This window comes from Macaca nemestrina, chromosome 4 (assembly GCF_043159975.1).
Source record: "Macaca nemestrina isolate mMacNem1 chromosome 4, mMacNem.hap1, whole genome shotgun sequence".
In the NCBI taxonomy this organism is placed as follows: Eukaryota; Metazoa; Chordata; class Mammalia; order Primates; family Cercopithecidae; genus Macaca; species Macaca nemestrina.
This window is the reverse complement of record NC_092128.1, coordinates 184,386,154-184,670,822: the sequence shown is the minus strand read 5'-3', so window position 1 is coordinate 184,670,822 and position 284,669 is coordinate 184,386,154. Positions and strand designations below refer to the sequence as shown.

The window sequence follows — 284,669 nt, the reverse complement described above, 5'->3', positions numbered from 1 at the left end:
TCCCTCTTCTTTTGGTCCCTGGATATTTTGTCTCTTTTCTTCTTGTATGTTTAGCTAGTTATTTAAAAGGAGTCTCACATTTTATCCAACACTTGTAGCTGTGCAGTAGGAATGTTTTCATGTTTAGTCCACGCAATTGGCAGCAAAGAATGCCTCCTCCAAGCTAGAACTCAACATCCAGCCAAATGAGCAGGCCTGGGTTGGGTGGAATCACATTGAATCACAATGATGTACAAACAGTGGATTTTGATTTCATTGTAAATGATGACATAACTCTATAGGGTGGCTGTGGGTGTGGGTGGGGCTGTCAGGAAAGCACTAAATCTTCATCTTCCCTAGTTGGGAATAAATACATAAAATCTTAAACAAAAAAGCAAACAAACATCAGTGTAAGCATGTGATAGGGGGATACTAGAAGAAAGTGCTGCAAGATTGGAGCGTGACTGCCTATGGTGTGAGACCTGGATTTCGGGTATGAGCAGGTGGGAGAGCAGGGCTGCATGCATTGTGTTTTCTTGCCCTGAGTTTTTCAGTTTTTGCACTGTGTGCATTTACTGATTTGGTAAGACACAGACAATAAAAAGGGAAGCTTGAAGGCAAGAGAACAATGCTGTCAACATTCTAAGGAAAGTGATTTTCAATCTAGAACTCCAATTTGTCTTTCAAATCTCAACTTCCTGTTCATAACATCTTCTATCTCTTTGTGGTATATTCTGCATAAGTTACCTTTAAATGGGAACTGTCCCTTCCAGTTGCTGAGTTGAGCTAACTTTGTTATAATGAGGTTGTGTCTATTCTGTAGTTAAGATATCCACTGAGATATTAACATGAGAGAGGTGAAAATGCTGCCTAGACTTGTTTTTGTCGGTAGGAGGGTCCAAGAGGGCTCAGAACAGGAGTGAGCCGGGGGCAGGCAGAGGCGTGGGGAAGTGGTGGGTGTGCCTTCTCTCCGAGGGATCCCAGAATGACAGGCATCAAGGGCGTCTGCTTTTACTTTCTATGAGGGCTACCTTGGGTTTCAGCATTAGTTCCTACAACAAGCATTTTTTTCCACACCCCCTACATGCCAGCTACTGGACTAGGTGTTGAGAATTTCACAGCTTTCGTGGAGGAGAACAGGTGACGTCCCAGGTGCATGAGTGACCTCCTAGTTGATGACATAAGGGATACCATAAAACCTGCTCCATTGATTTAGAGCTGATTCATTGACGTACAATCATCCACACCAGATTTCTCTTTCCATGCAAACAAACCCTCAAAGGCTCACAGTAGCTCCTTGGGGAGGTGGCATTCCCAGGGAATTTTCCTTCCCTTTCCTTTAGCCCGGAGTGGGAATAATCGATGTTTACCAGGTGCTGAGTAACTGGGTGGGGCTTCTCTAATGAGCCTGTTCCTCCTGCTCGCCTCCATGCACCCAGACTCTGAATTTGCCGCTGAAGGAAGCAGAGGGCCCTTTGCCTCCTGCCTCTGACCCCTCGGGTGGCTCCAACCTTGACCCCTCTCTGAAGCCCTAACCAGGTTTCCTCTAGCTGCCCCCACGTGTGGGCAAGCCTGGCTGCCTCCTGTGACCTTAGTGGGTGGTGGGAGGCGATGGGGCCCCGACTTTAACAGCACTGCCCGCGGCCTGGCCTGGTGGGTGCTGCCCAACCTGCTAAGGTGAGTGGGTCACACCCTCCGTTTCCTTCCATGGGGACCTTCATCCTCATGGCAGTGGAGGGTATGATCAGGAGACCAGGTCCCAGGTCTGGCCCTGCCGTTCCTGACCCTCTGTGCCCTTGGTCAAGTCATGCCTGGAAACGGAGGGAGGTTGAGGTAGACATTCTACAGATCTAATGTTTTATAAACTATGAAAAACTGTTGGTGGCACAAAGAATTGGGACTCCAATGACTACATGTACACGTGTGTATTTGCATAGCAGCACTATTCACAGGACTGAAAGAGGAAATAGCCCTCATGCCCATCCACAGATCAATGGACTCACAAAATGTGGTCTACCCATACAATGGGATATTATTCAGCCATAAAAAAGAATGAAGTTCTGATACGGGCTACCATGTGGATACACCCTTCAAACACGATGCTGAGTGAAAGATGGCAGGTGGAAAGGCCACATGTGGTACCACCCATTTTATATCAGAACAGGTGAATCCACAGAGACAGACTGGTGGCTGCAGGGGCTGGGGAGACACTGTTTCACAGGGCCAGGGTTTTACTTGGGTGAGAAGGGATGTTTTGGAGCTAGAGGGTGAGGCTGGTTGTACAACATTGTGAATGCACTAAGTGCCCGGGATTGCTCACTTTAGAATGCTCGGTTTTATGCTATATGAATTCTCCCTGAATAAATTCAACACCAATGTGGCTGCGAAACAGAGGCAAGTCCTATATGGCCAGGACATGAGCTAAAGCCAGCAAATGGGCGTGTGTTCACGTGACTCTTCCGGTCCCATTGGAGGGTTGCTGTGAGGCCAGGCATGCTCATGACAGTTTTTTTTTTCCAACCTTCCTTTTTTTGTTTCGTAATTTGCCCGATTGCTTTTTAGCTGTGCTAACATCCTGAAACCTACCTATGTGGTATGAAGTCAGACTAAAGCATTCATTCATTCATTTCTGCGGTCGTTTGATAGATGTGTACTGCACGGGACCACACGCCAAGGGAGTTGGCCGCCAACAGGACAGTCAAGGCACCAGGGAGCCCAAAATCTCCCAGAGACACCCAGCTCAGCGCACTGGTGGTCACTTCCTGTCCTTGGGTTTACAAGGGTCAGGACCACCAAGTCCACTGCCTTCTTCCCTCTACCCACCTACTGTGTGATGGTGGCTCACCAAGGGAGCCACATGAGGAGGTGCCCAGGCTGGAGGGCCCGCCCTCACACACCTGACTGTCCTGCAGGAAGAAGCAGCAGGAAGGACCCTCTGCCAAGGAGAAGGAGGGCACGCTGGGGAGTGCCCAGGGGCAGATGCTGCTCGTTGGAAATGGGGAGGACGTGGGGATGCTGGGAGCAGCCCCAGGGTCACCCTCAAAGTGATTTCTGGACCCTTTTTGGAGCCAGCTGGGCAGTGGCTTAGAGCTTTCTCCCTGGGGCCCCAGCACAGGAAGGAGGTGCTGATGAGGAGAGCGTCTGGCGGGTCTGGCTGGGAGACAGGTGCCAGGTGGGAACACTCAGCCAAGTCTCCCTGGTCAGAATTCCCTGCGTGGCCCAAACCTTAGCTCCCATGAAACACGTTTGTGGGAAGGGGTGGCTCAGGGGGACGCCCTGAAGACCACACCTTCCTGGGAGCGCTTCTAAAACGGCAGATCAGAAAGACTCCCAAAGGGCCCGGGGAGGTGCCGGGCACAGAAGCACTCTGTGGGGCGAGGCCCTGTGGGTTTTCCTGGAGGGCACTGTGGAGGCGGCTGTAATGAGCAGCTCCAGACGCCCGGGTGGAGCAGCGGGGTCGGCCCAGGAAGGAGGAGCCACAGTGGGCGCTGTGGGGTCTTCCGGGTGATGTTTTGGCCACAATCTGACCCTCCTGAAGGTCCCCTCCACCCTCACCGTGCCTGGGGAGCTGTGAGCCCCCAAGGAGCCTGCCTGTGCCCTTCCTGTCTGCACTGGCCTCAGGGCTGTGCACGCCATCCCAGCTCCTATTGGCTTCCACTACTGGGGGACAGGCAACATCATTTCCATTCTGCATGGGGCGAACTCAGGGGAGGGGGACCCAGTGTGCCTGGCTTCCCAGGGGTGCAGGGTGACCTGGAAGTCCCACATGTGTGCTGGGCCACGCTTCAGGAGGGAAGGGGTTAACCAGACAGCCGGGCAGCCTCTGAGGCTGCCAAGACACCAGGAACCGCTTCTACCTATCCGGGCACATTTTTCCTTCATTTCTCAGAGCCAGCGCAGCCTGTTGCGACCTGCCACCGGAAATCATCACCGTGATCTACCTGAGCAGGCCTCCCTGGGGCGGTGGTGGCCTCCCCAATGGGCGACCTACCTGCAGGCCTCCCCTCTCCTTACAGCTCAGGGCCAGGGGGCGTGCTGTCCCGCCACCCACTGGGAGGGTTAGGACGTGACAGCCAGGGGACAACTGATCTAGTCTGTGTTTGTTAAAACGGAGGCCATGGTCATCTTTTCCTAGGACATGGACTAGCTCAGGCCCCAAGACAGGCCGAGAGTCCAGCCTTGTGTGCATCCCTGCGAGGGGAGACATTAGCAGTGGGAGCCAGGCCTGAGCAGCCCGTGGGTACCAGGTGAGGGGCCTGGGGTTCCACTTCTCCCAGTGCAGGGACAGGAGGCTGGTGCCCAGAGGTGCAAGGCCTCGGTGTCAGTGAGACCTGGGCCTGAGTCCCGGTCTGCCACTCGGGGGTCAGGGGTGAGTCATGCCTCTGCAGTGTTCAGCACACAGGACCCTCCATCAATCCACGCCAGCCCCCATTTCCCCAGACCTGCCGGTCCTTTCCTGCATTTCCTGGAGGTGCCAGGCCCCCGCCTGCCCCGCCCCCTTGGTGGGAACCCTGGAGTCTCCCATGGCTCCTCTCTTGGCCCACTTAGCCCAGCCTTGCCACCTCCTAACCTCTTCTACTCTTGCACTCTGTCCTTGCTGCCGGCCTCATCCTGCCACCGGCCTCTTCTCCAGAGAATTTCTTGGGACCCACAACACTGTCCTGAAGTGTCCCATCCTCCAGCTGACCTTCAGGTTCCATGACACCCTGGCAGGGGAGGGTGCAGGTTCCATGACACCCCCGCAGGGGAGGGGGCACCCTGGCTGCCATGGCTCTTTCCCACCTCTGCGCGTACAAGTCCCTCTTGCCGTTCGCCAGCCCTGCAGGCCACCTGCTCTCTCCTCTAAAAATTGCTCCAGCCCTGCCATCCAGGCAGAAGCAGTCCCCATTTCTTCAGGTCTGGCAGCATTTTGCTGGGACTTCTCTATGGCATGAATTTCATTCTGCTTTGTGTTGTGGTGTCGAGGAAGAAGAAAGAAGAAGAAGAAGGAGGAGGGGGGAGGAGGAGGGGGAGGAAGAAGAGGAAGAAGAGAGGAGGAGGAGGAAGGAGGAAGAGGAGGAAGGAGGAGAAGGAGGAAGAAGAGGAAGAAGAACAAGAGGAGGAAGAGGAGAAGGAGAGAGGGAAGAGGAAGGAAGGGAAAGGAAGGAGGAAAGCCAGAGGGAGGGAGGGAGGACATGTAGAGAACCCAGACTCCCTGTGGGCCCCGCACCGAGACCTGATTTTGTTTGGTCCCTGCAGCCTCTGCAGCGGCCTGCCTGGCTCTGAAAGCAGGGCTCTAAGGCACTTGCCCATCAGCTCCTGGGAAAGGGAGTCTGTTAGGGTTGCCTCTGCTGAGGAGAAGAGGGCCTTGACCTGGCTGGAGGCAGAGCTTTCTATGGGGAGGCCAGGCTGGCCTTGCTGCTCTGCAGCCTGCCTGCTTTGTGCCGTGGAGGCAGGAGGTATGGGGGAGGCCAGGAGAAGCCCTGGACATGGCCAGTTTTATGTGGGTTCTTAGGGAACTGACAAAGGCAACTTTAAGCTTTGGGTCTCTTCTAAAGGACACCAGTGTTCATCATGAGGAAGGTGCTTGGTTAGAAAACAGATTCAGACTGGCTGTGAATCAATTCCAGGGTGCTGGACGTGTGCAGAAGGGAAGTGCTCCAAAGAGACGGACCCGCTGCTCTGGGCACAGCCCCGCATGCCTCCTGACCACAGGCTCCGGCCGTCCTGAGTCGGACTGGGTCAGGCCAGCACAGGCTGAGCTCAACCCTCACCCCAGAGCTTGGGGTCTTTCGTCCCTTTTGGGGCTTCCACCCTGTCCCCTGAAGAGTGAGCAGTGGGCACTACTGCAGGGAGGGATCTCAGGGAGTCAGCTGTGGTTCCCAGGCTGCAGGAGTGCTAAGGCTGAACTGAGGGGGGTGGGGCTGACACCGGAGGTAAGAACAGGCTCCCAGCAGAGTTAAAAGGGGCAGGAGTAATGCTCAGGCAGGGGCTCTCACCGTTACACTCAGAGGGCGTCTGGCAGCTGGTTTGCCTCATGCACCCTGTGTGTACCTGCGAGCAGCAGGGGAAGACACAGACAGCCTTGTGGCAGAGGGCTGCAGCAACTGTTAAGCTTCATCAGGCCGGGAAAGCTGCCTGCCAGATTCACCAAATAAAAGTACAGGACGAAAATGACTTCAGGACACCCAGTTACCTGTGAATTTCACGTAAACGACAAATCATTGTTACTGTATGTCCCACTTATTGCATGAGATGTACTTATACTAAAAAGTCGTTCATTATGTATTTAATTCAATGTTTAACAGTTCAAGTTTACTAAAATTTTATTTAAAATTTTTACTAAACATATTCATTATATTTTAGCATAGGTATATTTCAAATATTGCATGGGATGTACTGATACCATTAATAAAAGTTTATGAATAATCTATGAATACTTGTAACTTATACATTATTATTTATGAATGTTTATACTAAAAGTTATTTGTTTTAGCTGGAATTTTATATATATACATATATAGACATATATATACACACATATATAGACATATATATATACACACACATACACATACATATATATTATTATTATTTTTTCTTCTAGAGACAAGGTCTCACTATGTTGCCCAGGATGGTCTCAACCTCCTGGACTCAAGTGATCCTCCCACCTTGGCCTCCCGAAGTGCTGGGATTATAGACATGAGCCATCATACTCAGCCTTTAAATTTTTTTTTTATAATTAGCTGAGGTTCAGATTTAGCTGGGAGCCTTATATTTTATCTGGCATCTGTACTTATGTCACATCTTCCTAGTAATGCTTGATTATTAGAAAATAATTAAATTTATTTTTAAATTCTCTGGAATTTGGATTTTCCCTCAATAAGTGTATTCCCCAGGTTGAACTATACCCCACTAGCAGAGAGGTTCCTTCCCTGCCTGACAGAGACAGCATGCTCTGTCGCCTGCAAAGCTGCACACGGTGGGAGGGGTCCAGGGAGGGATGCTCCTCACAGTGGCAAGTCTCCTGTTGCACACCAATGGCCAGGACTTAGGGGAGCGCTATGAGGGTCACAGAACCGCAGGAGACCCAGACCTGCATGCAGGGGCTGTAGGCTCCACCCTGAGTGCTGGGCCAGGGGCCAGGGGCCAGGGGCCAGCGACAGGGGCACGGAGCTGGACCTGGGCAAAACTACCCCACAGTAGCCGGGCTCAGGAACCTGGCAGTGCCGAGCCTCTTCCAGCCTCAGTCTTTTCCACAGGACGGAGTGAGGACAGTGCTGGATGCAGAAGAGTGCTGGGAGGATTGGGTGAACTTTCGCGTGGACAGTGTGGCACACATCTGGCTGGCAGGACCAGCTCAAGTCCTGTTAACCGTTGGTCAAAGGTGTCTTCAGCTTTTCCTATTAATTTCCTATTAAGGTGATTAGTCAGCCAGGACGGCCCCACAAGGTGAGGGAAGGATGGGGATTCTCACTGAAGGTGGAGGAAACACTGGGGGAGAAGGGCAGGCATCAACCAGCTCTTTCCTCCTAAGGCCCCTGATAGGGTCTGGCTGTGTCCCCACCCAAATCTCGTCTTGAATTGTAGTTCCCATAATTCCCTTGTGTTGTGGGAGGGACCTGGTGGGAGATAATTGAATCATGGGGGCGGTTTCCCCCATACTGTTCTCGTGGTAGTGAATAAGGCTCATGAGGGCTGATGGTTTGATGAAGTCTCATGGTCTGATGGTTTTGCTTGGCTCTCATTCTCTCTTGTCACCATGTAAGAAGTGCCTTTCACCTTCTGCCATGATTGTGAGGCCTCCGCAGCCACGTAGAACCGTGAGTCCATTAAACCTCTTTTGCTTTTTCTTTTTTTTCTTTTTGGAGATGGAGTCTTGATCTGTTGCCGAGGCTGGAGTGCCATGGCACAATCTCAACTCACTGCAACCTCCACCTCCTGGGCTCAAGCAATTCTCCTGCTTCAGCCTCTAGAGTAGCTGGGATTACAAGGGTGTCCACCACCATGCCTAGCTAATTTATTATTATTATTATTTTTAGTAGAGACAGGGTTTCCCCATGTTGGCCAGGCTAGTCTCGAACTCCTGACCTCAAATGATCTTCCCGCCTTCGCCTCCCAAAGTGCTGGGATTACAGGCATGAGCCACCGCGTCCAGCAAAACCTCGTTTTCTTTATAAATTACCCAGGCTCGGGTATGTCTTTATCAGCAGTGTGAAAATGGACTAATACAGACCCCAGCCTGCCTGCAGCACTGAGAAGGCCACATGGAGGAGCGAGTATGCGCAGGGTCTGGAGCCGTGAGCCGTCTCCCACTCATCCTACCGAGCCTTTTTGAGCAAGGCTTTCAGCTGAGCCTGGTCCTCAGGCTTCGACCTGCGTCTTCACCCTTTCCTACAAAGCAAGGCCCGGATGTCGGAATTCTCACCCCTGCACTCCAATGAGGAGGCTAAGGGTCGGGGAGGCTGCACACCTTCCTCAGAGCAGAGGTTTCATAGCGGAGGCTAGGTTCCCACCTGGGTGGTCAGACCCAGAGCCCAGGCTCCGAACCTCCATGCTTGCAGTTAAGCTGAGGGCAGATCCTATCTTACAGACTTTGGGGTCTTAATGTGAATTCACCCTATTAGAGCAGCTGGGGGCGGGCGGAGTTGTTTTTCTCTTTCCTAAAATCTCAGCGAGCTGCTGATTGCGTGCCTGCTACTTCAGGCCCCCCACACCGTGCCGAAATCCAGAGCTGTGCGTCCATCCATCCTTCCTCCAGGCCAGGCCTGCCTCTCGGATGCCTGGAGTGGGAGTGTGTGTGTGTGGGGGGGGGGTGTGGGTGCAGGGTGGGTGTCAAAGCAACAGGCAGCATGAGGAGGACGCATCATCTGTCCTTCAACCGTGCCATGGGCTCTGCTGTCCCTGCCCCTTTGGGAGTCCCTGGTGTCCCCCTGAGTCTGGGGTAGCCTTCCTTCTCTTCATGCTCCTCCCCATATCCAACCAAGCATTGGGTTCTGCCCTGAATCTCCCTTGAATCTGAGCCTTGACGCCTGCTTTCCTTCTCTCTGGGGAGGGCTCTAAGAGGCTCGAGGTCTCTAGGCCTCCCTCCGTCCGGCCTCTCTCAGCCCCTTTCCCTGCAGCAACCCTGTCTCCAGCCCCATCTCTGATCCCCCTCCAGACCCTCGTCCCAGGCCCCACGTCTCCCGTGGTCCGACTTGCACACTCAACCCCTCCTCCTGGGGCATCCTGCCTGGCCTGAAGCCCTGCCCTCCTCTGCCCGGCCACAAGCCCTGCCCTCCTCTGCCCGGCCGCTGCCTTTCTCCAGGAAGCCTCCTGGCCCCACGTCCAGGTGTGATGTCCTTGCCTTAAACCCCATAGGAGAAGGCACTTTATCTCAAGGTGGTACTTCCCTGTGTATCTGTGTCAAGGCAACCAGGGAGGGTGTGTCCCCAGACACCTCTTCTCTAGCACCCAAGAGATTTCCAACAGAGGGCACCTCCCAACAAGAGAAAGGTCTTTTTCTTCACAGCAGGTTCCGGGCAGATCGATGTAACGAATGGTGGTAGAGAATTGGGAATGTTGAGGACGAAAAGGAGGAGGGAAGAAGGGTGGGGGACAAGGGCCAGCACTGGGGCAGGGTGAGGGCCAGTAGCTCTGGCAAGGGACTTCAGTAAGACAGGAGAGGGGCTGGGTGTGGTGGCTCACACCTGTAATCCCAGCACTTTGGGAGGCTGAGGCGGGCAGATCATGAGGTCAGGAGTTTGAGACCAGCCTGGCCAACATGGAGAAACCCCATCTGTACTAAAAATACAAAAATTAGCTGGGCATGGTGGCATCCCCCTGTAGTCCCAGCTACTAGGGAGGCTGAGGCAGGAGAATCGCTTGAAACCGGGAGACAGAGTGAGACTCTGTCTCAAAAAAAAAAAAAAGAGCCTTAATTGACTCCCAGTTCCACATGTCTGGGGAGGCCTCAGGAAACTTATAATCATGGAAGGGGAAGCAAAAGGCAGCAGGAGAGAGAGGAGTGTGTAAAGGAGAAACTGTCAAACATTTATACAACCCTCAGACCTTGTGAGAGCTCACTGTCACAAGAATAGCATGGGGGAACCGCCCCCATGATCCAGTCACCTCCCACGAGCTCCCTCCCTCCCTCCACACATGGAGATTATGGGGATTACAATTCAAGATGAGATTTGGGTGGGGACACAGGCCCAAACTGTATCTTGGACTCTCTGTAGAGCCTCTCAACAGGAATGCACCTGGGCCGACATCCAAATTCTATCCTCAAAGAACCTGAGTGAAGAGTCCAGCCCTGCTGGGCTGCAGAACTGTGAGTCAATCAATGGGCGTTGCAAGCGGCAGCGTTTGGGAGTAACTTGTTATGCAGCAACAGAAGGTATATACAGGTGTCTGTGATTTGGGATCTTTCTGAAGCAACCTGAGCAGTTGCTGAAAACTGGGACATAAGCCTCGTCACTGCCAGCGCTGCTAAACCTCATTTGCTTCACAATAAACAGCAATAGCTATTTAGATTCCAACTTTTTGGCGCCAGGTACTAGACCCACATTATGAGTAAGTGGAAAAGTTCACCTCGCCACTCTGGGGGGTTTGGTGTTATTTTTCTGGCTTTCCTCACCAGGAAGCTCAGAAAGTCATTATTGGCTCAGATCACCCACCGGCGAAGTGTTGGAACAAACACGGAAAGCCAGGCCTCCTGCCTCCAGGGTTTCAGCTGTTACTCCACACCCTGTTGCCTCCAGGTTTACCTGTTTTCAAAATCATTGCAGCTTTCTCCAAATAAGATATAAAAATGGCCAAACAAGCTCATTAAAAGATGCTCACAGTTGTTAGTTGTTAGGGAAATGCAAATCAAAACCACAATGAGATGCCATCTCACACCCACTGGGATGTCTATAATCAAAAAGTCAGACAATATTAAGAACTGGAGAAGATGTGGAGAAATTGGAGCCCTTGGATGCTATACATGAAAATGTAAAATGGTTGCAGTGCCTGTTCCTCAAATAAGTTAAGCACAGAATTGCCACACGACCCAGCTATGCCACTCCTGGGTTTATACCCAAGAGAAATGGAAACATATGTCCACACAAAAACTTGCATGTGAATGTTCATAGCAGTCCTATTCCTAATAGCCAAAAGGTGGAAATAACCTAAGTGTCCATCAACTGAGGGAGGGATACATAAATGCAGCCCATCCATACAGTGGAATATTACTCAGCCAGGTACAAAGCACTGACACACACTAAAATGTAGATGAACCTTGAAAACACTGTGCTCATTGACAGAAGCCAGACACAAAGATCACCAATGATATGATTCCTTGTATAGAAAATGACCAGGATAGGCAAATCCGCAGAGACTGAAAGAAGACTGATGGTTGCCAGAGGCTGGCAGGACATGGAGGAACTGTGGGGTGCTAGCCGAAGTCTACGGGCTTTCTTTTGAGGTGATAAAAATGTAGTAAAATTGACCGTGTTGATAGTTGCACTACTGAATATTGTAAAAGCCATTGAATTGGAGACTTTACCTGGTGACTATGGTGGATGAATTATATCTCAATAAAGCTGTTACCAAAAAATAAAAAAAAAATCATTGCTGCTGAACCGTAGCCCCCACACTGTCCTGTTTCCGGCTGTTTGGTTGTGGATGTAGCAGCTCCCTGGACAGATGCCACGCGTTGAGGTAGGGAGGCTTTGAGGAGCCCCCTCACCCGCATCCTGCAGCAAGACTCCCTCCAGCATCCCCTCCGAGTGTCCCTGGGAGCCTGTGCTCCTCCTCAGCGTCCAGGTCTGCAAGTGGGCAGCCTGCAGCCTCCAGGATCTGACGTTCTTGACCTTGTCTTCACAGGGAAGGTCGCCCTGAGGACTTACAGGCCTGGATGAAATGTGTTTTTTGTTTGTTTGTTTGTTTGTTTGAGGCGGAGTTTGGCTCTGTTGCCCAGACTGGAGTGCAGTGAGATGATCTCAGCTCATTGCAACCTCTGCCTCCTAGGTTCGAGCAATTCTCTTGCCTCAGCTTCCTGAGTAGCTGAGATTACAGGCACACGCCACTGTGCCTGGCTAATTTTTTTTTTTTTTTTTTGTATTTTTAGTAGAGATGGGGTTTTGCCATATTGGCCAGGCTGGTCTCAAACTCCTGACCTCAAGTGATCCGCCCACCTCAGCCTCCCAAAGTGCCAGGATTACAGGTGTGAGCCACCGCACTGGCCTTCTGGATGAAATGTTAACTGCTATTTTCTGAGGGTTAATCTCATGCAGGGCAAATGACATTATCTCTGAACTGTGGTTGTGGCCATGCACAGGAGATGTTCTGTGCACATTATGCAGGCAGAGCCTTTGGAGACCCTGCGGCAAAGAGGTTGAATGACACCCAAGGGGGCAGAGCCAGGGTAGAGACCCTGGTCTCTGACGCTGAGGTTCTTGCCCCTCTGCCCCCTGGCTTCCTGATGGATTGGAAGCGACCAACAGAAGCTGAAGGGGGGCGCAGAAGAGACGTGACTTCGGAGCCTCCAGGAGGAACTCACCCTACCCACACCTTGATTCCTGACTTCTGGGTTTGTGATACTTTGTTATGGCACCCACAGGACACGAATCCTCCTGCAGAGTTAAAGGAAAGATGCTCCTGCACACTGTAAATGCTGATTAAAGCTACGTTTGCTTATAGTTCTTCTAGAGTTATAAAAGCAAAGCAAATAGTCAGCCTCAGATAGTGCTTTGGAACAGGCCGGGCGAGGGGTGAGAGCAGGTGCCTCATGGTCCAAGCTTGGGGGAGCTGCTGTGGCTGAGCACTGGCCTGCATGTGGTGGCAGCACCGTGAGGCTGGGGCCAGATGGCTCCCTTCTCAGGTCTTTTTCTCTTCTGTAAAATGAGGGGTTGGTCTTGATCATAATTTCTCGAATTTAGTGTATTAGAGTGAGTAGTGGCCCCTCAAAAGATGTGTCCCTACCCCCTGGTACCTGCGAAGGTGACTTATTTGGAAATAGGGTCTTTGCAGACGTAATTAAGAATCTCGGCCAGGGGTGGTGGCTCTTGCCTGTAATCCCGATGAGGGAAGGGGCTGCTGGGCCCGTGTCAGCAGGGCCAGATTTTTCTGGAGGCTCTAGGGAGAAGTTGCCTTCCTGCCTTTTCAGCTTCCAGAGGCCACCTGCATGCCTCACAGTCCCTACAGCAGACCACATCACTCCGACCTCTGCTTCGTCCTTGCATCTCCTCCTCTGCCTCCCCTCCTCCCTCTCATAAGGACGCTGGGAGGACACCGGACCCCCCCAGCTGACCCAGCAGAATCTCCCCTCTCAAGATCCTCACTTGCATCACATCTGCAAGATCTCTGCCGAAGCTCTGGGGATTCGATTTGGCATCTTTGCAGCGGCCGTTATTCTGCCCACCGCAGGGGCCCCCACCTGATGATAGAGAAAACGCACATAGAAGATGCTCAGAAACACGTATTGAGTGAAATTGTGAGTGGCTGTGTGGAGCCAAAACTAGGCTGGTCTGTGCAGGAGGTGTAACAAGAGCTGCGTCCTGTACTTCTGCCTGCCTTCTTTCCTCTGCCATTGACTGGAGGTCAGCAGGTCTGACAGTTCCAGAAATAGAACTTCTGCTCTGATCTGATCCACACGAAGGTGAAGGTCAGGTGCAGGATCCCCCACCCCCACCTTGTGAGTTCTGGGGGTGCTGAGCCAGGGCCCCACCTCTGCCCTGGGGGACACCCCCTGCCAAGTTTGCTTGGAGGCTCCTTTGAGCTCAGGCACACCCAGGAGTCAGAAGGAGAGGACTTGTAAAGACAGGGCCTGTGACCTGGGGCAGGCCTGTGTCCCAGCCCTTAGGGAAGGAATAATGAGCAGACTATTGTGTAAGAAAGATGAGAATCAGGCAGATAAAGGGCCCAGTGAAGCTGCCTGCCCCACTCCCTACCCCCAGGACTGAACCTTGGACCCCACCTAACATTCCAGCTCCACTGCGGTGCCCTGGTCTCCGTGACAACTGGGAATCATTTTACAAATAGAAGATTGTGGATACATGGGAATGCAGAGGTGAGGAAGTCTCAGGAGTAAAGGTTTCATTTACCGCACCTTGGTGCAAAGGTGTCAGGCCAAGCCTTGGAGCCAAATTCTGTGCAGAACGACCAGGTACAGAGAGCAGAAAACATGAGCTCTGTTCCTGGCCCTTTGCCTGTTAGCTGTGTGGCTCTGGTTATGGAGTGAAGGGAGCAGCAGGGTGCTCTGGGCCTTAAGTGACAGAATTCCTAACTCTCTGAGGCCAGAGCAAGGCTTTGGAAAGGCTGGAGGGAAGCCATTAAGTCGGTGAGATTTTCCTGGCTTGCCCCATGGAGGCAAGATGGCTGCAGGGCTCCAAGCATCATGTCCATTGAGGACAACATCCAATGCAGAAAGGAGGGCAGGTGGCAAAGGGGCTTCTCCTCTCACAACTGTTTTATCACAAACTCCTTCCTCATCCAGAAGCCCTCAAAGACTTTGCTTTGTTTCCCGTCAGCAGGAATGTGTGGCAGGAAGGGATCTCACAGGGATTCACAGTTTAAACCAATCCCTGGGGCCCGAGGGGCAAAGTGTCTGAGTGACCCAGCCCTCAGTCACGTGTCCATTCCTGAGACGGAGGTCAGTCTTGCACCTCTGGAACTGCATGTACCAAATGTGAGTGCGTTTGTACCTAAGTGTGCCTGTTCACCTCGGCGAGTGGACATGTGTGAAAGCGGATGTTTGCGTGGGCGCAGGTGTGTGCTGTGTGCATACAAAGTGGGGGCAGGGCTTGTGGGGAGGTGGAGTGATTGTGCAAAACAGAGTGAGGTGGTGTTGCTGGAAGACATGGACGGAGGCATGACACAAACTGTCCACTGCAAAAACCATGGACACAGGCTGCCTGCCGCAGGGACCACAGATGGAGGTGTGACACAGACTGTCCACTGCAGGGACCACAGATGGAGGCGTGACACAGACTGTCCACTGCAGGGACCACAGATGGAGGCGTGACACAGACTGTCCACTGCAGGGACCACAGATGGAGGCGTGACACAGACTGTCCACTGCAGGGACCACAGATGGAGGTGTGACACAGACTGTCCACTGCAAAAACCATGGATAGAGGCGTGACACAGGCTGCCCACTGCAGGGACCACAGACGGAGGCGTGACACAGGCTGCCCACTGCAGGGACCACAGATGGAGGCGTGACACAGACTGTCTACTGCAAAAACCATGGATAGAGGCGTGACACAGGCTGCCCACTGCAGGGACCACAGATGGAGGCGTGACACAGTCTGCCCACTGCAGGGACCACAGATGGAGGCGTGACACAGACTGTCCACTGCAGGGACCACAGATGGAGGTGTGACACAGACTGTCCACTGCAGGGACCACAGATGGAGGTGTGACACAGACTGTCCACTGCAAAAACCATGGATAGAGGCGTGACACAGGCTGCCCACTGCAGGGACCACAGATGGAGGTGTGACACAGGCTGCCCACTGCAGGGACCACAGATGGAGGCGTGACACAGACTGTCCACTGCAGGGACCACAGATGGAGGTGTGACACAGACTGTCCACTGCAGGGACCACAGATGGAGGTGTGACACAGACTGTCCACTGCAAAAACCATGGATAGAGGCGTGACACAGGCTGCCCACTGCAGGGACCACAGACGGAGGCGTGACACAGGCTGCCCACTGCAGGGACCACAGATGGAGGCGTGACACAGACTGTCCACTGCAGGGACCACAGATGGAGGTGTGACACAGACTGTCTACTGCAAAAACCATGGATAGAGGCGTGACACAGGCTGCCCACTGCAGGGACCACAGATGGAGGTGTGACACAGACTGTCCACTGCAGAGACCACGGACGGAGGCATGACACAGACTGCCAGCTGCAGAGACCAACCCTTCCAGAACCTGGCTGCCCTTCTTCTTGGTGATGGTCCCGTTTTAAAGGGCCTGGTCCAGGAGTGGATGTGCCACTCACTCCTGCTCTCCCTGAGGTCTGGACTTGCTGCTAAACAGTGGTTAGGAAACTTGCAACAGGCCCTGATTAGATGTGAGATTTCTTCCAAGGCGTTCAACACAGGCCACCTGAATTCACTTTCAGACGTGTTCTCAGTCCTTTCTACACGGGTGATCTCCGCTCTTCCATTAAAAAAGTGTCATTTTAATGATATAAAAAAAGCAGTGTTTGCTCATTGTAGAAAAATTGGAAAATACATGGAAAAAACTCCTCTCTTTCTACAAATTAACATTTTGCAGATTCTTGTCTATGCAGCTGAATTCCTATTCTTTTCCTTTTAGATAAATGGGCGTCATAATCCATGTCCCACCTCGCAATCTCCGTGTTTGCTTCCGTAATAGGTACTTAAAGCTTTCTTATATCAGTGCAGGTTCTTCTGCAGCATGACTTTCGGTAGTATTCCATCGTATAGACACAACAGAGCTTATTTAGCAGCTGTTTTGGCTCCTGTGAATTTTGGGTTTCCCTGAGTTCCTTGTCGTCTGCCTGAGTTTTGTGGGCACCGGACAGGCAGCCCCACCTGCCAACCACAGAATCCACTCACGTAAGATGTCCCAACTGGCACCCAAAACTTTCCAATCACTGATCCCATCACAGCCACTCTTTGGAAGCTGTGGGGCCCGGTGAAAGGGCACTCCTGAATGGACTCGTGAGCTCTTGGCGCTGGAAGGCACCTCCCCCATGCCCTGCACCCCCTCTCTTCCTCTCCTGCCCCCTCCTCCTCTCAGCACAGGAGACACGTGGAACCTGCCTGCTCCAGGACACGGGAGGGGTGGAAAGAGGAGAGAAGGGTAGAGGGGAGGAGGAGCGAGGAGCCGCTCCGGGTGGGAGGGAAACAGGAGCTGGGAGATCCCACAAAAGCTTGTTTTTACAGTGCCACTCTGTGACCCTGGGAAGTCACCCAGCTTTTCTGTGCCTCAGTTTCCTTACCTATAAACAGAGATCCTGGGAGGAGAGGCCTCCAAGGTGGCCTTGGGGCTGACATCCTTAGAAGAAGGTAACAGTAAGGGCCTTCCTCTCCCAAGGTTTCTTTTAAGTGGGGGTGCAACTTGCCAAAGATGTGGAGGCCGCTCTGCAGGGCACCGCGCCTCACTCCTGAGGAGAGCTCACCCCGCACCTGTGGGGTCTGGTGGGAGCCTTGGAGCCGGCCCAGCAGCTCTCCTGTGAGCGGTCCCCAGCGTTTGTACCACCGGTGCTATAGAAGGGCGGGGAGACAGCACATGGGGACTTGCCATTCCCGTTCTGTTCCGCAGCACTGGAAGGGCGGACAGGACAGGACCGGCTGCTCATTCCGCGCTGAAGGTGAGGCCGGGCTCCAGGAGTCTTGGCTGGATGCAATCACCTGACCTGGGGGTTCAAAGTGCCTAACACAGGTGCTTACCCCTCTTCCCCCTCACCCCTGGCTGCACCTGGGCCGTGGAGCTTTCCTCTAAGCCTGATCTCCCCGCTCCCCCAAGAAGGTCCTGGGGGGATGGCCTGGGATCAGCCAGGACTCAGTTCCCACCTCAGGAGGCCTCTGGTCATGGAAGTGCTAAGGTGCCTGGTGTCCGTCTGTCTGGGTGACTCTGACTTGGGGGTTGGGCGGCCCTGCCTGTGTCCAGTGACATGGGGTGGTGTGTGCGGAAAACCAGATGCTCACATGGCAGTGGGCAGGGGAGTGGCTGGGGGTTGGGGGTGAGGGCTACTGGTTCCTCCCCCATCTGGGGACCATTTCTGGGGACCCTGGCACCCACAAGCCTGGATCCTCCCATGGTCTGCTGCTTTCCTTCAAGCCCTGGCCTCATCAGACCCCCAAGGCTCCCTACACAAGGTTAATTATTCACGTGGCCCGGGACCCAGGTACAAAGTCTTCTCCTTCCCACATCTGCAGAAGCTGCTCTTGTGGACCCGGCTCCAAGGAGGAGAGGGCAATTGTTTTATTTTAATCATTAAAACATTTTCTGGGATATATGTGTTGGTTGAAAAAAATTAAAAGATATAGAAAAGTATAAACAAAAAATTAAAGACAGGCCCTGTGACTCATGCCTATAATCCTAGCACTTTGGGTGCCCAAAGCAGGCAGCTATCCTGAGGTCAGGAGTTCAAGACCAGCCCGGCCAACATGGCAAAACCCTGTCTCTACCAAAAACACAAAAATTAGCCGGGCATGATGGCGCACGTCTGTAATCCCAGTCCTTGGGAGGCTGAGGTGGGGGAATCACTTGAACCTGGGAGGTGGAGGTTGCAGTGAGCTGAGATCACGCCACTGCATTCCAGCCTGGGCAACAGAGTGAGACTCACTCTCAAATAAATAAATAAATAAATAAATAAATAAAAAAAAGAAAACCACCCATAAGCCCACCAACCAGACAGGCACTGCTAACAACTCACGGCGTTTCCTTCTGGGGTTCATTTGTTTGTTTTTCCCTGACACAGTAGGGTCCACGAGGAAGTCAGGATCCACTGGCAATGTTTGCAGTGTTGTGTTTAATGTGGCAACTGGTTGCGTGATGATAGAGAAGTAAACAGCATGTCTGGTGGCAGTCGGGTTACCACATAGAATTTAGGACGCCCAGTGAAATGTGAATGCTAGGTCAGTGACATAACTTTTTGATATAAGTATATCCCAGGCAACATTTATTTATTGGAAATTGAGACAAAGGGAGGTGGGGGTGCTGCCAGGGAGGGAGAGCCAAGGTCCACTTCCACGCCCCTCCCAGAACTGGAGCCAGAGGCCTGCTTGTTGGGGGCCTGGGGCTCAGAGGGGAGCGAGCGGCTGCTGTCATGCTGTCTGCAAATGCTGTCCAGCTTCCCCCACTTTCTCTCGCTTGGCAGGTCACCTGGTCCACACTCTCCTCCCCTGATCCCCTGGGTGCTCCCCTCCCCTTACAGGTCCCCCTCCCTTCTGGGTGAGCCTGGATGCCAGCACCCTGTTTCGCCCGCCCAGCATGCAGAACCAAAGCGCAATGCTCAGAAACACCGCCAGTGTGCACAGGGCAGCAGGCTGGCTTCTCCCTCCCTCCTGCCGAGGTCTCCGCCCCCTGCCCCCTGCCCTCCTTCCTTCCCCTCTCCTCTTCTATTAGAAACTGTGAGTGTTAGGGTTCAATTGTGTCCCCCCAAAACAGGTATATTGGGGTCCTCATCCCCAGTCCCCTAGAATGTGACTGTGCTTAGAGATTAGACCTTTACAGAGTTATCTGATTAAAATGAGGTCATCAGCAGGGACCCTAGTGCAGTATGACTGGTGCCCTTTCAAAAAGGAGAAACTTGGATACAGACACAGACACACACGGAGGGAAGGTGGAGTAAAGGGGCAGGGAGAAGATGGCTTGCGATGGGAGTGACGCCGTTACAGGCCGAAGGACGCCTGGCAGTGCCAGCAGACACCAGGAGTGGGGAGAGGCCAGGAACAATTCTCCCTGGAGACATCCGGGAGACACCTTGGTTTCAGGATTCCATGATAGCTTCCATAACTGCCAAAGAACACATTTCTGTGTTTTCAGCCACCCAGTCTGTGGTGTCTTAAGACTGCCACCCTAGGAAAGTAAAACAAGGAGTTAATTCATGAACGGTGGGGGAAATACGTATCCTTTGAAATACCACCTAGAGGAAGGGGTAATAGTATACCCGATCACGGCTCCAGTTTATGAAATAGTCACTCGGAACTTTGAAAAACAATATATTTTCAGGAATCAAAAGATTTGCTTGCTATGGACTTGTCTTGCAAAATAAAGAATCTCTTTGTAGACCACATTCATAGATGTATTTCATGTATGTTGACATTAATTTGGCTTGCTCAGAAATAGGAAACATGAGAACTTGAATATCATGGTGTTTACAAAGCCAGTGAGGTCAGTTCCTCTCCTGGGCCTCAGGGGCAACCATTGGCCGCCTGGCCCACCTCTGGAAAGCGTTTGGAGAGGGTGTGAGTTCTTGCACCCACCCTCTGGTTTTGCAAGCTCCCTCTGCCATGGTGGGTAGAAGGCTGTGTTGGGGAGGCAGTGGAGCCACAGTGGCCTCCACTCTCAACTGCACTGATGCCTGGTGTGGAAGGTATGATGTGCTGGATTCTGAATGCAGGTTGGGGCTATTTTTAGCATCTGGACTGGGCAGCAGGAGGCTGGGGGTGAGGCAGAGGGAGGGCCAAGGCCAACACCATTTGCTGCTAGTGGAGCTGGAGGAGAAGGCACCCACACGCTGGCTGGCCGCCCTCCTTTCCTGCTGGAGTTCCTGGTGAATGCTTCCCTGGGGGCTGAGTTGTAGCTGTCTCCCTAAACACCTGGAAGGATGTGGAAATGGGAAATGGGAAGTGACTTGAGGGTTTGGGCCCTGCCCTGCTCTGACTCTAAGGACAGACGGCCCAGACCTTGGGAAGGACGGTTCTGCCCCGTCTGGTACTGGGCTCCTGACCCCTGGGAGGCCTGTTGGTCGGTGGTGAGCGGCTTTGCCACATCTCATGACACATGGACATGATGCCACGTTGCCTCAAGGGGCACTTGTGAAAGTCAAAGTAGAAATGGATGAGCAGCGCTTAGCCCATGAGGAAGTGACGCACCAGTGACGGCCTTGATGGTGGGGCCATGGGCTGAGAGGGTCTGGTCTCTTGGCTGCCCCCAGCCTCCCAGGGTTGGGCAGCCACCATCCACAGGGCTGGGGCTCAGCCTGTCTCCCTTCGTGGGAGCTGCTGTTTTCCAAGGGTGTGGACATACACGTGGTCTGCTCCCTCCTTCCATGTTTCCTGGCTGGAGAAGACCTGAGTCAGCACATGAATGAGGAGAAGAGGTGGCTCTCTGCAAAGAAACCTAAACACAAGGTCTGATTCCCACTTCCCATAGCCCCCTTGAGGGAGGCCATTGACCACTTGACAATCACAGACTATTTGTGCGGAGGGAGACATTCCAGATCATCTTGCTTGATGCTTGCCAACACATGTCACTTGGAAAGAGACTTAAAGGATAATACTCTTGGTTAAATGAACTACAGGACTTTTCAGGGCCTTGACTAAGCTCACATGATCAGAGTGTCAATAAATAGAGGTGTGGTGTGCAGCATTCCACAAGTGTGTTGATTGAAACCTTTTACAAATTTTATTTTCACTTTACTTTTTAGAGACAGGGTCTTGCTCTGTCATCCAGGCTAGAGTGTAGTTGTATGATCATGGCTCACTGTGGCCTCAAAACCCTGGGCTCAAGTGATCCTCCTGCCTTAGCCTCTCCAGTAGTTGGGTCTACAGGTGCATACTACCATGCCCGGCTAATATTTTTAAAACATTTTGTAAATATGGGGTCTCCCCATGTTTCCCAGGCTGGTCTTGTGAGTCACTGCATCCAGCCTGAAATCTTTTAAAAGTCAGGTTTATTGAGATATAGGCTGGCAAGGTGGCTCACGCCTGTAATTCCAGCACTTTAGGAGGCTGAGGTGAGAGGATCATTTGAGGCCAGGAGTTCGAGACCAGTCTGGACAACATAGCAAGACCACATCTCTACAAATAATTAAAACTAGCTGTGCATAGTGGCACACACCTGTAGGTCCTAGCTACCAGGAAGTCGGGGGTGGGAGGATTGCTTGAGCTGAGTGACAAGCAGTAGAGTGAGACCCTATTTTTAAAAAAAGAGAGAGTGATATAATCAACATACAGTCAAACTCATTGTTTTAGTGTACAGTTCTATGAGTTTTGACAAATGCTCACAGTTGTGTAACCACCACCAGAGCCAAACATAGACCATATCTATATCACCCCCACGCCCCTTGGCAGCCAGTTCCCTGCTCCTTCTCTCAGCCCCTGCAATCACCGATTTGTTCCCCGTCTCTACAGTTTTGCCTTTTCCAGAATGTCGTCTCCATGGGATCTCGGCGTGTAGCTTTTGGTGTCTGGCATCTTTCACTGAGCATAACACGTCTGAGATTCATTTATGTTGCTGCAAGTGTCAGTAGATGGTTCCTTTTGTTGCTGAACAATAATATCTGCTGTTGGGATTCCCCACAGTTTGCTCATCCATGTCCCAGTTGATGGATATTTGGGTTGTCTCCAGTTTGGAACAATTATGAATAAGCTGCCAGAAACATTTGTGTCCAAGTTTTTTTGTGATCTCTAGGTTTTGCTTGTTTGTTTGTTTGTTTCTGTTTTCATTTTGCTTTGTTTTTGTTTTTGAGACAGAGTCTTGCTCTGTTGCCCAGGCTGGAGTGCAATGGCATGATCTTGGCTCACTGCAATCTCTGCCTCCTGAGTTGAAGCAATTGTCCTGTCTCAGCCTCCCGAGTAGCTGTGACTACAGGTATACACCACCACACCCAGCTAATTTTTGTATTTTCAGTAAAGACGGAGTTTTGCCATGTTGGCCAGGCTGGTCTCGAACTCCTGACCTCTAGTGATCCGCCCACCTCAGCTTCCCAAAGTGCTGGGATTACAGGCATGAGCCACCATGCCTGGCCTGATCACTAGTTTTTACTTTTTGGGTAAATACCTAGGATTAGGACTGCTGGGTCCTTCATTAAGTATCTGTATAACTTTATAAGAAACTGCCCACTTATTTTCCAAAGTGGCTATTGCATCTTGCATTCTTGTTGGTGACTTGTGTGAGCTTCACTGGCTCCATGTTCTCACCAGCTTGGATTGCTTGAGCCGAGGAGTTCAAGATCAGCCTGGGCAACATAGTGAAACCTGTCTTTATAAAAAAAAATAAACAAATTTAGCCAGGTATGGTGGTGTGTGCCTGCAGTCCCAGCTACTTAGGAGGCTGAGATGCGAGGATTGCTTGACCTCTGGGAGGATTGCTTGAGCCTGGGAGGTCGAGGCTGCAGTGAGCCAGGATTGCACCATTGCACTCCAGTCAGCCTGGGTGACAGAGTGAGACCCTGCCTCAAAAACAAAACAAAACAAAAAACAAGCAAACAAACAAACAAAACCCAAAAAAACAATCTGCTGGAGATCCTGGGAAATACTGTTGCTGACATTGCAGCAGTACTGGTTCCTCATCATTTCTTTCCTTCCATCTCCTTGGATTGTGAACAAGACGCTGGAGGTGGAGTGGCTGTCTTATGACCAGGAAGCCTCTATGAGGAAGAAAGTGACACAGGATGGCAGAGCAGTGAGATAGAAGGAGCTCGGGGTCCTGGTGGCATCCTGGGGAGGCTGTACAAGCCAGGACTGCTTGCTTGGGTAAGAAAATTAAAATGTTGTTTGGTTGAGCTCTGGAACGGGGTTCTGGTTCATGCAGCCAAAAGTGATCCCTGGTGATGGGCTGGCACGGCAGAACAGTGAAAGCTGAAGCAGCACTGATTGCCAAAATGACCGCCGACTACACAAGCCATGGGCACAGCAGCTCCAGAATGGCCGAGGAATCTGAGGCACCAGGGGTCTCTGAAGGTGGGGATGAGGGGCTGGCTTCACACTGTAGTAGTGGTTGAATGTATTGTCAGAGACACTTAGTCCCTGAGACTTCCTCTGTCATCCACCTGGCTAGATGACTCATCCACCTCACTGAAGAGAACTCAGGAAGTGCACACTATAGAGAAATTGAGCCAGACCAGCTCTGGAGTTGGCACTCAGAGCAGAGCAGAAAGAGGAGAAAGATGTCAAAAGACAAAACAAAACAATACAGACCTGCAGGACATGAATTTCCTTACTGAAAAGGCTAGCCACATTTTCAAATAATAAATGAAAAATCAAATGTAAGGGTAAAACAAAGATGTTTGAAGGTATGCAGGATTAAATCATTGAACCTCACATGCATTCTTTCTCAGGAAGTTCCTGTGATATGGGTGTCACTTGCACAAGGAAGTAAACCCCAAAAGAGAAAGATGTGAGGCACAGGACACATTAGATCTAGCACCAGAAAAGTATGAAGGAATTCTCATTGAAGTTGAAGGGAACTTTCATGGGGGAGCTGTGCCACAAGCCAAGAGGTCAGCCAGCCCAGATGCAAATAAGAGGACAGAGAGCTCTGGAGAGAATGTCTCCAAGGGGAAGGACAAGCAACAACAAAAGAATGATTACTTAGTATGTTTGACTTTGTTGAGAGGACTTTTATAGCTCTATCAGCAAATTGGGGGGGGGGTGCAGATAATTGGTAAGTAGTAGACAAAAAAATTAAGTTTAAGAAAAAATGAGGCAATAGTTAACCTCAGGAAAAACAAAAAGTTGTACTAAAAAGGAAAGACCATCCTAGCTCCCTAAGTGGTTTAGTTGTGACAACATTTATGGGGGTCATAGTAATATCAGAACTAAATACTGACTTGGCCAAAGGTTGTGAATTGTGTAATTCTCTAAGTTGTGAAGATGCTGGGTAGGTAGAATAGGTAGGAGTGTGTGGGAGGTGGTGGTGTAAGTGAGATAAAACCGAAAGGAATAGTATTGTAATCATGTTAGAAGTGTGAAGGTCAAGGTCAACAGAAACAGCTGAGAGACTTGAAGGCAGATGACTCACAGGGAGGGAGCTGGAGGTGGGAAGAGGTGCAGTGATAACAACTGTTTATTATCACAAGCCCTGCAGCACTACTTAACTTTTAAAACAATGTTATAACAATCACGTTTAAAAAGGAAGAAATAATAACTTGGTGAAAGCGACATTCTCTCTCCTCCAGAGAAAAGCAGCACAAGTGTACCTGGGCATTTCTGTGTTGGTCTTAGAAACCCAAGCCCATTCGCCTGCCTGGGAGCCTTTTGCTACGTCCAGCAGTTCCTCTGGGAGCTTCCAGCCTGCTGGAGTCTGAGCACTGGCCTCCGTGGCTGAAGCAGGGTCATCTCTTGCCCTTCGTCGATTCATGGATTGGCACAGGTGGATTTATGGCTATGTTGCCAGCCAGCTATGAACAAGCAAGGGGTGCCAACAGGCCACGCTCTGGCAAACAGCCAATGGGGAAGACGGAGGCTGTCCCTTGCACACTCTCCTTCTTTTGTCTTTTTCTCTCTCCTTCTCTCTGTCTTTTTCAGTTTTCTTGTTTTCCTTCCCAGTGGAATCCAATGCTGGTGTTGAGATGGTAGGCAGGCCTGGGAGCTCCCCAACACTATGCAGGTTCCTGCTCGGTGTTTCCTGTCCTGTTCACACACTCCCACGTGCCTCGTTTGGGCCTTGAAGGGGAGAGTCTCCTGCAGCCAGGCCCCTAGAGGAATTCCTCGGATCCCTGCCGTCCCAGGGAAGAGTGCAGAAGGGAAGGGGTGGGCTGCATCCCTGTGCTCAGAACAGACGCGACCACAAGGTCATGGCTGATTTCGTGAATTAGAGCCATGCCGGTCACCCTCTGCATGAATGTCCCATGGCTGGTGCCACAAATTTTACAAACTAGGTGAATCCAACAACAGATTTTTTCTTTCTCATGCTTCTGGAGGTCAGACGTCTGAAATCAAGGTGTGTGCGGGGCTGTGTTCAGTCTGAAGGCTCTGGGGAAGGACAGTTCCTTGCATCTCTCCCACGTCTGTCAGTGGCCTGTGGTCCTGGGATTCTGTGGCTGGTGGCTGCATCACTGCATCCCCGCCTTAGCCTTGGCCCACCTGCTCCTGTGTGCCTCCTCACTTCATCCTCCCTCCACTCAGGTCTGTGTCCAAACTTCCCTTCTACAGGGACACCAGTGTTATGGGACTTAGGGCCAACCCTAACTCATCATTACCGCATCTTAACTTGATTCGTTTCTAAGACCCTTCTTCCAAATAAGGTCCCATTTACAGGCACTGGGGTTAGGACTGGGACATATTTGTGGACACAATTCATGCACAGCCTTTTCATCACTGGCCTCCTCCTCCACTCTCATGGCTGCTCAGAACTTTCCACCCTTAAAAACTCCTCTCATCAACATGCTGCCCTAGCACAGTCCCACTGTGTCCTCTTCTCTTGTCACCAAACTTGTTGAAGGTCGTTTATACCTCAGCTTCCCCTGATACATTCCTCCGCCATCACCATCTGCCTGACCCGTGCCTTCAGGAAGGTGCCTGGGGGGAGGGGGTTTCCTTGTGTCTGGTCCTTTGCATGCTCTGTGGCTTTTGAGGTAGGTGTTGAAGGCTACAGAAGCCCACCCTCCCCTGACCACCCTCGGCTTGGCTTTGATCTCACACCCTGTGTGTGTACCCGGCATGCTGCACATGGTGTGTGTGTGTGTGTGTGTGTGTGTGTGTGTGAGGGGGACAGCCCTCCTAGGACTGCATTGTCCTGAGGGCAGCCCTGAGTCCTCTGCACCGCTCAGTCTAACAGCAGAGACAGATAGACCCCAGAGAACCCAACTGGAATGCCTGGAGACTCTCCACTGGAGCTTTGCCTCCAGGGTAAGCTTAGGACCCACATGGCCAGGCTTTGGCTTATTGCTGGAGAGCTTGCACCTGCTGCGGAACTCATAGCATAGCCTCTGGCTGGATCACTCCCTTCCCTTGGCTCAGTCCGCACTTGTCGATCTCCAAAATCCAATCCACCCTTGAAAGGCAGAGGTCAAGCAACGGGCTAGGGACACAGAGGGGACCACGGAATGGACTTCTCAATTTACACCAGGCAAGTGACTTGACCTTTTGGAACAGCTACCTGACCTGGAAGATGGGGGTGAAAGTGCTTTCCTCATGGGTGCCTGTGAGAATGAATGAATTATTACTAGCAAAATACTTAGGCACATTGGATGGCACCTAATAAGAGCTCAATAAATAGTAACGATCATTATGAATATAATGTAGTTTTCCAATAAGTGGGTGGCCCCCTGAGGTCCCCTGAACCCCGTGGTGTCTGTTTGAGGTCAGGTATGTGAGTTGCCTGGCACACCTACACTCTCTCTGTTTGCCCAGGTAATTACTCACCTCCTGCAGGGGCTATTCTGGGGCCAAGAAACTCCTCCCCAGGCCTGGACAGGCAGTCCTGGGCCTGTGACAGCACTGGGATCACAAAGACAAACAGGTTGGCCCCGTCAGCTGAACTCACCTGGGTCTTTGGGAAAGTGCCCACTGTAGCCATGTCCTGCGAGAAGCTGGGAGGTTTGCAGGTTGCGGCCCTGCCTGCCACAACTTCCCAGAACATGGGGCTTCCTCAAGGCCAAGGCACTGAAGGGGCCATGAGCAGAGTGGCCTAGCTTAGTTAGGACTGCAGATGCAGAGCCAGGCTGGGCGGGGGCACGGTGGGGTGGGGGGAGTTTGACAGGCGGGTCTCTCGCTGGCCGGGTGTTTCCCCTCCCCACCTCCCACACCTGGGTGTGGAGGAGTCAGCGTGGTGTGTGATGCAAGGGGTCTGTCATCTGGGGCGGGAGTGAGCCTCCGTCTCCTGGACCTTGGCTCCCCCGACTCCCTCCCTCATAGGCCTGGCTGCCACCTGGTCCTTGCCACCCTGGACAAGTTGATGATATATGGATGGACATTCACTCAGGTGTTTAGGGGTTGGGGAATTATTCCTCCCCTAAATGTTGCTTTTAAAAAATTATTGTGATAAAATATCTAACATGAAATTTACCATCTTAACCATTATTAAGTGTATAGTTCATCGTACTAAGGACATTCACATTATTGTGCAGCCATCACCATCATCCACCTCCAGAACTTTTTCATATTCCCAAACCGAAACTCTCACTTCATGAAGCAGTCATGCCCCATTCCCCCTCCCCAAGCCCTGGCACCCACCCTTCTACTTCCTGTCTCTATGGATTTGACTACTCCAGGGCCTTTACATAAGTGGAATCAGACATTATTGTTCTTTTCTGTCTGGCTTTTTTCACTCAGTATAATGTCCTCAAGGTTCATCCATGTCGGAGCATGGGTCAAGATTTTCTTCCTTAAGGCTGACGAATATTCTGTTGTATGGACAGACCATGTTTTGTGTATCTGCTTATTTGTCAATGGACACCTGGCTGCTTCCACTTTTGGACTGCCGTGACTAGCGCTGCTATGAAATGGATGTGTGATTTTCAGTTTGAGTCTTTGCTTTCAATTCTTTCGAGTATAAATCCAGAAATGGAATTGCTACATAGTACAGTAATTCTGTGTTTAATTCTTTGAGGAATCATGAATGCTGCATTTTTCTTTTTTGAGACAGGATCTTGCTCTGTTGCCCATTCTGGAGTGCCATGGCACAATCAATCCTGACTCACTGCAGCCTCAACCTCCTGGGCTCAAGTGATCCTCCCACCTCAGCCTCCTGAGTAGCTGGGACTACAGACACAAGCCACCACACTCGGCTAATCGTTTAATTTTTTGTAGAGATTTGTGAGGTCTCGCTGTGTTGTCTGGGCTGGTCTCAAACTCCTGGGCTCAAGCCATCCTCCTGCCTTGGCCTCCAGCAGTGTTGGGATTACAGGCATGAACCACTGTGCCTGGCCATAAATGCTGCATTTAAAGCACGTGTCAAAAGTAGGACGAAGACATGTTGCACAGAATGAAAAGGGTGCCCGGATCATGCTGTCTGCCTCTCCACGACCACAGACCAGTGACCTCACCTTTCTGAGTTTCTATTTCCTCGTCTGTAAAACAGAAGTGCCATCTTCCTTGTGCTGTGTGGGCTTTTGAGAAGAATTAACTTAGTTTGGAAAGTGCTGAGCCTGGTGGTTCAGCACCAGGGTTGGAAACTGTGCCACCGCTCTTGTTTTTGCGCTGCTGGAGAGCCAGGAATGGTTTTCCCACGTTTTAAGTGTTGTAAAAACTGAAAGACTAAGTGACAGAGACCACCTGTGACCTGCAAAGCCAGAAAGGTCCACTTTTTCCTCCCTGGCCCTTTGTAGGAAAAAGTTTGTGTTTTAGTTTAGAGATGGGCTCTGAAATCAGATGCCCGTGCTCCTGGGTGGCCTCTGCCTCGTATAGGCCTCCTGGCCTTGACCAAGTACTCTGTGATATGGTTTGGCTGTGTTCCCACTCAAATCTCGTCTCGAATTGTAATTCCCATAATCCCCACGTGTCATGGGAGGGACGCAGTGGGAGGTGATTTGACCATGGGGGCGGTCATGGGGTATAGTGAGTGCTCACGAGATCTGATGGTTTCGTAAGGGACTTTTCCCCTTTTGCTCGGCACTTCTTCTTGGTGCTGCCATGTGAAGAAGAATGCGTTTGTTTCCCCTTCCGCCATGATAAGTTTCCTGAGGTCTCCTTAGCCATGCTGAACTGTGAGTCAATTAAACCTCTTTCCTTTATAAATTACCCAGTCTTGGGTATGTTGTTATTAGCAGCATGAGAACGGACTAATACAGTAAATTGTATTGGTCTGTGCCTCTGTTTCCTCATCTGCAAAATGGGAATAACAAACCCACGGGGTTCGTCGTCGAACTTGCATCAAGTCACTGCTTAGCAAGGCAACCCCAACTACCTCATTTCAGTTGTGACACACTCAGCTCCTTCCAGCACATTCTGCAATGCATGTCTTGTGTTTGCTGAGTCATGCAGTTAGGATGTGAGGTTCTCAGTGGCAGGGGTCTTCACTGGCTTTGTTTGCTGATGTGTCTCTGGGGCTTACAACAGCACTCTGCAGAGAGCAGGCACTCAGTATTTGCAGAATGAATGCAGACCCCACAGGGTTATATGAGAACAAGATGGGTTAATACTTGGGAGACTTTGAGAGCAGTGCCCAAGACCCCCAGGCATGGTGGGGGAAGCCTTACCCAGGGGAGGTTCTTGGGGTGCCTGCTCTGGGTTCTGCCTCTGCCAACACAATTTGGCAGATCCAATGCTGGGTGGCACAGTGGAGAAGGCCAGTAGGCCTCCTGGGGCATGCACAGGGGCATGGTGCCAAAAGAGATGCTGCTGGCCAGATGACCCAAAGCCACTGGGCAACTTTCCTGGGACCTGAGCGATGGGTCCCTGACACTTTTTTGAGCATCACCCAGGAGCCTGCCAAAGACCAAAGCGTTAGTCCTGTTACCTCCATGGGTCACAGAATCTGAAGATGCCCTCTGCAGAAGCCCAGCTCTGCCAAATTTGCAACAGTTGACAAATGCCTCTGCTCTACTCCTTCATTTCGGTGGAGGTAATAACCTCTCAATGATGACCCTACAGGGAAGAAATCATCCCCATGTTATAGATGGAGGCACGGAGGCTCTCAGAGGCAAAATGACTCACCCAAGTTCTCGCTGTTACTAAATACCCATTATGTGGACTTGATCCCAGAGTGGTAACCACGGGGTCTGCTGTTCAGAGAATGGGTGAATGGAAGATGCACGTAAGAAGGAGGCGTTGGAATCACTGGTGTTCTGGGGAAGGGGTAGGAAAGACACCGCCTCTCCTGGAAGGACCAAGGATGGGGTGGCAGGTCCTTCTTGGGGCAAGACCTGTGACTCAAGGGGAGGATGAGGGGAGTAGGGGTTGACTTCATGTTACAAAGAGACACAGACTCTGAGTGATGACTAATTTTAGGTGTCAACTTGACTAGGCCATGGGGTACCCAGATTAGGCATTATTTCTGGGGGTGTCTGTGAGGATGCTTCCAGAAGACATTAGCATTTGAAATGGAAGACTCAGTGAAGCAGATGGCCCTCCCCAGTGTAGGTGGGCATCATCCAATCCCCTGAGCGCTTGGATAGAACGAAAAGTGGAGGAAGGAGGAATTGGCCCCATATTAGTCCGTTTTCACACTGCTGAAAAAGACATACCCGAGACTGGAAAGAAAAAGAGGTTGGATTGGACTTACAGTTCCACATGGCTGGGGAGGCCTCAGAATCATGGCAGGAGGTGAAAGGCACTTCTTACAAGGCAGCAGCAAGAGCCAAATGAGGAAGAAACAAAAGTGGAAACCCCTGAAAAACCCATCAGATTTTGTGAGACTTTTTCACTACCACGAGAATAGCACAGGAAAGACCGGCCCCCATGACCCAATTACCTCCCCCCGGGTCCCTCCCACAACATGTGGGAATTCTGGGAGATAAAATTCAAGTCGAGATTAGGGTAGGGACACAGCCAAAGCATATCAGTCCTCTTGTGTCTCCTGCCTGCTGAACTGGGACATCTCCTCTCACCTTCTCTGGCCCTGGGACCAAGAGTTTCACCATCGCTCTCCCGGTTTTCAGGCCTTTGGATTCAGACTCAATCTCAGCACCATCACCAGCACTCTTGGTCCTCCAGCTTGCAGATGGCGGAACGTGCGGCTTCTGAGCCCCCATAGCCATGGGAGCCAGATCTTCCCAATAACCCTCCCTCCTTTCCTCCCTCTCTCTCTGACTCCTACTGATTCTGTTTTAGAAATCTAAATACCCTTCGCTTTGATTACCTACAGTTGCACACTTGGAGGAACTGTCTTCTGACTGGCCGGAGGCTCCTGCACTTGCCTCTAAAGACAGTGCCATGGGGGAGAGAATGCTGTGGACATCAAACCCAAAAGGCTCTCATTGACTCTTCGTGGCCTGTCATCGTGGCCTCTGGGAGTGGACTTAACCTCACTGGTGTGCTGACCTGACTCTTCAGGCAGCCCAGGTCATTGTTTGTGGTTGTCTCCAAGTCAGGCCATGCTCCCAGCACAAAGGCATGTTGGGTAATTCATCCATTCACCAGCGAGGGCAGGGGTGGAGGTGGCTGGAAGGAGGTGGGTGGAGAAGCAGGTAAATGAGTTGCTTTTGTTGACAGGTAAGTAGACCTGTGTCATGGAACAAGTGTTCCACGACAGGAAATGCAAGATCAGCAATGTCCAGGAAGTTCCAGGACAGCCAGCGACCTGCCAGGGCAGGCAGCAGCCCCTGGGCCTGGGTCAGAAAGGCACAGCTAGCTGGTTGGAGGAGCCCCCCTTGTCCCTTCCATCAGAGGCTGGAAAAGGAAAATGAGATTGTCTACAGAGACAAATGGAAAACCCTTTAGACAGCAGCCTGGGACCACGCACCTTCTCCAGCTGGTTCAGGAAGAGGAATGGTCACTGGAATGGGAGGAGCTGGCAGAGGAGGAAGGAGCACTGACTAAGACTGACTTGAGTGCCCAGAGCATGGCTGCACCCTTGGAGCCTTTCCACACTCAGAGCACAGGAGCACATCATCATCCCAGACTCTTCCCTCAGTCACTTGAGGGGAAAATGGCAGGTTAAATGAGAAATTATAAAAACACGAGAACCTGTGACCAGTGAGAGTTTTGGAGGAGAGAGGAGGGCTAGGGCTCTTCCCCCAGACCACACCACCACGCCCACAAATGCGTTTCTAATTACACCATCTATGGAGGATACGGCAAGCCCTTGCAAACTGGGTTACTTGGAAAGAAAGGAGAGAAACTGTGTGATGTGGTGTGGACCTGTGTCCCCACCAAATCTCATGTTCAGTTGTAATCCCCAGTGCTGGGGGTGGGGCCTGGTGGGAGGTGGTTGAATCTTTGGGGTGGATCTTCATGAATGGTTTAGCACCATCCCCTGGTGCTGTCTTGTGATAGAGTTCTCACGAGATCTGGTTGATTAAAAGTGTGTGGTGCCTCCCCCACCTCTCTCCCTCATGGTCTGGCCATGTGAGACGTGCCTGCTTCTCCTTTGTCTTCACTATCATTACAAGTTTCCTGAGGCCTCCCCAGAAGCAGATGCCCCCATGCTTCCTGTACAGCCTGCTGAACCGCGAGCCAACTAAATGTCTTTTCTTTATAAATGACCCAGTTTCAAGTATTTCTTTACAGCTATGTGAGAACAGACTAATACACTGTTTTTTTGTTTTGTTTTGTTTTTTGTTTTTAAGTCAGTATTTTTTGACTCAATCTTGTGAGAATTAATGAATTATTACATTATTATACATATAATAGTACCTTATTTCCATTAATCTCTATTAAGTTTTGAAAACTGAGCTGGATACTTTGATGGCTCCAGCTTAAAGAAGAGGAAGCAGAGGGTGAGGAGAGAAGCCATTTCTCTGTCTCCTGTCTCTGAGGAGGAGGAGGAAGTAAAAGTTGAAAAACAGGAATGAAGTCAGTGGCAAGACCAGCCGGTGCTACTGATGACCAGGCCTGAGGTTAAAAGATTACCCCCCGCCACTCTAACCACATGTGCTCTCAATCTATCACGACCCTTTCACGTGGAACCCCTTAGCGTTGTAAGCCCTTAAAAGGGCCAGGAACTCTGTCTTCAGGGAGCTCGAATTTTAAGACGTGAGTATGCCGACGCTCCAAGCCAAGTAGAAACCTCTTCCGTCTTTAATCTGGTGTCTGAGGAGTTTTGTCTGTGGCTCGTCCTGCTACAAGGGCAGAGAAGAAACTTGTTGTGATCATATAGGCAACAGAGGTAAAGCCAGGAGCTCAAATCCACCCAGAGGTCACAGATGAGGCATATCAGGAAGATCTACGCTCAGCCCAGCAGCTGGTGCGGCCCTCACAGATGCTGCCTCGGCCTCAGAACAGCAGGCCCGTTGTTCTGATCAGAAGGTCCAGAGTGAGGATGTCACACTGACTGATTTGTCACACCCTGAATAACTGGCCTGGTCATGGCTGGTTCTGTAGGAGCTGGTCGACTAGAGGATCATGAGGCCCCCTAACACCACCTGAGGCCTCTGTAGCTCAGAGAGTATCAGCTAATGGAGAAGTGACTGGAAGGCTCAGGTGTGACTCAGGTAGGCCACTTGGACCACTGCGTGGACCTTCCCTTTCCAGGCGCCTCAGGCCAGAGCCAGGCTTCTTGGAAGGGAATGACTGGGGAAAGAAGAGGAAGAGAAATAGGCGGGTGGGATTTCAGGGGGAGGGAAAGAAGAGCCCACCCGGCCACATCAGTGCCCACCGCGTCTGAGCCGTTTGGAAAGGATGAGGAGTGGCCTGCTGTTGGGAGCACGTCATAATCCCAATAGACACAATCTCGAGTGTCGAAATCCTGAAAAACGAAAATCCTAAAAACACAATTCTGTAAAAAATAATTTTAAAATTTTAGAAAATATTTACATTTTTAAAAGGGAATTTATTTGAGAAACATAAAAATAAAACATAAACATATGTTTTAAAATTAAACAAAACATAAAAATTAAACAAAAAACACAACAACACTTCATAGGCCACTTTATGCAATAAAATAGGCAGTAAGAACACACATGTTTTTGTAAGCATAGGCAGGTGTGCTAATGACAGTCACACAGGTATATCAGCTATGAGCAGATGAACCGTATTCATAAGGAAATGGGTCAGAAAGGGAGATGTGGTAACACAGATCGCTATGGTTGGTGATTGTGGTGATTTGATACATATGTAACAAACACACACTGTGGTGCTGGAGCACAAATTGTTCAACCTGTTTGGAAAGCAATTTTGAATTATGTATGAAGAGCCTTAAAAGTGTTCTTACTCTTTGCCCTGGAGATTCCATTTCTAGAAATCTATTCTAAGGAAGCAGAGATATGATCAAAGATCGTGAAGGAGAAGGTTAATTAAGGCATTATTTATAATAGCAAATGTCAGAAACAGCCTAAATGATCCCAAACCATGGGTTGATTAAATAAATTATGGTGCATAGATAGGGGATATTATGCATCTATTAAATAGCACATTTTGAAGAACACCGAAAGGGGGGGGAAAAATCATAGAGGCCGGCAGGCCACGTGACACAGGAAGGCAGACCTTTAAACTAGATTTTGAGGGAAAAGGAATTTTCCAGGCAAAGGTGGTGGTAAGAAAGCTGCAGGCAGAATTCAAGGTGAGCAAGAACTGAAGGTTTGGGAAGCTCTGGTGTTCTGGGGTGGGCTGGGGGAGTCTTGCGGGAGGGCAGCTGCTGAGGGGCAAGGATGGAGAGTTGATTAGGTCAGGTGTCAAATGGTAGTAAGAACCAATGGACTTTTAGACAATATAGAAACATTGAAGAATTAAAAAAAATTTTTTTTTGTTATACTTTAACTTCTAGGGTACATGTGCACAACATACAGGTTTGTTATATATGTATACACGTGCCATGTTGGTGTGCTGCACCCATTAACTCGTCATTTACATTAGGTATATCTCCTAATGCTCTCCCTCCCCGCTCCCTCCACCCCACAACAAGCCCCAGTGTGTGATGTTCCCCTTCATGTGTCCAAGTGATCTCATTGTTCAATTCCCACCTGTGAGTGAGAATATGCGGTGTTTGTTTTTTTGTCCTTGTGATAGTTTGCTGAGAATGTTCGTTTCCAGCTTCATCCATGTCCCTACAAAGGACATGAACTCATCATTTTTTATGGCTGCATAGTATTCCATGGTGTATATGTGCCACATTTTCTTAATCTAGTGTATTATTGTTGGACATTTGGGTTGGTTCCACGTCTTTGCTATTGTGAATAGTGCCGCAATAAACATACATGTGCATGTGTCTTTACAGCAGCATGATTTCTAATCCTTTGGGTATATACCCAGTAATGGGATGGTTGGGTCAAATGGTATTTCTAGTTCTAGATCCCTGAGGAATTGCCACACTGTTTTCCACAATGGTTGAACTGGTTTACAGTCCCACCAATAGTGTAAAAGTGTTCCTATTTCTCCACATCCTCTCCAGCACCTGTTGCTTCCTGACTTTTTAATGATTGCCATTCTAACTGGTGTGAGATGGTATCTCATTGTGGTTTTGATTTGCATTTCTCTGATGGCCAGTGATGATGAGCATTTTTTCATGTGTCTATTGGCTGCATAAATGTCTTCTTTTGAGAAATGTCTGTTCATATCCTTCACCCACTTGTTGATGGAGCTGTTTGTTTTTTTCTTGGAAATTTGTTTGGGTTCTTTGTAGATTCTGGATATTAGCCTTTTGTCAGATGAGTAGATTGCAAAAATTTTCTCCTATTCTGTAGGTTGCCTGTTCACTCTGATGGTAGTTTCTTTTGCTGTGCAGAAGCTCTTTAGTTTAATTAGATCCCATGTGTCAATTTTGGCTTTTGTTGCCATTGCTTTTGGTGTTTTAGACATGAAATCCTTGTCCATGTCTATGTCCTGATTTTCTTTAGAGTTTTTGTGGTTTTAGGTCTAACATTTAAGTCTTGAATTAATTTTTGTATAAGGTGTAAGGAAGGGATCCAGTTTCAGCTTTCTACATATGGCTAGCCAGTTTTCCCAGCACCATTTGTTAAATAGGGAATCCTTTCCCCATTTCTTGTTTTTGTCAAGTTTGTCAAAGATCAGATAGTTGTAGATGTGTGGTATTATTTCTGAGGGCTCTCTGTTCTGTTCCATTGGTCTATATCTCTGTTTTGGTACTAGTACCATGCTGTTTTGGTTACTGTAGCCTTGTAGTATAGTTTGAAGTCAGGTAGCGTGATGCCAGAAATATTGAAGAATTTTAAAGAATCCCCACTCCCATTATAAAAATAATACATTTGGAAAGCAGGCAATTTGGAAAACATTGAACATGATAAATGGGAAGACACAGGTCTCTGCCATCTTGCCACCTTGGTGAACATGCTTGTCACCATGTGCTGACAACATTCTGTTCTAGGATATAAGTGAATGGCCAGGTATTTCATGAAAGTAGTCACTGTAGATTTTAATATATTATAACAACAATAACTCTTTATGAGTCTGTCTCCCCTAAACTAGAGTATGGACACCTCGAAACTAGAGTAGGGACTGTGGCATATTGGAATTCATACTCTAAGCACCCAGCATGATTCAGGGCTAAATTATTATTGCATGGGTGAGTGGATGGATGGATGGATGGATGGATGGATGGATGGATGGATGCATGGATGCGTGGATGAATGGATGGATAGGTGGATGGACAAATGGATGGGTGGGTGGATGGATAAATGTATGGGTAGGTGGATGGACGAGTGGATGGATAAATGGATGGATGGATGGATGGATGGATAGATGGATGGATGAATGGATAGATGGTTGGATGGTTGGATGGACAGACGGATAGGTGGATGGATGGATGAATGGATGGGTGGGTGGATGGATGGATGGATGGATAGGTGGATGGATGGATGAATGGATGGGTGGGTGGATGGATGGATGGATGGATAGGTGGATGGATGGATAGGTGGATGGACGGAGGGTAGATGGATGGATGGATGGATAACTGGATGGATGGGTGGATGGATAAATGGATGAATGGATGAGTGGGTGAGCAGGATCTTCTTCTGTTATATTATCTTTATGCAATCTGGTAACCCTCCTTGTGAGTGCAGTGACTTGGTAGAAAGGATCTTGGAGTAGGACTGCTCTGTGACCCACCGATGGGCATCTTGGGTAAGGTGTTTCACCTCTGTGAGCCTCAGTTTCCTCATCCTTAAAATGGTGAGAGACTGAGTATACAAACAGATGTGGGGACCCACTCAGAATCCAGAGATGACATAAAGATTGCTTTAAGTTGAAGACATTTGAGATTTAATAGATGCAGAAAAAAGCCTCCTCAGACCTTCCATTATCTGACTAAAAAGAGCAACTTCTGGGCAAGGAGGCAACCATAATTCTCCTCTCTGGGGGAGTTTTATGGCCCTGAAGAAGACGGAAAGACCACTCATACCTGTGCAGACATTATCACAAACTTTGTTGCCCTTCTCTTCTCCTAAAATCTCATTTGTTTTTCCTAAAGGAAACAATTTGTTTTTCTCATAAAAGTCACTTTTCCCCCATTTCCTTTTCTCTACTAAGTAGGTATACAAATCTTTAGCTATTTATCAGCCAGCTACTCTTTTTTTCTTTTCTTTTCTTTTCTTTTTTTTTTTTTGAGATGGAGTCTTGCTCTGTCACCCAGACTGGAGTGCAATGGCACAATCTTGGCTCACTGCAGCCTCCGCCTCCCAGGTTCAAGCAATTCTCCTGCTTCAGCCTCCTGAGTAGCTGGGATTACAGGTACACGCCACCAAGCCTGGCTAAGTTTTGTATTTTTAGTTGAGACTGGGTTTCGCCATGCTGGCCAGGCTGGCCTTGAACTCCTGACCTCAGGTGATTCGCCCACCTCTGTCTCTCCAAGCACTGGGATTACAGGTGTGAGCCACCGCACCCGGCCCCAGCTACTTCTTTTGTTGGCTCCCATAGGCACATGAAATAAACCCGTTTCTCCTGTTTATCCGTCTTGTGTCTGTGTAATTCGCAGACCTCAGTTACTGAAGCTAAGAGGGCAAAGTAGTTGTTTCCTTCCCTACAAAGATAGCGAGACTCACAATCTTTGCAGCAGTCAGCCCAGAATGGTCAGGAGTTGGTTGATGACTGTCAGCTTTTCTAGTTTTTGTTCCTGCTTCTAATTTACAGCCAACCAGAGAAAGTCAAATATGTGCCCCTAGCCAATCCCCTAGGATGTCCACTCCCACGAGCCTTCCCAGCTTCCTTTTGAAGATGGCCTCATCAGGGCACCCCTGGAGCCTGTCGTCCACCACCAAGCTCCCCACTGCCTGCCCTGAATCTCTGCCAAATGCAGGTGGTGGAGGCGGCCCCCTCGCTACAGCCTGCTCAGAATACACAGCGTGTGCTTGGCCTCAGGTGAGTGGTCTTCATTTGTTTCCACAATGGGGCTAAAAGCTGTTTCATACATGTCAGGTGCTTGACAGGAACTGCTGTCCTGCTTTGGAGCAAAGGGACTTAGCGAGGGGCCCCCCTACCCCATGCCAGAGTCTCACATGTCTGCCAAACTGGAGAAGGTTCGACTTTGGTGGTTTTCCATCTGCAGCTGCTCAGCAGAGAAACAATTTGGAGAAGGAACAAGAAAATGCTGCATTTAGGAGTTGAAAGAAGCGGCAATTTGGCAACAAGGTACAGAGCAGCTTTCATAAGCGTGATGCTGGTTTGGAGCTGGGTTTATATCCCAGCAGTACCCATCTCTAACCTTTGCTAGGTACTTACTTCCCTGTCCCTAAAGTGGTCCTGGCATTAGTGCCTATGTCATAGGACCCGTGTGGAACTCAGAGGAGAATGCAGGCCAACTTGGTGAGGAGGTCTAAGTAAACACAGGCGTCATTTCTCACCGTTCCTGCATTCTGGGCACAGTCCCTCATCCATCCTCTTCTTCGGGTAAGGTCATGGCTGCAGGCAAGGGCTGAGCCTGGGAAAGGCATTTCCAAAGCGGCCTCCAAAAGCACAGTGGGCGCTGATGAGTGAGAATCAATAGCGCGCCTCCTCCTACATCTGCAGGAAGGAAGGAAGCTGCCACCTCTTTGCCTGGGGGCAGAGATAAGGGAGGACTTGGAAGACAGTCCTCAGAAAGCTGGAGACACAGAAATGGAGCCTGGGCTCTGTCTGGGAGAGCTGGGAGGACCTGGGGTTGGAGGTCCTGTGCATGAGAGGAGCTCCTGCTGCTTTTGCAGCCTGAAAGGCTGAAGTCTAGATGCGCTTGTGCTTGTGGTTTTGAGGGTGCAGAACTCTGTGTCTCACTCTCTGGGCAAGGAGGGGATGATCGCTGCTCTGCCTCCTTCTAAAGAGCTGGTGAGTGTGGAGTGATGGAAAACCTGGTGTGAACATATCTGTTGAAGAGCTGGCAGGGTCCTTTGCTTTCTGGAGATGTGGGCAAGGCCATCTGGAGACTGAGGCCAATAGAAGGCTCCCTGATGCCAGGTTCTGAGGGCTCACATAGGCTCTGCCTCCTTCTCCTATTCCCTTGATTGGAGCAAAACTCCTTTTTGGAGATGCATCTGTTTAGCCCCAGCCAGGCACCCTCCACCTATTATCTGAATTTTGGTCCTGCCGGGAAGCCACCAAGGCAAGTCCTGCTAGCACCACATCCCAGGTGAAGGGTGCAGGTGCCCTGTTCAGCAAGAGGGCTTCAACCCTGGGTTGAGAGGATCCCAGGGCTTCCCTGTCAACCCACTCTTGCCCATGGATAAAAATTTATCTCAGCGAGTCCCATTAAAACTCAAATGTTCAAAATATGACCACAGAATTCGTTTCCTGGGGCTGCTGTAATAAATTACCACCAACTCCATAGCTTTGAACAAAACAAATTTCAATGATGTTGGGAAAACGGGATATTTACATGTGGAAGAATGAAATTAGACCCCTATCTCATACATATACAAAAATCAACTCAAAACAAATGAAAGACTTATATGTAGGACCTGAAACTGTCAAACTGCTAGAAGAAAACATAGGGGGCAAAGCCCTATGACACTGGTCTGAGGAATGATGATTTTGGATATGACACCAAAAGCACAGGCAACCAAAGTAAAATCGTAGATGCATGTGATCACGTCAAACTCAAAAGCTTCTGCACAGCAAAGGAAACAGGCAACAGAGTGGAGGGATACCCTCTGGAATGGGAGGAGATATTTGCAAGTCACACACTTGATAAGAGGTTAATAGCCAGAATATGTAAGGAATTCAAACAACTCAATAGCAAGAAAACAAATAACCCAATTAAGAAATGGGCAATGGACCTGAATAGATATTTCTCAAAAGAAGACATGCAAATGGCCAATGAGTATATGAAAAAATGCTTAATATCCTCAACCATCTAGGAAATGCAAGTCAAAACCACAATGAGATATCACTTCACACCTAATTGTCAGAAAGATGAAAGAAAACAAGTGCTGGTGAGGATGTGGAGAAAAGGGCACTGTTGCACACTGTTGGTGGGAATGTGGATTAGTATAGACATGATTGTTGGTGGGAATGTGGATCAGTACAGCCATGACAGTTGGTGGGAATGTGGATCAGGGCAGCCCTGACTGTGGGTGGGAATGTGGATCATCAGTACAGCCATGACTATTGGTGGGAATGTGGATCATCAGTACAGCCATGACTGTTGGTGGGAATGTGGATCAGTACAGCCATGACTGTTGGTGGGAATGTGGATCAGCGCAGCCCTGACTGTGGGTGGGAATGTGGATCATCAGTACAGCCATGACTGTTGGTGGGAATGTGGATCAGTACAGCCAACACTGTTGGTGGGAATGTGGATCAGTACAGCCATGACTGCTGGTGGGAATGTGGATCAGTACAGCCAACACTGTTGGTGGGAATGTGGATCAGTATAGCCATGACTGCTGGTGGGAATGTGGATCAGTACAGTCATGACTGTTGGTGGGAATGAGGATCAGTACAGCCATGATGGAAAGTAGTATGAAGTTTCCTCAACAATTAGAGTAGAGCTACCATATGATTGCTGGCAATTTCACTTCTGGGTATACACCCAAGGAAGTCAGTATGTTGAAGGGATGTCTGTTCTCTCACATCCATTGCAGCATCACTCACAATAGCCAAGAGATGGAATTAACCTAATTGTTCATCAGTGAATGAATGGATAAGAAAATGTGCATACTTACAGAATGGAATATTAGTCTGCCTTGAAAAAGAAGGAAATCCTGCCATTTGCAACAACATGAATGAACCTAGAGGGTATTATGTTAAGTCAAATAAGCCAGGCACAGAAAGACAAATGACACAATCTCACTCATCTGTGGAATCTACAAAAGCCAAACTTATAAAAGCAGTGAGTAAATGATGGTCACCAGAGGCTGGGGGTGAGAGACTTGGGGAGATGTTGGTCCAAAGACACAGAATTTCAGTGAGACAGGAGGAATAGGTTCAAGAGATAGCTTGTCTATCATGGTGACTACAGTTAATCATAATATATCATATTCTTGAAAATTTCTAAGTGAGTGGTTTTTAAGTATTCTCACCACATAAAAATAAGTATATGAAGCAACACATATGTTAATTAGCTCAATTTAGCCATTCCACACTATGTGTATATATATATGTGTATATATATATATATTTCAAAACACTATTGTACATCAGAAATATCAACAATTTTTATTTGTAAATTTTAAAAACAGAAAAATAGTAATTAGAAAACCTGATGAAACAACACAAATTTATCCCCCTAGAGTTCCAGTTTGGGTTGGTGTATGTCTCAGGTTAGGAAATGAAGTAGAGCTGGAATCTCCCACCCAGTGTCTTCGTGAGAATGTTAGACTCACATCAGGTGCAGCCAGAGCGGCATCCAAGAATGTAGAGGGAGGAAAAGAAAACCGGTGTTGAGGGCTTGTGCGGGATGACCTGGCGATGAGGGCCTGTGCGGGCCGACCCGATGATGGGGGCTTGTGCGGGCTGATCCAGTGATCAGGGTCTGTACAGGATGACCTGGTGATCAGGGCTTGTGTGGGCTGACCAGGTAATTCCGGCCTGTGCAAGATGGCCTGCCCTTGGAGTGATCTGATCGCTCTCCTGCATTTGAAATATCTAGATGTTGCAACAGAAGCCACCCTGACAGTTAGGAGGCTGCCCTGTTATTATAATGCCAGAGAGAGTTCATTTTAAACAGTAAAAAGAAAAGAAAGAGAGAGAGAAAAGACAAATTTAGAGTTCGGACAAAAGCTACCTGAAGCAGCACTCCTCGTGAATCAATGTTATACCTGTTCATCCAAAGGATGTCACATTTAGGCATGGCAACGTTTAGCAGCAATGACAGTGCAGCGGGTGGGGGGGAGTTACACCCTAATTTAATTTAATGGAAGGGTATTTGAGTTTTTATTTATTTATTTGTTTGTTTGTTTGTTTGTTTTTGAGACGGAGTCTCGCTCTGTCCCGCAGGATGGAGTGCAGTGGCACAATCTCGGCTCACTGCAAGCTCTGCCTCCTGGGTTCACGGCATTCTCCTCCCTCAGCCTCCTGAGTAGCTGGGACTACAGACGCCTGCCACCACATCAGATGGGTCATGCCATGCGCCAGGACCAAATCTTCGGCTTTGCAGCAGAACTCCGCTGTGTTCACCATCCTCCCTTCTCCCAGGCTCTTCTGGGACCGGTGTGGCCACACACTTCATATCCTTCACCAGAACCTTTGAGAAGGGAGAGTGAGCGAGGCAGAGCAAGGGAAAGGTAGGACAATTCAGGGAGGGCCTGGTGGCCACCCGGGCACCATGCTCACTTTGTCCGCCTGGAGTTTCCAATGGGCTGGACAATGTTACAAGTCAGCTTTTCTTGGCATGCCAACCCTCGCTTTAAATTTCGTCATCTTACAACATTTACGAACCAGGAGACTTCACCTAAACCTTGACGTCCTGTGGCACCGGACGTGCTTGCCCAGGAGTCTCCTTCTGCTGCAGTCGAACCCGCTGTGCCCTCTGTGGGCTCCAACTCTCACAGCCCCAGGGCTCCTCACTCATGGACCCCATGTCCCGGGCTTTGACTGCTTTGGCATTTGTAAGACCAGATAAAAATCTCTTGTCCTCAATTCTGAAGTCTAAAATACACAGAAAAGCCTGTTCTATCATTCATTTGATGGCAAAATCTGATCTGATACGTGACTCATGCGGTAGCAGTTTCTGACCTGAACTGCCTATAACATGTCATTGAATGATCCTACTCAGGGCGTGGAGACTGTGCTCTGTCACAGAAATATGAAGAGTGCTGCCCTTAAATATTAATAGACCCCACCATCGGGTTTGGGGATTGTTCAGTACATGCACCATTTTACTTTCCTGAAAACCAAAAATTCTGAACCTCTCTGACCCTAAGTGCCGAGAGGGGCTTGTGCAGTGCGGTGGGTGGGGCTCACAGCGAGTCAAACCAACCAAGGCGCCTGCTCACCTGATTGTCACACACCAGCCCCATCGATTCTCACAGCAGCCCCTGGTGAGGAGCTTCTGTGATCCCCAGTTTGCAGATGAGGAAACTGACACATGAAGTGCTAGGAAAATTGCCCAAGGACACGTGGCACAGGCAGGATTTGAACCCAGGCATTTTGGTTCGAGGGGCCAGGTTTCTTAACCAATATGGCATGATGGCTTTTGACTCCTGATCTCAAACAGAAAAGGCACTTCCTGAATTCATGCTAAGAATGTGGCTCGCTAACTCCATGTATTGAGTAAGGCTTCCCCGGAGCTTCTGTCGGGATAGGAAGGGCGCTGGGCTTTCGTGGTCCAGCCATCTGATTCCCGAAGAAGCAACGAGGCCCTGGCTAAATCACAGTGAGATGCAACCCTGGGGACTTGAGCCTTGTGTAAACATCAGAAGAGGGTCCCCCGACTTTGGCAGAGGGAGAAGGCCCTGTGACAGGCAGAATGAAATAATGGAAGCTCGCAGACATTGGATTCAGCCAGAGGTGGATAGAAAGCCTAAATGAGTAACTCAAGCCTTGTGACAATTGTCAATTCATTGTCCACTTTTAAAATGTGTCATGTCCTTTATAGGTGTCTTAGTCCATTTGGGCTGCTAGAACAAAATCCCGTAGACTGGAGGGGCTTATAAACAACAGACGTTTATTTTTCACATTTCTGGAGGCTGAAAGTCCAAGGTCAAGGCCCCGGCAGATTCGGTGTCTGGTGAGGGCTTTCTGGTTCATAGAGGGCACTTTCTCGCTATGTCCTCACACAGGGAGAAGTCTGGCCTTTTCATCCCATTATAGGGGCGCTCATCGCAGTCATGAGGGCTCCACCCTCAAAAACTGATCACTTCCCAAAGGCCCTGCCTCCTTATATCAGCAGATTGGAGGTGAGGCTTCAATATATCACTTTGAGGGGGGCATAACCATTTCAACCCTAGCAAGAGGTTTTAGGTTCCTTGAAACATAGAGTGCTGTTTTCCTTCCTTCCTCCCTTTTCCCATTAACCACGTATCAGACACTGTGTGTTAGACACTAGGCAATTAGAGCAAAAAGCCCTGCTCCCTGCCCTTGAGGAGTTCCCGGCCCCTCCTGCACTACCTGAGGGCTTGCCTGTAGCGAGCATTCAGTGAGCTACAAAATGCAAAGTACAACAAATGGATCTTCCCCTTTGGAGTAGAAAAACCCCAGTGTTATCCCAAGAATGGCCATGTGCCTTGGCCCTTGAGGTGACATGATGTGCAAACGCCAGGACCCAGGGACTTGTGATCCATTTGGCTACTGATAGCAGCAAAGGCATTTTTCCTTCCCCTTTGGGAAACAGTCATGGTTGCTGTTCAAGCTAAGAGTGAGGGTCATGAAAGCAGCTCTGCGCCGGGAAAGCAGTTTCAAGTCCATACCCCACTGCCCACCTGCCCCACACTGCTGATTCCAGACCAGGGAGTGGAGCCAGTTACCCCAGGCCCGGTGCTCTCCACCCTGAGGGTGACTTTCCGAGGGTCTCAGCTGGTGATACATAGGCACGGACACCTCACTGTGGAGGTCCTCTGTCTTGAGTGGGGAGAGGCTGGTACCCTGTTGACAAGAGGATAGTGGGGTGGGAGGGTCAGGGGCACCAGTTCAGGTCCCCCACCTCTGAGTCCCTGAATCTTCCTGGCCTGTGAGCTGCCCTTGAGTTTCCCTTTGTCTCCATCACTGCTCCCCTCCCTCTCCCAGCAGCAGCACAGCCAGGACTGTTCCACCGAAGCCAGCTGTGGGTGGGGTGTTCCCAGATGCAGGAGACAGGAAGAGCCAGGAGCAGCCTGTGGTTGGCAAGGTGGGGTCTAGGAGTGGTGTCGGGGGATGTCCTGGCTGCTCAGCACAGCAGGAGACAGGCCTGGCTAGGAGGCAGGAGGAGGCAGGGGAAGGTCCCTGCAAGGGAGGCAGGGAGTCATCATTTGGGAGGTGGGCTAGATGTGGGGGAACGCCACGGGCCTGAGGCTCAGGAGCTGCTTACAATCCCTAGAGAGGCCTGGAGTGTCCAACGAGTATTAGAGAAACAGAAGTTCCAATTCTGGAAAAACAGAGTTTCCCAGCGGGGCGACAGGAACTGGGGAGAAGGTGGCGTCAGTCACTGGATCGTGTATAAGACAAGAGCCCCCTAGGAAGAAAGCAGGTCAGAACTGAAGGCAGAGCTGGGTGTGGGCCCCCTTAACCAGCCCCTCCAGTCACAGACTCAGGCTCAAGTCCCTGTGGTTGGTGAATAATGGCCTCCAAAGAGAGCCTCATCCTAACCCCAGAACCGGTGAATGTGACCTTACCTGGCGAAAAGGACTTTGCAGATGTAAGAAAGGATGTTGCAATGGGGAGATGACCCTCTAGTCTGGCGGTGCCTACATGCCATCACAAGTGTCCTTACAAGAGGGAGATGGAGCGAGGTTTGAGTACAGAGGAGGAGGAGGCCGTGTGACCATGAGGCAGAGATGGGAGCGATGCAGCTACAGGCCCAGGGACCCCCGCAGCCACTGCAAGCTGGGAGAGGCAGGTAGGATCCTCCCAGAGCCTCTGAGGGAGCCGGTGCTGCCCACACCTCAGTTTTCACGTTTCACACCTAAGACTCATTTCGGAATTCTGGGCTCTAGGACTATAAGATAATACATTTCTGTGGTTTTAAGCCACTAAACCCATAGCCATGAATTCAGCAGCAGCAGCCGCTCCTGCAGTCCCAGGGGCAGGAAATCGGGTCCGTTCTCCCTGCCCCGGGGCCATCTCAGGAACAGAAGTTATTTGGGAAAACATTTTGTGGAGGCGGGGCTGGGAGCGGCTCTGTTTTCATTTTGTACCTTCCTGTACGGTTTGGATTTTCTTCCAGTATAGGTCTTTGTTTTTCGCAGTGTCTCCAGGAGTTATCCATGGGGAGAGATTTTGTGCTTCCTTGTTTGTACTCGTCTGTGTTCAAAGAAAACTCTCACACCCACCGCCTGGTCGAGGTCGTGTTTGCGGGTCCTCTGGTTACTCACAGCGGAGGAATTTCGTATCTCCAGCTCCCGCCCCACCCACCTCTCCTGGCTCCTCTCCCTTCCCCCTCTCTCCCTCCTCCCATTTCTCTCCCTCCTCCCTCCCCTCATATCGACCCCCTCTCCTGCAGGAGAAAAAATAACCCAGTGTCTCCCTGCCCGTAGCACCCCAGCCCATCTTGTTACTGACACCCCTGTCCTCAGGGGGCCTTTTCAAGGTGCATTTTCCTACTGGAAGGTGGTACCTTTTCCACGCAGCACATCCTGTCTCCCTCAGATGATGGATTTCCCCTTGTTACAAACTAATGATAGCTACCATTCATTGCACACTTATTTGACACCTTTTGTAAAGTCAGGACTCGACCAACATGGTTTCTATCTGCACGGCCATTTCATCAACCGGCTGCTGTCACCCCAGCTCCAAAACAGCAGCTAGCTGATGAAATGGTTGATGAAATAGCTTTGTCAAGGTGAGAAAACTACAGCTGTGGGAAATTTGGAGACTGGTCCAAGTCAATATGGCCATTGATGACTGACCAGAGTGTCACTTGCCTGTCCGACTTCCAGGTCGGCAGGCTCAAGTGGGTGCTGCTTTTGCAGACAGCTGCAGCCAGCTGCTCCTGGAGGCTGCGGGCCCCTTCTTCAGCCTCCGGGAGGAAGCTTCTCCCCCATGGGAGCAGCACCCGCTGGGGGGGCACTCATGCTGATTCTCACGTGACCGAGAGTGTGCACAGGAGTCCTACGTGGGCTCATGTCTTAGAAATCGGATGCTGGGAACGACGTCTCATGTGTAGCCTCCAGCTCCACTCAGCTGCAGGTGAAGATCATTTTTCCATCCTGCCCTCAGAGCTAGAAGTAGAGAGTCATTGATTTCTTCTATCATTATTTTCCTTATTTTCAGTGGGTTTCTGAGTAGAGGTGCTCACACATGCACTTGTGTTTATGAACACCCATCCACGTAAAGACCAGTAGGTTGCCGGGCGCGGTGGCTCAAGCCTGTAATCCCAGCACTTTGGGAGGCCGAGGCGGGCGGATCACAAGGTCAGGAGATCGAGACCACGGTGAAACCCCGTCTCTACTAAAAATATAAAAAATTAGCCGGGCGCGGTGGCGGGCACCTGTAGTCCCAGCTACTCAGGAGGCTGAGGCAGGAGAATGGCGGGAACCCGGGAGGCGGAGCTTGCAGTGAGCCGAGATCGCGCCACTGCACTCCAGCCTGGGCAACAGCGTGAGACTCCGTCTCAAAAAAAAAAAAAAAAAAAAAAAGACCAGTAGGTTACCTTCAATCTTATTTTTTTTCAGCTTAGCATAGTCTTTATTGTGTGAAAACCTGAAGCAAAAATGACTTAAGAGACCAAGCAGAGCTGTGTCCTTATTGTTTGGGTATGTGACGTGTGTGCATGTGTGTGTGCACGTGTGTACCTATGTGTGTCTCTGTGTGTGTATGAATGAATGTGTGTGTGGTGTGTGTGTATGTTAGATACATGCCTTTGGACTGATCTCAGCTCCCAAATCCATTTCTGGAGCCTTAAAGAAATGGATGAAATTAACACAGTCAGCACCCGTGGGGGCCACAGGGCATTGTCTGATACCTCCGTGAGCAGCTGGGTGAGGATGGCCTCTGTCGAAACTGCCTGTCTGCAGTGGGTGGCCCTGGTTTTTTATTTAAAACACTGTCAAGTGTTGGATGCCTTCTAAAGACAGCACAGAGGATGAGATGGTGACAATGAGGGGACTCCCCACCCCACCCCTGGCCACCGAGAAGAAAAGTGGAGAATACCATTGCCTTCAAAAGATTAAGTTACAAAACCTACACATGTCTGGGCAGAGGTCGGGCCCCGCACATGGGCTGGCTGGCTCTGCCTCTGGGGAAGCCTGGATGTGCCAGGCCTGGGGGTGTGTGTTGGGGGGAAGCCCGTCCAGGGAAGAGCAATCCAGCTGAGGAGAGCAGGTCTGGAGGCCTCCAGTGAGATGGCGGGAGGCGGAACATCTCAGAGCAGAAGCAGAACGTGCTGGCGTGAGAACTGGGTGGTGAGCCTGGACAGCTGCCTCTGTTCTGGAGCCGCTCAGCCCAGCGCCCCTGCCTCTCCGCCCCGGCGCCCCTGCCTCTCCATTCCAGTGTGGCCTCCCTGCTTCCTTCTGATAATCCGCCTGTCTGCAGGCCAAGATGCTGTGCGGGTCACTCTCTGGGCTGCCTGACATTCATTCTTCTTACCCAGGAGAAGCAGATTTTCTGGTTTGTGCCTCAGCCTCATGGGCGTGCCCGTGCCAGGCAGGGTGCAAGACCTGCAAAACCTCTCAGCCTTCTGAGTCAGAGGTTGTACCCATTTTGCAGATAAGGAATCAGAGGCACCATGAGGTGAAAGGACTTGCCTCAGCTGCTCAGTGAAGCTGGAGCTTGGGCCAAAATAGTTGGGGCCCAGAGCCCATGCCCTGGGGCGCCACGCGGGTCAGGTGCTCAAATAGCATGAGGCTGGAGTTTCTGGGCCTGCCAGAGTGGGGAACAGAAAGCTCACCATGGAGGTACCGACCCTGCTCCAAAGGGCTCAGAGTCTAGCGAGGGCCATACACGAAGCAGGTCATTTCTACGTTGTGATCAGGGATACTGAGAAAACTGAGGTAGCAGGAGATTGTGCCTACTGTAGACAGCCATGGACACAGCACATGGCGGGAGACCAGAGAGAAGCCACCGATCCACAGAGGCTATCCCAGAGGCTGGCGCTGGGGGCTTCACAGGGGTCCAGTTGTCCCAGAGGCTGGTGCTGGGGGCTTCACACAAGTCCAGGTGCCCCAGAGGCTGACCCTGGGGAGCTTGCAAGGGTCCAGGTGCCCCAGAAGCTGGTGCTGGGGGCCCCGCAGGGGTCCAGGTGCCCCAGAGGCTGGTGCTGGGGGTTCCCCAGGGGTCAAGGTACAATTTCCCAGATAAGGGAACAGCAGGTGTCAAGGCTTGCAGCAGTGACTGTGCTGATGTCTGGGGGCCCCAACTGTGGGAGGTGGTGGGAACAGGAGTGTGGGATGAGGTAAGGGGCTTCAACTAATTCACGAGCAGCCTTTGAGCTGTCTTGTGGGTGCTGAACCATGTGAAGGTGGCTCTGAGGTCTGATTCATGTTCCGAGAGTTCTTCAGCTGCCCTGGTGGGGATTGTGTGAGAGAGAGCCAGTGAAGGAGGTACGGGAAAGTTCTTGTCCTCGGCCTCATGCTAGTGCAAACGGAGGTAAACGGAGGAGCACGGGAAAGGCTATGATTCTGCAGGGGAGTCACGCGTGAGTGGAGTGCGTGCAGGCGGCTCACCCAGGCCTGGCTTGGGTCCTCAGCCCTGCCTCCCAGGAACCCTGGAGGGCCGCCCTGCTCAGGCTATTCCTGGCATAAGCGCATGACAGCGGGGAAGGTACAGATGTGGGATTCTGGACCCTTCTGCCAACAGAAGAACCGGGCGCCATGGAGCCTCCTCCCAGCTGCCCTGGGCACGCTGGAAATACCTCCGCAGGCTGTTTGCTTTCCCTTCCTTTCAGCGCCCAACATGTGTTGTTCTGTGCCCAGAGGAACCGGCTCTTCGGGTTCTGTGAGTCCAGGGGATTGGAGCCAGTGGAGCCCCGGGGCCTGGGAGTCTAAATTTGACCTTGAGATTTGCTTTTTTGGGGAGTCAGGGCCAGTTGCCCACAGCAGGGTCTTAGCATGGAGCCAGGGTTCCACGTCCCCCTCGTTCCAGCTCAGGGCGAGGTGGCAGAAGGGAAAGGAGGGAAACAGAGCGGTGGGGAGTTTCACTTCTGTTCTCTCTTTTCTGTGTGCTTCCTTGTGTTTTAAATAATATTTATGTGGCATTTACCAGGCGGCATGTGCATTATAATTCCCTCAATTTTACTGATGAGGAAACCGAGGTGGAGGAGAGTGAGTAGCTGCAGAGCTGCCCTGCGGAGCCGGGCCATCTGGCACTGGAGACAGGCTTCTACCCTTGGATATATTAAAAACAAGCAAGTGGCTGAGGCAGGCGGATCATGAGGTCAGGAAATCGAGACCATCCGGGCTAACACAGTGAAACCCCATCTCTACTAAAAATACAAAAAATTAGCTGGGCCTGGTGGCACACACCTATAGTCCCAGCTACTTGGGAGGCTAAGGCAGGAGAATCACTTGAACCCAGGAAGCAGAGGTTGCAGTGAACCAAGATCATGCCACTAAACTCCAGCCTGGGCAACAGAGTGAGACTCCGTCTCAAATAACAGAAAACAAGCAGGTGCAGGTGCTTATGCCTGTAGTCCCAGCTATTTGGGAGGCTGAGATGGAAGGATCGCTTGAACCCAGGAGTTAGAGCAGCCTGGGCAACATAGCAAGACCCTGTCTTAAAAAGAAAAAAAAAATGAAAAAAACAAAACAAGCAAATAGACCTGAAACACTCCAGCTACCCCTTCTGTAAGGAAAGCCAATGAGAGTTAGTCCCAACCTCATCTCTCTCCCCAGGCCCCTTCCCAGACCCCACTGCCCACTTCCATGGGAGGGAAAGGGAGATCATTAGGGCATTTCTTACATTCTGGCTGTCTGGCAAACTTAAATGGGTTACACCTGGAGCTACTAGCCCCCTTAGTAACCCAAGGATACTGGTGGATGCAGGCTGCTTTCCTGACCCAGAATTCGGTGCCCACGAAACATCCTCTCAATCTGAGGATAGGATTTTGACATTATCCCTGTACATCTTAGAAGAGCTCACTTCCCCTTCAGGAGACATTCCTATGTGGAAAGAGTGTATGGACGGCCTCTGGCCTTAGACAGTTCAGCAGGCCAAGCCCTCTGGCCTCTGCCGCTCATTAGCTGGGCCCGTTACATAACTTCCCTGGGCTCTACCATTTAGCCTTCCTAAAAGCAGAAGCTGCAAGGCTCAGAAGGGCATGACGTCACTTGCAGGGCATTCCATTGGCCATTGTGAGTCAGGGTGTGGAAGAGACTCTGCCTCTCTATGAGAGTTGCTGTAAAGTCACATTGCAAGGGGGTGTGAACTCAGGGAGTGGAACAATTGTGTCCACTTTTTTGTTGTTGTTGCAAACAATCGACTGCACAGGGATGGCTGCATTTAATCCTCACAGCAACCCCACTGGCCAGACAGGGAAACCGAGGCACAAAGAGGTGAAGATCCTCGGCCCCATCAGGAATTGCTAGAGCATAAACCTTGGTCTGCTTGCCTCCGGAGTCTGGTCTCTCATTCCTACCCTCAGGGGCTGGCCTGTGTGCTGGGGACCCCGGGGCACGTGGCCCAGATCTTGTCCCATTGCCTGTTAGTGCTCGGCTCCCAGTTACTGCAGCCACCCTAAGGCACCTGGGAAATGGAGGGAAGCAGGAGCAGGTTTGCTTCTGGTGCCTCGGGCTGCCTTGGAGAAATCCAGGCCTCCCTCTTCCCTGCAGAGGAATCTTACAGTTTTATCTGAGTCCTTTTCACTGTGTGCTAAGCTTCAGGGTTACAGACAGGCTGCTCCCTTTGGTGGCCTTTGTTGGAACGCCATCAGTGTGTACCTTAGGTTCATAAATAATTCAGACTGGCAGTTACCCAGGAAGGAAGCAAACGCCCTGAGCTCACAGCCAAGACAGGTTACAACAAGAATGCGGTGAGCAATGCTACAGATGGAGAAGCAGGGGGGCAGCAATTCAGGGCACACTTGCCAGCTCCCAGCTTTCCAGGTGGGCTCGGGACCATGGGTGTCTTGCAGAAGCCGCATGCCTCGCCCCCAGCGTGCTCAGTGTGGCCATGGGTGGCTAACCCAGCACCCTCCCCAACCTTCTTCTCCCCTGCCTGCTTCCACCCAGAGGATGGAGAGCTAAACACTCACCATTCCAGTGTCCCCTGCGGACAGAGGTGACTCAGAGATGACCTTGACAAAAGATCCAAGAACTGCTGAGATCCTGGCTCTGACCATGTGAACCTCAGAGGCCCCCAGCAGGGACATCGCTCTAGTCTGGTGATGGGAGAAGGACAATCCGTATGTGTTTAAGGCACGGTGGATGGGTTTATTCTGTGACTTGCAGTCCAGCGCCTCCTGATAGTGACAGACATTGCCAGGGCTCTGACTTGTTTTTTCTGACTTGCTTTTATTCTGCTCACTCTAACAGAGCCAAGCATTTGGCCAGTGCTCCAGTCCCTCCTGTGACCCTGAACACCACCTCAATGGTTTCCTGCTTACTTTACTTCTTAGGCTGCTAGAATTAACCACTCGCCATTACGCCCCTGCGTCTCCCTACAGCTCCTCCCTCATGGTCTTGCCACCACACCGAGCTGATTTCTTTTGTATTTTTTGTAGAGATGGGGTTTTGCCCTTTTGCCCAGGTTGGTACTCTTAAGCTCAAGCCATCCTCCTGCCTTGACCTCCCAAAGTGTTGGGATTACAGATGTGAGCCATGGCACCTGGCCGGCAAAAATTTCTTAGACACAACATCAAAAGTATTCGATGTTTAAAAACAAACACTAAAACCATCAATTGGACTTCATCGAAGTGAAGAGGTTCTTCTGCTTTTGAAAGACATTGATAAATTAATGAAAAGACAAACCACAGGCTGGGAGAAAATACTTGCAAATCACCCATCTGATAAATGACATGTAGCCATATAGATAAAGATGGCTAGAAACTCAAAAAACAAAGAACCTAAGTTTTTTAAAGAAGAAGAAAATAGGCCGGGCGCAGTGGCTCACACCTGTAATCCCAACACTTTGGGAGGCTGAGGTGGGTGGATCACCTGAGGACAGGGGTTCAAGACCAGTGTGACTAACATGATGAAACCCTATCTCTACTAAAAATACAAAAATTAGCCGGGCATGGTGGCAGGCACCTGTAATCCTAGCTACTCAGGAGGCTGAGGCAAGAGAATCATTTGAACCCAGGAAGCAGAGGTTGCAGTGAGACAAGATCGCCCCATTGCACTCCAGCCTGGGTGACAGAGTGAGACTCTGTCTCAATAAATAAAAATTAAAAAAAGAGAAAAGAACAGACACTTCACCCACCACATAGAAATGGTAAATAGCACATGAAAAGAGATTCAGCAGCATCAGTCATTAGGGAAACACAAATTAAGACTACGGCGGCTATTACTACAAACAGCTTAGAATGACTGCAATAAGAGCTCCCACACCAAGTGCTGGCGAGGATGTATAGAGACCGGAACTCTCACACCCTGTGGTTAGAAATGTAAAATGGTACAAGCACTTTAGAAAACTGACATTTTCTTGACAATTAAACACACAGCTACCACATGACCTCATTGTTCTGCTCCGAGGTGTTTATCCAAGAGAAAAGTCTGTACCCAAGTGAAGACTTCTGCATAAATAAGCAAAAGTCATAGCAGCTTTATTTGTAATAGCTAAAAATAGAAAAAACCCAAATGTTCATCAACGGGTGAGATGGATGAAGAAACTGCAGTGGCTGGGCGTGGTGACTCACGCCTGTAATCCCAGCACTTTGGGAGGCTGAGGCGGGCGGATGACGAGGTCAGGAGATTAAGACCATCCTGGCTAACACGGTGAAACCCCGTCTCTACTAAAAATACAAAAAATTAGCCGGGCAAGGTGGTGGGTGCCTGTAGTCCCAGCTACTCGGGAGGCTGAGGCAGGAGAATGGCGTGAACGCGGGAGGCGGAGCTTGCAGTGAGCTGAGATTGGGCCACTGCACTCCAGCCTGGGCGACAGAGCGAGACTCCGTCTCAGAAAAAAAAAAAAACCCTGCAGTATCCACACAATGGAAGGAGGCATATGCTGACTATCTTGTTGTTGGGTGGTTTCAGGACCTGCACATGTGTCAACGCATGTGAATTGCACACTTTAAATATGTATAGTTTATTATATGGCAATTACACCTCAATTACGTTGTTTAAAACCTTAAAAGATGCTTTCGAGATTATTAGTAATTGGGGTCAGGGCTCAGGGGAGGGTCAAAAGAAAACTTTTTAGAGTGATGCAAATGTTCTATTTCTTGATTGTGGTGATGGTTACACAGCAGCTACCAATTGCTACATTAAAATAGGTGGATTTTATTGGATACAAATTACAACTCAATGAAGCTGGGGAAAAATAAATTTGCACTAAAATATCTTGGTATGTAAGGACAAGGGGAAAATACTGTGGTGGTATGTAATTTTTGTTTCTAATAAAATGAAAATTGTAATTGCAGAGAAAGAATTAAATGCTCTTTCAAAAAGTAAAAAGTAACATGTTTACATTAAAGCAAAAAACAAATGCCTTCTTTGTTGTATTGATTATCTGGATATTAAAAAGCAATTACAAGCTGAATAATAATAATGATGATTATTATTATTTTTGAGACATAGTCCAGCTCTGTCACTCAGGCTAGGGTGCAGTGGCATGATCTCGGCTCACTGCAGCCTTGACCTCTCAGGCTCAAGCAATTCTCTCATCTCAGCCTCTCGAGTAGCTGGGACCACAGGCATGCACCACCATGCCCGGCTAATTTTTTCATTTTTATTTTTATAGAGATAGTGTTTCTCTATGTGGCCAAGGCTGGTCTCGAACTCCTGGGTTCAAGAGATCCTCCCACCTTGGCCTCCCGAAGTCCTGGAATTACAGGCGTGAGCCATCGTGCCCGGCCTGATTAATTTTTCTTGATACCTACTCACATGCTTCAATCAGTTTTTAAGCCTTATTTGATTCTATTGCTGTTAGTGGCATTTTTCAGAAGAATTTGCTATTTTCAGAATTGCCTTATTTTAATCTTTCATAAAATTGCCTGGAATCTTCTCCAAGAAGACATTTTTGTGGCTAATGAATTTGAATTTGATGACCAGCTAAGTGGAATCTTGTCTGTAGACCCTGAGGTTGTCAGATGAATGAGCAGCTGCGGAGGTAAGATCTGAGTTGACTCTGCTCAGGGGAAGACAGTCTCAGTATTTTCTAATGAAAAGGTTGATATTTCACCCAGATATCGTCACAGCTCCTGTGTTCTGAGTTCAATCCAGAGAGTCTTTCATAAATGTCTTTTTGGGGTGAGATGAGTCAAACAGGCTTTTTTCCTTTGACTGTTTTATCAAATTTATGTGCTAAAAATCACAGGCCTTTTCAGTTTCATTCCATTCTCATACATAAAAAACATACATACAATTAAAATATGAGCTCTAGCAAAAATCTGTTTCATAAATTGAGATGCTCCAAGAAGCAATTTTAGGACTCCAAAGTTATTCTCAAACACTATTTGGGTAGACATGATGCATTCTATTCAGTTTCTCTCTTTCTTTCATGATAAATTTAAATAGTCTTTCTGTTTGCAAACTTGTTTTTAATAATTGCTAATAATTAAAACAACAATAATTGTTTTAATAATTGCTTTTAATAAAAGCTTTACATTTATTTAATGATTTGAATAAAAATTAAGTCATTATTCAAATTAACTGAATGGGCTTTTCTGTTGGAAACATCTGATAACATGAATATTACACTGGCCTCGCTTAACAGTCTGTGAAATTCTGCTCATGGAGGTAACACAATAACAGTTATCACGTCATCGAGTAAATTCATAAGAAAACTCGAATTTGAGAAAGAAGGAAATTAATGAGCACTGACATTTGATCTACATGAAAAGTCCCAGAGTGACATGACTGCAGGCGTCAGTCACTGTCTTTGGCTGTCTGACAAGAGTTACCAGCTTTTGAGGCCGATGCTGCTGTTTCTTCTGCTTTTCATGTGACTGATGATGTCATGGCATTTACCATGAATGATAAACGTTCACAAACATTTTGTGTAAGTTAGACATCATAATCAACTTTCTGGAGAAACAGAAATCCAATAACTTAATTTCTTATTTCACATGCACTTTCATTTTATTTTTTAGCTCATCACGGCCCAAAGGGTTTATTACAAATATAATGTAATTATATATATAATGTAAGTAAAACTGCATTGCTAAATGATGAGAGAATTACAGTCACACCATGAAATACAAAAGGACCCCATTGTGGTGGCATGGTCAGACACCTCTCTACGCATACTCCGTTGGCACAGCTTAGTCTCCACGTTCTGAACAAATCTCCCAGCGCCCAACCTGTCATTTCCAGCTGCTTCCCACTGACCTTGCCAACTGGTGCCCTCATAGCTTTCTACATCTTTCTGGCCTGGACTCAGGCCACAGCACAGCCACTGGTGCACCCACTGGGCAGGACTGGCAGCATCAAATGCTCCTCCCGCCAAACCCACCAAGACTAAAGGGGCTCCCCCACTCCCAGCCACTGTGTCTGGGTGCATTTGTTTTTTTCAGGGAGCTCCTCGTGTTGTCCATGGAAGAGAAGCTTTAGTGATAGGAAAAGGAGGAGCGGCTGATTGCTGGTCTTTCAGAGGCAGCCAGAGTTCCAGTGGGGCTTGTGCCTCCTGTTCACTTTATCAGGAGAGACCATGGCAGAGGCAGACCTGCAGTGGAGGTGCCAGGGCGGCAGGGAGAGCTGCGCTTCTCACCAACTGTCACCCAACGATGTCACCTACTGAGGCTCGTTGCTTCTCAATTGTTTTGCAAAATGGGGTTTTCTAATTCTATAATTTCTTCCATATTGATCATCTTGAATTCCCTGTAGGAAGAACTGACCTACAGCAACTAGCACTATGTTTTAACCCTGCAAGAAAGTTTCTATGGAAAAACAGAACGACGGTTTCATGACTTCCTTCCATTGCCGAATTTTAGCGTGAGAAGTGGCATCCTCATCATGTCTGTGGTGCCCAGTGAGCTGGGCATTTGGCAGGTGTAGGCTCTGGACTCGAAGACTCCTGTGTCCAGTATCTCTTTCAGCCACACCCATTTTGTTTGAGGCCGTTTTGTCCTGTCTGTGGCCATGAACTGCTGGCCCTGCTATCCTGCTCTTGCTTCTGTTTCCACAGGCTGGCCGGGCACATCTCCCCATCTCTCTGTGGACCTGCAGTGGGCCTGCCCCAGAGGCTGTGCCCCTCAGTGTGGGGGTGGTATCACCAGCCGCAGTCAGGCCTGACCCCCCACTTCGGTGCCTAGGAGACTGAGGCACAGCTGATGTGAACTGTCTTCCCTGGGGTCACACGCTGGCTGGAGGCGAGCTCAGCCTCCTGATCCCATCTGTTGGCTGCCCGGTGCCCCATGGCTCCTGGTCTCCGTGGCTTCCCCATGGGCTGGTTCCCTGTGGTGGTCCAGGGAGGACAGCGGGGGGTGGGGTGCGGTGGAGGGAAAGGGTGGGGTGCCCGCAAGCTGCTGGGAGCACACACACAAGTTAGCCACGTCCCCTCTCTAGAAGGGAAAATAAAATACAGTCCCACACTGCAGATTTCCACTTCTGTTCTGTACAAGTGAGTGTGTGTGTCTAAGTGTGATCTTGTGTCTGTGTGTGGTGTGTGTGTGGTCTGTGTGTGTGTGTGATAGGTGTCTGTATGTGTGTGGAGTCTATGTGTGGTGGGTGTCTGTGTGTGGAGTATGTGTTTTGTGTGTGTGGTATGTGTGGTGCATGTGTGTTGTGTGTGGTATACGTGGTGTGTGTGGTGTGCGTGCATGTGTGGTGTGTTTCTGTGTGTGTCCATGTGTGGTGTATGTGTGTGGTGTGTGTAGTGTGTAGCATATATCTGTGTGTGGTATGTGTGGTGTGGTGTGTGGTGTGTGTGAGGTGTGTGTGTGTGTTGTGTGTTTGTGTGGTGCATGGTGTTTGTGGTGTGAGTAGTATCTATGTGGTATGTGGTGTGTTTGTGTTTCTCTGTGTGTGGTGTTTGTGGTATGTGTGTTGTATCTATGTGGTATGTGTGGTGCGTGTTTGTGGTTTGTGTGGGAGGGGGTTGTGTGTGGTGTCTATGTGGTGTGTGTGTGGCATCTGTGCAGTATATGGTGTGTGTGTTATGTCATGTGTGTATGATGTGTGTGTGTGTGGTTTGTGTGTGTATGGTGTTTATGTGGTATGTGTGGTGTGTGTGTGGTTTGTGTGCTGGGGTTGTGTGTGTTGTCTATGTGGGGTGTGTGTGTGTGTATGTGATGTGTATATGATGTGTGTATGTGTGATTTGTCTGTGTGGTCTTTGTGGTGTGTGTGTGGTGTCTGTGTGTTATGTGTGATGTGTGTGGTGTGCATATTGTATATGTGTGGTTTGTGTCTGTGTGTGGTATATGTGTGGGGTGTATGTGTGTGGTGTATGTGTGTGGTGTGTGTAGTGTGTGGTACGTGTGGTGTGGTGTGTGGTGTGTGTGAGGCATGTGTGGGTGTGGTGTGTGTGTGTGGTATATGTGTGCGTGGTGTGTGTGTATGGTGTCTATGTGGGATATGTGTGTGTGGTTTGTGTGTGTGGTGTTTGTGGTGTGTGTGTGGTATCTACATGGTATGTGTATGTTTGTGTGTGTGGTATGTGTGGTGTTTATGGTGTGTGTGTGGTGCGTGTGTGTTCTGTGTGGTGTGTTTGTGTGTGGTTTGTGTTTGGGGTCATTGCGTGTGGTATCTATGTGATGTGTGTGTGGTGTCTATGTGGTGTGTGTGTGTGGTGTCTATGTGGTGTGTGTGTGTAATTTGTGTGGTGTGTGTGTGATGTGTGTGGTTTGTGTGTGCGTGTGGTGTGTGTGGTATATGTGTGCGTGGTGTGTGTGGTATGTGGTATGTGTGGTGTGTATGTTATGTGGTATGTGTGGTCTGTGTGGGGCATATGTGTGCATGGTGTATGTGTGGTGTTTGTGGTGTGCGTGTGGTTTGTGTGTGTGAGGGAGTGTTGTGTGTGGTGTGTGTGTGAGAGACACAGAGAGAAAGAAGTAGGGGGTGGTTGGAGTCAGCTCCATCCTGCCTCAGTTTCTCCATTTCCCCTCGGGTCAGGTGGGCCTCATTGGCTTTGGGGTGAATCCGCAGGCCCCTGGGAGCTGGTTCTGTAAGGTTTTTGGTGCACAGGGCTCCGCACCCCCATTCCCTCCCATAACACTTGCACTAGCACCCAGTTGCTTGGGTCATCTGGACCAGGTCTGTCTGCTGGAAGCTGGTCTCTGTCCACCTTGGTGAGGCCCGTGACCCGGGGCTCTGCCCGCCCAGCAGGGCCATGGGGCCCAGGCCAGACATGTCCTCTCCCGCACGGCCTCTGGCAGTGGCCGGCTCCGGTGATCCGGGCTGGGACGCAGGTGGCCCAGGTGTCCCTCTTGCTGGAGAGGGTTTTCTTCAAGGGCGCGTGGACACTTTTCTCACCATCATCTTTGTCTTTGTGGAGCCGGATTCAGGCTGTGCACTTGCTCACTCACACCTGCTCTCAAGGACGGCCTCTCGGAAGGACCCACAGGCCAGGCCCTGGATCAGAGAGAAAAGATAAGAACCATGATGCCTCTGGCATGACCTCACTCCTGGGTGGGTGGGTCGGCCCCCAGCAGCTCCCTGGGCAGGACTCAGGAAATGGGGTTCCCTTCCCTGCCCCAGCAGTGGTTTCTCGGGTGCTCTGTGGCTTCCACCAGCGTCCTCCTTGTGCCAAACTGTGCCTGCCCTTTGGAAGCCTCTGTAAGTGTTTCAGTCATGCCACAGACCAGTGCACAGGACAGGACGCACTGCCCGGAAATCTGAGCTCCATTCTCCAGCTGTAATCCCTTCATGCCCCGGGGAAGTCTTTTAACCTGGCTGTGCCTCAGTTTCCTCAATGCTAATAGCCAACTAACCTTTCCCTTCCTCCTCTCCAAAGCCCCACAAGATTTGGCATGAGAACTGAGAGTTCTCTATAAATTCAAGCCTTCATTATTCCAGAATGCTCACCTCCACAGCAGGCAACTAGGCCCTCAGGTGTTGAGGGCCCTCCCAGCAGAAGGAAGGGGTCTGTGCCCAAGACACGTCTGGCACCACCTGCGGGTGCAGGCTCCCTCCTACCTGAGCTGGAGTTCTGTCTCAGCCTTGCTGCTGCTTCTCTGGGAACACAGGAATCTCTTTGCTCATGGTGCCAGGCTTGGGCGCCCCAGGCAGTTTTGCCTGTTGTCTCGTTACCCACCCTGGCTAGGGGAGGATTCCTTTGATAACTTTCCACCCCCAAAGAAAAGACGGTCTTGAAAAGGAGACAGAGAGAATGCCCACCCTCTGTCAGGACAGAGCTTTACTCCAAGCCTCCGTCTTCCCAGTCTCTGGGTAGCTGCCACTGACTTAGGGCCCAGCTGTGGGTACCCCACGTCCTATGACAGTATGTGATAAGTGCTGGTTTCTTTTCACCAAAACAAAATTACTCAAAAGAAACTGGACCTTCTGGGAACTGCCTGCTCTCATTTCAAGGTCGATTTCAATCTTTGGCTTCATTAAAAAAAAAAAAAAAGAAAGAAAGAGAAAGAAAGAAAAGAAAGAAAGAGAGAAAAGGAAAGAAAGGCAAAGACAGAAAAAAAACAACCCAAATCTGACTTCCACCTCCCACGGCAGAATGTAGCCCAGCCTGGGGGTTTTCTGGACCCACTGCAGGGCAGCTGCCATTTCTCCCTCCCTCCCTTCCTCTGTCCACACCTTTCTCCGTGATCCTGATCCCGGGGCATCCTGCATCCCTCTGGTCTGAGGAGTAAGCTGGCCCACCCCATATCCCTGTGCACCCCACGCCTCTGCCTGGGAGACTCTGGGGCTCTTTCTCAGGCTTGCGGGACACGTGCTCGCTCAGAAGGGCAGCGGCTCAGGCAGCACCATGCTGTGATCCTACCAGGGCCTGGTGTGTGGATCGCACAGATGGAGGACCGGCCGCCTCCCTCGCCTCCTTCCCTGTCCCCCTCCACTTCCTGTTGCTGCAGTAACCTGGCAGATGACCCGCTGGACTCGCCTCTTTTTGGTGCTGGGAAGCCACCTGCCCTGCCTGCTGACCCTTGGTCAACAGAAGCCAGCTGGGCACGCCTCGCACGCAGGCCGTGGTTGGGAGATTCTGAGAACTGTAGGAGGCGACCCAGTGCTCCCGGACTCGCAGGCCAATCCAGGAGAGCTAGCTGTGGAGGCTGCGGGTCCTTCACTGCTGTGGTCCGGCACCTGGAGCGTGTGCTAACAGACATCCTGGGATGAATGGAGGCCTCGAGGGCAGGTGTGCTGCCTGATTCCTCCCTAGACGCCCAGTGGCCAGCCCCACCGTTTTCATGCCCAGCAGGTCCAAACAGATGTTGCTGAGGCTGCAGGGGCACCTCTCCCCATGGAGGAAGCGGGCTTCCTGCTCTCCTTGAAGGATGCATTGGGCTCTGCTGGGGATTGCTGTGGGCTGAATCGACCCCCAAGTCCATGTGTGGCAGCTCCAACCCCCAGGGCCTTGAAATGGGGCTGTATTTGGAGATGGAGTCTTTACAGAGGTGACTAAGGTAAAGCCACATTCATGAGGGTGGCCCTGATCCAATCAGACTGATGTCCTTATAAAAAGAGGAGGTGAGAACACAGACATACACAGAAGGAGGAGATGCCATTGATAAGGCAAGGAGAGAGGCCTCAGGAACCAGTCCTGCAGCCAGCCCCTGGGGTCGACCTCCAGCCTGCAGAGTTGTGAGCAAATACATTTCTGTAGTTTAAGCTCCCAATGTGTTGACGCTTATTCAGGGATGAGCTGCGTTCTGGTGGGGGACCCTGGCCACCCTGCAGGTCACACTGGGAAGGGCAGGGTGAGGGGAGAGATGCTCTGGGGGTGGGTAGGGCGTGTCTAGGAGACCTGATTTTCTTTCACGGGAGCTTTGTTCTCCTTTGACCTGAGAAACACCTGGGAGTGGCTGATGAATGCTGGTGCTGGGCCTGCTGCGGTCACCAGGGTCCTGGAGGTCCCCAAGCCGGCTTCTCGAGTGTAATTTTCTGGCACCCAGGTCAGGGGAACAACTCTTCCATAAAAGACAAGCCGGAGCCCCCATGGGGGGCTGTGTCATCCTGAAGGGGCTTCCTCCTGCCTCCTGCCCTCTAGATGTGTGGCTGAGGTGCAGCAGGATGTCCCATGGGAGGGGGTTTCAAGCTCGGACCCCAGAACCTCGCCACATTGGGGATCTGAGACTGTCACCTGCTCTGAGCTCTGAGCGTCTCAGGCCCTGCGTGGAAGCACCGTGGCCTCCTCCTCCCTCTGCTCATGGCTCCCAGACTGAGCCAGCCCATCTTAGCATTCTGCTGCTCCAATGCCAGGGATGTTCTAGATGGGGCGAGATGAAACATTCCCCAGAAAATCCCCAAAGTCAGAGTTGGCACCGAGCAAACTCTCAGGACTGGAAAACTCAGTGGCCATGGATTGGTTGGGCCGGGAGTGAGGTCTGGGGAGTGCTCTCCAGGACCCCGGCTCCTACAGGGCCCTGGAAGTCCCTAGTGCTGGGCTCCCGTCCCAGGGCAGCCGGCCCTCCTTGGCTGGCTCAGCAGACCCACAGGGGTGCTTGGCAGCATTAAGTCATTAATCCCCACACCTTCCTTGTGAGGTAAGCATTATTATCCCCAGTTTCCCGGCAAGATGAGACAGGTAGGTCGCTCTAATGCTCAGACCACAGGGCCGCCCGGCTCAGGCAAGCTAGTGGGGGTGGGGGCTGGGGTGGAGGATCCTGCAGCCTGTAGTCTGGGGGCCACAGAAGGGTAAAAGGTTGGGGGAGGTGGGGGATAGGGACAATTTGCATGGGAGTTCAGATCCCCCACCTCTGCACCTCCCCTCCCTTCCTCCAACACCCTGAAGACCCCACATTCTACCTGTGTGGGTGTAGGGCAAGGGGTGCTCTGTTGGGGGCATGGGGTGCCATAGGCAGCATGGGCAGAGTTGGGTGGATGGATGTGAGGATTCTGTGAAACAGGACAGAGGCTCCAGGGGTGAGGGCACAGGTCTTAGAGCCAGGCTGGGGGTGGGGCCGCCCAGTTGGCCACAGGGTGAGGGGCAGAGGCCAGCCCCACCTCGCCCGGGGCATTTTTCTTTGAAAAGGAGTCCAGATGATGAGTACCAGAGCCCAGAAGTCTTGAGGACACTCCGGCACCCCCTGGAGAATGTGGTTTTCTGAAGCCAGATGACAGCGCCCCCAAGAGGGAGTGGCTCTGGGCATCCTTAGTGCCTTGGGGTGGTGTTGGCTGGGGATGCCTTGACTTGGAATGTTAATTTCTTTTGGAAGCACCTGCTGGCTGATCCATGTCTGGCTGTCCTGGGAACGTTCGCCCAGGGGTCTGCCCCTGGGGTCTCTCTTGGGGTAAGTATGGCGCTGTGAGCCAGGGCCAGTCCAAGTCCTAATTCTGACCCCCACTGGTCATTTGGTCACCTGAGTCCTGGATTCCTCACTGGGACAGTCCGGGGAGCACTAACTGGTCTCAGGAGCCTCCTCGCTTCCATGCCAATGCTGTGGGTCCCGCCCTTGTGGCTCCCCGCTGTGCCCCAACACTCAGGCATCAGGTTCTGGCTGATCTCAGGACTTCTCATGCCCCTGACCTTCTCCAAGTTCTCTACAGAGCATCTTCCCTTGAGAAAAAAATCAGGAGAAAAAAATTGCATCTTATTTTTACCAACCTCTAAGTGAAGTTTAGAATTTCCTTCTATTTTGAAAGTAAATAACTTGCAATGGTGTTCCTGGTTAGCAAGTGACCTTGGTCCCAGCTGAAGTCACAGAAACATTCATATCGCATCTCAGGTGTTGCTGCTGTCTAGAAACGATGTTTTCACTCATGATGGTGGTAAAAGTGCGATGGTCATTAGATCCCATGCCCAGTCTTGCAATGAAATGTACTCATAGAAAGCTCAGATACTATTATATCTAACTTTGTTATTTGAAGTCTGGCAAGTGTGTTTTGACATCATTGGTTCCCTTTGGAATCCTACATGCTGTTTTAAAACACTCTGAGCAGCATCCGTGGTACAAAAACATTCAGGAAGCCCTACTTTATAACAGCGCGTCTTCTCCCGCACGCCAGGCTGCTTCTGGTGGGGGTTGCCCCCTCCCCTCCAGCTGGCTGTCCTGCACCCCCAGGGCTAAAACTCATGCCTTTGCCCAGGCCCAGCTCTGGCCACACATGTTCACGGAGTGCCCCTCTTTACAGAAAAGCATCCAAGTGCTCTGGAAATCAAGGCTCTCCGTGAGGTGGTCCCACTCCAAATCCACCCCCAATCCCATCTGATGAATCTGATGTCTGTACCCAAGCAAAGCATGTTGAATGAATGCTTGTCAATCCGTCGTCAAAACCAGGATGGGGTCAGCTGTGCCTGGGGAGGTCTCGAAGGCCTGGGTCCTGCCGTTAACCCATGTGCTTCCCCTCTCTGCCTCTTCCCTCTTCTAGAATGAGAGGCTGTGCCCGTGTTTCCTTGGCTCACAGGTAGTGGCAGAGGTGAGGTTATCCTTAGAGCTCCCCAGGAGAGGCTGGAGAAGGTGCTATTATGACCTTATCGGATGCTTTCCCTTGGGAGAACCAGCCCAGGCAGGAGCCCCGCCTCCCTGTGGCCCACAGGGGATGGTGGAGGGGGCAGCTAAGAGTGCACCTCCCCTTCAGATGCAGCCCCGGAAAGGAGGGGTGCTTCTCCCAGAGAGGCTCCGCGGGATCCTTTGGGGAAGGCTTCCTGTTGCCAGTCTTTTCTCTTATCTCCATTGCTGCTTCCCCACGTCAGGTTGGCTCGGGAGCAAGGTGGTCCATGGGTGCCCCAAGTGGAGGCCATGGAGGGTGAGGAGGAAAGCAAAGCCTTGGGGTGTGCAGATCTCCAGCCCTCAGCTGCAGGGCAGCCTGGCCCTGCCTCACTGAGTGTCAGTTTCCCCGAGGGTAAGATGGAGTCTCGACGCCTTTCTGGTGGGGTCGGGACTGCCATGTGAGTGAGGGGTGCCGTGTGTATGAGGAGTGCCGTGTGTGAGGGGTGCCGTGTGTGTGAGGAGTGCCGTGTGTGTGAGGAGTGTCGTGTGTGTCAGGAGTGCCGTGTGTGAGGGATGCCATGTGTGTGAGGAGTGCCGTGTGTGAGGAGTGTCGTGTGTGTGAGGAGTGCCGTGTGTGAGGGGTGTCGTGTGCGTGAGGGGTGTCGTGTGCGTGAGGAGTGTCGTGTGTGTGAGGAGTGTCGTGTGTGTGAGGAGTGCCGTGTGTGAGGAGTGCCGTGTGTGAGGAGTGCCGTGTGTGAGGAGTGCCGTGTGTGTGAGGGATGCCATGTGTGTGAGGAGTGCCGTGTGTGAGGCTGGCCCTCGTGCCAGCCTCAGGTGGTGCTCAGTCTCCAGGCAGCTTAGTGCCCTGGATGGAAGGGCAGTGATGACCGGCTGCCACTCAAGGCCTCCTGGGCAGCCCTGCCCAGTGGACACAGAGGACCCCAGTGCCACCCTTCCCCCACCTTCTGCAGAGGTTGAGCTACTCCAGCTGGAGCTGTGACCAGCAGCCAGCAAGGCCCAGGCCAACCACCGGGACCACTGAGCCTCACAATCAGCCCTCCTGCCCCGGGGAGTGAGCCAGGCTCGCAACTGCTCCACAAGATGCCAGTGCTGTTTGTAAACACACGACCCGGCTCACGAGTCCCCTTCCTTGACTGTCAGAGGCACTGTGCTGTGAGGACACAGGCTCCCAGACCCCAGAGGGAGCTGGGGTCCACTCATGGGTGTGGCAGGCCTGCTGCCGGGACACCCAGGACCCCTTGGAAACCTGTAAACCTCTCCCCGCCACCCACCCACTGCGTGCCAAGTTCCAACAGGGACCTGAAGCAGGTGCTGCCAGACTGCCCACATACCAGCCTGGAAGGGGCCCTGCGACCTGGCGGCTCCCTGTGCTCCGGAACTAAGGAAGAGCAGGGAGGGAGCCTCCCCAGAAGGCTGACAAGGACCCTAGGGGCTGTCACTCAGAAGACAGGGGCAACTTGGGGGAGGGGCTCCCACCAGCGACATTGGTCAGCCCAGCGACAGCGCCCCATCCAAGCAGCCACTGCTTATGTGCAAAATCACAAAGGCGGTCTGAGGACCCCGTCCTAGCGGTCACTGCTTCGGTGCAGTCACAGAGGCCATCTGGGAACCGAAAGAGCCTCGAGGCCGGCAGCTTTTGCACTGTTTGCCTGCGTTTAGCAGAACAGCTCTGCCTTCTTTAGAGGAATCTGCGAAGACGCTGACAGACCGAAGGGGGCCCCACATGATCTGCTGGGCTCTCCCAGCCCTGTCGGAGCCTGCGGGGGCTCCTGGAAGCCACAGTGTGAAGCCCCCTCTCTGGTCCCAGCGTGTCCACTCATGGGGAGATGGGGGCCCGTGGGTGAGGCAAGTTCCCTCTCACATTCCATGCGGGCCCCAGATGAGTCAGTTTAATCCTGTAAGCCTCGGTCCGGGCGCTGCCCCTTTCTGAACATAACATTGGGTGGAAAGCCAGCCCCACGGTTCATTGACACATTGTTCAGGACTGCTTTCCCACGACAACAGCAGAGGCGTGTGACAGCACAGCGTGGCCCACAGAGCTGAAAACGTTCAGGATCTGCCCCTTCGCAGAGCCATTTGGCTGTCCCGTGCCAAAAACAATCAGTGGGGCTCAGGGGTGGGTCCAGGAAGGAGAAGGAGCCGATTGGGCTGGGAGGGGCTGACAGCGCCCGGTCGGGTTAGACACGGGTCATCTGAGCCCAAGCTGAACCTGGCGTTGGAAATCTCCCGTCTGAGTGGCTCATTAGGCAGCTTCTGCACACTGGGCCTCCACGACCAGACCCAGGGCCTTCCTTCTGAGGAGGTATCTTCATATCTTGAACTTAGTGGAGGGATCACAAGACCCTTTTGCTGGAAGGGAGTTAAAGAGCCAGAAACCCTTTCGGCCTCTTGTCACCTCCTCTGATTTAGAACGTGCGGGTTCTGAGATATTTTATAGACTTACTTGACCTCCAGAAAATTCGAGTTTGCCAGTGGGGGACTGTCAAGCTGCTGGAGAGGTGGCCGTCACGATTTAAGTACCTAGTCACACGCTTGCTGGATAAACAAGAACCGCCTCCCTCTGTGGGGGTAACACGCCGCAGAGTGCAACAGTTTTTAGAGTCAGAACTGCTGAGGGGCACTCTCAGGTTCCCCCGTAAGCAATTATACCCACCTTGGCCCTGCAGATTTCAGAGAAGATATGTTGGTCCCTTTGATTTAAAAAAGTCAATCTCTGCGTGAAGACGTTGAAACAAACAAGAGGACTTGGGTGTCAGCTGCAGACAAGCAGTTAGTCAGAGCAGCACACGCTCCCGACCCCTGCCCGTGTCTGGCAGAAGGGAAGTGAACCTCTTTTGACACAGCCTCTGTGAGGTCCCCTTAGCTTTGTCATGTTCTTTCCTCTGAGCAGAGCTCAAGGCACATGGCTTTGCCACCCCTGCAGGGGACCTTAAGGTGGAAGAACGCGCCCTCACATGATGGCCGGGAATGTGCTGTGCCCAAACACCCGGCCAGTATGCCTGCCAGTGTCTCGGCTGGTTTTACAGTGTGAACACTGGGGCTTCTCCTTAGGTGTCCCAGCTTCAAGTCAACCCTGTAGGTTTTCCTCCTCAGTGTGCAGCCTCTCCTGGAGGACCCTCTCATGCCTAGCCCCAGTGTGGATGAACACTGGGTCCCCCACAGGGCTTACGCCTTCTCCAGGTGACCCTCCTGCTAGGGCAGCCCCTGTGCCCCATCTCATGGTGACACACACACCTGGCAAACATGAGTGTTTGGGGGCTCATATAATACACCGAACTCATTACAATTGCATCTTTTTTTTTTTTTTTTTGAGACAGAGTCTCACCCCGTCACCTAGGCTGGAGTGTAGTGGCACGATCTCGGCTCACTGCAACCTCTGCCTCCCAGGTTCAAGTGATTCTCTTGCCTCATCCTTCTGAGTACCTGGGATTACAGGTGCCAGTCACCACTCCGGGCTGATTTTTGTATTTTTAGTAGAGACAGGGTTTCACCATGTTGGCCAGGCTGGTCTTGAATTCCTGGCCTCAAGTGATCCGCCCATCTTTGCCTCCCAAAGGGCTGGGATTACAGATATGAGCCACTGTTCCTGGCCTACAGTTGCATCTTTGATCCTCTAAATATCAATGGCTCCGTTACTGGTGCAGAGGAATACACCTCTAAGGTTAAACACTGGCAAGGTGTATTAGTCTGTTCTCACGCTGCTGATAAAGACACATCTGAGACTGGGTAATTTTATAGAGAAAAAGAGGCTTAATGGACTCACAGTTCCATGTGGCTGGGGAGGCCTCACAGTCATGGCGGAAGGTGAAGGCAGGTCTTACATGGCAGCAGGGAACAGAGAGAGAAGGAGAGCCAAATGAAAGGGCCTTCCTTTTATAAAACCATCATATCTCATGAGACTTATTCCCTACCACAAGAACAGTATGGGGTAAAACCCCATGATTCAATTATCTCCAACCAGTTCTCTCCCACAGCGTGTGGGAATTATGGGAGTTACAATTCAAGATGAGATTTGGGTGGGGCCACAGCCAAACCATATCACAAGGGCATTTGTCAGCCGAGCTAGATGAACAGGGGCTGAAATACTAGATGATATGATCACTGTCTCTGCTCTTTCCCTAGATGGGCGGCCCCTCCAAAGATCACTGTCACCCTCTGGATTTCAGATCCAACATCACCTCTTCTGAGAGGACTTCCTGACCACCAGACCCAAAGATGGGCTGCCATGCCCCCTCCTCAGCAGCTGCACCTGACGTCCTCACCATGTCGACTCCCGTGACAGCACAGCACCTGCCATCATTTTGGTGCATTATCCGTCTCCACCTGGAGGATGCCAGCTTCAGGGAAACAGACATCACAGATTTATTGACCTCTGTGTCTGCTGTGCGTAACACAGTGCCAGGCATAGGGAGGAGCCCCAGAAATATTTGTGGAATGAGAGAAAGAAGACTGAATGAACGACTACAGGCTATTATCTATGTTAATGCAATCACCAGTAGCATTTTGCTGCATTGGGGTCCATTCGTTCTCAGCTTCTAGTTTTTCCTCCTCTTTCTATCCTGCTGCGGATTGCTCCCCCGACTGTTGTAGGTGAACCCCTGTCCTACGGCAGGGCCATTGAACTTGGAAGCTAAATTGAAGCTGCCGCAGTTAGGAAGCAGATCTCGATGCCGTGTGGGACCAGAGACTTTGTAAGTCCACAGGTGAGGTCAGGGACCATGCAAGCCCGACCCCATTGCTACAAACACTGAACGCCAGCTGCATCACTCAGCAGAGTGTGTACCAGCCACACCTGCACGGGACCACTGGACCACCGTGAGCCTGGGAGCCCCGGCTCTTGACAGAGGTCCTGGGGTGATGCCAGGGACCCTCCACAAGGGCGGGAGGCCAAGAGAGCCCTCTGGGGACAGGAGGCTTTTGTAGGAACCCAGAAACTCTGCATCCTAAGGACGATGGCATTCCTCCTTGTGGGGATGGTACAAAAGCCCAGGCTTGTCGGCTTATCTGAGCTGCCGTCTCCTCCCTTGTTTTATGGATTAGGCTGATGTGGCTGGAATGGAGTATGGCACTGAGATCAGGAGGATCCGATGTCATCCTCATCAGATGATCCATCCTTATGATGTGGCTGGAATGGAATATGGTACTGAGATGGGATCAGGACGCCCCAGCCCACTTCTCCAAGAAACTTTAAGAAAAAATTGTGGAGGCCTGGGTGGGCGGATCACTTGAGGTCAGGAGTTTGAGGCTAGCCTGGCCAACATGGTGAAACCCCGTCTCTACTAAAAATACAAAAATTAGCCTGGCGTGGTGGTGTGCGTCTGTAGTCCCAGCTACTTGGGAGGGTGAGGCAGGAGAATCACTTGAACCCAGGAGGTGGAGGTTGCAGTGAGCCAAGATCGCGCCACTGCACTCCAGCCTGGGTAACAGAGCGAGACTCTATCTCAAAAAAAAAAAAAAAGTTGTGGTAAATATACACAAATAAAATGTACTATGTTAGGTGAGCATAGGTGTACAATTCAGTAGTGCTAAGTATATTCACATTGTTGTGCAAACAACCTCCAGAGCTTTTTCATCTTGCAAAACTGAAACTTTTCAGTTTTGTCCATGGAAAACAACCCCCCTTTCCTCCCTCCCCCGAGTCCCTGGCAACAACCCCCAAGGGATGTTTCAGTGACTTCAGTGTCTCCACATGATAAGGATGTTGAGAATTTGAGGTGAGCACCAACACGTCAGGTGCTACACAGTTGCCCATGAGAGATTTATGTATAAATTATTTCCTGGAGGCAGAGCACCGTGGCTCATGCCTACAGTCTCAACACTTTGGGAGGTCGAGTCAGGAGGATCACTTGAGCCCAGGAGTTCGAGACCAGCCTGGGCAACCTAGTGAGACCCCTGTCTCTACCAGGTAATAATACCTATCACGATCATCTCCCGGATCTCCAGTGCAACAGAGAAGGACGCAGGTTTAGAGAAGGGCCTGCAGAGGCTCAGTTCCCAGCAGTGTGACATTGGGCACCTCAGGGCTCACACCTGACAGTGACATTGGGGATCCCTGCCCAGCTGCACCGTGCTGTTCCCTCTGCCCTTCCCAGCACCATGGGTGAGTATGGCTCCTTCCGCTGGTCTCAGCCCGCACCCACCTCTTAAAGAGTCCTGGGACTCCACTCAATGGAGTGGCCACGAGAATCCCTCTCTCAGGCTCTGGGTCTAGGGAAGGGGTCCCAGGAGGCAGACTCTGCAGATGAGACCCTGTCCAGGTGGGATCCCTGCCAGCTGGGCGGCCCTGAGGGTCCCAGAACCTGGGATGAGAAGATTCTCAGCCCCAGTGTTCAGGGAGCTCCCCCTCAGCACAGTGAGTGGGCGGGTGGCAGTGGAGGGAGGCACAGTGGCTGGAAGGTCACAGGAATGGTGGTTGTAAAGGCTAGAAGTGGGTGGCTACAGCTTCAAAGAGGAAAATGGGCCATCTCGGGGCTGAAGTCAAGGGTCTGAGACATGGGAAGGGGACCCTGAGCCTTGGGAGGGAAATATTTGGGCAGGTGCATCTGATGTCTTTAAACCCAGATTCCACCTAGTTCTCTGGGCTTGCAAAAGTGGTCCTCTGCCCCTTGTTCAGAGACACATTCCCCCGTTCACCCTCACCTTCTCTTCTGCTTAAGGGTAGAAAGGGGCCTGGTATGGTCGTGTCTTATGGGACAAATCTTGGCCTCCTCAGCACCTGCCTCCCCTCCCCTTCCTGGCCCGACCTCTGGGTGTCTGGTCAAATCGCAGCACTGCCTGGCTGACACCTGGGGCAGGACCCAGAAGACCATGCCTGAAGGGGGTTTTCAGGGCTTTGGATCCAGGGATACAGGGTGGGGACCCCCTAGGAACCCCAGAGTCGGCATAAATATTCTTTTAAGCTGAAGTCATATAAGAAAGATTTAATAGATGCAGAAAGAAACCTTCTTATAACTTCTCTTACTAAAAGAAACTCCTGAGAGGTGAGAAGTGCCATAATTCCCTCTTGGAGGTGGCTTCTCCTCCTAGGAGAGAGATCAAGAGTAAACCTGCTATAAATTCCTTCTCCAGGGGAGTTTCATGACCATGATGAACACTCACATCTGCATAAACAAACTCCAAACTCTATCCTTCACTTTCTCATCTCCTGTTTGCCCTGCCAAAAGCCCACATGTCTTTCCCAAAGCAACCTTGTTCTTCCATAGAAACCTGTCTCCTACTCCCTTTCCTCTAGAATTTAGGCACATGCTATGGTCTGAATGTTTGTCTCTCCAAAATCCCTGTGTTGCAATCTAATCTCTAATGTGGTGGATTAAGAGGTGGGGCTTCGGGGGACATTAAATCCTGAGGGCCCCACCCTCATCCATGGGATTGGTGCCCTTAAAAAAAAGGTGGAAGCGGCTGCCTTATCCCTTCCACTGCATGAGGATGCAGGGAGAAAGTGCCATCTTGAAAGCAGAGAGCCTGCCCTCACCACACACGGGACCTGCCAGCACCAGGGAGGTAGGAGGCGGGGCTTGACTCTGGAGGCGGGGCTTGGACATCAGACCAAATTGAGGACTAGCTAAAACAGGGCTGGGGTGGAAGCAGCTTTCCATCAGGCAGCCCACCAGCGTGCCATGTCAGTTGACCATCGCCATGGCAATGCCTGGGAGTTACCGCCCCTTTCCATGGCAATGACCCAACGACCCAAAATTCCCTAGAAATTTCTGCATAACCCACCCTAAATCTGCATGCAATGAAAAGTGGGTGTCAATATGACTACAGAACTGCCCTGAGGTGCTACTCGCTGCCTGTGGGGTAGCTCCACTCTGCAAGAGCAGTCCTGGAGCTGTAACACCACCACTTCAATGAAGCTGTTTCCTTCTACCTCTGGCTTGCCCTTAAATTCTTTCCTGGGCAAAACCAAGTGCCTTCACAGGCTAAGCTCCACTTTGGGGCTTCTCTGCCCTACATCACCTTGATCTTGGATTCTTCAACCTCCAGAACTGTGAGAAATACATTTCTGTTGCTTGGGAATTACCCAGCCTAAGGTATTTTGTTCACACTGCAAGCACGGGCCCTTTGAGTTCCCCACCACTGAGCACTCTGCCTGTGTGTGTGCTGGACATGTAAATCAACTCTGCCTTTTCTCTCCATTTTTTTTTTTTTTTTTTTTTTTGAGATGGAATCTTGCTCTGTCGCCAGGCTGGAGTGCAGTGGCATGATCTTGGCTCACTGCAACCTCCGCCTTCCAGGTTCAAGCGATTCCCCTGTCTCAGCCTCCCAAGTAGCTGGGGCAACAGGTGAGCGCCACCACACCCAGCTATTTTTTTGTATTTTGTATTTAGTGGAGATGGGTTTTCACCATGTTGGCCAGGATGGTCTCGATTTCCTGACCTCGTGATCCGCCCACCTCAGCCTCCCAAAGTGCTGGGATTACAGGTATGAACCACCGTGCCTGGCTGTACTCTGCCTTTTTTCTTGCTAATCTGTCTTCTGTCAGTTTAATTCACAGGTGCTCATTTGCTAAACCTATAAGGGTAGAAGGAAAGGTTTTTCTTCCCCAACAACAGAAAAGAAAGCTGGATAAGAAATTTACTGCCATGAAGTTGCACAGTCCCTCTGAACCTGTGATCCTTGCACTAAGGTGCTAGTAGGTGCTAATGCCTCACATCAAATATACCTTTTGTCCTCAACCTGGTCCCTTGGCACTGCTTAGCTCTGTTGGGAGGCCCTGACTCCCTCACTGGCTGGGAGACAGGCCTGGGTATCACCCCCAGTGAGTCTCTCTGGCCACTAGTTGGATGCTTGTGATGTCTGGTGTGACCCTTGGTTCTCTGACCTCAATGACTCTAGCTTGAGTCAGGCTCCATCTCCTTTTCTCCTGGCCCAAGATCTAGAAGAACTGGATTCTTACCCTGGCTGTGTAATCTTTGGTAAGTTACTCCACCTCTCTGATCTGTCCTCTCTTGTTTCATCTGCAAATTGTGGGCAGTGCCCTAGGTCAAAGATCACCAGGTTTGATTTGAAGGCTTTGCCATTCATAAATTTGTGTTTTGCATTTGGGCTTGTTAGGAAATAAGGAGAAAGTGTTGGAAAAATTCCGTTTCTCTTTGGTTTTATACTTTTTTAGAAATTAATAAGATATATACCAGTTTCTGTTTCTAAATTTGAACTACCAAGGGTGATTTTTAATTATTGTGTTGAAGAAATAAGCCATTTCCAGCAGCAGCAGCAGCCAGGAGGAAGTTCTCCCTGGCGGAGGAAGGGATGGTGCCCTTGGGGAGGGCATGTCCATACTCTTTCCCAGAACCCCAAGCTGGCTGGGCCTCCCGGACACGGCGATGCTTCGCTGGATCCCTGGGCTGCTCGCGCACCCTCTGCCTCCTTTCCCTGGCTGCAAACCAGAGAGAACTCAGGGAGGGGAAAAAATTAATGCGACGTTGTTGTAAAGTATTTGAGGACAAACATGGAACAATCTCTTTTCACCCCTGGTTGCGTTTCAGAAATGTAGCTGGCCATCCACCTGGGGCAGGGGGCGGGGGAGGCGTGGGGTTCAGAACACCATGGAGCAGTTTCTCCTCGGCCTTTTGCAAGGCAGTATATGCAGCAAGTGTGTGCAACCTGTCCCTTCCTGCAATTTGGAAGGAAGGACCTGGGGATGAAGAGGGGACACCCTCACCGTGTCCCAGACCTAATCCTCCACCTGCTTGGCTGTTCCTCTACTATCTCCTTCTGCTGCTCCGAAGTTCTCTTCTGATGATGAGCCTCAGCCCTGCAGAGCCCCAGACAAGGTCTGTGATGTGCAGGAACCTTGGCCAAAGGAGCAGGCAGACAGGACAGACTCTGCAGAGCCCACTGCAAAATGAAAACACGGAGCTCCTCGTTCAGAAAGCATTAAGGGTTTCAAGACGTCCACAGCAGAGCTTCAACGGACGCACAGGCCCTTCTGAGTTCGAGAGCCTGGAGGTGCGTGCCTCAGTGGCTGCTTGTGGGAGGCTGTAGGCCTTGGGAATGGACGAGAATAGAGGAAGAGCGTGTTTGTGTTTTGTCTGCACCATGGTGATGTGTGTTGTTTAACTAAACAACCAAACCAAAGAAAGGTGCTGCCCTACAAACAACCTCTCTCCCAGGCTCCCTGTGTGCCCTTCTGGCCCTTGGAGGAGGCACAGATGCGTGGAACAGAGCCAGCAGACACCGCCTCTCTGGAAGTGAAGATGGAGCCAGGCTGGGTGCACGATTAAGTCAGTCAATGCAGCTTATATGTAGTCTCGAGCTATTCCTGCTTGGCCTCCATGTGGTAACCAGGTTTTAGAGAAGCAGGTGAAGACAGAGGAGATAACAGAGGTCCAAAATGTCCCTCAGTGTGAAAACCTGGTCCCAAAGAACTTTCACATGCCCTTTGCCCCCTGTGTGCTACTTCACTCACCTTGAGCCTTTTACCCTCCCAGTAGCCCTGTGAGTGCGGAGGAACAGTGCCTTAGCCCATTGCATCAACCTGGAGTCCAGTTTTACCCTCCCAGTAGCCCTGTGAGTGTGGAGGAACAGTGCCTTAGCCCATTCCATCAACCTGGAGTCCAGTTTTACCCTCCCAGTAGCACTGTGAGTGCGGAGGAACAGTGCCTTAGCTCATTCCATCAACTTGGAGTCCAGGGCAGGCTGTCTCTTGCTCAGGGTCAGTGGACAGTGAATGGGGGCTGGGACCCAGATTTTCGGACTCCACATCAAATATCTTTTATCCTCTAAGTGCTGGATGATGGAATTAGTAAGCATCTTTTAAGTTCTATCACCAGGAGCCTTAAAATGGTTACGCCGGCCGAGTGTGGTGGTTCACGCTTGTAATCCCAGCACTTTGGGAGACATAGGTGAGCAGATCATTTGAGGACAGGAGTTCGAGACCAGCCTGGCCAATATGGTGAAACCCCGTCTCTACTAAAAACACAAAAAAATTAGCCGGGCATGGTGGTGGGCACCTGTAATCCCAGCTACTCAGGTGGCTGAGGCAGGAGAGTCGCTCGAACCCAGGAGGCGGAGGTTGCAGTGAACTGAGATCACACCATTGTAATCCAGCCTGGGCAAAAAGAGCAAAACTTCATCTCAAAAAAAAAAAAAAAAAAAAAAAAAAAAAGGCTTGTGCCAAGTGAGCTCGCTACCCAGTACACTGAAGCAAAGCTCTCCTTCCGCCCTGCCGGAGTCTTACCTAGGCTGGCAGACTTGGCCTGGGGCTGCCACCGTGGAAACCATGAGAAATCAGTCAGGTGAAGTTGGACTCAAACTGTTTTTAATTTTTTTTTAATTTTATGATTCATCTTTTAATGCTGAATCTGTTTTTGTTGTTGCTTAAAAGTTAGCTTTTAAAGACTAAATAAATGTACAGAATTGGGATTATGCTATAATAAAGTTGTCTTTTTTATGTATTATGGACGTTTTCTCTCATTATACATTTTTCTGCAACAGTTTGAATGTCTACAAAATGTTCTATTTTATAGGTTTACCCTTATTGATTCAATCAGTGTCCAATTGTTGGTGGTTTTCAATTGTTTACAATGTTTTATTTTATTGTGAAATCATCTTACTTCAACAAATTCCTAAATGCAGTCCTTTAATTTGGGACTTTTTTCTTTTTTTCTTTTTCTTTTTTTCGATAAAGCGTTGCTCTGTTGCCCAGGTTGGAGTGCAGTGGTGTGATCATGGTTCACTGCAGCCTTAGCCTCCTGGGCTCAATGCAATCCTTCCACCCCAGCCTTCCAAGAAGCTGGGACTGCAGACAGGTGCCACCATGCCTGGCTATTTTTTTTTTTTTTTGGTAGAGACAGGGTCTCACTTTGTTCCCCAGGCTGGTCTTGAACTTCTAGGCTCAAGGAATCCTCCTGCCTTGGCCTCCTAAAGTGTTGGGATTACAGGCATAAGCCACCACACCTGGCCTAACTTGGGACTTTTGAAAAAACCAAGACATTTTTGGAAAGAAGTCAGTATTTTGGCTGAATTAGATAAAAGATGACATAATAATGGCAAATCCCATACATGACTCATTCTGGTGCCTCAACGCAGGTTTCATCTTGTGAAGTTATGTTGAGCTCCCACTCATAGCTGGGAAACCCAGGAGGGACAGGGACGCCTGGGTGCGGCCGCTGCCTCCGGACACGAGACATAGGTCTGCACTCCGCTTCCCTCTGCCTCCGTCGGGGCCCAGCTGGTCACTGGCCGTCTTGAGCCGTGAACACTTCTCTGCTCTTCCTGCCACCCTGCTGCTACGCCTTATCTTCAGCTTCGCACATCCATGGAGACATCACCCTCCCTTGGAATGCATTTGCTTTGGGTTTCCAGCCCATTGGTCTTGCAACTTGAGTGTTGTAAATGTGCAGCCAGACAAAGCTGTCAGGATGTACGAGGTCCAGAGGGAGGCCACTCAAACTCCACCCGCGCTGTGGCCCTCTCTGGTGGGCTTGTGGCCTCCGTCCTGTGGTCCCAGCCATGGGTCCAGCTCCAGCTGGAAGAAGTCAGGAAGGGAAAAGAGGACAGGCGCTTGCTCCTGAAGTCACTGTGTGGACACTGCCTGTTCCCTGTACCTTCACATGTGGTGCCACACCTTAGTCTCAGGAGTAGGAGGGCAGGCTCCATCCAGGTGGAACTGGGGCGTGAGGAAAATACAGAAGGTCTGGGGTCTTGGTCACCGGTTGCCGTTTTGACACTAAAAAGGGCTCAACACGGCTGTGGGTGTATCAGGGAGAGAGAGACCTGTGTCCAAGTTAAAAGTACCCAGTTACTAAGCAGCTTCAGGAGTGGAGGGGAACCCCCATCTGCCTGGAAAGGTAGCATTTTTTTCTTAGCTGGCAAGAGTCTTTTTACATGACGAAGGCTTAGGACTAAACATCAGAATGATGGAGTAAGTCTAACCACAAATATCAGTATAGGCATGTTTGATATTTAAAGTGTTTGAAATATTGCGAGAATTTGGCACATTAGAGGAACAACACATTGAATTAGCCTTGTGATTTGGGTTTAAATTGTGTCATTGAGCAATTGTTTTTAGCCTGTGATTCTGGGTGGAAAAGTATAAGAGCATTTTACTGAGTTTTTGCACAATGTTGGGACAGTCCAGGGCGTGGATATCCACCTGTTCAAACTCTGCTTGTTGGATTTAGTGGAGTGACTTTAGTACTGGAGATGTTATTGCTTCCTGGAACCATCTGTAATAATTTTAAAAGACAATAATGAATTTGCAATGCAGTTTAACGTGTTTAAGGGAAAATCATTTATTAGGTTTGTAAATATGATTGATACCATTAGGGCGTTTAGTAGTTCAAATCCATTGGTTCAAACATTAGTCTTATTTTTTTGAGACAGAGTCTCACTCCGTTGTCCAGGCTGGAATGTAGTAGTGTGATCACGGCTCACTGCTGCGTTAACCTCCGGGCTCAAGCAATCCTCCCACCTCAGCCTTCCAAGAAGCTGGGATCCTAGGATGTACCACCACTCCTGGCTAATTTTGTTTTTTTTTTTTTTTTAGAGATGGAATTTCACTATGTTGCCCAGGCTTTTCTTGAACACCTGGACTCATGTCATCTTCCTGCCTCGGGCTCTTAAAGTGCTGGAATTACAGGCGTGAACCACCACACCTGGCCAAACATTAACTGAATTGAGTCTCCTTGAAAATGGTATTAAAATGGTCTGACTTGACAAATAAAATCAGTTGATTTGTAAGGTGAACTTCAAAACCCAAGGAAAATTAGATATTGAAATATGAAACTTATTACATTCAATATTGTTTCTGTCTATGTTTTACAGCGTAACTATTTATTTCATCATTTGGTGACACATTTTTATATTTCTCATAAACCCTTTAGGCCATGGTGAGCTAAAAAATAAAAGTGCACACAAAATAAAAAATTAAGTTATTGGATTTCTGTTTCTCCAGAAAGTTGATTATGATGTCTACTTATGCAAAATGTTTGTGAACGTTTATCGTTCGCAGTAAACGCAGTGACACCACCAATCACATGAAAAGCAGAAGAACCAGCAGCATCAGCCTCAAAAGCTGGTAACTCTTTTCAGACAGCCAGAGACAGTGACTGACTCCTGCAGCCGTGTCACTCTGGGACTTTTCATGTAGATCAAATATCAGTGCTCATTAATTTCCTTCTTTCTCAAATTCAAGTTTTCTTATGAATTTACTCGATGACATGATAGCTGTTATTGTGTTACCTCCATGAGCAGAATTTCACAGATGGTTAAGTGATGTGGATATAATGTGTGTATTATCAGATGCTTCCAACAGAAAAGCCCATTCAATTAATATGAATAACTTCATTTTTATTAAATCATTAAATAAAAGTAAAGCTTGGCCGGGCGCGGTGGCTCAAGCCTGTAATCCCAGCACTTTGGGAGGCTGAGACGAGCGGATCACTAGGTCAGGAGATCGAGACCATCCTGGCTAACACGGTGAAACCCCGTCTCTACTAAAAAATACAAAAAACTAGCCGGGCGAGGCGGCGGGCGCCTGTAGTCCCAGCTACTCGGGAGGCTGAGGCAGGAGAATGGCGTAAACCCGGGGGGCAGAGCTTGCAGTGAGCTGAGATCCGGCCACCGCACTCCAGCCCGGGCGACAGAGCCAGACTCCGTCTCAAAAAAAAAAAAAAAAAAAAAAAGGAAAGCTTTTGAACATTCATTCTGTTGAAGATGTATCATTTGCTGCCTTTAAAAATGCAAGATGTGGCCGGGCGCGGTGGCTCAAGCCTGTAATCCCAGCACTTTGGGAGGCCGAGATGGGCGGATCACGAGGTCAGGAGATCGAGACCATCCTGGCCAATACGGTGAAACCCCGTCTCTACTGAAAAAAAATACAAAAAACTAGCCAGGCGAGGTGGCGGGCGCCTGTAGTCCCAGCTACTCGGGAGGCTGAGGCAGGAGAATGGCGTAAACCCGGGAGGCGGAGCTTGCAGTGAGCTGAGATCCTGCCACTGCACTCCAGCCTGGGTGGCAGAGCGAGACTCCGTCTCAAAAAAAAAAAAAAAAAAAAATGCAAGATGTAACTTGCAGTTAACTATTCAATATTGCTGGTATCGTTTTTCTTGTGGTGATACAAATGTTAGTGTTACACAGCATCATGTAAAAATGTGCTATTATCAAATTTTAAAAGTATAGAACAGGCCAGGCGCAGTGACTCATGCCTGTAATCCCAGCACTTTGGGAGGCCGAGACGGGCAGATCACCTGAGGTCAGGAGTTTGAGAGCAGCCATGGCCAAACCCCGTCTCAACTAAAAATTCAAAAATAGCCAGGCGTGGGGGCACGTGACTGTAGACCCAGCTACTCAGCAGGCTGAGGCACGAGAATTACTTGAATTTGGGAGGCTGAGATTGCAGTGAGCTGAGATCACACTACTGCACTCCAGCCTGGGCGACAGAGCGAGACTCAGTCTCTAAAAAAAAAAAAAGGATAGAGCAGAAATCAAGTTGGAACTGTTTTTAGTGAACAAATCATTTATACCTGAGTCTTAAGCTGCAATATGCCTCTAATTGAAGAGAAAGTTACAGATATTAAAACTTACAAATTTTTTACATTACTAAAATGCAACATTTCCACAGCAATGCTAATAGAGGTGTCAAGAAGTCCTTAATCAGGGCAATAAATGCTTTCTTCCTTTTTGCTCCATCATTAGTCAGATTTTAGAATTGCATAGCCTCAGAGAAAGTAGTTTATAAATCCATCTAAATGACTTACAATAGATTTGTGTGTGTTTGTGTGTGCGTAATTGGGTCTTCTAGACTTACCTTGCATTTAGTTCCAAATCAGTGGGAAATCTTTAATCAAACTACTCAACAAATAAATAACTAAAAACTTCTTTTGAAACTTTTAGCAATTTATTACAATTATTAAAAACAAGATTGCAAACAGAAAGACTATTTAAATTTGTCACCACAAAAGTAAGAGAGGAACTGAATAAAATGCATGATGCCTACCCCGTGTAGGAGAGTGACTTTGGAATTCTAAAATTTATTCCTGGAGTGTCTCAACGCATGGAACAAATTTTGTAGAGTTCATATTTTAATTGGATATATGTATATTATGTATCAGAATGGAGTAAAATTGAAAAAGCCTATGACTTTTAACACATAAGTTTGACAAAATATTTAAAAGAATCATGAATGAAAAAAGCCTATTTGACTCATTTTGCCCTATAAAGACATTTTTGAAAGAAAGATTCTTTGGATTGAAGTCAGAACACAGGATCTGTGACAATATCTGGGTGAAATATTGACCTTTTCATTAGAAAAAGTGGAAACTGTCTTGCACTGAACAGTCAGCTCATCCACAGATGCTCACTCATCTGACAACCTCAGGGTCTATGGATAAGATTCCACTTAGCTGGTCAGCAAATTCAAATTCATTAGCCACAAAAATGTCTCCTTAAAGAAGCTTCCAGGCAATTTTATGAAAGATTAAAGTAAGACAGCTCTGAAAATAATGCATTCTTCTGGAAAAATGCCACTAATGGTGACAGAAACAAATAAGGCTAAAAACCTGATTAAAGAATGTGAATAGGTATGAAGAATAATTATTCAGGCTGGCTACAGTGGCACCTGCCTGTAATCCCAGCACTTCAGGAGGCCAAGGTGAGAGAATCACCTGAGCCCAAGAGTTCAAGATCAGCTTGGGCAACATGGCAGAACTCCTGTCTCTACAAAAAACGTTCCCAAAATTACCCGGGCATGCTGGTACGTGCCTGCAGTCTCAGCTACTGGAGAGGCTGAGATGCGGGAATTGTTTGAGCCCAAAAGACAGAGGTTGCAGTGAGCCAAGGCCGTGCCACTGTGCTCCAGCCTGGGGACTCTGTCTAAAAAAAAAAAAAAGAAAAGAAAGAATATTCAGCTTGTAATTGCTTTTTAATATTCAGATAGTCAATACAACAAAGAAGGTATTTGTTTTTTGCTTCAATGTAAACATGTTATTTTTCCTTTTTGAGAAAGCATTTCTTGAGGGTTTCTTGAAAATTAAACATACAACTACTGCATGACCTCATTGTTCTACTCCTAGATATTTGTCCAAGAGAAATGAAAATTTAAAATTAAATTTAATTTTTGTCTCTGCAATTACAATGTTTGCTTTATTAGAAATAAAAATTACATGCAACCACAGTATTCTGCCCTTGTCCTGATACGCAAAGATATTTCAGTACAAATTTATTTTTCCCCAGCTTTATTGAGTTACAATTTATATCCAGTAAAATCCACTCATTTCAATTTAGCTATTGGTAGCTGTAGTTTAACCATCACCATAATCAAGAAATAGAACATTTTCATCACTCTAAAAAGTTTTCTTTCGACCTTCCCCTGAGCCCTGCCCCCAGTTACTACTAATCTGGAAAGCATTTTTAAGGCTTTAAATAAGGTAATTGAGGTATAATTGCCACATAATAAACTATACATACTCAAAGTGTACAATTTGACATGTGTTGACACACGGGCACGTCCTGAAAACACCCCAACAAAAAGACAGAAAGTGTATGCCTCCTGCCATGCGTGGATATACCACAATTTGTCTATCCGTCTCGCCTGTTGATGGACGTTTGGGTTGTTTCTAGTTTTGGCTATTACAAATAAAGCTGCTATGAACATTTACACAAAAGTCTTCACTTGGGCACAGGCTTTCATTTCTCTTGGATAAATACCTCTGAGTAGAACGATGGGGTCATGTGGTATTGTGTATTTAATTGCCAAGAAACTGTCAGTTTTCCAAAGTGGCTATACCATTTTACATTCCTAACCACAGGGTGTGAGAGCTCCAGTCTCTGTGGCAGCTCTCATTGTAGTTATTCTAAGCTGTTTTTAGTAATAGCCACTGTAGTATATATATATATATTTTTTGATAGTGTCTCGCTCTGTTGCCCAGCCGGAGTACAGTGGCACAATCACAGCTCACTGCCGCCTTGACCTCCTAGGCTCAAGCGATCCTCCCACCTTAGCATCCTGAGTAGCCAGGACCACAGCCTAGCACCATCACACCTGGTTAATTTGTTGTTTTTTTTTTTTGTAGAAATGGGGTTTCATTCTGTTGTCCAGGCTGGTCTTGAACTCCTGGACTCAAGTGATCCTCCTGCCTCAGCCTCCTGAGTAGCTAGGACCACAGGCTAGTTCTGTCATGCCTAGCTAATTGTGTTTGTTTATTTATTTATTTTTCTGGAAATATGAGTTCACTATGTTCCCCAGGCTGGTCTTGAACTTCCAAACTCAAGTGATTCTCCCACCTTGACCTCCCAAAGTGCTGGAATTACAGGCGTGAGCCACTTCCCCTGGCCAAACATTAATTGAATTAAGTCTCCTTGAAAGTGCTATTAAAAACCCAAGGAAAACTAGACATTAGAAATGTGAAACAATACCTTTGATGTTAATCAAAAGTGAAGAAACTAAGAATGCTTTTTTTTGTTACACAGCCTGCTCTCGAGGACACCAAGAATCTCTCACTGTTTTCTGCTTTCCCACCTTAGCCCACAGGAAAGGTCGCCCATCCTAAACACACCCCCTTCGTTGCCTCCCAGCCAGTGCTGCCGCCCCCTGACAGTCTCATCTCTCCTCTGATGAAATGGCGTGGAGATTGGATAACTGCCCTGTGCTTTTAAGTGGAAAATATGGCTTCGTGGTTGAACTTAAGACTGTTCTATGAGATAATAGGTCCTTTTTCTCTGAATCTGGGTAATTCAGTCCTGTCTATCCCTAGTTGAAAGTCTGTCCAGTTGGAGAAATATTTAGTAGCCCCAATGCTCTGCAGGCTGGTGAATCCCAGAGGCTGTGAGCTTTTGAGGGATCTAAGCCCCCAGAGCTCAGAGCACAGGCCATGCCTGTAACAATTCCTTAACACACTTCTGCCGCTCTCAGATAAATCCATTGTTGGAAACTCCATTTAGTGGTAAAGATGATGAGATTATTAAAACTCGGAAAAGTTTACTGCTGAATGACTAACGGATGTTTGTTACTGAGCTATTTTCCTCATATCATGTTCAATTTTGACAACTGGGAAACTGTCTGCATTTGTATCAGAAGAAAGGAGAAAGACAAACAGGATTTCTTTCCATGAACATGCACGCTGCCTTCCTTTCCATTCTGTGACTCACAGGTGTGCCGGCCAGCCTTCCGATGGAGGCCCCAAAATGGGGATATTGTGTTCCTGATGATAGGATCTGAGCACTCCGAGGGCCACGATGTGATTTGGATCAATGAGGTCATTGTTCTTTGGGGGTTTCCAGTAAGGCATGGGCTTTCTTAAAACCCTGTGACTAAGCTGTGATAAGCTGCTGGCTCCCTGGGGAACCTGATAGGGTCTGGCCCTTTTTCCCTTTGTGGATTTCTCTGGCTTTTCCTGGCCCTCTCCCACAGTACCCATAGGATGATTTCTTTCCTTTCTGCTTTTTATTACCTTTGCTGAAAAGACAGATTCAGTGAAAGCCTGTGTCTTGTTCTATTACCCAATTATTAGCATCCACCATACTGAGGGCACTCCCCGTGAGAAGCAGCCGCCTAACATGGGCCTGTCCCTGTCCCAGGGAACGTGCAGCCCCAGCTCTAACCATCACAATCTGCGGCATGAAGGGGGCTGGAATCTCTCCTCTGTAGCCAGTCTTTAGACGTTCTTTGGAAACAATAAATATTGTGCAAAGAAAAGTGGATAAAAATTGCATTTTAGGCAGGGTGTTGGAAGTGCCTCCCCCAGCCCAGACACTTCCCTGCCAGTTCATTCCTTTTGGGCTAGTCATTGCTTTCCCTTTGAGGCAAATCCTCCTTGGATGGGCACGTCCTGAGAGGGACTGAGGTCACTAGAAAGGCACTGGCTGGACTCAGCACCTATGGGCCTTGGTGTCAGAGAGACCAGAGTTTGAGTCTGACCCGGCACATTCCGGCCATGCACTCTCCGCCAGGTTTAGATGATCCCACACAGATTTCTCTTCTATAGTTAGTGACAGCAACAACCAACATGCAGGAGTCAGTTCTCAACTGTGTTTGGAACGTTGGTCACCTTCTCCTTATCTCAGGTCACACACTGTCTTGTTAGCAAGCCCTCAGGAGCCGGTGGTGGTGTGCCAGAGACTGCTAGTTATCTCAGGGGCGCAGCCTTTTGCTTTGACTATTTTCCATTGATGGGACATTTGACATCTCTGCCAGCGTTCATATTAACTTGAAGAAAATGGACAGTGATGCAACTGACTCTATCTGGTGTCAATACAGTTGAATTTGTCTTGTCGAGATGCTAATAGCTTACTGAACAATAGACATCACCCAACAGGGACTGTTTTATTGCACCGTAGGCCCCTGTGATCTGGCAACATCCTTCCAGCATGCCTTCTGTCAGGGACTGTAGTCTTTCATTCTTTTTCTACTTTTTGAACCAGCTCTGCCACCATGCTGGCTTCCGTACTGAGTTCCATAAACCATTGACAGACGCTCTTGTTATACAAGAGTCATACTTTTAACTTGTAAAAAATTCCACTTCAGCAAGGGCATCATTCTACCCCCACACCTTTTCAATCTCTGCTGCCTCCCTCACCTTTTCTTTTCTCCACCCTCACATCCTAGAAAATCCATCCAGTTGACCGGGAGGAGTAGCTCACACCTGTCATACCAGCACTTTGGGAGGCCGAGGCGGGTGGATCGCCTGAGGTCAGGAGTTTGAGACCAGCCTGGCCAACATGGTAAAAACCTGTCTCTACTAAAAATACACAAAATCAGCCAGCTGTGGTGGTGGGCATCTGTAATCCCTACTACTCGGGAGGCTGAGGCAGGAGAATCACTTGAACCCAGGAGGTGGAGGTTGCAGTGAGCCAAGATCGCACCATTGTAGTCCAGCTTGGGGGACGGGAGCAAAACTCCCTCTCAAAAAAAAAAAAAGAAAAGAAAAGAAAGGAAAAGAAAATCCATCTAGTCTCAAGACTTTAGGTACCTAGACACTGACTACAAAATTGACCCATCTCTAGGATGGAGAGCTCTCCACCTCCATGGCTGTATGGCTCCCCCAGGCCTCTTGACCTGCATGGTGTTCGTGTCTGTAGAGCATCCACATTGAACTCATCCCAGTTGAGCTCCTGGCTGCCTCCCGCACCCAGAGCAATCTTTGTCCTTAGCTCTGCAGTGGAAATGCCACTCTTCTGGTTGGTCCAGCTGAGGCCTGAGAGGAACCAGGGGGTAACAAACACCCCAGAACTTCACAGCTGGAAGCAGCACTCATTTCACTCGCTCCGTCTCTCCACTGCACTGCCTCTAGCCTATCAGTGTTCTCGGTTTCCCGAACGTCGCAGGCATGATCCCGCCTCAGAACGTTTAGCCCCCCTCACAGTCTATATCAAGTGTGTTGGGAATTCCTAGTGGCTCCACTTCAACTGTCCCCACCTAGGTACCTCTCACTCTCCCCTCCACACCACCCTGGGCCACGTCACCATCAGGCTCTCACTTGTGTCCTGGCCACAGCCGCCACCTGGTCTTGAGTGCCCTGCCCCGTTCACAGGGATTCTCTGAGCACGCCTCTGCTCTAACCCATTTCTCCAGCGCTTCCAGCTTCACACAAAGCAAGAGCCAAAGTCCTTTCAACAACCTACACAGCCCCATATTCACTGTTCTCAAACAACAGAGAGCTGGAGAGCCGGCAGCGTGAGGAACCCCAGAATCCCTGCCAGCGTGGTTCGGAGGCAGCAGGCCTGGGGTGGGCCTGATAACTGGCATTTCTACCGAGTCTCCAGGCAAGCCCTCTGTGATGTTCCCGGCCCCCGGGAACCACATGTGGAGGCAAAAGCAACTCCAGCTTGGATGCCAACCTGCCGTGTTGACTTCGAATTGACCCCAGTTCTGGAAGGCCTCTACGATTTCTAAGTTATCTGCTGTTTCTTGTGTAAGAACACCCACTTAAATCCCACCCCTATCCTATCCCTTGACCATAACTCCTGTCCTTAGGCAAATTCACGTAGCATTCTTGCATATGTGAAATTTCCCTACAATTGTCCTACACCTTCCTTCTGGTACTATGTAAGCCTGAGGAGTAATGGGGATCCACCATCTTGTCTTGCTACTGGCAGAGATATAGACATGGCTTCTGTTCACAAGTCCCTGTTAAATGTTTCTTTCTGGATTACTGTGGTGGCTCACACCTGTAGTCCCAGCTCCTAGGGAGGCAGAGGCTACAGGATCGCTTGAGCCCAGGAGTTTAACTCAGCAGGATTGAGAACGAGAAGAGGAACCTCCACAGGGCCACCCAACAGTAGCAAGAGCCCTTCTGCTGTGCATGGATCTCAGCCACATAGGCAAGGCTATGGCACTATCAGCTTCAGGGTGTTTGGGAACATCCTACCCTCAACCACACGCTGAGTTTCTGGAGCCACAGTTCTCAAACACTGTGTACAAAGAGCACTGGGAATTTGTTAACATGCAGATTCCTGGGCCTGGCCTAGATCTTAATTCAAAAGGCCTGGGCCCAGACATATGCATGCTTTTAACAAGCTCCTCTGCGATTCCAGATTCTGATGCAGATAGTGCCTGGGCCACTCTGGGCAGTCCTGCTCCCTGGGAACTTTTTGCCTTCCCCAGGACTCTGATGTGTGTCAAAGATGACAGAGAGTCCTCAGAACCCACTGTGGGCAGAGGAGGGACCAGCAGAGCTGGCGGTCCTCTCTGCTCACTCTCTCTTTGCTGGACCTCCCTCTCATGAAACTGCCTCTACCTTTGATTCTTTCTCCAGGACCCATATTTACCTGTCTGCACATGATCTCCCCAGCAGAGAACATCCAGGAGTCATGAGGTCAGAAGAACAGGGAGGGGAGCATTGGAGTCATCCCCCTGTCCCTTCACCCTAACCCCTGTGAAGAGCAGCATGGAGTATGAGTCAGGGCAATGAGAATGAAGAAAGGCCCCACAGGGCTGTGTAGGGCAGGATAAGGGGCTCCCTGTAAGAAGCCAGGGCACTGCCCCTCGTTTGTCCTACCAGGGGGGTTCTGTCTTCCGCATCTTGACTAGACATTAGAGGCAGGCCTAAATTCTTTATGTGGGTATGTTCAGAGAAACATAGGCCTGGCAATGTCAGCACTGGATGGGTGGGCGGAAGGATGGATGGATGAGTGGGTAGATAGATATATGAATGAATGTATTAATGAATAGATAGATGGATGAGTGGATGGATGGATGGAGTGGGTGGATGAATGGATGGATAATGGATGGGTGGATGAAAAGATGAATGGATGATGGATGGAATGGGTAGAGGAATGAATGGATAGACGGATGACAAATGGAGTGGCTGGCTGGGTGGATGAATGATGGACAGGTGGATGGATAGAGGGATGATGGATGAATAGATAGATAAAAAGATGGATGGTAGAGTGGGTGGAAGGATAGATGGATGAGTGGGTAGGTGAATGAATGGATAAATGAACAGATGGATGGTGGATTGATCGGTGGATGATCAATGGAGAGGGTGGATGTATGAATGCATATATAGAGGGATGATGGGTAAATAGACAAACAGATGGATGATGGAGTGAGTAGATGGATAGATGGATGGATGATAAAAGGATGAATGAGTGGGTGGGTGGGTGGATGGATGGATGGATGGATGGACAACCTTCACCTCTCTGGTTTGAGGTTTGGATTCCATGCTCTCCAGGGTTCCTGCCAGTCCTGGTTGTGTGAGGGTCCATTGCTGTAAAATCAGACTGCTGGCTGTGGGGGCTGGGGGTGGTTCTTGTGCTGGCAGGGAAAGTGTGAGAGCAATTTGCGGGTGAGACAAGATGAGAAAGAATTGTTGGGGGAGAGAGAGGGAAAGGAGGGCAATAGCAAGGTAGTGGGGGGAGGAGAAAGGTGAAAGAGAGAAAGTGGGTAAAGTAAACTGAGTCTGGTAGCTTTGAAGGTTTCCTCAATTGCAGACCCAATTACTTCTAATAACACCTTGGAGTTCCTTGGCGCCTTCTCCCAGAAGCTCAAAGCCTTTTATTGATGCTGTGAAACTGCTTGACATTCCAGCAGGGAAGACAGAGATGTGCTATTAATAACACCATTTATTGCTGAGGTGATGGGACCCAGAGAGGTAGAGGGACTTGCCCAAGGTCATACGGCACTAGAGGCAGGCCCTAGAAGGGCATAGGGCTGGGCACACAGGGAAAACGTTCCTTCCCCTGACTTCCCCCCTCACCGCTCCGCGGGCCTGGTGTCTTGTATGGTCTGCCCTGCCCTAGCTCTCAGAGAGCCCAACCATGAATTCATAAGCATTAGTAAGTTACCGGTTCTCACGACACACCGTGAGGTCACAGCTGTAACCGACTCATTTTCAAACCAAGGACGCCCAGACTGGAGCAAGCCAAGTGACTCCTCCTAAGTCACTTGATGTGTCAACTTGGAACTGGGAATGGGTGAATTTCAAGATTTGAAGGCCAAGGTTTATCCTTAGGCCACCTGGCTGGTGTGTCCACAAGCCAACATTGCAAAGGAAAGTGATGAAATCAAGAGTTGCTGCAGCCCCCAGAGCACTCTCTCTCTGCCATCACCGTGTGGGGCTTCAAGCCACTTGGCTTCACAGGACCTCAGTTCCTTATCTCGCTGCCCCCCTTGCTGGCTGGGCCTCCCTTTTCCCAACCTGTGCTTCCACATCCCTGCCTGCCTTGATTAGCTAAGATCCTTCTTGTTACCACAGTCACAAGCTGAGGGTTTTGCAGGTTAGGATGGAGGGGGCGGACTGGCATTCCTCAGACCTGAGTCAGAGAGGTAAACGATCCAATAAAGCAGCATTACCAACCCCCTAAAAAGAATCCTCAACACAGCAGCCAAGAATGCACCTGAAAGGGTGTGGTTTCTTGGCTTCCTGGCTCCAGAAGTACCCTTTGTACCTTTATTGAGATGAGAAAAATGCAGTGCATTCTTGGGCTGGGCCTCAGGGGAAGTCTTGTGGAGACTGGCAGGGGTAAGGCGGGTAATCACCTTGCCTGGGGCCATGAGTCCTCTACCTGCAGGTTCCCAGGAACCGTTCCCAGGCTGTGGAGCAGGGGAGGGGCAGTGGGGTTGGGGGTGCACCCAACCGTGAGTGCAGGGCTGCTAAGAGACAGACTGGGAGAAGGAAGGAGGAGGGGCAGCTCAGCGGCTGCTGTGGGATCATGGCACCACTTGTGCCCCATGACTGTGGCTGGGCCCATTCAATCTGCTCTGTCTGCTTCCCCAGTAGACCAGTGGTGCCACAGTGGGCAAGACCCTGGTCTCAAAAGCCTCTGTAGCTCCAGAGACAAGTACAGCTCCTGGCATGCATGTTAGCAGGTGCCTAAAACTTTTCTATGAGATGGATGGACGATGAATGAATGGGTGGTGGATGGATGGAGGATGAATAGATGTAGAGATGAATACACAGATGGACAGATAATGGAGAGTGATGGTTGGTGGGTGGATGATGAATGGATGGATGGACAGTTGGGCTAATGATGGATGAATAATGGACCGATGGGTGACAGATGAATGATGGATGGTGAATGGATGACAAAAGAATGGATGGATGATAAATAGAAGGTAGATGAACAGATGAGTGGATGGATGGACAGATGACGAATGAGTGATGGACAGTGGATGAATGTGGGTGGATGGATGGATGGACAAATGGATAATGGATGGTGCATGGGTGGATAGATGCACAGATAGAAAAATGAACAGGATTCTGGGACACAAGGAAGATATTTGGGATCCTGCCCAAATCCCCACTGTGGCAGGCAATTCAATGAAATACCGAAAAGAGCCAAGCTTATGTATGGGGTGTTTAGAAGGAGGAGGAGCCCCTCTGTTCTCTACCCCAGCAGCACATGCAGGACCCAGGCTTGAATGTACGGGCGCAGAGCAGGAGAGGAGAGTGACAGAGGGAGAAAGGGACGCTCAGGAGCTGTGGGGGGCTGAGGATGGGGGCCCACAGCCTCCCGGCTTCCCTGGCCTCCACCTCTGCCTTTCCCCCAAGTCAGCTGGCAGGCCCCGGCCAGGCTAGCAGTTCTGGGGAGAGTCTAACCCGGGGCGTGACTCTGCTCTGTGGACAGGGGCTGCAGGGGCCCCCAATTACACCTACCCTTTCCCTGCGCACCTTTCATGTGGTGCAGAGGGCTGTGATTACCCGCCCCCCACCCTTCTTACAAGTGACATAAAACTGCGGCATTCAGTGCGGCGACTTTCAAGCTACCCCTGACTTAATGAGCTGCCAGTGGAGTTCTTGAGCTGGGTCAGAAGGAGGGGCCGTAATTGCGTGTTGCTGCTGGAAGGATACCTCCCCTCTGGCATTAGTTCTGAGGGCCATCTGGGGAAGCAAGTGAAGGCTGACGGGTGCCAGAGGAAGTTGGTCACTGCCTTCCAGTTGGGCCTGGCGCCCAGGCTGTGGGGCCTCCAAACCTCTTGGCACAGAGGATCTGCCTGAGCCCACAGTGGAGCCCAGCCCTTGATACCCACACCTGGCCTGAAGTAACCCTCCCCTTTGCAGATGACAGGGGCTGTACCTGGAAGCGAATGAGCTGAAGCTTCAGGGGCCCACATCTACTCCAACCCAGGGAGCACCCAGAGCTTCTGGGAGCTATAGAGGGTTGTAGGTGAGGAGAGGACACCAGAATTCAATCTATTTAAAAGAGATTGCAGAAAGGCAGAGGAAGAGACCTGAATCTCCATGGCGTTAACACTTTCTGGTGATTTATTCGCCTTCTAAATCGGAACTCGTATTTGTATCTTACTTTGATTTAATGACTTTATATTATTTTTCTTAAAGAGAGCAAATTGTCTAAGCTTCAATCCAAAGCACCTGAAAGGGCTCCTGACTCCTGGTACATTCACAAGTCAGTGGCAAACAATTATGAGCTGGAGGTGAGCCCCCCGGCCTCCACCCAGCCCCATCAACCACACAGACGGAGCCTGGGTGCCGTGCACTCATCACAGGATCGAGACATTTGCCCAAGGACTGCAAGCATCAGGGCTGCCGCCCTCTCTGCTGGGTGTCCCCAGACACGTTGCCTCTGTGCGGGCTGGCACTCATCCTGCCTCTGCCTCCTTCTGCCAGAGAGCCCCTCTGGCACTCCTGACACAGGACAAACCAAAGCCCCCCTGCAGCTCAGAAACGCTATTTTGATGACTCCTCGACCCCGTACCTCTTCCAGGTCATCAGTCGAGCCTCTGCTTGAGGAGCTCCTCCCTCAGGCCGGGCACCGCGCCAGCTGCCGTCAGCTGCATAGCTGGGCCTATTTCTCTTGTTCGCTGCGGTCACAGGTGGAATCGTGCCCCACCCCCAAACCCCAGGGCAGGACACCCAGTGCCCCTTGTTCCTTCCAGAGGGACACCTGTGCCCTCATGCAGCAGCTCTGGTAGACACGTTCTTCCGGTCACTCCATCTCCTCTTCTGCAGGGCCAGCTCAGGAACATCCCGTGTCCACCACTCCTCTTCTGGCATCCCCATAGGCACAGCGGCAAAGCAACCCTTTCCCACCCATCTTCCCATCTGCCCCAGCTCGCTGCCGCCAGGAAGGTGCCACCTCCACGCCTACCCATTCTCGGGAAAGGACATAACCCACTCTCCCTCCAAGAGCTCATGGACTGCCAGGATCTTCAACCTCATCCCGCACTCCTGCTCATGAATGAGACGTCTGCTGTGTGGGGGGAGGGCCTCTTCAAGCGCTCCCGCTGGCTGCTGCCCTCTTCCAGCCCTGCCTGGGCCCCATACCAGACCTGCCTCAGCTCTCCTCTGTGAGAGGATGTAGTGGTTGAATTGTGTCCCCTAAAAAGATATGTTCAAAAAGTTATGTTCACAATCCCCGGTCCCTGTGAATGTGCACTTATTTAGAAATCGGCTCTTTGAGGCTGTAGTGATATTAAGACGAGGTCATACTGGGCTGCAGTGGGCCCTAAATCCAATGAGAGTGTCCTTATTAGAGACAGAAAATGTCACACTGAGACACAGAGGAGGAGGCCACATGAAGATACAGGCAGAGAGTGATGTGGCCATGAGCCAAGCAGAGCCAGAGATTGCTGGAGCCACTGAAGCTGGAGAAAGGCAGGGACTGATTCTTCCAGAGCCTCCTGATGAAATCAGCCCTGCAGTCACCTTGCTGGCAAACTTTCGGCCTCCAGAACTGTGGGAGGATCAATTTCTGTGACTTTAAGTCCCCGGTTTGTGGTGCTTTATCACAGCAGCCTCAGTGAATGCATGTGGAGGCTGGCAACCGCGCCAGCAGCTGCAGCCCAGCCCAGGCCGGGCCTGCCACCCTCTCCTGCTGGATCCTTCCCTGTGACGGCCGGGGCCTCCCTTCACAGGACAGGGAAGCACAAAGAACACAGTGAGGGGCAGGGTGAGGTGGGCTCCACGACCGTGTAGAGCCGGCCCAGGGAGGGAGAATCCCCAGACGCATTTGGCACCCCGAGGGGAGACAGACCTCGGCTTGAACCACAGCTTGACATGTGTACTTGGGATTTGTCTTTTTGGGAAAGGGAGAGGTCAAAAAATAAAACAGAATTCCAGCTTTAGGGCAAATGACTGAGACCGTCAATTCATGTGTAGGGATTGACTGAGGTTGATCATTTTGACTCTCAAACTGTGGTTGTAAATGATAATCGCCATGAATTCTGCAAGTGATTGATGGTGTAACAGTTAAATCCCTAGGAAAGAGTTGGCTAAGATTCTGTCAACACAACCTCAAGCCCTCGGTGCTTTTGGCTTCTTTAGGAGAACTGCATGATGGAAAACAATTTTTTTTTCTTTTTAATCACAGCTGCCTGAATTGCTCATCATTGCTTAGATGGCTTGTGAAGGCGAACATATTGCCCCATAAATTTTCAATTGTCCTGTGCAGAGCGTCATGAGTCACCCAGGGTTCTTAAGGATGAATGGATGGTGGAGCGGCTTCTCAGGAAGATTAGCGAGAAGTCACGGCTGCGCTTGCCAGGCCAGGCCTCTGCAGAACTGACTCACATGGACGAGGAAACAGCATTGGGGTAGACGGCCTGACACAGAACTTTGAGAATAGCGATTCTGCAACCTTCCACATAGGCGTACCCACACGTGTCGGGGCGTCTCCCCATTTTGTTGTTTCTTTTTCTTATAGGTATGTACAGTAAGTCTTCACTTAACATGCTTGATAGGTTCTTGGAAACTGTGACTTTTGGCAAAACGACATATAATGCAACCAGTTTACCACAGGTTAGTTGATATAAACAAGAGTTAAGTTCCTAAGGCATATTTCTGGTCGTGAAAACATCACCAAATTTTTATTGTTGGTCTTATTTATTTATTTATTTTGCTTTTTGTTTTTTTGAAACAGTATCTCCCTCTGTTGCCCCGGCTGGACTGCAGTGGCACAATCACAGCCCACTGCATCCTCCACCTCCCAGGCTCAAGTGATCCTACCACCTCAGCCTCCCCAAGTAGCTGGGATCACAGACACATGCCACTGCACCCAGCTAATTTTTAAATTTTTGTAGAGATGAGGTCTCACTATGTTACCCATGCTGGTTTTGACTCCTGGTCTCAAGCAATCCTCCTCCTTTGGCCTCCCAAAGTGCTGGGATTATGGGCATAAGCCATCACACCTAGCCCAAATTTTGAAATAAAGATAAAAACACTTCTAATATTAAACATTGAAACAAATATGAGCTTTTCATACATTTAGGAAAAATTAATAAAATCTAGTAACACTATTCAAAGCAATCTACAGATTTGGTACAATCTCTGTCAAAATAGTTCATGGGAATAGAAAAAAAATCTTAAAATTTGTATGGAACCACAGAAGACCCCAAATAGCCAAAGAAATCCTGAGCAAAAAGAACAAAGCTGGAGGCATCACACTGCCTGACTTCAAAATATGTTGCAAGGCAATAGTAACCAAAACAGCATGGCACTGGCATAGAAACAAACACATAGACCAATGAAACAAATTACTGACAGAAATTAATCCATGTATCTATAGCGATCCGATATTTGACAAAGGCACCGACAACACTCATCAGGAAAAGTGTGGAGTCCTGATAAGATAAGTAAGCAACAATCGGGAAGGGCCCCAGGTGGGGAAGAACAATGAACAGTTGTTCTGAGAGATGGCCAATCACAAACAACCCGATGGCAGGATGACAATGACCTAGTTCCTGGTGGCCTTAGCATCATGACCTCCTTCTGTTAGCCCCTCTACCATGACCCTATAAAACTTCCCTCCAGCCCCTGCCTTTTTGTAGACAGTCCATTGCAACTTTGCAACCTTGCAACATATTCTCATACCTTCTCTAATACATCTGCCTTTCTTTACCCACTACTCTCTTGGCAAACACCTTTACCACCTGCAACACCAGCCCTAGCTAGTCACCACCTGTGAGAGAAAGGCAGAAATCTGCCTTCTTTACCTTTTTTTCACGTATGTGTTGGCCACTTCTATGTCTTATTCTCAGAAATGTCTGTCAGATCATTTGCCCATTTTTAAATTGAATTGGTTTTGTTGTTGTTGCTGTTTTGCTCTTGAGGTGTTTGAGTTCCTTGTACATTCTGGATACTAATCCTTCATCAGATGAATACTTTACAAATATTGTCACCTATTCTATAGATTGTGTTTTCATTTTGTGGATTGTTTCCTTCGCTGTGCAGAAGATTTTTTAGTTTGATATAGTCCCATTTGTTTATTCTTGCGTTTGTTGCCTGTGCTTTTGAGGTCTTATTCGTAAAATCTTTTCCCAGACCAAGGTCCTAAAGCATTTCCCCTGTTTTGTTTTTTCTAGGAGTTTTATAGTTTTGGGTCTTGCATTTGAGATCTTTGATCCATTTTCGGTTAGCTTTTGTATGCGGTGAGAAGTGGGGGCCTACTTTTATTCTGCTGACATCTGCACTCCTAGTGTTTATTATATTCACAATAGCTGAGATATGGAATCTTGGCTTGTGCCCAACAGCAGATGAATGGATAAAGAAAAACGGGATATAGATACACCATGGAATACTATTCAGCCATAAATAAGAATGAGATCCTGTCACTCATGGTAATGGCTTTCCATTGCAGGATCAGATCCACATCCACATTCACTCCAGACAGACGGAACTGGAGAGCATGATGCTGAGTGAAACAAGCCAGGAACAGAAAGCTAAACCCTGCACGCTCTCACGTGCACACAGAAGCTAAAAAAAGTGGATCTCATAGACATGAAAAGTAGAACAAGGGGCCAGGTGTGGTGGCTCACGGCTGTAATCCCAACACTTTGGGAGGCCAAGACGGGTGGATCTCCTGAGGTTGGGAGTTCAAGACCAGCCTGACCAACATGGAGAAACCCCATCTCTACTAAAAATACAAAAATTAGCCAGGTGTGGTGCACGTGCCTGTAATCCCAGCTACTTGGGAAGCTGAGGTAGGAGAATCACTTGAACCCGGGAGGCGGAGGTTGTGGTGAGTAGAGATCATGCCATTGCGCTCCAGCCTGGGTAGCAAGAGTGAAACTCCGTCTCAAAAAAAAATTGTAGAACAGGTGATGCTGGAGGCTGGGAAGGATAGGGGGAAGAGGGGAAAAGAGAGAGACTTGCTAAAGGACACAAAATTACAGCTAGATAGGAGGAATAAGTCATCGTGCTCTATGCAACTGTGGGATGACTGGTTAACGATAATATATCATATAGTTTCAAACAGCTACAGGGAGGATGTCAGTGTTGCCCACACAAACACATGATAAATGTGTGAGATGAGGGCTGGGTGCATTGCCCTGATCTGGTTACCATCGAATGTTTTGCACATGTTCCCCTATCTGTGTTATATTTAACAATAAAGAAGTTTCCCCATCTTTAGGCCGGGCGTGGTGGCCACACCTGTAATTCTAAAACTTTGGGAGGCCGAAGCCGGCTGATCACTTGAGGTCAGGAGTTTGAGACTAGCTTGGCCAACATAGTGAAACCCCATCTCTACCAAAAATACAAAAATTAGCCGGGTGTGGTGATGGGCACCTGTAGTGCCAGCTACTTGGGAGGCTGAGGCAGGAGAATCACTGGAACCTGAGAGGCAGAGGTTGCAGCCAGCTGAGATCAAGCCATTGCACTCCAGCCTGGGTAACAGAGCGAGACTCCATCTCAAAAAAGAAGTTTCCCCATCTTTAACAGTCTGAAACCATTGCTTTAGTCCACCCACTCTATTATGCATCATATGGATGGAAACATTACTACGTACCCCACAAATATGTACGATTATTATGTGACAATTTAAAACATTTAGAAAAACAAAATAAACAAAAAACAAGTAAGATAATTATGTCCCCAATTACTTCATTCAGGGTGGAGTGTCTGGAGCTTCTCCCGGCAACTCCGGGTGGAAGGCGGGAGCCAGTGTGTACAGGACACCCTTCCATCACGGGGCGCACCCACACCCACATTCCTTCAGATGGGTACAATTTAGACCTGCAAATTCACCTAATGTGCACAGTTTGGGCTGCAAGAGGAGAACACCAGCGCGGACACTGGGGGAACCTGCAGACTCCACACAGACAGAGGCCTCTGGATGGGGAGTGACTTTTTTGCCTCATCAACATTGTAATGAAATGGCATTGGACAAAATGACGTTATTTGGGGACCTGCTGCACTGCATACATGGGGACATCCTGTAAGCGCAGAGGAGTAAACATAGGTCCTCCTCTCTCTAAGCATGTAGTGGAGTACCTACAGGTGTACACTGATCTACTTTATGTATAATGTAGCCAGCGGACTAAAGCAACCGTTTTCAGACTTTTAAAGGTGGGGAAACTTCTTTACTGTTAAATACGACACACATAGAAGAACGTGCACAAAACAAACAAACAAAAACACAATTCAATAGTAAGCACAAAGCAGATCCCTGCGGCCAGCACTGACCAGCGCTGCCTCCATGTTGCCTTAAGAAAAAGAAACACGTGCTGGAGAGAAAAAGCAATCGTCTATTTAGGAAAGCATGCTTAGGAAGTAAATTATAAAGGAAAGTAAAAGAGTTATTATGGCAAAAGTTCTCTGGGTAGAAAAGAGGGGGGTGGGATGGAGGGGACTAGGGTTGGGAAGGAACACAGAACAATGAGGACCTTGTTGTTTCCAGGCTCCCCGTGTGCCCATCCCTGCCCGATGCTCTGTGCAGCAGGCCTTTGTTCTTCTTCACGGCTGTGTGGTATTCTGCTGTGGGATTCCATTGTGAATGCTCTTCTGGACTGTCTCAGTCTGGGGCTATGATGACATGTTGCCATAAACTCTCTGTGTCTTGCTAGGGAGTGTGCATTCTTGCTAGGCCGATGCTTTCTCCCCTTTCTCCCTTCCTTCTTCTCTCTCTCCTACCCATCCTCCTTCCCTCTCTTTCTTTCTCCTTCCCTTTCTTCCTGCTTCCTGGGACAGGACTGTGAGGCCCTGTCTGCTCCCGACTGGGGCAGCATAGGGTCCCCATCGAGGCTGCACCCATGAAAGCAAACCTGTGTCCGATCTCCCGAATGCCTGCAATGGCGTCCCGTGCCCAGTGCTTCCTCCTCCCAGCCCACTGAGGGTGCAGACTAGACCTGATTTTCAGTCTTGGCTACCAGATCTTTTCCTTCTCAGTAGAAATAGGCATGATGCAATTTTTAAGGAGCAGCCTGTGACCTTGGGATGCGTAAAGGACCCAGGCTTTGCTCAGGTGGTTCTTGTCTGAATGACCCCCTCCCCTACTCCTCCAGACCCTGTGCATCCAGCTCACCTTCTCATAACCCACCTTCTCCAGGAAGCCTCCTGGGGTTGCCCTAACCCCTGTACACGCTCCTTCTTAATCTCCCGGTGCCCTGGGATCTACACTGCCCCCCGTCCCCACTCTGTGTGCAGGAGGATGGGTGTGTGAGTGCTACCAAGTTGTTCCTTTTCTCACCAGGTTAAAAATGTTCACATCTTCTGATTGGACAGTCCAAGTTCTAGAACTCCATTCACATAAATGCTACCAGAAGTGCTTCAGGATGAATGGACAGGCTGTGTTGAGTGTATAAACACGGGCACACACCTTCAATAAAGTATTCAGCACCTGGTTATGGTGAGCCGAGATCTCGCCATTGCACTCCAGCCTGGGCAACAAGAGCAAAACTCCACCTCGAAACAAACAAACAAGCAAACAAACAAGCAAATGAAGAAAACCAAGACAGTTAAGTGGGAAAAGCAAGTTTGCAAGCCACCTTGCCTAGCATAGTTCCACATTTAGAAAAAACCCAGACTCCCACGAGTGTCAGGGTTGTGTGTGTGGGAACAGCTCAGGAAGGGCAGGTGGTCAGCTGTGTTAGGATTGACCCGGAAAGTACAGTGGGGAACCTTCCCTCACTTCCTTTACACAGTTTATATTGTTCAAACTTGTTATAATGAGCATGTGCTTACTTTCATAATTAAAAAGTAACAATAAAATGTTGAATGAAGAAATAAAACAATTTGTTAAAACCTGTGGAAATGTACTACACAAAGAGTGAAACCTAACGTGAACTATGAACTGTAGTTAATAATCTATAATTATTGGTTCATCAGTTGTAACCAGTGAACCACACTAATTAATGCAAGATGCTGAGTATAGGCAAATGTATGTGAGGGAGAAGGAATATGGGGAGACTCTCTGTCCTATCTACGTAATTTTCCTACAAACCTGATATGGTTTGGCTGTGTCCCCACCCAAATCTCAACTTGAATTGTATCTCCCAGAATTCCCACTTGTTGTGGGAGGGACCCAGGAGGAGGTAACTGAATCATGGGGACCAGTCTTTCCCATACTATTCTCATGATAGTGAATAAGTCTCACGAGATCTGATGGGCTTATGGGGGGTTTCTGTTTTTGTTTCTTCCTCATTTTCTCTTGCCAGCACCATGTAAGAGGTGCATTTCTCCTCCTGCCATGATTCTGAGGCCTCCCCAGCCATGTGGAACTATAAGTCCAGGTAACCTTTTTTTTCCCAGTCTTGGGTATGATTTTATCAGCATGAAAATGGACTAATACAAAACTTAAAATAGTTATAAAAATAAAGATTATTTTTAAAAAGAAAGAAATAAGATAACTAATGGATCCTTGGAGTAGAGCAGAAATTAGCAATTTTTTTCTGCAAAGGGCAGATGATACAGTAAATAATTTTGGCTTTGAGGGCCATGAGGCCTCTGTGGAAAAGACTCGCATTTGCAGTCGTCTTATAAAAGCACACTTAGGCAATATGTAAGTGAAGGAGTGTAGCTGCATTCCAATAAAACAACATTTACAAAAATAGGCTGCAGGGCCAGGGCTGTAGTTTCCCAGCCCCTCGTGCAGAAGCAAAGAAGGGTTTGGGTAGGTTTTTCATCAGATTAAGGAAAAAGCCAAGAAGTCACCCACTCATCTCTGACAAGCTAGGAACCCCAGAAAACAGTGAGATTCTTTTCCTTGCTATGGCAGGTGGTTTTTATCACATTAATAGCAACATAGATTTTAAAAATGGACTTACTAGTTCAATTTCACACTGTCTGACCTCAACAGAACTGAAGGTCATTAATGGCTGAGGATGCAGAGAATGATGATAATTTAGTTAGACAAGATTCTTCAAAAAATAATTGTCCTGCTCCCTCTGGGCCATTGCACCAGCTCCTCTGCTGTCTGCACGGATTTATCCTTCTGCAGATGCGGCCGTGTGATTTCCAAGGTTCAGGACTACCATAGATTGGTATGTGGGTTCTTGCTCTGAGGAGCTTGGAAGTGCTGGTGAAAAGGTCAGCTGGAGAAAACTATTGTTTTCACTTCATGAGAAAGATGAAAAAGAGAAATTACACAAAATGCTTTTGGTAAATCGTGAGGTTGTGTGGACAGAAAGGAAAACCGTTAGGTGTTCTAATTCTCAGCGTTCACTCTGCACAAGACTACGGGGGAGAAGAACAGATGAGACGATAGGTCCTGTCACGAGTCAGGTTTGAAATACGTGATATCTATTCAGTATCTCATGGAATTCTCATAGCAACTCTATGGATTAGGGATGAATGTACCCATTTTGCAAATGAGAAGCATAGGCTTAGAGAAATTGAGTACATTTTCCAGGAAATCATAGCTTTAAAACTGCTCAATATCGGAGCTGATCTGAATACGCAGTCCGCCCAGGAACCACCTCTGGTGAGGGAAGTGTTGTGAACGTGTTTCCTTCCTGTTCAAGTTGGCCTCAAATGCCCGGCTCTGGGTTTGCCTGCATCAGTGTGCATGTTCCATAAACGGTGACACACGTGTGAGTGTCACCACCTCAGCAACGGCCCGCTCTGCTGACTCAGCCCCCACGAGGGCCACCCTGGGCTGAGCCGCCCATGCCCTGAGCCACGAGGGATTTTCCGCAGTCCTGAGTCAGATCAGACGCCAGGAAGGGCTGCTCAGAAATGAGCCTCGTGGGTGAGCTCACGCTGGCAGGTGAGGCCGGGGAGGCCAGCGCCGCAGAGGTGAGAGATGGGAGCGGCTTTGTTCACGGTCACTGGTGCTGTTCCATCCCTCCATTGCCGTTTTCTCCTGTTACAGTCACACTCCAAGAGCTTTGGATCGTACCCTGCCCATCCCGGCTGAACAGGAGTGGGTGGGAGCTCCCTGCTTCTCACCCAGTGGGTGCTCAGTGCTGTCTGCTGAGTGAGAGGACCATGTCTAAGACTTGGGTGTCTCTTGCCTCTCCTCCATGGTGTATGTACTGGCTGAACAGTGTTCCCCAAAATTCATGTCCACCTGGAACCTCAGAATGGGACCTTTATTGGAAATAGGGTCTTTGCAGATACAATGAATTTAATTAAAATGAGATCACAGTGTGTTAGGGTGAGCCCTAAATCCTGTATGACTGGTGTCCTTACAGAAAGAGGACAGACACAAAACACACAGAGGGGGACAGCCATGCGACAACAGAGTCAGAAATGGAGCAATGCGTCTCCAAGCTGAGGAACGCCAGCTGCCATCAGAGGCTGGGGAAATGAGGAATGACACCTCCGCCTCCACCCCGGAGCCTTCTGAGGGAGCAGGGCCCAGCGGCACCTTGGTTTCAGGATCCTAGCCTCCAGAACTGTGGAAAGATGAATCACTTTTGTTTTAAGCCCCCAAGTTTGTGATAATTTTTTAGGACAGGACACTCATATGGTGTATCCACAGGCTCTCCCTGAGCAGAAGGCCACAAATCCTATCCATGAATCAACCAGGTAGGGCACATTTTCCTTCCATCTTACCTTGTTACAACTGGCTAAGTAACTGAGTTAGGAAAGAGGAAAGAGAAATAATCACAGCAATAGTAATAACATAGCCCGAAGCCCTCCTGGCCCTGTGATAAGTGGAGGTGTCCAGACCCAGTGGCCGTCTTCGCCTCCGGAAGGGGGAAGATTTGCTTGCCCAGAAGACCCGGATTGTCCAGAGGGAATTCCTCTCTCCTGATGTCCTGGTGTGCTTGTGAAAATGGGCCTCAGCTCAACAGGAGAATGGATTCAGAGAGCAGCAGGCACCAGCTGTCTTGGCCTCTCTGCCTTCGGGGTGAGGCTGGTGGAAGGGGATGTGCTTGTCCTGGGGTTCCCCAGGATGATGGATCTGGGTTGTGGATTTCCAATACTATCCTGAACAAGCTGTGTTGGGGCAGCCACTTTTGGGCAGGGTCCACCCGGCGGAGGCAGGTGGTGCTGTACATCCAGGTAAGACCTGGCTTTGAATCCCAGCTCCCCCAGTCATTGGCTCCTGTTATTAAATAAGAAGAGTTGCCTTATCTGGCGCTGAAAGACACAGAGTTAATCTAAGTAAAATATCCGGCACACAATACAGTCTTAGTAATTTTTTTTTTTTTTTTTTTTTTTTTTTTTTTTGAGGCAGATTCTCATTCTGCTGCCCAGGCTGGAGTGCAGTGGTATGATTTCTGCTCGCTGTAACCTCCACCTCCCGGGTTCAAGCAATTTTCATGCCTCAGCCTCTGGAGTATCGGATTACAGGCGTGCACCACCACACCAGGCTAATTTTTGGATTTTTAATAGAGACAGGGTTTAACTATGTTGGCCAGGCTGGTCTTGAGCTCCTGACATCAAGTGATCTGCCAGCCTTGGCCTCCCAAAGTGCTGGGATTGCAGGGGTGAGCGCCCGGCCAAAGGTTGTTTTTTAAAAGATTAACAGAGGTTATTAATTTGCATAATATGTTTTAAATTCTTTTTACAAGACCTCATGATCAATTTCCTAATGGAATCTGGAAGCAGATTGAAAGAACGGGACAAGCAGAGGACCTGACCTTGCTCCTCACACACTGAAATGTCCCTTGGGCTTACCACTTCCTTATTGATTTGTTGCTAAAGATGCATATGAATATTTGAGTAGATAGACCACTCACCCCAAGTGCTGCCCCCGCCCAGTGCCTTCTCCTCAGCTGGGCCCTGCAGACATCGCCAAGACTAAAGGGAAGGAGAAAGACTCCAACCCTTGGCAAAGCCAGTGACTGACAGCTTCAGGGCTCAGAGTGGCCGCAGTCAGGGGACTCCCTGGGCAGGTGCCATCCAAGCCTGGGACTTCCCTCCAACCAACGCCCCTGGGACCTGCCCCCCATCTTCTGGTTGGCCATGTATCAAAGGTGGCCAGGCACTTCTGGGGCCAGCTGGGTGGGTTAGAGAAAGGTTTTCCTCTGAGCTGGAGGCAGTCAGGCTTGCAGCCCCCCACTGGCACCCCACATGCCCCAGGAGCAGGACCCTGGAGCTAGAGGGGCATACACCATCCTTTTCCTTTGTGCAAGTGGCAGAGGCTCAGACGGGACAGCAGGCTGAGGGCCTTGGGGGTGCCAAGTGCTGTCCTGGTGGAAATGAACTTGAGATCCATGACGCCGGGCAGGGTGGGCAGGGAAGGCACCTCCCCTTCACTAAACGGTTATAGCAAGAGAGATGGGGCTTGTGGTAGAACAATAAGGTGTTTGCTCACCCATGTGTGGGGCCCCTTGGCCAGCAATGACCTCCATTCACTGGTTCATTCATTCACTTGTCATTTCCTGTTCTCTCTGCCTGGAACTTCCTTTTGGACACCAACATTTCTATGTCCTGCACTTCCTTTGGCTTCTGCTCAAATGCCCCCTTAGAGATGCCTGTCCTGTGGCCACCCCAAAGACCACAAACCACAGAGCACGTCTCAGGACAGGGGTTGGACAGACACCTCTCTGAACCAGGACACCTGCTCCTCAGCCTCCCTGCCTAGAATTGATGCCTCCCGTTCTGCCAACAGGGAGGAATCCGCCTTCTCTACTCCTTCCCTGTGGAGACAAGTGGGAAAGGGTGGAAGAAGAAGCTCAAATGGAAACCTTCATCTCTGCTTTCATCTCCCGCGCCATACTCAGTCGTCTTCCTTCATTGCACCTCCATGTGCTTATTGCCTGTCTCCTGCAGTGAAAGATCCGCCCAGCAGTGAGGACCTGTAGGGCTCGATCACGGCTGTATCACCAGCCCTGAGAATAGTGCTTGGCACCCTGTGCACACTGATAGAGAATTTAAAAATTATCATGCTTTCTTACCATCCATATTAGTCCATTTTCACACCGCTGATAAAGACATACCCAAGACTGGGCAATTTACAAAAGAAAGAGGTTTATTGGATTTACAGTTTTACATGGCTGGGGAGGCCTCACAATCATGGTGGAAGGTGAAAAGCATGTCTCGTATGGTGGCCGACAAGAGAAGAGAGCTTGTGCAGGGAAACTTCCCTCTTCAAAAGCATCAGATCTCATGAGACTCATTCACTATCATGAGAACAGGGCAGGAGAGGCCCGCCCCCATGATTCAATCACCCCCAACCGGGTTCCTCCCATGACATGTGGGAAGTGGGAGTTAGAATTCAAGATGAGATTTGGGTGGGGACACAGCCAAACCATATCATGATCTATATGGAGTAGAAAGTGAAAATCTTTCATAATCCTAAACCTCCTCCCAAATTGATCATTTTAACAATTTGCTGTACATTCTTCCACATTGTAAAGCAGATGTTAATTTTTAAAAACAACCATGAATGCTCTGGTTTTTTTTTTTTTTTTTGAGATGGAGTCTTGCTCTGTTGCCCAGGCTGGAGTGCAGTGGCGTGATCTCGGCTCACTGTGAGCTCCACCTCCCGGGTTCACACCATTCTCCTGCCTCAGCCTCCCAATTAGCTGGGACCACAGGCACCCACCACTACGCCTGGCTAATTTTTTGTATTTTTAGTAAAGATGGGGTTTCACCATGTTAGCCAGGATGGTCTCAATCTCCTGACCTCATGATCCACCCACCTCGGCCTCCCAAAGTGCTGGGATTACAGGCGTGAGCCACCATGCCCGGCTGGATGCTCTTATATTTAGCATTTTGCAACGTGCATAGCAATGTGTCTCAAATGTCTTTCCACATAAGTACATGACTTGACTTGTTCTTTCAAGTCATATGCTATATTCCACTGGTAGATGTGCCATAGTTTATGTGATAAAAACATTGCTGATAGAAGTTCAGGTTGTTTTCAAATTTGGCTCTTATAAAGCATACTGTAAGAAATAGTACACACACATAAATAAAGACACAGTACACATGCTTTCATGTCTTTGTGTAATGATGGAAACATTTCAGAAGCTGATCAATGGATCTGAACAGTTTTAATTTTATTAGACATGGCTAAGATGCTCTCCCAAAGACTGCACCAGTTTATACTCTGTTTCAGCCATCTCAGGCTGCTATAACAAAATACCATGTCCAGGTGGCTGAAACTACAGACACTTATTTTCTCATTGTTTTGGAGGCTGGAAGTCTGAGAGCAGGGTGCCAGCGTGGTTGGGTTCTGGAGAGGGCTCTCTTCCAGGTTTTCAGACGGCCGCCTTCTCACAGGTCTTCACAAGGCCTTTCCCGGGGCATTTGCAGAGACAGATAGATAGATAGACACACAGAGACAGATTGATCAATAGACCTTTCTCTTCTTGTAAGGGCACTAATCCCATTATGAGGGTCCTACTCTCTTGACCTCATCTAAACCTAATCACCCCCAAAGGCCCCATCTGCAAGTACCATCACATTGGGGGTTAGGGATTCAACATATAAATTAAGGAGGGATGTGAACATTCATAGAGGCCCTAACACAGCCCTCAGCCCTCCATCCGTGTCCTGAGCATGCTCCTTAGTCCTATATGCAACAGCAGATGAGTCCCACTTTTAGATCTTTATTGACAAAGTTTTTAACACTTTTTTGGAAACAGGTTAATCTCATGGTGTTGTCTTTTTTTTTTTTTTTTTTTAGACAGAGTTTCACTCTGTTCCCCATGCTGAGTACAGTGGTGCAATCTTGTCTCACTGCAACCTCCACCATCTGGGTCCAAGCGATTCTCCTGCCTCAGCCTCTTGAATAGTTGGGATTACAGATGTGCAACACCACCATGCCGGGCTAATTTTTGTATTTTTAATAGAGACGAGGTTTTGCCATAATAAGACCTATCACAGCTGGGCAATGTGCCACACACCTGTGGTCCTGGCTATTCAGGAAGCTGAGATGGGAGGATTACTTGAGCCCAGGTGATTGAGATTGTAATGAGCTGTGATCACACCACTGCACTCCTTCCTGGGCAACAAGCAAGACTGTCTCTAAAAAAAAAGCAAAGCAAAGAAAAGAAAAGAAAAGAAAAACAACAAAACAACAAAAAACTAAAAGACCTATCAGCATAATATATTTGTACCTTCTCTAGTGTTGCTACACATAGAAGTAGCAGTAAAATAAAAATACTTTAACAAAAACTTGGGAATCCACAGGATTTTTTAAAAAAGAGGATCTCTAAATGTAAGCTTGGGAAATGCTGGTTTAAGGAAGGCTAAGCTGAATGGTACACATCTCAGGCTTGGTCTGACTTGGAGAGGTGGGAAGTTTGTTGGAGCTGGTGAGAGATCCCAGGGGCTGTGAGAATTCCTGGTCACAGCTTTGATTGTAGCTCTGAACAACTTAGTTCATTCACAGGATGAAGCCCAAGTGTATTAGGCAGTGAGTGGAGGAATCTAGTCTTCAGACGAGGGGCAGACCAGAGCTAGATTAGGGGCTCCTGGAATTATCCTATTAGACCACTGAAGTGTAGGAAGGGAAACCAAGGTACGTGGCCAGAGCATGGCATTGGGGTGGGAGATGTCAGAGGGGAGAGGATGGTGACTCAGGAGTCACTCAGGCCCCGCATCTGACCCCGTGGTCCCAGGAGTTCTGCCTGCTGACTGGGAGACCTCTGCCCTGCCCAAGCACTTTCTACCTTGGTCCTGAGGGCTCTGTCCTGGGGCTGCTGCAGGAATCACAGGAGACTCTGTCCTGGAGGGCTGGGGAGGCAGCCGGCAACTGAACAGCCCATTGGCCATCCTGCCTGGTTGGACGTGTGGGTTGTCTTTCATTCGTTATGACTAAGAATAACATTATCTCTTAAAAACTTTCCAGGCCTAGAAAATCTTCCCTACCCATTGGGGAGCAGGATGCTGGGCTCCTGATTAAATGCTTATCCTGGCACTTAAGCAGATTCGAATCTCTTTTTAAGGAATCTTTGGCCTTTCCCGCAGGCAAGCTGCCCACAGCGTGGGGAAGAGCAGCGGGTGCTCACGTGAGGACATCTCCAGCTCATCTGCTCCCGTATCTGAGAGCTGATGGCTGCTTTTGCATCTGCCCACAGGAACATTTTGCTTCCATTATAATCAGCAACACAGAATATGGAATTGGCATCATTCTTGGGCTACATAGACTGATTTCTAGTTCCTGCCAAAAATATGTTTGAAACATCACTGAACAGACATTGTCTAAAAGTCTTGCTATCCATTTTGATTTTCCCAGTTTCATGTTGCTTCAAGTTACAAATCACGAGAAAGTAGCAAACTGATTATTTTAGCTCCCCAAAATAAATTACTTTACTGAGTCATAAGTTAATGCAGTGTCCTTGCATTCCATCTAGAGCCAGTATAAGAATGTTCCCCCAGTCCTCTGCCAAACCACACAGAAAGATGGGGTCTCAAATGAAAGTCTCTGCCATATGCTTCTTCTGGACTGGCAACAACACAGAGTGAGACGCACACTCTCTTGGGCAGGCAGTGGGGAAACCTGTACTTTCATACATTGCTAGCAGAGTACAGATTGGAGGCCAAGTGGCAATTTCCAGCAAAACTATGAATGCATATCCACCTTTTGACCAGACATTTATGGCTTCCGGGAATCTGCCCTCCAGCTCTGTTTGCACAGGTGCAAAATGATATTGTGCATGAAATGATTTCATGTGGCATTTTAAATAATGGTGAAAGATTGGGAAGAAGCCAGATATTCCCTTTATTTTTTCTTTGAGACAAGGTCTTTCTCTGTTGCCCAGGCTGGAGCTCGAGTGCAGTGGCAAGAGTCACAGCTCACTGCAGCCTTGAACTCACTGACTCAACCAATCTTCTCACCTTAGCCTCCCAAGTAGCTGGGACTACAGGTGTGCACCAACACACCTGGCTAATTAAAAAAAACTTTAAATATCTTTTAAATACAGTGTCTTGCTATGTTGCCCAGGCTGGTCTCAAACTCCTGGCCTCAAATAATCTTCTGGCTTCAGCCTTCCAAAGTGATGGGATTACAGGTGTGAGCCCCTGGCCAGAAGCCAAATATTCTTTTTTTTTTTAATGGTAAAATAGATTTTATTTGTTAAAAAGTTTCTCATTACTTCATTCAAAAAAGAATTCATTATTAAGATGGCTACATTGGTGTGTTTTTTTGCTTAGTGAAGAAACATTAAAAATTAAGTTTATAATAATTTTCTTATTCACATACATGACTTTTAAAAACTGTTGTTATAATTTAATATCTCATTTCTGTGTCATAATGTTAATTTTTAATTATGTTGTAAAAATGTGAATTTTTTATTTTTATTTTTATTTTACTTTATTTATTATTATTATTATACTTTAAGTTCTAGGGTACATGTGCATAACGTGCAGGTTTGTTACATATGTATACATGTGCCATGTTGGTGTGCTGCACCCATCAACTCGTCATTTACATGAGGTATAACTCCCAGTGCCATCCCTCCCCCCTCCCCCCTCCCCATAATAGGCCCTGGTGTGTGATGTTCCCCTTCCCAAGTCCAAGTGATCTCATTGTTCAGTTCCCACCTATGAGTGAGAACATGCGGTGTTTGGTTTTCTGTTCTTGCTATAGTTTGCTGAGAATGATCAGAAGCCAAATATTCTTAATAGAGGGGTAGCTAAACCTTTACAGAACTCCCCCAGTATAAAATGCTATTTACCTGTGGAAAAGAATAAGGGGGTTCTCCAGTTAGGATGAGCAGAATCATGGCCCCCAAAATGTGCCTGTTCTAATCTCTGGGACTTGTGAATATGTGACCTTATATGGCAAAAGGGATTCTGTAAAGGTGGTGAAGGGAAGAACCTTGAAATTGGAGATGGTCCTGGGTTACATGGGTGGTCCCACTGTAATCCTGGCGGTCTCTAGTTGATGAAGACAGAGGCAGAAGCAGGAAAGAGGGAGAAATGATGTTGGCGGTGAGGTCTGAGTAATGAGATTGCTGCTGGCACTGAGGAGGGAGGGAGGGAGGGGTCACAAGCCAAGGAATTGGGGCAGCCTCTGGAAAATGGAAAAGGCAAGGACATGGATTCTCCCTCAGAACCTCCAGCAGGAACACAGCCCAGCTGACACCATGATTTCATCCCAATCAAACCCATTTTAGACTTTTCACCAAAAGATACATCTATCTTTTGGCTTTTGAACTCTAAGATAATAAATCTGAGTTGTTTTGACCTGCTGGGCATCTGATAATTTGTTACAACAGCAATCAGTAACTAATATACTAAGGAATGATATGAGGTCTTGCTTAGTTAAAAAAAGAATGGAGGTCCAGTGCAGTGGCTCATGTCTGTAATCCTAGCACTTTGGGAGGGCAAGGCGGGCAGATCACTTGAGGTCGAGAGTTCAAGACCAGCCTGGCTAACACAGCAAAAAAACCTCTCTACTAAAAATACAAAAATTAGCCGGGCATGGTGGTGGGCGCCTGTAATCCCAGCTACTCAGGAGGAAGCTGAGACAGGAGAATGGCTTGAACCCTGGAGGAGGAGGCTACAGTGAGCTGAGATCACGCCATGGCACAGTTGGGCAGAGCGCCCAGACCAGACCATTTACAGTGCCCCCACCCCCTTATCCACAGCTCCACTTTGTGAGGTTTCAGTGACCCATGGCAACTGAGGTCCCAAAATTCCAGAAACAAACCATGTATCAGTTTTAAATTGTACATCATCCTGAGTAGTATGATGAACTCACATGCCACCGTGCCTCAGGTGTGAAGCTTCCCTCTGTCCATCACATGCACATGCTGTGCACATCACCCACCTGCCAGTCACTTAGTTGGCATCTCGGTGGGCACATCCACCTTCCCAGTATCACAGCGCTGTGTTCAAGTAGCCCATCCTTCACTTAATCACGGCCCCAAAGCACAAAAGTAGTGATGCTGGCATAGCGTTATGATTGTTCTCTTTTATTATTAGTTACTGTTCTTAATCTCCTACTGTGTCTAATTTATAAATTAAGCTTCATCCTAGGTATGCATGTGTAGAGTTCAGTACCATCTGCGGTTTCAGGCACCCAGCGCGGTGTGAGGATAAGTGGTGAGCACTGCATGATTGCATGGCTTTGGGCTGGCACCTCACCTCTCTGTGCCTGGGTTTCTCATCTGTACACTGGAATCAGTGCTTTATTCATCACACGGAGCTGTTGTGAAGGCTAAATTAGTGAATACATGGAAGTATGCAGAACTGTGCCTCGCATGTACATGCACAATGGGAATAAAAATGTCTATTTTTTAATTTGCTTGTGTCTGATTAAAGAAACTCGTGAAGGATACAGAAGACACTAACTAGCCACTTAGTTGCCATCTCGGTGGTCACATTTACCTTCCCAGTATCACACTAATTAGTTAGTAAGACACTCACAACTAGGGCTAGGATGGGGGCATCTTGGTGGGGTGGTGGGGTCTTCACTCCGCCTGCAACACAGGAAACAGTGGCATCCAGGACATTCCAAGCCCCCACGGTTCCTAGAATAAGACCCAAAGTCTACCCAGGGCCATGACGGCACTGCGAGTTTACAGACCGAATGGCTTCTCTGCCCCAACCAGGGTCCCTGGGGGACTGGAAGGAGCCGAGCTCTTCCCCACTCAGGTCTCTCTATTGTCCTCTGTTGGGGCTCTGCTGCTCCTTCTCCAGTTTCAGGCCTCACTCCTCCCACTGCCCCTCTCAGGTGTGCTCCCCAGTGGGGCTTCTCCTTCCGTGGCCTCTGCTCCGTTGCAGCTCCCGTTGCCTGGTTTACTGCCCCCTTTCCTGGGTGACGTGCTCCCTCCCGGAGGCATCAACCACACCTGCCTGTCCCTCACCATGCTGTGCCGAGCACAGACGTCAGCCTGACCAGCACGGAACAGGCCACCAGACCGTAAAATCCATGGCGACAATCACACCACGCATTTCAACGGCCCATTGTAACTTTCCCCAGTGTAACCAGGCCATCTTAGCATGCGTCTGGTGGCGAGGCCAGGGAGGTTTGCAGCCGACACTCTCCACATATCAAGCTGAGGTGCCCATGTCTTGGCGCAGGCTCTGTCGTCCGCCTGTCACACCGTGGTTTATCTTTTCATGTGTCTTTTGGGTTGAGTTCATCAATGCAGAGGCTAAGACTGGTCTGGTCTCCATGGAGTAACTAGCCCTGAGCCTGGACACAGCAGGGATTTGATGAGGCACGCTTGTGGAATGATGAACGAACGGATGAATGAATAGCAGGAGCGAGCTGATTTACAAAGAGTCGCAGAGAGGGGGCCAGGGGAGCTTCCATTCTCTGAACTCATGGAAATGCATGAAATCGCCCAGAGCATCCACAGCCAGAAGTTGAAACTGAAACCTTTTCCCATGAGACCTGCGTTTCCTGGGGCCTCTGGCCATCCTGGCCTCCCGTTCACGCACGCTGCAGGGGAGGCAGCTAGGCAGAGCAAGCCCGAGCCCGATTGCCTGGGCTTATTCCCAGACCCGAGGAGCCGGCTTCCCACACTGTGCTCCAGGATCCCATCAGCTGCCGCAGCATCACAGCCGGGTCCAGCCCCTGCAGCTGAAGTTGCTGGAGGCAGACGCACATTCCTGGGCGTTTGGGCAGTAAGACTTCCCGGCAGAGGGCAGGGAAGGAATCTGGGAGTTGCTGCCTTTCTTACGAGGACACATTCTGAACCAAACCACACAGAAGCTGACCCCCAGGCTGAGGCCCAGCCCTGGTTGGATGGCAGGGGCTGTGGCCACTAGGGTGAGAGGTACGCTCACTGCGGCGGGCTGTGCAGCCACAGTGCCCCCTGCCGTTAGTTCTGAGTGACGCTGTTCACTCTTCCCACCCAAATATTCCCCCAACTGTCCCCAGCCCTAGAGAGCTCAACCTCCAGTCCTTGCTTTGCTCATACTCAGCCCCTTCAGCATTTCAGGAAGGCAGGGATTTGAGCAACTGAATTCAAGGCATTTGGCAGGGGACAGCTTTGCTAAGAAAAGAAAAGAGAGAAAAGAAAAGAAAGGAAAAGAAAAGAAAGGAAAAGAAAAGAAAAGAAAAGAAAACGTCAGTTGCAATGCCCCAGACAAAGACAGAGAACAGTTCACGTCACCCTCAGGAATACCCAAGGACACTGAGCATATGTTTAAATGGAATGAGAGGTGGGCGTCAGGAGTTTTACCGCCCGCCCCTGCCATTCCCTGAGAAGGGGCGCTGCCTTGTCTTCAGGATCTGTAGTTCTGGATGTCCACAGCGGACTGCATGACCTCCTTCTTAGGCAGACATGGCAGATGTGGCAACACCAGTCAAGACAGGGGAGAGAGCGCCCTCCTCTGGAAGCTTCAGTTCTGAGCCCGGTGTTTGTCTTGCACTCAGGATATGCTGGTTTCCAGCAAACAGGAATCACAGAGAGACCCTTCCCTTCCTGTTGGTGTGAGTGGTCATGGGTGCATCTTCCCAGCGCAGAGAATAAGACCAGACCATGCATAACATGTGTGTGGCAGAGCCCCCGCTGCCATGCATAACACATACGTGGCAGAGCTGCAGCTGCCATGTATAATGTGTGTGATGGAGCCCCAGCCGCTGGGCTGCACCCCACAGTCTTGAGGGACTGGCACTTGCTGCCACAGCTGGAGAGAAGGTGCCATGCCCAGGGCCTCCATCTTGCCTGTGGCCAATGCATCTTCTGCTTTACACTGAGGCTCCCAACCTCCTTTGCACAGGACCCAGCAGTGCCTCTAGATGTGATTGAAAAATTAAGATGATATAAAACACAGTGCAGTGAAACACACCGTCTTATACACTTAAGGCACAAGTGGAATCGCTAGGCAGAAGGAAACCCATCGAGCACCCTCGAGAGGTCTCTCCTTGGGCTTCAACACCAGCTGAGGCAGCTGTTCAGAAGGGGAAGCCCAGAAGGAAAGAAAGGGATGAAGCTGCCGTGTCTGAGAGAAACGCATCTAAAAGGTGTGTGCGAATTCTGAGTCTTCTCTTTTTAAACAACTGGCATGGGCTTCAGTGGTTGCAGCTTTTTGCTCAGTAATCTGTTCCGTATGGGAGGTGGGGGCCATCTGCAGTGGTCAGCTGAGCCTTGGCTGCCCACAAACCCTGCAGAGGCAGATTCCCTGGGAGAGGAGGGAAGCCATTATCTTGTAAGTCATGCTTTTGCAATACTCACTAAACAGAGATAATTAGACAAATATAAACAAAAGTAAACAGGCCTTGGAGAAGTTTCTGAGATGTCCCAGCAGACATCCATCCTGGCAGAGCTAACAGAAGCAGTTCCTCCTGGCACAGTCCAGCTCTCACCTGGAATTACACTTAAGACCTTTCTTCTTGAGGAGGCTCACTTACAACAACTTACTATTGTATAATTTATAATTCATTGCATGCACATGATTCCCTCCTTAACTCATGGACCCCATTCTCATTTCTTCTCATTGCTCCTGGCTTACTCCCCCCACTCCGTTATTTCTCCTTTTTTACTTTTTTTTTTTTTTTTTTTTTGAGACAGAGTTTCGCTCTTGTCACCCAGGCTGGAGCGCAATGGCGCAATCTCATCTCACCGCAACCTCGGCCTCCTGGGTTCAAGTGATTCTTCTGCCTCAGCCTCCCAAGTAGCTGGGATTCCAGGAGCACACCAGCATGCTCAGCTAATTGTTTGTATTTTTAGTAGAGACCACGTTTACTTTGTTGCTCAGACTGGTCTTGAACTCCTGACCTCGTGATCTGCCCGCCTCAGCCTCCCAAAGTGCTGGGATTGCAGGCGTGAGCCACCGCACCCAGCCTCCTTTTTAACTTTCTAATGATCCATTATATTGCACAAAACTGTTAACATCCTCTCATGAGCTGTTCTCAGCACATTCCTGTAATTTGGATCATGAAACAGAGAATCAATCCTTTTTAGAAATTAGAGGATTTAAATCACCTCAAGTCCTTGTGTTCCTCCTACCATTGACAATCGCCTCTAAGAAAGTAACAATCAAACTCCCCAAGCACCACCCAGACTTTGTTAATACGCAACTGGCAACTGTGGCCATTGGTGTGGACCTTCTATTTCCTAGGGAACTGAGGACCTAGGGGACTGGACGAGTAGACGTGTGCCACACTGCCCCCTGCAGGCTGAAAGTGCTACATCTCCCCTTTCTGCTCTCATTGCCCTGCCTCCTAGCAGCTGGTGTTGGCTGGACAGGGCTGTGCACCTAAATCTTTAACAGCTCAAGAAAATGTCTTACTCCATAAAATAAAGGTTAGATTGCAATCACAGGAGGCTCTTCAACTTATTCCCAGGCCTTTAGGGCAGTGAGTGCGGTTGCACAGGCTATAAGCAGAGCTTATTCTAGCGTATGAAACACCTGACAAGCTGCCTCCTATCAGCAGGCATTTGGGGACCTCTTACCATGCCCTCCACACTGCACGAGGCCAGACAGGGGCCTCAACAGCCCGAAGACAGTCCTTCTTCAATGACTCCACAGCCTTCTGCCTACCAAGTGCAGCACACAGACCTGCTTCTACCAGTTGCAGGAGACTGGAAGAGTAACGAGATTTGTTACCCCACGGTCGTCAACCCCAAGCTTTTGTGGGCCATGAATGCTGTCCCATCGTGCATGAAACTCTTATCCTGTTAGACCCTGCCCAGTGTACTGCATCTGATATGGACCACGCCTGTTTCACATGCTGTATCTGAGTGGAGAGAGAAGAGGAATGGGAATTTTGTTTCTTGCCTGCCTGCTCCCTTCCAGGCCGTCCTAACTGGAGACACATTAATTAACTGCCTCTCTTAGAGTGGCCCCATTCTAGGCCTAGTACCCAAATGTGAACACCATGAAGAAGCCTCTTTGGGAACGTGCCCCTTACGTCTTCCAGGATGCGCAAGGTGAAATCTTTCTTCTGTGTGGGGTTCCTTGGAGGGTGCCAAGGTGAGTCCCCTCCTTCCTACCTTGTCAAGCCTGTTAGGAAACCTGAACCCTGGCTACAGCACTGCCTGACAAAAACACGATGGGGCCACAGACAGCAGCCACAAAGGCAGTGCTGCACTTCCTAGGAGCCATCTTATTAAAAAGTAAAAAGAGGCCAGGTGTGGTGTCTCACACCTGTAATCCATCCCAGCGCTTTGGGCTGAGACCAGCGGATCATTTGAGGCCAGGAGTTCAAGATCAGCCTGGCCAACATGGTGAAATCCTGTCTTGACTAAAAATACAAAAATTCGCTGGGCGTGGTGGGGTGTGCCTGTAATCCCAGTTACTTGGGAGGCAGAGGTGGGAAAATCGCTTGAACACGGGAGGTGGAGGTTGTTGCAGTGAGCTGAAATTGCACCACTGCACTCCAGCCTGAGAGACAGAGTGAGACTCTATCTCAAAAAAAAAAAAAAAAGTAAAAAGAAATGAGTAAAATTAACTTGAATGATGCATTTTATTTAACCGCATATGTTCAAAATACCATAATCCCAATATGTAACAATATAGAAACTATTAATGAGACATTTGACAGTCTTTGTTCTGCACTAAGCCTTTGGAAGCCAGTGTGCACCTCGTCCCAAAAGCACATTTCCATCAGACCAGCCACATCTCAAATACAAGGTGCCACAAGAGGCTCATGGCCCAGGATCTGGCAGCATAACCATGCTCTGGGCCTGGCTAGGCCACGTTCTCTCTTCCTGACCTAGAAAGACAGCCACTCCACCAAGCAATAACTGGTGCCCAGAAAAATAGTTCAGGATAGAAATGGCCATGAAATTTACCATCATATCCTTCTCCCCATATCTAAATCCTATACCATTGCATGAAGCTCACCTCTGTGCTGAAAAAAGGAATAAATGACTTTAACTCACATCTTCCAGATATTCATTCCAGTGTTCCCTTCTTTCCCAGTATATTACAGTGTGGACCAGCATCGAGAGACCGGAGTTCTAGAACCCACAGTGGGATTAGAGTGAGTTGCTTCCGCCTGGCTGGTTTCAACATCTAGTCCTTGAGCATGTTGGACTAACTCAGTGACATGGTTTGGATCTGTGTCCTGCCCAAATCTCATGTTGAATTGTGATCCCAGTTTTGGAGGTGGGGCCTGGTGGGAGGTGATTGGATCGAGGGGGTGGTTTCCCATGAATGGTTTAGCACCATCCCCAAGTGCTGTTCTTGTGACAGAGTTCTCCTGAGATCTGGTTATTTAAAAGTGTGTGGCACCTGCCCCTGCTCTCTCTTTCTCCTGCCCTGTCGTGTGACATGCAGGGTCCCCTTTGCCTTCTGCCATGATTGTCAGTTTCCTGAGGCCTCCCCAGAAGCTGGGCAGAGGCTGCCATGCTTCCTGTACAGCCTGTGGAACCGTGAGCCCATGAAACCTCTTTTCTTTATACACTGTCCAGTCTCAGGTATTTCTCTATAGCAGCACGAGGATGGACGGACACACTCAGTACTCCCTAGATGCACTCCATGGCTCTTTTTCTTTGGTACATTAGTGGGCGTTAAAGAAAAGATCCTACTGTTGGAACTCTGTCGTGAAAACCTCTGGCTTTGAGGTTTTCGTTTCCTCAAGGACGTCTCAGATCCTGTGATGTGCTGGTATAAATTTCCCTACAGCAGAGAGCTGATACAAGGTGGTCCCCACCTTACTGAACCCGGAGTGTTTTCTCTCAGGGCACCTCTTCTCCATTTTTTTTTTTGTTTTTTTTTTGAGATGGAGTCTCTCACTGTCGCCCATGCTGGAGTGCAGTGGCGCGATCTCAGCTCACAGCAAGCTCTGCCTCCCAGGTTCACGCCATTCTTCTGCCTCAGCCTCCCGAGTAGCTGGGACTACAGGCGCCCGCCACCATGCCCGGCTAGTTTTGTGTGTGTGTGTGTTCATTTTTAGTAGAGACGGGATTTCACCATGTTAGCCAGGATGGTCTCGGTCTCCTGACCTCGTGATCCTCCCATCTCGGCCTCCCAAAGTGCTGGGATTACAGACATGAGCCAACCTCTTCCCCTCTTAAAGGACATCGGGTGTCATGGAACACAGGACAGGGACTCTGGACTAGCAGTTCTCCAAGACACGCTGCTCCTCTGACGCCCTATGATCACAGGGCTTTAAAAGTAGGGGGTGACTGGGATCTCCCATCAGACAGAATGCCCAAGTGTGTTAGGCCTCTAGTACTGCCATGACAGGAAATCACACACGTTATAGCTTCAAACGACAAAAAAGTAGTATCTCATCATTCTAGAGGCCAACATCCTAAAATCAGGGTGTTGGCAGGGTTGGTGCCTTCTCAAAGCTCCGAGGGAGAGACCACCCCTAGCCTCTCTCCCCGCTGCTAGTGGTGGCTGGCAGTCCCTGGCATTCTTGGTGTATGGTTGCAGCCTTCCCGTCTCTGCCTGTCTCCTCATGCAGCCGCCTGTCTCGCTGTGTCCTGTCTTCTTATGAGAACACTAGTCTTTGGACGCAAGGCCCATGTGGGTATTCCAGGATGATCTCCCCTCCAGGACTTTAAACAACCGCATCTGCATAGACCCCATTTCCAAAAAGGTCACATTAGGAGGTTCCAGGTAGGACACGAAATTTAGGGGAACACTATTCAATCCATGACAACAGGGAATCCTTCTGTTTGAGAAAAGGCAAAATAGGACAGGCAGGACTGCCCTACCTTTGTCAATTTTGCTGTTTGCAAAAAGGGTCTCTTACACAGTCCTATTCTAGCCTGTTTTCCTGTGTGCTGGAAGAACAAAGGTACTTGCCAAGGCTGCTCTTCAGACCCGCTTGACCCGTGGTCTCTCCACAACCCATCTTGGTGTGTTGGGAGGAACTACAGGGGTGCAGATGAGGACCTGGGTCTGCTGCAGGCCTGGTGAGCCGACAGTGCAGGGTGTGCCCAAGCTCTCCTCTTTTGCTAATGTCGCCACATTCCGCAGGATGTTGGCAGCAAGTACAGTACTGGCAGGGTAAAAGGGAAGGGCTCCTGGGAACAGAAAGGGCCAGTAGGCTTTTTTATTTTACTTTATCTTTGTTTATTTATTTTTTGAGACTGAGTCTTGCTCTGTCACCTAAGCTGGAGTGCAATGGCACAATCTTGGCTGGCTGCAACCACTGCCTCTGGAGTTCAAGCGATTCCCCTGCCTCAGCCTGCCTAGTAGCTGGGATTACAGGTGCCCACCACCATGCCCGGCTACTTTTTGTATTGTAGTAGAGACGGGGTTTCACCATGTTGGTCAGGCCAGTCTCGAACTCCTGACCTTAGGTGATCTGCCTGTCTTGGCCTCCCAAAGTGCTGGGATTACAGGCATGATCCACCACATCTGGCCCCAGTTGGCTGTTTAAAAAGCAGTTCTCGGCCGGGTGCAGTGGTTCACGCCTGTAATCCCTGGCTCCTGAGCTGCCTCACCCCAGTCTCTGCCTCCACCTTCATGTGCCTTTCTCGTGTCTCTGTGTCTGTTGCTTCTCCGGAGTTTTTGGACTTAGTGCCCACGGTACTCAGGTCTGACCTCACCTTGCCTTGATTCCATCTGTAAAGGCTCTACTCCCAAATAAGGTCACCTTCAAGGTACCGGGGCTTAGAACTTGGACGTATCGTTTTGGGGGCCACCATTCAGTGCGCAACAGTGGGGAAGACACCTGCACACAGGGAGAGAGCCAGTGCCTGCCTCGACCCTCAGCACATGGGGCCATTTGCAAAAACCAGAAATGTTCCAGGGAAAGGCGAGGAGGAGAGGACACCCTCCCGGGGAATAGCTGTGAAACCTCAAGAACGCAGAGCCCCACACTTCCTTAACTGGAGACAGTGAGAAATCCCGATCCAAAACATCCCAAGAACAAAGCCCGGGGCTGCTGCTGTCTTCTCCCCGTATCTCAGGTCAGGCTTCAACACGCTTCGAATCCGGGCCAGCCTGCTTTTAACCCCTGCCGGCGGTGTGTGAGGCCTCGGCTCCCTTGGGCTCCTCCCCAAAGTCAACAGGCTCAGGTTACAGGGCCCTTTGTGCCTGCTCCGCTCACCCAGGGCCTGCAGGGCCTGAGGCTGGCCCCCACCCACTGTGCAGGGGCTTTGGACACGCGCCCTGCACACAGCTCCATCCCAGCCCCACTGCCCGCTTGGAGCCTGGCACCTCCAGTCTTTGCCCGCAGGCCTTGGGTGGGCAGCCCGAGCTTGCCTGTAGCCTGGGAAAGGGGCTGAGGAGGGGGAAGAGACTGAATCGGAGCCCTGGGACGTGGGGCGGGTCTGGAAGGTCACCGTAGTGGGAGGTGGAACCACCAGCTTCAGAGTCAGCCTGGAGCCGGGGTCTAACCCAGCTCTGCCTCTTTCTGGGAGTGGCAACTTGTAGCAGCTCAGTTTCCTCATCTGTAAAATGGGATAATGGGAGCAGCCCTCCATAGGGTTGTGGTGGGTTACAAAGAAAACGCAAGGCCTGGCTGTCGACAGATGATGGCTGTAGCTTTTATTACGTTGATGCAAAAATCATTGCAGTTTTTGCCATTGAAAGTAATGGCAAAAACCGCAATGACTTTTGCACCAACTTAACTTTATCCTTGGCCTCACGTTCCTCATTTGCAGATTAAGGAAAATAACCTCCAGACCTGGTCCAAATCCTGCTGCTGCCTCCACTCCCGGGGTGATTATTCTGTGCCTGCTCTGAACTGGCAGGCACAGCTGGTCCTCACTTGTTTGGGACACCCCAGTCCCCAAGGCAGCTGAACCCCTCTCTTCCCTGTTCCTTCAGGGCCAGCCCCTGGCCTGAGTTCAGCCTCCTGGGCTGGGACCTGGCACTGGGCACTGGGCTCAACATGGGGCTGCTGCCATCTGCAAAGTCGTGATGCTTTTTGAGCAAGGGACCCGCATGTTTGTGTTGAACTGGGTCCCCTCAAATCATATGGCTCGTTGTGCACTGGCCTAAAGGGATTCTAGATCTTCCCTCACTCAGAAGCCAGGACCATGGTCAGGTGGGAGGAGAAGAGAAAGCAGGAAGGATGCCCCAGCTCCCAGGGAGGGGACTGCAGAGTGGAAAGCAGGGAGCCAGGGATGGAAAGGCTCGAACAGATCCCCTGTGGCACATCAACAGGACAACCGAGATTTCATCCTCCTGGGCGGGATGTGCCTCCCTCAAACCTTGCTACTGGGCACATTACCTGTCCAACATGAAAAAGAAGAAATGAGAAAAAAAAAGAAAAGAAAGAAAGAAAGAAGGAAGGAAGGAAGGAAGGAAGGAAAGAAGGAAGGAAGGAAGGAAGGAAGGAAGGAAGGAAGGAAGGGAGGAGAAAGATGGAAAGAGAGAGAAAGAAGAAAGAAAGAAGAAAAAGAAAGATAAAGAAAGAAAGAAAGAAAGAAAGAAAAGAAAAGAAAGGAGGAAAGAAAAGAAAAGAAAGGAGGAAAGAAAGAAAGGAGAGAAAGAAAGAAAAGGCTCAGGCTGGGCGCAGTGGCTTACGCCTGTAATCCCAACACTTTGGGAGGCTGAGGCGGGTGGATCACCTGAGGTCAGGAGTGAAACATGGTGACCAACATGGTGAAACCCTGTCTCTACTAAAAATATAAAAATTAGCTGGGCATGGTGGCACGCACCTGTAATCTTGGGAGGCTGAGGCTGAAGAATTGCTTGAACCCAGGAGGCGGAGTTTGCAGTGAGCCAAGATTGTGCCACTGCACTCCAGCCTGGGTGACAGGGAGAGACTCCGACTCAAAAGAAACACACACACACACACACACACACACACACACACACACACACACACCAGAAAAAGAAAAAAAGAGAAAAGACTCAAACAGGGCAAATTCCAAAACCTGCACTGTTGCTCCAGTTTTTGCACTGGGGGCGCATGAAACAAGCAGCATGGGTGGCGTCTTAGGGCGTTTTGGCTCTGGGGGGAGAAGGAGGTTCTTGGAGGGCTGGGATGGGGCCGAGGGAAAGACTCCAAGTTGGAGCTGCGTGGGAGCCTCTCACATTGGGGTGGTTGCTGCAGCCTCTTTGCTGAGTCCTTAAGGGAACTGCCGAGCAGACTATGCTCAAAGGTCGTCACGGCAGGGCAGGCCTCAAGGGTTCCCCACAACTGAGTATCTGACGTCACCCATGCAGGCTGGCAATGCTCCCCTGGGGGCTGCCCACTGTGGTTTGGGCCAAGAGTCCCATTCCCTCCTTTTCTCCTGGTCTTCCTTCCTTGACTCTTGAGTGCCACTGCCCAGGTAGCCACACTGTGCCCAAGGGGATGGCCCGCCCTCCCTGCATCACCCCGACTGGCCCCTTGGCCCCTGTGATAAAGTCCACATTTCTACCCTTTGGTCCCAGGCTCTGCATATTGTCCCCTTCCATGCCCCCAGCCTGTGGTGCTCCAAGTCAGCCAAGAGACCCCAGTTACAGTGTCCCGGCTGCCATGGCAGTGTCAGCGCTGTGGGTATGAACTCACTGGCTCTGGTTCTTTATACAAAACCTATATATACATATTCCTCCTGAAATGTCCTGAAACTTCAAAAGACAGAGAAAAGCTTAATCGCCCCTGTAATTCCAACATCCAGAGAAAATCTCTTGTAACAGGCTGGTGTCTTTTCAGTGTTGGCTGCAGGCAGTATGTGCTGTTTTAAAGCATGAGACAAAGTATGTGGGTTTGGGTCCTGCACCCCCTCACTTCACATCACAGCGTGAACACCTGCCCCCCGACCACCACTCCTTAGTCTCTATTGGGGCTGGGGAGCTAAGGGGCTGCTGGGGAACGGGTGAAAGCAGAGGATGCTCCTGGCTCCTCAGGGCAGTGATATTCTACATATATAAATAAGGATTTTCCGTGCTAAATTACTGTTTTAATGTATATGTTTGTATGTAGTACAGCCCACTTAGAGACAATGTGTGCCAAGCCTCCATGCACACATAAGCCGCACTACGTACGAACATATACATTACTTAGTGGTATATTTTGATGATCTCTGAGTATTGCCTGCCCCCAATTCCCTGCATCTCCCTAGAAAGGAAGCTTCCTGGAGGAGGTCACCCCTCCTCTCACCGATGTGCCCACCCCTCCCTCTCACCCCCTCCTTCTCACCGACGTGCCCACCCCTCCCTCTCACCCCCTCCTTCTCACCGACATGCCCACCCCTCCCTCTCACCCCGTCCTTCTCACCGACGTGCCCACCCCTCCCTATGGCCCCCTCCCTCTCACCCATGTGCCCCCACGCTGCTCGAAGGGTTCGAGGTGAGCTCCTGATGGAAGGTCGTGTTCCTGGACTTGGGGCCCAGCAGTCAAGGGCGTGTGACCCTAAGGCTGTCCATATAGAGCACCAGCCCCGGGGGTCATTTTCAGATCACAAATAGAACAACAAAAACAAAAGGGTGAGAAAGTAAGGAGACAAGAAAATTGGGGAAAAGTAAAATAAAATTGGAAGAGAAATGACTCTGAGTTTAAAGGCAGCAGTGATGACAGGAGAGGAAGGAGGGAAAGAGATTTTGGAGGAAGAAGGAACAAAACGCACACCACACTTACTGAACGTTCTCCCCCCGCTGGCTTGGTTCTAAGAACGTTGTATAGCAGCTCATTTAAGCTTCACAACAACTGTCTGGGTGGATGTCATTATTGTCTCTGTTTTCTGTGGGAAGAAAGAGAAGCACAGAGAGGTTAAGTGACTTGCCCGAGGTCACACAGCCAGTGGCGACAGAGCTGGGACTTGTACCCAGGGAGTAGTCCTCTTGACCCCTAAGTTACAGACTAGAGTGGAGGATGGGACATTTGTTGAGCACCTGACCCTTCCCTTCACCCTTTGTCCCAAAGGGAGGGACAGAAGGGCTGGGCTGAAAGAGCCTGGGGCAGTGTGGGGCCAGCCTGGGGAAACCCCACCACGAGCCTCCAAACTGGACGTCTTCTCATTATCAAGGTCATGGGGCCAAGCTTTTCTTTTTATTTTAAAGCAAACGTGGACGGTTTATGCAACAGAACGACTATATTCCACAGCCTTCAGAGATCACACAGACGTCTTCGAAGACAGTTTCCACTCCGAGGAGACGAATCAGGATGCAACTTGGTTTTCCTCTGCCTCAGGTGGGGCTCGGTTCCAGGAAAGATTTGCGAGCCAATTGTCTTCATTTCACAGCTGCAGGAGCTCTGCCTGGTGAAGTTCCGGGACTTTCCCAAATACTGATATGAGTAATTAGTGGCAGAGCTGGGATAGAAGCCAGATTTTCTTTTTCTCAAATATTTAGCCACTCCAGGCTGTCTCCAGTGGGCTTGCCTGGGGTTAGACCAGTGGAACAAGGTGCCAACCCCATGACTCTGTAGCCGGCACCACAGCCCCTGAGTGCTCACTCAGCCGTGCGGGGAAACCACAGAGGTCGCATGCCCCTCGTGCGTGGCCCAAGGCCCTGCCCTCTGCCCCCTAACCAGCTTGAACATGTACCCTGGAGGGCTGTCTTCTCTCATTTGTCAATAGGTTTAACGGGACCAGGTGTAGAGCAGAAGTCAGACTGGGTCTTCACACACATGGGATGTTCTCAAACTAGGTGTGTCTAACATGGGGTGGGGGTCATCGCAGGTTGGCAGAGCTGGTGACGTTTTTGTGGCTGTTTTGCTTAACCAGGGTAAGATGCGTAATAACTCACCGCTTGTGGCAGCCTGCACTGACCAGCCAGATGGACACTGCCATGTGCTGGAGTGGGCTCCCGGGGACACCTGTGGGCTGGGACCTCCCACTCCACTGCTGGATGGTGGGAAGGCCCCCATGGGGAGCACTTAGAGGGTCTTGGTGAAGCAGCTATTTGTGAACAGGCCCAGTTGTATTTCAGGGATTAGCGGCCCAGCCCTGCTGTCTCCATCCTCAGCTCGGTCTTGGCCCACTGCAGCCTCCACCTCCCCGGCTCAGGTGACTCTTCCTGGGCTCAACGAGAGGCTGTCGCCATCTGTAAAGTCTTCATGCTTTTTGAACAAGGGACCCGCCTCCCGAGTAGCTGGGACTCAGCTGGGACCTCAGCCTCCAGAGTAGCTGGGACTACAAGTGCGCACCGCCACGCCTGGCTAATTTTTTTTTTTTTTTTCCATAGAGACGGTGATTCACCATGTTGCACCAGGCCCAAGCAATCTCCCTGCCTCAGCCTCCCAAAGTGCTTGGATTACAGTCGTGAGCCACAGTGCCTGACCTGGGCTGAATTTTCTTCAGGGCCTCTCTCCAGGTTGAAGCCAGGGAGCGGGTGGTGGCCTAGGTCTTCTGAAGTTTTAAGCAAGCAGGGGCCTCTACAAGCTCCTTAGTGGTTGCTGGCAGGATCCAGTTCTGTGAGCCTGAGGGTCTCAGTTCCTTGCTGGCTGTTAGCCAGAGGCTGTCTGTAGTTCCTCAACATGTGGATCTAACACAGCCTCTTGCTTTACCAAAGTGAGCAAGCTGAGAAGGCCATCCAGGGAGAGACCTGCAAGAAGGAAGTCAGAGGTTTTTGAAACCTACGGTAGAGATGTTCCGTTACTCCTGATGCATTCTGTCCATCAGAAGCAAGTCACCAGGTCCAGCCCCACTCATGAGGAAGAAGTCACACAAGGAAGGAAATCTTGAGAGACGATCACTGAGGGTCATCTCAGAGGCTGCCCAGCCAGTCCTGAGTATTCGGGGGGGGTTAGCTGGACACAGCAGTGATGACTGATGCCCGCTGTGCACTGCTTGTTTGCCAGCCCTGTGCTCAAGGCCTTCTGTGAATTACATCTGACTTCAGGACGTGCATCCTGTTGGTCTCCCTGCTCACATCTAGTAGCACAGAGAAGGTTAGGGACTGACGAGGGCAGAGCCTGGTGCAAACCCCCATCCTCTTGATGCCATAGGCTCAATCTGATCACTAGCCATGATCTTGGCCTTTCTTAAAGTGCAGTGGTTTGGTCTAAGTGGCCTTGCTGAAGAAGGTGGCATTGGGTGCAATTATGAAGGAAGGAGACGCTGGTGACATAACAATCTGGATGAAGGATGTTCTCACTGGGGAAATGGCAGGTGCCAAGATGTGGTTCCCTGATGCTGGGCTGTGCAGGTGGTGATATGGCCTGAGGCTAACTCCATTTGCACATTCTGGACACTGCTACCCTCTGGAGATATGCTGCTGCCCTTGGTATTTGTATTAGTCTGTTTTCATGCTGCTGATAAAGACATACCCAAGACTGGGCAATGTACAAAATAAAGAGGTTTACTGGACTTACAGTCCACATGGCTGGGGAGGCCTCACAATCATGGTGGAAGGCAAGGAGGAGTAAGTCACATCTTATGTAGGTGGCAGCAGGAGAGAGCTTGTGCAGAGAAACTCCCATTTTTAAACCCATCAGATCTCATGAGACCCATCCACTATCATGAGAACCGCACAGGAAAGACCCACCCCCATGATTCAATCATCTTTCTTGGAGTCCCTCCCACAACATGTGGGAATTATGGGAGCTACAAGGTGAGATTGGGGTGAGGACACAGAGCCAAACCATATCAGTATTCTTGACAACAACCCCATTGCCACCCAGCCAACGTTGACTCTTGACCTGGGTTTACAAGTGACAAAATGCCAAACAATGACCAAGCCACCTCTCAGAGGCACTCCCGTGACCACGCGCCCTGGGTGGGCTCCTCCCTGCACGCAGGCATCATGAACCACAAGTGCAAGACAAATACATTGCACAATGCCAGGGGGAAGTGCACCGGTGTTAGCATCAGCAACCACCTGTACATCTCAGATAAATCAGTCCTTTCCCCATCTGGGGATCTGTTCTTCTGTTAGTTACAAGTACAAGGGTCTGCCTGCCTCACACGGATGCTGATGCTGTTAGAAGTCAGTTTTCTCTTTGTGTTTCTTGCTCTGGTTCAAGTAAGAGCCGAGAGCCAGAATTTGGAGCCAGAAAGCCAAGAGGTTGACATGGCAATGGCGGTTCTGTCTGTGGGGCTCTCCCCCAGGGTGTGCACCCAGAGAGTCTCATGTACAGATCTAAGCTGTGCTGGCTCGCAGCCGCGGGATGGGGAGGGTATAGGAGTTTCCTATGGCAGCAGTGCCAAAGGACCACAAACCGGGTGGTTTAAAACAGTAGAAACAGTTTCCCTCACAGTTCAAGAGGCCAGAAGTCCAAAATCAGTTTCCCTGGGCTGAAACCAGGGTGTGGGCAGGGCCGGTCCCTCTGGACACTCTGGGGAAGGTCCTTCCCTACACCTCCCAACTTGAGGCCGGCGTTCCGGGACTTGTGGCCGCACTGACCCCATCTCTGCCTCCATGGTCATGCGGCCTCCTCTTCTGTAGTGAAGTCTTCCTCTGTTTCCCTCTTATAGGGGCTCTTGCAATGCCATTTAGGGTCCACCTGGCTAATCCAGGATAATTTCCCCATCTTTAACTTAATCACATCTGCAAAGTACCTTTTTTTTTTTTTTTTTTTTGCCATGTGACATCACATTCACAGTTCCAGGTATCCAGATGTGAGTATCTTTTGGGAGCCATTATTCAGCCTCTGACAGATGGGAACTGCAGGACGAGGAGATGCCCTTGGCCATCTGTTAGGCTCTGGGGCACCTCTGACCTCTGCTTTGCGCTGGAGGTGCCCATTGACACCCACAGAGGGCAGTTCTAGACTGGCAAAGGTAAGAAAACATGCTAGGGTTGGAGGTGACCTTGGTACCCAGAGGGCACCCCTGGTGACCGTCGTCTCTTCATCTTCTCCTTCCTCCTGTCATACCTCAGGGCTACGTGGGACACCAAGCCAACCACCATGCCCACCTCCAACCCAGAAAACACAAACTCCAGGAACGTCCCAGACTGTCATCCTGGGGCAGAACCAGTGTGTGTGTCATGTTCCTGCAGCCCAGGCATGCCATTAGTGGGTCTCCACCCTGACCCTGAGTCGAGGTGTGAGTTTGAATCCTATCCTAGAGTGTATCACAGTCTGGGATCCTATCCCTGTGGGTTGCTAGTGGGACATGAATGCAGGACAGCTGGGGCCTGGGAAGGTGGTGCCAGGCATGGCTGGCTCCTTACACACAGGACATGGCCCAGCAGGCCAGGCTAAGACACATACACACACACAAACGTCCACACACATGCACATGTTACCCAGCAGGCCAGGCTAACACACACGTGCACAGGCACACACACGTGTCCACACAGAGGCACATCAACGGGGTGTCCTGCAGGTCAGGCTAGCTGCCCAGGCTGTTTCCACTCCCTGGTGAAGCTGCTCTTTCTTGGAATTGTTCTGCTGGTGCTGAGCCATGAAGACTTCGTCTGGGGTCTGCAGGGGTCAGAACAAAGAGATGCAGGGACCCCAGTCCCTGCTTGCTCCACGGGCTTGCTCTGATGTGCAGAGAGAAGTTGTTGAAGGTAGGAGGGCGAGTAACCTCACTGCTGTTGACTGGGTTGGGAGGAAGGAAGCTGGGAGACTCCTCCCACGCCCACCCTGCTGGAGTTCCCAGAAGGAGCATCATGAGGAGTTCACTCTTGACCAATGAACTTCACTCTCCTCTGTCCCCCAACACTCAGGAGACCCAAAAGGCAGTGGTCTGGGTTCCCAGCTAAATCTCACCTCTAATTATAGTAATCTCCATGTGTTGTAGGAGGGAGCTGGTGGGAGGTCATTGAATTGTAGGGGTGGGTTTTTCCCATGCTGTTCTTGTGATAGTGAATAAGTCTCATGAGATCTGATGGTTTTGTAAAGGGCAGTTCCCCTGAACACACATTCTTGGCTGCCACCATGTAAGACGTGCCTTTTTGCTCCTCCTTCACCTTCTACCATGATTATGAGGCCTCCCCAGGCAGGTTGAACGGTGAGTCCATTAAACTTCTTTTCTTTATCAATTACCCAGCCTCAGGTATGTCTTTATGAAAGTATGAGAACAGGAGTCTGGGTTCCCACTGCCTAGGTTAAGGGCATGCAGTCACAGAGTGGCTGCCCCCAAATTCCCTCTTTAGCACCCCAGTGTGAATTTCCTGAGGCTGCTGTAACAACTCAAACACCACACAGTGGGCAGCTGAAAGCAACAGACATTTATTCCTGGTGTGGGGGCCACAAGTTTGAGATGGAAATGTTAGCAGGGTAGCAGGGTCATGCTCGCTCTGAAACCAGAGGGAGGGTCCTTCCTGCTGCTTCCAGCTTCTCTGTGCCCCCTGGCTTGTGGCCACATCACTGCAGCTTCTGCCTCCGTCTTCAAAGGGCCTCTCCCTGTGTGTTTCTGTCCAGATTTCCTTCTTCCTATAAGGACGGCAATCATCCTGGACTAGGGCCTGCCTTAATCCGGTCTCACCGCAGTTTACCTTGAATATATCTGCAAAGATTGTGTTTCCAATAAGGTCATATGCACAGCGCCAGGGGTTGGAACTTGAACACATCTTTTTGGAGACACAACTCAACCCTAACAACTCGGTGGGTGAGACCTGATACCAAAGCACGCATCCGGCTGACAGTGTTGGTGCGGAGCCGGCAGCTCTGTCCTTGTCCCGGTAGAAATAAGGTTATTGTGGCTGCAACTGTCAATCAAGAGCTGTTTGTTGATAGCTCCAAAGAGACGGCACGATGGAGATGCCAGGATTTCACCCAGAAGGGAGCCAGAGCCCAACGGAGACAAGGAGGCCAGACAAGCCACTTCAGGGAATCCCATCTATACCCAGTGTTGAGGGTCATTGGACCCAGGCAGTCAAAGTCTACACCTGTCAGACATCTTAGAATATCAGGAAAAGGATCAGAAACACCAGCCTGAAATGTCAGGGGAGCAGATGTGAGCCGTGGGGAATCTCGAGGCAAAAACGTTTTTCAACAGCTAGATTTTGCAGTGTTGGTGAGGTAGTACACACTGTTGCCTGAATTTAAATTCTGATTTGTTATTTTCATTATTTTTTAGAGTTCCTCCCTTCTCTGATATTTATTTTTGAGATGGAGTTTTGCTCTTGTTGCCCAGGCTGGAGTGCAATGGCACAATCTCGGCTCACTGCAACCTCTGCCTCCTGGGTTCAAGTGATTCTCTTGCCTCAGCTTCCCAAGTAGCTGGAATTATGGGCATGTGCCACCATGCCTGGCTAATTTTGTATTTTTAGTAGAGACAGGGTTTCTCTATGTTGGTCAGGCTGGTCTTGAACTACAGACCTCAGGTGACCCGCCCGCCTAGGCCCCTCAAAGTGCTGGGATTACAGGTGTGAGCCACCGCACACAGCCGATTTTTTATTTTACTTTAATCTCTGGAATACATGTGCTGAACATGCAGGTTTGTTACATAGGTATACTTGTGCCATGGTGCTTTGCTGCACCTATCATCCCGTCGTCTAGGTTTTAAGTCCACATGCATTACGTATTTGTCCTAATGCTCTCCCTCCACTTTACCCCACCCTGACAGGCCGTGATGTGTGATGGTCCCCTCCCTGTGTCCATATGTTCTCATTGTTCAACTCCCACTTAAGAGTGAGAACATGCAGTGTTTGGTTTTCGATATAGCAAATTATTTGATATAGTGAAGCATTGTGCAAATGATCTCCAGGATTCACAGTAGGAGGACAATTGTGTCAGGGCCCAGAGCAGGATACTCCTAAATACAGCACCTTGGCAGGCTGAGTATTTTAAGCTGGAGGAAACTGGAAAACCACAGAAGTAGACCTCCTTTCCTTCTCTCCTGAAGACCCTCATGTGACAAGCGTCCTGCCCCACATCCAGAGGAAAGGAATGAAGACCCAGAGACCCAGAGATGAGTCTGAACAAACAGGCCTTGCTAAGTTCCCCCTCGTTCATTATGATTAAATCATACCTTCTCTTGGTCCAATTACACTTTGACATGACTGTCCCTTCTTCATTAAATCTAAGCATAAAAATACAGTTTTCCCTGTGTTTTGGGTTCTCTATATCTGAAGACTCATGTGTTATTAACCAAAGGTTAAATACCTTTGTTGTGCTTTTCTCTTGTTAATCCGTCTTTTGTTATGGAGTGTCAGCCATGAACTTAGCAATGGGTGAGGAAGATACTACTTTCTCTCCCCTATCATTGCCGCCCTTGCAGTTTGTTTTGCAAAGAGGTCTATATCACAAACAAGGCTTATATAATGAAAAGGAGGATACCAGGTTATACCAACAACACAGCCACAAATTTATCAAAAGAATGAGCAAGTTTCCCTCCCCCTACCCCAGCACTCAGCAACACACACACTACAGAAAAAGGATTTAAAGAAATCACACCAATATCTCAATCGTGGTTCTCTAGGGAGCGGTAATATGTGTAACTTCTTTTCCTTCACTTTTTATACAGATTGTGACTTGCAGGGTGGATGAAACCCTTGCGGCTTGTCCTGCAGTGCTGAGCAAAGACAGCCCTTGCTCTATCTCAAACCTAGAACCATGAGCTTTGGAGCCCTTTGAAAGCACCCTGAGTCTCTTTTGTGTGAGCAAGCACTCTTTTATTTTTGCTGCTTTACTCTGGGAGGAGGGCGGCCAAGCTAACTTTCCCAAGGGCATACCTTCAAGTTTCCAAGCTACTTGAGTCTCAGGGTGAGCACAGACTTATCTAGGATTATTTACCCAGTAATAGAAATGGCTCTTTGAGAAGTCTTTCTACCGCGGTGTCAGCAGTAACTCTTAGTTGAAATGTAAATGATTAACATATTCTATGGAAAAGGACATAGAAAGCCCATTAATGCTATATCATAGGACCTACAGATATTTGCTGTTGCTTAATATACTTGCAAAGTATAAAGGCTGTAAATGTCCAGGGAGACATGCCAACAAATACCACATTTGCATTGCAGTTTTACAGATTAGATAGAAAGTAAACAGCATGGCTCATATTTCAAAGAGTTTCTTCACACCTATTGTCCACTTGACAAAAGAATGTTACCGACTTAGGCGGAAAGGTTCTTTCTGAGAACTGAAAAATCTGGTGCCAGCTAGACCCCTTCCCAAAGCCACACTAGAAGTCCCCTCTCGGTCCCATGGTGACTTCACGGAACTCGTTTTTCTGGAAGGAGGTTGCCACCGCTTCAGTCTTTGTGCTAATGATCAACCAGGTTAAGTATCGCAATGATGGGAACAGAATATTCCAAGGACATCGTTGCCCTTCTCCAGTTGCTAGGCAACACCTCCTTCACCCGAGATGGACAAAACAGGTCAGGGGAGATACCAAAAAGAAGGCTTCTTATTTCAGGTCAGCCTCACTGCTCCTTGGAAGCGGACAGGACAGGCGAGCCTCTCTGGGGGCCACCTACTCAAGTGGCATCGTTGTCCTCTTCTCTCCAGAGTCCTCGATTCCATGGAATCGACAGTGAAGCCCCTGGGGGCCAGATTGTGGAGGGCAGGGCGGGGCGGCTGCTGAGGGCCTGATGGCGGGGGTGGCTCACCCCCCGGCGATGTGGCGATGTGGCTCCTAATAGCCGGGTGGGAGAGGGATTGGCTATTCGTCCCCACATCGCAGGGGGTGCCTCACAGATATCACAGAGTTTGTGTTCACCTTCTGCCATTTGGGGATTAATAGCATCGTCTCCTCTTCCGGATATCGGGAAGAGTATCATATGGGGTTGTACAATGTCTGCCATCGTGGGAGTATTATTAATGTTTAATAATTCACCAACCAAGTTTCTGCTGTCTTCAGGAGACTCACCTAACGCATAAGGACTCACATAAACTTAAGGTAAAGGGGTGGAAAAAGATATTCCATGCAAATGGACACCCAAAGTGAGCAGGAGTAGGTGTCCTTATATCAGACAAAACACACTTTAAGGCAACAGCAGTTAAAAAAGACAAAGAGGGACATTACATAATGATAAAAGAACTAGTCCAACAGGAAAATATCACAATTCTAAATATATATGCACCTAAACCTGGAGCTCCCAAATGTATGAAACAATTACTACTAGACCTAAGAAATGAGACAGACAGTACCACAATAATAGTGGGGAACTTGAATACTCCACTGACAGCACTAGACAGGTCATCAAGACAGAAAGTCAACAAAGAAACAATGGACTCAAACTATACCCTACAACAAATGGATCTATCAGATATTTAGAGAACATTTTACTCAACCACTGCAGCATACACATTCTATTCATCAGCACATGGGACCTTCTCCAGATAAACTATATGGTAGGCCACAAAACAAGTCTCAGTAAATGTAAGAAAATTGAAATTATATCACGCATTCTCTCAGACCACAGTGGAAATAAAATTGGAAATCAACTCCCACAGGAACCCTCGAAACCATGCAAATACATGCAAATTAAATAACCTGCTCCTGAATGATCACTGGGTCAACAATGATATGAAGATTAGAAATCCAAAAATTTTTTGAACTGAACAATAATAGTGACACAACCTGTCAAAACCTCTGGGATACAGCAAAAGTGATGTTGAGAGGAAAGTTCATAGCATTAAATGCCAACATAAAAAAGTCTGAAAGAGCGTAAATAGATAATCTAAAGTCACACCTCATGGAACTGGAGAAACAAGAACAATACAAACCCAAACCCTTGCAGAAGAAAATAAATAATGACGATCAGAGAAGAATGAAATGAAATTGAAACAGGAAAAAAAATACAAAAGATAAATGAAACAAAAAGCTTGTTCTTTGAAAAGATAAATAAAATTGATAGACCATTAGAGAGATTAACCAAGAGGAGAGAAGATCCAAATAAGATCAATTAGAAATGAAATGGGAGGTATTACAACTGATACCACAGAAATACAAAAGATCATTCAAGGCTACTATGAACACCTTTATGTGCACAAACCAGAAAACCTAGAGGAGGTGGATATATTCCTGGAAATATACAACTCTCCTAGATTAAACCAGGATGGTGAACAGACTGATAAGAAGCAGCAAGATTGAAATGGTAATTTAAAAGTTGCCAACAAATAAAAGTCTCGGACCAGACAGATTCACAGCTGAATTCTATCAGACATTCAAAGAAGAATTGATACCAATCCTATTGACACTATTACAGAAGATAGAGAAGGAGGGAATCCTCCTTAAATCATTCTGTGGAGCCAGTATCACGCTAATACGAAAACCAGGAAAGGACATAATAAAAAAAGAAAACTACAGACCAATATCCCTGATGAACATAGATGTAAAAATTCTCAACAAAATACTAGCAAACCGATATCTAACAGCATATCAAAAAGATAAGCCACCATGACCAAGTGGGTTTCATACCAGGGATGCAGGGATTGTTTAACATACATAAGTCAATAAACATGATACACCACATAAACAGAATTAAAAACAAAAAAATCACATGATCATCTCAATAGATGCAGAAAAAGCATTTGACAAAATCCAGCATCCCTTGATGATTAAAACCCTCAGCAAAATCCGACATAGAAGGAATATACCTTAAGGTACGATAAATCCACAGCCAACATTATACTGAATGGACAAAAGCTGAAAGCATTCAAGGATGGTCATTTTCACCATTTCTATACAACATAGTACTGGAAGTCCTAGTCAGAGCAATCAGTGGTATGTGGTGTGTGTGTGGTATGTGGTGTGCGGTGTATGTGTGTGTGTGGTGTGTGGCATGTGTGTGGCATGTGTGGTGTGTGTTTGGTGTGGGGTGTGTGTATATGTGTGTGGAGGGTGTATGTGTATGGTATGTGGTGTGTGTGTATATGTGTGGTGTGTGTGATATGTGTGTGTTGTATGTATCAAACTCTGCCTAAAACATGCCCCTGGTGAACACCACACACCATGTGATGTGAATGGGTTAAAAGCCTGAAGCTAAACCAAGTGCCTGAAAGATTTTAGCCTCACCAGGTATCTGTTTGCATTTCAATAACAAAAAGGACCCTTTTCTTCAAAGACAAAAGTATGTCCGCATTTCAAATAGTAAAAAATATCTCAATGAAAAAAACTCTGCGTGCCTGCTGCATGCAGGCACTGTGCCTCTAGCCAGAGATACAAAATTAACACTTTGGCACTGACCTCCTCGGAATGGACAACCTGGCAGGGCTGAGTTAGATCTGGGGGCGAAACACAGCCAGTCTGGTTCTGTGTCGTTAGAGTTGCAAACCCCAGTCTCTGCCCTGCCTCCTGCCCCACAGCAGGACCATGAGAGTAGCCAAGGCTGTCCAGGCGAGCACTGGCCCTGTGTCCTCCTGTTCCATCGGCTGGAATGCAGCAGAGGGGCCGGCCTGAGGCTGAGTGCTGGCAGAGGGAGGGCGACAGACAGAATCGCCAGTCATTTCTCTGGGGTCCTGCTGAGCAGGGTCATGGGCATTGGGCAGCCATCCTCAGAAGCCCCGGGCCCTCTCCACCTGGGCCTGGCACTCTTTCTAGAGTACATGCTGGCACCTGAGGTGGGCCAACAGACCCGAGTGCAGGACTAATTCACCTGGAATGTCAATATTTGGGTTCAGGGTGACTGAGTTCATACAAATATACCAGATATACTTGGTGTGCATTCTTGTAAAACAGGAAGAAAAATAAAACACTTCTCTGATCAAAATAGTGTTCTGTGTATGCGGAAGTCCTCCCCACAACCCCAGTGATACCAGGTCGTGTTATCAGAGTCAGAAAAAGTTTTCCAGTGGAGTGTCTCTTCCTCCTCGTTCCAACTCCAACTAATGGCCATCATGCCACCCTGAGCTGGGAGTAGAGAAGTTTAGACCTGGAAGACAGCCTAATGTTTGGTAAAAACAAAAGAACATCAAACAAACAAACAACAGCTGGGGTCCAGAGAAGCCGAGATTCTGCCTCCATGGTGCCCAACTCATCAGCAAACCCCACAGAACTCCATGATCATGTCACATTCATGATCAGGAATGCAGCCACAAGCGGAGGCTCTGGGGACAAGTGAAAACTCCCAAAGTAGCTCTGGTCTGGAGGCCCCATTAGTAGTGGCCTCGTGGGTCCTTATCAGCAATAATACCAGTGACAGCCAAAAAATCCTCCTGACTTTAACCCAAGTCTATTTCCACTGCATTCCAAAGCCTCCAGTATAAACTTTTGTACAGTCTCCGAGCATTCACCTGCAGATAACACAAACCCCGACTGGCCTGTGTTCATGTCATAAAGAGTCACATGGCCTCACAGGGTTGGGGCAGTGGTCCAGCCATGCCATCAGGGAACAATCGTTCTTTCCCTCTCTCTGTCTTGCTATCCTTGATGTTGGCCTTCATTCCCCAGGTCATTGCTTCACAATCGCAAAATGGCTGCTGCAGCTCCAGGCATTGCTTCTGCGCTTCAAGGAGGAAGAAAGAATGGGAGAAGGGAGGTGGTACCTGTTTCAGGGAAGTAAAAGTTTTCACAGAAGCCCCAGCAGATCTCTGTGTATGTCTTACTTCTTGGAAGTATTGTGTGGCCACTACTAACTTCAAGCGAGTCTGAAAAGGTGAGTATTTTTAGCTGGGCATGTCACCTGCCTGGACACAATTGGGGTTCTGTTAGTTAGGACGTGAGGAAATGGGTATTGCATTGGCAACTAATAATGCCTGCCCCAGTGGGTGAGTGAGGACACTGGCATCTCTCTGCAGGAGGGAGATGTGAGTAAAAGTGCCCAGCGTGGCGAGAGAGCTGGCACATGCCATCCAGCTGTGCTTGCTTTGTGTCTTGCAAAAATGATAAAGTCTTACAGCTAAGCTCTCCCACTTTTCAGGGAATGTTAATAAAATCTTGACCTCAGAGAATTGAGAATATCAAGTGAGGACATCTTTGCACAGAGAGGTGGGCCCCCTGGTGTGGGAGGAGGGTCTGCAGTCACCCAGCTCAGTGTGCCAAGCCTGCGTGGTCCTCCCAGAGGCCCTTGCCTGTGTGTTCTAGGTCCCACCTCGCTTCACCCCTGCCGTGCCTGGCGCTTTCAGTTCAGGCTTGCTGGCTGTCTAACCCCGTCCATGAGAAAACCCAACCACCCTCAGGAGGTGTGGGTGGAGAGACAGATGGAGAAAGACAGAGAGGGAGAGAGAAAGACACACAGAGAGAAAGAGAGAGAGGGACAGAGAGGGAGGGAGCTTGCTTGCTTCTTTCTGGTGGCCGAGTGCTACCCCAGCCCCCTGGCCTCGGGCCTTCGCCACCCTGTTTCGTGACTGCCCACCCTGTCTCATCCAGCCCCTGCTCCGGGTCCCTTATAGACTCGTGGGCGTCATTTCCTGATGATTTCAAATGGCTCCCATGGAATTCCATGACAAGAGCCATCTACGTCCTTTCCCTGTGACTCCCTGGCTCCTGGTGGTCATTTGCCCCCGCTGTGTCTTGGGGAGCAGCCGCCGCGTGTGTGGGGTGTAGGGAGGCTCCACTTGAGAACAGAAAGCCTGGCTGACTCTTCTTAGAGTGTGATGTGCTTTCATATAAAATAAGTCTAAAGAACAACGCAATGCTCACTTTTCAAAAGGGCCCTGAGTCCAGGGCGGCGGGCGGGGTGTGGAGGAAGCAGCCTTGCTTTCCTGGTTCCGGGGCAGACGTCACCCAGCCTGCATGTCCCTCCTGATTCATTCGGGAGGCCAAGTGCTTTTGGGCCTGCCTGCTCCATCCTTTCTGCACTTCGCAGGTGGCAGCCATGAGCTGTGTGTCTTATCTGCACCTGGGTGAGTCACTGGGCAGGGAGAATTATTCAGAAAGGAAGTGGATTAGGTCATTCATTGTCTGCCACAAAAGGGAGGGAGGAGAACTGTTAGAAACTAAGTCCTTTTGGCTCTTGGAAAAAACCTTTTGTGATCCTGAAGTTCAAGCTCTCACTCTACAAATAAACTGAGGCCTGGCTTTGGCAGGGCTGGCATCCCTGCCTCTCCTCTGACCTTGTGGGGGGGTCCGCCTTCCCTGCGCATCTCATACCTGCCGCGCTCGGCCCAGCCCCTCAGGTGGACATCCTGGCTGGCGGTGGCCCATCTTCTTCTCCACCCACATACCTCCTTCCTACAAGAGGGGTCCTCTGACGTCCCGTGGCCCACAGAGCCTGCTAGTGTGCTCTCAGGAAAATAAAAGAACCCCAGCACTTGTGGTGGCAATCCCACTGGTGCTGGGAGCAGTGGTTAGGATGAATTTCTGCAGGTGGTCAAAGCATGGACTGGTCCCTGCAAACAGCAGGAAGGGAAGCCTCAAAAGTCACCAACCTGGTGTGTTAGTCTGTTCTTTCATTGCTATAATAAAATACCTGAGGCTGGGTAATTTATAAGGAAAAGAGGTTTATTTGACTCATGGTGTTGTGGGCTGCACAGGAAGCAGGTGTCAGCATCTGCTTTGCTTCTGGGGAGGCCTCAGGGAGCCAACAATTATGGCAGAAGGTGAAGGGGGAGCAGGCATGGCACACGGTGAGAGTAGGAGCAAGAGAGGGAGGAGGTCCCAGACATTTTCTTCCTTTTCTCTCTCTCTCTCTCTCTCTCGTGTGTGTGTGTGTGTGTGTGTGTGTGGCAGGGTCTTGATCTATCGCTGAGGCTGGAGTCCAGTGGCACGATCTTGGTTCACTGAAACCTCTGCCTCCTAGGTTCAAGTGATTCTCCTGCCTCAGCCTCCTGAGTAGCTGGGACTACAGGAGTACGCCACCATGCCCGGTTAATCTTTGTATTTTTGGTAGAGACAGAGTTTCACCATGTTGGCCAGGCTGGTCTTGAACAACCGACCTCAAGTGATCTGCCTGCCTCGGCCTCCCGGTGTCAGGATTACAGGTGTGAGCCACGACGCCCAGCCCAGACTTTAAACAACCAGATCTCGTGTGATCTCGGAGCAAGGATTCACTCATTACCACAAGACGCACCAAGCATTCATGAGGGATTCGCCACCATGACCAGGACACCTCCGAGCAGGCCCACCTCCAACACTGGAGGGCGCATTTCAACATGAGATTTGGAGGCAACACATGTCCAAACCATATCATTTGGCCTCAGGCCAAGATTTCATGGTGGGGTTTGCTGGGTTTGCTGAGCCCAACTACCACAACCGCAGGAGGAATGATCCAGCCTCTTCTCCTGAGTCATGTCCTGGGGGAAAGGCAGCAACTGGGGGGCAGCTGCTCCTAGATCCCCAGAGACCCCACAGCCCAAGTGCCTCTGGCTTCCACCGCCCCTGCCCCAGAGAAGCCACCTGTGAACCGACCTGGCCTGCGACTGGCCTCTGTCCAGGATTCTGCAAAGGCTGCGAGTGCTGAACCTTGTTCTTGGCCCTGAGACGGTGACAGTAACTTGGAAAAACCAGGTACCTCCCTGCCACATGGGGCGCCCACTCCAGAGGGACTTGGGCTCCCCAGCTGGTGTGGCTCAACCAGAGACTTCATCTCAGCACAGAGGAGGAAGTCAGCCTGGGCACTTTTTTGAAGCACAAGTGACTCTACATGAAAGAGTGAACCAATTTTTTAAAGTTTTGAACACTACAGTGACATCATAAGCTATAAAAACATATGTACCGCAAACCTTTTCTGTAAGGAAAGGCAATTGCACATAGTACTTTGAACAGTGTCACAAGTGTGTTTGAGAGGTTGTGGGAAACAGCAGACTGTGGATTGCAGGGCCTTGCCTGCCACGGGGAGCTCATGGCACGTGTGCACCTGATCTCTGGAGCCTATCCTGCTCTTTCTCTCACTCATCTACAAGCAAACTTAGCTGACACGATGTGAGTTAAAGGTAGGGATAATGGGCCCCAATGTCATGTATAGTCACTAGAAAACCCCGAGTGTAGCAGAGCTTTGCCCCACGCCTGGAAATATCTATGTCTGCTCAGACGTCCTCGTCCTCAGCCCTGGCCCAGCATCTCTCGGAGGCCATGTCTGCTCCTCCAGTGCTCTCCTGGGCAGCACCAGAAGGCCAGGCACTCCTCAGACCCTGCGTTTCCATAATGGGGCTCCTTATCGCCCCCCAAATCTGTGCCTCTTCCATGTTCTCACAGTAAATTAAGGCATCTTGCATCCCCTTGCTGAAGCTGAGGATCTCAGTGACAGCCTCGACCCCTTTCTGTCCCTCATGTCCACAGCTAAGCACCCTTTCCGTCAGAAGGCTTCTTCCTGTGGACTCTCACATCAGTCCCCTCTCTGCATCCCTCCTGCCCTGCCAAATCCAAGCTTGTCCCCTCTTTCTAGACTATTATGATGGCCTTTCAATCACTTTCCTTTCGCCGGTCTTGATTTTTTTAATCGGTTTCTCTGCTGCAGTCTCTGAGGTCTTTACACAATACCCTCCAGCTTACGTACTCTGTGGCATCCAGGGCTTTTAGGATAATGTCAAAATTCAAAATTGGGACCTTCCTACTCCTTTCCTAATGCTCATCTTCACAAGATTTGATATTCAGAAAACACTGGCAGATGACCAAAAGTAAATAGGAAGAAAGGAAGAAGATCTGTGTGTCTTTATACGTTCTCATAAAATAGAACAAGCTATTCCATAGCACACAGAAAAATACTTAAAATCCAAATTCTCTTCCTCCCTCTCAGTACTGGCTCGAAGACTCCCCAAAATCTCCCCTGTCCTTCCCCCAGCTGCTGGCTGTGCTGGCCTCTCTCTAAACCTCTTCATGGAGGCACCATGTCATGGACCCCAAAAGCTAAGCAAAGGGCAAGTCGTCAGCCAAAGTCCTCAGGAAAGAGACATGTTATTAATTCCTCTGTCTTCTTGTAGAAGTCTGAGCTCTCCACCTGCACTATGCTTCTTTGACTAGATTGGGCTTTGCTTTAGTATTAGTTCTAAAGACCCTTGAATTGAATGAGAATCCCGTATTTTTATATTTTCTCTTTTAGGGCCCTACACCTCATAGATTGTAAAATGAAACGCTATTGAAAACAGGAATCTTTCCTAGCTTTGTCTGACCGCACAATCAATCACAGCTGCTAAAGCTATTCTCCTGACATCACAGAAACAGACCGCCTCCTAATATGTCTGTTCACCACTTCAGAAGAGCATTTACTCTGGCAGCCAAGCCCTTTTATTGTACCCCACCCCAGATCTCACTTCCAACCTTTGACCCCCTTAAGCTTTGTACATCATGAATTAGTGCTGCCAATGGCTAGGGGAGAAAAGCTGGGTTCATGGAGCAGGTATGGGTTTTCTGTGAGCAGAGAGGAGAGAGGTTAGGGAGAGGCATGGCCTGAGGCCGTCTCTTACCATCAGATACATCCACTTCAAGCCCTCTCTTTCCCACTCCCCACATCTGGTAAAGGCTAGCTGTGCCATGCTAAAAGCCAAAGATCTCCTCATGATCCTATACAACCCACATCTAACAGCGGAGTTGTGCATGGGTGTGTTCACACATTACAAACCCTCTCTTAAAACTCTGAGCTGTGTCTCACCTGAATAGACACAACTGTTTATCCATCTAAGTGTTTTTCTTGTTATGAATAAGCCCCATTTCTTGTTTGAGGAAGTGCAGGTTATGGGCAATAACGTTGAATGAATGGCAAGGAATAAAACAAAAAACAAAATTGTTGTGGTGTGAGTCCTAATTAACACTTTGCACTTTGAGCTTATTAAAGTGGATGGTTATCGATTGTAAACTGAGGTGTAAATATTTAAAGTATAGAACATTTTTTAACTGAGACTTGGAGATATATATTAATGGAAAAAGGACATATGATAACTCGTCTTTATTCACCAGAGTTTTAAGTGATTTCCACCTCTAGTTATTTGGACTGAATAGGTAATTTTGATCAGTAATCCCAATGAAAACAACTCTAAAGCTGGATAAAATGTCTTTTAAAAGTGTTTAAAGGACTTGGAGCCATAATAAGGTTGTAAAACTGTCTGGATGAAGATCTAGGAATAGAAAGAAATATAGAGAAATGCAGCTGGCATCGGGTGCTGCCCGAGTCCGGGAGGTTTCTGCTCTTTCAGGAAGAGGAGTCTGGGAAGCTGAACAACACTTTTGACTGCCTCATGAGGCAGGAGGTCAAGTGCAGGAGTCCAAGTCCTGCCAAGATTAAGGCCTTCATAATGCCCTTAAACTGAGTTGGGAGCCCAACTCTTTTTACTGAGCAGTAAGGAGGAACAAAAGGTAAACCTGTTCTCACATATACTTGTCTCAGCTTCAAGTCACCTGAGAGGCCCTAAAAAATATCACCACTGAAATTGTATAAAGGTAATCCCAGATTAATGGTATCTCCAGGCACCTGGCTGAAATAAAAGAAATTCATCTCTGGAGAAAGCAACATCCTACCAGGCCTCAAATTATTTCTAAGCAATCTCTTAAATACTTGTTTGGCATTTTGTCAAAGATAGCCAGAAGCACAGGAGGTGTGACAATCTAACTTAGAACTAGCAGAAGGAACTGGTACACAAGCACCCTAAATAAAAGAATTATCAGACACAATCTCTAAAATAATTGTGTTTATGTGTTCAAGGATATGAAAAACAAGATTTAAGATATCTATAGAATACCAAACATATTCATTTGTGAAAATTACAGCAGCTTTGGGGAAAAAAAAGAAATTCTAGAACTGAAAAATACAGTAACAAATTAAAAACGCAAGGAGCATGTTTTATAACAGAATGGAAATAGCTGAAGAAAGAATGATTAAACTGGAAGATAGGCCACAAGAAGATAGCCAGATTGAAGCAAGAAGAGTCTAAAAATGAGAAAGACAAGAAAGAATATTAGACTTGGAAGACATGGTGAAAGGACTAGAGTTTCAAAAGGAGAGGCCGGGTGCGGTGGCTCAAGCCTGTAATCCCAGCACTTTGGGAGGCCGAGATGGGCGGATCACGAGGTCAGGAGATCGAGACCATCCTGGCTAACACGGTGAAACCCCGTCTCTACTAAAAAATACAAAAACCTAGCTGGGCGAGGTGGCGGGCGCCTGTAGTCCCAGCTACTCGGGAGGCTGAGGCAGGAGAATGGCGTAAACCCGGGAGGTGGAGCTTGCAGTGAGCCGAGATCGCGCCACTGCACTCCAGCCTGGGCGACAGAGCGAGACCCCGTCTCAAAAAAAAAAAAAAAAGAGTTTCAAAAGGAGAGAAGAAAGAAAATGGGCGGAAGCAATATTTGAGAAGATAGCAGCTGAGAAAACAATTTATTTCTTTTCTTTATTGTATGGGGAGTTCAGAGTTTTTTCTGAGCTTAATTTTTAGGAAGATGAAGCACTTTTAAAGTGCTCATTAATCACTATCAAATAACTAGAGAATAAAAGTCTCTGTTTTAGATATAAGAAAACAGGACTTAAAGTAGTTCTAAACTTAAAGTAGTTCTAAACAGAGTTATATTAAAATATCACTTTTTAATTAGACTAATCAATTAATATTGGAAATAGGTTTATCTTAGCAAATATTCTATTAATATCTGTTTTGGTACTTTGAGAATATGGTGGAATGGTTTCTTAACCACTTGAAAATAGGGAAACTAAGATTGTCCCCTGACAGTTAAACCTTACAATACAGAACTAGCTGATCAGGGCAAAGATATGCAAGCCTTTCTTAATTACACAGAGTAGTGCCCAGGAAAGCCTCACTTGAAAACGACCTGAGTGATGTCACGTCTTAGTCAATTAGGTGTGTAAATGAAGGGGCAATTTTATCAGCTAAGCAAGCAGAGGAGAAGGAGGGTCACAGAGCCAAACATTGGCTCGGCCTATAAAAGCTTAGTCTAGGGGCAAGGACAATGAATATTACCATACTCCAAACAAGACTCTTACATCAAAAGATTCCATACATCTCATTTATCCAACTACTCCCTTGCTGTGATCCCAGATCCACCATTGCAATTCTCTGATGATGGTTTGGCTTCCTAGACTGTCTCCATAAAGAAAAATGGTCTTTGGTGATAGTGTGCTTCACTATAAATTGTAAGTTAGTGTTACGGTTTATACATCGGTCTCTGTTACATTGATTAATGTGAGTCTACTGCTACAGATGCATTCACTCAAAAGCCAGGGGTCTGATTCCATAGAGCTGGGAGCCAAAATGTAGAACAGGTTATATTTGTCAAGGTAATGCCATTCTATGATTTCCTTAGATTTGTTTTTCATTATTTAAATTAAAGCCCTGGCACCATCATTGGCTATTTATTTCTTTTAAAAGTTAAAGCAACATAATCATATATTTAAGAACTGTATCTACTATTAAAACATATTCTAAAACAGCTTATCCTTCTTTTACTCCCCCCCACCGACAATTCCAATACCCAAAGACAATTGATCACTCCTCATTTCTTCTGGAATTTACCATCATAACTTTTAAGTCCTGCAGACATTCTATTTATTTTTCAATTAATTTTGAATATGTTGAGGTCGGGCACGGTGGCTCAAGCCTGTAATCCCAGCACTTTGGGAAGCCGAGATGGGCGGATCACGAGGTCAGGAGATCGAGACAATCCTGGCTAACACGTTGAAACCCCGTCTCTACTAAAAAAAAATGCAAAAACCTAGCCAGGCGAGGTGGCGGGCGCCTGTAGTTCCAGCTACTCGGGAGGCTGAGGCAGGAGAATGGCGTAAGCCCGGGAGGCGGAGCTTGCAGTGAACTGAGATCTGGCCGCCGCACTCCAGCCTGGGCAACAGAGCCAGATTCCCTCTCAAAAAAAAAAATTTTTTTTGAATATGTTGATAAAAAATTAGAAACATGATGAGTCTTTACTTTTTTGGAAGTTTTCCTGTCTTTATTTATGATTGATTATTGAAATACTTCAACTATTGGATTCATATTTTCATATGTGCTTTCTTATTTTTAATGACTTTTTTTATATCATGCTGTTTTGGTTTTAAGAATGCACAAATTCATGATAATTTTTTGACGATTTCCTCTATTCCCAAAATAATTTCTTTGTCCTTTACATGTTAAAATTCTTTTTATTTGTTTTGGTTTCACTGGCATATTATAGCCTTTCCCAGCTTTATGTTTGTGGTGGACAGACCCTTCAAATGGCCTCAGTAACCTGCCCCCATCCTGGAGTTCACGACCTTGTTCAATTCCTTCCCAATTAGTGTGGGAAGGATCTGTGACATGCATCTAACCAACTGACTACTATAAAAGTGGCCAGATGTCCATGATTACAATAATGTAAAATTTAACTCAGTTTTGTTGGACTCTCTCTGCTTTGCTGGTTTTGAGGAGGCAAGTGGTCATGTTGGATAATCCACATGGCAGGAACTAAGGGCACCTCTAGGAGTTGAGGTGGCTTCTGGGCAACAGGAAATTGAAGCCTTCAGTCCAACAACTGCAAAGAACTGAATCTTGCCAACAAGATGAGTGAGCTTGGAAGTGGATCTTTTCTCTCGTTAAAGCTCTATGCAAACTTAGCCAGCCAGACACCTGGATTAGAGCTTGGCTGAGACCCAGGCAGAGGACTCAGTGAAACATGCCTGTGCTGTGTTTATTATTTAAGCATTAAAAAGTTGATAAGAAACTGTGTTTCCTTTTTTTTAATTTTAATTTTAGGTTCAGGGGTACATGTGCAGGTTTCTTATATAGGTAAACTCATCACAGGGTTTATTGTACAGATTATTTAGTCATCCAGGTACAAAAGCCTAGTACTCAATAGCTATTCTTGCTAATCCTCTACCTTCTCCCACCCTCCACCCTCAGGTAGGTCCCAGTGTCTGTTATTCCCCTCTATGTGTCCCCATGTTCTCATCATTTATCTCCCACTTATAAGTGAGAATGTGCAGCATTTGGTTTTCTGTTCCTCCATTAATTTGTTAAGGATAATGGCCTCCATCCATGTTCCTGCAAAGGATACAATCTTGTTCTTTTTTATGGCTGCATAGTATTCCCTGGTGTATATGTTCCACAGTTTCTTTATCCACTCTATCACTGATGGACATTTAGGTTGATTCCCTGTCTTTGCTATTGTGAGTAGTGTTGCAATAGCCATACCTGTGCGTGTATGTTTGTGGTAGAATGATTTATATTCTTTTGAGTATATACCCAGTAGTGGGATTGCTGGGTCAAATGGACAGAAACTTTGTTACTAAAATTTAAAAGGAGTAGCCACACAAAATATTGGCAAGGATATGGAGCCACTGCAGCTCTCAGGCATTGTTCACGGTACAGCCACTCTAGAAGACAGTTTCACAATTCCTTAAAAAGTCAAACATTACAACAAAACGAGATATTATTACAAATGTATTCAAATACCCAAAATTTGAAACGTCAACACCACAAGCACTGGAGAGGACTCTTATCAATTGCTGGTGGGATGCAAAACGCTACAACAAATTTGGAAAAAGAAAAATTAGCAATTTCTTGTAAAACTAAACATTCTCTTACCATACAATCTAACAATCATGGTATTTACCTTGGTATTTACTCAAATGAGTTAAAAATTTATGATCAGCTGGACATGGTAGCTCACACCTGTAATCCCAGCACTTTGGGAGGCTGAGGTGGGTGGATTACTTGAGGTCAGGAGTTCAAGGCCAGTCTGACCGATATGGTGAAACCCCATCCCTTCTGCAAATACAAAAATTAGCTGGGTGTGGTGGCGGGTGCTTGTAATCCCTGCTACTCTGGAGACAGGAGAATCACTGGAACCCAAGAGGTTGCAGTGAGCCAAGATCATGCCATTGCACTCCAGCCTGGGCAACAGAGTGAGACTCCATCTCAAAAATAATAATAATAATAATAATAATAAAATTATGATCACACAAAACTGTGCATGCAGACATTTATAGCAGCTTTATTCCTAATTGCTAAAACTTGAAAGCAACTAAGATGCCCTTCAGTGGTAAATGAATAAATAAACTGTGGTACATCCGTACAATGAAATATTATTCACCACTAAAAAGAAATGAGCTATCAAGCTATAAAAAGACATGGAAGAAACTTAAATGCATATTACTCAGTGAAAGAAGGCAGACTGAAAGGCTGTATACTGTATGATTCCAACTACATGACGTTCTGGGAAAGGCAAAGCTACAGAGTCAGTAAAAACCTCAGTGGTTGCCAAGAGTTAGTGGGGAGGGAGGGATGAATCAGTGAAGCACAGAGGATTTTTAGGACAGTGAAATAATTCTGTATAATGGTATCAGGGTGGACACATCATGATCCATTTGTCAAAACTCATAAAATACAAATAGCAAGTGTGAACTCTAAACTATGGACTTTGGATGATTATGACGCATAAATGTAGGCCATAGATGGTAACAAAGTGTGCTCTGCCACAGAATATCGATAGTGGGAAGCCTGTGCCATGTCGGGGAGGAGAGGGGGAGGGACCATATAGGAAATCTCTGTACTTTCTGCTCAATTTTGCTGTGAACCTAAATCTGTTCCAAAAAATAAAGTCTTTTTAAAAAAAGTTAAACACACATTCTATATGATCCAGCAACCTCACTCCTGAAATTTATTTCATAAAAGTAAAAACTTCTGTTCACACAAAAGCCTGAACATGAACATTTATTATACCAGCTCTATTCACAATTGCTAAAAGCTGAAACCAACCCAAATGTCCTCCAACAGGTGATAGATGAACAATCTGTGGTCCATCCATAGCGTGAAATACCATCCAGCAATAAAAAAGAACAAACTGTTGGTGCACTCAACAACCAGATTGAATATCAAAGGATTAGTGAAAGAAGCCTGTTAAATGCTACATGCTGCCCAATTCCCTTTATTTTTATTTTTTTATTGTTATTTTTATTTTTGAGATGGAGTGTTGTTTTGTCACCAGGGCTGGAGTGCAGTGGCGCGATTTTGGATCACTGCAACCTCTGCCTCTCGCGTTCCAGTGATTCTCTTTCTCAGCCTCCTGAGTAGCTGGGATTACTGGCACACACCTTTAGATAAAATTCTCTGCCTTCTGATCAGTGGTGAAAAAAATTTAAAAAGAAATTCTCAAAAAGACAAAAAGATAGTGATGGAGAACAAATCAGTGACTGCCAGAGCTTGGGGATAGGGAAAGATGTGACTATTAGGGGGTAGAATGAGGGAGTTTTGGAGTGATGGGAATGTTTTATATCCTGCATGGGGTGGTAGTTGCGTGAATCTACATAGCTGTTAATATTCATAGGGGTGTACACCAGCCCCCAAATTCAATGTTGCTGTATAATAACTTAAAAATGAAAACATACTTCATATCTAGAGACTGTACCATATAAAAATAAATATATACCAGCCATATGATCCAGCCACGCCACTCCCGGGTATCTATCCAAGAGAAATGAAAGCACGTGTCTGTGCGAAGTCTTTTTTTCTTTTTTTTGGAGACAGAATTTTGCTCTTGTCGCCCAGGCTAGAGTGCAATGGTGCAATCTCAGCTCACTAAAACCTCTGCCTCCCGGGTTCAAGTGATTCTCCTGTGTCAGCCTTCTGAATAGCTGGGATTACAGGCATGTGCCACCACACCCAGCTAATTTTTGTATTTTTAGTAAAGACAGGGTTTCATCATATTGGCCAGGCTGGTCTCGAGCTCCTGACCTCATGATCTACCCACCTGGCCCTCCCACAGTGCTGGGATTACAGGTGTGAGCCACCACGCCCAGCCTCATGCAAACTCTTGTAGGCAAACTACAATGTTCTTAAACAAGTGAATAAAAAAAAAATGTGGTATCTCCATTCAGTGAAATCTACTCAGCAATGAAAAGAAAGGAATCCCTGATGCAGGAGATGACATGGGCAAATCTCAAAGTAATTATGGTGAGTGAAAGGAGCCAGGCAGAAAGAGAGCACCTACTGTCTGGTTTCATTTGCACAAGATGATAGGGAATGTAAACTCACCTGCAGAGACAGGAAGTGGATGAGGGATGAGAAGGTGGGAGAAGACAGGGGGGCATTGCAAAGGGGCACAAGGAACTTCTGGGGGTGGTGGATATGTTCATTATCTTGACTATAGTGAGAGTTTTACACATGAATACATTGATATATATTTCATATAACATATATGCGTGTATTTTTAAAGTGCTATCTTGCCCCAGTTTTGAGGCCCTGGCCAGAGGCCAGTGAGTTCTCCTTTGTAAGCAGCTGATTAGGCTCTCACACTCAGGGGCTGCTATATACCTGCCCTAATCACCACAGAGCCAGGTACCAGACAACTAGGGAGAGCCCCTGTGCCTTAGAGTCTGCAGAACTGTTCAAATTAGCCAATCCACAAGGAACACCCAAAACCTAGTGTGAAACTAAATAAGTAGTGTAGTGTAAATAATCCATTACATAGTGTAATGGATAGACAAAATGTGACATACACATGCAAGAGAATGTTAATCAGTCTTAAAAAAAAGAAAGAAATCCTGTCCTATGTGGCAGCACGGACAAACCTTGAATGCATGATGCTAAGTGAAATAACCCAGTCACAGGAGAACAAATACTGTTATGATTCTACTTCCATGAGGAATCTAAAGTAGCCAAATGCACAGAAACAGAAAGTAGAAAGGTGGGTGTCAGCGCTGGGAAGAGGGGGAATGAAGAGTCCGTGTATAATGTAGTTTCAGTTTTGCAAGATGAAGAAATTCTAGAAAGCACAACAGTGTGAATAGAGTTAACACTATTAAACTGTGCATCTAAAAATTATTCAAATGGTACATTTTATGTCATGTGTTTATTACCACAATTAAAAGAACTGTGAGGTGAACAGTGTGGTTATTTATTATTATTATTACTTTTTTTTTTTTTTTTTTTGAGATGGAGTTTAGCTCTGGCCACCCAGGCTGGAGTGCAATGCCGTGATCTCGGCTCACGAGGGGGCCTGAGGGTGGGGTCTGGAAAGGAATCGGTGACAAGCCCAAGGCCCCAGGCTGGAAGGACCCATCTTGTGGACTTTCCAACACTGGGAAGCAGCGGTTGCGGAGTTTGCATCTCTGCTCATTCTCTAACTCTGCCCAACCAGGAGCGAGTCGGCTGTGTGCTTGGCTCAGTCCATAAAATGCAAACAGTGCTCCCTGTCTGCTTTATAGGAACATTGTAAAACAAAGGTAGGATTTTAAAGCATTGTAAAATAGTCTGACACTCTAAGCCACAATTCAAATGCTGTCTAATAGAATGTCAGCTTGCATCGCATCTCGAGACACCCAGAAAATGCCAGTGATGCCAAACTGCTTCCACTTCTCCCAGATGGCTCCGGTCCCTCCTGTCCTTTCCCAGGTTTTGGCTCTGCTCCATACCTGGACAATCCATGCAGCACCCTGTCCAGTCCTTGCCTGGAGGAGATGCCAGCCTCCTGTCATTTCTCTCCCTCTGGGAGAGCCCACCCTCTGCTCTCCTTCTTGTTTTTTATGTTCCTCCTGTTCCAGGCTTTTCTGGCTGTCATCAGCGTTTACACCTGGTTTGTGGTCTCAGAATGTTCGAAATCAAAGAGTTCATATCCCAAATCCAGACCAACTGAGCAAAGATTAGGTCCAAGAATGAATGTGGGTGCATGCTCTTAAAGCTTTGCTTGAGGCAATTTACAGCCACATTAGGAGGATGTGGGTGGGTGGCAGCGTCTATGCGAATCCTCACAGCCTGCCAGGCAAGGCAAAGATTCTGCCAGGAGGCAGAATCTGTGGTGGGGACGATGGAGAGGGCTGGAAGGACTGGACTCACCCACTGAGCCGTGGAGAAGTCAAGGGCACAGTACATCCGCGGCAGGTGTTGGGAGAGGGCAGGGCACTACGTGTGGGCTCACAGCAACGTCCTGCTGCCCAGACAGTGCCTGGCATGCAAACAATTGCTGAAGGCATGAGTGGCCCATGCCTTTGGTACTCCGTCATGAGGAAGTGGGACTTGAGGGCAATGCTGATGGAAGCAGACTGGTCTTGGGTGACAAATTGCAGGTGTGTTCTTCTGCCTCCAGGAAGAGACCTCAGAGAAGGGCAGATCCCAGGCATTCACAAAGCCCCTCCAGGTCCCCAGGAGGACCTCTCATACATGCTCACATCCATGCGCTAGGACCTCGGCTGCATGCCGCTGTCTGCCCCAGCAGAGGAGTTGATCTCGAAGCCAGGCTCGGTCCCTTCTAGGAGCACCGCTCTTTATGGCTCTGCTCTTCCAAATTGCTGCTCTGGGACTTGCAACTGGGGCAGGGTTGACAGAGAAAAGTTTGCACACTGAACACAGGTTGTCTGCAGGGCCCTTGCACTTCCTCCTGGCACTTTAAACCCTCAGTCGCTAGCGACTCTTCTTTCTATGTGACTGTCTTAGCTGTCAGGACAGGGGTGAGCTGACACTCACTGTCACTCCAGCATGAAAGACTGACAAGGATTGTAGTAACTCATGAGACAGCCCCAGTGAACATGGAGACTAGTCTCTAAAAGTGGCGCCCAAGCCATGACTGGCAAGGCTGATAGAACCCATCCATCCATCCATCCATCCAACCATCCATCCATCCATCCATCCATCCATCCATCCATCCATCCAACCATCCATCCATCCATCCATCCATCCATCCATCCATCCATCCAACCATTCATCCAACCATCCATCCAACCATCCATCCATCCATCCAACTATCCATCCATCCATCCATCCATCCATCCATCCATCCAACCAACCATCCATCCATCCATCCATCCATCCATCCATCCAACCATCCATCCATCCATCCATCCATCCATCCAACTATCCATCCATCCATCCATCCATCCATCCATCCATCCAACCATCCATCCATCCATCCATCCATCCATCCATCCATCCATCCAACCATCCATCCATCCATCCATCCATCCATCCATCCATCCATCCAACAATCCATCCATCCAACCATCCATCCATCCATCCATCCATCCATCCATCCATCCATCCATCCAACAATCCATCCATCCAACCATCCATCCATCCATCCATCCATCCATCCATCCATCCATCTATCCATCCATCCAACCATCCATCCATCCATCCATCCATCCATCCATCCAACCATCCAACCATCCATCCATCCATCCATCCATCCATCCATCCATCCATTCACCCATTCATCTATTCATTAATTAATTCATTCATTCTGTTTTGCTGGAGAAGCAAAGGAAACTCCCTCCCCTTTCCCAGTCGTCAGCTGCTGCCTTCCTATGGCAGGACACAGACCATGCTTTCCCTCTGAGTGGGATGCGGTCCCCCATTGCCCTACCCTCTGCAAGGCTTTCTAGTGGTGGGGGGACCTGATTGCTGTTCTCCAGCTCCCCCAACCAATCCCACCTAAGTGACTGAGGAGGAAACGGAAAGTCAGCTCTTGGGCTCCTCATCTCCAGGAGCCACCCTGAAAGAAAGACTCTGTGGCCCCTTTGCCCTCTGGATAATAAATTAGGGCTCAAGGTGCCCCTAGGGAGGCCAAGTCTGGGACAATTGTCTGGATAACTCAGTCGAAGCCAGATCTGATTTAAGAAAGTATTGAAAAAGATTTAGCTTGATGGTAAACCTATGCTTTATCAGCTGTTGGCCTTTGGACAATATATTTAATCTCTGTAAGCCTCAATTTCCTCATCCCATAAAATGAGATGGTGGGGGCACCTCCTCTGCAGGCTAGTTATGTAAACTCACTGAGATGAGTTGTAAAACGCTAAGGATGGCAAGGCCTTCACTTACAACCCACGCCTGGCTCACCTGGGATGGAGCAGGTAGACAAGTCTCCTGGAGGTACCATGCAGTCATCAGCTCATCCCCCAGAGCAACTGTAGGGATGTGCGGCGCTATAAAAGCATGAACTCTGGGATGTGAGCTCATCAGAGAGGTCAGGGAAAGCCTCATCAAGGAAGGAGAGCTTTGAGGCCAGAGTTGAGGGGATTTGGCAGCATTAACCAGGCAAGGAGGGGGAAAGAGCATGCAGCTAAAAGGAACAGGTGTGCCAGGTTCCCCAGGCAGGAGGCACTGCGAGGGGGGAGCTGGGAGAGGCCAGGCATGTGCTCAAGGCAGAGGGTTTATCTCATTCCAGACCACTGTTGGGTTTTAACAAGAAGGAGACTTGTTCAGATGTCAGAGTTTATCCATTTCCCCCCGCCCCCCCCGCATGCTGTCTTCCCTCTTTAAATCTAAAAATCAATCTGAAATTGATATTTTCCCATTAGATTGTGATCACTTTTGCTTTTTTTTGAGACAGAGTTTTGCTCTTGTCGGCCAGGCTGGAGTGCAATGGTACGATCTTGGCTTACTGCAACCTCCGCCACCCGGGTTCAAGCGATTCTCCTGCCTCAGCCTCCTGAGTAGCTGGAATTACAGGTATGCGCCACCATGCCCAGCTAATTTTTTTCTTTAGTAGAGCCAAGTTTCTCCATATTGTTCAGGCTGGTCTTGAACTCACGACCTCAGGTAATCCACCTGCCTCAACCTCCCAGAGTGCTTTTTTTTTTTTTGAGACGGAGTGTGAGACCCTGTAGCCCAAGTTGAAGTGCAGTGGCACGATCTCAGCTCCTGGGCTCAAGTGATTCTCATGCCTCAGCCTCCTGAGTAGCTGGAACTACAGGTAAGCACTGCCATGCCCAGCTATTTTTTTTTTTTTTTTTTGAGACGGAGTCTTGCTCTGTCGCCCAGGCTGGAGTGCAGTAGCATGATCTGAGCTCACTGCAAGCTCTGCCTCCTTGGTTCATGCCATTCTCCTGCCTCAGCCTCCTGAGTAGCTGGGACTACAGGCACCCACCACCACGCCTGGCTAATTTTTTTCATTTTTAGTAGAGATGAGGTTTCACTGCATTAGTCAGGATGGTCTCGATCTCCTGACCTCGTGATCCGCCCGCCTCGGCCTCGCAAAGTGCTGGGATTACAGGCGTGAGCCACCATGCCTGGCCTTTTTTTTTTTCTTCTTGTATTTTAGTAGAGATGGTGTTTCATCATGTTGCCCAGGGTGGTCTCAAACTCCTGAGCTTAGGCAATCCTCCCATATTGTTCTCACAAAGTGCTGGGATTACAGGCATGAGCCACAGTGCCCAGCCTAGATTGTGATCACTTTTATCACACTGCAACATTAGTAAATAAATTCCAAGTTCAAGTAGACAAAGTGACTCCCTTTCCAGAACATACACAATTTAAACAACACTGAATCTTGGTCATTCGCGTCATTTGCGGGCCATCCCCATGCCCGGCAGAGAATTCTGCGAGCTAATTTTAAACACAACCTTTGGTAACCATAACTGAAAAAGATGCAGTGACAATTGCTTGATGGACTATAGTAGATATTACGTGATAAAATTCAGTTTGACTTTTTTGTTGGGGGACTCACCCAGTCTTGTAAAAAGAAAGCCCGCCGTCTCATGACTGACATTTGACCCAGATTGTCAGGGGGCTTTACCGCAAGGTTTTGGGGCCAGGAAGGGAATAAGATTTCCTGTAATGGAAAAAAGGAACACTTGGTGAAGATTCTACATGGGAACGTGTTGTGTGTTGATTGAGGGCAACTCTTGGGCACTAGGAAATCCAGGTAGCTTGTCCGGTGATCGATCACGTGAGATGAGGAGGGCGAGAGAACAGAGGGGCAGCTTGCAGGAAGTGTATGCAGCACTGAATAGCCTCCAGATGTCGGTTGAGAAGAAAGCTGTAAAAAAAACGAAAAACAAAAACAACAAAAAAAGATTTAGCAACAAAGAAACAACCAGGCATATGGGAGCAACGCTTTGCTCTAGTTTTCAGGAACAAGGTGACTCACAAGCCTCGCCGGTCACCACCAGAAACCAAACCGTCTGCTAAACGCAGCGGGAATACAGGAAGGTGTTACACGTGGGGCGAGTGTGATTCTAGGCATTTCCTGCACTATTGGAACAATTATTATTATTATTTTGAGAGAGGGTCTCACTCTGTGGCCCAGGCTGGAGTGCAGTGGTGGGATCAAGGCTCACTGCAGCTTTGACCTCCCCTGGCTCAGGCGATTCTCCCATCTCAGCCTCCTGAGCAGCTGGGACTACTGGTGCACCACCATGCCCAGCTAATTTTTTTGTATATTTTTGTAGAGATGGGGTTTCACCATATTGCCCAGGCTGGTCTTGAACGCCTGAGCTCAAGTGATCTTTCTGCCACAGCCTCCCAAAGTGCTGAGAATATAGGCATGAGTCACCATGCCCGGCCTGGAATGGTTAACAGTTTTCAGGAAGAAACTGAGACTCAGAGAGATGAAGGCAATGGGGTCACCTGTGGATAATGACCAGACCCCTAGTTCAAACCCAGTCTGGTCCATCTGACTGCAAACTCCACATGCCTTTCTCTCTGCCTTGCTGCTTTCTAACGGGCAACCGTGAACCATTCCCAGCTACGCCTAAGCGCACATTTTTACATGTTTTCTTTATTACTATTATTTTATTTTATTTTACTTTTTTGAGACAGAGTGTCACTCTGTTGCCCAGGCTGGGGTGCAGTGGTGCCATCTCAGCTCACCAAAACCTCCACCTCCAGGGTTCAAGCGATTCTCCTGCCTCAGCCTCCCAAGTAGCTGGGATTACAGGCACCTGGCACGATGCCCAGCTAATTTTTGTATTTTTAGTAGAGATTAGGTTTCACGACATTGGCCAGACTGGTCTCAAACTCCTGAGCTCAGGCAATGTGCCCTCCTCAGCCTCCCAAGGTGCTGGGATTATAGGCATGAGCCACTGCGCCCAGCTACCTTTTACTAAACAGAGATCAGGATCCTCAAGCTGAAAATATGTATCGAGTCCAAAATCAAAGAGAATATTAGTTACTATCTACTTTTTCCTGGAAGCTCCATCAAATGTAGCAGAAAGAATATCTAGAGAAGAAGAAGAAAATTCAGCATTGTCACCTTTCCCTAATCTTCCATTTCAGGAGAGAGAGAGGCATATGGCTCCAAACAATTCTGTGAAAAACCCTCTGCGTCCAGCATGTTGAACCATTTGCAGGACATCCCAGGGCCCAGCGGTGAACTCTGCCAGCTAATTTTAAATACAACCCTGAGCCGCTGCTGCAGTCCCTCCATGGCCCTCACTCGGATTGTGGGGGATGCACCCAGGACTTCCCGGACTCTCTGTCCTCCGGGCTCTTCCAGGACCCGTCCCCTTCAATCTCTCCATGCCCCCTTCTCATACTCACAGCTCCCTCCAGTCCTCGTAGGGTCTCCTTCCCACCTTTCCCTGTCAAACTTCTCGAAATCACATCCGCTACCTTCAGCTTCTTACTGTTCCCCTGCACTCTGCCTCTTGCCATCTGGCGTCCACCTAGAACTCAGTGGAAATTACTGGGGAGGGAAGAGACAGGAAGGACATCTTCCTTCAAGAGCCAGTTCCTCCTCCACCACCTGGACACGCCCAGGGTGCCTGACACCTAGAGGGTAAACATCTTCTAGCCTGGACCCCCAGGACTCCTGGGTCATGAGCTTCCTGCTGGGGCAGCCAGAGGCCCAGCTGTCCAGACCCAGGGGTCTTCTTCAGGCAGGTCAAGAAGCAAAGGGAAGATGAAGAAGAGGAGGTGGAAGGCAGGCCACCTCTGGTTGGAGCTGTGCCAAGTGGCCTAAAGGATAGACTTTTCTTCCAGCTCCCCTGAGACCCCTGTTCAGCACTGTCACCTGAAGACTTGTCTGTGCTGCTGCTGATGGCCCCCTGCGCCATCTTGTTTCTCTCCAGGGTGCCCCAGCAACTCTGCAAATGACCCAGCAGGACCAACTTCCTGGTCCCATGGCTGTTGGATGGAGCTTAGGAGAGAGGGTAGATGGAGCATCGCTCATCCAGACACCTCAGAAGGGGCAGACACCAGCACACAGAGTGCCAAGGGGGAGGAGATGCGGAGCAAAGAAATGGAAACTTCTCAGGTGCGTGCACTTGGGGGCATGGAGGGGGAATGAGGGTCCTGGCGGAAGAGAAGGCAAAAGAAGGCGCCCATCTGAAGAACGGGCATGCACTGCCAAAATCCGAGGGTGAGAACACCAGGGCCAGTGGGTGAAAACGTGAGGGCATGGGCCTTCTTAGAGCAGTGGTTGTAGATTTCTAGGTGGACTCCAGGCTACAGGGCACTAGAGATGAGCAGGCGGTGAGAAGCTTTCAGCAGCAGATGCTATTTTGAGAAGTTTGGCCAGGAAGGGGAGGAAGGAGACAGCGTGAGACAGAGTCAGAGCAGGTGGAATGGCGTGGCTCCAGGGCAGTGCCCGCCGCCTGCAGGTGTCATATCCCATGGCTGGTGACCCTCCAAGGCAGCTTGACCAAGCCAGCGCTTTAGGAGCTGGAGTGGTGGAAAGACCAGAGTGAGGGTGACTTCATAATCCACTCCTTAGAGAGGCCGTGTGAGAGGAGGAAGTACAGCTGGGCAAGGCCCTTGGACATTCAGGTTCCAGGCCGTTCACCCAGTGCTGCCCCAACCTGGACAAACTCCAGGCCAAAGGGGACCAGCAGCCGCAGCTCCCTGCCTGGGGATTTCCCTGGGTGACCGCAGGGCTGGGAAGCACTGGGGAGCACCACATGGCCACTCAATGGCAGAAGGTGACTCCTTCATGAGAGCTGCCTCCAGAACCTTCCAGGCCAGGATCCGCCTGCCAGCTGCCTGTCTCCGGGAGGCTGGAGGAGCCGGGCCAGGCCACATTTGTGGAGCCTGAAGCCCCGTATGGCATTTCTCCTATTCTGTTGAGTGGTAGTTCGCTTTGTTTTGTTTTCATTTTTTTTAGTTTATTTTCTTACTTCTAAGGCAAAAATTAAAACTGCCTACATTAAAATCTGGTTAAAATTCAACATGCTGCCTGCCATGTGTCTCTGTGTCTGGGCAGCTCAAGCCACTGCCTCCTCAGCGGTCCTAATGCAGCCTTTGCCCACCGGTGCTCCTGCACTCCACACCTTGCAAACCCGGGTGACAAAGGCTCATCCTGGCCCCCATGGTGGTGACCCCAAAGCTGAGTCCCCAGCCCTCCCTTGTCGGTGTTATTTTGGAGGCAGTGATGATGCCTCATGGTCGATGGTGATGCTATCTCGGGTCATGTTTCTTTCTCTCCTCTGACTGTGATCTTGGCCTGAGCAGACCAATCCAATGGTGCTCTTAATCTGTGAGGGCTGTGTGTGTGTGTGTGCGTGTGTGTGTGTGTCTGTGCGTGTGCGTGTGAGAGAGAGAGAGAGCACACACCAGCCGTCCATCCCCCTGCAAGTCAGGCAAGTGATCCTGCCCCAGGTGGGGAGAAAACCGGGGTTCCCTCCACACTACTCTAAGGCCATAGAGCCAGGCTTCAGGCACATATCCAATGGTGCAGGTGTGCTGGCCTTGAGCGTTGACACATGACAGGCACACTGTGCTGATGGAGAATCCTGCGAAATGTGGCACTCCTCAAACACCCCCAAACGTGGCAGAATCTGGTAAAGCGAGGATAAAGGGGCTGGAGCAGGTTGGAGCAGAGAGGCAGGGAGCAGGAAGCCCGAGTGGAGCCTGGTTCCACCTCAGTGCTGGGACCCAGGGAAGCACATGCCCTTTCTAAAGCCTCAGTTTCTCAGTTTCCCCATATGTAAAATGAGAGAATCAAACCAGAGGATCTCTAAAGCCCACCTACCTAGAGACTCTGCAGGGGACTAGTCACCTGGCCCTGCCAGCAGGATACTGCTACCTGGGTCCCTGGGCCACTGCTGGTGGCTGGGAAGGCTCCCTGCTTTGAGACTGGATGAGTCCTCATGGTGATAGCTCATTGATGACCGTAAGGTGTTCCAGGAAAGAAACAATAAATGAGATGTCCCTGTTTATCAGAGCCATTACTGAGCTGTGTGGTAGATTTCAGGTCAGTAGAGAAGTGACTTTTGCCCAGAGGAGGTCGGCCAGCAGGGACCCAGTAGACACACCCGGCTGTTACAGGAAGGAGCTGCAGGGAGAAGTGCCCACACCCACAAGGTTTAAGGAAGTGTGACCCACCCCTGCAACAATTTTCCTGGGAGCTGATTTAAAATGCAGATGCCCGGGCCCTGCCTCAGACCCACTGATGCAGCGTCTGTGCAGGTAGGACCAGGGAATCGCATTTTACACCAAGTGTGCCAGTGGTTTTTATGCATATGAAAGTGTAGAAAACCCTGAGAGGCTGGGCAGCAGTTTGATTCTAGAAGGGAATGCTTTAATTCCTCCAAAGCTGGCTAGCTTTTATTTTAGTGATAAGGTCTCTTGAAAGTCGACTTGGAGATTCCCTTGTTTAGACAGCTGGGTTAACGGGCGCCTTGCTTTTTGTGCTTACATAAATAACCCTTTTCCTGTTCACTGCCTTCTGGACTTACGGCATCACCGTCTTGTTCCCTAGGCATTCACATTGGCAACTCCTGTTCCAAGAATTATTATTTAAGACAGATCTCAAGTTTCGGGGCAGGGATGGTGTCTTACTCATCCTGGGCTTCAGGGCATATATGTAACAGATGCTCCAGGTAATGCTTGTTGAAATGAACTAAAATGAAATGCTTGAATGAAGGTCGCCAGGCTTTCAAGGAAGCCCCATGCAATCACCTTATCATCCAATAACCACCCAGTGCCTTGCCCAGAGCATGGTATCAAATTGTAAAACACACACACCCAGAAGATTGGTTGGGTCTCCCCACAACAGTTAAGGAAGTAACTGCACCAAACGATAAACTGACTTGTCCAAAGTCCTCCCCAATAAAAGCTTGGCTGAGATCAGGTTTCTGAACCACCAACACCCTCCAATGAGCTGACTGTTCCAGATGTGAATAGTAGAAATAAGCCAAGAAGAAATAAAAATAAGCAATTTTCTAAATTACCAACACACTCTCGATATTGCCAATTTGTTCAGAAAACAATAATTTGTTTAATGCCTGGATTCTTTACCCAAGATAGTTGTGAAAATGAGCCAAATCTACCTTCTAAAGAATTCAGTGCTGTTCTTTCTAAGTGGTCTCCACAATTGCTCAGAAGACTCAATGCTCCCTTCTCCTCTTCATTTCTTCTGGTGTCCTTGACCCAGAGAACTAATACGGTGGTTCTCAAACTCAACTGCCCCTGGAGAGGTTTGAGAACTACTGTCAGTGAGCTTCATTGCTTACAGATAAAAGTGGAACCACAGGGACTGAGCCCCAGGCATTAATAGTTTAAAAAAAATTTCCCAGGAGTTTCTAATGTGCAGTAAGATTGCAATCCACTGATGTGAATAACATTAGGCCACCAACCAGCCCTTCTCCCCAAAACAAACATAAGGTACTTTAAAAATGAATGGGAAAAACTCACTTGGGAGAGAATAAGACAAATGAAATTCAAATTGTTCAAAAATTCTCACACCAAGCAATGAAACTGTCACGCAGAAGATCCCCTCCCCAAATAATAGTTCATTGTTAACTGGCAGTTGACTGATTTAGGTGCTCTTGGTAACCTCTTTTGAATTCAGTTTTCTTCTTCCGGAGTAATTAGGTGAAGCAGTGACGTTAATCCTGGCTGAACATTGGAATCACCTGGGAAGATCGAAACGCACCACCACCTGCGTCTAGGTGTGGGCTGGACATTGGAATTTTTTTTAACGTTCCAGGTGGTTTTAATGGGCACGCAAGATTGAGAACTACTGATTTATCGTTTTCATCAAAAGTCTGTCTGGTAAACTCTTCAGTCTTTTTCAGTCTGAAGTCTTTATTTTGAATTCAATCTTAGTAAAAATTTGGTGGCTTACAGAATTTTAGGTTGAAAGTCATTTTCCTCTGACTTTTGAATATTTTCACTCACCACCTTCCTCTTTTTTTTTTTTTTTTTAGACACAGTCTCTCTGTGTTGCCCAGGCTGGACTTGAACTCCTGGGGCTCAAACCATCCCCCTGCCTCAGCCTCCTGAGCAGTCACCTTCCACTCTTAATGTTGGGATGTCAGCTCTTAGCCTAAACTTTCTGGCTTTGTGTAGGTTTTTTTTTTTTTTAATCTTTTTTGCTCTAGTAGCCTTTAGATTTTCTCTTTTTCCTCGATATCCTGCATTTCTAATGCACTGCATCTGACTATGGATTTATCTTTATTTATTCTCCTTGTTTCTCAATGTTATCTTTCTATTTGGAAAATCATGTCTTTCTTCAATTTTGGAAAATTGTCAGATATTTTAATCTGGATATGTCCTCCACCATTTCCTGTATTCTCCAGTTCTGGAACGCCTATTAGATGTATGTTGGAGTGTCTTATATTATTTTCCATATTATTTGGTCTCTTTCATATGTTTTTACTTCTTTGTCTCTCTGTCCTGTTAGCATTAATTCCTTGGTACAATCTGCTCTTTTTCTCTTTAACTGCATTTACTTGTTTATTGTTTATCTCAATATTTATAGCTTTTTATTTTCAGAATCTCCAATCCCTCATTTATCTTATCCACGTCTTCATATTGATAGCTGCTCAAGCTGTTCACAGCACCCTATTTTTGTTTTTCCCTATGGTTGTCCCTTCTTTCGCCTCTTTGAACATTTATTTAACTCTTTGAACACAGTTAAATAAACCCTCTGATGATTGGTCTATCATTTAGATTTCCTCGGACGCGTGCTCCAATTTGTCGCATTTATTGTAAATTTTTTCAAGCCGTGTATTTTTCTCCTGACTTTGAAACACTTTTTTGCAAGCTCCCATTGCTTGGTTTGTTTAGCTCTCCTTCTTCTCTCACCTCTCTGTCGTGGCTGGCAGGCCTATGTTTAACTCCATCCCGAACTTCATTTCCTTCCAAGGTCAGACAAGCAGTCCTTATCAAAGCGACCTGGCCTTTTACTCCCGGGAGCGAAGTCCAACTCCTACTCTTTGTTTCCTAAAGAGGCTGACTCCGGGCTCCTGAAGCACATACCACAGGTGCCCCTTCCCATTCAGGAGCTGGGACCCTGGTGGCTCTGCCCATTTCTACATCTGTGGGTTCTGCCTGCCTCTTCTGTGCATATCCATTCCCTTCCTAACCCATAACATTTTTTATTTTTAGGATGGCTTTGTAGGTAGAATATTTTCTGTATGCATGTTAAGATACTTTTGAGGGAGGGGGGAGGGATTGCATTGGGAGTTATACCTGATGTAAATGACGAGTTGATGGGTGCAGCACAGCAACATGGCACAAGTATACATATGTAACAAACCTGCACGTTATGCACATGTACCCTACAACTTAAAGTATAATAATAATAAATAAATTTAAAAAAAAAGAAATTATTACAAGTGCAACTTTTTTTTAATAAAAATGCTGTATTAGCATGCAGGTTTGTATTCCTTTAGACTAAACTATTTTTTCATAGGGTGTACATATTATGGTTAGTTTACTTAATTTTACATTTGAGAAATTTTAGTTTTGTATTAAAAGATAGCAAACAGGTACCTAAAATATGCACCCAAAGTATTCACAGCATTTAAAATTTGCCTTTGTATGACCTTTTTTAAAAAAATAGAAATTAAACAACAAAAAACATTAAAAAAAAAAAAAAAAGATACTTTTGAGTGCAAGAAACAGAAATTGCAATTCAAAGTCTTTAAAATAAAGCAATTGATGGCATCATGCAACTGCAAATTCAGCAGTGTCTGGTTGCTCTAAGAGGCTGTGCGCCTAGCTTGCACTTGTCCTTCCAGGTTGCCTCCGCAGCCCTCTCTGTCCCAGCAAGCTAAACTTACAGACTTCCATTTGAATTCAGCAAATGGGGAGCATCAGCAGGTGATCATAGTAGAAAGCAAAGTGAGTTTGGGTATTTATTTCCCCAGCTGTCTCCCTGCCCCACAGCCAGGCTGGTGCAGTCTCCTCCCAGAAGGCCTATCCATGAGGCTCTCAGTCTTCAGGTTCTGGGAAGGTACCTCCTAACCCGCCTTTCAGAACTTGGTGGTGGAGAACAGGATGGGGACACCTCCTCCCACAGTCTCTAACTTCAAGTAAGTACTTCTCTTATCCATTCTACACCTTTTAAAACAGTCATTTTATTAAACTTCCCCAAATTTTCCCAATTTCAATGTACCCTTTACTGGGAATTTGATTAATTTAAAAGGTCACCAAATGTCAAGGTATTTTTGTGTCTCTGAGCTTCATCCTAAAAGTGGTTGGTTGACAGATGGCCACAGCAGTCATAGTGGATACACATAGTAACATTCAGTGGCAGAGAAAGACGTCTGCCCTTTACAGAGCAAGGGATTTTTTTCCAGCAGCTTCCAGTCAACCTCCCCAACATTTCATTGGCTTTAACTGGTCTCCTGTCCGTTTCTAAGCCGATTCCTAGCTACCAGGGAAATGCCTTGTGTTGATTGGCTTAGAACTGGGGGCTCTGACCAATTGCTTTCAAGGAAGCTGGAATTTCAATGGTTGGTTTAGATTCTCTAGAGCTGAGATCCATCCTCTAGGGAGACCTTACCATTTCTGCTAAGTTTGGGAGGACAGAAGATGAAGTGGTGAACCTGAGAGTGTATTTGGATGATTGCTGTGCATTCTCCTTTGCTGTGTTGCTTGGAAGTCTACAGAAATTCACAGTTCAGAAGGCATTTGTTATTTGAAAGTAATGGCCCCTAAAAACTTTCATCAGTCTCCAGACCCAACACAATTATCCAGACCCAAAATGCCCTCAGTTCCCTTACCTGAGCCAGAACTAAAAGACAAAGCACTGCTTGAAAGATTGAATGAGATCATGTGTCATTCACACCAAGTGGGGAGGCGGCTGGCCTGGTTTAGGCACAGCTCTGTGACCAGCTCCTCCCAACCTGCTTCGTCCATGAGTCAAAGTCTGACCACACTCCAGAGGACCATTGTGAAGGCCGGGGGATTGCTCAGAGTGGGTCAGATCCCAGCTGAGGATCAACCTTTCTGTGCAATGTGGCTCTCAGGCAGTTTGTTTGTTTGTTTGTTTGTTTTTTCGTTCGTTTGTTTGTTTTGAGATGGAATCTCACTCCCGTCGCCCAGGCTGGAGTGCAATGGCGCAGTCTTGGCTCACTGCAACTTCCACCTCCTGGGTTCAAGCAATTCTCCCACCTCAACCTCCCAAGTACCTGAGACTATAGGTGCCCGCCACCACACCCAGCTAATTTTTGTATTTTTAGTAAGATGGGGTTTCACCATGTTGGCGAAACTGGTTTCAAACTCCTGACCTCAAATGATCTACCTGCCTCAGCCTTCTAAAGTGCTGGGATTACAGGCGTGAGCCACTGTGTGAGGCCTCTCAGTTTATTTCGGGCTTCATTATTAAGTCATTTTTTATTTCCTGAGAAGAGAAATGAGAGATCCCATGAACCATTTCAGATCAATCTATTTGACTACAAAAATACGATTATTTAATGGAGCACATGAAACTTTCAATGATTCTTTACCACCTTTCCTTCTCTCTTCCTTCCCTTCTACCATCAGTAGAGACTGAAGTGTCCTCACTCTTCCTGGGTGAATCTTGACCTGGAGAATGGAATTGCTGAAAAGAAAACAAAGGATGACAGGGGTGCCTGTGTGAAAGTGTGTGTCTATGTGTACCTGTACGTACTTGTGCCTTCCTGCTTGATATGTATACATGTGACTTGAGTGTGTGAGCTTGTGTGCATGGGAGTGCACAGTTGCACACACCCCACTGCATACATCTCCTGAGTGCCTAGAAATCAAAACTAGATAGAATTTAGACATCAACTAATTCAGAATCTTCCTTGACCACAATGAACTTAATTAGAGCAAAAGACTTAGAAGTCTGCCAATATTTACCCATGCTCACGCTGCGTCAGAAAAAGAATTTGGTGATAACAACAAAATGGAGAGAAGGAAATATTCAACTTTCCCTAGAAATGTATATGAATTGAAGGGGTGGCCTGGCCCTCCATACCTGTGGGTGTTTCTCATTAGGTGGAAAGAGAGACTTGAGAAAAGAAATAAGACACATAGACAAAGTATAGAGAAAGAAAAAGTGGGCCCAGGGGACCGGCGCTCAGCTTACAGAGGACCCACAACGGCACCGGTCTCTGAGTTCCCTTAGTATTTATTGATAATTATCTTTACCATCTTAAAGATAACGGAGTGGCAGGACAATAGGATCATTGTAGGGAGGAAATCGGCAGTAAGACATATGAACAAAAACCTCTGTGACATGAATAAGTTTAAAGGAAAATGCTGTGCCTTGAGATGCATATGCAAACATCTTCATAAACCTTTTAACAGCATTGTTTCATCCTATCACATGGGGAGAAACCTTGGACAATACCTAGCTTTCCTTGGCAGAGGTCCCTGAGACCTAAAGGTCGTGTAGGTGTCCCCGGGTAGTTGAAATTAAGAGAATGGTGATGACTTTTAACCAGCAAGCTGCCTTCAGGCACTTGTTTAACAAAGACACATCCTGCACAGCCCAAAATCCATTAAACCTTGAGTCACCGCAGCACATGTCTCTTGCAAGGACAAGGTTGGGGGTAGGGTCACAGAACAAAATGGAGTCTCTTATGTCTACTTCTTTTTATATAGACACAGTAACAGGCTGATCTCTCTTTCTTTTCCCCACAATGAATGACTTATTTATGCTTTCATTGAAAGAGAAAATCAACTTATATATATTACTTGAATTATGAACAACACTCTATACGGTTACAAATCATCTGATACTTTCAATATACTTACTGTGAGAAAATTTTGCAAATATTTTCATCTGTGCAGATTTGTAGGCAGCACATTTTTAATGCCTGAATAAGACCTGTAGGGATTAGGTCGCATCCACATATGTTTATCTGGCAGAGAAAGTTTGCGTAGCACATGTGACCTCAAACGGTGCAAGACTCCAGGCTTAATTACAGGAAAATCCTAGACAGTTCTATTAACATATTATTCTTGAGTTAACCAAATAACACAAATTGATTAACAATGTGTTAACTCAAGAATAAAATCAAATTGAGAATACTAAGGCTGATATTAAGGGTAGTTTATAAGCAGAAAGCAGAAAGCAGCAATGGAAAACCGCAGCCAACTCAAAACAACACCAATGATAAAAACAAATTCAAAATCTTCAGCAATCACAATCACTGAATATGTTCCTAAATATTCTTCCTCCTCGAAAAAATAACCTTCTAAGAGATTAGTAGGTTGCTTTCCACTTAAATTCTCATTAAGTCTTTTATAAGGCATTCTTACACTTGCTTTTTAAACTCATGCTTTTATTGTGAAACATAACATCAATAGCTTTTCTGCCAAAGGCCAGTTTCTTTTTCCAGGAGGCACAGTAGCCTGGATTGACCTCAATCTGTGCTTGTTGGGAATGTCCAGAGTGGCCGGGGGTGGGGGTGTATCACTAATAGTAGATAAAGAAGAAAAGATATTTAACACAGATCGAATTATTCCAGGAGGTATGGCCTCATATTCAGAGGTGTAGTGTGTTAAAAATAAGCCTTGTTGGAGGTTGCAGTGAGCCGAGATCGCACCACTACACTCCAGCCTGGGTGACAGAGTGAGACTCCATCTCAAAAAAAAAAAAAAAAAAAAAAAAAATCCAGTAAAGACCACATTAAGAGCAATAGGTTGTCTATGTTGTATAAATTCTCTTACAAAAGGAATGAAAAGGAAACAATGTTCTAATGTTATAAAAACAGTACTCACAAAAGTTTCCAGAAACAGTATTTTGAAGTCAGCAGAGCTCAAAGAAATTAGAGGAAACTGAAGACTTTGTAATGTTCTCTGGGAAAGATTAGCTCAAAAGGCACATCTGGGACAAGAAGGCTGTATGTCATAGAGACAAGGAGAGTTAGGATGGAATGGTTTCATCCAATGAGAGCTTGGGGAAAAAAACAATGTGGCAAATTGGAATTTATATACATATGACATCTGACCTTTTTAATGTGTGTCATGAAGTTAACACATTTTATATTTTAAGTAAAGATCGGACTAATCCACATTGTTAAATTGTCTATGGATTTTCTCATAGGACAGTGTCTTTAATGGCCATCGTGGCCTAGTTCCAGGGATATGAAGAGTCCCTGAGTCCCTGGAGTTCGCATCATAGTCACGAACGTGTGTTCTTTCTCTTAAAGAGAGCCCCTAAATTGTACAAGCTACAGGTCCCAAAAAGGGTGAATTTTATCAAACCCCAACAAAGACAATGAAAAAACAAGAGTACCAACACTTAAAAAATTAAGTTTGGGAGGCCAAGGTGGGTGGATCACAAGGTCAGGAGATCGAGACCATCCTGCCCAATATGGTGAAACCCCGTCTCTACTAAAAATACAAAAATTAGCTGGGCTTGGTGGTGGGCACCTGTAATCCCAGCTACTCAGGAGGCTGAGGCAGAAGAATTGTCTGAATCCAGGGGGCGGAGGTTGCAGTGAGCCAAGATCAGCACCATTGCATTCCAGCCTGGGTCACAGGGCAAGACTTCGTCTCAAAAAAAAAAAAAAGAAAAAGAAAAAAATTAAGGAATAACCTGTGTAGATTAGGGGTTTAAAATGCTTGTAATATTTCAGACAGTTTGGACTACTTGAGAATATAACAAATTGGACTTGTGATTGCAATTTAGTATGTTTTTGAGGCATTAGTTTAGATCTTTGTTATCAAGCTCCAAACAAATCTCTTCTGTTTCTTGAAACATAACCATATTTATAAATGAATGCTATTAAAATTATATATGTACTTGAAAAAGTTTTGTTAGACAACTGAAGTACTTAAAATGAAACTAAAAATATTTAAAAATGATAAATGCAATTCAAAATATTTAAGAACATTTAATAAACAAAAACTGTAAAGCCCCTTTTCTGAGTGATTATCAAAATTCTCCAGATTTCTAAGTAGAAAAAGAGGAATTGAACATAAAAGCCTAAGGAAAAACCAGGTTTTAAAATTTGTAGCTGTTGAAAAATCAAATATTAAATTTTTTTTTTTGGAAACGGAGTCTCGCTCTATCGCCCAGGCTGGAGTGCAGTGGCCGGATCTCAGCTCACTGCAAGCTCCACCTCCCGAGTTTATGCCATTCTCCTGCCTCAGCCTCCCGAGTAGCCGGGACTGCAGGCGCCCGGCACCGCGCCCGGCACCGCGCCCGGCTAGTTTTTTGTATTTTTTAGTAGAGACGGGGTTTCACCGTGTTAGCCAGGATGGTGTCAATCTCCTGACCTCGTGATCCGCCCATCTCAGCCTCCCAAAGTGCAGGGATTACAGGCTTGAGCCACCGCGCCCGGCCTAAATTTAAAGTCGTTGCAAATCGTCTTTCATAAGCGTAAAAGATACTCCACGGCACCATGAAATCCAAACGGAGAAATAGAAGTTATCTCTGTGAGTGGACTTCACATGCCTGTTTTAAAGTCTATGTCAGATTTCTCATAAAATTAATTTTCCTGGAAAGAATGCCTATTTTTTTTTTAATTGAAATCAAGCATGGTGGCTCATGCCTGTAATCCCTGCACTTTGGGAGGCTGAAGTGGGAGGACTGCTTGAGCCCAAGGGTTTGAGACCAGCCTGGGCAACATAGTGAGACCTCATTTCTACAAAAAAATAAATAATTAGGCAGGCACAGTGGCTCACACCTGTAATCCAGCACTTTGGGAGGCCGAGGGGGGTGGATCATGAGGTCAAGAGATGGAGACCATCCTGGCCAACATGATGAAACCCCGTCTCTGCTACAAATACAAAATTAGCTGGTTGTGGTGACACATGCCTGTAGTCTTGGCTACTTGGGAGGCTGAGGCAGGAGAATCACTTAAACCCAGGAGGCAGAGGTTGCAGTGAGCCGAGATCATGCCACTGCATTCCAGCCTGGTGACAGAGCGAGACTCCATTTCAATAAATAAATCAATAATAAAAACTTGAGATGGGTTAGCACTATATTGCCTAGGCTGGATTCCAACCCCTTGGCTCAAGGGATCCTCCTGCCTCAGCCACCTGAGTAGCTGGGATTACAGGTGTGAGCCACCAGGCCCGGCTAAGATGCATATTCTAATGATGGCTTTTCTCATCTTTCCTCTGCATTGGCGTTTATTCTGGAGTTGTGGTGCCCCACCCCATTTGAGGAGTGCCATCTCCTTATGCAATTTCTTTTCTTTCTGTGGATTTCCATGGCTGCCTCCGCCTGCCTGCTGGTCTCCGTCCAGGACCAGGTCTCACCGTGACATTCGCAACCCCTGCCTAGAAGTCAGTGGAGTGTCCCTGGCCCAGCATCTCAGTTTTTCCCATCCTGCTGAGACACCCTCTTGTCCCCAGGCCTGCTTGGGACCAGTTTGCTACAAACATTTTAGGAGGGAGGTCTGCAGCACTTTTATTTCAACCTGCACTCCCAATTCTGACCCTGACTCCTAGTCTCTCTGGATGCCCTCTGGGCCCCGTGACCCCTAGACCCAAACCACCCAGGACCCCTGGGGCAGGAGCCCTTCTTCAGCTGGTGGCTGCAATGTCCCTCGCTGCTGCTGCTAAGCGTTTCTGTTCCATCTCTGCCCCACAAAAGGTGTCCATCTGGATTTTCGGTAGTTTGGTTTTTTTTCTGGCTTGCATTACATTTCTATTGGACAGTGCTTATCTAGGCACTGGAAGTAAAATGAATAAAAGTTTAATAAAGGGTTAATAAAATGTTCCCAGTGGGCTGATCGCTAGCAAGGTGGCAGACAGAAAACCCAGTGAGGAATTCTCTTATCGATGTGTCCACAGCAAATGAGAAATTGCATGCTAAATGCCTTGGTAACAACCAGATCTGTTTTCCAGTCTGTGTCTTCTTGTTTTCTCTTTATACAGTTTACCTATCTGTGTGTTTTGAGACAAATTTATGAAGCACCAGTCACGGTATCAGGTTTTAAACTATGTCCAAACGTATCTGTTCCATTTTTATCAGAAAACAATTCAGAATGCTCATGGGGAAGTAGGCACATTCCCAGCCTTGCCGTCACTTGACCTCCAGCAGTAGTGGCCTCCTGGGCCCCACTCCGTGACGCACGATTTTCCCAGGTTCCCAGGTCCCCACCTGTATGAGTCCAGGTTCCCAGGCCCCCACCTGTATGGGGCGGCAATAACAAATCCCACAGGCCAGGAGCTTCAATGTGCATTTATTGGTTCAAAGTCCTGGAGGCTGAAAATCCGAGATGAAATTATTGGCAGGGCTGGTTCCTCTGAATCCCCTCTCCTTGGCTTGCAGACGGCATCTCCTCCCTGTGTCCTCACAGGGTCATCCCTCTGTGTGCATCTGTGTCCTCATCTCCTTGTCTTACAGGACATAGTCAGATTGGACCAGGCCCACCCTAATGCCGTCATTTGAACTCGATCACCTCCACAAAAACCCTGTTTCCAAGTAAGGTCACGTTCTGAGGTATGGGGGTTAGGACTTCAACATATGGATTTTGGGGGACACAATTTAGCCCAAGCACCCCTTCACCTTGTTTTCCTCCTGTCCCCCCTTGAGCTTTCTGCTGTGCCCCAGGGCACCACATGAGGCTCTTGTCTCCAGCTTCATTTCCTGAGAGATCCCAGCCAGCACTACCGCATTCAATCTTGTCTTGACACCCACATGGGAAAGACTCCCACATTCCTGCTCCCAGCCCGGGCCTCTCCACAACTCCAGAGTTGGGTACTCAGTTGCTTCTTTGACGTCTCCCTTTGGGGATCCAGAATTCATATCAGATCTGACTTGTTTGAACCCCAGTGATCCTTTCAACTTATCTTTGTCCACTCGGGGATGGTGCCTCCATCCCTCCTGGACTAGAAACACCAAGTGCTGTCTCTTCACTAATAAGGAGAGAAAGGCAATGAGTTACCTGTGCCTCTTCTGAACTGATCAAATGAAATGGCAGACAAGTAAAGGCACGGAAAGGAAGAAAAAGGGTTGGAACTGTGCACTGGTGCACGGCAGGTGGACTGCACTGGTCTTGGTCTCCTCCGCCTGCTTCACCTGCAGAAGCAGAGACAGATGGGCTGGCAGGGGTCTAGGTTGGAGGAGTCCAGGTAAAGGGCCCACCCAGGTCTCAGTGGCTTGGGAACGATGGGTTCAGACTTCCCAAGCACTGCAGAGAAGCTAGGATGGTTCCAGAATTTTCCTGTGAGCTCAAACGGGAGATTTTCTGGAAAGCTGGAGCCTAGAAGTCCTGGGAGAAAGCTGCATGGCCGTGGCATTTTGCGAACATTGCAAGAGTAAGCTATTTTCATTGCAATCCTGAGAACGGCTGTCTGTTTCTGTTCATGCTCTCTCTCCTCTCTGGGTGTCCTGGCCGTAGTGCAATGGCCTCAGGCACACCAGAGCGGTGCTAAGGGAGTGGGAGGTGCACCGAAGTTGGAACCAGTGAGTAGTTCTTATGTTGTCGGCAGTCATGTGCAGGTAATTTGTGGTTAACTCTGAGCCGTGGGAATGGCTTCCAGGAATACACGTAACACACACAGTGCCTGCTGGGTGGCAAGGTGCAGGGCCAGGTGTCTCCCCACCACAGAAGTACAGTATGCCCTACATTGCCCAGCACTTTAAGTTTTCGGGAAATGGAGTAGAGAAGGGAGTGTTAGAATTCCAGAGCCAGAAGCTACCATGTCAAGAGAAGGCTGAAGTATCCTTCCAAGTGCTCAGCAGGAATGCTATTTTTGTAATTACTGTCCTAAGAAGTAAGCAAAGTGCATGCACCTCAAAGCTGTAGTTTAACAGGAATTATAATATTAATAAAATTATTATATTAGTTTTGTGGATTTGTGATATTATGATACTGCTGGCTTTTTAGAATTTGTAATCCATTTTATTTTATTTTCTCGTTTTAAACAAATATGATCTGCTTTGGATCTGCTCTTGTATTTATAATCGTGTATACTATTTCTTAGGCAAGGTCCCCCACATTGTATAAGCTTCATCCTCTACAAAACTTGCATAGGCCCCTTGTAGGCTTCTTACAAATATGCCTCATCCTCCCTCCAGCAGCACTGAGCACCCAGAGTTTATGCAGAGTGGGTGCGTCTTGCCAGTGCTGACACAGAGAATGAGCCAAAACCAGAGAAAACCCGGCCCACCCAGCCAGCTGTGGACTGCTTTGGTGCTTCCTTCTCTCTTCAAAGCACTTCAGATCTATTATTTCACATGGCCACTGGCTGGGCAGATCACCACATCCCCACGTTACAGAGGTAGAGGCTGAGGCTGAGGGCTCGGTGGTTGACAGACAGCCATCTCGCTCGAAACTAGGGGTCTGGAGCTTGAATGCAAACATCCTGGGCTCTGGTCCCTGCCTGGATATGCACAAGTCCACATAAATGCCTGGCGAGGCTGGCATTTCCGGTGGCAACCAAGATGTGCCTAAGGAAACATTCTCTCCTCCAGGCCCAGAGGCTGATGTAGCTCCTGTGGGTGCGTCTGGTCCAACTGGAAAAACCAGCAAGCCGAGCCCCTGGGGTGACTTCAGGCTGACCGGGGAGGAGAAGTATTTTCAGATGCAGGTAGTGAGAAAAGTAGCAGAAAGAAAAATGCTGACTCGTTCAACAAGCGGACAAATCACTGCAATCCCAGCGGGTAGAATGACAGAAGCGGATCCTGGGGCCATCACCTCGACCCCCAGGGCAGTGGATGCACAGCACGCAGGCGCGGGCAGAGGACGGGTCAGGACTCACTTTCATCTCTGTCCTTCCACTTCCTCGCTGGGTCCCCTGTTCCTGCCAGCTCTACCAGCTTCTCAGCTTGCCCCTGGCTACCAACACAACTCCCACGTGGGACAGGGAATGCAGGGAATGCGCTTCCAACAACCTTACCCCTGGCCAGTGCTTCCTTCTGGATCCAAAAATAAAGCTGGAGTTTTGGGAACCCCCCCTCCCTCCATGCTGGGTTGTCTGGGTGCAGATGGATCACCCCTAGGGTTTGTGCCCAGGCACAAGTCTGCTGGCACCCACTCAGGGTGGCACTGGCCTGGCTGGTGCCTTCTCCGCATCCCTACCCACCTTGACTGCACGGTCCCTGGCTACACAGTGTCCAGCCCAACTACACGGAAGGTAAACACAGCCCCGTCCCCCTCCCCTCTCCAAATCCAGCCCAGCCCCCGAATACCAGGCAACATTGAACAACACGCTCAGACCCTGTGCTGCCTCTGGAAAACAGGGTTACTAACGCCACCTCCCAGCATTATTCCAAGGATGGAATGAGAGAATATTCAGGAAACATTTATCAAAATACTGGACCTATGACACATCGCTTAAAAATCGAACCTACTGGATTACAGTCCTATTATGAATGATGAACATTTTAAATTGGAATATTTATTGTAATTTTTATAGTAGGTATCACAGGTTCTACATATCAAAAATATTGACTATAAACTCTCCCTTCTATGGTTTTGCTCCTGTTGCTCTGAGTGTCTTTTTTTTTTTTTTTTTTTGAGACAGAGTCTCGCTCTGTCACCCAGTCTGGAGTGCAATGGCGCAATCTCGGCTCACCACAACCTCCGCTTTCCGGGTTCAAGCGATTCTCCTGCCTCAGCCTCCTGAGCAACTGGGATTACAGGCATGCGCCACCACGCCCGGCTAATTTTTTTGTATTTCTAGTAGAGATGGGGTTTCTCCATGTTGGTCAGGCTGGTCATGAACTCTTGACCTCAGGTGATCCACCCCTCTCGGCCTCCCAAAGTGCTGGGATTATAAGCGTGAGCCACTGCGCCCGGCCTGCTCTGGGTGTCTTGTATTGATTGCCACAAAACCAGAGCTGATGTGGCGCCATGAAATCCACTCATCCTCCCAACTCCTCCTGATAAAATGGTACTCAGCTAATAATATCTTTCTTAAGGAAAATTTTACAAACTCTAGGATTTGTAAAATCAGTAGTGCATGTGGTTCTTCTGTCATTTTCTCTTTATTGAATTTCAGGACAGGGGAGGCATTTTCCATATGAATATTAAGCTATCACTAGGTGGGGGTCCGGCTCCATGTCTCCATCATCGATGCCATGGGTGAAAGTATGAGTTTAAAACTTATTTATTTATTTATTTTTGAGAGAGTCTCTGTCGCCCAGGCTGGAGTGCAATGTCACAATCTCAGCTCACTGCAACCTCTATATCCTGGGCTCAAGTGATTCTCCTGTCTCAGCCTCCCGAGTAGCTGGGATTACAGGCATACGCCACCACGCCTGGCTAATTTTTGTATTTTTAGTAGAGACGAGGTTTCACCATGTTGGCCAGGCTTGTCTTGAACTCCTGACCTCAAGTGATCCACCCACCTTGGCCTCCCAAATTGCTGGAGTTATAGGTGTGAGCTACCACGTCTGGTCAATGAGTTTAGAATTAAGAAACAGGGCTGGGTGCAGTGGCTCACACCTGTAATCTCAGCACTTTGGGAAGCTGAGGCAGGAGGATTGTTTGAGCCCAGGAGTTCAAGACCAGCCTGAGCAACATAGCAAGACCCTGTCTCTACAAAATATATATATATATATATATATATATATATATATATATTTTTTTTTTTTTTTTTTTTTTTTTTTTTCTGGAGACGGAGTCTCACGCTGTTGCCCAGGCTGGAGTGCAGTGGCGCGATCTCGGCTCACTGCAAGCTCCGCCTCCCGGGTTCCCGCCATTCTCCTGCCTCAGCCTCCTGAGTAGCTGGGACTACAGGCGCCCGCCACCGCGCCCGGCTAATTTTTTGTATTTTTAGTAGAGACAGGGTTTCACTGTGGTCTCGATCTCCTGACCTTGTGATCCGCCCGCCTCGGCCTCCCAAAGTGCTGGGATTACAGGCTTGAGCCACCGTGCCCGGCCTACAAAAAATATTTTTAAGAAACCTAGCTGGGGCCGGGCGCGGTGGCTCAAGCCTGTAATCCCAGCACTTTGGGAGGCTGAGGCAGGCGGATCACGATGTCAGGAGATCGAGACCATCCTGGCTAACACGGTGAAACCCTGTCTCTACTAAAAATACAAAAAATTAGCCGGGCGCGGTCATGGGCGCCTGTAGTCCCAGCTACTCGGGAGGCTGAGGCAGGAGAATGGCGTGAACCCGGGAGGCGGAGCTTGCAGTGAGCTGAGATCGCGCCACTGCACTCCAGCCTGGGAGACAGAGAGAGACTCCGTCTCAAAAACAAACAAACAAACAAACAAACACACAAACCTAGCTGGATGTGGCAGTGCATGCCCATAGTCCCAGCTACTCAGGAGGCTGAGGTGGGAGGATCACTTGAGCCCAGGAGTTTGAGGCTGCAGTGAGCTGTGATCGTTTCACTGCATCTAGCCTGGGTGACAGAGCAAGACTCTGTCTCTAAAAAAACCACAAAGGTTTAGGGAAAAAACAGACAGAAATGCTGAGGATCGAGCCACAGGCTTCTTCCCCAAGTCCTGGCCCTTGGCATTTTAATTCCTCCAGCTGGTTCCCTTCTCTCCCACCCCTTGGTTTTACGTCAAGCTATCATCATGGGGATTCTCTAAAAGTAGAAACACTTTTTCTTTGTCTCTTTCTCTTGGGGTTGATCCGGGTCTGAAAAACACACATGAAAGAATTTTGACCACTGTCAGATGCTGCCCAAGTATGAGAAGGAGAGGCTGTGCTTCTTCAGAATCCAGCAAGCACCATGCTGTTGCCTTAGGTACCTCGTGGGCGTTCATCTTTTCAATCAGCCTACAGCATAGACATTCTGTGTCTGATCTCACGAATGAGGTAATCGAGGCTTAGGGAATTTAAGCAACTTTTCCAGATTACACATCTCAGGAATGACAGTTCTGAGGGTTAAGACCACTTGTCTGATGTCAAAATCAAGATTGTAACGAACTTGAGCAGAACACACTGGTCAGCCAGTCCCTCTTTACAGAGCACGTAATCGTCCCAAGCACAGAGTGAATTCCTGGAATCAAGAGGTGTCAAGGGGGTTATAGAGTCTGGACTCCAGGAGCTTTTATCCCCAACAAAACCGTCTTCTAAGTAAAGAACTGTGCCGTTGATTACCAGAAATCCTCCTGGTCACTGACTGCATTTCTCCCTGCTCTCTTACTGCCTTACACCCCAGCAGCCAGCACAGTCCCTGCTACTGAACTGGGAGCGCCCTGATGGATTCTGCTCCCCATCCCTTCTCCAAGCATCCTTCAGGTGCTGTCCTCTGCCCCCACCCCCACCATGCCCAGCAGCCCCCTCCAGCTGGTCACAGCCACCCCCATATGCCATCCAGCCGCCTGGCCAGGTGACACCTCTCTGGCTGCTTCTCAATGCTCCCATGCATCGTCGGAAAGGGAGATCTCATTGGCTTTCACCAACTTGTGAAATAAATGCAAGACTGCTTATGACTTTTGGATGTGGAGCCGCTGACTCTTTGCCCTTGGGGTGGGATCTATATTCTCTCCCTTTTAAGCTTCATGGTGAGGACGGTGCAGGGGCAGCAGGCTCAGGGAGGAGTGGGGAGCTTCGTCAGAAAATCAGCTACGACCCAAAATTCAAGCTTACAATCCCAGCATCCGTGTAAGAGCCACAAAGCAGAGGACAGGGCTTGAATACATCATTTCTTTTCCTCTGTGTGTGTGTTTGTTTTGTTTTGTTTAAGTAACACAAGAAATTCAGGAAGGGCCAGGCGCAGTGGCTCATGCCTGTAATCCCAGCACTTTGGGAGGCTGAGGAGGGTGGATCACCTGAGGTCAGGAGTTCGAGACAAGCCTGGTCAACATGGCGAAACCCCGTCTCTACTAAAAATACAAAAATTAGCCAGACGTGGTGGCACACACCTGTAATTCCAGCTATTCGGGAGGCTGAGGCAGGAGAACTGCTTGAGCCCGGGAGATGGAGGTTGTAGTGAGCTGAGATAGTGCCATTACACTTCAGCCTGGCCAACAGAGCAAGACTCTGTCTCAAAAACAAAACAAAACAAAACAAAAAAAACCCCACCAAAACAAAACAGAAATCCAGGAAGACACTAAGCTCTGGGTGCATGTACTATGTGTTTTAATTTAATTTAATGTAACTTAATTTAAGAGAGCTAAGTAATTAAACATGAGGCCAAAGTACATAAGAAAGTGTCAGTCTCGGCCGGGCGCGGTGGCTCAAGCCTGTAATCCCAGCACTTTGGGAGGCCGAGGCGGGCGGATCACGAGGTCAGGAGATCGAGACCATCCTGGCTGTCACTGTGAAACCCCGTCTCTACTAAAAAATACAAAAGAAAGTGTCAGTCTTTTATTGCAAATATGCACACACTCTCGGATGAGGTTCTCTGGTCCTCAGGTGTGGGGGGCCAGGGAAGTCACGCCGGCGCTCTTGGGTGATGTTCTCCGGTCCACAAATGCGGGGGCCGAAGAAGTCACACCGACTCCTGCGGGCGGCGGACTTTTATGCATTGGTACTGGAAGGGGGAGGGCAGTGGGCGGGATAAGGGCATGATAGGGGCATCTCCGTAGGCGTGGCTGGGTAAGCTTCGATCTCTTCGGATTGACATCACCTGGCGCATGCTCGGTTGATCTGCATCTTCCCGGGGCGGGCTGCATTTTCCTGCGCGCGGGAAAGTTGGTGAGGAAGAACCCGGAAGCAACATGGATTATGCCTTCTTGTTCACCTTCCTCCATCTTGTCCCTGCTCCCTCACCCAAACACTATGCAAATGTTTAGAAGCAGGGGCAGGTTCCAGGGTCTTTCCAAATGAAAGAAGTGGTATTTTTTTCCCTGATGGTAGAAAAGAAACTGAGGAAATGACCAAGATTTTCTTCCCTGGTGACCGCATGGACACCCTCTTTATTTTCTGGATTAAGAGGGGCAGGGCCTAGACGCCAGGACGCCTACAGCTTCCTAGCAACAGCAGGAGAGGAAGACAGATGTCTCTGGGGGATGCCACTCCCCAGACGCCCCAGGAGTTTGTCCATGGATGTGCACCCCTCAGAGAGGTTCTCTCCAAATCTAGGTGGGGTTCTGAGAAGCCCAGGACCCCTCCCTGCATTTCAGTGGACTCAGTAGCTGTCATTGGAGTCCCTGTCTTACCTTAAAGTCATGTTTCTAAACCATTTCAGCCGTAGACATCGGGAACTGTGTCCAGGTCTAAGAAGAGAAGGAGCCAATAGCCAGTGGTGTAAAGTTATTTTTACAGACAATCTAACTCAGATGACTTAAAAAAGGAAAGGTAACATTAAATTATAAACTCTTCATCTTTGGTGAACTAAGGACTAAACTCTGATTTTTTATCTTGCCCAAATTCCTATCTAAGGGGTCTGGGAAGTCATTTCCTACAAACCATACATTTTCGTCAGATGGGTTTTATTTAACCCTATAAATCGTGACTGACTTTCCAATCTAACTCTGGCATAACATTATGTGACAAAGAAGAAAATCAAAGTATTTTACCCCAAAATGTGTTTCTTTGCCATATTTTGAAGTGTCCTGCAAAGATATCCTTTGTGGGAGAAAATTTGCATCTGTAAAGAATCTCTATTAACATAGCCAGATCTTTTTTCTTCCAGGCCCTCCCAATCCTGAAGAGATTAACTAAGAGCCCATAAAGGTCTGAATAGGAAGCATTTGTTATCAATTGCCTCTAAGGGCAGCCACTATAAGACTTCACAAGAACCTTGGTCTCCACAATCTTTTATCTTAACCTGAGCATTTCCTTTCTACAGATCCCAGGTCTTTAGACAAACTCAACCAATTGTCAACCAGAAAATGTTTAATTTGACTGAGCACAGTGGCTCACGCCTGTAATCCCAACACTTTGGGAGGCCAAGGTGGGCGGATCACCTGAGGTCGGGAGTTTGAGACCAGCCTGACCAACATGGAGAAACTCCATCTCTACTAAAAATACACAATTAGCCTGGTGCGGTGGTGCGTGCCTGTAGTCCCAGCTACACGGGAGGCTGGGGCAGGAGAATCGCTTGAACCTGGGAGGCAGAGGTTGCGGTGAGCTGAGATCGTGCCACTGCACTACAGCCTGGGCAACAAGAGTGAAACTCCATCTCAAAACAAACAAACAAACAAAAAAGTGTAAATTCACCTAGAGCCTGGAAGCACCCCCCACACGCCCCCCTCCCCCACCTTTGAGTTGTCCCGCCTTTCTGGACCATACCAATGTATTTCTTAAATGCATTTGATTGATGTCTCATGCCTCCCTAAAATGTGTAAAGCCAAATTGTGCCTGACCACCTTAGGTGCCAGGACCTCCTGAGGGCTGTGACATGGGCCATGGTCACTCAGATTTGGCTCAGAATAAAATTCTTCAAATATTTTATAGCGTTTCACTTTTTTCATTGACACATGGCTGTGTTTTTATGTATTTATCAACAATGGAAGCAAAAGAAGAGGGTGCAGGGGGCTCACAGGCCGTCTCACACCAGGTGACCTGCAGGCAGAGGCACCTAGGGCTGGGTTTGTGGGGAGGGGTGGCCTGGGCCCACCCCCCAGGTGAGGCTCTCATAGAGGACAGGGGGATGCCCCCCAGAAGTCACAATGCAGAGCTGCTCCTCACTCTTCCAGGCTGAGATCTGACTTCTCAGCCCACCAGAGGCAAAAAGAGGACAGTCTCACGGTCCCCAAGCCCAGAGACCACTGGGAGGGGAGCAAATGGGATCTGGACCACCGACCTTAGCTTCACCTCAACCCCAAGAATGCCTGCCTTGCTGGAGGCAAAAGACCTGGAAATTTGCATTGTTTAAAAGTCTGGCTTTCTCAATAACTCTTATATGGAATGACATTTGTGAATCACTGGAGATACTACATATACACCCCCAACACACACACACACACACACACACATATACACACACATACACACACACATACACACACACACACACACACGTGATTATTCTGACCAGAACTTTGAGCATTCTGTCCCTTATATGAGGTGCTTCTGTCTCCAGTCACAGCCACCCTGGTCAGGGGACCCCTGCTTCCCATCTGGGTCCCCTTTCCCTCACTGACAGCCAGCCCAGCCAGCACTGACCCCCATAATGGCATTTTCTAAACTCCGTGGCCAGCCAACCCTGCTCATCAGTGGCACACTCTTCTGGTTTTGTTTGTGTGTTTAGTTGTATGCGTACTTTCGATCCACGAAGATAAGATCTCGCTGGCATTAAGCTATTTTTATCCTTTAAACATGATTTGAATACTTATGCTCTGATCCTGCGTGAACTGCCTTTGCAGTTTTATGGTGAGAAAGCAATTGTGTCATTACTTTCAACTTTTGGGGCAACAGCCTTGTCAGTCACTCCATCTAGAACAACACATACTTCATTATTGTTATTATTATTAATTCTGTTATTTTGCTTAATCTCACGCTATAGGCAAGTTCCTGGCCTATGATCCTGTCCGGTCCTATGCTGTGACGTTATTAGTGGTTTTGTATGTGCCCAGTTATTTTTGGATGTTAATTTATGTATTTTTCTTTTGTTTTTCCCTTTTCTCTCCCTCTGGCAGACTGGAGCTGGCTGTGGACTTTATTTCTCAGGAGAAGGAGGTGGCAGCTGGAGAGAGTGACCCGTGGGTCTTCCTGGCTTTTCCTTGGCCAGCTAGGTCGCTCCGGAGCTGGGAGCCAGAGTTCCGCTGAGCTGTGGGACCGAAGGCCACTGGCTCCCCTGCACCTGCGGACTGAGACGCCCACCTGCTGAGACCCAGCCTCTGTGTGCTTAGGGGTCCCCCTGCTACAGGGTATTGAGGTGAGGTCTGCCTTTGCCCAGTGTGACAGCACTGCTTTCAGAGCTTTGAGAAGGCTGTTATCATTTGTTCCTTTTTGAACTTTCTACCTCCCCACTCAGAGAATATTTCTGGAGATAGAGTTTTATAACTCCTGCTGCATAGTTGGTGCCTGCTCTCGACAACATTAAATCTATTTTCAGTGCCCCTCCTGCCACAAAATAATGTTTTTATTTCTCACATCCCTGGCAACACTGGGTTTATTTTTATTTTTCGTTACTGTCTGATGTACATGGAATTTTAATACTTTAATATTGTCCTCATTCCTTTCCTTCCATGTCTGTGCCGTGCACTTTTTTCAGGTGGACGTAAATTGTTTTCACAGCTTCTTGCTCATTCGTATCTTTCCTGGAATTCCCCCATTCTGCCTCTCGTGGGCAGCCCCAGAGCTCTGTCCACGGCTGACCCTCCCTCCCTGGGTAGCTCCTCTGGGCCCCAGCTCTAAGTAGCACTTCCCTGCTGACGACCCCCAAGTTCACATCTCCATCCCCTCAACTCCAACTGCCTGCCACCACCTGCACTTCACTGTTTAATTAGCACCTCAAGTTGAACCTGTCCAAGGCCAAGTTCTTGATGTCATCTTGCACATCTGCTTTCCCCACCTTCGTCAGTGGCGGCTCCATTCCTTCAGCTATTCAGACTAAAATTCCTGGGGTCACCTCTGACTGCCCAGTTCTCCTTAGCCCCCATATTCTGTTTGCTAGTCCTCCACTCCCATCCCCCGCTCTAGGATGTCTTGGGCACTATTGAACAAGCCTTCTGCTAGGACCTCCCCTCCTTGGCACTGCTCCCAGCACTTCGCTTGTAACACAGCAGATAGGCCGGGCGCGGTGGCTCACACCTGTAATCCCAGCACTTTGGGAGGCTAAGGTGGGTGGATCACTTAAGGTCAGGAGTTCGAGACCAGTCTGGCCAACATGGCAAAACCCTGTCTCTACTGAAAAAAAAAAAGTAACACAGCAGAGAGCAGACTGTTTCTTTTGAAGTGTTAACCAGGGTATGTAATTTTTCTGGTCCCAGCCATCCAGAATGCAATCCTGAATTCTTCCTGCAGTCTTCAGGGCCTTCCGTAATGCACTCTTACTGCCCTCCTGAAAGCTCTTCCCATGCAGAGGCACCTGCTGCTTCTCCTGCACATGGGCACCCTCCCAGACTCCTGCCGGAGATGGAGCCCCTTCAATAGTCAGGTTGGCCTCTTTTCCTGGCTTTACTTTTTTTTTTTTTTTTTAGCGCCAGCGCTACACTTCCATTATTTGTTAGTTTCTGCCTTCCCTGCTGGGACAGAAGCTGCAGGAAGCTCCATGTTCTGCTCTCTGAACTTCCAGGCACAGGTGGGCAGTAAATGTGTGCAGCCGCCCTGCAGAGCAGATGCAGGGGCGCAGGTGTGGGGCCTCCATCATTTTCCTCATTCTTTCTTTTTCTTTTTCTTTTTTTTTTTTTTTGAGACAGAGTCTTTCTCCATCACCCAGGCTGGAGTACAATGGTGTGATCTCGACTCACTGCAACCTCCATCTCCCGGGTTCAAGTGATTCTCCTGCCTCAGCCTCCCATGTAGCTGGGATTATAGGCGCCCACAACCACACCCAGCTAATTTTTGTATTTTTAGTAAAAATGGAGTTTCACCATATTCGTCAGGCTGGTCTCGAACTCCTGATCTCAGGTGATCTGCCCACCTCGGCCTCCCAAAGTGCCAGGATTACAGGCATGAGCCACCGCGCCCAGCCTTTTCCTCATTGTTTCCAAGCTAGGGAAGTTAGGAAGTGGAGAGGGTGCACAGAGGGAAGCCAAGGTGGTTCATGTGCTTGGCGGCAGCTTCTGACCTCCATCATGCGGGGAGACGGGTCTCTGGAGCTCGCTGCTGGGCATCAGGGGTTGACCAGACCCCAGTGCCTCCTGGAACAGCTTAGGGCAATGGTATTTCAGTTCCCTGCAGGGCTGCCACTCAGATGCCCGCAGGGCTGGGGAGCTCCTTCCTGCTCCTCTAAAAGGTGGCCCAGTGAGCCAGGTCTCCCATATTTTAAAGAGAAGCTGGAAAGCTGAATCTTATGTGAAGTCTCCTAGTTTTAAAATGTCAGTTCAAATGTTTGTAAATTTCTGTATTTCTAGTAAGATACATTGTATCTGGTTTGGCCCACTACAGTCAACTGACAGTTTTGTTCTGGGTCAATCTAAAGTTAATTGATGCATTTTTAAAAGTTGATGATTTTTTTTTCTGGCCTCCAGCGGTATATGTAAGTCACAGAACAATTAAGATACAGAACTGTGATTCAATGTTACAACCCATGTAGAAGAGAGTTCAGTTTTAAGGTTTAGTTTCTTTCATCTTACAAAATAGGATATGGACAGATAATTTCACCATGAGTTTGTTCAATATTTTCTTATGAATATGAATACATCATCCTTTCCATAGACATTTTAAAGCATCTGCAGGAAAGTGTCATGTTAAATATACATATCCTTCATTACTACGAATGTGAAAGTCATCCCTACATTTGTGCAGTATACAACCTGAACAACTACACATGGCAACCCTAGGTATGGATATCTCTTTCCAGCCCAGTCCAGCTCTAGACTGCTTTGCAAGTTGCCTGAATTCTCTACTTCTTGGAAAATATACCTTGGATTTGGCTAGCTCTTTGTCGTTCACAAGTCTCTCTTTATTCATTGGTTAATTTAATCCTTCATGACCCAGAAATATGTTATTATGCCTATTTTATGGATAAAGCAACTAATTCTCGGGGAAGCTGAGCAATTTTTCTGAGATTACAGAATTAGTTACAGGTACAGTGAGGGGCAAAGCTGTGCTCTGATCTAAGGGGTCCCTGGAGCTGAGATGGTCCACCCTGCATGACTTGGTGCATCTTCCTTATCCTTTGGGCAGGTGGGTATCCTCACCCCCACCCCGGCACCCATAGTCCACCCTGGGGGTGAAGTTCAGTCCCTCCCAGTGTGCTGCCTGGGGTGACCAGGAGCCAGTGTTTCAGTGAGCAGTTAAATGCCGGGCCGAGCCGGCTCACAGGCTCTGAGCACAGGTGCTTTCAGCTTCCACATGCCTCTCACACACAGGGCTGGGTGGCTCCCAGGAGGCGAGCATACTCACCGCACACATGCCTGTGACTTCTTGTCACCTGTGATGACCTCATCACCTAAAAGGTCTAACTCACCTTGAGCAGGAATCTTGAAATTCCTGACCATTTTTTTTTAGCATCTCAGATATTAAAACAATTTTCAAACTGCCATTAGCCTAAGGGATTGCAGGTGATTTTTGAAGGACAGAGTAGGTAAAGAAGGAAGTAGCTTCTGCACTGCCCCCCACCCCTTGCTTTCTTTTTATAGTAGAATTCTTTTTTTTTTTTTTTTTTTTTTGAGACGGAGTTTTGCTCTTATTGCCCAGGCTGGAGTGCAGTGGCACGATCTCAGCTCACTGCTACCTCCGCTTCCTGGGTTCAAGTGATTCTCCTGCCTCAGCCTCCTGAGTAGCTGGGATTACAGGCGCCCACCACCACACCCAGCTAATTTTTGTACTATTAGTAGAGATGGGGTTTCATCACGTTGGCCAGGCTGTTCTCGAACTCCTGACCTTGGGTGATCCGCCCATCTCGACCTCCCAAAGTGCTGGGATTACAGGTGTGAGCCACCATGCCCGGTCTTTTTAAGTGAAGTAGAATTCTTCACTGTTTTACAGCAGACATTTTGTTGCCATGATTGGAAGACTTTTACAACCAGGAACATAGCCGCTGTTTTATTTTCTCTGTTAGTTTTATTGAGTAGTTTATCACTGTATAGTTGGCACTGGTTATTGGCAGACATAGGCTCTCCAAATCCCTAACACACCAACACAAAGTTGGCTAATTAGTCACAGTGATAAACGAAGTCACGCAGTGCCTGGGAGGCAGGAGGGCAAGGTTGGAACCCCCTGAAGATTGGAGTTGGGATAAGGTGGAACATTCCCTGTCAAAGGGTCAAAGGGTCGAGGAGTTGGTGAGGAATGGGTGTGGACCATGTTGCAACAGCCCAGGCTTGGTGAGGACAGCTAGACAAGGGGTTTAAGGTGAGAGATTCAAAGAATCTTAGGGCACAGAGTTGCTGCTTTCCATTGAAGAGCTGATAGATCTTTCTGGAGGTTTCCACGAGAAATTTGCCCCATTTCATTTACTGGGCTGGAGTCTCCTGGAATGACTTTGCCAGTCACGTGAATGGAAACAGTGGAAGAGCAAAGTCTCTCCTTAATTACACAGGGAACTGTTTGGGGTGCCGGGCACAGGTGGTTTAAGTTCTCATTTCTGTTTTTTTTTTTTTTGACAGAGTCTCACTCTGTCGCTTAGGCTGGAGTGCAGTGGCGCGACCTCTGCTCACTGCAGCCTCTGCCTGCAAGGTTTAAGGATTCTCCTCCCTTAGCCTCCCAAGTAGCTGGGAGTACAGGTGTATACCACCACGCTTGTCTAATTTTTGTATTTTTAGTAGAGCCATGTTGGCTAGGCTGGTCTCAAGCTCCTGACCTCAAGTGATCAACCCACTTTGGCCCCTCTAAGTGCTGGGATTATAGGCGTGAGCCACTGCACCTGGCCAAAGTTCTTGTTTCTTAAAGGACAGATTTACTAAAGCTGCTATGGTTTCCAAAATCAGTGGGAAAAATGGGCAGTTGTGTATTTGAATCTTTAACTATACACATTTATAAATATAAATATACATTTAACTATATTTATATTTATGTATATATACTGTATATATGCCTGTTTGTACACATATGTGTATACACGTGCATACACACATACACATACATGTGCATAGATAATTAAGTTGTTCTCAGCATGTGATATATCCCAGAATCTGGAAGCAGAGGTGCTCAAGTAGGATGAACTGTGTTGCTGGTTGGTCATTTGGCTTGCTCCTGACCGGGTGCTGGGAGTGATAACAGCAGGCTGGCAGTGTACTGCTTCTTTGTCCCTGAAGAAATGAGAGAGGAGTGACCTAGCCATCTGCGACATGCAGCCACCCCAGGGTCGCTCCTGTTCAGCGCAGAAGCCCATCGCCCCCATCCCTATGGATCTGCATGTTTCAGGGACCCTTTGCTCAGTCCCTCTTTAGCTACATGTCGTGTTTGTTTCTCTGTAAACGCAGCGATTCAAGGGTTTTGTGAACCTTACTTTGGGTCAGCCATTTTCAGGAAAAAACAAAACAAATGAAAAACAGGTGCAGTTCCCTAAATGGACTCTGCGCCAGCGGGGTTTTGGGACTGGGAGGAGTTGAAGGGGGGTAAGTGCAGCAGCAGAAGCAGTGCCTGGCCGCCAAGGCTTTGGGAGCCCCAAACTAACCCAGAGCCTCAAAGGTGTTTAAGCGTGAGCACCGCGGGAGCATCCGTGGAAATTTTTTTTTTTTTTTTTTGAGACGGAGTCTTTCTCTGTCGCCCAGGCTGCAGTGCAGTGGTGCGATCTCAGCTCACTGCAAGCTCCGCCTCCCGGGTTCACACCATTCTCCTGCCTCAGCCTCTCGAGTAGCTGGGACCACAGGCGCTGGCCCCCACGCCCGGCTAATTTCTTTTTGTATTTTTAGTAGAGACGGAGTTCCACCGTGTTAGCCAGGATGGTCTCGATCTTCTGACCTCGTGATCCTCCCGCCTCGGCCTCCCAAAGTGCTGGGATTACAGGCGTGAGCCATCATGCCTGGCCAGCTTAACCTATTTTTATGAAGTTACTTGCATGTATTTTAGCTAGAAAAAAAATGTACAAGGATCAAAAAGCATATTTTACGATTATAAAGACTTATGAACGACCAGGCACCGTGGCTCACGCCTGTAATCGCAGCACTTTGGGAGGCCGAGGTGGTGGATCATGAGGTCAGGAGATTGAGACCCTCCCGGCTAACACTGTGAAACCCCGTCTCTACTAAAAATACAAAAAATTAGCCGGGCGTGGTGGCCGGTGCCTGTAGTCCCAGCTATTCAGGAGGCTGAGGAGGAGAATGGCGTGAACCCGGGAGGCAGAGCTTGCAGTGAGCCAAGACTGTGCCACCGCACACACTCCAGCCTGGGCAACAGAGCGAGATGCCATCTCAAAACAAAAAACAAAAAACAAAAACAAAAAAACCAAAAACTTGCGAACAAAACCTTGAATTTTAGATATTTAAAAACTTATTCTAAGTGGAATAATGTTTCTCATTTTTCTAAGCAATGAAAAAAAATATGACCCAGATTATCTTCACCCATGAAGAGACTCCTCTTTGTTGGGTGGGAGTGGAGGAGGGCAAGGGCCCAGCCTTAGGGGAGGGCTTCAGTGAGGTCCATTCTATCAGAGCCACCTTTCTGGATATAAAATTGCATTTGGCAACAGACATACTTTATTTTCTCTTGACAGACCATAGGTAATGGGTTCTGAAACAGATAATAAAAGCTGTACTACTCATTTAGAAACACATTTTAGTAAGATGTTAAAAATATAGGAGAGGTAGATTTTTGTCTATGCAAATGAAGCTCTAAAACTAGTTTCCTGGGCTTCCAACCACACTGGCATCTCAGCCCCCAGAACACAGGCACGTGCCCCTTCCTACTCTGGACCTGGCTGGGGTGGGCAGAAGGTGGGAGGGGGCAGGAGAAATCAGAGGTGCACGTTCTACCTCCATACATTGAGAAAGGAAGTCCCTTCCCTCTTCAACCCTTCCAGGATGCCCTTGCCCTGAGGTCAAACTAAGCTCTTTGGATGAGTCTTTGATGCCTCCAGGGTCTCATCGATCCCTGCCTCCTCCTCAAACAGCAGGGACTTTCAAACCTTTGAAAGCAGCAGCCTCCATTTTGCAGATGAAATCTTGCACACCTTCTTCAAAATGGGCCCTAGCTGAGGTGGATAACAGAGGGTGTTCAGACTGCTAGTGCCTGCCCTCCCTTGGCCTCCAGCCCAGCCATCCCCTCCCCACTGCTGTGGGACTTCCTTGCCCCACACCACAGACAGAGCTAGGTACCAGGGCTCCTGTCCTGGGGAGGGAGAAGTGTCTCCTCCAAACTCCCTCTGCCCCACGCTGGAGTCCCTGGCTGCCTTTCCTCATCCATTCCTAGTGCAGGGAACTCCCAGGCCGTGGAGAACTCCCAAGGGACAAGATGATGACAAGGATGCTCTGCTTGATTTGACCCAGCAATTCCATTACTGGTTATACATCCAAAGGAATATCAATCATTCTGTTACAAAGATACATGCACGTGTATGTTCATTGCAGCACTATTTGCAATAGCAAAGACATGGAATCAACCCAAATGCCCATCAATGACAGACTGGATAAAGAAAATGTGATACATATACACCATGGAATACTATGCAGTCATAAAAAGGAACAATATCATGTCCTTTGCAGGGATGTGGATAAAGCTGGAAGCCATTATCCTCAGCAAACTAACACAGGAACAGAAAACCAAATATTGCATGTTCTGACTCATAAGTGAGAGCTGAACAATGAGAACACATGGACACAGGAGGGGAACATCACACACTGGGGCCTGTCAGGAGTGGGGTGGGGGGAGGAAGAGCATTAGGAAAAATATCTGATGCATGCTGGGCTTAATACCTAGGTGATGGGTTGATAGGTGCAGCAAACCACCATAACACACGTTTACCTATGTAACAAACCTGCATATCCTGCAAAGTTTCACCAGGACTTAAAATTAAAAGACTCTGCTTAATGGAACTTCAGTCAACTTCCTGAGTTTTTTTTAGGGTCCATATGTGAACTTCCTTCTAAAATCCAGCTCCAGCAAAGAACCCTGCTAAGTCAGTTTGGTGAGAACTCCACCCTCGATATCCGATGGGTTACCTCACCCTCCACTATCCCCCGGATGATGTTTGATCACCCCAGCCTGTCCTCAGCAAGGGCAGTTTAGCCAGAATCCCCCTCACCCCTGATGTTTCCTCTTAGTGATTTTCTATCCACGGACCCCACTCTTCTCCTGGGCTATCAGTTCCCACTTGCCTGTGCTGTAATCAGAGTGGAGCCCAGTCTCTCCTATGCCGCAAAGTCCCATTGCCGTGGAGCCTATACCTATTGCAATGGTCCTGAATAATCTGCCTTTCCATCTTTAACAAGGGTCTTCAAATAACTTTTTAAACCATGGAAAGCAGGTGCTGCCTTTCTGGGAAGGATTTGGGGCAGTGATATTACCTTGTAGGCCCTTTTAAAAGAAGCCTTGTGATACCTCACCCATCTTTGACCTCTGTAGCCTTTCATTCAAAATGGTGCTTTTTCAAAAAGCCTAGGATGTGAACTTGAAAGGTAATTCTGGAAGCTGACCTTTAATGAAGTTTGTTTAATCATAAACTCTTATTGCTGGAGCTAGTGCTGCATCTATTAAAAACTTTAAAGGGTACGGCAGGTACTCATATCTGATTAGCATCTGCACTTCACCAGGTGGCCATTTGTTGTCTAAAAATGTTGGCATTCAACAATGTAATGAAAATGTTGGTCCTGGATGATGAAAAAAGTCTTTCACACAGCAAGGCAGAGGATAGTGCACTCCATTGTGGGGCCCAGGTCTCCCTGCACCACTGACTAGGGCAGGGGTGAGGAAGTGGTGGGCCGCACCTCAGCCCAGAAGATGTGGTTTTTCCCAGGCACTTCAGAGGCTCTTTTCAATGTTTGCAATCACGGGGTCTCAGAATCTGCCAGGATTTAATAGGACTGGAGGAGACCAGAATTTTCCAGGATTTAATAGGACTGGAGACCAGAATTCTCTAGGATTTAATAGGACTGGAGGAGATCAGAATGGGCTCCCCAGAGGCCTCAAACCTCCATTCCTTTCTGTCACTCAGAGTGACATATAAGCCTCCTCCCCACATTTTCACAGGGGGAGTTCTTATTGCAATGATCCTGTGTCCCCCTATCATTGTGAATGCGCTGTGTTGGGACCAGTTAGAATTATGACAGAGGTCCCAGAGCCTCCTCCTGAAGACCTGCCTACCCAGTGAGAGGATTTCTCAGCAGCTGGTGACACATCCTAGACACAGGGGTTTCCACATGGAGGTGACAGCAGTGAGGTGGGAGGAGAAAGAGGCCCACAGAGAGGGAAGCAGGAGAGGAAGCAGACCAGGTGTCTTCTCACCCTCAGCTGCTGCTGCACTCCCCATGCTCTCCCAAACACCTTTCCCCCTGCAACTGCCTCCCTCTGGGTTCTGGAGCTAAGACAGCCTGCAGGACTTGGGGCCCCTGGGGACAGAAAGGGAGCAGAACAACCCCACCAACAGGGTTCCCTCCCCAAATCCTGTCCCCAGGAACCCCAGCTCCTGATTCCAACTCAGCTGCCCATCTCCTAGGGGCTATGTGGTGCAGCAAAGTCAAGTGCCCTCTCTGAACCCCAGTGTTCTCAGCTGTAAAATGGGGAAATCAGCATATCCATCTTGCACTGTGACTGGCAAAGCAAATATTCAGTAAAAGGTAATTGTTTTTATAGCATACACAGTGAGCCTTGGGGTTGAGCCTTATAACTTGTTTCAACCATGAAAAACAACAAATATTAAACAACCTTTTCCTTGTTTGAACAACTGGCATCTGGAATTCATCTGAAGAATTTGCTGAAAGCTTGGTGGTTGTATGAAGAGATCCATGAAAGTCTTTGCTATGGTAAGAATGTTAGAAACTTGATCCCTGATGGAACAGTATTGGGAGAGTGGCCTAATGGGAAGTGTTTAGGTCATGAGACTTAACTCTTAGGGATGGATTAATGATGATTAGAGGGCTTGAGGTTTTGAGGTTATGTGTTCTAGCTCTTGCTGTCTCACCATGTGATACCTTTTGCCATGTTATGATGCAGCAAGAAGACCCTCGCCAGACACAGCCCCTCAATCTTGGACTTCCCAGCCTCTAGAACCATGAGCCAAATAAACTTCTATTGTTAGTAAAATTACCCAGTCTGTGGTATTCTGTAACAGCAATACAAAACAGACTAAGACAGTCTTTATTTTTTTCTAAACAAGGGACTTCATTCATCCCTTGAGGACATGGCCAAAGGTCCTCGGCACTCAAGAGATTTGCTTCACCTGGCTCTTGTGAGAGCTGATCATCCCATCTATAGCATTCTACACATCCTGTCTTTACAAGGAACTTGTGAATTCTCTGTCTTGCCTTCTGACTACGAGTACTTGTGGGAATCTTAGAGCTGGTTCACATCAAAACTAAAGTACAGACACTGGGACAAACACTGGAACAAACATTGTTTTATTGCTGACATCATGAATAGCTGCATTATTCGTTTTCAGGTACACACATTTTAAAATCCATTAATGAAGAATCAAATGTCACTTTTCTTTTTCTTTTTTTTTTTTTTTTTGATACAGAGTTTCACTCTTGTTGCCCAGGTTGGAGCACAATGGCACAATCTTGGCTAACTGCAACTTCCCATCTCCTGGGTTCAAGCGATTCTCCAGCCTCAGCCTCCCAAGTAGCTGGGATTACAGGCACCCATCACCATGCCCAGCTAATTTTTTGTATTTTTAGTAGAGATGGGGTTTCACTATGTTGGCCAGACTGGTCTCGAACTCCTGACCTCGGGCAATCCACCCGCCTTGGCCTCCCAAAGTGCTGGGATTACAGGAGTGAGCCACCACACCTGCCCAAATGTCACTTTTCAAATTAGGAAATATTTCATACATACAAAAACATATATATACATATATAAAATACAAAAAAGGAATGAAGAAAAAATGAAGTGAACACCCATGTATTTACCTAGGTTCTCATCCAGGTTAAGAAACAGATTATTGCAATACTATTTTGCCCAGTTCCCCAGTTTGTACCCCCAGGCCCATTGAATCTCCATTCATTTCTACTAGGGGAATCACCCTACTGAATTTTGTGTTTATCAATTTCTTTCCCTTTTTCATAGATTTAGTATATATTTCTGACTATACATAATTTAGCTTTGGTTGTTAATGAACTTTATGCAAATAAGATCTGCAACTGGTTTTCTTGCCTAATACTTTATTTCTGAGAGTTATCCGTGTGGATACAACATTAGTTCACCATCTTTCATTGTTGGAGGGGATTGGATCACATGCATACACCACTGCACGTTTATCTTTCCTCCTATCAGTAGGAACTTACAGAATTTCCTATCAGTATTTGTTTTCTTTTTCTCCAGGCTTTGCAGTAGAAATAGTGCTTCTCTGAACATATGAAGGTTTTTGGTATGTTGCAAGAGTTTCTTTAGGGCACATACTTAGCAGCGGGATTTCCGGGTGAAAGATTTTCATATCTTCAACATTACAGCATGATGCTGAAAAGGGTTTCAAGTGATTGTACCAATTTATATGCTCCTCTCATTCCCTCTGCCCCCAGCAGATCCCCCATTTTGGCCATACATACTGTTGAGCAATTTTAATTCTTGCCAGTCTGGTGTGTATAAAATGGTAGCTCATTTCTAAAATTGTGTAAAATATACATAACATAAAATTTATACTTTTACCATTTTTCAGTGTACAGGTGAGTGGCATTAAGTACATTCACACTGTCATGCAATCATCACCACCATCTATTTTCAGAACATTCTCATCTTACCAAACTGAAATTCTCTACCCGTTAAACACTAACTCCCAACCCTCCACCTTCACCCCTTAGCCCCTGCCACCTACCATTCTATTTTCTGTCTTTATAACTACTTTGGACTTCTCTAGGGACCTCATAATAGTGGAATCATACAGTACTTGTCTTTTTGTGACTGGCATATTTCACCCAGCATAGTGTCCTCAAGGTTCCTCCACGCTGAGCACTCATTTGGTTTTGTGTTCCACGTGCTATAATGATGTGGTGGGGTGTGTGTGTGTGTGTGTGTGTGTGTGTGTGTGTCTTTAAAAGGGATTGCTTAGAGGATTTGGCCTTCTGGGTCAAACTGTGGGATCTGACTAAGCGGTCTCTCAATGGCTCTTGTCGTTGCATCTGAAGTTGGGACTTGAAGTCCACAAGGCAAGCATTTGGGAAGGGAAGAAGGTTATAAAATGAGGAAAAACAAGCTGGAACCAATGAGCATGAGCTGGAGCCCACAAGGCCAGACCACTGCCTGTAACAGTGACAAGAGGGTCAAGCTGGGCCTGGGGCAGGGGCTCATCATCTTGGACATACACACCTGGCCCTGGAATCAGACGAGCTGATAGAACATCCAGGGGAAGGCGGAGCAGTTGCAGATTTAGGCATTCTTCTTTGCTTTATTTTGCTTGGTTTCACTAAGTCATCTCCTCCTCCCTCCTCTCATCCCATTTTTTAATTATTTGGGTTTGGATGCTAATCATATTATTATTATTATTATTATTATTATATATGCTTCAAATCCTAAGGACCTGTGCTACAATTCACCTCCAGGGCCTGTCAACAGTTCCATATCACATTTCTCTCTGTCACTGAAACTTCAAGCACCATTGGATCTGCTGGGTCCTATGGCCCAGGTGTCAGAGCAGCTTGCACAGCAGCCTGGCCTGTTGTAGAGCCTTCTCCTGTTCTGGGACCCACTCAAAACTAGCATCTTTTCAGGTCACTCAGTAAGTGGGCCAGAGTAACACATCCAACTGTTTTGCCTCTAAAATCCAAAACAGAGGCACATGCTTAGAAGGCATCTTTGGATTTTAGAGGCCGAGGCTGGTCTCAAACTCCTGACCTGGTGATCCAACCCCCCCACCCCCTTGGACTCCCAAAGTGCTGGAATTACAGGTGTGAGCCACCGCACCCGGCCAGGAGAGGACTTTAGTCATCAAGTGGGGAGGGCGCGGAGGCTCACGTCTATAATCCTAGCACTTTGGGAGGCCAAGGTGGGTGGATTGCCTGAGCTCAGGAGTTTGAGACCAGCCTTGGCAACACAGTGAAACCCCGTCTCTACTATAATTCAAAAAATTAGCTAAGCATGGTGGGGGGTGCCTGTAATCCCAGCTACTCAGGGGGCTGAGACAGGAGATCCCTTGAACCCGGGAGGCGGAGGTTGCAGTGAGCCAAGATTGTGCCACTGCACTCCAGCCTGGGTAACAGAGTGAGACTCCATCTCCAAAAAAGAAATCAAGTGGATAGGATGACCCATTCTGTAGATGCCAGTCAGCCTTTCCCCGGCCACTCCTGTCATCACCCAATGGGCTCATGGACAAAGTGGCCTCGGTGGCAGGGAAGGATATTATGCATGGACTCAGCAACATGGACTCTCACTGACCAAGGCCGAACTGGCTACAGCCACAACTGAGTGCCCATCTGCCAGCAGCAGAGACCAGCACCAGGGCTCTGATATGGCACGGTTCCCCAGGATGATCAGGCGGCAACCTGGTGGCAGGCGGATTACATTGGACCGCTTTCACTATGAAAGGGGCAGCATTTTGTCTTTACTGGAATAGACAGTCTGGATGCAGATTTGTCTTCCCTGCACACAGTGCTTCTGGTGGAACTCAGAGAATGCCTCATCCACCATCATGGTATTCCACACAGCATTGCTTTTGACCAAGGAACTGACTTCTCAAACAGCATGGCAATGGGCTTATCCTCATGGAATCGACTGATCTTCCCATATTCCCCACCCCCATGAAGCAGCCGACTTGATAGAATGGTGGAATAGCCTTTTAAAGACGCAGTTACAGTGCCGGCTAGGTGAAAATGCTCTGCAGGCTGAGGCAAGGTTCTCCAGAAGGCTGTGTATGCTCCAAATCAGCATCCAATATGCGGTGCTGTTTCTCCCATAGCCAGGATTCACGGGTCCAGGAATCAAGGGGTGGAAATGGGAGTGGCACCACGCACTATTACTCCAAGTGGCCCACTAGCAAAATTTTTGCTTCCTGTTTCTGTGACTTTACGCTCTGCTGACCTAGAGGTCTTAGTTCCAGAGGGAGGAATGCTGCCACCAGGAGACACAACAGTGATTCCATTAAACTAGAATTTACGACTGCCACCTGGCCACATTGAGCTCCACATGCCTCTGAATCAACAGGCAAGGAGAGAGTTATGGCATTGGCTGGGGAGACCGATCTGGACTATCAAGGAGAAGCTAGACTACTACTACTCCACCAGGCAGGTAAGGAAGAGTGTGTCTGGAATACAGTGATTCCTTAGGGTATCTTTTAGTTTTACCATGCTTGTGATTAAGGCCAATGGAAAACTACAACACAATCCAGGCAGGGATATTAATGGCCCAGACCCTTAAGGAATGAAAGTTTTATCACTCCATCAGATTAAGAACCATGGCCAGTTTCCATGCTTTCCGAAGGCAGAGAGAACGTAGAGTGGGTAGTGGAAGAAGACAGTTACAAACACCAGCTATTGCCCATGCAACCTATTACAAAGCCTTAGATTGTCATGAATATTTTCTCATTTTTTTCTAAATACATTTGTGCACATATTTGCATATGCAGTATATATCTCTGTTTTCTTTTCTCTCATATTCCCTTATTACACAACTTAAGGTGTATTGACATTATATCATTGTATTAAGTATTGTTAATTTTACGTTATGGTGTTTTAGTTATGGAATACCAAGGAGAAGTGTAAACACTTGAGAATTTTACATCCACTTCTGGGGAAGGGCTTAGTGCATTTTTTGGTGGTATGTAGAAGAGTTTTATCACATTAGGCAAAATTATTACTTTGCTATTGTCTTTAGAGATAAAGTATGGTGTAAGGAGATGTGTGGGTGTGAAGTTGACAAGGGGTCAACTTATGGTATATATATATATTCACGCTTAGGTAAAACTAAGGTCTCATTCTGTCATCCAAGCTGGAGTGCAGTGGCACAATCAAAGCTCACTGCAGCCTCAAACTCCTCAGCTCAACTGATCCTCTCACTTCAGCCTCCCAAGTAGCTTGGGCTACAGGTGCACACCACCATTCTTGACTAATTTTTAAAAAACGTTTTGTAGAGGCAGGTTCTTGCTGTAGTGTCCAGGCTAGTCTCAAACTGCTGGGCTCAAGAGATCCTTCCACCTTAGTCTTCTAAGTGCTGGGATTACAGGTGGGAGCCACTGCATCCAGCCATGGTTAATTTTATGTGTCAAGCTGACCTGGTCATGGGATGCCCAGGTAACTGGTTAAACATTATTTCTGGGTGTCTGTGTGGGAAGGTGTTTTTGGAAGAGATTAATGTTTGAATAGACTGTGTAACACTCATTGCCCTCAATTTGGGCAATCTGTTGAGAGCCTGAACAGAACAGAAAAGGGGAGGAAGGTTGAATTTGCTCTCTGCCTACTGTGTGAGCTGGACTTTGATCCTCTCCTGCCCTCAGCACTCCTGGTTCTCAGGCCTTCAGACCTGGACTGGAATCTGTACCATCTACTCTCTAGTTCTCTGACTCTCAGGACTTTGAAAGCTACAACACCAGCTTTCCTGGGTCTCCAGTCTATAGATGGCAGAATGTAGAGCTTCTCACCCTCCATAATTGTATGAGTCAATTGCTTATAATAAATCTTTATATATATTATAGATAATATTTATTACATATAAGCTATGTATAATATATATCATATCCGTATTATATCATGCATATAAATACGCATGTTTATGTGTATATTATTTATATGTATTTATCTATAATATATAAAATATTCATATTTATAAATAATATATAGAAATATAGATGTGTGTATATACATGTGTGTGCATATATATGTGTATGTAAATATTTGTATATCTCCTGTTGTTTCTGTTTCTCTGGAGAACCCTGGTTATTAATATAAAAGGAAAAATAAATGGTGAATGAACAACCACTACAAGAGGTCTGAGTCTGTGGCAGCACTTACTCCCTGGTTTGTGGGTGGAAGTAGCAGGCACTAAACACACTGTCAAGACAGAAATAAGTGAGTTGCTGCCGAAAGACAACTGGACTTGACCTGTGTGCTGGAGGCGGTCTTTTGAGGGTCTCCCACTGGGGCAGACTGGAGAGCAGGGCAGTGTGGGGGATGGGGAGGGCTGGGGCATATTTGGGACAATCCCTGTTGTAGGTGCCACCAGCAGACCACAAAAGGTGCCAAAGGAGGGAGTGAGAGGGAAGGGTTTACTAGGAAAGTCCTGCCAGACAGGAGACTTCCAGGAGAGCTTCCCAGGAAGGGAACAGTGAGCCAAGGCAGCCTGGGATGGGACTGAGTGGGGCTTTTTTCTGCTTTCACCTCATTTTAAAGCAAATCATGTTGATGTTGATTTGTATATTATGCAAGGGAGGAGAAAGCATGCTTCCCCTCTACCCTTCTAGATTCTTCAGGAAGTCTACAAATTAAATCGACATCAAATAGATGAACAAGAGAAAAGCTGTTTCAATGTATGTACTCACAGATGGGAATCCCACAAGAATATAAGACTTAAAGAGCAGGCCAGGTGATTGGGGGGTCCAGAGCCGGGGCTCACCCCTGTTATCCCAGCACTTTGGGAGGCCAAGGCAGGTGGATCGCTTAAGCCCAGATTGGAGACCAGCCTGGGCAACATAGGGAGACCCCCATCTCTACAAAAAATTAAATTAGCTGGGTGTGGCGGCACTCGCCTCTAGTCCCAGCTGTTCGGGAGGCTGAAGTCGGAGGATTACTTGTGCCTTCGGAGGTTGAAGCTGCAACGAGCCAGGATTGAGCCACTGCACTGCATCCTGGGCAACAGAGTGAGACCCCTTCTGGAGAAAAAAAAGGTACAGCAGCCAGATGATTTGTCACTCTGAGTGACACAAAGAAATGGGGTTTGAGGCTTCTGGGGAGTGGTGGAGGAGTGAGGGGAGCGTAAGGAGAGGAGGTGTCTGGCGAACACAGGTTGCCCAGTGAGGCAGATAAAAGTTTCCCAGGTGACAGAGGTTGTCGGGAACAGCTCTCTTCCTGGTACAAATATGTTGACTAATGAACATTTCCTTTATAGGTGCAAATTTCCTTTACAAAAGAGCAGTTTCTCAGAGGTACTCCCGTGTCTGCAGTTTCTCAACATAACCAGTTCCAAATCATCAGTATGCCAAAGAGGACTGTTTTGGGGTAGCAGCTTCTGGTCTCCTCCAGTCCTACTTGGGGTGGTGAATTCTGGTCTCCTCCAGTCCTATTAAATTCTGGTGAATTCTGAGCCCCCGCAATTGCAAACATTGGAAAGAACCTCTGAAGTGCCCAGGAAGAGCCACGTCTTCCTGACTGAGGTGTGTCCCACCGCTTCCTCAATCCCACCCTGGCCAGTGGTGCAGAGAGACCTGGGACCCTCCTGGGGAGCCCTTTCCACTGGACGCTGGTGGGGGCCAAGAAAGGCCAGCCTAGGCGGACTGGGGAGGGTCTTGGGCGCCCGGCGCTGTGTCCCTGCCACTCGTGCTTGGGCCAGCGGTCCCCCAAGGCTGACTCCTGGGTCACTGCACAGAGGCCACACTGGGTTCCCCGGAGGCCAGGACGGGGCCGGCCGCCTGCAGGAGCTCGTGAGGTAGCAGCTCCGGGGGCTTATCCAGGACTCGAGGAGCGCTCCCCGGAATCCCCCTCCTTAACCCAAACTCGAGCCCTCGGGCAGCGCTGCGCCGCGGACCCGAGTGGGGCAGGCTGGCCGCTGGGGTAGGGCCCGGGAAGTGCCCCAGAGTCCCTCCTGGGTCCGGCCGCAGCCGGGGTTGAGCCAGACTGGGAACCCGTCCCGGGCTTCCCTTGGGAAACGCCTCCTCCCGCCGCACCCGCCCTCGCCCGCCCGGGGTGACCCGCGACGCGCATTTGGGGGTGTTGCCCTGGGCCCTGGGACGCCGCCTCCTGAGATTAAAGTGAGAGCCAGGGCCGGCGGGTCGAGAAGGCGCGAGCTAAGCCGGAGGCAGCGGAGGAGGGCAAGGGGCGGGGAGCGCCGCCCGGAGGTCGGCAGGTGAGCGGCGCCTGTACCGGGGTCCCGGCTCGGGGTCCGGGCTGGGGAGGGGAACCTGGGCGCCTGGGACCCGCCTATGCCCCCTGCCCCGCCCGGAGGTGAAAGCGGGTGTGAGGAGCGCGGCGCGGCAAGTGAGTGCGCCCGAGGGTCGAGCACTGGGGTCAGCCGGGCAGGGCGCCTCCGGGGGTGCTGGGAGAGTGCTGGGCGCCTGGGACCCCTTGCGTGCGGCCGAGAGCCCTGGCCGCCCCTGTTGGCTTGGCGTCGCGAGGCTGGGGCAGGTGGTCCTGCGAGTCCCTAGCCGGTTGGTGGAAGAGGGTCCTCCGGGGTCCCCGAAGCTGGCTCCTCGTCCGCCGCCTGCCCTCCAAGGCCCCCGCCTGGGAGCACCGGTAAGCCTTTTCTCTTTGAGGACGAGGACCGGGAGTGCTGTCCGTTGGCTTCTTTGTTTGGGAGAAATCTCTGCAGTCCCGCAGTGTTACCTGAACTCCTTCTGCTTCTTGGTTCCCTACTGAGGTAGGGAGAAACTGGAAACTCGCTGAGATGCCGGGAACGATACGGCCGGCGCGGCGGGGACCGTTGGGCCAGGCTCCGGGAGGGCCTCCGGGCGAGGCGCGAACTGCCCGTCAGTCCCGGGGAGGGACTGCTCGCGACCCAGGCCCCTTTGCGGTGACCCGCTGGCGGCGATCAGGGCCGGGGCCGCCTGGACACCTGGCACCCGCAGTTACCCGCCCGGGAGGAACCCGTCAGGCTCCTTGGCTTGCGCTGCGTGCCGGGTTGGGGGGAAGGCGGGGCACCTGGGCGCTTCGGTCCACCTCAACCTGTCCTGCCGGGCTCGGCACAGTGGCACCCTGAGTGGTCAAGTGCTCCAGCCTAGCAGTGGGCGCTCTGCTCGAGCACGGGTCCAGATGAAAAACTGCGCCATGTCCAGAAAGTTTGTGCGCCGAGAGCCCTGAGCGCTTGTGGCAGAGGAGGGCCTTCGCCCGCTCCGCCGTAGGGCACAGCGCGGTGGCCCTAAATCCTGTTCAGAACGCCCTGGTGGCAGGCCTAGTCACGAGGAATCCTGGTGGCTTGTTTGGGAAGGAAAGGATAACACGGAGGCCTGAGGTGAGCCTGTTGGGCAGGGGACACCAAGGGCTCGGCTTCGAGGCTGCTCAGCCCTCCCCTCTGTGCGAACCTGTGCGGTGGTCCCATGGCAATGCCTGACTTCACCGAGCTCCCAGCCGCGAGAACCTCCCGAATCATGGAAAATTACAAAGGCTACGCAGCCCAGTTACAAGGCGTTTGAAAAACCTGAAGTGAGACTACTACGGCTGTTGACCTGTCCCAGCAGTCTGGGAAGGTACTCCAGGAAGTGGGGATGGAGCCAGCTCCCCTGCAGGAAGGATGGGGGCTGGGAGTGTGGCAGGGAGAGTTTACCAGCGCAAAGAGACTTGAGGAGGGAGGGAGCTCAGTCAGTCCTGGCTCCTTAGCTGCTGCTGTGAAGGGAGGGCCTGGTGGGTCAGGTAACCAGGAGTTCTCCCAGAAAGTCACTGGAGGTTGCTTGAGAATTCCCCACCTTTGCTGAGTGCTTTTGAAGAAGTGGGACCTGCCCTGCTCGCTGCCGAACTCCTGGACAGATGAGGTTAGAATGAAACCTAGCAACACCCTCGGGTAAGGACACACTAGGCTGGAGAGCTCAGCGTGCATCCTATGGGCTGAGACCTCTGCCTGGAGGTGGCCATCTGCACCTCGGCCTCTGGTTATTTTTGATGATCAGCTGGTGAGCCGGCTGGGCCTTTATTCTCTGCCTGGACATTTGTTTGGTCCCCAGCAGCTTCCCTTATTCCCACCCGCCAAGGACAACCTTCTAACAACAAGCTTGTGCTGTTGCTGGAGCCTCAGGCAGGGCCTCCCAGGTTGCTAGGTGCTGGCCTGCCAGGCACCGTTGGCCACTCTATCTTGAACTCAAGTCACCTTAATCATAGGAGTACATTTGGCTGCACTGGCATTATAATAATAACCACAGGCATTGATGTGGCACTTTCTTTTTTCAGCCAGGCATCATTGCAAACCCTTTATAATATACTTAACTCAATTGTAAGGAAACTGGGGAAGAGAGGTTGGGTAGCTTGTCCAAGGTCTTTAACCTGTAAGGGGCAGAACTGGGGGTAAACACAGCCTATCTGGCTCCACAGGTCAGGGCTTCCAGTGTCGGGCTCTGAGTCGGAGACACAGGATGCCTAGAAGGGGCTTTAGTGACAATCCGCACAGTATCGATTCCTTTTGCTCCTTCCCTGGGTCCTCCCTCCGGGATGTTGGAATGTTACCAGCAAGTGGAGAAAAGGAGGGAAGGAAGCTGAAAACAAGGCACCTGGAATCTTGATTGAAAAGGGCTTGTTCCTGGGCCAGGCTCTGGTTCTCCCGGACCTGAAAGAGCCCAGCCCCTGCCCAAAGCCCCACCTGGGCTCCGTGCTGCCCCCTCTAGCAGTATGACATGGTCAGAGTGCCTAGAACTCTGAAAGGGGGCCTGCGGAGGGCTGACCTCCTGGGCCATGGGGGCATTGAGTGACAAGATGCTGGTGCACATGTCCTGCAGAAGGCTGACGTCCCTGGGCCATGGGGGCATTGAGTGACAAGACGCTGGTGCACATGTCCTGTAGGTGAAAAGGTAGATGCATGCAGTACATTATGCCAGTAACCACTACCACCACCACCACCATCATCATCGGAGTGTGTTGTCCCCCTACTCTGGGTCCAACCTAAGGGTGAGGGCCCTACCAGGAAATGTACACCAGAAGTCTGGCTGATAACTCCTACTCTTTCCCACCTGAATCTGTGGCAGGATTCCCTAGGGGATCTTCATAATAATATGGGATCATTGCCTTGGTCCCAATTACTGCATCAGACTCTGAGAATGGGGCCCAGGCAGCTTATTTATTTATTTATTTATTTTTAGCCTGCTTGAAAAGTCTGGGTTTGGGGAGCACTGAGCATATCTAAGCCTTGGGCATTGAGATAGAAAGGAAAGGTGAATGGTCAGTGGAGTGGTTGTTCAGTTTTGGTTGCTGAAGACTTGGAAAGTGGCCTTCCTGGTGGGGAGAGTGAGGCCAGGGAGAGCTCCCTGTGGGGATCCAGAGAGCCCAAGGGCATTGAAGGCCCAGGTGCATTTCTGCTCTCTGGTCCCTCCTGCTCTGCACTCCCTGAGTGTCCCTCATCCCACAGTCACCAGGCCTTTGCTACTCCTCCCGGCCCCGCCTTGCTTTCCAGGACACCTGCCAGGGGGTCTTCCAATACCAGATGCATTGCGTGGCCTCGGTACTGGGGTGCAGGAGCATTATGTACCTGACAGCTGAGGCCTGAATGGGGTCAGCCTTTGTGGGGCCCCTGCTGGCCCTAAGGGCGATTTGGAAGGCCCTGACTTGCAAGCACCAAGTTAGGTATGGGCCTGCGTGTGAAGGAGGGGGCTTATGATGTCCCCATGGCCATTGACCACCCTGGCCCCACCTAGCCTATGGACACCCAGGGAGGGGATCTGTGACAGGGTAGCAGCTTGGTTGAGCACACAGGCAGCTCTTCAGGATGACCTAGAACAGAGGCTGCGCTCCAGGAGGACGCAGAGCCTGACCTGGGACTCGGTTATTCCTGGTCGCTGGGCAATGGTCAGGAGAGAGGAACTGAATGAGTGGAAATGCACTGGTTGGGTGTCGAGGCTGGTTTTCTGGCGGGGGTGTGGGTAGTTACTTTTGTTGTAAACAGAGTGAAGTTTGAGAGGGCAAGAAACTCAAAGACAGGCTTTTCATCCTCCTGGAGGTGAGTCCACGAGAGGGAGGCGAGGGCTCCAACATCTGTGTGTGGACAGCGCTGAGCCATTGGGCATCGACGGCAGGAGAGCAGGGGGGGTTTAGGGCACAGAACTGTGATAAGAAAGCAGGAAGTGTTTGAAGGGCACCTTGGCTTGTGGTTGCGGCAGCAGAAGTCTGGAAGTTCACTCAAGGGCAGACTAGGTGGAAAAATTGAGGCTGTCAAGTGGGACTCAGAAGAGAGGCTCTGACCATTGGATTTGCTAGAAAAATACGTTCAAGTGAGGTCTGACTTGGCAGATGGAACTAAGCTGAGGCTTTTTATTACTGTTTGTTTGTATGAGGTGCACAATGCAGTGTCAAATTCCCTTTAAGACCATTGCTTTCCAAGGGGCTGTCCTGGCAGGGCACTTAGCCTGACCCCACTGCGGTATAGCCCAGGGGTCATGGGCGAGCATGCTTTCTAGGGACAATGGGCTTGGAGTTCTTTCTGCAAGATTCTGCTGACAGAGAATTCACTGACATTTTCAAGTTCACTGGTGATGCATTTATAAGGAGTTGGGAGCAACGTTGAGAGATCACCATGTCTGGTCTTGACGCTCAAGCCTAATTCTGTTCTGGAATATGTTAGAGAAATGATCTTCCAGTCTTGAAACATACGTTTTTAGGTTTGAGGAATCTTGAAACATATGTTTTTAGGTTTGAGGAATTTGGTACTTTCTAAGGTAGCTTCGGGCTGTATTTGAACTTCCTTTGTTTTTTTTTTTGAGGCCGAGTCTCGCTCTGTCACCCAGGCTAGAGTGCAGTGGTGTGATCTCGGCTCACTGCAAGCTCTACCTCCTGGGTTCACGCCATTCTCCTGCCTCAGTCTCCCGAGTAGCTGGGACTACAGATGCCCGCCACCACGTCCGGCTAATTTTTTGTATTTTTAGTAGAGATGGGGTTTCACTGCATTAGCCAGGATGGTCTCGATCTCCTGACCTCGTGATCCACCCGCCTCGGTCTCCCAAAGTTCTGGGATTACAGGCATGAGCCACCGCGCCCAGCCTCAAGTTGTATTTGAACTTTCTAATTGTTGGAAACTTGATTTCCCCAGATGGAATCCAAGTCTGCTCTTCTGGAAATTCTGATCATGATTCTGGTATTATCCTTTGGATGTACGCAGAATAAATTGAATTCCTTCTCCACATAGCCGGGTCTTAGGTGGTTGGAAGATAAACCTTATCTGCCATCATTATGTTATTATTGAGTGCTCGTCATGGGTCGGGCACTGAGCTGTGGCCTTGCTTTCTCCCTTAATCCCGCAACAATCCTATTTCTGTATCATCCCCATTTTACAGACTGACTTGGACAAGTTCTTTAAACCTTAGCCAGTGGCTTGTGTGTGGTGTTGAAGTCTCTGCCTGGAGTGACTGGGGGGCCTCTGCCACCTGCCTGCCTGTCATGCCAGGCTGCACTCAGTTTGGGGCACCTGGACTCCTGGGAGGTCACCCACTGTCCTGACTTGGGGTGCTGGTGTTGTCTGGGTGTGGGCATCTCATCTCCCTCTGCTAAATTTCGTCTTACTCATTTGGCCTTTGGAACTGAGAAAATATTTTTTTTCCTGCAAATTGTATTGTATTTCAAATTTACATTTCCAATCATCTGTTGTTGGTGTATAAAAACACATAGATTTTTATATTGATCTTGTGTCCCTCAACTTTGTCAAACATGCTTATTAATTTTTTCCTCAACAGTTTTTGAGGTACAGGTGGTAGGAGCTCCATAAAAACATTTAAATACTGTCTTTGTAAGCTACAAAGCTAGATTTAAAAAACAATGAGAGAGAAAGAGAGAGAACCAGACCTGATTTCTGCCCTAAAAAGTTTATAATCTCTTTGGGACAATGAGTCATTCACAGGAAAAGAAACTTGGATGATGCAGGCAATACCTCTCCTGAGGTGATCTTTCTGTTTCTCGCTCAGCCTTTCTCTCTCAGTAGAACTCTTGTGCCAATCATTGTGTATGCAATTTACCTGATTACACGTAAACAAGTGTCTGCTCAACAGCCACTGAAATCCACTGTTGGCTAACTTTCATTTAGTCGTGCATTCTATCCTTAAGAGGATAGAACATCTCGTTGTATAATGTGATGTTAGTGTGGTTATTTTGGCAGAAGAGGCTCTTTTTGATCATTTGGTCATTGGCTGGGATGTGTCCGTGGATGGTGATAGTGCTGTCTGGAGTTTGAAGAAGGGTCACTGAGTCTGAGGCTGGCCTGTCTGTTCCCTCTCACACCTCCAGCAACTCGAACAGTACCAGTCACACGTGGGGGCTTCGAGAAGGAGCAGGTGTGTGCACAGTGGTGCATGGTGAGGTCAGTGGAGACTTCACTGCAGAGAATACCCCTGGATCTTGGGTGGGAGTCAGTGTCTATGAGCCTGACTTCATCCGCGTTGACTTGGTTATTTGGAAAGTAAGTCTCCAGCAAACGTGTCCTGAGATCTCCAGAGGAGAGAAACTAGGAGAAATGATTCTTGTTTTGGCAGTAACTTCATCATGTCATGGGATGCAGATATGATACCACAGCATCGTCCTGCTGCATGGTGGCCAGGCAGGTGACTCATGGGCTGACTCAACTCTCAGCCCAGGATGGACCAAAACAATGTGAGGACAGCTGCGTGCCATTGTGAGATTCAAGTGGCTGACACTGTCTGTTTTGAAGAAGGAGCTCCCTGCCATCCAGGAATGGGGCCTGAGTGCCACCCGCTGTTGCTTTTTTGCACTTAAAGGAAAATTTCCCCAAGTGCTCCTGATGGCTGGCTTTCCAGAATTGAGAGCCATCATTCCGGTCCTTTAAATGACAGGAGTAAGCATTTGCTAAACAGCATTGTCTCTCGTCATCTACGTTACATCTTGCTCCTTTCAGAAACTAGTTAATGAGATGTGCAAGCTTGTGTGAACGAGGAAATGCCTGTTCTGAAGATGAACAGGAGTGAGTGTGAGTTCCTGGTGTTTTCGGAACAGCAGTGCTTCCCCTCTCAGATCAAATGTCAGAGTAGGACTTTCCCCCCTTCTTTTCTCTTCAACTGGAGAATGTTTGTTATTGTTTGTTGTTTTTGTTTCTGTTTTTTGTTTGTTTGTTTGTTTTTGAGACGGAGTCTCTCTCTGTCGCCCAGGCTGGAGTGCAGTGGCCTGATCTTGGCTGACTGCAACCTCTGCCTCCCGGGTTCAAGCGATTCTCCTGCCTCAGCCTCCTGAGTAACTGAGACTACAGGCACCTGCCACCACACTCAACTAATTTTTGTATTTTTAGTAGAGCTGGGGTTTCACCATGTTGGCCAGGCTGGTCTTGAACTCCTGACCTCAGGTGATCTGCCCGCCTTGGCCTTCCAAAGTGCTGAGATTACAGGTGTGAGTCACCACGCCCGACCCAGCTGGAGAACGTTATTGGCAGCATCACTCTGGTCTTCCATTTCAAAGTCCATGGTAGCTGATTTGGGCACACTGAATATTTTTGTTTATCATGTTCTGATTGCTGGAAGAGATAGGATTATCCTGCCACTGCCTCTGGGTCCCGTGGCTTTTATTTGACAATTAATGGTGGTGGCTCCCGGTGTTCCTTCCTTCCCTGGCTTCCTTGTTAGGGATCGTGAATGAATAGCAAGTGTGGGTTTTGAGCACTGATTCTTCATTCCTTTCAGAGGGCTTCTGAGCTGGGAGAGCCGCCAATGGGATCGAATTTTCACTTCCTGAAACTTCAACCAAACCTATAACTGGGGAGATAGGAGAGCTGAGAAACCAGAGGCGTGAGAATGTGTTTGGTTAGGCAGGACTCTTTGAAAGCAATCTTAGGACGGTACTGAGTTCTCTCCTGCTTATGAGACAAGAATGTGGGATTTATTGTGTTGATGTCAGGCCTGAGGATCCTCTCTCTTCACAAAGCAGACATAGGTAAGGTCTATTAAGATGTGACTAAAAGGCTTAAACGTTTTTGATACATTTTAAATAGTGATCCTTCCCACCTGTATATTAGTCACTTTCCTTTCCTCATACCCAGGAAGATGTGAACTTTAGTTTTAATCCTAGAAAAAATCCCAAAGCTATGACATGACCTGGTTCTTATATTTTTATCTGTACGTGAAGAGTAAATAAATGATCAGTGTATGTTTGTCGTAACCTGTTTGGTGAGGTTTCTCGAGACTAAAAAGTCATACTCATTTTCATTCACGGCAGGTTTTTGTAGTTTAATGATTCAGGAGCTAGTTCTGCTTAGGACATAGGAAAGCAATTGTGTGCTGAAGCCAGCCCTACCGTACCTGGCTCCGTGGTGAGCTTCATGTTGGTAGCCTGGGAATACTTACCGAATGCAAACCTGCAAATCAAGACAGTCCTCTTTTCCTTCAGCAGGTGGTTAAATGTTTATCAGCTTTATAATTCCTCTTATTTAATGGAAAGTTATATAGCACTCAATTTATGCTAAGCACGAAGCACTTCATTAGTATTAACTCACTTAATGCCCTGAAGGTAGGTGTTACTGTTATCCACATTTGCAGATGGGGAAACTGAGGGACAGAACCTTCGATAGCTTCCTCCAGGTCATGAATAGTGAGTGGCTGAGCCTGAGTTTGGATCTAGAGTCTGGTCTCAGAGGTCAGGGGCTGAACCACTGCCCAGTGCCGCCTGCTGCTGTTTGAGCACCGGTTGTGTGCCAGTAGGCAGGAAATACTCTTCTGCGGGCATGTCACAGGCAGTGGACCCTGGTCTGGCCAGCTCCAAAGCCCAGAGCCTCCTCCAGGCTCTTGTTCTTTCATTGGGAACATGGTCTTCTGGATGGATAATCTCGAACCCCGTTTCTTAAAATATTCTTTGGTCATTTAAAGTCAAGTGGGTAGGGGTGGAAAAAAGCCCTTTATTTGCTCACGAAGTGCTTGTTAAAGAAAAAAAATCATTCAATGACATTGTTAAAGATGGCGAGGCGAACTTTATTCAGGATCACGGAGACAGGTACAGGGATCACAGCCAGCAGATTTTGCCGTGGGAAAGAGACTGGGATCCACTTGAGCACAGTATGGGCAAGTGGGAGTTAATTTATAACCAAAGATCAGGGTGGGGTTGGTGGAAAAATCACTAAGAGAAAGCATCAAGGGTAAGGGGGATTCTGGCTGAACCAACCAAACAGGATTCTTGCTGAAGACAGGCTGGGTGATCAGACATCACCTGTGGCATGGTGGCGGCTGAGGAACCCGATCAGATATCAAGAGTGATCACATACCGAGGGTGGGAGGTTCTGGCTTAACTGACTGAGCAAGGTTTTTTTTGCTAAAACTGGATTTTACAAGGAAATGCACAGATGGCCTAGAAGGTTCAGGAGCCTGATGTAAGTTTGATCAAGCGAAGAATCTTTGTCCGTGGAGAGTGATGTCAGAATGCGGCTTTACTATAAAGCATTTCGTGTTGAAGGCATCTCTAGCTATTATTGTTAACTGTTCACAAAGGACAACAAACGAAATGCTCCACAGCTTTCTTTTCATTACTGCTAATCTTAGAAATGGTCAAAATGGTGGACTCTGAATTTCTTTCTTTTTTGGGTTTGGGGTAAATGGAGTCACTGTGGGCATGTTTTATGGATTCTTTTAAACGTACGTATCTATTAAAAATTGGGAGGGCCCACATGGGCAGCTTTAAAACGTCAACCTTGAGCTGTGTCTGGTGCTGAGCCCTGGACCACCCACTGGGCGGTGGGTGGCTACTGGCAGTGCCTGTGGATGTTCTTTGGGAAAGACGGTCTGATTGCACCTGCTCTTCCTTAGTTCCTGGTACTGTGAGGCACTCCTTCCCCACTCTCCTGGAACCCTCAGCTTAACACAACAGTGGTGATTGCTCTGTCCGTTTTCCTATGAGGACCCTGAGATTTCAACAAGGTTCAGTAACTCACCCGTGACACTTCCAGAGAGCTGTGTTGCCAGGAACTCGCCCAGGCCTTTCCCTTCTGAGCCCATCTTGTCCTTAACCTCTGTCAACCTTGATGGGTTTAGTCACCTTGTCGTGTTTCTTCAGCATTTTTATCCCATGCAGTCTCCCTTGAGTAGATGTTCTGTATAGGGGAGATCACAGCTGCCTGGTGAGAACTGGGTTAAATCTAGCAGGATGCCTGGGCTTAGTGGCAGTGGAGTTGTGGGTGGCCTTGAGTCCCAGGCAGTCCCCTGAGAGTCCTTCCCGATGGATGTCTAAGTCATTGAGTGTGTTCCTTCTTCTTCCCGGTCAGGCTGTCCTGGCCGCAGCACTTATAATTGCACCCATCCTCCTCCCCACTCTGATCCCTGAGGAGAGTGCTTCTGCTGTTACCTCTAAGGTACAAGTGGGTTCCAAAGTCCTTAAATATGGAGGGATGTGGGGAAGCAGTGGTGAAGATGCAGGCCAAAGGTCAGCAGGCAACACTGGTTTTTGTTCTAGGTAACCTTCATCTAGAGATTCTTCTAGTTCTTTCTGGATTTATCTTCTAAAAACTAACTGATATGGAAATATTACAGTGCTGTAATTCTTTCTTCTAGGTCATACTGAACATTCCAGATACCTATCATTACTCGATGCTGTTGATAAAAGCAAGATGGCTTTGAACTCAGTAAGTGGTTAATTATTACCTTCCTGGCCTTTTCTTTGTTCCCTTGTCCCTTCTGTTATTCCCAACAGTGTTTATGGGTCAGCAATTGCAAGGGCTATTTGTAGGGAATGCTGGGCCATGCAGATGCTGTTCACCTCTAGAAAGAGTGATTTGGGGCGCAGCCACACAGCTGCCCAGGTGAGTCGCAAAAGCCATGGCTGTTGGGTAGACGTGAGTGATATGCATTCTCACTTTAACCTCATCCCTTCCTGCTTTGCGAGGCAGAGGGCAGGGACAAGGAATGGGGACAGATGAGGCAGGATGGCGATAACGGGGGTATGTCCTAGGGAAGAGACCCATGTGGGATCCTATCGATGCCCAACTGAAGGACTAGGAAAAGTCATAACTGCATGAGGCATGGGTGGGCCCTCCTTCTCCCTCTCCCTCTCCCTCTCCCTCTCCCTCTCCCTCTCCCTCTCCCTCTCCCTCTCCCTCTCTCTCCCTCTCCCTCCCTCTCCCTCCCTCTCCCTCTCCCTCCCTCTCCCTCCCTCTCCCTCCCTCTCCCTCTCCCTCCCTCTCCCTCCCTCTCCCTCTCCCTCTCCCTCCCTCTCCCTCCATCTCCCTCCCTCTCCCTCTCCCTCCCTCTCCCTCCCTCTCCCTCCCTCTCTCTCCCTCTCCCTCTCCCTCTCTCCCTCTCCCTCTCCCTCTCCCTCTCCCTCTCCCTCTCCCTCTCCCTCCCTCTCCCTCCCTCTCCCTGGAGCCCACTGCCTTTGGAGACAAACGTGGCTAATCTCTGCTCCCCATTGTAACTGACCCATTTGCCTTCTACCTAAAATAAGTGCACTTAGTAAAGAGTTTTAAACACTTCATAGATTCTATATCTGGAAAACAGACCTTGTTTTCTCCTTTGTTACTGATATTCATGTTTTACTGGGTCTGTGTTTAATTTCAAGTCCACTGCTCAGGAATTTTCAGGGACAAACCTCCTTGCTTACTGCAGCCCTTGCTAGTGGATGGCAAATTCTTAGATGGCTGAGATTGCAGCCTCTGGCTCCCTCATTTAGATGAGAGATTGCCTTGTGTTTTCCCTCTGTGTGCCGCTCTGGTTCAGAGTTGTAATCTTCGGACTTTTGAAGGATAGCATTAGTGAGTTATTAAGTGGAGGTGAACTCTGCAAGCCTTGTTTGGCTCATTCCATGATAATCAACTTCCCTGGAGGCCTCATTTAAAGTTCTAAGAGCTATGCTGCCTCTGCTCAGAACACCTGTCCATTGAGTACAAACTTGCTGTCATTCTCTGAGGTCAATAAGAGACAAGGGGCAGGCTGGGCGCGGTGGCTCACACCTGTATTCCAGCACTTTGGGAGGCCGAGGCAGGCAGATCATCTGAGGTTGGGAGTTCAAGATTAGCCTGACCAAAATGGAGAAACCCCATCTCTACTAAAAATACAAAAATTAGCCGGGTGTGGTGGGGCATGTCTGTAATCCCAGCTACTCGGGTGGCTGAGGCAGGAGAATCGCTTGAACCTGGGAGGCAGAGGTTGTGGTGAACAAAGATCGTGCCACTGCACTCCAACCTGGGCAACAAGAGGCAAATACTGTCTAAAAAAAAAAAAAAAAAAAAAAAAAAAGGAGCGAGCGAGAGAGACAAGGGGCAGAAATTAATTAATGGGTAAAAGTTTTGCATCGGGACCCTTAGATACAGATAAGAGGAAAAATGTGGCCTCCCAGAGTGGCCCAGCCAACAGGTAACTGGGGAGAACTGAAAGAAGGGGAAGATGTGGGCTAGTGGGGCCCAGAGTGGCCTGTTTGGGGTGAGTCTTGACAGGGTAGGCCTTGGGAAGGCAATTTTTAAGTAGGCTGAGGAAGGGGAGATTGTCATTCTAAGAAGATAGGCACCAACTGAAGGACGGAGCTGAGAATAAAATGCTACTTCTAGGCAGTTCCTTTCACATTTATGTATGGCCACACTCTGGCCCAGAAATTTCATTTAAAGGGATGTAGCTACACATTTCCGCCCTCTGCACAAAAATGCATGTACTTTGTAAGAACGTTTCTTGCAGCACAGCTGCTAACAGCCCACATTGTGAACCACTCAAATGTCCATTAATAAGAGATGGTGAGTGAATGATGATACATTCCTTATATGAGAGAAGAGGATGTGGAAGAGGTATTTTCAGGATAACACAGAGAGTATGCTCCTTTAGGCAAATTTCTTCACTCAGTTTTTTTTCTCCGCAAAATGGTTATATTAATTCGTACCTGTGCCAGTCTTGCTGGTAGTGGGAAGGGTTATGGTGAGTGTTCAAGGAGATTATGAGTACAGGGGCCTGGCAGCAGCTGAATTCTCCAATGTTAGCTATTATTCTTCTCATTTTAATTATGGTATTGCTAGTTTATAATTTTGTATATCAATGCTCAAGGAAAAGACTGGAGGAATTAAAAGTATAGGATTTTGGCTTAATGGATTCTAACCCAGACCTCTACACAACTTTTTAAAATTATTACTATATATTACTAAATCCCAGTGTCTGCCACTTTTTTTTAAATTTCAAAGAATACATAGCCTGTTGGGCAAACTTGGGTTTGTGTCCTTGGCTTTTCAGCAGGTGTGGAAGCCCTGGGGTGGGTATGCCCTGGCTTGTGTGGTTCTTAAGTTTGAGTCTGTACGTCTGGGGTGGGTCAGGGGCCCCAGAGCTTTGCTGCCATTGATTTCTCCCCAACAGCAGACAAAGCCTCACAATGACCTCAATTTTCCCTCTTTCTTTTGAAGGACCAACTTTTCATGGTGCTTGTCTTGATTGTTTTCATAGTGCTTTTTTTTTTTTTTTTTTGAGATGGAATTTCGCTCTTGTCACCCAGGCTGGAATGCGGTGGCGCAATCTCCATTCACTGCAACTTCCACCTCCTGGGTTCAAGCAATTCTCTCGCCTCAGCCTCCCAAGCAGCTGGAACTACAGGCGCGCACCGCCATATCCGGCTAATTTTTTGTATTTTTAGTAGAGATGGGGGTTTCACCATGTTGGCCAGGCTGGTCTCAATCTCCTGACCTCAGGTGATCCACCTGTCTCAGCCACCCAAAGTGCTGGGATTACAGGCATGAGTCACTGTACCCAGCCAAATCGGTATTTTTGTATGTAGAGGGAAATAATCTTCTCAACTGTAATCGTGAATAATATTGTATTAAATTGTCATGAAGGAACTCCTGTTTAATAAATGGACACGTCAGAAAGAAGGAATGAATAGTAAAACCAAACCAAAACAAAAAACTTTGGTAATTGAAAGTTCTGGTTAGTTTTTATTCTAAATAAGTTCAATGTTTGACATAGTTGTAGACACCTAGGGAGAATCTGTAGTACCTATTCTTTTCTTTAACTCTTTTTTTTCTTTTTTGAGACAGAGTCTTGCTCTGCCACCCAGGCTGGAATGCAGTGACGTGGTCTTGGCTTACTGCAATCTCTGCCACCCGGGTTCAAGCCATTCTCCTGCCTCAGCCTCCTGAGTAGCCGGGATTATAGGCTCCCGCCACCACTCCCGGCTAATTTTTATATTTTTAGTAGAGACGGGGTTTCGCCATGTTGGCCAGGATAGTCTCGATCTCCTGACCTCATGATCCACCCGCCTCTGCCTCCCAAAGTGCTGGGATTACAGGCGTGAGCCACCACACCCAGCCTTGCAGTACCTTTTAATATCTTGTCACTTTCTTATTAATCTCTAACTATACAAGTTGTATAGACAGGATGCAAATTTCACAAAATAAAACAAAAACATTATCAATTTAAAAGATCATTGGTACAGCTGTGATATGATGTGATAGTTTATATTGAACCCTTTAGTGCAAATAAGAGTTTTATATTATTCATCTTCTTTTCAATTGTTTAGGGGTCACCGCCAGGTGTTGGACCTTACTACGAAAACCATGGATACCAACCGGAAAACCCCTATCCCGCACAGCCCACCGTGGCCCCCAATGTCTACGAGGTGCATCCGGCTCAGTACTACCCGTCCCCCGTACCCCAGTACACCCCGAGGGTCCTGACGCATGCTTCCAACCCCGCCGTCTGCAGGCAGCCCAAATCCCCGTCGGGGACAGTGTGCACCTCAAGTAGGATTCTCTTTGTGTTTATTTCCTGTAATAAACCCGAGGTCCTGGGTCAGCCTCCCCAGGGGGCTCTCTGCTCCTACCACCACTGTCGCCTGGTCTGACCCTTCTCCATCTGCCGGAGCCAGTCTGTCTTCATGGCTTTCCACTCTCTTCCTGCTGGATCAAAGCTGTCGCCACCAGCTCTAGCCTCTTGCCCAGGGCCTGCAGAGAGACCTCTGTCTGCCGTTAACTCTCCTGCACAGCTTTGCCTGTTCTACTCAGCATAGGCTTTTGAGATCACCTTCCCTGGGTTTCTTGGCTGTGTGGTTTATTGATGGCTGCTCTTGAATAACTGGTAAGCTTCCAAGAGCAGAAATCAACTATCTTACCTTTCTTTGTCACACAGTCCCCTAGATATGACAGGTCATGTTTAAGATGCTCCTTGTTTCTTTGTGTTTAGTGAATGACCTGGCTGGTGTGGTTGTGGCACAGAAGTGTCTGAGCTTTCTCAGTGGGCTTCAGGGTCCTGCGGGTGGCTGGAGCAGGCCAGAGTGAGCGTGGGAGGACTGGAGGTTACATTTTATTTGCTGTCACTTCAGTCCCTCCTCTTCGTCACCCTCCCATTCATCTCCTTTCTTTGCCATTTCGTTTGGTCTCGTGTCTTTCCAGACTGCCCCCTCTTGCACTGCCTCCCAGCTTTTAATTCAGGCTAGTTTCAGTGCTAAGAATTGCCCAGGTGGAAACAGCATAGCAGCAGCTACACCAAAGATCTTTTACATTGATCTTTTAATTGATAGTGTTTTTATTTTATTTTGTGAAATGTGCATCCTGTCTCTACAACTTATACAGTTAGAGATTCGTCAGAATGTGAATTTCCACAGGTCCACCATTACATAATCAGTCATCGACGTGATTAACGCCAATGCTCTGTGAAGCTCTGTCTGTCCCCACCTCTCCCCCACTCAGGACAAGTGCTGTCACTCCTGTGTTTCTGCCCCTCTCTCAACCCCTCACCCTTCACAAATGGCTCTTCCGCCCTGTTCCTCTCCGGCCACCTCCTGTCTCTGAGTTTTCTACCCTTTCATGAGGCTTCCTCCCTTCCTTCCTCTCCCTTCTGTGTTTCTCTCTTTTCCTCCTTTCAATGCCCCGCACCAAGCGAGTACTTGTGTTTGCACTGATCTGCTTCTGGGGGTGGTTGGGTAGGTCAAAGCCAGTGGTTCTCAGTCAGAACAATTTGGACCCCCTAGAGACAATTGGCAGTGTCTGGAGACAGTGTGGGCGGTTACAAGTAGGGAGGGGGTGCTGCTCCCAGGTAGGCACCAGGGATGCTGCTCAACCTCCTGCAAGGCACAAGACAGCCCCCCGACAGCAAAGAATGCTCCAGGCAAAATATCATTTAGTGTGGAGGTTGGGAACTCCTGGTCTTTGTCCATTTTGGGGATGGAAGGAAGCCGGAGTGAAAGGGTTAAGGAACTGTCTGTATGAGCCACCTCCCAAAGAAACAGCACGAAGGTCCTCTCCTGAAGTCAGCACCTCCAGACAGTGGTGTTCCCACCAGTGACGGCCAAACCCAGGAGGGCAAACGAACCCCTGGCCCACCTGATAGACACATTTCCACTTTTCCCAGGAAAGACTAGGTGATGACAGAGTTGGACGGGTTATATCAATCCCTTATCAGTTGCTTTTACAAGGGAAGCATATGAACCTACATGTATGATTTTGCATTATAAAATTCATAAACTCAAAAGTAATTTAGTAATTTAATTGAACTTACGCTGGTATTATTTTTAAGAAAACACTGTTGGCATTTAATATATAGAAATGTATACATTTTGAAAGTGTAATGTTTGGCTTTGAAACTCTTCTCCCAGTTATTGGGTAGCACACATTCAGAAGCATGTATCAGGAGTATAAAGAACTTTTTCCAGACTTAATGTATTTATTTGCTTTAGCAACAGCCATAGAAGGTTGATGATTGAATAGGAGCAGACCCACAGCTTAAAGCTTAGGCTTTGGGGAATCGAAGGTCAATAGTCCTCCAAATGTGTGCGTGAAACAAGCAGTTAAACACAAGAAACCATAGGGCTGAGTTGACAACCTTAAGTTGGTCATGATTGAGGGAAATGCATAGTGGGTTTTGTGTGCGTGTTTTTTTGTTTGTTTGTTTGTTTGTTTTTTGAGACGGAGTCTCTTTTTGTCACCAGGCTGGAGTGCAGTGGCATGATCTCGGCTCACTGCAACCTCTGCCTCTCAGGTTCAAGCAATTCTCCTGCCTCAGCCTCCCGAGTAGCTGGAACTACAGGTGTGCCACCGCGTCTGGCTAATTTTTGTATTTTTAGTAGAGACGGAGTTTTGCCATGTTGGCCAGGCTGGTCTCGAACTCCTGACATCAGCTGATCCGCCTGCCTTGGCCTCCCAAAGTGCTGGGATTACAGGCATGAGCCACTGTGCCCAGCCGGTGGGGTGTAATTAAACTGCAACAGCAGCCATGTCAAGCCAGGACCCAGTGGTGTCTGTACTGACCCTGCGCTGACTACAGATGCCTGTCCAGCAAAGTAAACTTGGGTTTGCACATGCTTCTGGTGAGACCTGTACAGGTCAGCACATGCTGAGTGTGAGGTTCAGGATACCTAAGTGAATAGCCCTCAACTCAGCAGACCAGTTATTTTATCTTGGATAAAACGGCACTCGGGAAGCCGTCTGTGGAGGAAAGTGTCCTTGGTAATGGGCCAGAGAGGCCATCTGGAATTTCTCTCATGAACTACCTTGGCCCTAGCTTACCTCCATCATATATAATCATTGCAGCTGAGTTATGAGAACGTTGTGTGCCTGGGCATGGTCCTCAGACCAGTGGTGCTGGCATCACCTGTGAACCTGTTAGAAATTCAGATTCAGGTCGGGCGCGGTGGCTCACACCTGTGATTCCAGCACTTTGAGAGGCTGAGGTGAGTGGATCACTTGGGCCCGGGATTTCGAGACCAGTCTGGGAAACATGGTGAAACCTCATCTACCAAAAATGAGCCCAGCAGAGCGGCGCACATCTGTGGTCCCAGATACTCGAGAGGCTGAAGTGGGAGGATGGCTTGAGCCCAGGAGGTGGAGGCTGCAGTGAACCATGATCGTACCACTGCACTCCAGCCTGGGCAACAAGCAAGACCCTGTCTCAAAAAAAAAAAAAAAAAAAAAAAAATAGCAGTGCAGATTCATGCCCGATCCCCAACTGAAATAGAATCTCTGGTGATGGGAACCACCATATTCCCCAGGTAATTCTTAAGCCTGTGACAGTTTAAGAGTGATTGTAGAATTGTCAGAATGTTGTCACAAAGTGAGAGGCGTGGCATTGAGCCCTCAGCAGCTGGATCAGCTCTCAGCTTGTCTCCCTGGCAGACCTCCAGAGGCACAGGTATGGCCAGGTTCGGAGTTCCAGGCTGCCATGCCACCTCTCCAGCCCAGGAGGGTCTGTTCAAATGCCCTCTCCTCCTCTCTCCTCCATCTCTGCACCTTTCTTCAGGGAAAGCTCCCGGGAGCTCCTGGACCTGGGGCTGCTGGGCATCAGTGGGGTGATGTGGATGGACGCCCTCCCTCCTGGCCCATGAGCTGGCTGAGCCCAGCGTCTGACTCTGCCATGCCTCTCTGGTGCCTGTAGCTATCCTCTGAACTCTGTGTGACTTTTGCTTTACCCTCTGACCAATAATGCCATGTCTTACTAGAGAAAATCAGTGACCTCTTCCAAATTCCTTAATTTTTATCTGAAATGTGCCTTTCCTCTGAGTTTGGTATTTCTGCGCTTGGATCAAAGGGCCTATGCTGGTGCTGTCCAGCAGGACTTAGGGACGCCATGGGAAGGTTCTACCGCTGCACTGCCTGACATGGTAGCCACTGGCCACATGTGATGACTGAGCACCTCAATTTACATCATGTTACTTAATTCCATGGAACATTAATTAAATAGCCACATGTAGCTGGTGGATGTCCGAATGGGACAGTAGCATCCATTCGCTAAACAACCTTGGGTAAGACAATTTATTCTGCTTTGAGTACCGCTGACAGAGTGATGATAGTTTTGAGGACGGTATTATTATTTTGCTTATGCTTGTAATTACCAGGATGAGGTCTTAGTTCTTTCTTTTTACATTAATCATCTGCCTATTTTAAGATCCTCTTTTAGCATACCATACTTTTTTTTTTTTTTTTGAGATGGAGTTTTTGCTCTGTCATCCAGGCTGGAGTGCAATGGCGTGATCTCAGCTCACTGCAACCTCTGCCTCCTGGGTTCAAGTGATTCTCCTGCCTCAGCCTCCCAAGTAGCTGGGATTACAGGCATCTGCCACCATGCATGGCTAATTTTTGTATTTTTAGTAGAGACAAGGTTTCACCATGTTGGCCAGGCTGGTCTTGAACTCCTGACCTCGGGCGATCCACCCACCTTAGCCTCTCAGAGCATTAGGATTACTGGCGTGAGCCTCTGTGCCCAGCCACGCATACCATGCTTTTTAAAGAGCCTAACCTTCGTGTACTTTGCTGAAGATCACAGCTTCCTCCTGTTGGTCTCCAAATTGCATAAGGTTTAGTGTTATGGAAGAAGCAGGATCGTCCATCATATTTCTTAAAATTAAAAGTCACATTTTTAAGAAATAATTATTTCTTAATATGGTGTACTATAAAAATAATAGATAACATTTGAGAGCATGACTTCTAAACAACTCTGGTCTGAACGTTGCACTCTCCTCCTTCTTCCAGAGACTAAGAAAGCACTGTGCGTCACCATGACCCTGGGGGCCGTCCTCGTGGGAGCTGCGCTGGCCGCTGGCCTGCTCTGGAAGTTCAGTAAGTGCAGGGAGCCTTGATCCCACCATGTGCTCCTGCAGTCCCCAGTGCTCTGAGCCAGACCCTGCTCTCTGGGCTATTGAGACCTCTGGAGGCCCTCCGTGAGGTTCCTCTCTTCCATAACGAGGCTGTCTGTCTTCCCTTCTCTTGTTCAGCTATGAGATTGACACATCATGGGGAAAGCATTTAGAATGTACCCAATGCTTTGGGGTGCTTGGTGCCACCCAGCACTGTGAGCACAAGTTCTACCTTGGGGCCATACTCAGTTACCTGTATCTCACTGCACAGCAGTGGCTGTTGGGGGTCAGGCCTGCCCCTCCCTGTCCTACCTCCTGCAACTACAGCCTGAGCCTTTCCCATTAGCCTGGGGTGGTGCAGACTCATGCGCCATTGTGGATCCTTGAAGTTACCTGTGTGATAGAGAGGACGTGTGAGTGCCGTCCAAACGCAAACACTGAGAGGGTCCTTCCCATTGCCCCCACGGAAGTAAGGTGGCCCAGTGCTAATTCCACTTATACTTGCTGGTGGCAAGGACACTTCTCCTCCTTATTAAAGTGGGGGAATTGGCTGGGTGCGGTGGCTCACGCCTGTTATCCCAGCACTTGAAGAGGCCAAGGCAGGTGGACCACCTGAAGTCAGGAGTTCGAGACCACCAGCCTGGCCAACATGTTGAAACTCCATCTCTACTAAAAATACAAAAAATTAGCCAGGCATGGTGGCACGTACCTGTAATCCCAGCTACCTGGGAGGCTGGGGCAGGAGAATCACTTGAACCCAGAAGGCAGAGGTTGCAGTGAGCCAAGATTGTGCCCCTGCACTCCAGCCTGGGTGACAGAGTGAGACTTTGTCTAAAAAAAAAAAAAGTTGGAGGCTGCAGAGAGCTACAGTAATGCCACCGTGTTCCTCACTCCATGAGGCTCATTGGGTTTCTCAGCCTGATGGGCACCTCTCTTCTGTTTTCTCTGCAAGTGGGCAGCAAGTGCTCCGACTCTGGGATAGAGTGCGACTCCTCAGGTACCTGCATCAGCTCCTCTAACTGGTGCGATGGCGTGTCACACTGCCCGAACGGGGAGGACGAGAACCGGTGTGGTGAGTCGGCCTTGGCCTTGGGAAGGGACTGCTCTGCTCACCTTAGAGACAGCAGCCAGGTCCAGGAGCCTTTGGGTGGCTGGGCCTGGCCTGTGTCCAGTACGCTGACACATGATGCCATTGAATTCCTGCTCCAGGCTGAGCCCTGGGGCTCAGAGGGGTTGTGTTTCTGGCCCAACCTCACACAGCAGGTGGGAGGGAGATGACAGGGCCACCGAGGACTGTGTCATTGGAACCATACGTGCTCTGAACTGCCACAGAAAGTCAGTTAAGATGAGCAAACTGTTTATAAAGTTGGAGATGCAGGCCAGGCACGGTGGCTCATGCCTGTAATCCCAGTACTTTGGGAGGCCGAGGCAGGTGGATCACCTGAGGTCAGGAGTTTGAGACCAGCCTGACCAATAAGGTGAAAACCTGTCTCCATTAAAAATATAAAAATTAGCCAGGTGTGGTAATATTACAGGTGCCTGTAATCCCAAATATTCAGGAGGCTGAGGCAGGATAATCACTTGAACCTGGGAGGCGGAGGTTGCAGCGAGCTGAAATCATGCCACTGCTCCTGCCTGGGAGACAAAGCCAGACTCTGTCTCAAAAGATTAATCAATTAATTAATTAATTAAAAACAAAGTTGGAGATGCACTCTGTTATTTTCAAAACAAGCTGCCTTTAAAGGTCTATCTCTTGTCACAGAGTGGGCTCATCTGTTTTACTTTATTTTCTGTGGTTTATCTATTTACTTATTTTAATGAACGAGGAAGCATTGCACCTATTTATGGCATACCACATGATGTTTGGATACATGTATGCCTGTGGCATGGCCATGTCAAGCTAGAACATGGGCCTTACCTCATATACATGTCTTATGAAGAACACATAAAACCTGCTCTCATAGTGATTTTCAAATATGCAACATAGCGTTTATTAACTGCAATCACTATGATGTACAATAGATCTCTGGAACTTATTCCTCCTGTCTAGCTAAGATTTTGTGACCTCTGACCAACATCTCCCCAGTGTTGTCACCCCCCGCCCCCAGCCTCTGGTAGCTGCCATTCTCTCTGCTTCTGCGAGTTTCATGTTTTTACATTCCACGTGTCAGTGGCCTCATGCAGTGTTTGTATATCTGTGTCTAGCTTGTTCACTTAGCGTCATGTCCTCCAGCTTCATCTATGTTGTCGGAAATGACAGGATTTCCGTCTTTCTTATGGCGGAATAGTATCGCATTGTGCATATACACCACGTTTTCTTTATCCATTCATTCACCGAGGGACACTTAGGTTGATGTCATATCTTGGCTGTTGTGAAAAATGCCACAGTGAGCGTGGGAGTGCAGGTCTCTTCAACACACGGATATCCTTTCCTTTGGAGATAAACCCAGCAGTGAGATTGCTGGATCACATGGCAGTTGTGTTTCTAACATTTTGAGGAAACTCCATACTGTTTTCCATAATGGCCGTAGCAACTTCCACTCCCACCCACAGGGTGCAAAGGCTCCATTTCTCATCTACATCCTCACCAACTCCTGTTATTTTCCATCTTTTTGATAGGAGCCATGCTTAGAGGTATGAGATGATACCTCATTGTGGTTTTCATTTGCATTTTTATTTGTATTTTTCATGAATTTTTGAGGGTGATTTCAAGGGTAGTTAGTGGCTGTAACAGGGAAAGGAGCCTGAGTATGAGGGTTGTGCTAATCATCCCCCTCCTGCCCGCTGCATACTGAATGGGGCTCGGCAGGGGGCCTTTTACTTTCTTCCTCTTCTTTTAAAACTTATTTCCTGGCTGGGCGCAGTGGCTCATGCCTGTAATCTCGACACTTCGGGAGGCCAAGGTGGGCAGAGCATGAGGTCAGGAGTTTGAGACCAGCCTGACCAACGTGATGAAACCCTGTCTCTACTAAAAATACAAAAACTAGCCAGACGTGGTGGTGCATACCTGTAGTCCCAGCTACTCAGGAGGCTAAGGCAGGAGAATCACTTGAACCTGGGAGGTGGAGGTTGCAGTAAGCCGAAATTGTGTCACTGCACTCCAGCCTGGGCGACACAGCGAGACTCCATCTCAAATTTCCCAAGCATTCCAGGCTTACGGATCAGCGTTGGTGGCGGGGTGCGCTCTTACATCTTAGTTCCCGCTAAGCACACTCTGACATGTTTACACTAGAACCATTTTTTTTTTCTAGAAATAGAAATTTCAGAATTGTAGAGTCAGAGAACTTACCAGAAATCTCTTAGGCAGTTCTCCTCCCCTCCCTCAAGTGCAGTCCTAACCTCCTGGGGTTTTCTGTAGAAACCATGAGCCTCAGAGCTGGCCAAGAATTCTAGACAGAGTTTTCCGTGTTAAAGTAATTTCCTCTCTCCTAAGGGCCATCCTTGATGGGGACTGGCTTCCTGTTACGCCCTCACTGTAAGTCCTGGCTGTGGAATTTCTGGTGAGGAGCACTGGCCCGTGGAGCTTGGCCCTTGAGCGGCCCGAGTGTTCTGTGTTCTTGATACCTTTCCTCCAGCACAGCCTTGCTTCCCAGAAAAGGGTTTGCACTTGAAAATGATACATTTGCTGATTAAATATAGTTCTTTTGCTTTATTTAGTTTCTTAAATAAAGTGGGGAGTTTTTAAGATGGAGTAGCTTGTAGTTAAGATAGCACGTGGAATGGTTTTTTTTTTTTTTTTTTCCCCTGGTGACAAGGTTTCACTCTGTTGCCCAGGCTGGAGTGCAGTGGCATGATCATGGCTCACTGCAACTTCAACCTCCTGGGGTTAAGCAATTCCCCCAGCCTCAGCCCCCCAAGTAGCTGGGACTGCAGGGGCTCGCCACCATGCCTGGCTAATTTTTGTATTTTTTGTAGAAATGGGGTTTCGTCAATGTTGTCCAGGCTGGTCTCGAACTCCTGACCTCAAGCAATCCTCACAACTCAGCCTCCCAAACTGTTGGAATTACAGGCGTGAACCATAGCACCTGGCCTGGAATGGCTTTTGATATTCTTCTATGTGAACAAGTGGGTGAAAAAACACCAACAAAGTCCTTATGTTACCTGAAGAGTTGCTCTCTTCTTAGTATTTAAGTCGTATTTATTTAAATACTTTAATAGTTGTACACCCAGGTAGGTCAAAATCAAGGAAGTACAAAAGGGTATGCTGTGAAAAATCTCTTTTTCCTTGCTCTGCTTACTTACCTACCCCCCATCCCCCACCTTACACCCCAGACACACACAGATGTGTGTCTGTTCACTTTTTAAAAAGTAACTGAAATGAGATATGCTGCTTCTTTTTCTTTTTGTTTTTTTCTTGTTGCCCAGGTTGGAGTGCAATGGCAGCATCTCAGCTCACCGCAACCTCCGCCTCCTAGGTTCAAGAGATTCTCCTGACTCAGCCTCCCGAGTAGCTGGGATTACAGGCATGCACCACCACGCCGGCTAATTTTCTATTTTTAGTAGAGACGGGGTTTCTCCGTGTTGGTCAGGCTGGTCTTGAACTCCTGACCTCAGATGATCCACCCACCTTGGCCTCCCAAAGTGCTGGGATTAAGGCATGAGCCACCGTGACTGGCCTATCTTATTTATTTTTAAAAAGAGCTTATTGAGATCTAATTTATGTACCATAAAATTCGAGTATATAATTCAGTGCTTTTATATATAAAACATTGTATATATAAAATAACTTACTGAGATATACTTTTTTATATAAAACAGCTTATTGAAATGTTATTTATGTACCATCAAATTTAAATATATAATTCACTGACTTTTATATATTCACCAATATGTGCAGCTATCACCACAGTCAATTTTAGGATATTTTCATCAGCTCATAAAGAAACCCCAAGCCCTTGAACTATCACCCCGTATCCCTCCTCCCAGCCCATCCCTCCTACTCCTAAGCAATCACTAATCTACTTAGTGTCTATAGATTTCCTACTCTAGGCATTCCATGTGAGTGGGATCGTGCAATATGTGGGCTCATGCAGTACGTCTGGCTCCTTTCACTGAGCGTAAGGTCTTCAAGGCTCATGCAGGTTGCAGCCTGGGTCTGAATTTCATTCCCTCTTCTGGCTGAATCATATTCCATTGTATATCGTGGACATATCCGATTCTGCTCACCCAGCCGTTGGTGGGCGTTTAGAGTGTTTTTGCCTTTTGGCTGTTTTAAGAGGGCTGCAGTGAACGTTCATACAAGTTTTTGACCCAATGCCTGTTTCAATGATTTTGTGTAGAGAGCACTTTTTGCAGAAAAAGAATAGTTTGTGGCCTCCCTTTGTGTGCGGTCAGTGCCTCGCAAAGAGTAAGCTCTACGCGGCCACCTCCGGAGTCTCGAGGAGCGCGGGGCTCGGGTAGCAGCTAGGACAATACAAGCTGGGACAAAGCCTGGTGCAATGGTTCACACCTGTAATTCCCACACTTTGGGAGGCTGAGACAGGGGGATCATCTGAGGTCAGGAGTTTGAGACCACCCTGGCCAACATGATGAAACCCCATCTCTAATAAAATACAAAAATTAGCTGGACGGGGTGGTGAATGCCTGTAATCCCAGCTACTCAGGAGGCTGAGGCAGGAGAATCGCTTGAACCCGGGAGGTGGAGGCTGCAGTGAGTGGAGATCACACCACTGCACTTCAGCCTAGGCAACAGAGCGGGACTCCATCTCAAAAAAAAAAGAAAGAAACTCAGAGAATCCTCCTTCTCGTGCAGTTCGCCTCTATGGACCAAACTTCATTCTTCAGGTGTACTCATCTCAGAGGAAGTCCTGGCACCCTGTATGCCGAGACGACTGGAACGAGAACTACGCGCGGGCAGCCTGCAGGGACATGGGCTATAAGTGAGTACGGGGCAGCACCCGCATGGTGACGGGAACAGACAGTAGAAACATGAGAAGACCCTCTCTCTGCCTCGCCGTGAAAGTACCGGCACATGAGTGCTGGGGACAGTTGTCACCTTCCAAAAGCTGAGCCCTGTAACCAGCAGGTGGAACTTGTCCTGCTAGGGCTGTGCCCAGCACACAGACCTCGGCTCGCTGCTACCCTGCCCTGCCTCCTCCTTGGCCTCTATAGACTTCTAGTTGCTCGGGAGTGCCCAGTGCTGTGGTCGTCTGGTCAGGGGTGCAGGCTGAGGGCATTAGGTGCCTCTTTTCCCAAGACGCCTCTCAGCCAGGGTCCATTCACCCCCTGGGTAGAGGTTGGGCCAGAACAGCCGGCGAGGAGGGTTGGGCTGGGGAGAGCAGCAGGGACAAATCCTGTGCCCAGTTTCACTGCATTCGGGAGCCATGGAAGGCTTTTGAACTGGGGAGAGAATCAATCAATCAGATTTATACTTAAAAAATGTCATTCCTGCTTGCAGCTCTGAGGGAAGGTGGGAAGGCTTAAGGGGGTGTGTGTCCCTTGCCAGTGGTTCCTGGCCGGGGGTGCGGTGGTTACCACTTACCAGCACTGCTTGGGGAGATGTGGCAGCCCTCAGGCATCAGGGAAAGGGCGGTAGGATTCTACTGCCACTTTATTTTCCATGGGAGGGTCCCCAGGTGATTTCTATGCAACTTTAGGGTATTCGATATGCCAGTTTTCAGAATGAATTACAACTTGATGAGAAAGTTGGCATCTTAGCTAGTCACTCTGCCATCCCTCAACAGCAAGGGAGAATTACACAGCAAAGCGCCCAATCACAGTCCAGGAACCTGGTGGAATTGATAACTGGGGACATTTTAACATCTGTACCTTTTATTAGATTAAATGTATGTATGATTATACACTCCTATGTCCTTCTCATAGTTTCTTGATCCTAACCTGGATAAGAAACACAACCAATGAAAAAATTTTACCTGACACTTTAGGGTTATTGAACTGAAAAAATCGTTACACTTGGTTAGAATGTGTGATTTTTTTTTTTTCCTAAATGCTAAGGTTTTTCCCTCTTATTTTGAATGTCATATGAGAGGTATTATGACATAGTATAGGATTTGTATTTGCTTATGTCTTAACCATTACATAAATAAGGTTTTCTGTCTTTTTTAGGAATAGTTTTTACTCTAGCCAAGGAATAGTGGATAACAGTGGAGCCACCAGCTTTATGAAACTGAACACAAGTGCTGGCAATGTCGATATCTATAAAAAACTGTACCACAGGTATGCAGTGACTTCTTCTGTGAAACATTTTGGAATGAAATCAACTAGGAGACACCATGGGGAATCGCTGTCCTGAGTCTCATTTCTCCAAGCTGCAATACTCGGTCTGGATGGGTTTTGCATTGGGAGGAGATTAGAGTCTGACCAGGCCTGGTTACTCTAAGCAGCCCTTGGTTTATTCATAGGAAGTGGCCGAGGTTCCTCTGCTATTTCATTTTCAGCCTCTACCGTCTGCCCTCGATGGTACTCGATAACACTGCAACACTGACATTCAACTCTATTTATTTTCCTTTGCTCTTCAGACATTTAGAGATGTGTCTATTGTGTCAGGGTGTGGTTCTAGGAATCCAAGATAATATCTCAGTGTCCCAGCCAGGGTGACCGGCTCATCCCAGTTTGCCAGGGACTTCACTGGTTTCAGCAAGGAAAGTCCTGCTCTGTTCCAGGCTGCTGGGCTGGCTGGTCCCCTTAGCCCCAACCCTGGGACGGCAGTGCCAGACGGTGCTCTGTGAGGGGTGGGCAGCATTCTGGCGGCCTGGGAATGAGTCGTGTGTGTCCAGGGGGTAGAAGTAGGCACAAGCCACAGGTCACGTGATGAGTGGCTGACCTGGCTGGGAGGGCGGAAGAGGAGATGGACTTAGCTATCCCTTTTGCTTTGCACACATTTAAGATGTTTGCTACGATTGTTGCTGTTATGTGAGTGTTTTCTGATGTGAAAGATACACAGTGTCCTGTGCCCATGAGCTCTCCTTGCCTCCCAGGTCCCCAGGGCTTATGCCTGGTGTCTAGGCATCACCTCCCTGCCCGCCAGGTGCCAGGTGCTGCGTTTCGGGGGAGGATGAACTAATCACCCTGCGCCACCTTTCCTCTGAGTGGGAGCCTGGGGCAGGTTTGCATTCCTGGTGGCCGCTGGCAGAGGTGTCTGGGGGCCTGACTTCCACCGCAGCCTGCTGTCCTGGGGAATGTGGCAGGGCAAGCCCAGTGGGGAGGGCTGTGCGCGGCCAGGTGCACCCATCAAAACAGCAGGGCTGCGGTTTGTCCCTGTGGAGAAGCTAAACACAGCTGCCTGGGCACTTTGTAAATGCTGAGTGGTTCTTTGTCTTCCTGGGTTACACACAGAAACAGGGAGCCAAGTCCAGCTGGGCAGGGGTAGGGGAGGGGAGGAGGTGCTGCCATCCCTTGGCAAGAGCCTTGGAACTCACAAGGAGGCTGGAGGGCTTGGAAGGAAGAAGAGAAGGCCATTGTCTGGTAGGCTCTATTCTGTCTCCGCGGTGGTGGTGGGCGGAGGAGGCACTTCTTTTCCTCTTTTTGTGCAGGAGTTGCCCTTGATGCCTGAGTTCTTGGCTTGTCTTCTGTCGGGCTTCTGTGAATAGCCACATGTGCCCTGACGCTGTGACCACACAGGGCTATCTCTACCGCCCTTAGGATTCTTAGGAATGTCTTCTCTTGAAGAGAACATGTCTTTGCTTGGCCGTGTCAGTGCCCCAGAGCCAGAGTCCACCTGGAATGCACCTGTAGTCCACTGGGAACCCGGGGGGTGTGCCTCAGTAGAGGGTGTTAGGAAGGACCTATTATTGTAGGGCCTGGGCTCCTGTGAGGTGGTTTGGGGCGGCTGGAGGAAGCGGGGCTTTGCTCTGGATTGGATGCTATCAGGATGCAGGGGTAATTCTGTGATGGCTGCTTTATTATTTTTTTTCTAGGAGGAGGTTGGAATGAGGCTAGGCTAGAGCTATGATTGGTAAAGAAACGTCCATCGTTCAAGTTAGCCAGGATAGGAGGAGAGTTCAGGTCGTGATTTTGTGGTTCTGACCCCAGGTTCCTGTTCTGTCTGTTCAGACATCATTTCAGAGGAGGCTCCTTGTGTCTGGCCCCATCTCGGACATGGGAAGCCTAGTCCGATATTGATGCTCAGTGGAAATTGTTTATGTTCCGCAGAGCACACGGCCCAGTTGTCAGGGTGGGCCAGCTCTGCACGCCACGGGCTGTGACTTTCCTTCTCAGCATAGCCTGGGGAATTCACTGAAGGACAGAAGGCACGAATGACTTCCTCTTCATCCATAACCTGGGATGTTTGACTCCCAAAGGAGTAAACTCTTATGTTTCTTCTAATTCTAGGGAAATTATTGGTTATGTTGCCTTCAACACTACAAATGGTAAAGCAGTCATAGGAGCCAGAAGTTTCCAAATGTCTTCCTTACAAATTAGAAGATGATTTTAAATTCCAAAGAGAAAAGAAAAACTAGCATTATCGTATGCTTACCCTCACAACCACCTTAGGAGTTGGTACAATTTTAAGAGAGGTTGAGTAACTTGCCCAAGGTCACACAGTGGGATATGAGCTGCATACTTTGGCTCAATGTCGGTCTTTGCCACTGTCCCTATATGGATTTACTTACCTTATTGGGGTTGTAAATCACAGGACCCTTCTACGTCTCAGAAGACAGGAGAGGGAACATCAGAAGAAATGACTGATTTCTGAGCATGCGAGAGGCAGGTGACTCCTCAGTATCGTGACCAGAATTTCCCTTGTTCTTTTTGTAGTGATGCCTGTTCTTCAAAAGCAGTGGTTTCTTTACGCTGTATAGGTAAGTTCATCTGGAGTCCCCCTTTTGATACTTCTAACTAGGAAATGCTCTCTACTTTCAGAACAGTACTCCCTGTGTCTCTGGGGGCGTGGGAAGAAGAAGGTGGGTCAACGGTTGGGATGTGCCCAGCGGCCTCTCGCTCTTTCCAAGGAGCTCTTGGTTTGGATTTCCATGGCCTGCAGACACCTTCAGCCTTGGGTCCAAGGGACACCCCCTGAGGTCAGGCCCACTGAGGAAGCTGACAAAGCCCTATGCTTTATGCCACCCACGAGCCGGAGGCGCCGCAGGTCTCTTTCTCCAGAAAGTGAAGGGGGTGGCGTTAGTGAGCCCTGGCAGCCACCTAATGTGGACTTGGAGCTCTGCAGGGCTGTGGTCCAGCACCATGGTGTGGCCACCACGTACCCATCAGCCAGTGGGACCTGGGAGGAGAGACAAACCCGGAGAACAACAGCGCTCTTGCCTCTTCTCTCCTGAATTTGGACAGTGGCTTAGACTTGGCTGTCCCCATCTCCGTGTTTGAGTGCTTACAGTTTCCAAACCGTTTGCAAATGTGGAAGCCGCCATCGCTCTCCTCCTCTGGGATGGCCCAGTGCTGTTGTGGGCCGTGGTCCCTGAGCTCAGCTTTTCATTTGAAGAGCTGGAAGGCGCTGACACAGTCATCCCAGCAGGGCTGGCTCAGGTCTTCTTTAGGTCCTGAGTTGGGGTCCAGCACAGCTCCAAGGGCACATAGTACCCGCCCTGCCCTCTGCCCATGTACTCACCTCCTGGTGGAGAAGACACTCGCACACAGGAAGCAGGGAAGGCAGCAGGCCCCTTCACCCCACCACCCCCTCACTCACCCCTCACCCCCTCACTACCCCTCACCCCCTCACTCACCCCTCACCCCCAACACCACCCCTACACACCCACAACCCCACCAACCCCCACCCCCCCACCCACCCCCCACCCCCCACCCACCCCCACCCCCCACCCCCCATACACCCCCCACCCCTCACCCACCCCCACACACCCCCTCACCCCCACATCCAACCCCCACCCCCCCACCACCTCTAACACCCCTCAACCCCCCACCACCCCCACATCCCCACCACACCCCCCACACCCCCACACCCCCACCAACCCCCACCCCCTCAACACACCCCCACCCCTCACTCACCCCCTACACCCCCCCAACCCCCCTCATCCCCCACCCCCCCCCCCCCACCCCCTCACTCACCCCCTCACACACCCCTCACTCACCCCCTCACCCCCTCACTCACCTCATCACCCCTCACCCCCTCATTCACACCCTCACCCCCTCATCACCCCTCACCCCCTCACCCCTCACACCCCTCACCCATCACTCACCCTCTCACCCCCTCACCCCATCACCCCTATCCCCTCACTCACCCCCTCACCCCCCACCCCCTCACCCCTCATTCACCCCTCACCCCCTCACTCACCATCTCACCCCTCACCCCTCATTCACCCCTCACCCCCTCACTCACTACCCTCACCCCCTCACTTACCCCTCACCCCCTCACTCACCCTCACCCCTTCACTCACCCTCTATCACTCCCTCAACCCCTCATTCACTCCCTCACCCCCCTCACTCACCCCCCTCACCCCCTCACTCACCCCCTCACCCCTCACCCCCTCATTCACCCCTCACCCCTTCACTCACTCTCTATCACCCCCTCACCCCCTCACTCACCCTCTATCACTCCCTCAACCCCTCATTCACCCCTCATCCCCTCACTCACCCCCTCACCCCCTCATTCACCCCCTCACACCCTTCACTCACCCTCTATCACCCCCTCACCCCCTCACTCACCCCTCACCCCCTCACCCCCTCACTCACCCTCTATCACTCCCTCAACCCCCCTCACTCACCCCTTATCCCCTCACTCACCCCCTCACCCCCTCACTCACCCTCTATCACTCCCTCATCCCCTCACTCACCCCCTCACCCCCTCACTCACCCCTCACCCCCTCACTCACCCCTCACCCCCTCACTCACCCCCTCACCCCCTCATTCACCCCTCACCCCCTCACTCACCCTCTATGACTCCCTCAACCCCTCACTCACCCCTTATCCCCTCACTCACCCCCTCACCTCCTCACTCACCTCCTTACCCCCTCACTCACCCTTTCACCTCCTCGCTCACCCCCTCACCCCCTGACTTACCCCCTCACTTCCTCAATCACCCCCTCACCTTTTCACTCACCCCATCACCCCCTCACTCACCCCTTACTCCCTCACCTCCTCACCCCTCACTCACCCCCTCACTCATCCCCTCATCCCCTCAATTACCCCCTCACCCTCTCAATTACCCCCTCACCCCCCACCTCCTCACTCACCTCCTCACTCACTCACCCCTTCACCATCTCACTCACCCCCTCGTCTCCTCACCCCCTCACTCCCAGCCTGCCCCTCCCATTTTCCTTTTCTTTGTATGAGAATCTGGGGCCCTTGAGTGGTGTCAGTGCCTCCAAGACTCAAGGAGTCCCCAGGGCCTTGTTATCCAGAACACCCCGACCTGGGTCCCAGGAGACCCCCAGGAGCCCCCTGAGTCTGCCCCCAGCAGTGGTGCCGCTGCCATCTGCCCTGTCCTTGCAGCCTGGGAGACCCTCGGGAGGGGAGGGCGCTGGGTGGCTGGGCGGCTTCTGCTGATCTCACCCCACTGGCCTCCTGTTTGTCTTCCTCAGCTTGTGGGGTCCGCTCAAACTTAAACCGCCAGAGCAGGATCGTGGGCGGCCAGAACGCGCTCCTGGGGGCCTGGCCCTGGCAGGTCAGTCTGCACGTCCAGAACATCCATGTGTGCGGAGGCTCCATCATCACCCCCGAGTGGATCGTGACAGCTGCTCACTGCGTGGAAAAGTATGCCAGGGGCGGCGCGGGCTGGGTGGGGTCTCCGGGCTGGCCTCCAGTCACCCTGTGACCTTGAGCAGGGTCTCAACCCTTGCAGCCTGGGCGTCCTTGTGTTTAAATGGGGAGAGTGTTGCGCCTGCTTCCTAGGCTTGTGGGGCACCAGGTGCACTCATGCCAGGCAGCGCATGGCTGTGTCGTCCTTCAGCACGTATGCACTGAGTGTCCCCTGCACGCGGGACGCAGGGTGCAGGTGGAACATTCTCCACGATGTCACCATGACCAGCGTTCCTTCCAGCCGCTGTCCTCTGAGCTCTGTCCTGCCCTTGAGTGAAGCCCCCGCCCCCTGAGGTCTCCTCTCTCCGGGACACTAGTCCCAGGAGAGGACACACTCAGACAGGCTCAGGGGCCTCAGGCTGCCCTGCTGGAAGGTCCCTGGGGTTAAGTGTTCTTGGCCACAGCATTGCTCATGCAAAGGGTTAGGTAGGGGTGAGGCTAGCTGTGACAGTGTTAGCATTTATGGAAGCTACCAACCCCTCCCCTTTTTCTTAAACACATAGTGCTTTTGGTCACATGCTGCTTTGGAGGAGGCCTTACTCAGCGGATGTATTTTTCTGCCTTAGAGAGAGTATTTTTCTGCCTTAGAGAGAGGCTGAACTGGGTTTGACTCTTGGCCCAGCCCTTTTTGGCTGCGTGGCCTTAGATGATTCACTCAACGTCTCTGACCCATGGTGCATCCAGCTATAAGATGGGCATGCCCTTCTTCTCTCGGGCTGTTATGAAGGTCAAGGAAGCAAGAGCTGTTACCCAAGGGTGCTCCCTTCTCTGCCCATCTTCACACCCCCGCGTGCTCTGGGCCCTCTAGGAGCTGGGTTTCTCTCAAGGGCTGTTACCCAAGGGTGCGCCCTTCTCTCCCCCTCTTCATACTCCCAAATGCTCTGGGTCCACTAGGAGCTGGGATTATCTTAAGAGGGAAACACCTGGATAAAGGAAATGGTGTGATTGATATTGGACTTCAAGTCTGTTCATCAGTACCCATTTATTAAGCACCTACTATGTGCCAGGAAATGCTTTGGCATACAAAGGAAAATAAGGGCCAGTCCTGCTAGAAATGGCCTTGAAACCCCAGGGAGGGATGTCGGCCCCATGGTGGGTGCTGCAGATTCCTCCACGGTGACACAAGAGCCAGAAAGAGGGATGATGTCGGGGGCTGAGGCGGGGAGTCGGAGTGGAGGGAGCGTGGGGGAGAAGGGGAGGCCAAGCCCCTCCTCCACTGTCTCCCTGTGAGGTTTTTGGTGAATCATCCCGCCTCTGGGTGTCTTGCCTCCAGCTTCTGATGTTGGAAGTTCATCCACCAAGAGCTCCGTGTTTGTGGCTCTGAGATACTGAGTCCTTCTTCTCTCCCAGACCTCTTAACAGTCCGTGGCAATGGACGGCATTTGTGGGGACTTTGAGACAATCTTCCATGTTCTATGAAAAAGGACACCGAGTAGAAAAAGTGATTTCTCATCCAAATTATGACTCCAAGACCAAGAACAATGACATTGCGCTGATGAAGCTGCATACGCCTCTGACTTTCAATGGTACACGTGGCTCAGGCTTGGCAAGCAAGTTGGCAGAATCTTAAGGAGATGTTGATTGGAAATGACACTTGTGCTGTGCCAAATGGAAGGGAGGCATTTGCGTTGAGCGAGGGTGGTGTGCAGTGGGTGGCCAGTGGGAGAGGCTCACAGAGGCTAAGAGCACCTGCCGCATTTTGGGGGAGGCAGCAGCCACCACATCTGTTCTGTACTGTACTGAGTGTTGATGATTCAAGCCAGGGGTGGAAAAGGCTAGAACAGGGCTTTCCCACTGCAGCACTCTTGACATCTGAGGTGGTTCTCTGTTCTGGGGCTCTCTTGTGCCTTGTAGGATGTTTAGCAGCATCCCCAGCCTCTACCCACTGGAGGCCAGCAGCTCCCGAGTTGTGACAACCAGTGTTGTCTGCTGACATTGCCAAACATCCCCTTTGAGGCAAAGTCACTTCTAGTTGAGAACTACTATTGAGATGTGTAAAGATCCTTGATTTTTAAAGATACATTTTAAAACCAAGTTGCTTAATTCAGGACAAACATGCTTTCTCTTAGCCTCTTATTCGGTCCCACTCTGGTCCATCCAGTGGTCTGGAATGTTCTAGGCCCGTGTGGATAGAGAAGCAGCAAAACCTCAGCCCTCCCTACAACGTGTCTGTATTCACACTGGGAAATGGTTCACATATAGAAGAGCGAACACATGAGCAACGGTGTGGTGCCTCTGGGGCGAAAGCTGACTCCATCGGCTTTTTGGCTGTTGCCTCCTGTGTGTCCTTCCCCTCTTGGTCACCTGGAGTGTGTAATTTTAGAAGCAGAGCTAGCAAATAATTCCTCTTATAGCAGAGTTAGCAAATAATTCTACTTATAAGTAGCATAACTTCTTGCCTGCCAGAAGGAGGGGTCTGGCAAGGGGAGAAAGTGAAAATGTGGGACTTGTTGGGATGCAGGGTCCTCTGGGCAGGGTGGCCGGGGTGCCAGGCCCAGCAGCCTGCATGTGGGAAGGCCAGGTGGAGACATAGCCTGAGGCCTTGGGTGATACTAGCCTGGCTCACTGTATTTTCTCTTCTTAAAACAGAGGTGGTGAAACCAGTATGTCTGCCCAACCCAGGCATGATGCTGGAGCCGGAACAGCACTGCTGGATTTCTGGGTGGGGGGCCACCCAGGAGAAAGGTGAGGCTCCTGGGCATATAGGACTGCAGGGCCCACAGATGGAGCATTGGGTTCGGAAGTGGGAGGTCCAGGTTTTAATCCCAGTTCTACTACTCAATGATTGGATGACTTTGGGTGATTCCCCCAGTCCTTGTGCCTCAGTTTCTCCATCTGCTAAATGGGAGAAATCCTGCCCACTCTACCTAATACACTGTGTTCTTATTACAATCACACGGAGCAGCATGTGGAATGGCTTTTGAAGTATCTGGGTCATACGAGTTTAGAGGTGCAGGATCTCCTGTGTTGCACCCATTGTGAGCTTGGAGCTGCCCTGGAGATCCCACCAAGGCCTCCATGGCTGAGTGACAGGGGCTTGGTGAGGACGGGCATCCTGGACCTGTGGTGGCCACATCTAAACCTGTCCTCTGCCCTGATAATCACAGAGAGAGGCTCTCTAGGCCCCCTTCAGTTGCAGTCTGCATTTCTCTCTGACAGTCTTTCAAATGAAGGGAGCCTGGCTGCTTCATTTTTATGGAGGGTTGGAAGAGCTTAGTGGCAGGCACAAAGGTTCATTTTACATATTGTTTACATCCTTCTCAAAAGCGTCTAGGCCATACAGACAGCAAATCCGTTCAAACAGGGGAAAGTACAAAGGTTGGGTGATTTGGGGGGAGCATCAGGGAAGGTAGTGGGGGGCATCCTGGCTCCTCATCAGCAGAAACTTACTGCAGTGAAGCCACAAGCTGGGCAAAAGGCCTCATGGAATCCAAGATGAAGGGAATAGCGACAAATATGTGTGCACACCTGCACCTAGTGCGGGCTGAGTGCTACTCAGGTGCCGGGAATGCAGAAGTGAACAGAGTAAGACAAACATCTCTGCTGTCAGGAGCTTTACCTCTCTTGTGGATGTGGGGGCCGGGGGTGGGGGGCAGGTGTGGTCAGACAGAAGACAAACAACTGAGCGAGGTACTTCCAAATATCTGAGGGTGGGGAGCAAGGTCCCGGCTACTTTGAAGGGGTGGTCAGGGAAGGCTTCTCGGAAGAGGTGGCATTTGAGCTGAGACTCAAATGGCAGAAATGTGTACACATCAAAAAGGCTAGTGCATGTATCTTAAGGTGTGGTCAAGGGGCCAAGGAGGTGGGCTGGGGCCAGATTGCATAGGTCCTTGTGGATTATGGTGAAGACACTAGCTTCTCGTCTGCTTGAGGTAGCGAGATCGTGAGCCAGGGAGTGCCATGATCTGGCAGCTGTGCGGGGAGTGGGAATGAATAGATGGAGATGAGGATCATGGTGACGAGTCCATTGCTGTGGTTCCCTGAGACAGGAAGGCAGCTCATAGCAGAGTGTGGGCATGGTTGTGGAGAGATGAGGGTACATTTGGGCTAGAGCCACCAGACTTGCTGATGGGTTGCACGTCTGTGGGAGAGAGAGTGAGAAGTCAGGGACGATGGCTTTCTGCTCTGTGACTGAAGTCCCAGGGTGGCGGGTGGTGCCATCTTCCAAGCCAGGGAATATTGGTTGGTGAGATTTGGGGTGGGAGAAGGTGTGATGGAGGGTTCTGGTTTTGCACATTAAGCCCATGGTGCCCAGAAGATACCCAAGGGGAGGCGAAGCGAGAGTGGGAAATGCAGAGGTAGCAAGTGCAGGCCGTGTCTTGAGAAGCTCTAATGTGCAGGGGAGCCAAGAAGCAGGCGGCCTAGGGAGGGTTGTTTGTGCTCCAGAAGGGTGTGTGCGTGCCAGAGGGGAAACGGGAGCCTGTGTCCTGGGTAGTGTTCAGTGAGGAGCGGGAAATTGGTTCGGCAGAACCAAGCCTTTGGTGAATAAGAGGGGGATTCCACGGCACTGATAGAGCCCTGTGGTTTCAGAACTTGGAAGTTCTTTCCCTGAAGCTGAACTCCAGAGCTGCACTCAGCACAGGCACTGCCAGTTGTAAGGAGAATCCAGGTTTCCCAGGAGAGGGCTTGGTGCTAGGATGAGCTGACGGGGGCAGGGCTGGAGAGAGAGCTGTGACCATCTGTGTAGTGTGTGTGCGGGTCTCAGGGAGGGAAGTGTGCTCTCCCTGCGAGAGCTGCTGGCAACACTGGGAGCTCAACAAGTCTCCCTGTCCTTAGGGAAGACCTCAGACGTGCTGAACGCTGCCATGGTGCCTCTCATTGAGCCGCGGAGATGCAACAACAAATACGTCTACGACGGCCTGATCACACCAGCCATGATCTGTGCCGGCTTCCTGCAGGGGACCGTTGATTCTTGCCAGGTAATTCAACATGTTTATTCTACCTTTGACCCTTACCAGATCCTACTGAACCCCTCATGAGAGAGAGGGCATTCTTGGGGTCAGCAGAGCCTCCGCAGTGACATGGAGCCAGCTCGGGGCAGTCATGGGAAGTGATGGCCACAAACAGTGTGAACACTTCTGGTGGCAGAAGCAAGTACAAACAGCAAATCACACGCGCCCTCTGAAAAACTGGTATTTGGTAAAAGTGCCAGTGGAACAGAAACAAGTATTTAGACTATTTTAAATTATGAACAGCAATTTATTTGGTAACTACCAGCTTGTACAGATTAAAATTCAGGGTGGGGGCTGTCTCTTTGGGGGTTACATCTCTGTGACCGTCACCCTTTGATGGTGGAGACTTGGAGCCCACACAGTCACTCGTAACTCACACCGCAACACACACCCCCACCTCCTCTAGGCCTGGTCAGTGGTGTGCAGTGGATTGTGATTTTTCTGCTCTCTGTACCTTGCCGTGTCCCCCAGGGTGACAGTGGAGGGCCTCTGGTCACTTTGAAGAACGATGTCTGGTGGCTGATCGGGGATACAAGCTGGGGATCTGGCTGTGCCCAAGCTAACAGACCAGGAGTGTACGGGAATGTGACCGTCTTCACGGACTGGATTTATCGACAAATGAGGGTAACTATCCTGTCCTCCTTCTGACTATTCTCTGATTCCTCAAGCCAAAGCCAGACATCTGTTAGGCATGGTTCTACTGCCGGAAGCTGACTGCTGACCACTGGTCAGCATGAAACAAACCCCGCTTACTCCAGCCACAGCCCCGTCCCCCTGGTGTCCACCCATTGCTCATTGCCTCTCACTGACTTCACTTGCATATTTCCCCTGGTGCTTGGATGAAAAGCGCTGGGGCTCGGCTTGTGTACTCTTTCGTGCTCTGCCGACCACACTTAGTTCTGGCTCAGCTGACTCAGTTATTCCACCCAGGCCACCTTGCATCAAACTTTTTTTTTTTTTTTTTTTGAGATGGAGTCTCACTCTGTTGCCCAGGCTGGAGTGCAGTGGCACGATTTCAACTCACAGCAACCTTTGCCTCCTGGGTTCAAGTGTTTCTCCTGCCTCAGCCTCCTGAGTAGCTGGGATTACAGGCACCTGTCACCACGCCCAGCTACTTTTTGTATTTTTAGTAGAGATGGGGTTTCTCCGTGTTGGCCAGGCTGGTCTCGAAGCCCTGACCTCAGGTGATCCACCCACCTCTGCCTCCCAAAGTGATAGGATTATAGGCGTGAACCACCACGCCTGGCCTCACATGAAGCTTTTGATTTATAGAGAGCAGAGGGAAGAACCGACTGTGCCCATCCTTTTCTGGGGCTATCGAGTGGCCCCTGGGCAGCCCCCAAGGTTAGGAAGTGCAGGAGCAGCCAGGGTTCTCTGATGCCCCAGACTCAAGCACGAGGGAAGGTCCCAGGGGTTCCCTGTGAACCTCATGGACGTCTCTGAACCAGATCTTCTCATCTCCAGGGCCTCAGACCTGTAGTTTTCTCACATTGCTACGCTTTCCAGGGCCGGGCTACTAGTGGAAGAAAATGCTCTATTCTGTGTCCTCTCAAGTCTCCCAGATGCCCAGTCTGTTGAAGGAGGAGCAGAACCAGGGGGCATTTCCCGCTAAGGCCCGACCTGTGTCTCCTTCAGATGACACGCAGGACTCAGGGCCTTCCCGTGACCATGGGGCCCAGCTTAGCCTCGTCTGGCACAGGGCCCAGTGCTGGAAACAGATGACCCCAGGGGAGGCAGGGCAGGAGGGAAGCTGGCAGGGCTGGGACGGTCAGCCAGGCTGAGGGGTGGACTCACGCCAGGATGGAGCTAGCAAATGAGCCGGGTATGTTTGGCGGCTGCAGGTGGGTCCGTGTGGCTGTGCGGGGAGGGAAGGGCTGTGTGGCAGGAGAGCAGCTGGGGGAAGCCCAGACTCTGCTGAAAAGATGTCCCTCGGGCTGGCCTGCACATATGCTGCCTGCTCCTCCAGGAGCTCCTGCCCCACCATGCTCAGCCTAACTCTGACCTCCATGCTGGAGAGAAAAATGATCCTTTGTGCTATTAAGCCTTGCTTATTTGGTTTCTAAGTGCTTCATGTGAACCTAGAGGAAAAAAACTATTTCCCACCTTTGTTTGTCTTAAGAAAATACTTTTTTTTTTCCTATTTGAACAGGCAGATGACTAATCCTCATGGTCTTTGTCCTTGACGTCGTTCTACGAGAAAACAAAGCGGCTGGTTTTGCTTCCCCGTGCGTGATTTACTCTTACAGATGATTCAGAGGTCACTTCATTTTTATTAAACAGTGAACTTGCCTGGCTTTGGCACTCTCTGCCATTCTGTGTAGTTTGCAGTGGCTCCACTGCCCAGCCTGTTCTCCTTAACCCCTTGTCCACAAGGGGTGATGGCCGGCTGGTTGTGGACACTGGTGGTCAAGTGTGAAGGAGAGGGGTGGAGGCTGCCCCATTGAGATCTTCCTTTTGAGTCCTTTCCAGGGGCCACTTTTGGATGAGCATGGAGCTGCTGCCTCTCAGCTACTGGACAACTTGAGATGGAAAAGGAGAGACATGGAAAGGGAGACAGCCAGGTGGCACCTGCAGCGGCTGCCCTCTGGGGCCACTTGGGTAGTGTCCCCAGCCTAGTTCTCCACAGGGGGTTTTTGATGATTGGTTCTTAGTGCCTTAGCAGCCCCGGATGGTGGCTGGAAATAAAGGGACCAGCCCTTCATGGGTGGTGACGTGGTAGTCACTTGTAAGGGCAACAGAAACATTTTTGTTTTTACAGGGTGAGAATGTAGACAGTGCCCTTGGTGCAAGGGAAGCAATTGCACAGGCACTTGCCCTGAGCACTCCTGGTGCAGGTCTCCACCTGCACATTGGGTGGGGCTCCCTGGAGATTGCACATGCCCCTTGGTCCTGGCAGGGGGCCAAGTCTGGCACCACGTTGGCCTCTTCAGGCCTACTAGTCACTGGAAATTGAGGTCCATGGGGGAAATCAAGGATGCTCAGTTTTAGGTACACTGTTTCCAAGTTATGTTTCTACACATTGCTACCTCAATGCTCCTGGAATCTTAGCATTTGATGTCTCCAAGTAGTCCACCTACATTTAACTCTTTGAAACTATCATCTTTTTGCCAAGTTTGAGTGGTGGTCTATTTGAGATACTTTGACAAAATGATTGGCTTCTGACTTTATGTTCTATAAATGAATGTGCTGAAGGAAAGTGCCCATGGTGGCGGTGAGGAAGAGAAAGATGTGTTTTGTTTTGGACTCTCTGTGGTTCCTTCCAATGCCGTGGGTTTCCAACCAGGGGAAGGGTCCCTCTTGTATTACCAAGTGCCATAACCATGAGCACTACTCTAGCATGGTTCTGCCTCTTGGCCAAGCAGGCTGGTTTGCAAGAATGAAATGAATGACTCTACTGCTAGGACTTAACCTTGAAATGGAAGGTCATGCAATCCCATTTGCAGGATCTGTCTGTGCACGTGCCTCTGTAGAGAGCAGCATTCCCAGGCACCTTGGAAACAGGTGGCACTATAAGGTGCCTGCTCCCCAAGACACATCCTAAAAGGTGTTATAATGGTGAAAACGTCTTCCTTCTTTATTGCCCCTTTTTATTTATGTGAGCAACCATTTGTCTTTTTTATATCTTTTTTAAACTGTAAAGTTCAATTGTGAAAATGAATATCATGCAAATAAATTATGCAATTTTTTTCAAAGTAATTACTGCATCTTTGAAGTTCTGCCTGGTGAGTAGGACAAGCCTCCATTTCCTTGTAAGGGGGTGATGTTGAGGCTGCTGGTCAGAGGACCAAGGTGAGGCAAGGTCGGTCTTGGCGCTCCTCTGGTTGGTGCCCTCAGTTCCTGAAGCCTGTCCTGTTGGAGAGGTCCCTCAAATGACTCATTATTATTCTGTTAGTCTGTTGCCATGCTCCTAATAAAGACATACCCAAGACTACAATTTATAAAAGAAAGAAGTTTGTTGGATTTACAATTCCACATGACTGGGGAGGCCTCACAATCATGGCAGAAAGCAAGGAGGAGCAAGTCACATCTTATGTGGGTGGCAGCAGGCAAAGAGAGAGTTTGTGCACAGAAACTCCCATGTTTAAAACCATCAAATCTCGTGAGACTCATTCACTATCCCAAGAACAGCACAGGGAAGACCTGCCCCCATGATTCAATCATCTCCTACCAGGTCCCTCCCACAACACCTGGGAATTATGGGAGCTACAAGATGAGATTTGGGTGGGGACACAGAGCCAAACCATATCATTCTGCCCCTACAGTCCCCAAATCTCATCTCTTTACATTTTCAAAATGAGTCAGGCCTTCCCAACAGTCCCCCAAAGTCTCAACTCATTTCAGCATTAACTCAAAAGTCCAGAGTCTCATCCAACACAAGGCAAGTTGCTTCTGTCTATGAGCCTGTGAAATCAAAAGCAAGTTAATTACTTCCTAGATATAATGGGGTAAATACAGGCATTGGGTAAATACAGCCATTCCAAATGGCAGAAATTGGCCAAAATAATGGGGGCTGCAGGCCCTTTGCAAGTCCAGAATCCAGCAGGCCAGTCAAATCTTAGAATGCCAAAATGACCTCCTTTGACTCCATCTGTCATATCCAGGTCATGCTGATGCAAGAGGTGGGTTCCCATGGTCTTGGGCAGCTCCATCTCTGATTTTGCAAGATATAGCCTCCTTCCTGGCTGCACCATGGGCTGGTGTTGAGTGTCTGCAGTTTTCCAGGCACATAGTGCAAGCTGTCAGTGAATCTACCATTCCGGGGTCTGGAGGATGGTGGCCCTCTTCTCACAGCTCTACTAGGCAGTGACCCAGTAGGGACTGTGTAGTGGCTCCAACCCCACATTTCCCTTCTGCACTGCCCTAGCAGAGGTTCTCCATGAGGGCCCCACCCTGCAGCAAACTTCTACCTGGGCATCCATGCATTTCCATACATCTTCTGAAATCTGAGCAAAAGTTCCCAAACCTCAGTTTGTGCACTGGCAGGCTCAACACCATGTGGAAGCTGCCAAGGCTTAAGGCTTGTGACCTCTGAAGCCACAGCCCAAGCTGTACGTTGGCCCCTTTTAGCCATGGCTATAGTGGCCAGGATGCAGGGCATCAAGTCCCTAGGGTGCACACAGAACAAGGACCCTGGGCCTGGCCCATGAAACCACTTTTTCCTCCTAGGCCTCTGGGTCTGTGATGGGAGGGGCTTCTGTGAAGACCTCTGACATGCCCTGGAGATACTTTCCCCATTGTCTTGGGGATTAACATTCAGCTCCTCATTACTTATGCAAATTTCTGCAGCTGACTTGAATTTCTACTCGGAAAATGGGATTTTCTTTTCTATTGCATTGTCAGGCTGCAAATTTTCCAAACTCTTATGCTGTTTCCCTTTTGAAACTGAATGCCTTTAACAGCACCCAAGTCTCTACTTGAATGATTTGCTGCTTAGAAATTTCTTATGCCAAATAGCCTATATCATCTCTCTCAAGTTCAAAGTTCCACAAATCTCTAGGGCCGGGGCAAAATGCCCCCAGTCTCTTTGCTAAAATATAACACGAGTAACCTTTGCTCCAGTTACCAGCAAGTTCCTCATCTCTATCTGAGACCACCTCAGCCTGAATTTCATTGTCCATATCATTATCAGCATTTTTGTCAAAGCCATTCAAAAGGCCAGGTGTGGTGACTCACCCCTGTACTCCCAGGATTTTGGGAGGCCAAGGCAGGCAGACCACCTGAGGTCAAAAGTTCAAGACCAGCCTGGCCAACATGGTGAAACCCCATCTGTACAAAAATACAAAAATTAGCCAGGCATGATGGTGGGTGCCCGTAGTCTACTGTAAACTACTAAGGAGGCTGAGGCAGGAGAATCGCTTGAACCTGGGAGGTGGAGGTTCCAGCGAGCTGAGACTGTGCCAGTATACTCCAGCCTAGGCAAGAGAGTGAGACTCCATCCTTATGTTCCCTCCTCCAGACCCGATTTTCCTGCCTCACTTACAGGGCAGACCACAGAAGCTGGAGAGCAGGCTCTGATCCCAGCACTGTCCGTCATGGGTGGGAATGGAGGGATGGGTAGGGAGGGGCAGTTCCATCACTTGCCTGAGTCCAGGGCCCCTCTAAGTACAGGAAGGAATCACACAAAGCGGTCTCCAGGGCTCTCTCCAAGTTCTGACCACTGGGACCCCTCCCCTCTCCACTCTCAATGACTAGTTAGGACAGGCCTGGGGGATCACCACACATGTTCATTTTGGCCGAAAGGAATGTCCTTGCGGGCACCTGGGGGCATCCCCAGCAGGTTCACTCCCCTGGGGAAATTGAAATTGCTGTTCTCTGGGACACACATTGTCAGCTTTCTTCATCCTTTCTGGTTATCACTAGCAAAATTCTAACAACAGCAAAATAGAATCCTGTGCAACACTTTGACGCCTCCGACTCTGTTTCCAGTGCAGCAGAACCTTAAGGCAGGTGGAAGACTAACTTGGGTGGTGGTGGAAGGAAGGGACGTTTTGTAGTGGAGAAGTTTCCCAGGCCTGCCACAAGAGGGCACCCGCCTCATGGAAGGGCCGGCCTGTCTGACTCACCAACACAGCAGAGGACCTGGGCCACCTCCACTGCAAGAACGCGTGCCTAGTATTGAATTAAGAATGCTTGGACCCGGCCGGGCGTGGTGGCTCAAGCCTATAATCCCAGCACTTTGGGAGGCCGTGGCAGGTGGATCATGAGGTCAGGAGATCGAGACCATCCTGGCTAACACAATAAAATCCTGACTCTACTACAAATACAAAAAACTAGCTGGGCATGGTGACATGTGCCTATAGTCCCAGCTACTTGGGAGGCAGGAGAATTGCTTGAACCTGGGAGGCAGAGGTTGCAGTGAGCCGAGATTACACCACTGCACTCCAGTCTGGGCGAGACTCTGTCTCAAAAAAAAAAAAAAAAAAGAATGCCTGGACTCGCCCAGCCTTACTCTTGCAAACCTGTGTGTGTGCTGGTGTCGTCTCTCCCTTAAGCATGAGTCAAAATGATCAGCCTCTGCTAACTCAGTAGCTCAAGTCAGCCTGCAGGTGCACGTCAGCACCTGGGGGAGCCATAAAGGTACTGCCCAGCGGCAGCTGCTGACCTGGGCTTGTGAAATGCCCACTGCTCTCCGGACATCCTCTCTTATAAATGAATTCTCAAACTTTCCGAAGAATTGAGAATTATAGAGTCCCAAGAGTCAGAAGAGATCTGGGATGGGGGGCAGTCCAGAGGGGAGAGGATTGAGTTGCTGGTCCAGCCCCCATCCCCAACCTGACAAGCAGCTGTGCAGCCTGGCCTGATGCCTCCACTGCCTGGGACCTCACAGCTCCTGAGGAAGCCATGCCATCCGGGGGCCCCCCTGTAGAAAGTACCCCCATTACCCACACTGATCACCTAGAATGTACCTCCCCAGAGGACATCGCACCTTGGTGCTCACACTTCATCTCTCTTGTTGCCTCTTGGCTTTCTCTTTCCTAGGCTCGGGCAATCCTGATCCTTCAACTCTCCCCTTAAGGGACACAGTGTTTGGTCCTCTCCTGCCCCATCCATCCAGTCCACTGTTCAATTTCCTGCCCTTGAGCCTGCCTTGGCCTCAGGGTGAGGAGGCCCAACAGCAGCACTGATTGGCAGCCATGGTTCTCAGGCTCAGGGCATAAGAGTGTGGCTTAGAGTCTCCCCCCACCAGGCTAGACCAAAGAGAACTTTAGCCGGGTTCTCCTCCAAGGTTAGTGTTCTGCCTTCTCTGCTTCCCAGACCACTCCCCCAGCCACAGCCTCTGCAGGTAAAGGCCCACTGGGAAACCTCTTTTTTTCTGATATGGAGTCTTACTCTGTAGCCCAGACTGGAGTACAGTGGCACAATCTGGGCTCACTGCAACCTCCACCTCCTGGGTTCAAGCAATTCTCCTGTCTCCGCCTCCCGAGTAGCTGGGACTATAGACACATGCCACCACACCCAGCTAATTTTTGGATTTTTAGTACAGACGGGGTTTCACCATATTGGTCAGGCTAGTCCTGAACTCCTGGCCTCAGGTGATCCACCCGCCTTGGCCTCCCAAAGTGCTGGGATTACAGCGTGAGCCACCGCACCTGGCCTGGCAACCTCTTCTTGACTGGACCTTGTGCTTTTCAACTCCATGCTAGGTACCCAGTGACTCAACAAATTGGACACTTGATCAATGCACATTATTAACAGTTAGCACCGCTGGCTTCATATTCTGTTTCATTTTTTTAAAGTGTGCTCCCCCATTTCCCTCCAGTCTGTAGGAAATCATCAGACCCTGTTCTTTTGCTCGCTCCTACCTGGCCCCGCCATGGAGGGCAGCTTTAGCGCCGACTGCTCCATTGCGTCCTACCTGCTAGTTTCAGGCTTCTCCCCAAAATACAAAACATGGCAGAGCCGTGTCCACTAGAAATAAGTTTATTACAAACGGAGGAGACAGGGCTCTGACAGGACTGACACACATGGCACTCATGCTCCTAAAACACTGGATTGGTATAGGGACATTACAAACACCAGGAAATAAGCTTCTGTGATGCTCAGCCCATGTCAGCTCCTAAGAATACAGAGAAGGGGAAGAGCTGCCAGGCGGAGCAATTCTGAGGGCTGAAAATCCCTTGCCCAATACAAAGACAGCATCCTTCATCCCCACCAGCTCATGTGCATCTGAGGGTGGGGCTTTGTCTTCATGCTGGAAACCAAACTGCTCTCACAGCTTCTTGCTAAATTGCCATGGGCTAATGGATAAGCAGAGACTGTGACTATCAAGTCTGACTACTGAGCACTCAAGTAGTCTGTTCAGTGGTTACCTGGGAACAGGGGCAGACGGTGTGAGTGTACCTCTACAGGGCTGGACAGAGCGTGGTTAGCCAGGGAACTGGGCGAGCCGGCGCCGAGCTTGCGTCAGCCGTGCAAGTCTCTCCTTCAGGAACTTCCGCTTGTCGCTGGTGTCGCTCCGCTCCTTCAGGAGCCAGCTATAGGTGTCCTTGTCCTGCAGGAGCTGCAGCATGGCCTTCTGAAGCTGCTGGCCATACGTCTGGAGCATGAAGAACTGGATGATCAAAGGGATGTGGCTGGAGATGCGCTTGCTGGCCTCCTGGAAGGAAAGAACAGTTCATGGGAGGGTGGAGGGGACACTGTGAGGAAGGGACTCTGACTTCACCATGTGCACATCAGCGGATCCAGATTCTCAATGAGGGACACCCTCGCGAGGCAAGGACCTTTCCCTGGGTTTCAAACCCACCAATCTCCTCCATGGTGGTGGCAAAGAGGAACAATGCACAGTGCAGAGAATGTCCCAGCTATGAGTCATATTCCCACCAGCTTTTCCTGACCATTAAATGGGTACCTCTGATGGAAGGGGGCAAAATATGCTCTATAAAGGTAAGCAGGCAGACAGTGCAAAAACTGCATTTCCAGACCAGCCTGGTCAATGTGGTGAAACCGCCTCTCTATTAAAAATACAAAAACTAGCCAGGTGTGGTGGCACGCGCCTGTAGTTCCAGCTACTCGGGAGGCTGAGGCAGGAGAATCACTTGAACCCCGGAGGCCAAGATTGCGCCACTGCACTCCAGTCTGGGCGACAGAGCAAGACTCTATCTCAAAAAAATTTAAAAAAGAAAGAAAAAAAAAACTGCATTTCCAAATTATTTACAAGCCTGCCAAAGAGATTTGAAGGCTGCTGCTTATTTTTAATCAACACTCAAGTGACTCAGTAGAAAAAAACATTGGGCTTTCAAATGCCACGGAATGGAGCTGCCTGAGTTACCTGCATGTAGACAGTTTCTACCACTTCCTTTCTCCCTCCCCAAAGTCCCACCTATTAGCAAAACTTTCTTCTTTCCCAGGATGGGTGGATCTCAGGAAGTTGCAGTGTACTGGTCCCTCAGCAAGGTTCTGGTATCTTCTCTATAAAACAGGGCTAATGTGAGGCACTGGTCTCATGGGGTGGTTAAAAGTATTAAAGGAGTTAAAAGATGAAATTTTAGAAAGATGCAAGTTTAGAAAGATGCCAGGCATGTAATAAGCACTTCGTACTGGTGAGACTGAGGCGGAACTCCCGATCCATGTTCTGTGACCAGAGTGACCGAGAGGCGGGGCAGTCACCACCTGGAAATGGGGGAAAGGAGACAGCACCAGGCTGAAGGCAGGCATTCAGGGCAATGCTGGAGCCCCAGACAGGGGCAGACAGTGTGAGTACTCACCAGGAGAACCGAGGAGAATCAGCTGCAAAACTGCTACAAACAGTAAGAGTCAGGACGGGTGTGAGGTATGGCATTGATACATCTAAAGCTCATATACCAAAATCACATCTAACACCAACGAACAGGAGACACAGAGGGAGAAAAGCTGCTTGACAGTACACAACAATGAGAACATGTAGGCATAAACCTCAGAGATGTGCACCTTATACAAAGAAAACTTTAAAATATTCCTGAGGCCCCGGCAAAAGGAGACCTTAAAAACAGAAAGACTTGGGAGGCTGAGGCAGATGGATCACAAGGTCAGGAGATCGAGACCATCCTGGCTAACACAGTGAAACCCCGTCTCTACTAAAAATACAAAAACATTAGCTGGGCGAGGTGGCAGGCGCCTGTAGTCCCAGCTACTCAGCAGGCTGAGGCAGGAGAATGGCGTGAACCGGTGAGGCGGAGCTTGCAGTGAGCCGAGATTGCGCCACTGCCCTCCATCCTGGGAGACAGAGATCAGCTTTGCCAACACGGTGAAACACTGTCTCTACAATAAAACAACAACAACCACAACAACAACAAAACTTAAGCAGGGCATGGTGGTGTACACGTGTAGTCCCAGCTACTTAGGAGGCTGAGGCTGGAGAATCACTGGAACCTGGGAGATGGAAGTTGCAGTGAGCCGAGATCGAGCCACTGCACTCCAGCCTGGGCGATAGAGCGAGACGCTGTCTCAAACAAAACAAAACAAAACAAAATCAATAAAAAACCGGAAAGGCTCAAGATGTTCTTGGAAAAAGACACGATGTCAGCACAATGTCAGCGCTCCCTACGGAGGGCTATGCAGTGAATGCAATCCCAGTACATACAGCGGCAGTTCTCCTCGTTCATGAGAAACTGGATACACTAATTCTGAAATTCATATTAAACTGAACAAACACAAAGAGGCAGAACATCTCTACGTAAAAACAAGTGGGAACCCAGAGAACTGGACACCCATGTTCTTAGTAGCACTATTTATAACAGCCAAAAGGTAAAACAGGTCAAATATCCACGATACAAGAAATGGGTAAAAATAATGTGGTGTGTCTATCAGCAGAACAGTATTCTGCCTTTATTCAAAAGGAGTGCACCTGTGATCCCAGCACTTCGGGAGGCCGAGGTGGGAGGACTGCTTGAGCCCAGGAGTTCAAGACCAACCTGAGAGCAACACAGGGACACCCCGTCTCTACGAAAAATTTAAAAATCACCCGGGTGTGGTGGTGCATGGCTATGGTCCCAGCTACTTGGGCGGTGGAGGTGGGAGGATGGCTTGAGCCTGGGAGACTGAGGTAGCAGCGACCTAGGATCACACCACTGCACTCGAGCCTGGGCAATAACAGCGAGATCCTGTCTCTAAAACCACCACCACACTTTGGAAGGCCTAGGTGGGCGGATCACTTGAAGTCAGGAATTCCAGAACAGCCTGGCCAATATGGTGAAACCCTGTCTCTACTAAAAATACAAAAATTAGCCAGGCGTGGTGGCACACACCTGTAATCTCAGCTACTCGGGAGGCTGAGGCAGGAGAATTGTTTGAACCCAGACAGGGGGAGGCTGCAGTGAACTGAGATCATGCCATTGCACTCTAGCCTGGGGGACAGAGCGAGACTCTGTCTCATAATAAATAAATAGGCGTGAACCTCTGACACTTGCTACCACCTGGATGAGGACATCATGCTACATGAAATAAGCCAGTCACAACTCCTATGAGGTACTTAGGTTAGTTGAATTCACAGAGATAGACAGTAGGATGGTAGCTGTCAGGGACTCGGGGACAGGGAATGGGGAATGTGTTTAATGAGGACAGAGTTTCAGTGTGGGAAGGTGATAGGGTCCTGGAGGTGGCTGCTGGTGATGCTGGCACGATATGAATGTACTTAATGCCACTGAACTATGTACCCCAAAATGGTTAAGATGATAAAATAGACATGATGAATATTTCTGCACAATTTAATGAAAGAAAAAGTGAGGGTGATGTGGGGGTGCTGGCTGCACTAGATGGTGAAACATGGGATAGGGATGTACCAGTGTGACCTGGGTGACACTGACGGATGAAAAGAAGGAAAACAGGGCTGAAGACAGGGTGCAGACAGGACCTAACGCAGAGAGGAAGCGAGTGCCAGAGCAGACCAGCGGGAACTAGACGACCCTCCCAGGACGGGACTGGGACCTCTGCTGCCATCTGGATCCTGCCTCATTCTTGACATCAAAGAACTCCAAATGGACCAAAGGTATCATGTAACAGTTAAAATAAGAAATTAAAGAAAATATCATCTACCTCATTTATCATCTCGGGGAGACAAAGTCCTTTTAAAGTATGACAAAAACCACTGAAGCCCAAATCCCACTCAAATTTTCTGCTCTAGAAAACTTGAGCATAGTCTAAAACCACCATAGACAAAAATGACAAAGCAAATGACAAAATGCAGAGCGTCTGCATCAGAAATGGCAGATGTCTACTATCTCGCCATGCCGAGACACTCCTCCTGGATGAACTGTTTGCTGAGCAAGAAATAGAAATGACTCTCAACACACAGAAAGATGCACCACCTCATCGTCATAAGAGGATGCCAATTAAAATTATAATGAGACGTCATTTTCATCTATTAGGCTGTCAAAAAACCCCAACGAGGCCGGGCACAGTGGCTCACACCTGAAACCCCAGCACTTTGGTAGGCCGAGGCGGATGGATCACAAGGTCAGGAGTTCAAGACCAGCCTGGCCAATATGGTGAAACCCTGTCTCTACTAAAAAAGAAACAAAAATTAGCCGAGTGTGGTGGCATGCGCCTGTAGTCCCAGCTACTCAGGAGGCTGAGGCAGGAGAATCACTTGATCTCAGGAGGCAGAGGTTGCAGTGAGCCAAGATTGAGCCACTGCACTCCAGCCTGGGCGACAGAGTGAGACTCTGTCACCAAAAAACAAAAACAAACAAAACAAAAAAAAACAAAAAAAACCCCAGCAACTTTAGTGCAGACTAAACTGGCCAGTGTGGATGGAAGCAGGCCTTCTCTGGGTAATCTTTATCAGTCTCAAACAAGCCATCCTTTCCCCAGCTGTGATGCTCTGTTTCATGTGTCAACTTGGCTAGGCTCGAGTCCTCAGTGATTCCATCAAACACGAATCTAGGTATTGCTGCGGAGGTATTCTGTAGATGTGGGTAACGTGTAACCCCCTGTAAGTGAAGGAGGCCATTCTCGAGGATGCGGATGGGCCTCATCCAATCAGTTGAGGGTCTTAAGAAAAATGAGGTTTCCCTAAAAAGAAGAAATTCTGCCTGTAGACTCAGCCTTAGCTCCTGCTGCAATTTCTGGTCTGCCCTCCCTGCTGGCATGCCCTGGGATTTTGGACTTGCCAGGCCCCAAAATGGTAGAAGCCAATTCCTTGAAATATACATATTTCTTTCCCTTTTTTGTTGTTTTTGAGATTGAGTCTCGCTCTGTCACCCAGGCTGGAGTGCAGTGGCGTGATCCTGGCTCACTGCAACCTCTGCCTCCCAGGTTCAAGCAATTCTCGTGTCTCAGCTTTCCAAGTAGCTGGGACTACAGGCATGGGCCACCACGCCCAGCTGATTTTTTTGTAGTTTTAGTAGAGACCAGGTTTCACTGTGTTGGCCAGGCTGGTCTCAAACTCCTGGCCTCAAGAGATCCACCCACATCAGCCTCCCAAAGTGCTGGGATTACAGGCGTGTGCCACCATGACTGGCCGAAATATATTTCTTTACATACATATATCTGTGGTTCTATTTCCCTGCACAATCCTAATATAACAGGAATCTCATTTCTGGGAGTCGATGCTTCCACATACATGATATACAAAAACCTACTCACAGCAACACGCCTGCATTAGCAAAAGACGCAAACAAACCGTTCGCTTAAAGAGCTGGCTCAATACACCACAACCATACAGTGGGATACTCAGCAGCCATTGAAAAGAACAAGGCAGCCCCATCAGAACTGAGGCAGAACAATCTCCCTGGTACAGCAAAAGAGGCAGGGTGCAGAGCAGCACGTCTCCTCCTCTGCTAATCTTTGTGTAAAAACCATTACAAAATGTATATGCATGGGAGCTTTGGAATGCATGAGTCGCCCTGGGAGGACAGAAATGAACCTGGAGAAGGGCTGCTTCTATTCCAGGAAGCTGCTTGGCTCCGAGACTTCTTTGCCATTGTCACTCATCCTATTGTTTGGATTCTGTGAACGTATATGCCTCACCTACTCTCAAGGTAACTATTCATTCTAGGAGGCAGTGTAAGCGGCAGACAGGTGTGAGCTTGGTTGCAGGAGAAGCCGATGTGCATGCCTGTCTTCCCCTTAACTGGCTTCACTCACGTGCATGCAGCTCCCAGTGTCTGGAGGAACAGAAGTTGACCCTTGGTTTAGAGCCTTGCTGCTCAAAGTGCAGTCTCCATCCAGTAGTATGGGGACCCCTGAGAGCCCGTTAGAAATGCAGAGGTCAAGCGCGGTGGCTCACGCCTCTAATCCCAGCACTTTGGGAGGCCGAGGCAGGCAGATCACTTGAGGTCAAGAGTTCAAGACCAGCCTGGCCAACACGGTGAAACCCTGTCTCTACTAAAAATACAAAAAAAAGCCAGGCATGGTGGCAGGTGCCTTTAATCCCAGCTACTTGGGAGGCTGAGGCAGGTGAATTGCTTGAACCCAGGAGGCAGAGGTTGCAGTGAGCTGAGATTGTGCCACTGCACTCCAACCTGGGCGACAGAGACTCAGTTTCAAAAAAAAAAAAAAAAAAAAATGCAGAATCTCCACCTCATCCTGATCTGCAATTAGCATCTGCATTTCCACAAGGTTCCCCGGAGACCCCTGTGCTGGGTGAAGGCACTGCTTTAAAGCATCCAAATAGTGAGGCAATGGGGACATGTGATAAACCAAGAGATTACAATTTGCTTTACCTCCTCAGGTGTTTACACATCCCAAGGGCTCTACCTGAGTTGTGCCTGTGTTCACTGCCTCCTTCCCCAGGATGAATTAGATGGTACTTCAGGTTATCTGAATCGTGCAGTATCACCCAAAGCATGTGTCTATGAGATAGCTTCCATTTAGTCTGCCTACCACTGCATTCCAATGCTGCACTAAGGAACTTGTTAACCAAAAATAAAATCCTATGCCTTCCAGTCAACTCAACAGACCCTCTTCTTGGCCAAGTGGACCCCAGAGAAACCTGAAAATCTGCATTCCTGGCCATAACAGGAAGAGAAGCCAGGCCCCTTTTGGAGTTTAGGTTGAAATTGAGATAAGACTGGCGAACAAGACTCTGTAGCAGTAAGATACCAGATTATAAAGTCATGCGAGGCAGGGGTTAAGTCACACATGCCCAACAAACCATAAAATCTCCTTGGATGGGCTTTCATGAACTTGGTATAATGTGGCTTACTTTCCAACCCGACTCTGGTATAGCATCACAAGACAGATAGCAGACCCTAAAGGAAATACAAATATTTTACCTAAAAATACATTTTTTGGACATATTTTGAAACGGCTGTTACAGGACCAACAGATCGAAATGACCCTGCCACGTTTTGTCGGGGGGGAATTTGCACCGTAAAGAATCTCCATTAATGCAGCCAGACCTCTCCCCTTCTAGGCCTTCCCTGAATCTAGGAGATTAACAGAGAACCTGCTGCCTCTAAGGCCTGAAAAGAAACATTTACCATTTATTCTCTCTGAAGGCTGCTACCCAGTCTTCATCTACATACCTTTGGCCTCTAACACTGCCCTTAACTCAGGTATTTCTTTCTATTGATGTCAAGTCTGTAGACAAAGCTTAACTCTTTCAAGCAATTGCCAACTGGAAAATCTCTGAACCCACCTATGACTGGTAAGCTCCCCCTCCTTCAAGGTGTCCTGCCTCTTTAGGGAGGACAAGTACATCTCCCACGTATTTATGATTTTACCTACAATTCCTGCCTCCCTAAAATGTATAAAATCAAACTGCATCCTGACAGCCTCAGGCACACTTCCTCAGGACCTCCCGAGACTATTCCCAGAGCCACGGCCCCTCATATTTGGCTCAGAATAAACCTCTTTCAAATATTTTAACAGAGTTTGGTTTTTCCATTAGTAAGCAATTAACATCATCCATACTTGTCTCCTGGAATATCCACTACAATCTATGAGGAGACACCATTTTACAAAGAAAGCTGCGGCTCAGAGAGGTTAAGTAACTTGGCCAGAGCTAGACAGCCATCAAAACCAGACGTCAGTGGCTCTAAGCCACCACCTCTCGGTCTGAAGTTGAGCTGCTTCTATGGAGGTGATATGGTTTGGCTGTGGCCCCACCCAAATCTCATCTTGAATTGTACTCCCATAATTCCCACATGTGGGAACGACCCAGTGGGAGATAACTGAATCATGGGGGCAGTTTATCCCATGCTGTTCTCGTGGGAGTGAATAAGTCTCACGAGATCTGATGGTTTGATAGCGGAAACCCCTTTCACTTGGCTCTCCTCTTTCTTGCCACCACTGCCAGGTAAGAAGTGCCTTTTGCTTTCTGCCATGATGGTGGATGGCCTCCCCAGCCACGTGAAACTGTAAGTCCATTAAACCTCTCTCTTTTGAAAATTGCCCAGTCTTGGGTATGTCTTTATCAGCGGCATGAAAATGAACTAAGGCAGGAGGCTAACAAGGAGGTGAATGACAGAGCTGACCAATGTCACCTAGAGAGAGAGCAAGACAAAAGAAAGAGACAGGCGCTTAGAAGAAAAGGAAAGAACGGAAGCTGCCATCCTAAACCACGCGAAGACGTACCTGGTGATAGGCCATCAGGTGCTGAAAGATCTCCTCCATGGAAGATTCTGTCGAGGAGGGCTGGAAAGTCCCTACATCCCAGGATTTCTTCTTCTTTTCTTCTTCCAGCTCCTTCTCTCTGACCTTCTGCAATGCACCCCTGTACACCTGGTCCTGGCAGTAGACAATCTGCTCCATCTGGAAGTGGAGGCGGATCAGCTTCTCACCTTCTCTTTCTTGTTCTGTTCTAATGTCTTCGATTTTGGACTACAATTGAAAAAAAAAAACACACACACACACCACTCGGTTTCCCGAGTCACAGGAAAGTAGGTAAGAAGTCGGTAAATACCAGGTTACCCGACGTGAGTGAAACAGCACGTTTCCTGGGAACAGCCCTCTGGGCCATGCCCTGGTGTATCTAAGGTGGGTTTCTAGCCCTGGCTGAGGATCAGAGCTTCCCACGAGGCTTGAGCCACAGATGGGCCAGACTCCCATCCCGGGGCCTGGGGACCTGCATGAGCTTTGCTTTCAGGTACTATAACTTGGCTTCTTTCCTTTCTCTTTTAGCAGCTTTTATATCTGATGGTGAGGATTGTCATATCCGATAATCCACAGGGATGAGCAGGGGAGCCAAGTTTAAGTCAGACAAATTCTGTTGTATGTTCCTGGGGTTTAGAGAAACTGGTTGTCAAAACCTGAGGAGGAGAAACTTCACTCCTGGACCCTCCAGGCCTTGATGAGAGTCGCAGTGCATGGTGGCAGGTGCATCCTAAACATCTTCCTGCACATCCATCTCGACCTTCTGGGGAAAGCCTTATTAGCTTCATTTTATGAATGAGGAGTCGGGGCACAGGCTGGAAGTGGCACATTCCAAGGCCTCACCCAGCTGGTGAATGATGGGGCCAGGCTCCTCATCTGTGCCGGGGATGCCTGTTTCTAAGAGTGGCTAAGTGTGGTCTCTTGGCCCAGTCTGTCCCCCAGGCTCATTTCCTGTAGGCTTTTTCTTCATTCTGGAAAGTTTTGAGACAGAGTCTCGCTCCGTCACCTAGGCTGCAGTGCAGTGGTGCAATCTCAGCTCACTGCAATCGATTCTCAAGTGTCAGCCTCCCAAGTAGTTGGGACTACAGGCAGGTACCACCATGCGCTCAGCTACTTTTTTGTATTTTTAGTAGAGATGGGGTTTTGCCATGTTGGCCAGGCTGGTCTCAAACTCCTGGCTTTAAGTCATCTACCGGCCTCAGCATCCCAAAATGCTGGGATTACAGGCTCATCGTGCCCACTTGGGCCAGAAAGATTCAATTTTTATATGTAGCTTCCTCAATGAGTTTCTGGATTTGGAGCCATTGCCTTTAGATGTGATAATCTTCTCCACTAACTGTGGATCTCTTGCTCTATGTGTTTAAGCACTCTCTCCTTTATTGCTTTCAACCAGACATCACCGGTAACACCAGAAGAAGCACTGGTGAGTGATGTTATTTGCTGCTCTAAATGTATACAATAAAATTGAAATAATCCTCATCCAAGAAATCTGTTTTCTAGTGTCAAGCTTAGTGTTTTTTTTTTTAAAAAAAATAACACATGGTTGGTTTTACCTTGGCGGTTCTGTGGAGGTTAAAAAGTTCTTCAAAATTTTTCATTGAAACATCTGTGAAAGCAAGCCGGACCATATCTAATCAAAGAGAGAAACACAGTTCAATATTGGTAGGATCATTTGTTCTCTTCCTAAGATGCAAAAAAAATATGAGGATCAAATGATATGAAGTCAAGTTTCCCCTCTCCCCCCTCCCTTCTTCTCTTTACCATGAAAAAGGAAGGCGGGCTCTTTTTGCTTAATAACTTGCTGGAAGAATCTTAAAAGCCAATGACCTCTGGCATACATTTATTTGATATTTAAGCTTTTTATCCTAAACAGTTGCAAATAATATAATTTCTGTTAAGTTATATATATTAATATTTTATGATACAACTCTTAATATAAGTCAAATCACTCTTAATGTAGACATTCAAATTCCATTGATATAATTTATCCATTTGAAAAAAAACAAGAAAAAGCTTTTAGATTTAAAAATTTATATTTTTTATTTTTGAAACTCATTTCTATTCTACTTCCTCACAGAATTTTATTGTAATACAACATATAGTATTTTTATGATTGAAAACCTCTTATGGATCTCCATGTCATATATTTCTGAAAAAGAAGTAGGTATATCTATATTGATTTTTATGACTATAAGGCTCTAAGTATTACAAACTTTCCTCTGGTGTAAGAGTCTACAATGGACCAAAACAACATGATTGCAAGTTTTGGTATATGATTATTAAGGCTAAAAGGTCAATTTTACTGGAAATACACCCCTGAATGAGCTGTTCTGAAGCTATCTCCAGCTCCTTAGTTCATGGATCCATGAGTGATTATTAATTATTCCTAAGATGAGACAGCTGAAATGTGAGTAATGATGCTGTCAGTCAAGGAGAGGATGAAGAAAAGAGATTCAATAATGTCTGGAAAACCAAGAAAGCAAAGCATTTCAAGAAGGGAGTGGATCCACAGTGGGATATAGTTTCCTACCTATCTGTGACACACCTAGATTCTTACAGCACTCTAAAACGCTCCAAACACGTCTACATGTGCAGTTATTTAACCACTGGCTTTACTCCTTGGAGATTTCAAATAAACGGCCGATTTTGAGTGTGAATTTTGAGTGTGAAGCCAGCATAGCAGTGAACAGGGTGGAGGTGTGGTGTGATAGGAAAAATAGAAATATTTTGTCTTTGTCACCAGTTCCTAACACAGAAGCCCCTACATCTCTTGGAATGTCTAGCCTGTTAAGAGTATCTTGTGTTTTTAAGAGATGATGCCCGGTGGGCCCCTACATAGCTTCAGGATTGGGAACGGGCACTAGAAAGACCAAGCCTTGAGTAGAAACTTAGAACTTCCAGCTCCACCGAGGAGGGAGGGCCTGGAGATTGAGTCAATCATCCATCATGCCTTTGCGATGAAGCCTCCATGAACCCTCCTCAGCAGTGAGGTTCTAAGAGCTCCCTGGTTGATGACCACACACACATCCCTGTGCCATGAGGGTGGTGCCCCCAACCCCGTGGGGACAGAAGCTTCTGTATTCAGGCCCGTATTATGTGCCTCTCCAACAGCTTCATTTGTGCCCCTTATCAAATCCTTTCTAATAGACCCGTAAATGTTAGTGAAGTGTGTTCCAGAGCTCTTGGCTGACCTGAGGAACGGGTGGCAAGAACCTTGATTTATAAACAGTCCGTCAGAAGAATGGGAGGTCTGGGGCTTGTGACTGGCGTCTGCAGTGGGGGCCGGTCTTGTGGGACTGAGCCCTTTAAGCTATGGGATCCACACAGACTCAGGGCAGTGTCAGAATTGAATTGAATTGTTGAACACCAACTTGACACCTGCAGAATTAGAGGTCTGCTTGGTGGTGTGGGATGCGCCCCAGGAGGAAAGTGCTGAAGTCTGGTGCTGGCTTTGGTTCGAACCTTTCCCTTCTTTAGAAATCAATGCCCAGAAGTGAAACTGAGCACTCACCCGTCACAGTGTGTAGCATATTCACAGCTGGCTCTTCCAGTGCCTTGATTTGCTGTTTTACGATTGTCTCAAATGTCCTGTAATTCACAAAGCCTGGCAGCTCTCTACCACGATACTGATTTTCAAATTTCTGCATTTTTCTACTCGTAATTTTATGGCCTATAGCAGGAAAAAAATAACACCAAATTATCTCACAAAAATAATCTTGCACATTTTTCTAAACACAATACCATTCTAGATTTTCTGAAAATATAAATGGCAAGAAAAAGTGATATCAAATCAAATCTAACTGGTAAACTAAAAATATTCAGAGATTTCACACACACACAGAAAAGCCAGATCTCAAGATAATTTTCCTTAGTCACCTCAGGAAGGGGAGTGCAGAGTCAGGTACGATGCCAGGAACCTGCACATGCAGAAACTTTGAGTAAGACCCCCTCTTTTTTTTTTTTTTTTTTTTGAGACGGAGTCTTGCTCTGTCACCCAGGCTGGGGTGCAGTGGCGCAAACTCGGCTCACTGCAAGCTCCACCTCCCGGGTTCATGTCATTCTCCTGCCTTAGCCTCCCAAGTAGCTGGGACTACAGGTGCCCGCCACCACGCCCGGCTAATTTTTTTGTATTTTTAGTAGAGACAGGGTTTCACTATGTTAGCCAGGATGGTCTGGATCTCCTAACCTCGTGATCCACCCGTGTCAGCCTCCCAAAGTGTTGGGATTACAGGCGTGAGCCACTGTGCCTGGCCAAGACCCCTTCTTAAAAACTTACTCAAGTATGAACTGTTGTGAACCTAATTTTAGTTTTACCAAAGAAATTGTACCATAACACATTCCTTGCCCTCAACTGTATGCCCATTAGAAATGAGCATGAACACTTTCTGGAATTAACAACATGTCATATATTCATGTGTAGAAAGTGTTTACAAGTCAAATGGGATAACAGAGTAAACCAGGTATATCAACTTGTGTGAATGTGATACAGTAGCACTGTTCACTGTGTAAGATGCTGCATTTTTCTTTAAACTTTTGGAATTGTTTGTACTCCCAACAGTCCACATAGAGAGAGTTAGCCCCATCAGAAGTTCAGAGGGTGTGAGTTCCTTTTTGAATGGTAATCTAGTACCCTTTTTCAGTCAGGAAATACTTTCCCATAAGGATTTTTCTTACTGAGATATCATTTACATAGTATAAAATTCACTCGATTGAAAGTATATGGTTCAGGCCAGGTGCGGTGGCTCACGCCCATAATCCCGGCACTTTGGGAGGCTGAGGCTGGTGGATCACTTGTGGTCAGGAGGTCAAGACCAGCCTGGCCAACATGGTGAAACCCCATCTCTACTAAAAATACAAAAATTAGCCAGGTGTGGTGGCAGGTGCCTGTAATCCCAGCTACTAGGGAGGCGGAGGCTGAAGCAGGAGAATCACTTGAACCCGGGAGGCAGAGGGTGCAGTGAGCCGAGACTGAGCCACTGCACCCCAGCCTGGGTGACACAGCAAGACCCTGTCTCCAAAGAAAAAGAAAAAGAAAAAGAAAAAGAAAAAGAAAGTGTATGTGTGAGTGAATTTTAGTATATTCACAAAGTTGTGCAACCATCCCCAGACATAACTCCCAAACCCCACACCCATCACCCATCAATGACCACTTCCCACTTTTCCCTCCCCAGCCCCTGGCAGCCACTATTCTGCTTTATGCCTGTCTGGGTTTGCCCACTCTAGCCATTTTCTATCAATGGAATCATAGAATATGATATGTGGCCTTTGTGGCTGGCTTCTTTCACTCAGCATGATGTTTTCAAGGTTCATCCATGGGGTGCTGTGGACCAGCGCTCTGTGCCTGTCTGTGGCTGGAAATATTCCAGGGCTTGGTGTTATGGGCTGAGTTTGAGTTGTGACCTCTTCAAATTCCTATGCTGAAGTCCTAACCCTCAGGAACTCAGAATCTTACTGTGTTTGGAGACAGGCAAAGAGGTAATTAAATTGAAATCAGGTCACTAGGGTAGGCCCTCATCCCATGTGCCTAGTGTCCTTGTAGGAGAAGATGAGGACACAGACACACACAGAGGGAAAACCACATGAGGACCTAGCGAGAAGACGCCATGTGCAAGGCAAGGAGAGAGGCCTTAGAAGGGACCAACTCCACCAGCACTTTGATCTTGGACTTCCAGCCTTCAGAATTGTAAGAAAATAAATTTCTACTGTTTAAGCCCCCACTAAGTCTGTGGGACTGTGTTATGGCAGCCAGAGCCAACTGCTACACACAGACACATGCCAGTTAGTTTATCGATTCATCAGCGGATGGTCATTTGGGTTCAGTGATATAGAAGAGAGCAAATGTGGCTTTAGCTGTCATCAGCTCCTTATCCTGACCATCCTCCCCAAGTGCCCCACTCTCCTGTCTTAAGCCAACATACCAGGCTCACCACGCTATTGACTCATGGCTATGGTCTACATGTTAGTGTCCCCTAAAAATTCCTATGTTGAAACTCAATCCTCAGTGTAATGGTATCAACAGAGGAGATCTTTAGGAAGGATTGGGTTATGAGCACTCTGCCCTCATGAATGGGATTCCAGGCACTTCAGATACTGTATTTTTTGCAATTGAAGGTTGGTGGCAACCCCATGTCAAGCAAATCAGCACCATTTTTTCCGGTAGCACATGCTACTTTTTGTTTCTGTATCAGCAATTTTTTAGCAATAAGGTGTTTTAAACTAAGGTCCGTACATATTTTTTAGGCCTAATGTTATTACACACTTAGTAGACTACAGTATGGCATAAACGAACTGTTTATGCACCAGAAACCAAGAAGTTTATGTGACTTGCATTATTGCAATATTTGTTTTGTCTGGAACTGAACCCACAATCTCTCTGAGGTATGCCTCTGGTATCTCTGTAAAAAAGAGGTCTGAGGAAGCTTGTTCGTCCCTTATCCCATGAGAGGACACAGCTAGAAGGTGCCATCTTTGAAGCAGGGAATAAGCTCTCACCAGACACCAAATTTCCTGATTCCTTAAGAATGGATTTCTTGCCTCCAGAACAATGAGCAGTAAGTTTCTACTGTTTATAAATGACCCAGTCTCAGGTATTTGGTTGTAGCAGCTCAAAGAAGGGACTAAGACACTCACCTTCTTGCAAATTGTTTTCAATTATTATACCCCATTTGTGGAACTCACGTCGGAGTCTGGTAAACAGTCGGCTGTCATCTTCCCCTACAGTTTCCTCCCCTTGTATGAGAGCAGTGATGTCCTGATTAAAGGCATTAATTTTCTGTCAAGAAGAAAAACATCAGTATAAGCGGATAGACTTCAAATCCAAGGTCAAGGTCGTTTGGAGGCCGTGCCTATGTGGAGGGTAGGGAGTCATTCTTTGCTTCCTTATGGGACACTGTGGATCAGAGGAAAGCAGAGGTTTTGGCACCAGAAAATCCTATTCCACCCCTTACTGCCTTAAGGATCTGGGCAATGATCATGACAGAGCGGTCACAATGCAGCCTGAGCATCCCTCACTGCTGACTCCCCCCGCACACCCGCACTCCCTGCCCTGCCTCCCTCAGCCCTGTCCACCCTTTGAGTGCGACGGGCCAGATGTCTTTGGATCAGCCTCGGGGGAGTGAAGAAGGAAGTGCGTGAGGCCCAGGGCCCCTTTTCTGACCATGACATATGCTTCTCCAGCTCCATGTAGCTGGCAACACTCACGTCTATCAGAAAGAACATTTTTTCATTTTCATCTTCCGGTATGTCGACACCATACTTTTGTAGCTCCTCTGTTATTCCCTGGTGACTCTCCTTGATTTGATTTTCTAACAGCGGCAGAGATTTCTGAGGAAAATGGAGAGAAAATAATGGGAATTTATAAAGATGAACAGGGAACGAAAAGGAGGTCCCGGGCCTCCCTCTACATAGGAGCTGTGTGGGCCATTTGACTTCCTGGCTTCCTCTAAAAAGAAGCTTTTCCAGACCTGGGGGGCAGGGGGACACACGCTAGGGGCACTGTTTTCTGCCCAGGTCTTCCCCCTTCCCGACTCCTGCGGCAGCAGCCTCATGAGCAGCACTGAGGCACCCACTGTGCAGGGGTGCTGGGCCCTGGTAGAGCGACCCAGGGGCAGTTCCTCCTGTCGTCGAATTAGGTAAACTCTCTGGAGGGAGACTGGAGAGATCCACTTGTTTAGTAGGTTCTGAAGAAGTGGCATTTGGAGCAATTGGAGATTCAACAACTTTTATGTTGTTTGCAATCAATAAAAAGTGATCAGAGACTTATGTTTTTAACAATACGGTTGACACCATGTGCTGGCTCACACTTCCATAGCAAACATCTAAAAATGCCGGCTGACATGTGAAAGCCATACCTTTAAAATGTATCGGTGGGCTGACAAGCTAGTGAGGGGTACTCAGATGCCAGCCCCAGTAACAGTGGCCAAGGAGGGGCTCAAGAAGGAGGCAGCAATGGAGCCTATCTCAGCCGCAAGGGCATCTGTCTAGGTAAGAAAACTCAAACGTAAACCTACGAGCCTGACTTGGTACAATGGCAAAAAAAAAACCCCATGGGCTTGCTTGAGGTGGGGAATCTAATAAAGGAACCATCCCTTTTCTGCATACAATGGGACCCCAAAGAGCTCTGCACTCATCACAATCAGCTAGAAAACAAACCCATTCTGCACCCACATTCCTGGGGACCACGGGGAAGACCTTGCACTCTGGTGCTGAGTTGAAAATTTGAAAAAGGCCAGCCTGGCCAACATGGCGAAACCCTGACTCTACTAAAAATACAAAAATTAGCTGGGCATGGTGGTGTGCACCTGTAATCCCAGCTACTCAGAAGGCCGAGGTATGAGAATGGCTTGAACCCAGGAGGCAGAGGTTGCAGTGAGCCAAGATCACGCCACCGCACTCCAGCCTGGGCAATAGAGAGAGACTCTGTCTCAAAAAAAAAAAAAAAAAAAAAAAGAAAGAAAAAGAAAATTTGAAAAAGGAAGAGACTACATTCAGGCAGATTTTTAAAAAGAACCACAGAGCTTTTACAAAGCTTTTAGAAGTTAAAAAATACGTTCGTTAGAACGACTAAGACATTATAACAGTGGTTGTCAATGGGAAAGGAAGAGTTAGTAGCTTGTGCATAAGATTTTAATTTTTATTTTGGCCCAGTCGAGATAGTCTGTCAGCATCCCCCCAGACTGTGGTCCCCTGAAAAGCAGTATCCGCATCGTCTGGGAGCTTGCTGGAAATGCAGAATCCTAGCCCGCACTCCAGACCCACAGAATCTGAATCTGCATCTTAACAAGATCCTCAGAAGATCTGTGTGTACAGCGATGTTTAAGCAGCCAGCAAGGTTCAGCTGTGTTCGTGGTATTCTTTTCAGAGAACCCACAGCTCTGCCCGTGCTTACACAGATGTGTGCGATGAGCTCGCTGGTAAGTTTCTCTGCCAGGCAGGGAATCGTGGCCTTGCCTTCCTCCAGCAGATCCCTAGAAGAGAACACAAGAATGATTTCCACCTTGATGTAGCCAGAACACGCATGTCTGCCTTCTGCTGTTGGGAAAAGTCAAGGTGAATTTCAGTTGTTTACAACTGGATGGAATGTCTTGCAATTGGTACCCAACAAATACTCAGAATTGGATTGAATAGGATTATGACTGAATTTTAGCAATCTAGGATATTTCAACAATGATATGGAATAAGCCCTTCCAGCTGATATAATAAATGTGTATCATGGTATTTGACTCTAGACTTGGTCATCACAAAAATACACAGGCATGTATAGACACGTTTATATAACACATACCCCCTTCTATGTGTAATATGTGTAGGTAATCATAATGGATAGAGACATATCTTCATACGAATACATTGAAGCATCCTGAGATAAATGGGTAGCAGAACACTGAGGAGAAGAGACACAAGATATCTTGTCCAAGATAAAAACTTAAACCATGGGCTGCCTGGAGGAAGGAAGTCAAGCATCTTCTCACCCGATCCAAAACTTGTGCTCCCAGGGTATTATTACAGGGTTTCCCACATTTTATAGGACATTTTAGGATAAAGGAAGCAGCGAAGCATGAGTTTCTGTGCCTTTTTGTGAGAGTATAGTCATACCTAAGCTTCGGTTTCTCTGTCAATTTTTCTAGATTGTAGTAAAACACATACAACATAAAATTGACCATTTAACCATCTTTAAGAGTACACTTGAGTGGCATTAAATACGTTCACACTATTATGCAACCATCACCACTGTCTTCAGAACTTTTCATATTCCCAAACTGAAACAATGGCCCCATTAAACACTACCTCCCCATTTTCTCTCTCCCAGCCCCTGGCACCCACCATTCTTTCTGTCTCTATGAATCTTACTACTCCAGGGACCTCAGCTAAGTGGAATCAGACAGTATCCATCCTCTTATGACTGGGTTCTTTAACTTAGTAGAATGTTCCCAAGCTTCATCCATGTTGTAGCATGTGTCGGAATGTCCTTGCCTTTCTAAGGCTGAAAGTATTCCACGTTTTTGTACAGACCACATTGCTTTCTGCATCCGTCCGTCAATGACACTGAGTCATCTCATCTTTTGGCTATTGTGAATGTGCAGAACAGCATGTAAGTTTCTGTTTGATATTTCTGGAATTCTGAGTAATGGTTCTCTGTAGGCTTCTGGGAGAACTGAATGCAAGAATGTTTACAACTCTACATAGTCTCATCATTTTAAATCTTACCAATTTATTAGTCTTTTCCTTTAAAAAAATGTCACTTTTGGCAGGAGGGATAGAAAGGCCTTATGAACTATTCACCTACCTTTTCTTCTGGGATGCTTATTGCTTCCTTTTAATGTTTGACTTTAAACTTTAACTATTTTGGTATAATGAGGTAAGAGCAGTATTTTAATTTTTTTCCCAAATATTAATTAGCCCAACACCATTAATAGATAATCAAGCTGATATAGTCCACTATTTGATTTGAAATGCTGCGTTTATCATGTATCAAATATATAATATATATCCAGGTCTATTTCTGGACTTTCTACTTTTCTGTTCATGTTTTTATAAAATATGGTTCTAGCACCATACTATTTAAATTATTGTACATTGTTCTCTCCCTATTTTGATTTTGATTGGTTTTTAGTTTTTTTTTTTTTTTGGGGGGGGCAGTATTTTGTAATCCCCTTTCTATTCTTCTAGCTGAATTCCATAGTCCTTGTTGGGGAACAGGCATAGTCACACACACACTCCACACATCTGTGGGACGGCTGCCACTTTCCCCAGGAAGGCCTGACATCCTGGGCTTGGACTGATCTGTGATGAAACCCAGGCGAGCGCACCTGAAATGCGGGTGGTCCTCAAAGAAGATCTTCTCTCTCTGCAGGGCTTCGGACAGGCTCAGCTGGTCCTGGATCTCCTGCTGGCCGCGGCACTTGACGATCATGTAGCCCTTCTTCAGGTGGAACACGAGGTTCCGCACCACATCCACAACCTTGTCTTCAGTTCCTTTGTCCACCAGATCAGGCTTCGTCAAGATTCCTGCGAGCCAGATGTATTTGGGGAGAGAACGTGCCCAGTCACGAGGCAGAGGTGAATGAACAACCGCTCATGCCCCCAGTCTCCCAGGGTTTCCTCCCATCCTTGCTTGAGGGCAGGCCATGGGCCCTGCAGAACCATGGGGCCAGTGGAGCCCCGCTCCAGAAAAGAACTCCGTGGCAAGCCGCGTGAAGGCAGGAATGCCTCCCGGAACAGTGTGTGGCTCTCCCCAAGCTCCTTCACCCGGGTCCACTGTAGAACACGCCACATTTTGTTTGTCCCTTGAGTTATGGACATCCCATCTCAAACACATTCTTAATGAATACCATGTGCTTCCTGAGTTTGCCCTGCTTCCGAGCCCACTGTGCCTTTCTGAGCAAGTAGATAAGGGTTACAAGGTAACCTAGCCAGTGAAAGTCAACAGCAGCTCATTTCGCTTGGCCTTGGTGGGCACCAAACCTGCCCCCTTAGCAGGTCTTAGTGGAGGCAGGTCCCCACTGAGCAAAGCCCATGGAGACTGGAGGGACACTTGCCCACTGGCAGACCACTGAGCACAGGCGGGCTCCCCCATTCTCACCGAGCACGGATGGGCTTCCCCATTCTCACCGATGGTCCTGTCTCCCTCGGGGTCCACCTCCTGGGCCATGCTCAGCGCCTCTGTGGTGGCGATGTCCACGTTACTGGGGACCACCACCAGGTTGATCGTCTCCTGCCTCTGGATGTACTTCCTGATGAGTGTCTTGATCTGTAAGGAAATGAGAGGAGGTGACTCCTGAGTATGGCAAAGGCAAGTGAAAGGTGAGACAGGTCCTGACCTTGTACTTGCTTCAGTCCCTGAGAGTCCCAGGGGTATTTCCCCCAAAAGAAGTAACTTTGGAGAAATGAACCCACAAACGCAACCCTGGAGGTACCTACCAAGCTGGAATTATGAGAAAATAAATTATCTGCGGCAGAAACAGAGCTGTAGGCTCAGGGAAAACCACGAGGTTTCAGGTAATTAACCCCCAAGACCTTAGATCTGATGGTCACAATGAAAAATGGTGGCCAAAAAACCCCACTTCACCCCTAAATCTTTAATCTGTAAAGGAAGATTCACCAATACTAAAATATCATTATACCTGTTTCTTTCTTGCTTGTTTTGTTTTTGTTTTGAGACAAGTTCTTGCTCTGTTGCCCAGGCTGGAGTGCAGTGGCACAATCATGGCTCATTGCAGCCTCCCTGATTCCAGCAATCCTCCCAGTAGTTGACAGGTGCACGCCACTATACCTGGCTAATTCTTTCTTTTATAGAGAAGGGGGTCTTCACTATGTTGTTCGGGTTTCTGTCAAACTCTTGGGCTCAAGGAATCCTCCTGCCTCAGCCTCCCAAAGTGCTGGGATTATAGGAGTGAGCCACTGTGTGTGGCCCATTATACTTCTTTTTAATGCTCTCTTCCCACATAAGACCCCTTCCTAATACACAGCACTTTAGATATGGCATTGCATAAAACATAAAACAAATACATAGATGTTTCCAACTGGGCCCATTGGCCTCACTTTCTCCAAAGAAGCTTCCATTCAACTTGACAGAAGAGACTGACCAATGGGCTCTCTAAATTCCCCACTCACACCTCCAAATACTAACTCAGCTCTGGACTCATGGTTACTCTAATACAGTACCCCCTTTCTCCTCCCACCCCTCCCACACACCCCCCATCCCCACACCAACGCCAAGGTCAGAGTGGGTCTGAAGTCTGACCTTATACCCAATGTCAGGAGGTTGATTGCCCACAGCCACTCTGGTTATCCCAGGAAGGTCTATTAGAGTCAGATCTGGGACATCTCGGGAGCTGATCTCCAGGGTAATTAGCTCATGACTGATTCCCATTCCTTCCCCGGCGATGGTATTCTGGGCTAGAGAAGAAGCAGGGAAAATCAAACCCAGAGCTTAGGATGAAAGGACCTCATGACAGTGAATACTCCGAAAGCATCTTCTCCTCTCTGTGAGTCATGGATAAAAGCATATTTGGAGCAGGTTCAATTTTCTGTGATGGGGACGAAAGAGATCTCAAAGGATAACTCAGTATTTTCCCTGCTGTTGGCCAGCACTGTGTGTAGAGAGACCTTGTGAGAACATCACCATGAGTGACACCCACTTAGACCAGTCCAAAGCCGGGCTGAGGCAAGAAGTTCTTCCTGGTAGCATTCCTAAATCCTTCTCATTGGTGTCAGTAGCAAATCAGCAACCAAGCAAAATAAAAACAAAAATGTATGGAAATTCCTAAAATATAAACTGGAAAAATCATATGGGGAAATGTGCTCATTTTAGCTAAGATAAGCACTGGTTGTTAACATCCCAATAAGATTTTATTTTGCTCCTTCCTCCTTAATGAATTTCAGGATAGGAATTTGTTTCATCAAATTGTTGGCTAACACCACTTTTTTCTACATCTAGAATGTCTTTTTGGGATGTTTGATATCAATTTAGAACTTAGGAAATAACAGTGGTTATGGTCCACTAATTGTTCCCCCAATATCCATGTACCTGCCATGTGGTCATGAGACCGGGTTCTGGCCAGTGGGCCATGTGAAAATGTTATGTGCAACTTCCAGAGAGTGTGCTTATGAAGGCGGAGATATGCCCCTTGCCATGGTCCAGCTGACTTCAAAGTGGACTTGCTGACTAAGTCACAGCCGTGGGGGGGTCCTTGGAAACAGAGGCCACACCCAATGAAGAAACGGGATCAGAATAAGTCTTGGTTCCTGACACTAGAATCCCCAGTCAGCTCTGGTCTGTCCCCCTTCAGACTTATATGAGAGGGACAGAAAGCTTCTACATTGTTTAGACCACTGTGTTAGCAACTTGCTGGCACAATGGCATCCACATTCCCTTCCATCCCTGTATGCATGCTACTTTACAGGGTGCCTCTGTCACTTCCATGGAGAGAGAGAATCTGTCCCTTGAAATTGGGCTTGGCCACTTGACTTTCTCTGGCTAAGGGGATGTTACACAGTGCGACGCCAAGAGAGACTGAAAGGTGTTAGATGCTGGGTCTTGCCCTCTTTTGCTGCTAGGAACCCCTCCACCCAAATTAAGAAGTCCAGCTTAGCCTTCTGGAGGGGAGAGACCACACAGACAGAAGGCCTGGTCACTCCAGCCAAGGGCCATCCTGGACCACCAGCCCCAGCCCAGCTAGCCCAGAGAAGAACTGCCTGGCTGGTCCATCAAGTCATGAGAAATCAAAGTGGTTAAGCCATTAGTTTTAAGATGGGTTTGTTCCACAGCCAGGGCTGACTAACGCACACAGTTATTTTGAGTGTTCTGCTGCAGGCAACCAACCTGATCCCAACTAATTCAAAATCATGGTTTGTCAACAACATTATTTATCTTTCTATAAACAGTCAACAAATGTGATTAATGCTCCATCTTTACAAATGCTAAACTTGTCCCTTCCTACTGCTGGGCATCAGTTCATGTCACTTCAGTACCTTCCCAGTGTGAATGAAACTTAATCATGTGACATGCTAGAAAAACAGAAAGGTCAAGAGGAAGATGTTATCCGTGCATCTCACAGTGGCTGCTCTTTGTCAGCTACTCTGCCCTATCTACACTGCTGGTGTCGTTTCCCCTTGCAGACAACTTCAAATTGATCCTTGTGGTTTGCATTTATGGAGGCCTGCCATGAGTTAGCCTAAGTTAGGATTATGCAAACCCAGGCACTCCCCACCTTTCTTAGGAAAAGGGTGCTGGTTCTGAGCCCAGGCACTCCCCTCCTTTCTTAGGAAAAGGGTGCTGGTTCTGAGAGGGGTTCAGTGATGATCCAGTCCACAATGTGGAGCTCTTTGTACAAAGGAAGAGTAGGAGGAGCTCCCTCACCCTCACATCTGGCTCCTCTTCTGCCAGATCTAAGTAGGGAAGCCTTTGATTAAGGGACAGATCGTCCATATTTGGGGACAAGTTTTACATTTCAAAATTCACATTATTCTAGATACTCACATAATAAGCAATAGATGTGTTTTTGAGACAGGGTCTCACTCTGTTGCCAGGCTAGAGTGCTGTGGCAAGGTCACAGCTCACTGCAGCCTTGACTTCCCAGGCTCAAGCAACTCTCCCAGCTCAGCTTCCTGAGAATAGCTGGGACCACGGGTGCATGCCACCATGCCCAGCTATTTTAATTTTTTGTAAGAGACAGGGTCTCACTATGTTGCCCTGGCTGGTCTCGAACTCCTGGGCTCAAGCAATCCCCTGTGTCAGCCTCCCAAAGAGCTGGGATTACAAGCACAAGCCACTGTGCCCGGCCAGAAATAAATTATTGCTATCAGATGCTGATATCCAAGCATGCTGGTCATAATGAGGTAAAAGAAGTAGAAGGAACTGGGGCCTGATGTGCAGGAGAAAGGGGTCCTAAGGAAACAGCACAGGCCCAGGGAGGTGGGAGTAGGAACAGTTACAAACTGACCGCAGGCATGTCAGAAGGCTTGACCAGGCATCCAAACAGGGGGTACTCACCTTTATTAATTTCCTTTTCTACCTCTGAAGCATCCAAAATCTCAATCTCGTAGTCCTGGTAACTGACCTTGCCTCTCCACTCATCTTCATTCACAAGTTTCTTCAGTTTCAGCACCAGCGGGCATCTAGTCACGATCCCTAGAAGGCCACACCCACATCAGTGCTCCACTTTGCTCTTAAAAGACCTACATAGTGCCTTAGGCCCATGGTTCTCAAACTTTTATACGCTCATCTGGGGAGACATTTAAAACTGGAAACTTTCTGGTCTTACCCTCTGATATGTGGGAACATTAAAACTGGAAACTTTCTGGTCTTACCCTCTGATATGTGGGGACATTGCACTGTGTCTGGGTGACCTCAAGAACATGCATTCTGAATACGTAACCCAGGTGAGTTTTTGCTCACTAACGCTTGAAAGCCACCACTCTTGGCTTCCTGCCTCATCCCAGTGTTCTGCCATCAGCTCAGGTGGCAGACCACACGGGGAAACCCCCCAAACTCATCCGAACATCTTCCATTATCCTCCCAACATACACACGCTACCCCCATTAGGAAAGTATCCTGCTGCCACCAGGCCACCTTAACACTGTCCTCCTACTGTAAACTCCTTCCATATTCTACTTACCATGCCTGACCTATATTGCAAGACCCATCCCAGGCCTGAACTCTTTGAGCCCTCACTGATCTAGTTCTGAACTGGGGGACTCAAATGCATTTATTCAGATCTCCTCAAACTGTAGATTACATATTACTTACGTGAAAAAAAATGTGCAATGAGATAGTGTTATGAAATGGTGTTCCCTCCAAATTCCTATGTTGAAACCCTAACCCCTAATGGGAATGTATTTGAAAATAAGGCCTTTAAAGCGGTAATTAAGGTTAAATGAGGTCATTAGGGTGGGCCCCAATCCAATATGACTGATGCCCTTACGAAGAGGAAGAGACAGCAGAGATGCTTGTGTGCAGAAGGAAGGTCGCGTGGGGGAGCGGTGAGGAGGTGGCCATCTGCAAGCCATGGAGAAAGGCCTCAGGAGAAACTAAACCATGATGTTGGACTTCCAGTCTCCAAAACTGTGAGAAAATAAGCTTTTGTTGTGTAAGCCACCCCATCTGTGGTATTTTGTTATAGCAACCTGAGCAGACTAATATAGAATGTAAGTTCTTACCACTGCCTCTGGGAAGGGCAACTCCTGACAGTGCCTCCAACACAGAGCTCTTGCCCGAGCTCTGGTCCCCGATGACGGCGATGGCCGGCAGGGCCAGGTCCTGCTCCACACCCAGAGCCCGCAGGGAGTCGATGAGGTCGATGCAGGGGCGCACCTTCTCCTCGTACTGGCTGCACAGGTTGTTCTCAGCCACCTAGAGGAAGCAAAAATGGAGAATTCTTCATGGCCTGCAGATCATGTTCATGATATGGTTTGGCTCTGTGTCCCCATCCAAATCTCATCTCAAATTGTAATCCCCATAATCCCTACATATGAAGGGAGAGACCAGGGGGAGGTAATTGGATTGTGGGGGAGGTTTTCCCCAGGCTGTTCTCATGATAGTGACTTTTCATGAGATCTAATGGTTTTATAAGTGTTTGGCAAGTTCCTCCTTCAGTCATCCTCCTGCCGCCTTGTGAAGAGATGCCTTCCTCCATGATTGTAAGTTTCCTGAAGCCTCCCCAGCCATATGGATTGTGAGTCAATTAAACCTCTTTTCTTTATAAATTACCCAGTTTCAGGCAGTTCTTTATAGCCGTGTGAAAACAAACCAATACCCTCCATTAAAGATGGCCAACTTCAATAAGTCTAATACATAGGTTACTGGAATCCCCAAAAGATAATGGAAGACACACACACAAAAAAAAAATTCAAAGAAATAACACACACAATTCCCTCAAACTTAACGAAAACCATAAACCCAAAGATCCCAGAAACTCAACATCAAGCACAGCAAACATAAACATCATCAAGCCATTAAGAGGGTCAAATTGCTCAAAACCAGTAATAAAGAGAAAATGACAGGAGCAGCCAGAGAATGATATAGTGTGAGCAGAAGAACACAAATGAGAAATCTGCTGTAAATCTTATCAGAAACAATAAGTGAGAAGACAGTTAAGCAGTATTTTTAAAGTACTGAAAAACACCGTCAATCTAGAACTCTATACCCAGCAAAAATATCTTTTAAAAATGAAGGCAAAACAAAGACCTTTTTAGCCATCCAAAAGCTTAACTAATTTATTACCAGTAGACCTGCACTACAGAAATGTTAAAGAAGTTCTTCAGGTAGGAGGAAAATGACACTGAATGGAAATCTGGATCTACACAAAGGAGTCTATACTAGAAGGGGTAACTACTAGACTTTTTCCTATTACTTTGCTATCTTTATTGAATGTTTGAACATAAATAACAATATTGTGGGATTTATGATGTATGTAAAAGTAAGATGCATGATAGAAATAGTATGAAGGCTGGGAGCAGAGAGATGGAAGTACACTATTCCAAGGTTCTCACACTATACATGAAGGGACAGACTATCACTTGAAGGTTGACTTATTAAAGATATATGCTATAAACAGCAAGAGTTATACTTAATAAGACAACAAAGGAGACATGATGGAATCATAAAAAATAATCCAGAAGGCAGAAAAAGAGGAAAGGGGGAATGAGGAACAGGTGGGATAAATAGAAAACAGCAAGATGATATTCTCAAACCTAATTATATTATCAGTCACATTAAATATAAATGATCTAAATATTCTTAGTCAAAATACTTTGAAAAAGAAGAACAAAGTCAGAGGACTAGCATTAACTAATTTCCATAATTACTATAAAGTAATCAAAACAGTGAAGTACGGCCGGGCGCGGTGGCTCAAGCCTGTAATCCCAGCACTTTGGGAGGCCGAGTCGGGCGGATCACGAGGTCAGGAGATCGAGACCATCCTGGCTAACACGGTGAAACCCCGTCTCTACTAAAAAAAATACAAAAAATCTAGCCGGGCGAGGTGGCGGGCGCCTGTAGTCCCAGCTACTCAGGAGGCTGAGGCAGGAGAATGGCGTAAACCCGGGAGGCGGAGCTTGCAGTGAGCTGAGATCCGGCCACTGCTGCAGTGAGCTGAGATCCGGCCACTGCACTCCAGCCTGGGCTACGGAGCGAGACTCTGTCTCCAAAAAAAAAAAAAAAAAAAACAGTGAAGTACTTGCATAAAAACAGAGAAAGCAGCAGACTTCACATTCATCCTGCCCACCTACCAGCAGCTGGGCACAATTTTCCAAACGTGGGCTGATTGGGGTTCAGGAAGAAAATATGAGAAAATCATCTCATCTTTTACCTCTTTCTTTTTAATGACTATTTTTGTGCATGCTTCAACATGGACATAAGTTTTCACTAGAATAGCTTCTTTATATCAGGACAAGAAGCTCTTTATATTTGGGGTCAGATGATTCTTTGTTGCAGGGGCTGCCCTACACATTGTAGGAGGTTTAGCCAAATATCTGGCCTCTATTCACTATTCACCCTGAGTTGTGACAACTGAGATGTCTCTAGACCTGGCCACAAGTTCCAGGGAGCAAAACGGCCCCCGACTAAGAACCACAGCCTTACCAAATGCATGAATACCATCAATAGCCTCGGTCTTAGTTCACACCTTGTAACTTTTTGTTTTCATTTCTTTATACTATCTATTTACAAAAGTGTGTCAAACATAAGAAAGCAAATACGCATGTACTAACCACTTGGGTTAAGAACACAAACACTCCCAGTACTTAGGACATTGCACACACCTCCCTAGTCACCTCCTTCCTGTTACTCCCTCACCTCCAGAGGGTCCCTCTATCCTGAGGCTTGCAATCATCACATCCTTGCTTTTCTTTAGTTTTGCCACCTATACGTTTTTCCTACAATGGTATATTGCTTATTGCTGCCTGTTTGGGAATTTTATATAAGTGGAATCATTTTGTGTATTTCCTATGTTACTCAATTCTTTGGTTCAACATTGTTCATTTGATGCAGCCATTTTGATGCCTGAAAATCTAGTTCATTCCTTTTTACTACTGCATAGAATTCTGCTACATGAACATACCACACTCCCAGGATCCATTCCACCATGACAGGCACGTGGACAGAGTCCGGGTTTTGCTGTTATAAACAGTGCTGCTATGCAGGTGGCTCCCAGGGGGATGTGCAAGAGTTTACACACGGTTCTCAAACTCCAGCATGCAGCAGAATCACCTGGAGAGCCTGGTAAAGCACAAGGGGTGGGCGCTGCCCCAGAGTGTCCAATTCACCAGGTCTGAGAGTGGGAGGAGGGGCTGGTCATTTGCATTTCAATCAACTTCCCAGGTGATGCTGATGGACTGGTCTGCGGGCCACACTTTGAGAACCACCATCTATCCCCAGAAGTGGAACTGTCAGATCACAAGACACACTGTGTTCTCCTTGACTGGAAAAGGCCAAGCTGCTTCTAAAGCAGGTGAGTATGAGTGAGGGAGAGTTCCTCCTGCCCCACACCCTGACATAATTACATCTCTTACAGCCAGACAAGAGATGCATGAGGCAGGGAAATGCAGAAAAATGTAAACAGTGGTATCAGGGCGGTGGAAAGGTGGTGGTCCTCTGTGTTTTTCCTAAATGATTCAATGTTTTTAAAATATTGTTTGAAAAATTGTTTAACATTGCCTAGGAAAACAGAGCCAGCCTGAAACAGACCAATGATCCATGGTAATGATCCATGGTAATAGGAAACTGAGCACTCAGTGCCTGGACACTCCCTGCACTTACTCCTCTCAACAGCCATATAAAGCAAAGACTATTATTCTCATTTTAGATATGGAAAACCAGGCTTATAACAGGAGGAATAACTGCCCACGATCACACAGCTGGGAGTGTCGGCGTCGGGACCAACTCAGGTTGGACTGATTCCAGGGGCCATGATTGCTTCCCACCAAAAATATGTCTTGATTCTGGGCAAAAAATGCACCACGTGGCTTCCCTACAGAGATAATATCCTAATGATGCCCCACGGTTTGTAGCTTGAGACTGAATCATGATGTGGGCAGGAGAAACAAACCTAGTGCTCCTTGAACCCAGGGCCTGGGCCAATTCCTACATGAACCCATCAACAGCTCAGCCGGTGGCCCCAACCCCAGCAGCACCTCCATCCACAGTCAGCTAAGGCAATGAGTCTACACTTGGTTGTAAGCTGGCAAGTAGAGGGTCAGGATCTGCATCCTGGCACAGGAGAGGTGAGAGAGCAGGCATCTCTGGGGCAGCAGCAGCACCTCTGTAGAAAAGGGCAGCCTCGAGTGGACACGGCTCATGTCACATGGATAGCGACTTTCAGAGAGCAACTTACCGAGCCCGGACTTTTCTGGGCCACGTCAGCATCTCCATTCAGTAATAGAGGTTGGGATGCAGCAGCTGGATCAGCTTTTACAATGTCCACTTCAGAAAGAACCATCTTCCTTCTTTCTAAGTTAAGCTTAAAATAAAGCAGATGCCTATTCAACAGATAAGCAGCTGAGTGTATTCAACCATGGAACCAAACCCACCACCAGAAGGGAAGGCCCCTGAGGGCGGGGACTCTGACTAGTTGTTCTTGGTGATGTCCCTAGAGCCTAGAAGAGTGCCTGGGACATGGTGTGTGCTCCCTGGCTCTTTATTCACAGAAAGAGAAACAGAGGGACCCAAAGAAGCCGAGGTCAGATGAAGACACACGCTGCCTCCCCGCTCAAGACGCTTCAAGAATATCCCTCTAGGCCTGGCGCCGTGGCTCACGCCTGTAATCTCAGCACTTTGGGAGGCTAAGGTGGGTGGATCATGAGGTCAGGAGTTCAAGACCAGCCTGACCAGATGGTGAAACTCGTCTCTACTAAAAATACAAAAAAAATTAGCTGGGCATGGTGGCGGGCACCTGTAATCCCAACTACTCAGGAGGCTGAGGCAAAGAATTGCTTGAATCTGGCAGGCAGAGGTTGCAGTGAGCTGAGATCATGCTCCTGCACTCCAGCCTGGGTGACAGAGCGAGATGCTGTCTTAAAATAAAAAAATAAAAATAAAAATAAAGAATATGGCTCTGTTCCCCAAAAGATTTTCTGTGTATCTCCTGTCATAATTTGAGGCCGAATTTCAAAAATGTTTTCAGTATAAATTTGAATAGGATAACAAAGGACACAATTTCTGATGCAACTGTAATACAATTTAAAATTTTACATTTAAAGGCCGGGAGAGGTGGCTCACGCCTGTAATCCCAGCACTCTGGGAGGCCAAGGCGAGTGGATCACCTGAGGTCAGGAGTTTGAAGCTAGCTTGGCCAACAGAGTGAAACACTGTCTCTACTAAAAATATAAAAATTAGCTGAAGTAGTGGCACATGCCTGTAGTCCCAGCTACTTGGGAGGCTGAGGCAGGAGAATCACTTGAACCTGGGAGGTGGAGGTTGCAGTGAGCCGAGATCACACCACTGCATTCCAGCCTGGGTGACAGAGCAAGACTCTGTCTTAAAAACAACAACAAACAAAAACAAAAACTTTACATTTAAAAATCAAATTGTTATAGAACTGTTTCCAGTGTAGCCAAGGGAATCCAAATGTTATGGTAATTTGACACCCAAACCTTTAGTTTAAAAAAAATGTGAGCTCTAAGTCTTTTATGCTCTTTCTTTTGATCATCAATTTCACATTTTCATTCTTTTTCTCCCACAAGTGGGGGAAATGAAATGTCATTCATTTTACTCTTGAAAGCATGTAACTGACTGCCTTATATTGTCTGCACTACAAATACACATGTATTTGAAATTCATTTTTAAAATGTTGTAGGACAAGTGTCTAAATACAAAATTTTAGTGTCTAATAATCTTGGATAAAAGTAACTGAAAATCTTTCTCCTATGACTCAAAATAAATGTCATAGAAAATAGCATGCACCAACTTACCTCCAATATACGTTCCTTCAAATAAAAGTAACGTCAACAAGTCAGATGGTATCACTGAGCTGTTCTCCTGCACCTCCTTGAAATCAAGCAAAGTATACAAGTAAGACCCAAACCCGTGGAACACCCAAGAGTACCCACCCACCCAGTCCCATTCCCATTCCCAAGGCTGAGAACCGTGCAAGTGCAGGAGGTCTGAAGCCGATTCTGATTTCCCAGAATCCTTTTCCTATGTTTCCACTATTTTAACAGATGAATAAAGCAGAGTTTTGCTGCAAATCTGCTGCCTGGATCAATAATATGTAAGGATGCTCTCCCTTGCTTCTCCTCACGGGAACCTTCCCCGAGAGCCACGTGATCTTTGTTAATATCATGGGGGTTGAAGGGACAGGTTAAAACAAACTCGTTGCCCTGCTCTGTAACATATCTAGCTGCACACCTGAGCCAACGCCATTTCTCGTGTCACACTGGAGTTCACAGAAGTGTCCATGTCAGGATGGTCGGGAAGCACTGCCACGGGTTCATGCTGCCTTGGCTAAAGAACAGGTCCCTGACGCCAATACTTAAAACTGTCCTTTTCTGTCTCCCTTCCCCGGGTTTAAACGCTTCCAGGACAGGCATCCTTGTTTGATTTGGATGGGAAGGAAGGGATGTATTCCTTTTTTTTTTTGAGACAGAGTCTTGCTTTGTTACCAGGCTGGAGTGCAGTGGCGCGATCTTGGCTCACTGCAATCTCCACCTCCCGGGTTCAAGCGATTTTCCTGCCTCAGCCTCCCAAGTAGCTGGGACTACAGGCGCCCGCCACCGCGCCTGGCTAATTTTTTGTATTTTTTTTTAGTAGAGATGGGATTTCACAGTGTTAGCCAGGATGGTCTCAATCTCCTGACCTCGTGATCCGCCCACCTCTTTTGTCAGGTAGGAGTGGAATGGTTACAAAAGGCAATCCATTGTAAACGGTACTTATGGAGTCTAACAATCTGGAAATTTATTCCCTAAAACTCCCATGCCTTTAGAAAGACCTCATGTGCCCAGGGCATCCCAGGCTCGATACCAAAGACCACCACTTCATCTGCCTCTCAGGAGTGCCAGTCTTCTGGGCTATGGTTGCCTCAGTTGGACTTTCTGCAGCCAGATACGGAGCATTGTTGAGACCAGGACTTGCACCTCATGACCACGGGTTCCACTCAATCAGCTGAAACAGGACTTGGTGAGTAGATTCCCTTCCCTAATTTGTTTCATAAATTGAGATTTTCTGAAAGCTAAACCTTATGGGTTTTGTCTGTAAACCATAAACGTTTGCACCTTTCCCTGATCATTCGGAACATCCGTTTCGATTTCAGGGACAGGGCAGTCTCGGGAGTTCAAACTGATTTCTTACTCCTCCATGGAGCTCGGCATCCAGCTGCAGTCTTCAAACTAAACCAGCTCTGGCCTTGGAAGAGCCAAGAGGTGGTGACTCCTAGCTCTCCATCCCAAAATGCTCCTAAAATGTCTCGGCTGCACCCTGTGTTTGCAGAGGAGGCTGCAGGGAGCCTGGACATGCCTCCCACCTCTCTCTTTTCCAGTCCTCCATCCACTCGTCACTGCACAGCCCCACTGGTCAGAGCCTGAGGTGTTAGGTGGGCATGGATGGGGTTATGCACCAGGCTCTTCTCACATCCTGAGCAACTGCCCCTGTGCAGGGGCTTTCTTCCATCCCTGCCCAGGTCAAGTTTGTGCCCATGACATATAATAATGACTTGTGACTCTAATGTCTCAAAATGGAGGCACTCATATTAGGTGGCATTAAGCCCACAGTAGTTTTCTTTAGAAACAATAAACATACATGTTTCTCATTTTCGCTCTTAGTAAAGGGGTTTTTCTTCAAAGTGGTAATCATGTGTGTGGTAGACTAAGGGGATGAGGGAACACTTGCTGTGGCCCAACGCCACCAGAGACCCCAGTGGATAAGGACCCGGTGGCAGGCACACCCACGGAGGATCGCAAAAGCAGCAAGGGACTGGCAACGTCTGAAGCATTTTCAGAATCTTGGCAGTGAGATTTCTGAAAGCTTCTTCCTGACTTTGGCAGCTGGGCAGCCCAAGACGAGGCCCCTGGAGGAACAGATTTCCCTCCACCACCCAGCACTAGAGAGGGACTTCCCGATTCCCTGGAGTGGCTGTCAGTGGGCTGGCCTCCGGAGCCTCCACTGTGGGTCCTTACCCTAATCACTCCCTTTAATCATTGTACTGTGAATGTCTGCTCAATTGTGTGTGTGAATTGCTCACAATAAATCTTAAATTTGAGAATCGCTCATTGCCTACTGGGTCATCCTGAAAGCTTTTGGGAAAGTGACAGCACACAGCTGGAGGAAATCTGGTTAACAATTAAAATGAACCTGACTGGGTGCAGTGGCTCATGCCTGTAATCCCAGTACTTTGGGAAGCCAAGGCGGGTGGATCACTTGAGGCCAGGAGTTTGAAACCAGCCTGGCCAACATGGTGAAACATTGTCTCTACTAAAAACATACAAATCAGCCAGGTGTTGTGAAGTGTGCCTGTAAACCCAGCTACTCAGGAGACTGAGGCACCAGAATTGCTTGAACCTGGGAGGCGGAGGTTGCAGTGAGCTGAGATGGCACCACTGCATTCCAGCCTAGACAACAGAGTAGGACCGTGTCTCAAATTACAAAAAAAAAAAAGAACCCAACGGCCCACTTCATTTCTGCTGTCCCTTGGAATGGTGGTGGCTGGATGGCGGCCTTCTCCACTCCAGATTTCAGGGCGCGGGAGTTTTCCTGTAGCCTCCAGACCCAGAAACGATCTCCCAGCAGTGTGGCCACAGAATTCCTGCAGTGAGGGTGGAGGTGGCATCCAGGGTTGCCAGGGGGTTTCTCTCCTTGTGGGGAAGCTTCCTCAGCTCAGACCCCATAGAGGAGCAGGGATGGGAGGTAGGATTCAGCCCCCTTCCTCTCCCAAAACCCCTAATAAGCATCACCTACTACCTACGCTCTAGGAAATACCTAAGATGCAAGTCTACTACTTTCCTAACATAATCCAGTCTAGTTTTTTCTTTCATACACTTTTAAGTTCTGGGGTACATGTGCAGAACGTGCAAGTTTGCTACATAGGTATACATGTGCCAATCCAGTCTAGTTTTAAAACTAACTCTTGCAGGACTGACATTCACCTTTTCTTAAAGCGTTTTTCCCCCAAACCCCACTAGCATTTAAATTTGTTATGAATAAAGAGAGAACATCTTGCACTTTAGACCAAATGCACTGCTACCTACCAAAGCCCCTGAGCTGGGTGAGCAGGTGGGCGGCAGGGGCGCCAGGGAGGCGGTGGGAGGCGTGTCCACCGCGACGCTGGGATTCCTGGGCGGCAACTGCGGTCCAAGGCTAAAAGATGACGGAGCCATTTTAGGAGCCCTTTGGGACTGACACCGGGGGTGGAGGTAGACGCGTGGTTAGCATCACTCCACTCTACTTCCCAATAACAAACGTGATTTAAAATTTGACCAAATAACTTGGGCCATCCCAATTGCCCAGCTCGGCAGTCACCCGCTGTTAGTGTTGATAGGGTGGGGGCGCAGGTCTCAGCTGTGCCCGGGCTCCTTCTGCCACCCCCGGGACTGTCCTGCCTCCCTTCGTCCACCGCACCCACTCCATGATCCCGGCCAACTACGCTGGACCCCGAGGGTGCGTCCACCCCACGCGCCGGGGAGGCCCCAGGCATCGCATCCACTGGGGCGGTTGCGGCGGGGGAGCACCGGGCAGCGGTCTTCCAGCGCATGCCCCATCTCGGCCCAGATCGGAACCCCCTTTATTCAACAGGATAGGCGAGGACTCCTTGAACCTTCCCTTCCCAGCGACCTCCGCACTCTGACTTGGGTTTGCTTTGGCGCGTTCGCAGGAAATAGAGGTCGATGGAAAGCGGTGGTCCGCGTTCAGGTGGGCTCGTGGCCCACGCAGCAGTGGATCTGAAACTTTCCCGGCGCCCTTTCCCACTTACTAGAGTCCCTCGGAAACCTCCCCCGAGCCCCGTCCCCCACCCCTTCCCAACCTCTCCTGCAAGAAGGCCGCGGGTTAGGGGGGGGTGTGTCTGATGAGTCATCAGGAGCCTGGGCAGCCTGGTGGGAATCAGAATCAGGCGTGCTCCGAGCCCGCCCATCAGCGCCCTTACTATTATTATTATTATGTTAGTTACTAGCAGCCGAGAAGATGCCCCCGCCGTGCCCGTGCTCCGGAGTGCTGGTCTCCGCCACGAAAGCCGCTCTCCCAATGCCCGTTTCCGTGCTCCTAGCGCGGTTACTGGGCGCTGCCCCCAGAAGCGACACTCACCGGTCCCTGCGCAGTGCAGAAGTACGGCCTCTTCTCTCGCTCCGCCGCTTTTACCCCGCGCCCCGCCCCGCCCCGCGAAGAAACGAAACTCACAGACCCTGTGCTGAGGGCTGCTCCGGGCGCAGAAACGAAACCTAACTCCTGGCCCCGCACTGGCAGCACGTGCCTCCCGGGAACTCGCGGGAGACGCAGGTTCTCGGGCCGGAACCCAGGCCTGCTGAATCAGGAGCTCGTTTCATCACGCCCGTGTGAGGATCCAGGTGCTCCAGAGGCTCGCTAATGGCCGGGAGTCATCCAAGCCTGCACGTATCCTTGAACCTAGGCATGCCCTCACCTCCCCGCTCCCCCTCGTCGGTTTTGAAAACAGATGCATTGGTAATTGGGGGTCTTCAGTTCCTGCCCAGGGCTCACTGGGATGATCCCAGCACCAGCAGGGATTCCCAGGCATTGTGTGCCAATGGTTGCAGCGCCCCTATTGTCCTGAACTCCGTCCAGCACTCCCACCCCCACCCACCCCCATCAGGCACACCCATATCATCTTCCTCCTCTCCCATTTCTAGGCCTCCCTGGAGTTTGGCTCATCTGGTCTCTCCAGGGTGGAAACGGGTGTGTGGAAGGAAAATAAAATAGTAATAATAAAATTTAAAATAATAAACATAGGTAATAGTTAACATTTAGTATAAGCTATTTAGAAGTAAGACATAGGCTAAAATTTTAAGCAGCCTCTCCCAGCACTGCTAACAAGTTGCAGATGCAAGCTTATCTCGAAAGCTTATCACCTGCCTTGGGACCCCAGCCTTATCCAGCTTGGAGGATGACTAGTCAGGATAACTAAATCGCCAATTTCCTCAGAATTGTCACGGGTTAAGTAATTTACTGTCTTTGTCTGAAGCCTGTATCCTACCTTGTTTTTCCTGTCTCAAACGACAAATAAGCAAGCTGCTTTCTTTGTTGGGGTCGGCAGTCATTTGGGGCATGAGCCTGCTGTCAGCCGGGGTGCCCGAATTAAAAGTTCTCTTTTGGTCTCCAAAGGTCTCTTTGTCTTCCTTGGATAGAATTTTACTGCAACAAGTGAAAGGGGTTGGGGAGGGCTGAGTCAAGCAGACCCATGGGTGGCCCTCCCTTTGGGAGCTCCCATTCCCGGCTAACTGGCTGTTGAGTGGGAGATGGCATTTCCCTTTGGGAGCAGTTGACACCCCACTTCCATTCTTCTTTGCTCAGCTCAGAGTCCCTTACAAGCCCCACTAAAGACTTCCATGATGAGGAAGGGTCACCCCCAACCAACCCCAAGGCCCAGAACCTGCCCCAGCTTTAGGTCCTGGGGTCAGGGGCAACCTGGATGGAATCAAATTCAATACTGCTGCACCTACAAGAGGGGGAGGAGCCCCCCAGCCCGCTCCCTTTGCTGAAGTCTATTTTGCTTTGCAGGATCCACTCCTAGGGCTGGGCAACCCCATCCAAGCAGTTCTTCATCCAAGGGGTTCATCCAAGGGAAACACAAGTTCTCCCAGGAATCAGCAATGACCTCACCTCAACACACACACACACACACACACATTCTCTCTGGCCTGTTACTGCCTAGTCAAGAACCCAGGCAACAGCACATCCTGGGGGGCTGTGAGCAGGCTGGGCTGATGCTTTCTGAAGCAGGAACAGTGCCTTGGGAATGCAGGGTAGGTGTGAGCAGAGCTGGCACTCATGTGAACAAACACTTAGTGATGCTGCTGCTACTTCCAACAGCGGGAAGCTTCCCTAAGGGCCCTTGTTCACAAACAAAATCAGAAAGAGCTGAAGGCAATTGAAAATCAGATAGAGGCACAGCCTCAGCCAGGGCAGGGCGTGGAAGGGCAGTGAGGCACCCTGCCCAGGAAACAGCACACATAGCTCACTCCCAGTTGGTGCAATGCCTCCTTAAGTTTTAACGCCCTAGGCACTTCCCTTGTCCACCCCAGTCCCTCCCTGGCCTTAGATTGTGGTGCTTCATTGCCTCTAATATGCATATGATATGGCAGGGCCCTGGGGAGCACAGGTGATTGTTTTGGGGTGTAATTCAGCAGTCATACAATAATAGCTCATGTCTACTGAGCAGGTAGTATGTGTTAGGTGTCAGAGAGAGACAGGACTAGCTGGATTTCCTAGGCCAACTAAGAATCCCTAAGCCTATCTGGGAAAGTGACCATGTCCACCTTTAAACACGGGGCTTGCAACTTAGCCCACACCCGACCAATCAGGTAGTAAAGAGAGCTCACTAAAATGCGAATTAGGCAAAAACAGGAGGTAAAGAAAGAGCCAATCATCTATTGCCTGAGAGCACAGGGGCAGGGACAGTGATCGGGATATAAACCCAGGCATTTGAGCCGGCAATAGTAACCCCATTTGGGTCCCCTCCCATTTTAAGGGAGCTCTGTTTTCACTCTATTAAATCTTGCAACTGCAGTCTTTTTTTTTTTTTTTTTTTTTTTTTTTTTTGAGACGGAGTCTCACTGTGTCGCCCAGGCTGGAGTGCAGTGGCCGGATCTCAGCTCACTGCAAGCTCTGCCTCCCGGGTTTTTACGCCATCCTCCTGCCTCAGCCTCCCGAGTAGCCGGGACTACAGGCGCCCGCCACATCGCCCGGCTAGTTTTTTGTATTTTTTAGTAGAGACGGGGTTTCACCGTGTTAGCCAGGATGGTCTCGAACTCCTGACCTCGTGATCCGCCCGTCTTGGCCTCCCAAAGTGCTGGGATTACAGGCTTGAGCCACCGCGCCCGGCCGCAACTGCAGTCTTTTAGTCGTGTTCGTTACGACTGGAGCTGAGCTTTCACTTGCTGTCCACCACTGCTGTCTGCCGTCCACAACTGCTGTTCGCCACCACTGCAGACCTGCCGCTGACTTCCACCCCTCTGGATCCAGCAGGGTGTCCCCTGTGCTCCTGATCCAGAGAGGCGCCCATTGCTGCTCCCAGTTAGGCTAAAGGCTCGCCATTGTTCCTGCATGGCTAAGTGCCCAGGCTGGTCCTAATCCAGAACACTTACCACATGCCCCAAGGTTCCATTCCTTAGAATCTGTGAGGCCAAGAACCCCAGGTCAGAGAACAAGAGGCTTGCCGCCATCTTGGAAGCGGCCCGCCATTATCTTGGGAGCTCTAAAAACAAGGACCACCCGGTAATATCAGCTAGAGGGACTCGTGTGCAATCACTCACCTTAACAGCCACCTTCCCAGAGGAGTAGGATTATCATACCATGTTCTCCATGAGAAGACTGAGGCCTAAGGAGCTGGGTTCCATACTGGTAGAGCTATAGTTCCAATCCAGGTGATTATTCTCCAAACCTGTGCTCTTCAGCACCTCCTCGCTATGCTGAAATCAAGAGGCAGCTTCTGTACTTAGGAAGCTCACAACCTCCCACCTAAATTGCAGGGGGTGTGCGCTCTACTAAACAAACAGCAGTTACTCTTTTTTTTTTTTTTTTTTTTTCCTACCAGATAAGTTTCACACTCTTAAACTTTGAGAATGGCCCTCTGTTCTTCCAGGCAACTTCTGATCCAGTCTCAGTCCTCCCTTGCCATCCCTGAACTCAGCACCCAGGTCACACTCAGAGGCTTTGTTGATGCCCGTCCCTCTGCCAGGCTGCCCTCTGTCCACAGGCTCAAAGGGAAATTTATCTCCCCTGCCTGAAGTAAAGGAGTAAGAGAATGGCTACTCCACAAAGCAACCCTGAAGGCTGCTAGTTGACCATTTTTATGATTATTCTTGATTATATGCTAAGCGAGGGGTGGATTATTCATGCCTCCCCTTTTTAGACCATATAGGGTAACTTCCTGACGTTGTCATGGCATTTGTAAACTGTCATGACGCTGGTGGGAGTGTAAAAATGAGGACCACCACCAGTCACTCTTGTGGCCATCTTGGTTGTGGTGAGTTTTTGACCAGCTTCTTTATTGCAACCTGTTTTATGAGCAAGGTCTTTAGGACCTTTATGACCTTGTGCTGACCTCCTGTCTCACCCTGTGACTTAGAATGCCTTACCCGTCTGGGAATGCAGCCCAGTAGGTATCAGCCTCGTTTTACTAGCTCCTATTTAAGATGGAGTTGCTCTGGATGCGCCTCTGACAACAGAGATCTGTTTGGGAAAAAGAATGGCAGGGTTGATGGCTCAGTTCCCAGGCTTGATGTTTCCCTTGGCATAAGGAGTTTGGGGGTCCTGAGATGTTATTTTCTTTGGCACACCTGTCCTCCTCCAGGCCCAGGTGGACTTACATGCCTGACACCACAGGCTCCTGGGCAGGCAGGGCCCAGTGGAGCCTGGCCTTGTGGCACTGGCCTGGCCTCTGCTACGAGGCTGAGGACCGGGTCAACCGGCAGCCCCAGGCCCAAGCTGGGTGCCACTGCACTTGGGATCCGGGCACAGCGTGGTTCGGTGCTCCTGGAATGAATTAATGGGGAATCGGAACGCCGGCCCTGGTCCTGCAAAAGCGGGCCTCAGGGTTCTCTACTGGGCTGGCTTCTCCCTGCGCTCTCTGCCCCCATCGCGAATTTCCTAGACAATTCAGTTTCGGTTTCATTTCTGCTCCCTGGTTTCCAGAAACGAAAAGTCAAATTGCATGACTTCAGGCTTCAGAATCCAGGGGGCGGGGAAGAAGGGGGCGGTGCCACGAGGAGGGGGTGGTGGTGCTCACAAACACCACTGGCACCTCCCCCAGCTTGGATCCTGTTCTGCTGGGCTGGGGAGGGGGGCGGTCGCGGAACGGTGGAGCATCCCATAACCGGCCAACCTGCCCATCCTCCTGGCTGCATTGCCTGCAAATCTGTCCGCCTGCCAGCGCCTCCGCCCCCGCCTCCGCCCCCCCGCCCCCCGCCCGCTTTGTCCTGCCTGGGCGCGAGTACAGGGACTGGTATTCTTTGCCTCGTTTGTTTCCTCTTCTGTGCGTGTGGTATAGACCCATGCTTCTCAAAGGGTGGTTCCTGGAACAGCAGCATTGGCTTCACCTGGGAAATTATTAGAAATGAAGGGTCCGGGGCCATCCCAAGACCCCTGCATTAGCACTCGTATTTTAAGGGCCTTCCTCAGGTGATCCCTTGGCAACTGGGCATGAGAGCGATGGCGTCTGGCGTGGTTGCTCTTGGCCCTCAAGGTCAAGGCGGGACTTTTCCTTCATGTCTGCCTGAGGCCCACCAGAGAGCCCTGCCGGGAGGAACAGAGGCTGAAATCCTTTTAGACTGGTGAGCTTTAGAGAGTCGAGCTGGGGGCTGCAGGACCTGGGTTCAGGCACTGTGTACGGGTGGCCCAGCTACTGAAGGAAAGCAAAATATTTTACCCCAAAATCTTTGTTTTAATTTTTTTTTTTTTTTTTTGAGATGGAGTCTCATTCTGTCATCTAGGCTGGAGTGCGGTGGGGGTGATCTCAGCTCACTGCAACCTTTATGTCCTGGGTTCAAACGATTCTCCTGCCTCAGCCTCCTGAGTAGCTGGGACTATAGGCGCCCACCACCATGCCCAGCTAATTTTTTTTTTGTATTTTTTTTTTTTTTTTTTTTTTTTTTTTTTTGAGACGGAGTCTCGCTCTGGCCCAGGCTGGAGTGCAGTGGTGCGATCTCGGCTCACTGCAAGCTCCGCCTCCCGGGTTCACGCCATTCTCCTGCCTCAGCCTCCCGAGTAGCTGGGACTACAGGCGCCCACAACCGCGCCCGGCTAATTTTTTATATTTTTAAGAGAGACGGGGTTTCACCGTGGTCTCGATCTCCTGACCTTGTGATCCGCCCGCCTCGGCCTCCCAAAGTGCTGGGATTACAGGCGTGAGCCACCGCGCCCGGCTTTTTTTTTTGTATTTTTAGTAGAGAAGGGGTTTCATGGTGTTAGCCAGGATGGTCTCGATCTCCTGACCTCGTGATCCGCCTGCCTCAGCCTCCCAAAGTGCTGGGATTACAGGCGTGAGCCACTGCACCCGGCCACTTCTACTACTTTTATATTTCACTCAGCTCTCTACATTTATTTCACCTCTAGGTACTGTTAAATCCTTCCCCCATGATCTGGGATTTTTGGGTTCCCCAGTGAGGATGTGTGTTTGGAGGTGCTTTCCCCTCTTCCATCTCGGGCGCTCACAGTTTTTCGGCTGTCTCACAGTGTTTGCAGTGACAAGCCACTTCTTTCAAAGGGTCTGTGAATTATTTTGGTTTTCCTGCTGTGTTCCTGAGGTAGTTCTTGGAGAAAAAGCTCACAATGTGTCTCCACATGCTGTTCTGTCCATCCAAGTGGGAAATGTACATGAGTCCTGCCTCTTAACCACCTTTTTCCCTCTGGAAAAAAAAAAAAGCCAGCTTCTTCCTTTCAGGTTGACATTCTTAATTTTGGAAATCAGTGCTAATGAAACCCAAGTGTTCCTTATGGAAATGTAGTTTGAAGAGTGAGGCTCCCTTGGACCTCCCAGCCTTGTCTAGCTTCTGTGTGACTGTGATGCATGGGTGAGACAAGCAGAGGAACAACACAGACTTCCCACAGAATCTAGAGAAAGAATACTTCTGCTGTTTTAAGCCACTAAGTTTTGGCGTGATTGTTACACAGCAATAGATAACTGGAACATATCCCCGAATTCCACATTTGGAAGATTGCAAGTAATTGATCAGTGTCAGTCTTTCCACGATCATTTGGTTTGCTTCAGGCCAGAGCTGCTGCCTTTTGAATTAGAGATACCGTTTTCCAAGTTTTTGGTCATTGCTCGAGTTTTGTGTTCAGAATGCACATGTCTATTTTCTTACTTGCTGTAATGGACCAAATTATGCGTCCCCCGCCCGCTCCCCACCCCCTACCACCCGCCACACAAATTCATGTGTTGAGGTCTTAACTCTCAATGTGACTGCATTTGGAAGTAGGGTCTTTAAAGAGGTGATCAAGCTTAAATGAAGCCCTGAGGGTGGGGACCTGATTTAAGAGGACTGGTGTCCTTGTAAGATAAAAGAAAGATGCCAAGCATAGACCTGGTGAGAAGGTGGGCAGTCTGTAAGCCAAGGAGAGAAACCTCAGGAGAAACCAAACCTAGCAACACTTTGATCTCAGACTTCCAGCCTCTGGAGGTGGGAGAAAATAAATTTCTGTAGCTTAAGCCACCCAGCATGTGATATTTGTTATGGCAGCTCTAGCAGACTAATACACTAGCATTTGAACACAAATCAAAGAGACCTCTGCAAGAGACCTCTTGGGGATGCTGGTCAAGCTGTGATTTTTGACTTGAACTTTCTTTTCCAATATCTGTTACAGCAAATGAAGAAAGAAATTCATGTAATCTTTCTTGTCTGTGCCCCTGAACAAAGCTGAATGTTTTTGAGGCCCTCTTTTCATCTCAAACTTGGGTTTTAAAACAAATCAGTAATGATATTTATTCTA

The 284,669-nt window shown here is 48.7% G+C and overlaps 2 protein-coding genes, 2 long non-coding RNA genes and 2 other non-coding genes across 10 annotated transcripts; 4 read left to right on the top strand and 2 right to left on the bottom strand.

Annotated features, from left to right (window-relative positions):
- The first annotated feature begins 119,899 nt into the window (after window positions 1–119,899).
- On the top strand, window positions 119,900–119,998 carry LOC112425085 (small nucleolar RNA U13). The gene has a single exon (XR_003016083.1). It is a non-coding gene; the product is annotated as a small nucleolar RNA U13 (small nucleolar RNA).
- A 10,876-nt stretch (window positions 119,999–130,874) lies between these two features.
- LOC139362610 (uncharacterized) lies at window positions 130,875–151,753 on the top strand. Its single transcript, XR_011621783.1, has 3 exons — window positions 130,875–130,939; window positions 134,918–135,122; window positions 151,634–151,753. It is a non-coding gene; the product is annotated as an uncharacterized lncRNA (long non-coding RNA).
- Window positions 151,754–154,328: 2,575 nt separating this feature from the next.
- On the top strand, window positions 154,329–159,075 carry LOC105472600 (uncharacterized). Its single transcript, XR_011621782.1, has 3 exons — window positions 154,329–155,278; window positions 157,721–157,841; window positions 158,836–159,075. It is a non-coding gene; the product is annotated as an uncharacterized lncRNA (long non-coding RNA).
- Window positions 159,076–167,892: 8,817 nt separating this feature from the next.
- On the bottom strand, window positions 167,893–168,013 carry LOC112425076 (small nucleolar RNA SNORA32). Its single transcript, XR_003016075.1, has one exon. It is a non-coding gene; the product is annotated as a small nucleolar RNA SNORA32 (small nucleolar RNA).
- A 28,575-nt stretch (window positions 168,014–196,588) lies between these two features.
- LOC105472601 (transmembrane serine protease 2) lies at window positions 196,589–237,260 on the top strand. The gene is made up of 14 exons (XM_011725990.3): window positions 196,589–196,668; window positions 206,978–207,048; window positions 210,909–211,131; window positions 215,851–215,937; window positions 216,907–217,026; window positions 221,707–221,833; window positions 223,020–223,130; window positions 225,672–225,715; window positions 228,404–228,575; window positions 229,971–230,146; window positions 231,210–231,305; window positions 233,397–233,539; window positions 234,044–234,196; window positions 235,722–237,260. Exons 2-14 carry the CDS (start codon window positions 207,034–207,036, stop codon window positions 235,731–235,733), a joined length of 1,479 nt encoding a protein of 492 aa, XP_011724292.1. The 5' UTR covers window positions 196,589–196,668; window positions 206,978–207,033; the 3' UTR covers window positions 235,734–237,260.
- Window positions 237,261–237,506: 246 nt separating this feature from the next.
- Window positions 237,507–277,543, bottom strand: LOC105472602 (MX dynamin like GTPase 1). Of its 5 annotated transcripts, XR_011622840.1 has the most exons (17): window positions 277,311–277,360; window positions 276,260–276,368; window positions 272,993–273,068; window positions 271,417–271,542; window positions 267,245–267,437; window positions 266,079–266,216; window positions 263,328–263,482; window positions 262,196–262,334; window positions 261,394–261,592; window positions 259,473–259,551; window positions 257,786–257,908; window positions 257,216–257,357; window positions 254,097–254,255; window positions 252,139–252,215; window positions 250,568–250,813; window positions 242,383–242,669; window positions 237,507–237,973 (listed from the first exon to the last, which is right to left on the bottom strand). XR_011622840.1 is itself a non-coding variant. In XM_011725991.3 (16 exons), exons 4-16 carry the CDS (start codon window positions 271,519–271,521, stop codon window positions 242,439–242,441), a joined length of 1,986 nt encoding a protein of 661 aa, XP_011724293.1. In that variant the 5' UTR covers window positions 271,522–271,542; window positions 272,993–273,068; window positions 276,260–276,368; window positions 277,408–277,543; the 3' UTR covers window positions 241,978–242,438. The 5 variants fall into 5 exon arrangements, 4 of the variants coding, with proteins under 4 accessions (XP_011724293.1, XP_070951847.1, XP_011724294.1 ...); XM_011725991.3 differs by lacking the exons at window positions 237,507–237,973; window positions 277,311–277,360 and adding an exon at window positions 277,408–277,543 and having other exon boundaries at window positions 241,978–242,669; XM_071095746.1 differs by lacking the exon at window positions 237,507–237,973 and having other exon boundaries at window positions 241,978–242,669; window positions 271,417–271,561.
- Window positions 277,544–284,669: the final 7,126 nt, after the last annotated feature.

Excerpts from the sequence above, each read along its gene's own strand:
- LOC105472601 (XM_011725990.3), top strand. Across the intron at positions 225,716-228,403 it reads GGTTTCTTTACGCTGTATAG|CTTGTGGGGTCCGCTCAAAC; the intron begins GTAAGTTCATCT and ends TGTCTTCCTCAG. Across the intron at positions 233,540-234,043 it reads GGACCGTTGATTCTTGCCAG|GGTGACAGTGGAGGGCCTCT; the intron begins GTAATTCAACAT and ends CGTGTCCCCCAG.
- LOC105472602 (XM_011725991.3), bottom strand. The coding sequence starts at position 271,521 with ATGGTTCTTTCTGAAGTGGACATTGTAAAAGCTGATCCAGCTGCTGCA. Across the intron at positions 259,552-261,393 it reads GAGGACCACCCGCATTTCAG|GGATCTGCTGGAGGAAGGCA; the intron begins GTGCGCTCGCCT and ends GTTCTCTTCTAG. Across the intron at positions 252,216-254,096 it reads TATGCTACACACTGTGACGG|ATATGGTCCGGCTTGCTTTC; the intron begins GTGAGTGCTCAG and ends CTCTTTGATTAG.